The 288,358-nt window shown below is 42.1% G+C and overlaps 2 protein-coding genes across 5 annotated transcripts; one reads left to right on the top strand and one right to left on the bottom strand.

The window, feature by feature from the left end:
• Window positions 1–81,430: 81,430 nt before the first annotated feature.
• B3GLCT (beta 3-glucosyltransferase) lies at window positions 81,431–203,087 on the bottom strand. Its single transcript, XM_025364839.1, has 15 exons — window positions 202,867–203,087; window positions 187,957–188,006; window positions 179,830–179,869; window positions 173,038–173,147; window positions 154,961–155,037; window positions 154,082–154,193; window positions 141,312–141,448; window positions 131,820–131,883; window positions 128,603–128,722; window positions 126,369–126,438; window positions 119,451–119,564; window positions 117,381–117,480; window positions 95,665–95,784; window positions 89,448–89,592; window positions 81,431–83,476 (listed from the first exon to the last, which is right to left on the bottom strand). Exons 1-15 carry the CDS (start codon window positions 202,934–202,936, stop codon window positions 83,309–83,311), a joined length of 1,497 nt encoding a protein of 498 aa, XP_025220624.1. The 5' UTR covers window positions 202,937–203,087; the 3' UTR covers window positions 81,431–83,308.
• A 34,596-nt stretch (window positions 203,088–237,683) lies between these two features.
• Window positions 237,684–264,818, top strand: HSPH1 (heat shock protein family H (Hsp110) member 1). Of its 4 annotated transcripts, XM_025364008.1 has the most exons (19): window positions 238,051–238,588; window positions 241,193–241,250; window positions 245,552–245,692; window positions 246,463–246,585; window positions 248,523–248,622; window positions 249,721–249,854; window positions 250,270–250,514; window positions 251,284–251,512; window positions 252,975–253,081; window positions 253,338–253,471; window positions 255,667–255,872; window positions 257,489–257,620; window positions 260,139–260,276; window positions 261,138–261,263; window positions 262,345–262,452; window positions 262,553–262,672; window positions 262,879–263,040; window positions 263,923–264,079; window positions 264,330–264,818. In XM_025364008.1, the coding sequence occupies exons 1-19, from the start codon at window positions 238,482–238,484 to the stop codon at window positions 264,356–264,358; spliced, it is 2,556 nt and encodes an 851-aa protein (XP_025219793.1). In that variant the 5' UTR covers window positions 238,051–238,481; the 3' UTR covers window positions 264,359–264,818. The 4 variants fall into 4 exon arrangements, with proteins under 4 accessions (XP_025219792.1, XP_025219795.1, XP_025219793.1 ...); XM_025364007.1 differs by having other exon boundaries at window positions 237,684–238,090; window positions 263,923–264,818; XM_025364009.1 differs by lacking the exon at window positions 257,489–257,620 and having other exon boundaries at window positions 263,923–264,818.
• Window positions 264,819–288,358: the final 23,540 nt, after the last annotated feature.

Genomic DNA, 288,358 nt, shown 5'->3' with positions numbered 1-288,358 from the left:
ACATGTGACATTGGAGAGAGAAGGGGTGGCCCACGCGGACTAGGAGCCTGTGGTCCAGGACCTGAACAACCATGTACTGAACAGTGCTTACAAGCAAAAGGACCTAATAGCAATCATTAGAAAGGCTGCCTTAATTAGATCACTAATGTTCTCAGAGGCAGCTATGCTCAACTCCTCGGGAATTCATTTAGCTGGTGTAGCCTCAGGCCACACTTTCTTTATGGGAAGCAGGTAAATGACTATGATGCAAATTGATAACAGGGAATTTCCAAAGCACCCATCACAAAAACACAGACACATTTCAGGAGCACAATTGTGTCTGTGAGCCTTCGGAGCACAAGCTATTCAATCTATATCTACATCTGAGTCTATTAACTATGAACTGAGCGCTTGATACTTATATTCCCCAGGGCTAATTATGCTCCAATGTTCCATTTAATCTACTGTGTCTCATAAGACAAGGAAATGTACACTTTAGAAAGTTTCCCATTAAAAATAAATTACAAAATTTAAGAGGTTAACTAAGCTTTAGGTATCTGGGTAAACTAGGCCATCCAGAAACTCTTATTCCCAAGCCCTCTGGATTGGAGAATCGTTTAAATAAACAACGTGTGGATTGATTTGGATTATATGTAAATACTGTTTCCTGCTTAAAAGTTATTTATCATGTCTCATTTTTTTAACCTATCCATATACTATGAGTGTACATTTTGATGCACAGTTTCGTTTTTGAACTTGGCATAAATTTCATCTTCTTTTTTTAATGAAACTCTTTTCCTTGTTTTAGTGTCTTCTCTTTCTCTCTCCCTTTCCTTTCGGAAGCTGTACTCACAGTGATGACAAAGTGCCGACCTGCTGAATATTCTTTATTACAATTCACAATATGCTCGTTGTTTCCCTGAGAAGAAAAATAAGAGAATCCCCAGTGTGAGGGGAGACTGTCCCCCAAAAGGGTCTCAGCCATTTTCTGCTGCTCTCTGAGCTCCAATCCTAGAATTCGAGCTTGAAGAGGTCATCCATGTCATCTGGCCTACCTTTCTTATTTTGTAGGTAAGGAAATTATGACCCCAAATGTACCTTCCTCCAACATCACACTGCCGGCTAGCAGCAGTAGGGTGTCATATCATTTTCCCTAGCTGCTGTCCAGTGCTTGTCCCATTACGTAAACACGTTTCCCTCCACTTCCTTTCTTACTGATGGTAATGTCCACTTAAGGCTGTAATTTGCTTATTTTGAACGATGAGACTAAAGTGGGTAGTGGGAGGAGAGTTACATGGATACTGCATGTCTGTTTTCTGTAATACGATGAAAGGGTGTGAACATTTCAAATAAAATAATTATGCTGTTACCAGCAGCAAATCCATATGGGTTTGCAGCAGTCTCAATTCTTGCCTCCTCAGAAGGAAGAATTCGACTGAGGGGCATAAGGCAGAAGAAAAGATGGAGGCAAGTTTTAGAGCAGGTGTGAAAGTGTATTAAAAGCTTTCAAGCCGGAAAAAAAGGAAGGAAAGTATACTTGGAAGAGGGCCAAGCAGGCAACTTGAAGGACAAGTGTGTGGTTTGACCTTTTGTCTTGTGGTCAAAAGACCCCCCTCTGCGGTCTTGCAGTCCTTCTCCCCTGATTCTTCCCTTGGCGGTGGGCTGTTTGCACGTGCAGTGGCCTGCGGGCACTTGGGAGGTGGGCAAGCGCAGTGTGTTTACTGGAGGTGTACGCATGCTCACTTGAGGCATTCTTCCCTTACCCGTCAAATGTCAATGGAATGTCATAGACCACTTAAACTCCATAATTTTGCCTCTTAATGCACATGCTGGAGCCCGCTGCCCAACTCCAGAGATCTTATCAGGAAACTGCTGATCACCAGTTTCAGGTTTTTTTCTATCACAGGGAAACTGCCTTTCCCTGGCACTGACTGTGACCAACTATTACTTTAGAGAGACAATTACCAACAGCCAGACCATCACCTGATGTCGCCTGACATTCTTGGGGCGGGGTGGGAGAGCTCTCTCCTTTCTTGCTCATGCCAGACCAGCTACTTACTATAACAATATCTCCTCAAGGAAAAAGCCCCAAAATAAATGTAAGGCATTAATAAGAACCAAAGAGGGTTTGCTTGATCACAGCATAAATTAATATCTAGATATGAAATGTAGAAATACATGCATTCAGAAATAATCTCCTTTCCTTCCGGAACACTCAGATTGACCAGGAACAGAATGTAAACATCTACAGTCTCTCTGTGGCTATGACTAGGATTATGAACATTCCCAACAGTGTTGTAGATATGTCAGCGAAATGCTGAGGAATTTCTTTTTCAGAAAGCATGTAAAGGCATCTATCATGGTGCTTTCTTCAAATCTGAAACAATTTGTAGACAGGTACAGGTTATTGTTTTCCCCATCCCGTGAGCCAGGATGCCAGCACATATATCTGGTCAACCACATCTCAGGGGTTCTGCTTCAATTTTCCCAGATTTTCTTCTGTGTCCCCCAGTGATCCCTGGAAGCTCGCCACCTCTTGGCAAGAATACGACATTGCCGGGAAGGTGCCAGGGCAGTTGGTTAACCATTGGTCCAAAGAACTTCCTGTAGCTTGCAGGGATCTTCCCCATCGAAACCCTCCTAGGTAGGTAAAAAACACTTGCAATTGACATGCAATGCAAGTCAGGGCCAACCAAAATTACAACCAGGCAAGAGTCACTTCTAGCATATTCTATGCCCTTTGCCCCATGGTGACTTAGTGATTTTCAGTATTCCCACTTTTACAGAGCAAGTTTTAAGGGGTCTGTGAAGTTACTTTAGCTAAATTAGATATTATAAGTAAAAATTGGTGGTTCAACTCAAAGGATATTTATATGAAAGAAATACTGAGCAGCAATTTGGGTATAGAAAGAAACTTAAGAACTATCTACATTCACACCAAAATCCACATAGAAAGGCCTGCCCAGATGCAAAAATACTTTTGGGCTTATGAAAAAACTGAGGTGGAAAAAAAAGCTTTTCTCAGGAGAAAGACAGCATTAGTTATTTTTTAAAAGGCAATTTTGCTAAGTTGAAAATCCATTAAGTCAATGAACTATCACTTTCTGAGTTCAAAAAGTGAGACTTTTACTTGCTTAATTGTCCTTGCACTCAGTGCCTTCAAACTAAAAACGATCATTTTTTTAACACTTAAAAAACCCACTTCATTCTCAAAGACCTTTGCATCTCCTCTTCATGCCATCTATATGTACTTAACATTTTTTTTTTATTTCCTTTTCCAAAAGTCTTAAAGAAAATAAAGATCTAACAATTTGGGTCTTAAGTTAAAATCTGATAACACTTTTTATTCATCTCAGTTTCTGCATCCCTAACTGCAACAAATTGAGTGTCTTCAATAACTCTGAATAGCTTTTGACAATTTGAGAGAAAAGGGTGCTGATTAATCTACTGAGTCATTGATTAATCTACTGAGTCATTGACTTGTACTGGGTGACACTAGGAACTTGAGGAAGAGATGACATTGATAAGACAAGGAGGCAACATTGATAAGGCCAGGAGGCAGGGAAATACTGGGTAGAAGACGGCAGAGTTCCTGACGAGGGCTCCACCCTTAAGCCTAGACCCATGGCCCAAAGTGAGAACCATCTCTGTTTTCTTGGCCAAATGTTGCCTTTTGGCCCACCTCACCCCCTATCCTGTGCCCATAAGAACCCCAGACCCCAGACTCAGCAGTCATACACACAGAAGAGAGAAGTGTCTGAACATCGAGAGGAGAAGAAACAGCTGGACATTGGAGATGATGGTCGGAGAGGAGTTCAGCTAGGGACTGCTGGACTCCAGGGGAAGATTATCTTCCCACTCCACCCACTTTCCAGCTCCCCCTTCTGCTGAGAGCCACTTCCACCACTCAATTAAGTCCTCCACATTCACCACCCTTCCATTATTTATTGTGACCTGATTCTTTCTTGATACCAGACAAGAACTAGGGTACCAAGAGGGCAGGGTATAAAACGCTGTCCCACTCACCCTTCACTGAGCTGGTTAATACTTAGCTGTCCATGGACAGCAAATGATAAAAGAGCACTGACTGCAACACCTGCCCTCTGGGGCTCCGGGGGGTTGCAGACATCCCCTCCCAGACAGCAGAATTAAAAGAGCGTTGTAACACACTTGGATGCTGCCACGGGCTCGCACAGAATCTGCTCCTGCCAGAGAGAAGCGACCGGTCAGTTCCAGTGTTCGTTCGCTTGGGTTCCCATACCCATGTGCTAATGTGCTCCCTTCCATAAGGGACTGAGTGCTGCACGCGAGTAAAGGAGTCAACCCCTTCACAAGTCCTGCGGAAGGGGTCAAGGGAACTCTCCCGTTTCAACATCACTATCAAACATTTCAGAAGCATTTACATGTGCTGTGGTGCTGGGACTACTACATCCTGGACAAGACCCTGCACGCGTCTTACCTGCCCACCAACCATACTTAAACTTCCCCAGACTGACCCAGAGCAGCAATCCTGCCCACCCCCCACAAGCCCTTCACTATCTAAATAAGCATCTTCCCATTTTCAACAAATATTTGTTGAGCAATTATTATATACCAGGCACTGTTTAAGCTTCTCACCTTCACAGAATGCACATTTAAATAGCGGGCAGAGAGAGAGAATTACGATGGCATCTCATTACCTCCAGAGTTCGGTACTACAAGTAAAAAGAGAATCAGATGTTGTAAAGACAGAGTGACTTCACTGGGTATCAAAAGAGCTAATGAGGGAAGGCCCCTTGGGCTGTTTCAGATCCTGTGTTGGCTGCCTTTCTTCTGCTGTGCCACAGCTCAGAAGCTAGGTCTGAATTCCTGTCAGAAGAAACCAAACAGCTTTTTTAAAGAATATTGTGAAATACGCGAGAATATGCAAGCGTGTACACTTAGCATGTAAACACTGGAGGACAAAAGAGAGCTGAAAAGTAAGAATATCTATTTTAACAAAACTGGTGAAGTTGTTAAAATGGCTCCAAAATATAAGGGTCTTGATTTTTGCCCCCTTTCACCCTAAGAGCCAGGAAGGCAACTGAAAAGTTACCATGGGAGGTTTGTCTGATGTCCAAAATCTCCAGGATAATGCTACCATCCCCTTCTGCCCCTAAAAGACACAGTGTCCTAGGAAGAGACAAGATGAATGTAGTTTAAGCGGAAAGGGTGTCAGAGGGGCCATCAGAGACTTGGCAGGATCCAGTTACAGCCTCACCTGGAGGCCACATGGTCTCCACCTTTGGGCTTCCCAAAACTCCAGAGAGCTATAGCTCCCAAAGAAGGAAAGGGTGTTTCCTTTGGTTATTGGAGTCAGATGATGAAAATGTGGTTCTAATTTGTTCCAACCATTGCTGTGTTTCCAATCCTATGTTAGGCTTGATATTGATTTTGTGTAACCTTTATTTTTTTCCTTTTTGATCCTAAGCAGCCGAAAAAGTGAAACATAGTATTAATCACACAAGCTTACTGAGTTGATCCCGCTGTTTATGACGTCTCCTTCCTTCCTAAGGTCCCGTAAAATCTGGGCAGGGTGGCAGGAGGGCAGTTGAGGGAATATTCAGCAACCCACATATAAGCCCACCAAGTCACTTTCCCTTTGCAATGATCTGGATTATACAGGGCATTTCACAGACCTTCACGAGGTCCTTTGTCACATAATCCTGTCCCTGATTCAAGACAGAGTTGCTAAAAAGGAGGGATTTCTCGTTCTCAGTTTCATCACTTGTGTTAATAGATCGTATTGGCTTTTAACAGAAAAAATAAAACAATAGATTTAAAAAATACTTCTGTCTGAACCTTTCTTATTTATACCGTTTTTGGACTTTCATGATAATTGTTTTTGTGTCTTACTTTCTTTTTTCCTACGAACCTTAAACATTTTTTCCTTAACTAAAACATCTTCAGAATATATTCAAAGTATTTTGTTGAGCCTATGTATGTTGCTAATGCAGATGAAAATTCTGCACAAAATAATACAATTGCTTATCAATCAGGGGTTGACCTAGGTCAACAGTTTCTACTTCTTAATGGCCACGGAAACCATTTTTCCAAAGAGAATCTCATATGGGGCACCAATACATAAAAGGATAACATTTGGATGTTCTCACTGAAACAGGGACTAAAAGGTCTAATGTCCTCTCTCTCTTTCATCTTTCCCTGGCCCCCATCCTTTCATACCCACACACCACACAGGCCTCCCCCACACACGAGAGGTACACACACCACATGCCGACCAGCATCCTGGCTTGGAGGAACACGATTTTAGAGCCACAGCTCTCAGGGAGCCTCATTCCCTCTAGTCTCATGAGACCACATTGTATCGGTGGCCACACCAGATATCCTGAATATGATTATCTTTTCAGCATGCCCACCACTAGACTTCTGCATATTCATCTTCAAAGACCATCCAAGAAATTCAAAAGGCAATGCATTTAACTCTTGTTTATTTCTCCTTGCGCTTTTATGAAAACTGAAATAAAGATCAATTATTGTAATAAAGTTGCTTAGAAGAAAATTAGAGATATCACCTGGTGCTGCTCTTAGGTTTAAGTTTATCGTTAATGTGTTAAACAAATATTCACTGAACTCCTCCTACAGGCAAGACAGTTAATTGTCTAAGCCAACCAGATTAAGGCAGCATGGTTAAATGGAAAGGATATGATCTTTCTGTGTTGTCCCACAGGCCTCAGTTTCTTCATCTGTAAATTGGGGATAATGATGTCTAACTTTCAATGTGTTTGCGAAGCTCAGTGAGATAAAGCATACGAAAATATCTGTTCTAGCACTTGGCCCAAAGCATACTAAATTTCTCTTGGGGTGGGGTGGGTGGGGTGGTGTAACAAGTTTTCTGTGCTGGAACCACAGGGTGGAGAGTAAAGCCTGCCATCTAGTGGCCAAAGTGACAGCTGCACTTCACTTCCTGTAGGGTTGAGTCTCAGAGGTTCCCAAATTTGGATGTGCATCAGAATCACCTGCAGAACCAGATCCCTCTCCTGGAGATTCTGATACTAGAGGTCCAGGCCTTAGCTTGAGAATATCTAGTTTTAAGAGCTCTCTCAAATGATAGTATGTCACCTGCCGATCGTAAGTTGTTTGACATCACTAACCTGAAGTTTCAGGCAGGAGAGGCTAGTAATTGAGAAAGGTTATTTTAAGCTCTTCATAACAAGGAATCTTGTGCCTGTAGGACTGCAAACACAAGAAAGCACTTTATTAAAGGGTCAATTTCCAGGCATGCAAAGCCAAGCAAACTAAGCTAAGAATGATCCCATGGAAAAAAGCAGTAATTTTTGCTCCTTCTATGTAGTATATATACTTAAGATTGAGATAAGCCTACAAAGAAACACCACACTTACCTTCTTCTCACAGTTATTCCCTGAGAAACCTGGAAAACCCATTATATCATTTCCACACATTTGACAAGCATTCATCCAAAAATATATTAATTTTGCACCAGCTACGTTCCAACAGCAATGTTTGTCCTTGAGAATATCAGTTGCATAAGATTGACTCAGTGCATTCTCTTACAGATCTTATGGGCTACTTAGGGGACAGCAAGTAATAGAGCTATTGAAATAGAATCTGCGGTGTGAAGACATAGAGTGTGGAAGGTGTGGAAGCACAGGGAAATCCATCTGTATGAGTTTCCTGTTACTACTGCAACAGACTGCTACAAATTGAGTGGCTTAAAACAACACAAATGGATTATTTTATAGTTCTGGAGTTTAGAAGTCCGAAATGAGTTTTACAAGGCTAAATCAAGGCGTGTGCAGAGCCGTGCTCCTGTGGACACTCTGTGGAAGAATATGTTTTCTTGCCTTTTCCAGCTTCTGGAGCATCCACAGTCACATTGCCTCTGATTCTGACTCTCTTGACTCCTTCTTATTGGGATCCTTGTGATCACACTGCTCATCTGCATCATCTAAGATTATTTCCCCATCTCAGTATTCTTGACTTAATCACATCTGCGAAGTCCTGTGGCCACACAAGGTCACATATTCACAGGTACGGGGCATTAATGACATGGACATTTCGGGGAGCCAGTACTCTGCCTCTCACATCATCTCATCCAGACTTGGGGAATCAGGGAGGCTTCCTAGAAGAGACTTCTGAACTGAAACTTAACTGATAAAATATTATATTTCCAGAAAATGTGGGATAAGTGAAGGAGGAGGGTCAGTCACAGTGAAAAGAAGACTTCCTAAACAGAGGAAAACGGAGATGACTCAGAGCTGAACCAAAGAAAGTGCTTCAGCCAGAAATAAACCCAAGCATTTGCAGTCAATTGATTTTCAACAAAGGCACCAAGAACACACAATGGGGAGAATCTCTTCAATATGTGGAGTTGGAAAAACTGGATATCCACATGCACAAGAATGAAAATGGGCCCTCATTTCACACCACATACAAAAATCAACTGAAGATGGATTAATGGCCTTGGTGCAGTGGCTCACACCTGTAATCCCAGCATTTTGGGACACCAAGGCAGGTGGATCACGAGGTCAGGAGATCGAGATTAGCCTGGCTAACATGGTGAAATCTCATCTCTACTACAAAAAAATTAGCTGGGAGTGGTGGCACGTGCCTGTAATCCCAGCTACTTGTGAGGCTGAGGCAGGGGAATCACTTGAACCTGGGAGGCGAAGGTTGCAGTGAGCCGAGATCGCACCACTGCACTCTAGCCTGGGCAACACAGCGAGACTCCGTCTCAAAAGAAAAAAAAAAAAAAAAACACAAAAAACAAACCAATAAAAAAAGGTGGATTAATGACTGGAATTTAAGACCAAGACCTGAAACTATACAAGAAGAAAACATAGGAGGAAAACAACATGACCTTTTTCTGGGCAATAATTTTTTGGATATGACCCCAAAAGCACAGGCAACAAAAGTGAAAACAGACAACAGGATTACATCAAACTATAAAGCTTCCGAACAGCAAAGAAAACAAGTAATAGAGTGAAGCAATGACCTATATATTGGGAGAATATATCTGTAAATCATATATTTGATAAGGGGTTAATATCCAAAATATACAAGAAACTCAAATACATCAACAGCAAGAAAATAAATAACTCGATTATAAAATGAGCAAGGACCTGAATAGACATTTCTCAAAAGAAGACACACGAATAGTCAACAGGTATATGAGAAAATGCTCAACATCACTAATTATCAGGGAAATGAAAATTAAAGCCACAATGAGATATCACCTCACACCTGTTAGGATGACTGTTATCAAAAAGATAAAGGATATCAAGTGTTGGCAAGGTTATGGAGAAAAGGGAACCTTTGCACACTGTTGATGGGAACGTAAATTAGCACAGTCACCATGGAAAACAGTATGGAGGGTCCTCAAAAAACTAAAAATAGAACTACCATATGACCCAGAATCCCACTGCTGGATATACACCAAAAGAAAGGAAATTAGTATATCAAAGAGCTATCTGCACTTCCATGCTTACTGCAGCACTATTCACAATAGCCAAGATATAGAATCGATCTACATGTCTATCAATGGATGAACAGAAAAAGAAAATATGGTATATGTACAATGGAATACTGTTTGGCCATAAAAAGAATGATATCCTGTCATTTTCAGCAACATGGACGAGCCTAGAAAACAATACGTTAAGTGAAAAAAGCCAGTTACAGAAAGACAAATATTCCATATTCTCACCCATATGTGAGAACTAAAAAAAAAAAAAGTCGATCTCATGGAGGTAGAGAATAATGTTTACCAAAGGCTGGATGGATAGTGGGGAGTAATGAAAAGAGGTTGGTTAATGGGTACAAAAATACAGTTAGAAGAAAGAAAGCCTAATGTTTGATAGCACAGTAGGGGGACTATAGTTTATCAACAGTTTATTGTATATTTTTAAATAGCTAGAAGAGAAGATTTGGAATGTTCTCAACATAAAGAAATGATTAATGTTTGAAGTGATGGACATCTCAATTACCCTGATTTGATCATTATATGTTGTATGTTTATACCAAAATACCACATGTATCCCATGAATATGTACAATTATTATGTAGCAATAAAAAAGCAAGTCAGGTGGCTAACGCCTGTAATCCCAGCACTTTGAGAGGCTGAGGTGGGTGGATCACCTGGACCAGCCTGGCCAACATGGCGAAACCCCATCTCTACTAAAAATACAAAAATTAGCCCGGCATGGTGGCAGGTGCCTGTAATCCCAGCTACTAGGGAGGCTGAGCAGGAGAATTGCTTGAACCCAGGAGGCAGAGGTTGCAGTGAGCTGCGATTGTGCCCCTGCACTCCAGCCTGGGCGACAGAGTGAGACTCCGTCTCAAAAAAAAAAAAAAAAAAAAAAAAAAAAAGCAAGTGACTGCAATACAGTCCTATTTTTATCTTTTTCTAAAAATAATGAAGGCTATTAGTGAAAAAAGGGTCAAATTACAATAAGGTCTTTAATAATATTATACCAGTGTTAATGTCTTGTTTGTAATTATTGTACTATGGTTTTACACGATGTTCCCATTAGGGGAAGCCAGTTGAAAAATGTAAAGGAACTGTAGTATTTTTATAACTTTTTTGTAGGTCTAAATTAGTTCAAAATAAAACAGATTTAAAACTTTGGGGAAAAAATTAAAAATAAAAAATTCATAATAGCGTAAGTGGGGGGAAGTGTATTTGGGGAAGAGATTAGAGGGAGATGAATATTAAACAAGAAAAATTATTTTTCATATAATGAAATGTTTCCTTTGGAATAAATAATACTTTTTTAAAAATAAAGTGCTTTAGGGCTGTGTGGTGGGTGGGGGAGGGAGGAAATGGGAAGGCCCTAAAAAGTAACCAGAGGTCAGATAGTGGGGAACAATGTCAACAGCTGCATATGGGCTTTGGGATTTATCCTAAGGGTAGAGGGGAGCAGCTAAAGAACTTTAAGTAGGAATATAATTTTACTCTGGTGTGAAGTGAAGCTTAGAAAAGGGCATGGCTGGAGGCCATTAAGGAAATCCAGATGCGAGATGACAGCTGCCTGAACTAAGGGCTCTGTGGTAATGGCGCAGGTTCATAATGCAAAGCCCTTTCACCTACCAGCTGTGTGACCCTCTCCAAAGTACTTAACTTTTCTGTACCTCAGCCTCCTTATGTGTAAAAGTGGGAATAATGCTGGCACTCACCGGAGCTTACCCCATAGTATTGTTCTGAGGGTTGTATGAGGAAACACATACAAATAACTTATTACAGGGCCTGATACATAATAAAGGTCCAATAAAATTTAACATTTGCAATTTAACGATAATTTTAGCAGGAAAAAAGGGAACTGTGGGATTTGAGAGATGCTTAGGAGAAGCAAGTAATAGAACAAAAGACAGGCTGCTAACAATAGGGTGAGATCGACCAGGAAGCCCAGGCTAGAGCTCTGGTGATGAGCTGGGCAGCTGGCCTGGTGATGCTGCAGGTGATGGTGGCTCAGAACACAGAAAAGCCTGGGTGTGGGTGTGTGTTGGAGGACAGGGAATGATTGCTTCTGTTTTTGACACATTGTCTGTGAGAGTGATTTTGAGACTCCTAAGAAAAGAGGCCCAAGAGACATTGTTTGGATGTGTTTAGAAAGATTTGAGCTGGAGATCTCTACTTGAGAGTCATTAATTGAATCCCAGAGAGTGAAAGAAATCACCTTGGAGCACATAGAGAGTGAGGAAAGGAGGACCTAGGACAGAACCCTGGAAAACATGGATGAAGAGGCCAATTGCCCTCTCATGCCATTCATCACTTTACTGTAGTGGTTTAATGTCTCTGCCACATAAACCCATTAGACTGCAAGCTCCCTGAGGGCAGTCACTGTATCTAACTTGGTCACCATGTATCTCCAAAGAGTAACATCTAGATGGCACACACCTCACTCAATAAATATCTCCAGTTCAATGATTAAATGATAGGCACCCTTTAAAGCCACAAAAAGAATAATAAGTATAATATATAGGTCTTTGAAAGTTTGAGCATGAAAACAATTAGTCTTGAGCAATAGCAAATTGTATTAGAGAGTTTATAATGTTGGGGTGTATGAGAAGTTGGTAAGTAAAGGCAGAAGAATTACTCTAAAATGAACCATGAGGGAAGAATTGCCAGAATGTGGTTATTGGATGATGATGATGATCATCATGATGATGGTGATGATGATGACGATATGCAAAAAATGAGACTTCTGGAATTATAGTGTTATTAAGAATAGGACAAATGGTCACCTATATCCCCAGGTGATTCAAGTACAATCCTTAGTAGAGGTCTCTTTCTGACTCAGTAGTCCTGGGGTGATTGCAGCCCCACATGGGCATCCTAGGCCAATATCTAAAATATTCCCTTTTGTGTATTTACACATTCATTCCACAAATATTCATTGAGCATGCCAGGACACAGAAATGAGTGAGACATCATATTCCCTGTGTCTAAGAAATCATCAGTGTGATAGAAAGAAATGTAAACAAGTTAACAAGCTACAATATTGGTTTTATAATCTGGATGTGGAGCACTACATCAAAATTTCTTTATCAAACTCAATAATGACCTTCATATTGCTAAATGAAATAATTCTATGTCCTCATCTTACTTGCCCCATCAACACCATCTGACACAGTTGATTACTCCCTGTTTCCATGGTATGTTCTTTCCTCGGCTCCCTAGTTTGACTCCTGGCTTACTTCCTATTCCTTTGTAGTATTCTTCCATGACTCTTCCTCACCACCATGACCTCTCAGCATTGGAGTGCCTCAGAGCTTACTGCTTGGACCTCTTCTCTATCAATAGTCATACCTTGGTGATCTCATTGAATGTCTCGGCTTTAAGTATCATCTCTATGCTGAAGACTCTTATATCAGGTCTGAACTTTTCCCCTGACCTGCGGGCTGTGTAACCAAACATCAAACTGCCCTCCTCATGGATGTCTATTAGGCATCTCAAAGTTAACATGTCCAAAATCCAACTCCTGATATCTTCCCCAAACCAGCTCCTCCCACAGTCTTCTCATTTTCATAATGGCAGCTTCATCCCTCTAGTTGCTCAGGTCAACAAGCTTGGACTCATCCTCACCTCCCCTCCTTCTCTCACACTCCAGAGACAATCTATTGGCAAATCTTCAGGCCTTGCTGTCATGTGATACCCAGGAGCTCATCCCCTCGCCACTCCTGAACCTGCCCATGCCATGGGCATCTGCTTGGAAAGCTGCAAGAATTCCTACCTCTTCTCCCTGAGTCTACACCTGCTCCTTACAGCCTCATCTTAACAGAGAAACCGGATGATCTTGTTGTTTTTTTTTATTATACTTTAAGTTCTAGGGTACATGTGCAAAATGTGCAGGTTTCTTACATATGTATACATGTGCCATGTTGGTGTGCTGCACCCATTAACTCATCATTTACATTAGGTATATCTCCTAATGCTATCCCTCCCCCCACCCTCCTCTCCACAATAGGCCCTGGTGTGTGATGGTCCCCTTCCTGTGTCCAAGTGATCTCATTGTTCAGTTCCCACCTATGAGTGAGAAGATGCAGTGTTTGGTTTTCTGTTCTTGCGATAGTTTGCTGAGAATGATGGTTTCCAGCTGCATCCATGTCCCTACAAAGGACACAAACTCATCCTTTTTTATGGCTGCATAGTATTCCATGGTGTATATGTGCCATATTTTCTTCATCTAGTCTGTCACTGATGGACATTTGGGTTGATTTCAAGTATTTGCTATTGTGAATAGTGCCACAATAAACATACGTGTGCATGTGTCTTTATAGCAGTATGATTTTTAATCCTTTGGGTATATACCCAGTAATGGGATGGCTGGGTTGAATGGTATTTCTAGTTCTAGATCCTTGAGGAATCGCCACACTGTCTTCCACAATGGTTGAACTAGTTTACAGTCCCACCAACAGTGTAAAAATGTTCCTATTTCTCCACATCCTCTCCAGCACCTGTTGCTTCCTGACTTTTTAATGATTGCCATTCTAACTGGTGTGAGATGGTATCTCATTGTGGTTTTGATTTGCATTTCTCTGATGGCGAGTGATGATGCACATTTTTTCATGTGTCTGTTGGCTGTATAAATGTCTTCTTTTGAGAAGTGTCTGTTCATATCCTTTGCTCACTTTTTGATGGGGTTTTTTGTTGTTTTCTTGTAAATTTGTTTGAGTTCTTTGTAGGTTCTGGATATTAGCCCTTTGTCAGATGAGTAGATTGCAAAAATTGTCTCCCATTCTGTTGGTTGCCTGTTCACTCTGATGGTAGTTTCTTTTGCTGTGCAGAAGCTCTTTAGTTTAATTAGATCCTATTTGTCAATTTTGGCTTTTGTTGCCATTGCTTTTGGTGTTTTAGACATGAAGTCCTTGCCCATGCCTATGTCCTGAATGGTATTACCTAGGTTTTTTTTCAGGGTTTTTATGGTTTTAGGTCTAACATGTAAGTCTCTAATCCATCTTGAATTAATTTTCGTATAAGGAGTAAGGAAAGGATCCAGTTTCAGCTTTCTACTTATGGCTAGCCAATTTTCCCAACAGCATTTATTAAATAGGGAATCCTTTCCCCATTTCTTGTTTTTGTCAGGTTTGTCAAAGATCAGATGGCTGTAGATGTGTGGTATTATTTCTGAGGGCTCTGTTCTGTTCCATTGGTCTACCTCTGTTTTGGTACCAGTACCATGCTGTTTTGGTTACTCTAGCCTTGTAATATAGTTTGAAGTCACGTAGCGTGATGCCTCCAGCTTTGTTCTTTTGGCTTAGGATTGTCTTGGCAATGTGGGCTCTTTTTTGGTTCCATATGAACTTTAAAGCAGTTTTTTTCCAATTCTGTGAAGAAAGTCATTGGTAGCTTAATGGGGATGGCATTGAATCTAAATTACCTTGGACAGTATGGCCATTTTCATGATACTGATTCTTCCTATCCATGAGCATGGTATATTCTTCCTTTTATTTGTGTCCTCTTTTATTTCACTGAGCAGTGGTTTGTAGTTCTCCTTGAAGAGATCCTTCACATCCCTTGTAAGTTGGATTCCTAGTTTTTTTTTTCTCTTTGAAGCAATTGTGAATGGGATTTCATTCATGATTTGGCTCTCTGTTTGTCTGCTATTGGTGTATAAGAATGCTTGTGATTTTTGCACGTTGATTTTATATCCTGAGACTTTGCTGAAGTTGCTTATCAGCTTGAGATTTTGGGCTGAGATGATGGGGTTTTCTAAATATACAATCATGTCATCTGCAAACAGGGACAATTTGACTTCTTCTTTTCCTGACTGAATACCCTTTATTTCTTTCTCTTGCCTGATTGCCCTAGCCAGAACTTCCAACACTATGTTGAATAGGAGTGGTGAGAGAGGGCATCCCTGTCTTGTGCCAATTTTCAAAGGGAATGCTTCCAGTTTTGCCCATTCAGTATGATATTGGCTGTGGGTTTGTCATAAATAGCTCTTATTATTTTGAGATACATTCCATCAATACCAAATTTTTTGAGAGTTTTTAGCTTGAAAGGCTGTTGAATTTCACCATTGCTGAGGCTTAAGTAGGTAAACAAAGCTGCTGGGAAGCTCGAACTGGGTTGGAGCCCACTGCAGCTCAAGGAGGCCTGCCTGCCTCTGTAGACTCCACCTCTGGGGACAGGGCATAGCTAAACAAAAAGCAGCAGAAACCTCTGCAGATGTAAATGTCCCTGTCTGACAGCTTTGAAGAAAGCAGTGGTTCTCCCAGCATGGAGGTTGAGATCTGAGAACAGACAGACTGCCTGCTCAAGTGGGGCCCTGACCCCTGAGTAGCCTAACTGGGAGATGTCCCCCACCTGGTGCAGACTGACACTTCACACCTCACACAGCTAGGTACACCTCTGAGACAAAGCTTCCAGAGCAAGAATCAGACAGAAACACTTGCTGTTCAGCAATATTCTATCTTCTGCAGCCTCTGTTGCTGATATCCAGGCAAACAGGGTCTGGAGTGGACCTCAAGCAAACTCCAACAGAATTGCAGCTGAGGGTGCTGACTGTTAGAAGGAAATCTAACAAACAGAAAGGACACCCACACCAAAACCCCATCAGTATGTCACCATCATCAAAGACCAAAGGCAGATAAAACCACAGAGATGGGGAAAAGGCAGTGCAGAAAAGCTGGAAATTCAAAAAATCAGAGCGCATCTCTCCCTCCAAAGGAACGCAGCTCATCGCCAGCAATGGAACAAAGCTGGATGGAGAATGACTTTGACGAGGTGAGAGAAGAAGCCTTCAGTCGATCAAACTTCTCAGAGCTACGTACCCAGTGCAAAGAAACTAAAAACTTTGAAAAAAGAACGGAAGAATGGATAACTAGAGTAACTAGTGCAGAGAAGTCCATAAACGAACTGATAGAGATGAAAACCATGACACGAGAACTACTTGACAAATGCACAAGCTTCAGTAACTGACTCGATCAACTAGAAGAAAGAGTATCAGTGATTGAAGATCAAATGAATGAAATGAAGCGAGAAGAGAAGTTTAGAGAAAAAAGAGTCAAAAGAAATGAACAAAGCCTCCAAGAAATATGGGATTATGTGAAAAGAACAAATCTATGTCTGATTGGTGTGCCTGAAAGTGACGGGGAGAATGGAACCAAGTTGGAAAACACTCTGCAGGATATCATCCAGGAGAACTTCCCCAACCTAGTAAGGCAGGCCAACAATCAAATTCAGGAAATACAGAGAACGCCACAAAGATACTCCTCGAGAAGAGCAACTCCAAGACACAGAATTGTCAGATTCACCAAAGTTGACTTGAAGGAAAAAATGTTAAGGGCAGCCAGAGAGAAAGGTCGGGTTACCCACAAAGGGAAGCCCATCAGACTAAGAGCAGATCTCTCGGCAGAAACTCTACAAACCACAAAAGAGTCGGGGGCCAGTATTCGGATGATCTTGTTAAACCTTCCACTCACTCTTCCACTCAGACTCTACTACTCATCTCACTCTGAGAAAAAGGCAGTGTCTTTACAAGGCCTGGTTCCCTCTTCAACCATAAATTTTCCCCTGCTCCCTCTTCTCCGGTCACACCAGGCCCCTTGATGTTTCCCCCACATGCCAGGCACTTGTTCGTTTTCCTGCCTGCAGCAGTCTTCTCTGATAGCTGAGCAGCTCATTCCCTTATCTCCTTCAGATCTCTGCTCCCATGTGCAGTTGACAAGAGAGAGGCACAACTGACTCTTGTAAGCCAGTCCCAGCACACTCCGGGAGGTTGAGTAACTGGCCTGAAGTCATTCAATGTGTTACCTCTGTGTGATTTAAAGACCCATCCCTTCAAATGTCTGAAAATTTCTGAGAATACGAAAATATCCACCTTGGAAATAGCAAATGATGTCTCCTGCCTTGAAGGTGTCCCTTCCCAGCAAAGCACAGAGAGTGACCTGATTTGCCTCAGCCCTTTGGTGTTGGATGCAGGGCAGAGGGAAAGTGGAGGGAATGGCTGCCCCGTGAACGCTGCTCACGCTCAGCTCCTGAAGATCAGACCTGGGCAATATGCTAGATGATAAGACAGTTCTTGACCTCAGAAGCTCGTGAGAGAGATGCTCCACTCAAAATCTCTGCTGGGCAGGATGCAATGCCCAGTTAAAGCAGCAAGTAGACCCAGATATCAGAAAAGAAAAATGAGAACAGAGTTAGATGAGCAGATTTATCAAACCCTGTAATTGTAGAACTTATCAGTCCCAGGGCAGCTGTTTTCCCTTTGAAAGGGTTAGAGAGGGAACATTCTGCTTCTTGGAAGCACATCTAAGATGATCTAAATAAGGATTAAATATATACTCCCAGCCCCAAGTAGCCTGCCAATACGAACCCCAAAATATAAATAAAGTTTGAAGGGAATGAAAAGCCTTTCTAAAAATGCTTAAAATGTGCCAGATACTGGGAGGACTATTTTACATAAATTAGCTTATTTAATCTTCACAACCACTTTCAATTTCTCCCATTTTGCACAGAGGATATTAGGTAAATTGACTCAGGTCAGTGGTAAATGACAGGGTCAGCGCTATTGACCTCCAAAGCCTTGTCCCTCCACTACATCAGGCACTGTAGACAGGTAAAGGAGTGTAGGCACTGTCTCCCACAGAGGAGAAGGCTGAGGACAACGTTGATGGCCCCGCTGAACACTTCTCCATGAACTTCCTCCGTTCCTCTCTGGGCCACCCATTCGGTAAAGCGGCTGCAGATCACAGCCACTAGAGGGCAGGCACGGCGTGAAAAGCCACTAGCCCTTCCCGGCTCCTTTGCTGGTCTTGCTCAGACCAGGGCGGCAGGAAGAGGCATTCGGGCAGAACAAATGAGAACAAATGGCGGTAATGATCATTTACATTTCTCAAGGTTTTCACAGTCCACAAATCCCTTCCAAGTCACATTTCATCTTTGGCACGGCTTTGTCAGGTAGTTTTTTTTTTTTCAATCATCTTCATGTTACAGAAATATATATAAAGTAATGAGACAGATATCAATGAATCAATGATTTCACTTTCAGTATTTTTTCTAGACTGCAGAGGCTTACTAGAACTGTGGATTCCTCAAGGCAAATTGGTCCATAGGACAAGCAGGCCAAAGCATAGAGGGTAGGTAATTAGAGGGACTGTCCCGTTGAGCCCCTTGCACACAAGCGTTCAAGGAATAGTATTACTTACCATTAATAAACACAATAACTAAACTAACTGAAGAAAACAGCCTCAAGAATCTATTGTGTCCAGGCCACGACCTTCAATATTTTACAAATAGGGCTACTTGTGATTATTATCCCATTGTAAAAGCAAAGTGGCTGCGCGAGGTGACTTAATGCCTGTAATCCCAACACTGGGAGGCTGAGCCGGGTGGATCACCTGAGGTCAGGAGTTCAAGACCAGCCTGGCCAACATGGCAAAACCCCATCTCTACTAAAAATACAAAAATTAGCCAGGTGTGATGGCAGATGCCTGTAATCTGAACTATTAAGGAGGCTGAGACAGGAGAAATCGCTTGAACCCAGGAGGCAGAGGTTGCAGTGAGCCGAGGTCGCACGACTGCACTCCAGCCTGGGCGACAGAGTGAAGACTCCATCTCAAAACACAATAATAAATATAAAAATAAAATAAAAAATAAAAGCAAGGTATCTACCCTTAAGCCACAAAGTTTTTCAGTGAAAAAAGTGGGACTTGGACTAATTTTAGAACCCTTTTCACCACGTCTCACCATTACCAATAGATCGAGAACCCAGAAGAAAATCAAAGTTCAAAGAGACACAACTTGGTCATCAGATTCTAGGAGGCTGGCTAAGTTCCGCTGGCTGTCACTGAGGTGACGAGTCATCAGTGGCTTGTCCCAGCCACTCGGTTGGACCAGAGTTAGAGAAATCCACTCACCTCACCTCATTTTCAAGGTTGTAGCAGGTAACAGATAACAACGCGGCACTGGCTGAATACTTTGAAGGCTTCCTGTTAAAGGAAAGATTAAGAAAAATGAACTCCAACGAGGTGGTTAAAATGACCTACCAGACTAACTGGTAAGAATTTCTATCAAGCTATGTTGATGATATCTGAACTAAGACAATGGCAAACAATGGTTTGAAACATCTCTGAATGAAACAGTAAAGGAGCAAAGTATCTTAAAGAGCTTACTCCACTTAATAGTTCTTCACCAACTAGGTTCCAATCTTTTAACCCTGGCCTCTCTGAGGAGACCCGTCAACCACACCTCCCAGCCATTCCTCAGCCCAGCTGGCTTACTGTGCCTTGTTGAACTCTTGGTTGCTGCCTCTTCAGTTGACATTTCCTTTGGACTATCTGTTTCATTCTCAACTCTGGCTTCACCCTGGGATCGTAGTTTGTGAGTGCCCTTAACACCATACCCTGACACTTTAGCACCAATCCACCCCTCCTGCACTTGTGGTCCAGCCCCCAGAGTGCCATGCTGTGTGGAACTCTGATCTCACTTTCAGTAAGGAAGTACCCACAGGAAGGGAGCCATTTTCATGCATCCATTCAACATCATTCAGCAAATATGGATTCCGCTTCACCCAACTGGTATTTATGATGCACATTCTATGTGCACGGGTTGTGTTTGGTACAGGTGAGGATATAAAGAAAGTGAAAATAAAAATCCGCATCTTCATGAAGTTAGATAGTCTATTGGAAATGGGGACAGATTAGAGAAAGTTAATCTTAATATATAATGAAACAGGTTGAACTTCATCGTAAGTTTAAAATGCTATAGGTGTCCAGAGGAGGAACAGAAAACATTCAAAGTAAAAGGGTCAGGAGAATCCTTGTAAAGGAGTTGACACTGAATAAGTCTTAGAAAGGATCAAAGCATAGGAACTTTTCAGAGAGAAATAACACCCGTAAGAGCATGTGCAGGGAAAGCACTGAAAAGATGTGTAGATTTGCACAATGGTCCAATGTGGCTGAAGAGGGAGAAAATGGGATTCTGGAAAGGAGTGGGGTGCTGGGGAGAAATCCATGTGGCTTCCTGAAATGCCAAGAAGGGGGTAAAAGAAACTGATCTTCTCAAACAAGGGGTACAATATGTTCTGGCACACCAAGTGTTGAGCAATGTTTAAGTTCTAACTTTTCCACCAGGCCAGCTTGTGCTGGATGGAGCGGCCTGTTGCTGACAGACTCACTTCATGAACACTTGTCTGGAACACTTCTCATGTCCCCCATCACCATTCACTAAGCTCTTTCCCTCTGCTGCAAGACATCGTAAAACTCCCACCTCTTCTTCCAAACCTTGACTCATTTCCTGGAATCAGTAATTTCACCTTTACCATTAGTAAATACATCACCCTGGGCCATCTCTCAGAGTTCACTTCATGCTCTCTCCTACAACCCTCCCACCCTCCATTCCTGTCAGGCACTTTTGTTCATCCTTTGTGTTAAACTGTGCTGATTAAATGTTGGTTATGCCTATTTCCATCCCCGTGATGCTACCTGTCTTTGATGGTGAGGTCTCCTTAATGTGGCTCCCCTCCACTGTTTAACTGGAAACAAAGGTCAGGAACCACTCCAAGGCCCAGGCTGGTAGACCATTCATTACAAAATAGATTCTTTTTATGGTTAAAATCTATCATAGTAACAGAAATTGAAACCTCAGGTAAGAAAACTCTTTTGAGAAGTAGCTCAGGAGTGACCCAAGAGGCAGTACCCAGTGATGGATTCATTTATTAATGATTTGCTGTTATTTCCTTGACCTTTGTCAAGTGCTAGCACTTTGGGCAATTTGAGAATGCGCTGAGAATTTGCCTGAGAAGGTGCTTGTTCTACAGGGACTAGGCTTCTCAGTAATGGCTTTCTCTAGGTCGATGATGCATTCGACATTCTCAGAAGAAGAATGAGGTTGCTAAAGAGACCTTCCCTTCCTATCTGTGTGTCCGTTTCCATAAAATGGGTTGTGAAGTTGTCTGTAAGAGCCAGGAGACCTTACTGATTAAAGCTCAACTGATTTCAAAAAAAATCTCCACTGACTTAAAATTCAGAAGCTTTTGGAAGGGCACCATAATAGGCTGAAGTGTGTGTCCTCCCAGAAGTTTGCATGTTTAAGTCCTAATCCCCAGTACCTCAGAATGTAACTTCATTTGGAGATACAATCTTCAGAGACATGATTAAGGTAACATGAGGTCTTTAGCATGTCTCGGGGGAGAGCTAGTGACAGTCACATTGGGGAGACCAGGAGGAGGTTCAAAGAGGAGTCTGAGGTTATAGGGGAGTTTGTAAACAGTGGGGAGTACGGGGGTGTCGGGTGTACTGGTTCGGAAGGGAGGATTATGAGGGCGAGTGGGACCAAGCACTGGAAGGATGATATTGGAGTGAGGAAGAGGCAGGAGGCTGGGCTGCAAGGACAAAAAGAAAGCATAACCCAAAGGAAGCCCAACTCAGATGGGTTTGCTTTAGCATGTTAACTGAGTGGTTTTGGAATAGACCTTATAGAAAAAAATACCACGTGCACATCCTGGAGTTTGGGGATTCACAAGAAGAAACCAAACAGGACATGTGCTGACAGCTGAGTGGTTCACACCAGCCAAGGTGGGTTTGATGTGTCTGACAGATCTGGTTCTTTCAAGTTCTTGTGGCTTGAGGACAGGCCAACTTATTATGTCTGGTTTCCAGCTCATCGTGAGATCATAAGAAAATGTCACCCAAACTAGGAATGCTGAAATCCTTCCTTCCTTTGTATCCAGTTAGCAGTTCTGAACACATGGCCATAGAGAGAAGGAATTATGTGCATATGTGTTAAAATAGTACTTAACAATGGTCTAGTGCTTGACCTTACCTTGCTCTGTGCAAATGAGGGCAAACTGTTTAAGGAGTAAATGAATGTCTGGAAAAAATAAAAGAAAATGCCATTAAATGTGTGTGCAGTTTAATCTGTATGGTTAATTACAGGTAAAAGAATGTACATAAGCCCTCATATGTACTCCTTACATTCCTTAAATCTTTTGGTTGTTGCTATTTTCCTATATGCATAGTTTTCTCATAACCTCCTTAGCATTCAGATTTCTGAAACATGATGAAAATCATGCAGTCGAGAGTAAAACTCTAAGAATCTCACCCCACTTCTACATTCTATGAGAATATTTAGAATCTCTTTTTGTTTTTCTATTCCTTTAGTACCAGAGCCAATGTGCCTTTTAATTCATCCTCACAGCTACTACTAATAATCAGATCAATGAGGTGGGAGAGAAATATATATATAAAATGGAGAAAATTCGTAGGAATGTAAAAGGAGGGATACTGTAATCAAAGTTGCTTACTTAGCAAAGACATCCCTCCCTACAGATGATATAAAATGAAAACAGGTACAGATCCCAATTCTGTACCTTTAATAAACATAACAAAGTACCACAGACTGGGTGGTTTAAACAACAGAAATTTGTCTTCTCACAATTCTGGTGGCTCAAATCCAAGATCAACGTGTTGGCAGGATTGCTTCTTTCTGAGCCCTTTTGTTGGCTTGTAGATGGTCATCTTCTGCCTGTGTCTTCTCACGGTCTTCCTACTGTGTGCACCTGGCTCCAAATTCTCTCTCCAGAATGGGGAGCTGTTAATATTCCATCGTTATAATTATCATTGTTATTCCCCAGGTCAGGAGGTGAGGGTTATTGTCCTGTCCACCTTCCAGATCTCTTCTAGACCTTTACTCCCCCACCTTGTGGTGAAGGCCCCCACCTCTGTGGAGCATCTGCTCCCCGGCACATGGTCCCAGGCTTTGACCTGGAACTGTCAGCAAGGCCCCCAACTCACCCATACTCCATCTTGGCCCTATCCACAGCCCTGCCTCTGTTCACTTCCCTCCCTTCCTCTGCAATTTAGATTTCATGGTGCAGCACCTCCATCCCACTCTTGCCTAAACCCTAAACTCCCTTATCCATCTTCCTTTTTTTTTTTCTTATGTACCCAGGCAGATTGTATCCTTGAATGATACCAGGTCTGTCTTCTCTGCGCCAACACCTGAGTAAGGAAGCCCTGGACTCAATTTACTCACACTTACACAGGATTTTTCCATGCCTTTTATAAGACGGATTATTCTGAAGTTTCTTTCTGTGCTATTATACAAATCAATAAGTATATACAAAGGTTCTGAGTTGACCCAAACTCTAATTATAGCAGACACTGCTTACAGAAGACACCGACCTGGCTGCAGATTTCCCGAAGCCTAAAACACTGGCTGCAGGTCTGTAAAATCACTGGGGAAGCATTTCATCTTTGTATGCTGTTGACGAGTTTCAGCACAGGAATCAGCCTATCCCCTAACAGTTTCATAATGATTTGTGTTGGTTGGTTTTAATGTGGAGGTTTGGCGTTTGAAAATGAGAATCATTAAGAAACAGTAGTTATTTAAGTCAACACATATGCAGTAATAGAACCAGGAAGGAGCATTTGACTTCAAGCATTTCTTTGAGTTCTGGATTGTTCTTCAGCCATTTACTGTCAGGCATCTCCTGAGACTTTGGTATTGAATTGCCTGGTTGCAGACTATAAATGAAAGCAATTATTTAAGAGGTTGCTGAGTGACTTTTGGGGTACAGAACTCCACCTCCCTCACCTCAAGGCTGCAATGTGGAAACCCTGCCTGTAGATTTCAGACCCAAGACTGCAACAGCAACTCCTGCCTGAATTTCCACCCTGCCAGGCGGCCTGACAGATTTCAGACTTGCCAGCCCCCACAATCATGTGAGCCAATTTCTGAAAATAAGCCTCTCTCTCTCTCTCTAAGTATATATATATATATACACACATATCTCCTATTGACTCTATTCTGGAGAACCATGATTGATACACATTTCTGAAGGTTTGTTACATTTATAACTGTCCCTTCACTTTCCAGGGACCTTGGTCTGTTATTATTTTCCTTTCTTTGGAGTCACAAGCAACACAATCCATCATTCAGGGCCTAGAATTTCATGAGCATTTGAGATTACCTAAACCCTCACATGCTTTCAAACAATAAACTCATGGAGTCGCTGGAGGATATAAGACCTGAGGAAACAGTCACAAAATAATATAAGCTTTTTACAAAATCGATACAAAATTTATAAATACTTGGCACATCATGCCAAGTGTACTGGTTCTTTCAGTTCTGATTTTTAAAAAAATCATTCCTATAAGGAATGACTCTAATTTTGACTTTTGAGGGTCAATAACGAAACTGTAAAAAAGGGGGGGGACATTGTTAATCTCTTTGAGGTAGGATTACATACAGAAAGTTTTTTCTAAGTTGTTTTATAATGAACATATACAGCTCTTATAATAGAAGGATATAGGCCAGATGTGGCGGCTCATACCTATAACCCCAGTGCTTTGGGAGACCAAAGTGGGAGGATCACTTGAGGCCAGGAGTTCAAGACCAGCCTGGGCAACATAGCAAAACCCCATCTCTGCAAACATTTTTTTAAAGATTAGACATGGGGCCGGGCGAGGTGGCTCATGCCTGTAATCCCAGCACTTTGGGAGGCCGAGGTGGGCAGATCATGAGGTCAGGAGATAGAGACCATCCTGGTCAACATGGTAAAACCCCATCTCTACTAAAAATACAAAAATTAGCCGGGCACGGTGGCTCAAGCCTGTAATCTCAGCACTTTGGGAGGCCGAGACGGGCGGATCACGAGGTCAGGAGATTGAGACCATCTTGACTAACACGGTGAAACCCCGTCTCTACTAAAAAATACAAAAAAACTAGCCGGGCGGGGTGGCGGGCGCCTGTAGTCCCAGCTACTCGGGAGGCTGAGGCAGGAGAATGGCGTGAACCCGGGAGGCGGAGCTTGCAGTGAGCTGAGATCCGGCCACTGCACTCCAGCCTGGGCGACAGAGCGAGACTCCGTCTCAAAAAGAAAAAAAAACATAAGGCTGTTAACTGGGGCCCTGGGCCCTGGAGTGAGGCACTGTCAGCTCATTGGCCCTGGCTGGGAATGATTAAAATGCAGTGGAAAGACGAAGTTAGAAGTGGCTGAACAAGAAAAGAGGACTTGGGAAGAAAATGCTATCCAGAGAAACTCAATGATGAGAGGACTAAGAAAAGTGACTCAGCTCTTGCCCTGATTTTTTTCTTTAAAGGAATGGATGTCCATAAGTTAAACTGAAATGCTTTCCAGCAGAAAACACAGTAACGAAGATGAGAAAGACATTCAGAAATATATTTAAACTTTGAGAAACTTTATCAATCAAATGCTACCCAAGAAAAGGAACCCTTCTGGATAAAAATCCTTTCACCAAATCCTGTAAAGCCTTTATGAGTTCTTCAGTGGAAAGGCACCCTGGAAATTTATGTTATTTTTATCACTTTTGCTGGAAAGGCCACTTCTCTCCTCTTGGGCTGAATTCTTTGATGCAAGTACGAGTGAATCTGAATGCAGTTTTCAGAGCAGTGAGAAAAATCAGGCACTGTTAATATTCCAAGCTTCCTCCAAGACATTTTTTGAAAAGAACTCATAAAGATGTCTAGGTTTCCTCTGAGTTTTTGTGAGATATGCCTTTCAAAGAAGTTTAGAATAATACTTTAGTATGATTACATACTGTCAGATTCTAAAATGCCAGGTAGCAATAGAACAAAAGAAGCAAAATATATTCATTTTTAACTCATTGTGGACAAAATGCATAGATACAGTCTCTAATTTCAGGGTAAGTGGGTGGATCTGGATATACCTGTCAAGTTATCTTGTTGATGGAGCCCAGCAAACAATATCAATGCCACAGCCACAGGTCAGTAGGAAGGAAATGATTGCATCAGCCACTTCAGGCATTTGTCAAAGAGGTATCAAATGCCAGGCAGAAGAAATGGGTTAGAACAGAAACAGTGTAACAAAAGTCCTCTTGAGACCTAAGCTAGTCTATGACCTCCATGATAGCACACAGTGACCAATACCATCCTAAAACAAGAGAAAGCATAGGATAGTTTTTGGAGTTTGGGCATCCTATAGATTGTTTGCTTTCGGCATCGTATTGCTTCTTTGTAACACAATTTGAACTTTAAAATGTCTCCTGTGTACTAAGAGTCATTCATTGAATAACAATAGTCAGCACATACTATGCTTTTTATATACATAGCACTATGGTTTACAGATATTATCTCATTACAATCCTTTTAGATAGGGGATTGTTTCTGTCCCCATTTTGGGTGAGAAAACTGAGTCACAGTGAGGTTAACTTCCCCAAGGTTACACAACGATGCAGTAGCAGTACTATGACTTAAGCCTGGTTAGTCCAGCTAAAAGTCAAGGCCTTGTCACCACTACATCAATGGCAGCTTACGTGTTCACTGAGCATCCAGTAAGGATGTGGCACTTCAACAGCCTCTGTAGACGGTGTGATGCATAAGACAGAAGTGTACAATTTTTAATGACTAAAATTCAATATTTTTCTGCTTCACAAAAGCCTACATAAGTATATGCTTAGCATCTTGCCACATAGCCTTTGATACTATTTGTACTAAAAATTCACAAAACAATGAAAATCACTCACTGGCAGAGAAGAGCTGCTAACAAAACACCTAATACTCAGGGGAGCAAACAAATGGCTCTGCGATGGTCCTCTGGGCTGGAGGCATAGCTTGCTCCAAGCCTGCCTGTCTGTAATGACAGAGAGCTTCCCGTACCTCCTCATTGAGCCCACTCCATCTCCAAGAGACCAAGACCAGGAAAGTGGCCTGTTCAGGCCAAGGCTCACTCTGTGGTGCCCTTGGATTGCCTTTTGCTATAAAGTCTCATGAGGATAACAACAATAAGAACACATGTATGTTGCTTAGTGCAGTCCTATACGGCACTGATTTGCTGTAATACTCTGGTCATAGAAACATCTTTTAATTAAAAATATAGAGAGAGACTGTATAAATCCATTCCAGTAAGGAAGAGTACAATTATTAGGGTGAAGCATGTGAAGTTACCAATATTCAATCTTTTTGACCTACAAAAATATTTTCTTATATAGAGTGAGTGCAGTAAATAAAGTGCTATCCAAAGCTCTCAGCCGATGAGCTGACATCTCATAGGGTGCTTTGTCCAGTCAGGATGAAGTTCAACTCTCTGTGGTCGCTCTTTCTTCCATTATGGAATATTCTAGGGTTCAATGTTGACTCACAAAACAACCACAAAGGGCGCACAAGCAACAGTGCCACAGGTGCTGCAGAGGATGGAAGAGGTAGAGGTTGAGGTTGAAGTGCAGCTTGGTGGCCAGTGGCCTTCTCAAGGAAATGTCAGAGAAGCACAGGGGGCAAATCAGCTGCCAAGTGGGGCGTGGTGCAAGACCTGTGATATTATGAAGAGCATCATAAGGACCATCATTGCACAGGAAAAACAAAACAAAACAGAACAGAGGCAGGTCACAACTGCAGGAGGTATGACAAGAATGAATGACTGTTGAGCTTGCCTTTTGGTAGGGATTATCCTCTGACAGCTTCATGCTTCCAGAAAGCATTCTCTGTGCTAATCAGATATGCGTAGAATAATAACGGTAGGCCAACACTTCCTGAGGACTGATGGCCAGCAAGGCACTGTGCCAGAGGCTTTGCGCATATGTATTAGTCAGAGTTCTCCAGAGCAGTAGAACCACTAGGATATAAATACACGTTGTGTCTTATTCCAAGGACCTGGTCTATGCAATTGTGAGGCTGGCAAGTCCAAAATCCATAGGCAGCCGGCAGGCTGAAGCAGAATTTGAAGCAGAATTTCTTCTTCCCCTGGAAATCTCAGTTCTGCTCTTCAGGCTTTTCAACTGATTGAATAAGGCCAACTCAGATGATAGAAGATAGTGTCCTTTACTTAAAGTCAGCTGATTGTAGATGTTAACCACATCTGCAAAATACCTTCAGAGCAACACCTAGATGACTGTTTAATTAAATAACTGGGTACTGTGGCCTAGCCAAGTTGATAGGTAAAATTAACATCACAACATATATGTTCATTTTCTCCTCATTAAAAATCCATAAAGTAGTATCATTTTATCCCCACTTTACCGATGAAGAAATGAAGGCTCAAGAAGGTAAAGAATTTGCTCAAGATCACACAGATTATAAGGAATAGAGCCAAGCTTTAAAACTAGTGTGGCTTCAGAGCCCATGAGTTTAACCACCGGGATTATCTGTCTCACCAAGTGCCGAGGATTTTCTGCTAAGGATGCTGTCATTTGGGAGTTGACTAAGGAAAAGCTGGCAAACAGTTCAGCCAAGAGAAGGTCAGCGTCAACTTTTGTGCATCAGAGAATTGCAAGCTCTCCATTGTTACAGGCTGCACAGTTCAGTGCTCAGCCAGTATATCCAGCCTCCTTCCCAACCATGCCCCTTCCCCTTTCATCCCACCATGCAACAAGCACAAGTGAGTGCTCACTAAATTAGCCACTCTATAAATAAAGGGAAGGTTATAGTATAGTGGGTACAGGGAATACCAGCTTGTATGAAAAAAATTAGATAAAATTGGATTACATATTAAGACAAAAGTCAGAAGGATAAATAAAAAAGTCATTATTTCTGCCACTCCAAATAAACTTCTTCCGAAGTTCCAAATTAATCAGAACAGCAGCATTAGCAGGATCTGGGAAATCTGCCCCTTTGAAGCTGTGACAAAGTGGACATAGAAGAATGTGGAGATAGGGGGACTCCAGGGAAAGACAGGCTGACAGCTACTTAAGGTGAGATTTTCCTTCCCTCCTTCCCACAAATAGAATAAATGCTTCCACTATCTTAAAAATACCTTGCTTCTAGATAATTATAATAAACATAAATGAACTAAATGCTTTAGAAATGGCAATGTTTGATCAGAGAAAATAGGATTTTAAAACCATATTCTGATTCCAAGAGACAAGTCTTGAATAGAAGGACATAGAAAGATTGAAAGTAGAAGGATAGAAAAAGATATTCCTTCCAAACCCTGAGCAAGAGATAGTAAATATCAGATAAAGAACACTTCAAGATAAGAAATATTACTAGAGATAAAGAAGGAAATTTCACAGCAACAAAAATTTCTACTTACCAAGAAGATATAAAAAAGCTCTAAATCTGTTAATGGTTAAATATACAATTCAAAATTTGTATGTTTTTCTAAGACAGCAAAAATTAACAAAAGTAAAAGGAGACGTAGTTATCAATAATGTACTGTGGGTTTTAAGACACCTCCGTCAGTAACTTACAGAACAGAAACTTACATAAATAGTAAGGTAACAGATGGTTTATCAACATGATGTAACTGACATATCAGTAAACTGAGCTATTGATTGAATATTGAAATGCACCATGACTATCGCTAGAGATGCTCAACCAAAATAGGAACACATATGCACCCAAAGACATTTGCAAGAATGTTTATAGCAGCATTATTTCTAATTGTCAAGAAGTTGGAAACCACCCAATAGTGTCATAGCAGATTGAATAAATGAATTGTGCTTTGAAAAAAAAACTTACTTCAACTCTGATTTCCCCCTCCCCACCAAGGTACCAAAACTTTTGTCTTCCTATTTGCCAATTTTAGGTAAAAAAAATTTTTTTAATTCGCTCTATTTCCTCACTTCACTACACTGCTCAATACTCAGCAATACTTTTAGTTAATCCCCATCTTGCCACAGAAATTGTTCTGGTCAGAGTGGCAGTTACAAAATTCTGTTATTTTGTTTCTTCCTATTCTGCTCGGCCTCTCTGTATCATCTGACACTGAGGATCCCTTCCTTTAATCTGAAAATCTCTTCTTTCTTAATTTCTTAATTTCTCTCTCTTGGCTTTCTCTCTGTTGCTAAGACCTTAGTTTTCAGGTCTTCCATAGCCTTTTGTTCCATCATTTCAGGTACGAGGAGTCCTGGTCCCTACTCATTCTGGGTGGTGATATTCCATCCCATGGCTTTGGCACCATCTTTGTACTGAAGCAGTAGGCACAGTGATGTGATTGAAAATAGACTTTAAAGTCAGACAGAAGACAAGCGAATTCTGCAAATCAAGGTCTCTAAATCCAACCTTTCTCCTGAGCTTTAATCCGAAGGGCACTAAAAATAAACTTGACCCAAGACAAAACTGTGTTGAGGCCGGGCGCGGTGGCTCACGCCTGTAATCCCAGCACTTTGGGAGGCTGAGGTGGGCCGATCATGAGGTCAGGAGATCGAGACCATCCTGGCCGACAATGGTGAAACCCCATCTCTACTAAAAATACAAAAATTAGCTGGGCGTGGTGGTGCATGCCTGTATCCCAGCTACTTGGGAGGCTGAGGCAGGAGAATTGCTTGAACGCAGGAGTCAGAGGTTGCAGTGAGCTGAGATTGCACCACTGCACTCCAGCCTGGCCACAGAGAGAGACTCCATCTCAAAAAACAAAAAAACCAGAAAACAAAACAAAACAAAACAAAACCTGTGTTGAGAGCCAATTTTACATCCCTCCACATTCATGAATTATTGAAAGCCCATATCCTACTCTCACAATACCAGACCCAGTTCATGTACTTCTCAGATTTGGTTGGCTATGATTTTTCTGCTCAGTGCTATGGGTGACTCTCCAGGGAGATTTCTTGGCACCAATGGCATTATCGTTGGCACAGAGAGAAGATGTCCCTCTTTGCCCGCTGAGTTTCGTCCCTGCCCACTCAGGGGAGCTGCTCAGCAGTTGACCCTGCTGCAGCAAGCAGCTAGTCCTGAAGTCCCGTGAAGTTCGAAGAAGAACCAGGCTGTGTGTCATGTCACACCTCCGACCTCACACTGCAGGGCCATCATCTCCCACCCTTGAGCTTTCCTGTCAATGCTAGGTGCAGATGCCAGAGGCCTCCTAGGCCACCCAACCCACTGACTTTCCAAGATGGGTCTTCAAAGCTGCATGTGGCAGAGAGACAGGTATTAAATGTTTCTGGCTCATGCCCTTTCATTGGCTCAATGCCAGCACTCTTGTGGCAAAAATAACCTAGAAATCTAGGTGAGTTGACAATCCAATTGTGCCAGTGGGGGCTGGATTTGGCCAACAAGCAACAGGAGAAAGAAAGGAGCCAACAGATAGATTATTCTCTCCTCCTCCTCCCGAGAAATTGTGCTGAGACGCACACTTCCATATGCCCTCCCTGGTGATGTCCTGCATAACTGAGCAACAAGGATGTTTTCCGGTCCAGTCTAGACAGCTTGGAAATGTACCATCCTGTACTACTTCTCTTCCTTCATCTCATTTACCTGATTCCTTCACTTTTGCTTCCTTGGATTCCCTGGATTGCACTCACTCAATAAAGTTTTGGCCACGTAACCTCCTGACAGGCTCAGGCTACAGACACCATTCATCAAGAAAGGAAAGGGAGATTAAAATAAGGATTAAACCTCTTGGTTCCCCACTAGGTGCCAGTATTCTTGCTAAGCAACTTACATTTGCTATCTCTTTTAATCTACACAGAAAACTATGCAATAGGTATTATTTCCCCCAATACAGTGAGGAACTGAGACTCAGTGAGGCGTTAGTAACTTACCCAAGATGACAGAGCTAAGATGCTGACTTCGGTGCATCTTGCTTCAAAGTCAGCATTCTTCCCTCTATGCCTGTCTCTATTATGGAACACTGAGGCTGAGGAATTCTGTGAAGGTTCCACGTGGTAATTCATTAGTAGGGATTTTCAGAAGCTTTAGGCTGATTCAGTGAAGACCCTTTTAAATATCTAAGCAGAGCATGATAATAAAGTCCTAAAATGGCAGGCTGGGCAATCAGTTAAAGTGATGGTTAAATTACAATTATTATTTGAAATTTAGATATCATTTTAGGTAGTCATTTCTGAATGGAATCACACTGATGAGCTAACTAAATTAGATCACAAAAGTTACTATTATAATGGTGAGAGCATGAAGGGTTGACATATCCCTTGTGATAGAAGAGATCCAAGAAGAGAAATGAAGGAAAGAGCCTTCTCCACAAGCCCATCCCTGTGCTGCATCCTCAGCATGAAGCCATTTGTCCACCTGGCCCTCTCCTCATCCACCCCATCCAGCTCTGTCTGTTCTGCCCATGAAGATCTTTGGGAACAAAAAGTACAAAGTGTTAGCTAGAAAATCAATCTCAAAACAAAATAGAGGGGTCCTGACTGCCAGAGACTAAAATGGAAAGGATTTCCTCATATTGCACAAGATGTAACTGGCAGGGTTCTATGCTTGTGCAGAGGTTTGGGCCAGAATTGCACTTTGAAAAATTGGAAAAAGACTGAATTTGGACCCTGTCACGCATCTCAGTTAGCATCTCTCCATGTCTTGGATTATGGAATGATCTGTGTCCTCCTGTGGGAGGAGGGAAATGTTTTTTGTGCAATTAAAAAGTCAGGCTATTTGTAGGTCTAATTATTTTCTCTTGTCTGATCAGGTGCTGAAGGATTAGCCCCTTGAGATGGCTGCTAATCCTTAAATGCATAACGACAAACACATGGGTTTGCAAATCTGTGGAGAAAGCATTAATAGCTCCTGCCTGATGCAGAAATAGGCAGGTTTCATTTAAACTTGATAAGTGACCTAAAGGCGTGAAGAAACTCCGCTGTACCACAGAATGGGTTAGTCCTCTGAGCATGGTTGCCTCCAGAGGCTGTGATCTTAAAGAGGCTCTTTCCTTTTCTGCATTTTCCCAGTGAGCTGTTCAGTTGCGTAGCTGCAATGAAAATCTCCTCCCAAAGAATCAGCACTTGTCTCTTAAAACATGGAACTCTCTCACCCCCAACCAAAACCTGTTCAAAGAGCTTAAAACAAGACTTAATAGGTCCAACTTTTAATCTAAATCACCTGGGGATCTTGTGAAAAAGAACATTCTGATTCAGTAAGCCTGGGTGGGGCCTGAGATTCTGCAAGTCTGACAAGTCCCAGGACATGTCGATACGATCGGCCCACAATAAGCATCTTGAGTAGCAAAAGCTTAGAAGAGCATTTGGTTTTTCTTTTGAAATTTTTGAAGATTATTTGGTCCTTAGAAAGCTCCTTTCAAATGCCTCAGTGTTATCTAAAAGCTGTTCTGGGAACCACTGCAGAAATTTTCAACCAGATGGGGCTGAAGTTGGGAAGAGTGAGAACATGATGTTTCAGCTTTTCTCTTGGGCCACATTCTTAAACTCAGTGCTGACCTAATGACTTGCAATCAAAATTAGACATAAAAATGGATTTTACTAACACTAGTTGACTAACTGTGCTCGTCCCTGAGACCACTAGATTCATTTTATTCAGTCTCAGATTGGTTATTTTCCATCAGGTAGTTTCAATTATTGCATGGGGTAAGAAGATTTAAATGTTAAAGCACATAAACAGAAGTAGTTTAATTGTGCACTTAAATTTTGTATTTGATTGAACAGAAGTAATACTTGTTATTCCGTCTCTATTTCAGGATTTTCATTTTCTGCTTGGAGAATTCAGTCATTTTAATATCCAAAGAAACTATTGTGGAAAATTCAGCTGGTCCAAAGTAGGTTTAACTGTCTAGAACAGATGGGGGAAAGGGGTATTTTTCCAGATGCTTTAGAAATGTTTAATATGTATTTCCTCTTACTCAAAAAGCATAGCTACATATTATCTTATGCAGTGAAATGCCTTATTTGGAGAAAAATAAATATAAACATTATGGTTATGTATAAACTATGCCAATTCTTGGACTTAGCCCTTATTGTTATTTTTGAAAACCACCTGCCTGGATTAAATCTTTGCCACCTGTATTTCAGGAACATCTTCTGGTTAGTGTCTCTGTCTCTAGGTGCTAGCGATTCTAAACAGATATCTGCTCCAAAACATATTTACTAAAACAGTCTCCTTAACTTAAGGAGATTAAGACCTTAAAAATCATTTACCGTATTCTCCTACTTCAAGCCATTTGCTCAAAACAAAATTCTGGAAAGTGGCATCAGCAACATGAAGAAATAGTTGCTCCTGGCTACCCCTCCTCCCACAGATGCACCAAATAAACACATGGATCAGTTCCCTCCAGGAGAAAGCCAGAAACTAGTTTAAAGACTCCTGAACACCAAACAACTGAGAAAAATATCCACATTGAAACAGGCAGGAAGAGTGGAGATGTACTCATCCACAAATCCCATCTTCAGCACAGCTCCTTACAATCAGGAATGAATCCTCAACTCCCAGCTTCTTCCTGAAGAGTGAAGGGTTTGTATCATGCATACAGCATCCAATCTTTTACAGTCCCTGCTGGAGGGTTCGGCTCTAAAATTGTTAACGGTAGTGGGTGTCCAGGTTCTTGGCGTCTTGAAGAATCAGACAAAACACACAAACAAAGCAAGGAAGGGACGAAGAGATTTATTGAAAATGAAAGTACACTCCACAATGTGGGAGCGGGCCCAAGCATAGGGGCTCAAAGGCCCTGTTACAGAGTTTTTGTGAGTTTAAATACCCTCTACTTGGGGTACGCCCTATGTAAATGAAGAGGATGAAGTAAAGTTACAAAGTCATTTACTCGGCGTATGCTCTATGGAGAGGATATTTCCTGTCATAGCTCAAGTATGAATCGGCCTTATGTTCCCTGCCTCCATACCCTATTTTACTGCCTCATCTCCCCTCTGAGAGACGTGATCCCCATAAATCTTTATGGGAGGCAGAAGGACCGATGGTCTTTTTTCTGTAACTGCTTCATGCTGGCTCCAGGTGTAGTCCCCACCTACTGGGGATCATGGAACTCTCGCCCTGCTCCAACTAGTGGAGGCAGGGTAGCTTTCTGATGGCCAGTGGTGGTGTCTTCACCTGGAACTGGCTGGAACCTTTGTTGCACGATCATAAGTGTGATGGTCTCTAGGCAAGAGGAAATGAATTTCGTTAAAAGATTTAACGGGAACTTTAGGGGATGGATACCTATGCTATCAGAAATGTTTGTTACAGAGATCTGTAGGAGGAAAAACAAAACCTGGTCTGCTCTAGAATCTCTGTGTCTCCTTAAAATCTTAGCACAAGTGACTCCATTTTGGTTTGGTTTGGTTTGTTGGGGCCTAGTGCATGAACTCAGTCCAAAACAATGGACTCCACATCAAGGAGGCCATTCTCTTCTTGGGAAAACTTCCCTGGTTAGTTTTACCCTGAGGGTTCCAGTGAGTGCACACCTCCAAGAGCATGTAAGGACCCTTCTCAGTTGTGAGATTATGAACTCAAAGTTCAAGGTTCCAAAATTTTGTTGTAGCGTGGATGGCAAGGACAGTCTTTCTCTGATGTTTCCAGAAGATTCAATCATAAAAAGTTTTCTGGCCAGGTGCAGGGGCTCATGCCTGTAATCCCAGCACTTCAGGAGGCCAAGGCAAGTGGATCGCCTGAGGTCAGGAGTTCGAGACCAGGCTGGCCAACATGGCGAAACCCCATCTCTACTAAAAATACAAAAAAAAAAAAAAAAATAGCTGGGCATCGTGGCGGGCGCCTGTAATCCCAGCTACTTGGAAGGCTGCGGCAGGAGAATTGCTTGAACCCAGGAGGCGGAGGTTGCAGTGGGCTGAGATTGCACCACTGCACTCCAGCCTGGGCGACAGAGCAAGACTGTGTCTCGAAAAAAAAAAAAAAAGCTTTCTTTACCTAGTGAAAATACATTGTAGCATAATAATCTACTGTTATAACATCAGCCCTTTTGCATGGGAAAGCTTTTATACAACCAGAAAACACGCCTTGAAAATAACAATTGAATGAAATCCCTTTATAAATGTTTAAATGGCTGACCTGAAGCTTTGTTTTCTCAGGAATATGGGATCAAACATTGATTATAAACTATTTTAAACAATTTCAGTATTAGCTGGTTTAACATGAAATTAATATTAATTAATGATATTTAATTTTTTGTTTTATTTGCGTTAGTAGCTTTATACAATTTTGGGATCTATATGAGTATTATTCACAAAAATATAACCTAAAGAAGATTAAACGTCATTTTTGCAATCCCATGTATGTAAACATGTCAAATAATCCTACTTACCTCTTTTCTGGATGTTTTCAGGCATTAGGAAAGACAATTTTAAAACTGAAGTTTGATTTTGGGATTCCAGATTCCATAAGTTATTTATTTGCCAAAATGATGACTCAGAAGTTTTGAAGAAGCAAAAACCTTTTATATCCTTTTACAAGAAAAACTCCATATTCTACTGTTCTTACACACCTTGCATGTAAAACTGTTTCTAGTAGTCTTAATTGCATGCTACAATGGCGACTCTTAGCAATTTTCACTTTAACGTAAAACCTGGTAAGTTACATTCTGATAAGGTTTGACTGTTTCCAGCATAGCTGGGGCATGGCCAACTCCCCATGTCCCCAGGCCTTACCTAGCTGGAAAGCAGGCAAGTTAAACAATTTTCAAAAGCCAAAGAAGCAGCTTATGGCCTTAAAGCATTTATAAAACCTAACAGTTGAACATAATTTAGACCATGTTTACATTTTGAAGACAATTGTTTTGCTAACAATCTTTAAAACTGTCTTTATTTCCCAAAGATTACTCAAGTCACATGAACTAAATAAAAGGCATTTTACGTTTTTCACTTTTCTGACAAAATATTTAAGTTCTTCTTATTATCCAACCAATTAACTTACCACTTCACAGAGGAGATTCACCAGTTTGCATAGAGAGAAAGAGGCCCAAGACTGACTGGTAAGAAATTCTTACTCTTGCGCCTGCATGCCAGGCCTCTGCGTTCTCTCTCCCTGAGCGACCCTGGTGACCCTGCTTAAATGTATGCAAACGAACACATGAATTAAGAATATTCATGAATACTTTACAAATATTGGAGAAGTTAGGCAGAGAGAGAGAAATATGACTCAAATTCTATTTGTGAGAGTGTATTCAACACACTTAATACCAGGGAGGCTAAAATCCAAGGTTGGTTTAAGGATAAAAAGCTGGTGTGCTCCATTAATTCCTGCAGGCCCAGCAAAAGTAGTCCAGGAATTGCAGATAAGTGGAACGGATAACGACCTGCTAGAAGTGCACAGGAAACAAAATAACTATTCACAGAACCAAATAAAGAACCAACTAAAATCATAAAAGCGTGATTTTACATATATGGATACACAAGCAAAAACCAGAGGAAAATAAACAGCCAAGGAATGAAAACTGGAAGCAAAAGCAAATAAACAGGAAACCAACCCTAAGTGTTCATACTCAATTTACCCTGGAGCCTACAGTGTTACCTAGGGCCCCAGAAAACCCGCATAATGAATATTTTATTCCTGATACTCAATTCCACATCCCCAAGTTCACCAACACCATCGTACATCCTGTGCAATCAAGAAATTCACTTTAGGCACACGACCACGTACCGCACACTATCCGTGTACCACACACTATCCATGTACTGCGCACTATCCGTGTACCACAGTAAACATATCATGAAGCAATGCAAGCATATATGTGAAATTTGGCTCCATGATAAATCCAGCTTCATGCTTAACTATGTTAAAAACAGAATTGTCAAATTGCCCATGCATTTTTACAATACTTCTCACTTTAATGAAGACTAAGAGCTTTAACTATGAAAATGTTAATTAGCCAAATGTTTCCAATTCTTTATTAGGTTTTAAGGAATATTTTATTGTTTGAACTTTTCCACATCTTTCACCCCTACTTAACGGTTCCTTACAATATTGTTTCACAAATAACCTTTCCTTTCTTTTAGAAAGAGTCTTGCTCTGATGACCTGAGGTAGAGCTGAGACACTGATGCTAGCACTGGGGAGCAGCTGCAAACGTAAATGAATATTAGCAGAAAGGTTTGACTGCACAGAGACCATAATCAATCAATTGCTTGCAGACTCGTATCAAAACCCTATCAGTGAGTGGCAAGTGACAATTAAGCTGCATCTGGTGGGAGACTTTAAGTCAGAATCTGACATTTATTTTAGTCCATGAGTGGCCTGACCATTATTCTATTTACCACTTTCATCCAGGCCTCTTTCTCACACCGTCCACTTGTCTCAGTCACAGTTTTGGTAGGCCCTCAAGCTAATCCTAGCCAAAATGAGTAATATACAAACGTCACTGGAGAGCTTCTTTGAAAAGGGCAATAGACTCAAATGATGAGACAGCAAAGGACTCTAAGGCTCACAACAAAAAGAAAGCTGCATTTAAAAGAAAATACCAAGACTTCCACTTAAATTACAGCTTCATCGCAACAGGTGATTTACATTCTCCAAGCCCACTTTGTATTATATGTGGCTACCGGCTACTCAACGAAGCCATGAAACCTTCAAAACTGCTTCACCGCGTGGAGACAAAGCAACCTGCATCAAAAGACAAGTGTTTGGAGCCTTTCAAAAGAAAACACGTAGCCACAAAGAACAGAACTAATTGCTGAAGGCCACCACTTCATCAAACATGTCTGTACTGAGAGCATCATTCTTCGTGGCTAACCACATTGCTAAAGCTAAGAAGTCCTTCACTATTGGTGAAGAGTTGATCTTGCCTGCTACTTAGGACATTTGTCATGAAATTTTAGGAGAGGCTACAGTTCAAAAGGTGGCACCATAACAAGATGAATTGATGAAATAGCAAAGGATAGATATTGAGGCACAATTGTTAGAGAGGATTAGTGAGTCACCATAGTATGCAATCCAGGTTGCTAAGTCTACCAATGTTAAAAACAAGACAAAAATGCTTGTTTCGGTGCAATCTATTTTTCAGTAGGATGTGAATGAGGATAAGTTATGTGCACTTGTGTTGTTAACCAGCACCACAGCTGCAGAACTATTCAAATCTTTGAATGATTACATATCAGGAAAACTGAATTGGTCATTTTGTGTTGGTACATGCATGGGCGGCTTTCTGTTCACTACTCAAGTCAAAGAGGTCCCTTCTGAGTGTGAGTCTATGCACTGTGTCATCCGTGGAGAAATGCTGGCTAGCCAAACAATGTGACCGGAACTTAATGTTTTGCAGGATGTGATTAAAATTATCAATCACATTAAAGTACATGCCCTTGTCTGGGTGTGGTGGCTCATGCCTGTAATCCCAGCAATTTGGGAGGCCAAGTCAAACAGATCACCTGAAGTCAGGAGTTCAACATGGTGAAACCCCATCTCTATTAAGAATACAAAAATTAGCCGGGCATGGTGGCAGATGACTGTAATCCCAGTTACTTAGGAGGCTGAGGCAGGAGAATCGCTTGAATCCAGCAGACAGAGGTTGCAGTGAGCCAAGGTAGTGCCAGTGCACTCCAGCCTGGGCAACACAGCAAAACTCTATCTCCAAAAAAGTTTTTAAATTAAAAAAAAGGTACATGGCCTTAACTCACATCTGTTCACACAGCTTTGTGAAAAGATGGGCACAGAGCACACAGGTCTTCTCTTATATACAGAAGTGAGATGGCTTTCTAAGGGCAGATCACCAACCAGAACGCATTGGTGGAAGAAGACACAGGTAGCTGGAGGTCGAGAGGAACACATTAGGGGAGGAGCACACAGGAGGCTGGACACCAAGAGTCGCACATTGGCGGAAGAAGACACAAGTGGCTGGACGTCCAGAGGAAAACATCTGCAGAAGAAGACAAGGTGGCTGGATGTCCAGAGGGGCACATCAGTCGGGGAACACAAGGGCAGCTGGATGTTGAGAGGAGCGCACTGACAGGCACCAGCACACCATCAGGCCACCGACTGGCAGAACGACGTGGAGTTTGGCTGGGGCAGTTGGAGGAGAGCCCAGGCCACTGAGCGGCCTGACTCCAGGGGAAAATCATCTCGCTTATGGCTCCCCCATCTGCTGAGAGCTATTCTACTCAATAAAATCTTGTACTCATTCTCCAAGCCCACGTGTGATCTGATTCTTCAGGTACACCAAGGTACGAACCCCGGAATACAGAAAGCCCTCTGTCCTGCGATAAGGCAGGGGTCTAATTGAGCTAACGCAAGCCACCTACAGATGGCTAAACTAAAAGAGCACTCTGTGACACACGCCTACTGGGACTTCAGCTGTAAACATTCACTCCTAGACACTGCCATAGGGTTGGAGCTCCGCAGCCTGCCCATCTGTATGCTCCCCTAGAGATCTGAGCAGTGGGGCACTAAAGAAGCGAGCCACACCCGCATCGTGCACCCTGTGAGGGGACAAAGTAACTTTTCCCATTTCACTTAGGTAAGATGTTTTATTTTTCTGGGTCTTACCCAGTTTTTTAATGGAAAAATGAGAGAATTATATCTATTGCAATTTAACCAGATTTTCTAATAACTACGGTTTTTTCATGTTAACCTACTTTAAGAAGATTATTTTCTGTTTGTTAATTTAATAAACTCTCTTATAGTATTATTTGCCAGCCAGTGACCTAAGAAATTTACAAATATGAATTCATTTAGGTCTGATAAGAATTATATCTTCTTTATCCAGTCCATCATTGATGGGCATTTAGGTTGATTCCATGTACATATACATCATGGAATACTATGCAGTCATAACAAAGAATGAGATAATTCCTTTGCAGGGACATAATTCCTTTGCTACAATAATGCTCCAATTATTACCTCCTGTCGATGGGTTAACATTTAACTATTATCTTTATGAAGCTCTTTGGACATCATTCAGTAGATGACAGTATCCACCCTTGTCTCTTTAATTATAATCAAAATTAGATTTTTTTTTTTTTTTGAGACGGAGTCTCTCTCTGTCCCCAGGTTGGAGTGCAGTGGCGCGATCTTGCTTCACTGCAAGCTCTGCCTCCCGGGTTCACGCCATTCTCCTGCCTCAGCCTCCCGAGTAGCTGGGACTACAGGCACCTGCCACCACGCCTGGCTAATTTTTTGTATTTTTGGTAGAGATGGGGTTTCATTGTGTTAGCCAAGATGGTTTCAATCTCCTGACCTCATGATCCGCCCACTTTGGCCTCCCAAAGTGCTGAGATTACAGGCGTGAGCTACCGCACCTTGTCTCAAAATTAGATTTAAAAAAAAGTTTTTAACTTTTATTTTAGAGACGGGGTTGGGGGTACATGTGCAAGTTTGTTACATGGGTACATGTGCACCCAGGTAATGGGGACAGTTCCCAACAGGTAGTTTTTCAACCCACAGCTCTCTTCCTCCCTCCTTCCGTCTAGTAGTCCACAGTGTCTATTATTTGCATAAAACTAGATTATTTATACTAACTTACAGTTCAGATGGTAGACAAAGAACTGTGGGTTACTTTCTTGGGATTTTTTTTTTTTTGAAGCCAAGTTTGAAAAAGATAAATGTGGAAACTCTGCTTTTTTAGCGGCCTTTTAAGGGACTCCATTCTAGTTAGTGTGAACCACAGTGAAGTGGATTGAGAGCTAAATACTGCATGCTTTGTATCTGTTTCAGAAACAATTTAAAAAGAAATAAAATGAAAATAAAAGTAGGAAGCAACAGTTCCATGTATTTTTTAATCTTTTATTTTGAAATAATGTTAGAGTCACTTGTCCAATTTCTTCCCCTTCCCCTACTGTAGCCAGGTGTTGATTTACTGTCTTAGTAGACATTTCTTGAGTTGGTTCCAAATCTCTGAATTATTTTTTGTGGCTCGGCTTTTCATTTGTTTTTATTTAAAACAGACTTGGATCTATTTTGAGTCTCAATTATGAAACTCTAATTTCTAGAATAAAGTTTTCAAACTATGGTTAAATAATCCTTTTACTAAAAGAGCTTTTCCAAAGGCAAAATGGTGCTTCTATCTGCCTCAGCTGTATGGTGTTTCAGTTTAAATTGATATAAGAAAGTATTTATTTGCATTTTTTTTTCAAGGACTCTATATTGTTTACTTCTGTGAAAAAATAAAAAGTTAAAAAATGACTTCAATAGTCAAGCAAAATTGACAAGCACAATGTTGTTGTGAATTCTTGATATTACAACTAGAATCATACTTATATCAAATATACTACTCAGAGTCAATTTTCTACAGGTTGAATAGTAATATTTTATGTGGAACAATCTAATACATGATTGGAATAATCTGATTCCTGAAAGTTTGGTAAAACTCCTCTATGAAACCCTATAGGTCACACTCACACACATACACGCACACACATACACACACAATAAGTTCATGTAAAATCTGGCAAAAACTGAACAAGGTCTGTCATCTAGTTAATGGTTTTGTACCAGTGTGAATTTCCTAGGTATTTTTTGTGGGAGTGGTTTGGGTTTTTTTTTTTTTTGGGACGGAGTTTTGCTCTTGTTGCCCAGCCAGGCTGGAGTGCAATGGCACAATTTTGGCTCACTGCAACCTCCACCTCCCGGGTTCAAGCAATTCTCCTGCCATGATCTTGGCTCACTGCAACCGTTGCTCTGGGGTTCAAGTGATTCTCCTCCCTCAGCCTCCTGAGTAGGGAGGGATCACAGGCTGCCACCACCACACCCGGCTAATTTTGTATTTTTAGTAGAGATGGGGTTTCACCACGTTGGTCAGGCTGTTTTCGAACTCCTGACCTCAGGTGGTCTGCCTACCTTGTTCTCCCAAAGTACTGGGATTACAGGCGTGAGCCACCGTGCCCAGCCAGAATTTCCTGGTTTCGATATCATGCTACAGTTACGTAAGATGTCACCCTGAGGGAAAGATGAGTGTGATGAGTTCACAGGATTCTATGTGCTCTAAAATTATTGTGACTCTAAAATTAAGAACTTCTGTTAAACAAAAGCTGTCGTAAAGTGAAAAGATAAGCGAGAAAAGCAAGAAAATATTTACAACAAATTTAACTGATGAGTAGTCATTATGGAGAATTCTTTACAAAAATCTTAAAACCATGTACAAATGAATAAAAAAGTTAAACCAATGAGGGAGGGAAATGGGAAAACTATTTAAACAGGTATTTATTTCATACTGAAGAGAAAACGCTAATGGACCTTAGATACTTGACCTCATTAGAAATCAGGTAAATGCAACTTCAGATCATTCTGAAATACCGTTTAACCCCAGGGAACAATGGAATCCAGTAGGACCCCCAACAATTTCAATGGCATTAGTACTCTTCCAGTTGCCTTTGTACCTTTGTGCATTTTTCTTCATGACTTGCATATATTCTTTTGTATATGTCAAATATTGTATAATACAAAGTTAAAGAAAAAAGAGAAGCTTTCTCTTTGGCTTCTACAAATCTCGTTTTCTGTGGAGCACGTGTGTCTGAATAGCAAGCATTTGTTCCTGTCAAGACAGATCAGAGCCATGCCTTGGCTGATGTGTATCTGAACAGCAAGCATTGTTCTTTGCTGTCAGACAGATCAGAGCCATGCCTTGACTGACACCAGAGGCTCAGGTCTCAACCATGCTCCAGGTGGCCCCGCTGAGCAAGCCATCCCTCTCCACCTTCATTTGTTCGTGTGGTGAAGAAACGTCCTGCTTGTTAACAGTCTCCCACACACCCGCCCATGGTGTGGGTCAGAATGCTGTCTATCTCATAGTTTCCTCTTCCCCTACCCTACAGATGCAACGCTAGCATTTCAGTTCCTAACTTCCTCTTTGGGATGCCAGCCCCTTCTTAGATTTCCTTGGCAGTTCCTATTCCCAAGTTTACAATCTTTGAGCTACCAAGCAACTGCCAGCTCCATCTCTATTCCCTTTCCTCAATTCTTGTCCCCAGTTCTGTGACCTTTCTTCACACCTGAAACAGAATTCGCTTTGGAACTATCCGCCCCTTTCCCTTTGTTTCTTTTCTTTTACTAAGTCTTCTTCTTCCTCTTACTTTTCTCCATGAAACCCTTCCTGAATAACCTAGAAGAAAATTTAGAATCTCTTTACCTTAATTTTTCAACCATCCCAAGGATATATTAAAAATACTAGTTTTGGCTGGGCATGGTGGCTCATGCCTGTAATCCCAGCACTTTGAGAGGCTGAGGTGGGCAGATCACGGGGTCTGGAGTTTGAGACCAGCCTGGCCAACATGGAAAACCCCATCTCTACTAAAAATACAAAATTAGTCAGGCATGGTAGCAGACGCCTGTAGTCCCAGCTACTTGGGAGGTTGAGGCAGGAGAATCGCTTGAACCTGGGAGGTGGAGGTTGCAGTGAGCCGAGAATGCACCACTGCACTCCAGCCTGGGTGACACAGCGAGACTCTGTCTCAAACACACACATACACACACACACACACACACACACAAACTTGTTTTCAGGCCAGGCACGGTGGCTCATGCCTGTAATCCCAGCAATTTGGGAGGCCAAGCGGGGGCGGATCATTAGAGGTCAAGAGTTCAAAACCAGCCTGGCCAACATGGTGAAACCCCATCTCTACCAAAAAAAAAAAAAAAAAAAATTATCAGGGCATGATGGCACGTGCCTGTAATCCCAGCTACTGGGGAAGCTGAGGCGGAAGAATTGCTTGAACCCAGGAGGTGGAGGTTGCAGTGAGCCGAGATTGTGCCACTGCACTCCAGCCTGGGTGACAGAGTGAGACTCCACCTCAAAACAAAAACAAAAAACGAAAAAAAAATCTAGTTTTCAATTTAAAAAAAAGGGAGATACAGTCTGCAAATATTGTCATGCCACTCTGCAGAAGGGAGGGCAGATTTTAAATTGAGTATCTGCTCCCTCAATCTTGGAGAGGTAGCTGCTGGCATCCAACCGGGCCCCTTCACGATAATTACCCGCCTCTGGTTCAATAGCAATAGCACCAAGTCCCACATGAAAGGAAGGGAGTTCCCCTCCACTGAAGGGGGTAGGGGGTCCATCAGTAATGATCCATTCCAATGGGTCCTTCCCCTCATCTACATCTCATTGTCTTCACTGCCTCACCTGGAGTATCCTTCTTTCTCCAACCCTCTCTTACCTCACCTCTCTCTAGCTTTTCGGTTTAGCAGTGTGTGGTGTCCAGTTCATCTACTTCTCTAGCTTCAACCGGCCATACCTCAATGTGTGACTTATTCCCTCCCTTCTAGCAAGATTTCTGTTGATGATTGTTTCAGAGGGTGGCCTCCCCATCCAACCACTGGGACTCTCTCTTCTTCCTTCTCCGTATCTCTCCTACAGACTGGCCTGACAGCCTCGGACCTGGCCCAGGGTCGGCAGGTCAACGGCTACTGTATAGACACCGAGAATGTCTCTTTTTCTGACATCTTATTCTTTTATGATATAAAGATACCAAGTGGGCTCTTTGGGAACCTGGTGAGACATTTCCCAAGTCTGAGCTGAGACCCATTCAGAACACAGTCCCTATTGTCTGCGGTAAGAACTGGTGGCTACTACTTCCTACATTCCTAACTATGGACCAGCTTCCCAATGCTGTAATCATCATCACCACAACAACGACTTACTAGCTTGCAGGGACACACTATGTGTTTGACGCTACTTTTAAAGCACTTTGCAAATCGTCTTTTATGCTTACACAACACAATGAGAAGATACTACCGTTACCTCTAGATGAGAAAACTGAGGTTAAAAGAGTTGTTCTGCTACTCACTGGTGAGGCATGGATTCCAGTCCTGACAAACTACCAGATGCCCCCAAATCCCGAACGAAATACACAAATACAAAGAGAGAGAGAGAAAAAAACTGAATCATGCCTGATTTACCAGAAAATTCTTAGTGTGTACAAAGCACACAAGGAAAGCCAGGTGTCCCTGAGTGGATGCCGTCAAATTCTAGTCTCTGCTAGTGAAAGACATCGGTCACAGTTTATGTGTCCCAGGAAACAGTCTTTATTTTTATTGAGGGATGTCAGAGAAATATGCATTTTAAAAAAATTTATTTAAATTAAAAAGATATTATTGGCTCCTGTTATGCTAACAATTTTGGGGACCATATACATATATACACAGACATAAACTGTAAAGGACAGTCATCATAATCGCTCCCTTTGTATGGCTTCATCAAACTCACTAATGTGGCCGGAGGAAAACACAGCCACATTGATTGTCTTACTTTAAATTCATGATCTTGAAAGTCTAGTGGGCCCTGATGGCTGCCCAACAATGGTATTATACTTCCCTAGTTCATGCACTCTCCTATTCTTCTAGACAATATAGTCTATTTTTATTATTCACAGTAGCTACGCCCCATAAAGTTGTCAGGAATGCTGAATTAACAAACACTAAACCATCGCTGTTAGGGGAAATACAGAGTCAGATCTCTGCAAGCTTCTGGCCACAACATTTTCATCAACCAATAAGCATAATCTTATTTTAAGTATGTTTCTGTTTAAGGACACCTTCTTGAATATATATTATTGATTCATTAACATTTAACTCACAGACAAAAGCATGAAAACGCATTTCTGAATGGAGCTTCTCAAGCACACGTATTTTCTGCATAAGGCACATCACAGCCTTTCTTGCACTCAGGAACCCTGGGCAGCACTTGAGCACTACACTTGGACAGGGGTCATTTTAAACAGCAAAGTCACCAATAGAAAGCACCAAAAAATGCTAAAAACGTGGCACTAAAGAGACCACAAAGATGACACTTGCTTATAGTATACGAGCTGAAATGTGAAGGCAGACTGTGGCCTTATTCAACCTCAGCTGGGAACATGCACCTGGGACGACTGAGATTTTTTGCAGCCCTGAGCATGGGCATGTCTGCAAATGACCAGAAAAGCACTGCGAGTACTAATCTGGGGAATGAAAATTAACTTTAGCAAGTAGGTGAATGTGCAAATATAGAATCTACAAATACTGAGAATTAACTGTATTTTACGTCTTCTCACCCCAAACCTTCCGTATCTTCTCCTGTACTATCAAACTCATGACCTTGTTTCCTCTTTCACTAAGAAAGCTAAAGCAATCAGAATAGAACTGTTGACTCCTACCACCACCCTATCAGCCTTCTAGCATCTTCTCCCGCATATTCTACCTGCCTGCTCATTACCTGAGATGAATTCTCCTTATTCTTGTTTAAAGTGCTCATCTGTGAACTACTGTGGTTTGGCTATTTGTCCCCTCCAAACCTCATCCTGAAACTTGGTCCCCAGTATTGGACATGGGGCCTAAGGGGAGGTATTTGGGTCATGGAGTTAGAGCCCTCATGAATAAATGAATGCCTTCCCTGGGGCAGGTGTGGGTGAGTGAGCTCTTGCTCTATTGTTTCCCCAAGAGCTGGTTGTTAAAAAGAGCCTGGCACCTTGCCCGTCTCTCTTGCTTCGCCTCTCCAGCATGTGGTCTCTGCACTCACTATCTCGCCTTTGCCCTCCACCATGAGTGGAAGCAGCCTAAGGCCTTCACCAGATGCAGACGCCCAGTCTTGAACTTTCAGCCGTCAGAGTTGTGAGCCAAGTAAATCTCTTTTTATTTTTTTTTGAGACAGAGTTTCACTCTTGTTGCCCAGGCTGAAGTGCAATGGCGCAAGCTCGGCTCACCACAACCTCCACCTCCCGGGTTCAAGCGATTCTCCTGCCTCAGCCTCCCAAGTAGCTGGGATTATAGGCATGTGCCACCACGCCTGGTTAATATTGTAATTTTAGTAGAGACGGGATTTTTCCCTGTTGGTCAGGCTGGTTTCGAACTCCTGGCCTCAGGTGATCCACCAGCCTCGGCCTCCCAAAGTGCTGGAATTACAGGTGTGAGTCACCGGGCCCGGCCAATCTCTTTTCTTTATAAACCACCCAGCCACCACTTCTGGGTCAGTATCAGATCAATTGATCACCCCTGCTTCAGTCAGATATTCTTTTATAGCAACACAAAACACTCTGAGAAATGCAGTAAGGTCCCATGTCTCTCACCTACTCAAGGACATTGATTTCACCATTCTGCCTTCTCTTCCAACATTAGTTTTTCTCTTACTTAGGTCAGTTATTCCCACCAGTACAAAAATACTGTTCTCTATCCTTTCTTGACAACCTGTTTGGAAGTTACTTTACAGTACTAAGAAACACTTTTAAGATTTTTTCATCCATTTTGAAAAAGACTCCTATGCCTGTCCTTAATACTAATGAAATAATAAGAAATAAGCATTAAGTAGTATCCACAAGGTTATTAATTGCAGATTTGTAAAAGCAAACAATTAAAAGCAATCTAAAGAAATAATGGTTGCTTAAATACATACAATAAAATACTATGAAATCGTTATAAACTGGAAATGAATATTTACTTATGTGGAAATAGTATAAATTGAGTGGAAAATTAAGATTTATAAACAAATTATAAAATATGGTTCTACTTTTATAGAAGTAGAAAATATGGATTTATTTGCCTGTGTGGGTTTGCACACTGAAGAATAATCAGAAAGACATCTGGAATATATACCAACATTGAGCCCTGGTTTGCCTGACTTTAGAGCCCAGGGTCTTAGTTACTCTGCAAAATTAAGTGTGGCTGCTTTCAGCTACGCTAAGAATGAAAGCCACAGGCATGACCCTACGTCCTGGCTCAGAAAGGCACACTAAAACTACACATTTCACTTATTGGCTCCTTGAATGTAAAAAATAAGCTAGAGTCATAATATCTCTTTTTTCTTTATAGATACTCCCTATTTAATTGTGAACTTGGTGAGAAAACTAAGAGGTGCGTTAAATCTAATAAAATGGCTGCCAAAATAGTCAGCTGAGTTCATCCCCTCATCAGACTCAAGTCCAGCACACTCTGTAGGATAAAAACCAACAGCCTTTTGACAGCAAAACCAACTAAGAATTAAGTGTCTCCTGACCTGTGTTTAAAAACAAATAAAGGAACTCCAATTTTTAAAGAGCAAGTGGAGCCCTTTCTAAGGTGGGTGAGAGGTGTGTTAATTATAGGCTGAAGAGCTCAGTAGCAGACGTCCATCTTGACAGCTGTTCTAATTCTCACAGACTGTTGCCAGGGATACTCCTCAGCTAATCTCCACCAGATGTTTTAAGAGATTGTCAGCATTTCCCAAAGCTATCCCAATTCCCCAAGACAATTAAGACCTATAATCAGATCTCAAAGGACACCTTCCTACGATATTAAACTACAGTACCTTACATCATGAGAAAATCAGAATAAACAATAGAATTTACATTGAGTACTATTTCAGTCTTCAAAGAGCTTAAGTAAATTATGTTTTTTATCTTCGCAGCACTCCTATGGCACAGGAACAGGCGGTACTGTGTGGCCCTGTCTGACTGCTGAAGGAAGTGAGGCTCGGTGGGAGCCCGTGCCTTACTCAGTCACACTAAGATGGCAGCAAAAGAACCCAGGCCTGCTGCTCCTGGTGCCCCACCCTTGGCATCATGCCTTCCTGGGAAACATCTTCTCAGGCCTTTGAAGTATGCACCCCAGAGTAATCATACACTTGCACCCCCATCTCCTCTCTGCTCACTCCAAACCCATGTACTCACTGCACATTCACACGCTCTAGCAACCCTGTGCCACTGTCTGCCCTGCAAGCATCACCCCAGTCAAGGTCAAGAACCAGATTCTACCTCCACAGAAGGATACATACATATTTGGGTGACAAAGATGTTTGCTCAATAATTATCCTTTACATCAGACAGAGAGTTTTAAGTACTCTTCGGCATTCTATCTCCGAAAAGAGGAAAAATTAAGAGAACATTCTATGATAAGGAAAGTGGTTCACTTTCATCTTTTTAAAAAATTATATTTTTTCCTTGCCTGTATTTGTGGGCAGGTCTTGACAGAATTTTCACCCTTTCATGACCCCAATATTTGCCTGGGGGTTCCTGATCTCTGTCCAGTCAGCTGTCCTCTTTGCTCGTGACCTCCCCAATCTGGTCCTAGGTCACATATCCCCCCCCAGGCAGAATGGACCTCATTAACCAAAGAACTAGGCTCTTAAACTCAAGGAACCTAGTCTCAAGGTCCACCTTGCCCAAGTGTGGACACAAGGAAACACCAAGAATTATTTAAGTTAGGTAGGGCTTTATGTGAAAATCGCAAAAAGGATATATTGAAAACGACCAAACACATACTTTGAAATGAAAATAATACATAGTCTGTTATACACGCAGAAAAGGACATTGTATCCAGGCCAGAGCTGAGAAACCTTAGAACTCATGACCTCTGACCCAGAGGTCAGCCTCCCTGCTGCAGGCAAACGGCTTCTTAACTGTCACAGAACTTTGAGAAAGCTCTTAACTGCCACTGACACGGTGTCCAACCACATCTCTTGATGAACCTGAAGGAGCAGGAGCTCCACAGGGATGTTTGAAACCAATGATATTCAGATATTTCTGCTGGACTGAGTGTCCCAGAAAGAAACCAGACTGAAGGGGAAAAGTAGAGCAGTTCCAGGAGAAAATCCTTATGAATAAAGAAGTTTATCCAAGGCCACAACAGAGCAGCAAAGCATGTCGGCCAGGCAGCAGGGGTGGGAGGCTCCCTCAGAAGCTGGGCGGAGCTCCTGTGGCTTCCCCCTCCTCAGCGCAGTATGCTCCAGAAAGGAGAGGGCTGGGGTGTAAAGGAACCGTGCCATGTGAACTCCAGTGCTAACAGAGGGGTGATCCAGGGGAGCTGGTGGCAGAGGGGGAGTAGCCTCTGTGAGGGGAACGGAGTAGGAGAATGGAGGAAGGGGGACTGTCAGGCACAAGACGGAAGTGGTCATGCCTCCTTCCAGGTGCTTCTGGGAGCAAAGTGATCTAGTAGAAGGGGCCATTCAGATCCTAGATGAAAACACACCTAGAAATCCCGAGGAATATTTTGGAAGGGGGATCGTGAAGGGGTAAAATAGAATTTTTGCTGGGAAAAGAAGCAGCAGGACGGAGAATTACAAGGTCATTGTAAATGTGAAGTGTGTGTACTTTCTGACAAATGAAACTTGCTAGAAACTAAAAGGTTTGTAGGACGGGTGCTGCTATGAGCCTGGAATTTTTCCATGCTGTCAAATGGATGGTAAGCTTTAGCCAGAGCGGGGAGGGAAACATCCCAGTTAGGTCTCAGTCCTCTTCCTTGTGTCCTGTGTTCCATGTCCCATGGAGCAGATTGTCACTGGGGGTCCTCTTCTTGCGGTGGTGTCCTTATTTCTGAGACCTGGACTTTGCCTAGGCAGGTGCTGGAGGAACAGCCTCTGAGTGCAATGTTGTTGTTCGTTTCATGGGCAGCTGTGCCTCTCTCCACTTGGGCTGGTGAAGTTTGTGGTGACCACTAAAGACCTCTCAGGCCAGCCCAAGCTTGCTGTGCCTGTTTCTGTGTTCTCTCTGGCAACTGCATTCTCTCTTTGGGACCCAGCTTCTTCCTACATGCTGTGGTCATCAGAGAGGTTTTTTAAACTAATGCCAACAGCTAAATACAAACTCAGAAAGACTCTGTTGGACAAAGAAAAAAAAAAATGGGCGAGGAGATAGGGAATGAAGTTTACATTTTAACATAAAAAGCTCCTGCTTGGAATTAGAGGTGAAGTTTCCCCTTTTAGTCTAAAATATGGATACCCATCCATTCCTCATGCAACGAGTGACAATGAGCTTCTCTCCAGCCTCCCATCCCACAGGTACTCTTGCCATAGTCGCAATGACAAATGTATTTGGTCACTTTCGTGCCCATGAGTAAAAGGAACTTCTGTAGAGGAGGCCCTCAGCCCCGAGACTCCACTGAGCACCTCTAGTCATTTTGTTTCTTAACTTGCCCATCCCAGTGTCCTGAGGCCCAACCTGTTGCCAACCATGACCTGGCCGAGCTTCTTGCTGGCCTCCCTTTTGTCCTTTTCAGAAGGCCAGCAGGACCCAGCTAACAGAGCTATCGTTTACAAGGAGAAGGGCCTTAAAGGTGGGGTAGTCAGGAGGTTGAACTCCAAAGTAGATTGAAGTTAAGAGGGAAAAGTAGACACTGCAATCTATAGAGGCAGGTTCAGAATTTGGAAATGCAGGTTTCCTGGAGAATCCCCTCGGGTGGACGTTCACACCTCTGGCAAAGGCCTCGTAACACTGTGGAAAGCTCACAGGTTTGGGTTCTTTTTCTGCGGTGATCGGTGATCCGTCAGGTGAATTTGGACAGGCCACTGACTTTCTAACCTCAGCATTTTATCTAGATTTCCGGGAAGCTGTGAGAAAGCTGCAGAGGGTAAACCCTGAGAACTTTGTGGCTCTAATGATTAGAAGTAGGGGCAAAAGAGAGCAAAAGGAGGCACTGTGGTGTCAGCCTCAGGCAGCGTTAGCTCTGCACTGTGCAGTGTAGTACCTGCCAGTTCTGCACGGCCCTTCAAAGCTCCTGACGCTGATGTCTCTGTGTCTCCTGACTTCTGTAGCTCATTAGCTCACCTGCTCCCAAGACATTCAGGACCCCCAAAAAGAGAGCCCAGTGAAGGGCACTTCCTATCTGTTTTCATTACTATTGTATTTCCCAGCATGTTGAACAGCATTGAATAGAAATCTTCTCAGCTATAAAAAAGACACTGATGTCTGACACCAGAGCAGCCTCATTTTGTCATCTTTTCCTTTCTTTTGATTACTTTAAATTATTTTTAATGTTTTTTATAAAAATGTCTATCTTATAAGTTGTGTGACATTTCCTCACTTAAAAGCTTAGATGAAGCCCCATTGTCAACAAGTTAAATCCTGGGCCTGAAATTTTTTAATTTTTTGTGATCTGGTCCAAGCTTTCTAATGTCACCTCCTGTCTCTTCTTCCCTCTCTGTTATGTTAATAATTCAGAGCTTATCAGTGAGGCCTGATGCTAAACAAAACACTCTCATATCTCTGATTTTGCTTATATTGCTGTTCCTTCTCTCTTCTGGGGAACATCTCCTCTGCCTGTAAAACATTATTCTACCATAATTTCTTCTAAATCACCTTGTTACCCCACCTGCTTCATTTCTCCTTCAAAGGCACCTGGCCTCCCCACACCTTACTGCATACTCCCCCAAATCAACTTCATTTATTGTGGTTGTATACAGCCTTTTATTATTTAACTTTTCATATGTGTCTTGTCACTTCAACTCTTGTAAGATTTTTAGGGCAAGAGGGATGGTTCTTAGATTACTTTTATACTCCTCATGTTAACCGACACAGTATTACCCATATAACTCTACAGTAAATATTCAATTAAAATATAGTAGGAATAGATGCCAGATGCAGTGACTCACCCCTGTAATCTCAGCACTTTGGGAAGAAGAGGCTGGGGGATCGCTTGAGACAAGGTTAGAGACCAGCCTGGACAACACAGTGAGACCCCATCTTTACAAAAAATTTAAAAATTACCTGGGTGTGGTGGCACACAGCTATAGTTCCAGCTACTTGGGAGGCTGAGGCAGAAGGATTGCTTGAGCCCAAGAGTCCAAGGCTGCAGTGAGCTAGGATCACACCACTGCACTCCAGCCTGGGAGACAGAGCAAGACCCTGTCTTTGTATACATATGTGAATAGAAGACATACCAACCAATCCCTTTGAAAATATACCCACCTAGTGTTTTCTTTCTAAACGTGCCATATCTATGTCTAACCAGGCACTTTTCCATCTTTTAACTACCTTCAGTGTTCTAAGTCAGTTGACCAACATCAATTGTGTTGTGCATGACTAACTCTTAGGCAGGAGGTCACTGAAGACAGTTTTGCAGACATGAACCAACAGCCAGTAGATGTGTTCTGGACATTGGTGCATGAGTCTGTCCCACTGACGTGGACTGAAAAGCCACGAAAGGGAAAAGAACAAGTGGCCTAAAGATATACCTTTAGCGAGTGAGGACAACAGTTAGAGCCTCTCTAGCCATTCTTATTTTAGGTAGACAAATTTTGTTTATTAAAGTTCAAAAAGGAGTTCTGGAGAAAACAGAATAGGTAGCTCAGTACAGCTTTCATTTTTGTGTATGTCTCTTAGGTGCCAAATTATGTCCTAAAAATCTTTCTTCTCAAAATAAATCCAACCGAGTTTCCTCTTCTGTGATTTCCCTTGGGAATGAAGAGAGTAGAACGATTTACTGTGGATACGTGGAGAATTGAAAGGAGAATGATAAAGTATGAAGAAAGCTACTGTAGCATTTTAGATCATTCTTACCAATGATTCCTAGGATATATATCGTAAATACTTACATAATATAGGTAGTAGTGTATATCAGAACCCAAACACAGTGTATACTGTCAGTGCACCTTGAAACTTAAAAAATAGCCTTAAAATGAATGCTATACTCCTCTTGACTGAAGAAAGCCTTTGATCTTAAACTACAAAATTCTGCAAAAAAAATTAACATTGTCTTGGGGTGACCTTTTCTCATGTTCTCCCCTAGCATTCCTCAGTCTTTCAAAACAGGGCTAAAAAATACAAGCCTTCCTAGTTACAGTAAGTTCATCCTACTGAGAAATCAATTTTTTTTCCAAAGCAAAAATAATCCATGAATTCAGCCACTCATCCAGACTTGGGGATTATGAAGGTTCCTGGGTCTTGGGCTATTACTTGCTTGTCAGAAATATCAAAAGACGTCAGGGTTTGTTATCCTTAACATACAACCTATTTGATTCAAAGATACTTTCAGAAGTAGTCATGCACACAATGATCATATCCTAAATCCTGTCTATGTTCTGGACAGACACTGGATGGCATTGCAGCAAGAGCCTATGACAGAGCGTTTTCCATCCTGAAGTCAGGATCCACTGGATAAAGTTTATCAAGAGGACTTCGTCTTCTTAGTATGTGGTTTCCAGAAATGTGGACATTGAAGGAGAACACATATCCTCTTATCATTTTCACCTGTGATGCTCTTCTAACTGCACCCCACAGCTCCCTATCCCTTGCCACTCCAGTCTGTTCTCCACAATGCAGATCACAGTATCTCTGCAAAATGCCAATCTGATTATGTATCTTCCCTATTGAAAATGGCTTAAAAGCCCCCATTGCTCTTAGGATGAAGTCCAAATTCCTTATTTTGGCTTACAAGCCAAAATCCAGCCCTGGATCCAGTCCTGGCTTACCTCTCTAAATTTTTTTTTTTTTTTAACTTTACCACCTACCACCTACCACCACTACACATCTCCTCTGCTTTCCAACTATGTTGAAAAGCACTTAATTCCGTATGCTCTCTTGTCTCTGTCTTTGGCATTTTGTTCCTTCCTCTCCTGTTCCCATGTACTCTTAATGTAGACCTTATTTCATAAACACACATGCTCCTGTTTGCACAAACTCATGTAAGAGTACGTGTTTCCGGTGGTATGAAGAGTAAGATTTAACTGCTACTATTATACACTACCAATTCTCTAGTGATACTACACACCAGCATGTAACTTGGAAATCTAAACACTGTCAAATTTTTGTCTTGATGACCACCTTCCTCCCCCTCACCAAGTGAGTTTGAATGTTTGACGTTAGAAAATAGATTCTATTTCAAATCAAAGACAACGTTACTATGGTAGAGTGCTCTGGCCTCCTCTCTGGATGCCTTTCATTGTTCACTAATGAGATAAAATGTGGTGGCCCCATCTGTCTTTGTTTGTTTTGGCTTGGTCTTGACTATATAAAAGATCATACAGTAACATTAACAAGATATTTAATTCACTAAAGACGTCTTTAACTTCCTCATTTGCTAAATTAATAGGAAGATAATCTAGGGAAACAACGAAATACAATTCACCTACCCAATTTTTAATAGACTTGACAGTCTCTGGGCCCTTGGAAAAAGCATCATAGTATTTTCTATAGTTCCACAGAAAAGTCATTTTGCATTTGGATACATTATCTCTCTACCTCTTAAGCTTAAGCTTTCAACTACTGAAATGCAGACTCACATATAGTAAGAATCCAAATATTTTGTTGGTTATTGGTTATTGCCAACATATCTGGTAAATGATCTGAATTCAATTTTAAGCTGTCTTAATGCCAAAAAAGTATATCCTTAACTCAACTTTAATCCAGTAGGTTTTTACTAAGAATTTACTGTGTTTTAAGACTTTTGTTCCTTGAAAAAGCCCTCATTTAGATTGACGTCTCTGAGTAATTATTAGGTGTTCCCGGGATACACTGGAGTGAATGCTCAAACATTGACCTTGATGCTAGGACTCCCCTGGGTGGTGATCCGGCTTCCCTGAGCCTCCTGATACTTTGGGAAGGGTTGGAACCCCTGCCTGGTTCTTTTCCCTCAGAGGCTTACATGGCTATATGCAGACAGCCTGTGTGTCACCTGTCTCACTATATGCCTTTGTAGATGTGCTGCCTGGATGGGTCATGAGAATGAGGGATTTGCCATATTAAATTCTTAAGATTACTTCTTACAGAATTCCCAAAATCAAAGATTTATACCATCAGGGTCACTATCCAGCCAGAAGTGATCCAGAATCTCCTGTTTCAAGTCACCCAGGAGGTCCTGGAGTTGAATTAAACCAACATATTTGTGAAGTGACTGCTGGAGACTGCGCACAGGGCAAGGGGCCAGGGTGGTCTCGATAGATTGACAGCCCAGCCCTGCCCTGTCTGGACAATCTTACTCCAAATGGCAGGACCTGAGTCTTGTGCTCCCAACCCTGCCCTGGCATTCACAGAGGCACTACATTAATACTGAATCAACAAATGAAGTGGGAAGCTTTTCGAACTAGAGGAGCTTGTTATCCTGAAGAACAAAACCAGCCCTTTTTAAAATACTTGAGAGCAAAGTCTAAACAAGATGCAACCAAACTTGAGAATTCATACACTCAAGGATAGATTCAGTAGTATGTCTGACAAGGATTTCATTTTCTATCTAAAACACAGGCAATCTACTGAGAGACAAGTTGCCATGCCTCTCTGCAAGCATGCTGCTGGGGGTCAGGGGAAAGACTCGAGAGGCGTTGCAATAAAAAGGTGCCTCACGAGGGTGTATGAACCTTTTAAATTAGTCCCAGATGGCCGTTGACAATTTGCATCTAGCAACTGGTAGGGGCCGCTCCTCTGTTGCCTCCCTAACACAAGCAGGTGAAGTTGTGGGGCCAGGTCCTCCTCAAACAAGGGAGATAAAGGGAGTCCCAGGAATTGGGGACCTGGCCTAAGAAGGTGACAACTAAGAGGCTGGCCTTTCCCTGACCCCCTCACGGTCATGCTAAAAGGGGGATATAGGTCAGAGAAGAGAACTGGAAGGCCCACTTGAATCAAGGGGGTCCATCTTCCTCCCCTCAATCCCCAGAATCACCCAGGGCTCCTAAATGGCAATGATGATCTGAACCACCAAGGCCAGGAAAAGGAACCCTGGGACCCATCAGCCCTGCTGTTCCATTTGCAACACCGGCCCTGGACCCGGTGACCCATGTCTTGGGAATAGTCCGCCCTCCAATAGTTTACATTTGCAGCAGTCAACAGGTGCATCTTAGGAATTCTGGGGTTTGTGAGCCTGCAAGGTGATTATTACAGCCTCTGCCTTTTTCTTGAGTCGCCTTTTCCTCTCTTGGGCCTCCTGATTCCTACTGTACAAGACCAAGGTGGCCACTTTCAGGAGGTACTACTTGATTCTGTGGCTTATTTCTGCAGCTTCCTCCTGATAAGAGGGGCTGCCTGATCTCTTAGGACCGGCTGTCCCTCTATTGAATCAGGAGATAGAGGGGTATATTTACCAAGACCCCTCTTAGCCTTTCCAGGAAGGTACTGGAACTCCCATCCAATCCCTGATCTACCATGGATAGCCCAGGGCAATTGAGAGGCCCAGTCCCAGTCCCTCACAAGCCTTCCAATATACACACCTGAAAGTTTTTCCTTCCATTGTCCCATTTCATCACTGGGGTCCTATTAGGGTCCTCCAGTGGTACTGCTATTCTTCCAACTGGATAAGGTTCCACCCCTTCGCTGGCCCTATACAAGATGTAAACAAAACTCATCCCCAACATTCTTCCCTGCTTGCTGAGAAGGGCCTACTTTTCAGGGTTTGATTCAACAAGGAACATGGCCATCCCTCCAGAAGAGTTTAAATACTTGGGTTAAGTTCTAGAAAGCCTCTATATACCCATCAGGGCTGTCTGAAAACCTGCCAAGATCCTCCTTAATTTGCCTTAAGTCCTGAAGAGAAAAGGTGACCTGATCCTTAATGGGGCCACATTCACCAGGCATCTGTCGTAGGGGCAGTTGAGACTGGGACCTGCCTAAAACCAGGATTCCTAGGCTGGGGTAAACTTGAGAGATAACCTGGATAGGGAGGAGCAGAGAAGATTGATTCCCCTGCTGGAGGTAGCTCTGGGGTTTGCTTCCCTACTTCCCTGGGATTGCCCTTGTAACCTCTCCTGAGATGGCCACTAGGAGGGCTGAATCAATCCTACAATGTTGGCAAAGGTCTGGGTTGGGGTTACACTGCAGGGCAAAGGAGGCCTGCACATAAGGGACCTTGGACCATTTGCCCTCATGTTTACAGAAAGCTTCTTTCCTGAGGCAATGCTTTTTTTCTGTGCCTCAAGGTGGCAACCAAGTAAACTACAAGGACATTTTCACCATGAGTTTACTTACCGATACCAAAGCACACTTTGCTTTGTGCTACTCAATCTTCTATTTTATACTTTCAGTGACTAAGCTAAATGCTCATTCTAGGCAGTAACATCCCTGGTTTACAACAAACATCCTTAACATTTAACACTGAATAGAAAAGAGATAGGAACCATGACAGCCACCAAAGAAAATAAGAAATAAACAACAATAGGAAAGACTGGAAGTCCTGGTGCTGACGGGTAGTTGGGGACTGGAGTTAGTTCAGAGGCCTTTGGATAACACTGAGGCGTGGTCTTGGCCAGATAACCTCAGTTGCTCCAGGACCTCCTTCCAGTCCCATGCAATGGATAGACCTCTGGGAAGGGAAACTGGGTTGGAACAAAGCCAACATTCCCAACACCTAAGGGTGATGGGGGATTGATGATGTCCTCCCCAGCAAGCCTGTCCTCTGTGTCTTAAGTCCTGCAGCTGCTCTAGTCACTTTCAACTGGCTGACAGAGGCCCGGTATTTTTCCTTCATTTTGACTATTGTGGAGTTTAGAGACTCTGAAAAATAGGACAGAATCATTTTTACCCTTCCACAGATCCCGAACAAGCCCCCAAAATGTTCACAGGATCTCTGGAGTGTCGATTTTTCTGGCCAAAACCCTCTGTGGCCATGGCATCTTTGCCCAAGTTCTTGTCCTGCATCCAGGAACACAGAAAAGTGAAGGGCAAAAAAGAGGAAATGTTTTACTTAGTGTTAGAATAGCTCAGAGGAGTGGGTAGCTCCTCTCTGTTAGCAGGTTGTCCAGTGTTTGGTTCTCATCAGAGAGGAGGCCCTAGAGAGAAAGGCTCCTCTCCACAGGCAAGTTATTCGAAGGTCTCTTCAGGTCTCTGAACCTCTAAGCAGAGAGAGTAGCTCCTCTCTGCTGGCAAGTCATCTCTGCAGCTGGTGGTCCCATCTCTCTGCCCTCTTCTGCCTCTGGTCGTCTTCTGCCCTGCTCTGGCTGAGCCTATGGCTTTTACGGACCTCAGAGGGGAGGAAGTGCATGCCAGTTGATCCCTGGGTGGCCATGGGTGGGCCTGCAAGAGGCACCATGAGTCCCCACTCCAGTCAGTGGGACTGGCAGCCAGGCCCCCAACCTTCAGGCTCTCCCTGGCCTGAAGGTGGGGCCTTACTGGGCACCTGCCCCTTTCTGGCCAGAAATCAATCTGCCTCCTACTGTCATTCATGGACCCAGGGCTCTGCCCCAATCAGCCTCTCAGAAATCTGAGCAGGCGCCCGGAGCAAAGAGGCCAGGCAGTGGGAGCAGATACCCCGAGCCTGCAGGGATGGTGGGGTTGAGAGGGGTTCCTTCCTGGGGCCCCCAGTGGTGCAGGCTGCAGTGATGCCAGGGTCCCGTGCCTCGGAGGACAGCCACAGCTGCCCCCAGGAGCTCCCGCCCTGCCAACTCAGAAGAGGCAGGGCTACCACTTGTCCCCATCTCCTGCCTACTTCATGGAGTGGGAGGTCCAGGTCTGCAGCCATGGCAGGAGGGCAGATCTTGCCTGTTCCCAAGCTCCCCCAAGAACACAGGGAGGCGCCAATCCACAGCTGCAGTTTGGGCGGCTGTACCTGTTCCTCAGAGCAGGAGGCCTGGGTCTGCAGCTGTAGTTTGGGTGGCTGCAGTGGCACAGAGAGCTCCCCTCCAAACTCAGAAGGGGCAGGGGCCGGCCCTCCCCAACCCGACCCCAGATCTATGGAGTATGCAGCCCCAGCTGTGCCTCCCTGCTGCAGCTGGAATGATGGTAGCAGTCACTGCCATCAGAGGCATCAGGAGAAAAAGAAGCAATGGAATTTGGTCTCTTAATGGGTTAGGAAAGACAGATAATGAGGAGACACAGAAATAAAAAGTGGTTGGCCCCCGACTCCCCTGGGTGCCTGTTCCTCTCAGTGCACACAGCTATCCCTTAGCCCTGGAAGGAGGCCATGGCCTGTGGGGCACTGACTCACACACTTCTGTGTGGGACATGGAAATGGGAGGGCAGGTAGGGTAGTCTGTTAGTATCTCTGCCATCCTCCAGTGCTCAGCATCCTGTGCTACAGGGATTGCTGCTCACTGCCAGAGAAGATTTCTTCCAAAAGCCAAGCCAGCTATAGTCTGTTTGGAAGCTGTGTGAGAGGAGGGGTTCAGGGCAGGCAGGGGAGGGGAAGAGAGCGAAGTAAACGGAGGAGTGGGACCTACAAGAGACTCCTTGGATATCACTAATGTTGTCCTTTCCTTGAAAATTCACACAAGTGTTGGCTTTGCAAGTATTTGTTAAACTGCCTGAATTTATGCATTTTTCTGTATATTTTTTTCACATTAAAAAATGTTCAAATGGAAACAAAAAGAGCACAAGAGCATGAGTTAAGCAAGCCCCTTCTGTGCATCTTAGTAACTGTAGGACTTTGGGCAGTAAGAATAAGAATAAAAGCTGTTGAATGTTGCCTGTGTCCCTGTACTAAACGTGCGCTATCCGACATTCCTGGGAGTTAGACATATAGTGCCCTTTCTACAGAAGACACTGCCTTTAGCAAGGTGAGGAGGTCTGCCCTTCATCACACAGCCCTTGACAGGCAGAGCCAGGTTTGGACATCAGGTCCTCTTAGGTCTACCCAGAGCCTGCCCTCCTGCAGCAACGTGGAACATGCCCTCCAAGGCCTGCTTGTGACTGGCGGGGGCACTCACAAATAAAACCACACTGTCAGGCTATCCCTAGAGATGAGTCCAGAGAAAGGTCCCTTCGTGAGATTGGAATTAGGAGATTTGGTCTTGACAGAGAACTTGAAAGTCTGCATTGGCAGTGTACTTGAAAATCTGCACAGGCAAGACATGCCTAATTAAATGTGATGGTTTTAATTGCTTCTAAGAGTGTACTTCAGGTTGACGCAATGTTTCTGCTGGGTTGTATAAAGGAAAATGCCTGTTAGGTTTGCTGCTTGAAATAATTATAGCTAGAAGAGTTTAAAGTGCTTCAAGTGGTTATTTTTGTTAAGGGGTGTATCAAAATACGGATACATAATTGACTCCCTCTGTGGTTCCTGGTGTGGCCTCTGGCTCTGAGACACATCAGCCAATACCCTGAAGTCAGTGTACAATTGTCCCTCTGTCCCTAAGGAGCAGTAACATGTACAGTCCCTGGATCCTGATGACCCTGAAGAGCCACGGCTGATGGAACTCAGCTTCTCCCAGTCTGGAAAAATGACTCAGCACGTGGAGACTAAAGACCATCTGAAGCATTTCTCCAATTGCTATCTTCTGCTGCATAAGCAAGGGTTATAAAACCATGCATGGATTGAGGTTCAGGACGTGGGGGCCTTGACTGACTATAAATGGCTCTATTTACTTGAGCCAAGTCCTCAGTTTCTGTGGAAATGTATTTCACTGTGACCCACCTGGTTCCTGAAAGTCCCTGTGCTTATAACCCCAGTACTATAATGGCATCCTCATATTTCCCCCAAAAAGAGGGGTGCTTAGGCCTGAATTTAAGTGGCAGAGGGAGGGTCAAGGAGACATTCAACCACTAACGTGTACATTTTCCTAAAGTATTCAGTTAAATATTGTTAAGATTGTATTGCTGAACGCCAGGAGTTCGGCCTAGGCCAAGTGGCTTGTCCCAAAGAATGCCAATCACTGAGACGATGAGTACTGCCAGGGAAGGAAGGCTTTATTGCAGGGGATGTCAGCCAGAGAGACAGGAGGCAAGTCTCAAATCCATCTCTCAGCTCAACTAAAGTTAGGGGTTCATATAGTGAAGAAGGAAAACGGGGGGCGGGCAAGGAAGAGGAGTTGGTCAACAGGCAGCAGGGGATCAGATGAGAGGTCTGGTGCATTGTAACCATGTGTGTGCAGCAAAACAGGAATGAGGGGGAGGGGTAAGGAAGAGGAGTTGGCAAACAGGAAGCAGGTATATCTGTTGTCCAAATGCAGTCACCTGGAAAGCCTCAGTTCCCTGATATGGTCCAGGAGGCCTGATGGTCAATTTCCTGAGAAAGGAACTCAGATAATAGAAACAAATGTAAGTTTCTTAAGCTTCAGTTCTATGGGAAACTGGACTGGTCTCAGTGCCCCCTTTCCATTTACTCAATTCCTTAATCATGAGGAATGTGGTCATTGATCTTTGGCTGCTTGATACTGCGGAGGGGCATACTGGGATAATAAGGAAGAATGAAAATGTTGCATGTGTAATCGGAAGTACTCATGAGTACCTGGTTGGCATCCAGGTTGGAATACCATGATCTGCATACTTTTATTAATGGTTTTAGAACAGCATCTTAAGCCACATTGAACTAGGATGATCAATAATATAGATAATCCAAATTTTAAGATAACAGAGAATATAGAGGGGATCCCCTGGGGGAATCTAAGAGAACAATCTTATGCCTACCCACAAGTCTTCCTGATTCATCACATCCCAATCAAATGGAGTGCTGTTCAGGTCACCATCAAGGGAAAAGAGGCATTTGCCTTCTTCTAGGAAACCAGGGGGACTTTGTAGTCCCTAAAAGGTTTTTCATATAAGGCATGCTCAGTATGTTCTTTTAGGGGTCTACAGATGTTCAAATGTGCAGGTAGGGACATGCAAAAAGCTATGAACTGGTTGGATTAAGGGGTTACTATGGTCTAGAGCAGATTGGGTTTTTTTGTTTTGTTTTGTTTGAAACAGAGTCTCACTCTGTTGCCCAGGCTGGAGTGCAGTGGCACAATCTTGGCTCACTGTTACCTCGCCTCCTGGGTTCCAGTGATTCTCCTGCTGCAGCCTTCCAAGTAGCTGGAATTACAGGTGCATGCTACCACAGCTGGCTAATTTTTGTATTTCTAGTACAGACAGGGTTACACCACATTGGCCAGACTGGTCTCGAACTCCTGACCTCAGGTGATCCACCTGCTTTGGCCTCCCAAAATGCTGGGATTGCAGGCATGAGCCACCGCACCCAGCCATATTGGGGTTTTGAGTGACATATATAACAGTGGCATAAATTGGCCAATGAGGCAAGAGCTTGTGAAATATAAATTGATGAGTCATCCATCCAGGAGCAGGAAGGATCTGGAGAACAATAACAACCTGAAAAGCACATGTTTCCTTTATGATTTCTTATCTAGAGTTCTTTGGCTGAGCTTTGAATATTAACTTAAGGCCACGGAAAGGTTCATGAGACCATGACTATTTCCCCTGGAGGGATCCCAGAGGGACTGATTGGTGAATCCATGGTTTAACACTGGCTAACCTGACAGATGAGTTGAGTGGTCAGTAGCACCTCAAAAGGGCTGACCCATTGTGGTTGCAGCTGGTCTTCTGCCTGGCAGGATTTCCAGGTCTTCAGCAAGACTTGGTTCCTGGTTTCAAAGAGTGGAGAGGCATGTCTGTAAGGAAGTGGAGTCTGCTGGAAACAAACTCAGAAAGACGAGTCAATATACTTAGTGTATTTCCTGTTTTCTATGTGACTTAGCTTCTGTTTCAGGGGAGGAAAAATCCTCAAGTGACAGGGAGTCTGGGAGTCAGGGAGATGATCTCCCACATAATATTTCAAAAGAGCTCACAGCCAATCCACTTTTGGGGGCCTACCCATATCCTCAGCAGGGCAACGGGAAAGTTCTTTTCCCAGATGAGATTGGTCTCTTGGCAAATTTTAGAGACTTCTTTAATGTCCTATTCATTAGAGTTCTTAGGAGTCCATATCAAGGAATTATTTTCTCTATTAGAGCTTTTACAACTTCAGTAGATTTCTCAGGCCTGGTCGGGTAAGCCTCAACCCAGCCTGTGTAAAGGTATCAACCAAAACCAACGAATATCAAAAATAATCCAGGGGCCAGGGGCATTATGGAGAAATCTGATTATGAGACTAGGATTAGTACCTCTCCATTGAGTTCCTTGTTTAAAAGGAGCTTTTGTGCCTTCCAGGAGCTTTGGGTTATTTTTCAGGCAGATAGGACAACTTTGGACTATGGTTTGTATTGTTCATTGAAAGTCAGGCCCGACAGGATAAGACTGTATTCAGCATAAAGTAGCCTTGCACCCATAATGGGTGTTTTGATGGATTTTCTCAAGAATCAGTCTAATCAAAGTTTTTGGAAGGGGAATTTTTATTTCATTAAGTCATTGATGGTTGGCATGTTTAGAAAACCCCCATTCCTCAGCTCTTTTAAGATCAGCCTCCAAATATCTTGGGCAATGGGTCTCCAAACAGAGTGGGAACAAGAGCCATCTGGGCAGCAGGTTCCTTGACTGCCTTTTTCGCCTAGCTAGGCTAGCCTTCATATTTCCTCGTGCAACATGAGTGCCTGCCTTCTGGTGTCCTTAACAGTGAACAATTGTTATTTCCCTGGGCATTTTTCTGTTTCTAATAATGCAAACACTTGAGGACTATGCTTTATTTGTTATTGAAAATGAGGGAGGCCCCTTTCCTTTGAAATTACCCCCATGGAAATGGGCCATTAGAAAAGCATATTTGGGTGAAACATTGAATTGCTTTCCCTTACCCAGATGTAGAGCTCTGGCTAAAGCTCAGTCCTTTGGGTGCATGTCCCTGGGGGGAGGGCCTGCACTTCAATTACCTGCTGAGCAGTAACTACAGCATACCTGGCCCCTCTGACTCCTTTTTCTACAAAACTTCTTCCATCAGTGAAGAACTTTTCATTGGGTTCTGTCAATGGCAAGTCTGTGAGGTCCAGTCTGCTAGAGTAAACTTGATCAGTTATTTGAATGCAATCATACAGGAAGCTGGAGTTTCCCTGGCAGCAGGGTAGACAGGATTCAGAGTAGAAGCAGCCTTAAGAGTTACATTTGGTAGCCAAAAAACATAGGAGAAATGATCAACATTATTAATCATCTTGGAAATGCAAATTAAAACCACTATGAGATACCACCTCACCCCAGGCAGAATGGCCATTATTAAAAAGTCAAAAAACAATAGATACTGATGTGTATGTAGTGAAAGGGAATGCTTATACACTGTTGGTGGGAATGCAAAGTAGTACAATCTCTATGGAAAACATGGAGATTTCTCAATGACCTAAACGTAGATCTACCATTTGATCCAGCAATCTCACTTCTGGGTATCTACCCAAAGGAAAAAGAGTCATCATATCAAAAAGGCACATATATGTTTATTGCAGCACAATTCACAATTGCAAACATATGGAATCAACCTATGTTCCCATTAACCAATGAGTGGATAAAGAAAATGTAGCACATACATACCATAGAATGCTACTCAACCAAAAGAAAGAATGAAATATAGTGCCTTTTGTAGCAACTTGGATGGAACCAGATTCCATTATCCTAAGTGAAATAACTCAGGAATGAAAAACCAAAAATCACATGTTCTCACTTATAAGTGGGAGGTAAGCTATGGGTACACAAAGGCACAGTGGTATAATGGACACTGGAGACTCAGAAAGGGGGATGGTAAGAAAGGAATTGAGGGATAAAACATTGCCTGTTGGGTACAATGTACACTATTCAGGTGACATGTACACTAAAAGCCCAGACTTCACTGCTATATAATTCATCCATGTAACCAAAAACTACTTGTACTCCTAAAGTTATTGAAATAAAAAAAAAAGAGTTACATTTGAGTTATAGTAGCTTGTTCTAGCATCAATCAAAAAATTGACCAATTTATCACTCAATTTAATGGCTATCCTAGGCCCCGGCAGGTAACATTAAGAAAGGTGGAAAAAGCCTTAAAGTCCCAACATTTCAGGTCATCTCCATTGAATCCAGCCTTTGCAAGGCTGGTCTTGGCCCGCTTTCTATTCAACTTGGGACAATTTTTGTTCTACTGTCTCTCTTTTCTGCAATCAGCACACTGGTTTTTCCTCAGGTATGTGTAGGGGGGTGGCTTTTGCCCTTTTTGAGGAGGCCATTCCAGACTCTTAGCTAAGTCTGCTGCTGAGAACTTAGCCTGCGGCTTCATCTTCCTGCAATTTTTGTTTCTCCTTTTGTTGTTCCTAGTCTACTCTAGACTCAGAAGGACCTTGTATGCCACGTCAACCAAGTGAGACATTGGCAATGTTAGGGTGCCCTCTGATCTTTGCAATTTCTGTGGAATGTCAGGCATACTCTGCCCTATAAAAGTCATATTAATTAACCTGGAATTTTCAAGACTGCAGCTGCATCTGTATCTTTCCAATAAGCCTCCAAAATCCTTACCCAAAATGCTAATGAGCTCTCTTTCACTTCTTGTCTAATTTCCTCAATCTTATTTATGCGTTTGGTTTTTCGGGACACCCTTCCTGAGCCCCATCAAAATACAATCCCAAAAATGTTGGATTTTATCTTCCTCCCTGTCATTCAGGTTCCACTTGGGGTTTTAAAGGGGCATTGCCAGATTGGTGCTGGCCCTCACCTGGTTATTAGGATCTTCTTGTGTGTGACTGGTCAGCCTCCTCCTGAGCCTTTTCTAGCATTAGACAATGTTTTTTGAATGCCAACAAAATGCTAAGGAGGCTCTGAACATCAGCCCAGGTGAGATGACGATAGACTCAAAAAGTTCAGTTACATGTTTCTGGTCATCCCTATAAGCCAGTGTATTAGTCCGTTCTCGCATTACTATAAAGAAATACTTGAGACTGGGCAATTTATTTAAAAAGAGGTTTAACTGGCTCACAGCTCGGTAGGCTGTATAGGAAGCATGGCACCATCTGCTCCTAGGGATGCCTTGGGAAACTTACAATCATGGAGGAAGGTAAAGTGGGAGCAGTCAGTTTACATGATGAAAGCAGGAGCAAGTGGGCGGGGTGGAGGGGGGTGGCACTACCCACTTGTAAACAACCAGGTCTCACAAAAAGTCACTATCACGAAAACAGCACCAAGGGGATGGTGATAACCATTCATGGTGAGGATGATGATAATAGTACCTACCTCATAGAGTTGTTGTGAGGATCAAGTGGGTTAATTAGTGTAGTACCTTTAAAAGGTGTCTGGCATAGCACATGCACTCAGTGAATGCTAGCTAGCAGCAGTGGTGGGAGACCTACGAGCAGGAGAAGGAAGAGGAAGAGCAGCCATCCTCTTCAGAGATCCCAGCCTGGTGCTCAAGGAAAGCCAACTATGCCCTTAGCTGAAGTTCTCCTCTCTGATCTGTGCTCTATTTGCTTTCAGTGGTTTTCAGTGTTATCATGATGTTTTTAAATCCATAAGCAACTGCAGGGACTTCTTGAGAGAAATAGTTACGAGCTCTCTGGGGTCATGGGATAATATAACTCCTTATCGCTTCCTCACAGAAGCACGTGAGTTCCCTGTTTGCTTTCCCAGGTGAACAAAGCAAACATCAGCTGGAAGAGGAAAACCTGGCCTCTGGATTCCGCTTGATTTCATTTCCATTATGTTCCCTTCCACCCAGATCCATGCCAGAGGTTTTTCATTACTAAACAGAAAAAGAAAAGAGAGAAAAACAAACTTAGCTTTTTCACTGGATCCTAAAATGTTTTCCTCAAAGGCATGGGAGGCTACACCATTCCAGTTCAGTGGCGTCACTAACCACTGGAGGTCAAAAGTGGAAAAGACATTTCTCCCAAGATACCAATGTACAAGTTTTTCAAGTAAAGTGGAGGAACTCAAAGCATAGCCTCCTCATTTAACATGTTGGTGTAGACATCCAGAAGCAGCAAAGGACAGGTTGCTGGGCAGCTGTGGCCTGCTATGGCTTCTAGGCACTGTCTGAACCTTCCCTCTTCTCAGGCCGTCAGGCCAGGGCATCAGCAGTGAAACTCTGTAAGACTCAAAGCACTTGGCAAAGGAGAGGTGATGATAACAGAGAGCAGAGGGAAAAGATTATCTTCCCACCTTTTGAGTTTCAAAAGCCTAGTACTTTATGGGAATAGAAAAGCCTCTGGCTCAAAAGATTTGAGAGAAAACCCGGTGGGTGGGTGTCCAATGCCCTACTCCCCCAACTGGCCCCAGGGATAACAGAAGATGCTTCCTGAGGGAACTGAAAGAGAGGAAGAGGTATGAGGGCTGGTTCATGGGTCTCTGGAAGAGACCCCACTCTCCTTGTCATGCCCTGCAAGGTCTGTGGGGATCCCAAGAAGAGAAGACCTAGGTCTGTGATTTATTTTCCAGGGAAACCCCTAGAGAAGCAGCTAGACTAAAAATATATATAGATGGTTGAAGGGAGTAACAAAAGACGGGGTCTTAGATGGCCACCAAAAACTTCCATACAGCTCAGAATAGCTTGAAAATCAGAAGTTACTTCCTATGTGCCAGAGACATGGTATATCAATGGAACTGAAAGGGAGGGGGCAAGAGGGTGGGACCCAGGAGCATCCCTGCAGCACCCTATATAGTCCAGCAACTGTGGGCCCAATGCAATAATGGACACCACGGTGGGACAGGGTGATGGGACAGTGATGGAGATTGGGGGACAATTTCAGATAGTCATGAAAGGCTGCGCTGATGAAGCAATATTGGCCGTCCGCTGGCTACTCAAAAGGAGACGGGCCTTTCCGCAGATGGTATCATCAAGAAGAGTGAATTTCAGACTGGAAAATTCCAGCAGAGGTAGTAAAGAGGACATTCACCTATGGAAGTAATAAAAGAGTCTCTAGCAGCTAATGATTTTAAATCCTGCTCAGAATAGCTAAAAGCATGAAGGAATGTACAGACATAACCCTGGAAATTGAGTAATCTTTGTGGTATGGAGGATAAAAGGGGAGCTAAACCCAAACATGCTGATTATTCACCACAAGGGAAGAAAATGAAGATTTGGGTCCAGGTTGCTGAGTTTAATGTGAATTCTCAGCAAAATGCAAGAATTTCAAAAAGCTGGTTCACATGTCCTCAGGGATCTTCTTGTCTGCTCAGCAGGTTGTCCACCTGACCCTGAGCTGAGTGTTCAGAGCATGGAATGCCTTTGTCCAAACCTGAGTTCTTACACCCCCAACTCATCTCTCCTTCATTTTCATTTAATGTACTCTCATTCATTCATTCATTCATTTCACAAATACTTAGTGAACACTAAATGGCAGTCAGGATGCTACACGCTAGGGATACAAAGAAGCATAAAGTGCAGTGTTGCCCGCAGCAACTTCAGGAATTAGGCGGTAGGAATTCCACCCCAGGGCTGCCGCTCAGCTGGCTGTGTGCATATGGACAAATTCCTTAGCTTCTCTGCAGGCGGCTGCTTCCTCATCTGTCAAATAGGGATGACAGCACAGACTTGACACTAAAGTATGTATGAAAGGAAGGAAGGACAGAGAGAAGATGGGAAGAAGGAAGGAGCTGAGAGGGGAAGAGGGGCACAGGGAGGAAGAATTGGCACTTACCTCAATTGTGAGGACTGGCTGAAATAGAAACACCTCACACAGTGCCTGGCACATGGTAATATTTATAAATACTGCCCCTCACTCACTTCAAAGAGCTCACCACCGATTGAGGAGATAGGAACACAGTTCAGATAATGGCTAGCATTTATTGAGTGCTTATAATGTGCCAGTTACCATTCTAAACTGTACACATTTGGACTCACTTCACCCTCAGCACTTGGTGAGTTTGGGTCTCTTACTATTATCCTGACTCCATAAACGAAAACTGCAGGCATAGGAGGGTTAAGTAACTTGCCCGAGGTCACATAAGGAGTGAGTGGGCAGCAGAGCTGGGATTCAAGCCCAGACACTTTGGCTCCAATCACTGCACCCCACTGCCTCCTACGAGTATGAGCAAGTGTGAATACTGCCATGGGCACATGCTATTATGGGGGACTTGCAGCCCAGTAAGGAAGCGATGTGGCCAAGGAATTCTCCTGGGGTAGGGGGACTTCTGCATTTGGGGATTTCAGTATGCCCATGAGGAGGGAGTCAGAGGAAGAGGAGGCAAAGGGCAGCAGAGAGAAGAGGAGCAGAGAACTGGAAGGCACAGAGGAGCAGATCCATGTTGAAGCAGGGGCAGGTGATGAAGGTCATGCTGGTCATGCAGCCACATACACCATGCGAGGGGCTTGGACTTTATCCTCTAAGCAATGGGAGTCACAGGAAGCAGCGTGATCAGAATTACACTTTAGAAAGATTACTCTGGGGGCTGAATGGTCGTGGAAAAAAGAGGGTCATGGACTAGGGAGAGCCAGTTGGAGGGTTGCTGCCAGGGTGCCTCCAGGATCATGGCCAAAGGTATGGACTGGTTCACGACATATTTGGAAAATATAATTAGAAGAAAGCAGTTCTTATCAAATGAAAAGGCTGAACAAGAAAGAGGAGATGAAGACATCTCCCATCCCTTTGGAAACTGGAGGGAGACGGTGATAGCAGCTCCTGGACTATGGAAATGTAGGAAGAAACACGGATAGAAAGCTCTCAGGAGCAAGTAGCTGCCTGCATCCCAAAGTCAGGGAGTTCTCCACCTCCCTTGGAAAATATTTCTTTTAGAACAAAAAACTTTAAATATATGGGAAAGTAGGGGGAATGGTACAATAAATACCCATCACCTAGAGGCAGAAAGAATGAGGGTCATGATCAACTCAGTTTACCACTGGAGGCTATATGAGTAAACAGCAAACTGTTCTCACGAAAGCAGGATGTTGGCAAACTGACAGACTGAGTCCGCTGCCCAGAAGGAATGCTGAGGGCAGTCATGCCCCAGGCATAGTGTTTCTTATGATTATCTACAGGCACAACTGAAGCCTGTTAGCAATAATATGAACCTGTGATCAAGCAGCTAATCAACTGTGAGCTCCTCCTCCCTGCTATTGCTACCCAATAAATACAAAGGGCTGTAGAAGCTCAAGGCCCTTGCTTGCTAGAAGCAAGGAGCCCCCGGCCCCTTCTTTAGAACAGTTTCTTTTGTTTTGTTTTGATTTCTGCGTTCATCCCCCTTTGTTCAGTCCCATAGTAACCATCACAACTCTTCAACTTTTCCCACATCTGCTTCACATATACATAATATATATTTTTATTGTTATGCAACATTTCATTTTAGTTTTTATTGTTGTCAAATCATTTTAAATAAGCTACAGACATCATTACATTTACCCTTAAATACTTTAGTACATATCACCAAAAAATATTCAGCTAAGCAATTACAGTAACATTGTCGCACCTTGAAAAAATTAACTATTGAATATCATCTAAGACTATTAAAAGTTCCCTAACAGTCTCAGTATTATTTTATAGTACTTTTTTTTTTTTTTTGAGATGGTGTTTCATTCTATCACTAGGCTGGAGTGCAGTGGTATGATCTTGGCTCACTGCAACCTCTGCCTCCTGGGTTCAAGTGATTCCCCTGCCTCAGCCTCCTGAGTAGCTGGGACTACAGGCGCACGCCACCACACCCAGCTAATTTTTGTATTTTTAGTAGAGATGGGGTTTCACCATGTTGGCCAGGATGATTTCGATCTCTTGACCTTGTGATCCACCTGCCTTGGCTTCCCAAAGTGCTGGGATTACAGGCATGAGCCACCACACCTGGCCAGTACTATTTTTTTCAAAACAGGATTCCATTAATGAACCCATATTGCTTTTGTTACACTTCTTTAGTCTCTCTAAATCTCCAACTGCCCTTGCCACATGATTCTCCTGAGTATTTGATATTGACTCGTTAAAGAAACCAAGTCAGGTTGCCAGGTAGAATACCTCAGTCTGGATTTGTCTGATTGTTTCAGCCCATGTCACTTCTAATTTGTTCCTCTCTTCCTCACATTTCCGGTAAACTGAAAGTTCTAAAGGCATGACTGGATTCAAGTGAGACATGTTGATGAGCACGTGTCATTGGTGACACCATGGCATTCATACAGCATCCGATGCCAAGGTTTTGGTTTCAAAATACCATCCTGCTATTATGCTACCAAATGGAACCTGACAGATTCCAGGTTTGGGATGGGGAATGAAGTGGGTGGGCCTTGTTCTAGAAAGCACAGAAGTACCCATTTACTAACAGGTCATGTCAAAAGAACCCAAGAGCCAGCGTAAGGCAAACTCTGGTCAAATTTGGAACACCCTGAGCATCAAAATGAATGACGGGAATTGATTAAAACACAATACATAAAATTGTATAATACTCAATAATCAATCCATAGTCAAAAAAAAAAAAAAAAAATCCTCTGTTACTTTGAGAAGCAGCAGTGGCCCAGGTACTGTTGAGGCCGTTTGCTCTCAATAGCAGCTCAATCTGATCTAGGATTCTGTGTCTTGAATCCAGAATACTCTGATCTTGACTTAAACTTGGACCAAGAACATAGCTACCCCTCATGTGTGTGTCTGGAACAATCTGGTTTAGGTATCCACGATGATTCCCTGCTGGCAGGAAACTAGTCTCCACTAATATTAAATAATTGCATGGTAGTTTAAGCACCAGACAACTTGACAGGTTCTATAAATCCCAATGTTACTTGTCAAGACTATAAGGTTCTTGAATCGGTTCGAAGCCCGAGTGCACGCCAACAGACAACATGAGGTTGGGTGGAGCAACATGCTATTTTAATGAGCACCTGGGTGCTGGCGGGCTGAGGCCTAAAATGGTGTCAGCCCCAAGTGAGGATGGGATAGGGGTTTTATAGTCCTCTGTAAACAGGAAGTGTCCTAGTCTGACGTGACTGCTACGTAGTACCCGGATGGCCTCTTCTTCAGGGCTAAGTGTCTTCTAGCCAGGGTGGGTGTCTTCTGGCCGGCTCCATTCCTGCTTCTGCTATCTTGCTGGTGTACGCTGCTGACACAAGTGGCCTTATGCCATGGGACTGACCTGAGGAGGGAGGAGTTACTTATCCCTTCAAGCTTTCGGGCTGCGGGGAGAATCTTTCAAAGATGTTCTAAATTAAGAATTTATTCATCATTTTTGGAATTAACCTTAAAAAAGCTCAGGTTGCTAAGATATGTAATTTTTTGTTAACTACAGAAGTTTTTAATGTTGCATTTTGCTGATGCAGCACTTCCTCAGGATTAACTGGGTTGCCCTCTCATCGTCAGCCTGTACATGAGCCACCTCCCAATCTTTGTAGCCATCACTCAACATTAAGTTGAGAACATTCTGAATAGCCAGGCTTGTCAATTATTCAAGGGAAACCAAGAAGGCAACACTAGCATATGATAAATAGACCTTTGTACTATTGGAGGAAAAAAAAAAAGTCTTTCTTTGTACTTTCAATTTCAGAGGAAAGAGGTAAAGCCATGATTCTCGTGGGCATTTAATCAGCAAACCTATGTTTAATTGACAACTAATATGAAAGCTCCTGGGCCTCTATCAAATTTCTTTTTTTTTTTTTTTTTTTTTTTGAGACGGAGTCTCGCTTTGTTGCCCAGGCTGGAGTGCAGTGGCGCGATCTCGGCTCACTGCAAGCTCCGCCTCCCGGGCTTACGCCATTCTCCTGCCTCAGCCTCCCAAGTAGCTGGGACCACAGGCGCCCGCCACCTCGCCCGGCTAGTTTTTTGTAATTTTTAGTAGAGACGGGGTTTCACCGTGTTCGCCAGGATGGTCTCGATCTCCTGACCTCGTGATCCGCCCGTCTCGGCCTCCCAAAGTGCTGGGATTACAGGCTTGAGCCACCGCGCCCGGCCCAAATTTCTTAAGAGTAGCGTGAAGCTCCTGATGTCTTCCTGCCTTCTCATCAATCACATTAATGGTCTCTACTGGAAACAGAGCTCCTGACTATAGACTAAGCTGTGACCCAGTTGCCAGGGTACCGTTAGAGTAGGAGAAGCTCTCTTTCCCAGGGCTTCTCTTTCACCTTAAAGAAAATATTCTTCACAAGTCTTCATGGTTTAGACAGTGTAACAAGTGGTTTAAGTCATCCTTACTTACAGCTTCCTTACTGGCCATTGTGAAGGCTATAATCTGACACTCCTTTAATAAGCTCCCTATACTCCTTTTCGAGACAAGCAGCCTTGGCAAGAAGTATAATTCAAAAAATGGACTGCCCAGAATAAAATTCCCAGCTCAAATCACAGGCAGAGCTATTATCACACCCATTTTATATTTCTGTCTGTATTTATATTTATATTTCAGTCTGTATTTCATGCTTATAGGCTCATGGCCTTCTAAAATCTGATGCTTTTAGTTTGGAAACTAGTTTCTTGAGTTCCATCTCTTATGTGCAGTCAATTCTCTCCAAACCATTATGAAGGCATCCCTCTTTGCTGAGGTTATGGCAGAAACAGATTCACTAGACTCTCTCCATTGGGTGGTGGCTTTGGTTTCTCAAAAAGAAGGTCAGAGAAAGGTTCCTAGAACACAAACTCTATGGAAGCATGGATCACGGAGATTCAAATAATTTCCTTTGCAAAGACTTCAGTGAATTCCCTCTTCAAATCTTTTTTAGGACAAGACTGGGAGTGTGAACATTTCTGTCAGCTTCAACTTTTTCCCCCAACACTGTTAAGTTCTACCGAACATTTTAAGTTCCAAGATACACGTGCAGGAGGTGCAGGTTTGTTACATAGGCAAAGATGTGCCATGATGGTTTACCACACCTATGAACCCATCAATTAGATATTAAGCCCAACACGCATTAGCTATGTTTTCTGATGCTATCCCTCCCTCCACCATCCACCTCTGACAGGCCTGTGTGTGTTGTTCCCTTCCCTGTTTGTTGGCAGCATGTATAGCTTCTTTTGAGAAGTGTCTGTTCATGTCCTTTGCCCACTTTTTAATGTTTTTTTTTTTCTTGTAAATGTATTTAAGTTCCTTGAAGACTCTGGATATGAGACCTATATCAGATGGATAGATTGCAAAAATTTTCTCCCATTTTGTAGGTTGTCTGTTCACTGTGGTGATACTTTTGCTGTTCAGAAGCTCTTTAGTTTAAGTAGATTCAATTGTCAAGTTTTGCTTTTGTTGCAGTCACTTTTCACTTTTTCATCATAAAATCTTTGCCCATGCCTATGTCCTGAATGGTATTGCCTAGATTTTCTTCTAGGGTTTTTATAGTTTTGGGTTTTACATGTAAGTCTTTACTCCATCCTGAGTTAAGTTTTGTATGTGGTGTAAGGAAGAGGTCCAGTTTCATGTAAAAAAGGGGTCCAGTTTCAATTTTCTGCATGTAGCTAGCCAGTTCTCCAGCACCATTTATTAAGTACGGAATCCTTTCCCCATTGCTTGTTTTTGTCAGGTTTGTCAAAGATCAGATAGTTGTAGATATGCCATCTTATTTCTGAGTTCTCTATTCTGTTTCATTGGTCTGTGTCTGTTTTTGTACAGTACCACACTGTTTTGGTTACTGTAGCCTTGTAGAATAGTTTGAAGTCAGGTAATCTGATGTCTCCAGCTCTGTTCTTTTTGCTTAGGATTGTCTTGGCCATATGGGCTCTTTGTTTTGATTCCATTTGAATTTTAAAGTAGTTTTTCTAATTCTATGAAGAATGTCAGTGGTAATTTAATGGGAATAGCACTGAATCTAAATAAATTACTTTTGGTAATATGGCCATTTTCATGATATTGATTATTTCTATCCATGAGCATGGAATGTTTTTCCATTTGTTTGTGTCCTCTCTGATTTCCTTGAGCAGTGGTTTGCAGTTCTCCTTGAAGAGGTCCTTCACTTCCCTTGTTAGCTGTATTCCTAGGAATTTTATTCTCTTTGTAGCAATTATGAATGGGAGTTCATTTATGATTTGACTCTCTGCTTGTCTATTGTTGGTGTATAGGAATGCTTGTGAATTTTGCACATTGATTTTGTATCCTGAGACTTTACTGACGTTGCTTATCAGCTTAAGAAGCTTTTGGGCTGACGATGTGGTTTTCTAGATATAGGATCGTCATCTGCAATAGATATAGGATCATGTCATCTGCAAAAAGAGACAGTTTGGTTTTCTCTCTTCCTATTTGAATACACTTTCTTTCTTTCTCTTACCTGATTGCCCTGGCCAGAACTTCCAATGCTATGTTGAATAGGAGTGAGCTTCCATTTCTTTACCTTCATCAATTACTTTTTCTTTAATCTCTTGCAACCTCCTTGGGGTAACCTCCCATGGCCACTCACCCATCACCTGATTCATTGCTTCAAGAAGCAGCTCTCCTGTCAAATGCGGAAAGGCTGCCAGGGCATGGATTCACCTCATAACCCCCAACATCCCGATATTCATTAAGAATGCTGCCACTGGGACCCAGCCTGAAGCACCACTTCCACCAGGCTTTGCTTTCTTATGGACGTTTCTATCTTCACATCATGTTTTCACCTGTGTTTTTTCTTCAGAAAACAAAGTCTTCCAACCTCCACAGTCCTGCCAGGGCAGTTCAGAGCAGCCTTGCCCACAGCCACAAGGGCACCTCACCCCATCCGACTTGGAGGGCACGCGGGCAAATGTGGGGGCCCAAGTCCACATCCAGCTCTGGCCCCCACATCCCCTAGTCTGTGAGGTGCTGCCACAGCAACTGCTCAGTCTGACCCCAAAACCCCTACTGTTATTTGATTCTAATTGCCACCCCTCATGTTCTTCTACAGGTAGTGTTGTCTCCCAATTGCATAAGAATGCTGAATAAGATTTCTGAACTTTCATAATAGAATGGCAATCCTACCCCTGCCTCTTCTAGCGTCCAGAACACATAAATGTGTATTTAGCCCCATATGAAGTAGACAACACACCAAATCCTTTTGGAGAATTGTAGTTTTTTGCCATCCACTGCCAGCAAAGGCTCCACTAAGACTTGACAGTGAACACCCCTTAGGCAGCCTTTTTTTTTTTTCTATACCCCACCACCAGGAGTTTCCTTTTTTTTAACTTCTATCAACTATTTCTACCCATTCTTGAATTTCTTGTAAAGGGAATCATATGCTTTCTTTTGTGTCTGCCTCCTTTTGTTCAATATACCTGTGAGAATCATTCACATTGTAATGTCTACCAATAGTTTTCTCATTTTAATTGCTGTGAAGTAATTATCCATCATTGTATGCATATATCATAATTTGTCCCTCTCTTCTTGGTAGACTTTTTTTTTTTCAATTTGGAGCTGTTATAATGAAGCAACTATGAACTCTGAACATTTCATTTTGTGGAACTGTGCACTCAGGAGAGGAATTACTGAGACATAGTGTACACCAGAGGTCAGCAAACTTTTTCGGTAAAAGGCAGATAGGAAATATATCGACTGTGCAAGCCATACACTCTCCATTGTAATGAGTCAACTCTACCATAGACAATATGTAAACAAATGGGCATGCCTGTGTAATACAATTTTGTTGACAAAAGCAGGTGGTGGCCTGGATTTAGCCCATGGGCAGCAGTTGGCTGAACCCTGGCATAGATATTTGGTTTGCTTTAGTAGAAAATGCTGAATAATTTTGCAGTATGGCTATTCATTTAGTACTCTTAAGCAATACTTTATAAGAATTCAATAGATGCTTCACATTTTTGTCAACATTCAAAAGTATCAGGTCTCTTTAGTTTTGCCATTGTTGTAACCACATAGCATGCCTCACGGTGGGTTTATGTGTGATTTCATTAACGATATTGAACACTCAAAATACATGTATTGGCCATTTGTATTTCGTCTCTTGTGAGGTGCTTGTTCAAGTCTTTTGGACATTTTTGACTGCGTTGTGTTCTTGGATTTGTAGGAGTTACATTGGCTATGAACCTGTATTATCTACTGCTGCATAGCAATATTACCATAAACTTAGAGATGCAAATAAACATACATTTGTTATTTGACAGTTTCTGTGGGTCAAGAGTCTCAGCATGGCTTAGTTGGGTCCTCTGCTTTAGGATCTCTCACATAGCTGCAACAGTTACGTTGGCCAGGGCTGTGGTCTCATCTTTTGCTCAAATGAGGAAGGATCTTCTTTCAAACTCATGTGGTGGCAGCATTCAGTCCCTTGTGGTATATCCACCTTCCAGTCTGCTTCTTGCTGCCTGTTGCCTACAGGTTGCCCTTAGTTTCTCGCCATGTGGGCTTTCCCAACATGACTGCTTGTTTCCTCAAAGCCAACAAGGAAGAGTATCTCCTCATGAGATGAATATTACAGGCTTATGGAATAGAGTCACATACACATAGTGACATACATCCCACCACTTTTGCCACATCCTATTGGTTAGAATCAAGTCACACAGGCCCATGAAAACTCAAGGGGAGAGGATTACACAAGGGTATGAATACCAGGAGTCAGGGGTCATGGGGACTAATTTAGAGTTGTCTGCCACAGAGTCTTTGTCAGATATGTCATACATATCTTCTCCAGTCTGTAATTTGCCTTTTCCTTTTCTTTGATAGAAAAAAAAATCCACTTTTTAATTTTGTAGATAGCGTTTTGTTGTTGTTGGTTTGTAGAGTCAGGGTCTCATTACATTGCCTAAGCTGGTCTCGAACTCGTACCCTCAAGCAATTCTCCTGCCTCAGCCTCCCAAAATGTTGAGACTGCAGATGTGAGCCACCACACTGGCCCTAGATAGTGGTTTTTTATTACCTGTTTAATAATTCATCCTTTACCTAAGATCATGAAGATATTTTAGTCTGGTTTTCCTCTAGACTAGTGTTTCTCAACCTTGGCAATACATTTGAGGCTAGATAATTCCTTGCTAATTATTCTTCTGTGCATTGCAGGGTGTTTAACAGCAGCTCTGGCCTACCCATCAGATGCCAGTAGCACTTCCTTCCAGTTGTGACAATCAAAAATCTTGCTAAATGTCTCCCAGGGCTAAAAGGCCCCCAGTTGAAAAGTACTGTTCTTAGATGCTTTATAGCTTAATTTTGGAATATAATGTCTATAATCCGAGTTAGTTGCTTTATATTGTTCCATATATCTAATTTCTCTACATTTACTGAAAAGTTCATTTCCCTCATGAATTGCAACTTTGTCGTACATTAAGTAATCATATATGTATGGATTCTGTTCAATTTATCAACTTCAATCGTCATGCCAGTAAAACACTTCCGTAGTTTTTTGGTAGGTCTTGAAATCTGTTCTTGTATATCTTCGAATTTTGTCATCATAATTGGCTATTCTAGGTCCTTTGCATTTCCTTCTATATTTTGAACCAATTTGTCAATTTTTACACACAAAAAAGTCTGAGATTTTTACTGGAAATAAATCTATACATCAATTTGAGATAATTGTAGTCATAACAATATTATTTCAGTACATAAAATGATAAACCTTAGTTCCTTTTTAATATCGCTCAAGATTTTCTGGTTTTCAGCATAGAGATCTTGCAACTATTTACTTCTAGATATTTGCTAATGCTTTCCAGCTTTACTGAGGTATACTTGACATATAAAAAGTGTGTATACTTAGTGTACATGATTGCATGTATGTATACATTGTAAAATGATTGCCACAATCAAGCCAATTAGCATATCCATCCATTCCTGCACGTTTTTGTTTGTTTTTTTTTGGTGGTGGTAACATTTAAGATCTACTTCCCTAGTATTTAATATTTCTTATACCATTGTAAATAACATTGTTTTCCTAATTTTATTTTCTAATTGTTTGTTGCTAGTATGTAAATATACAATTATTTTTTATCAGTCTTGTATCTAGCGATCTTACTAAATTCATTATAAGATACTTTGAATTCTGTGTGTATGCAATCAGGTCATCTGTAAATATCTTTTTACTTCTCTTTACTCTTTATATAATTTTCTTTTCTTTCCTCTGACTGGGATCTCCTAAACGATGTTGAACAGAAGTAGTGATGGTGAACATTGTAATCTTTCCTCCAAATTTACGGGGAGAAATAATTCAATATGAAAGCATTAGGTATTATGACACTTTTTTTGTAGACACTCTTTATTATATTGAGGAATTTACCCAGTTTCTGAAAATTACAAGGTTGGCTGCTGAATTCCGTCAAATACTTTTTTCCCTCCTTTTTTGTGCAGCTATTAAAATGGTTATACATTTTTCTCCTTTATTCTATTAATGTGGTCAATTACTTGATTTTTGAATGTTACAGCAGCCTTGCATCCCTGGAATAAACCCATTTGGTCATGAGTCACTATCCGTTTTATGTAACCTCTTTTTACATATTGCTGGTAATTTTGTTTAGGATCACTGTCTTTCATGTTCATGAAAAGTGTTAGTCTGTGATTTTCTTTTGTCAAGTTTTGGTGTCAGAAATCTGGGTCTCATAAATTCAGTTGGGAAATGTTTCCTTTTTCATTATGCTCTGAAAGAGTTTATGTTCCATAAACACAGTATTTCATCTTTAGATGCCTGGAGAAAATCACCGATGAAACCATCTGGGCCTAGAGTTTTCTTTGTAAGAAAGTGTTCAACTTTTAATTACATAATTTAGTCTATAGAAATTACATCTCTGATTACGAATGGAAGACAATGGAAACATTCTTGAAGATGTCAATTATATTAATTTTTGAGGAAATATACATAACTATAATATATAGAGATGTGGAAGCACAAGAGGTCTTCAATAAACCCAGAAATGCAGAGAGCACTGATATTTACATACCCACACATAGCATCACTTTTAATTTAGCATGCTATTATTGTTTTCTGCTCCCAGGCATCCTAGAAAGGTTATTTTCATGTCTGGATTTCTGATTTAGCTGCAAGATGTAAAAATCCTACATAGTCAGACAACCCGCTTTGGCTATATCATCAGGAATGGCTTAAAAGCAAAAATGACATTCCAGTTATTCCACACACAAATCCCTGATATTAACATCCCTATCCTAAAAACAGCCATTTGGAAGGAAAGCCCTATTTCAAAGAAAGGAAATGTGAATAAGACAATATCTGCTCCTGGAAATATCAGACTCAAAATTGAGTTCTTTAGATGAGAGTCGATTCTAAAATAACATCTCTGATTTGTTATATAATAAAACATAATGGCTTTATAAACTTTATATAAACATTGTCAATTTCTGATGATTTTCTCTTAAAAGGGTAGCTCTGAAGTGATTATTCTCTCTTTAAACTGTATTTACTGGGCTGCTGACTTTTTTCTCTGATTTCATTCATTCCTTTTCCCCATCTCCCCTTCCCCTTCCCAGTCTAGACTAATGAACACAATATTTGAGAAATAAAAAACTTAAGCAAAGATCTTTTATTCGTGGTTAGGCTTACACGGTTCCAAAAAGTAAACATAATTAACAAAACACTTAAAAGTACCAGAGGAGGTGCCCCGGTATCAGTAGAAGGCACTGATCAGACCAAAGAAGAAAGCTTGACACGGATCTTCATGTACGGATGCCAGCTTCAGTCCTGTCAAATGAACATGTTGTTCTCTCAGTGGTAACAGTTAGTAGGCCGGAGCAGAACTGGAGACTCTTCTCCACTGGTGTAGGCAGCCAGGGCTCTCCAGGAGTAGTATTATAGATGACGTGAAGGTGACTACCATGGTGGCAATGACAACAATCTCAGTTACAATGACAACAAAGCTAAGGCCATCAGTAGAGGCTTGATGCGATCTAGAAATCCTTCTGGAGCCTCTCCTCAGCTGATCATCCCTGATACATCCCTTGGATGGCCACAAAATCCATTTTCACAAAACTGAATCCAATGCATTGTGTTACCACTGCAACACACACGAGTTCTGGTAGTTGCTAATTTGGAAAAATGGTAAATACTAATACTATTGTGTCATTTTGGGAATGAGTCAAATCTATACTACAAGAAAAACATATGAACACACACACAGGTACTTTTGGTGGTATGGCTTTAAATTCTGTGCTTGGCTATAAAAAGCATTATAAGCAAAGTTAATTAATAACAGTTTTTATTAAAAAGAAAAAAAGTAATTTACTATACCAAAATCAGTTTAAGACATATTAAATCAAATTTTACACAAATACCTTTACAAAAACTGAATTATGTAATTAAACAGAGTGCTCTTCATACATTAATACTGAATATGTTAAGTTGCTATATATTAAAGATATAATTTGAAAACTAGAGCTGTTTCAAAATACTGTGTTCAAATGTCATTCTTTGGGGACCCAGAGAAATTGCCTGATCACCATGTTGTCCTTCCACAAGGGGTTTCTCTTCTGAGTCAGGAGAGAGTCACTAAGTAACATTAAAAAAAAGAGTAAAACATAAGGTCCAAATTTAATTCACTTCCTGAGCCTCACATAGAGCTTGCTGACTTGAACAAAACACATCAACATTATTTTAAAATATTGAGGACACTATTTTCTGGCAGCATCTACTACACTTTCATGTTACAAGTAGGCCATAAAGATAGGGCTTCAGGGAGAAATAGAACACAGATGAACTTCTAAAGCAATACGAAGCTCTAGCAGAAGACCTCATTCTCTTTATGAGGCACAAACAGCAAAAGAAGAGATAAAACATAACCACCATGATTACAGACTTCAGGGGATTTCATATCTAGAGTTTCATGATGTTTTATGTACAGTATTATTCCTTAACACAGTATTATTATTCCTACTGAGTTCCCAGGAAATAATTTGCATCATCAATAATATGGTTTAAAAGTTCATACCATTGCTAACATCCATGTCAAAAGACTTTCACTCTTCTTTTTATATATACAAATAGAACTGTAGACAGTCCCATCTCTCCAGGCTCATGCCCAACTGAAACTTCCATTATAATGAAGAGACAGAACAGGAAAGGGACTTCTGGTACTACTTATTTTCCTGTGACAATAATAAAAACTGCTGTATCACAGCTTGTATAATAAACAGTTATCACTAAGTGTTATAACTGTGTAAGTCAAAAGCAAGTGATTTTTCCCAGGAAAAAAAAAAGTTTCTCCTATGACCCCTTTTCTTCCTCTGTCAAAAAATACCATACATAAAATCTCCCCCTAAAGTCAGGAAGCGTCCAATGCCATGTGGCAGACACACGCGTTGTGAGCACAGCACAGTGGGATGAGGCCACAGTCTCCAGTTCATTCCCTGCGCAGGCTATGCTCACAGGTCACCCTGCTTTATAACTCCTCTCGAAAACCTTTCTGTGTGTCCTGCCGGGCTTTGGCTTCCTCAGTGGGTGCCAACCATGTGAAATACACCTTCACTGGATCGATGTTCCAGTGTTTGTGGAACGATATGGGAACCTGATGAGAAAGGTAGTCCTTAGGGTAATCCACCGGCCGAGCCTGCAGGAAAAAGAGAGAGTTAGGCTTCCTTGTTGATTGAAAATAATTTTGCTGCAGAAGAGCATTTGAGTTGATAAAGTGGATTGCTTTACTTCACTACTTAATATTGGCTATGGGAATCTAAAAGCAAAAAGGAAACTATTTTCTGATCTCTTTCTTCTAATTCCAGGTTCTTTGCTTTTGTGTCTCCAATTACCTTAATACCCCAAATGCACTGCTTTTTGCTTCTATGTTCCACAGTCTTGCCTCTGGGAGATTCCTGAACCATAGTAATAAATACAAAAAGCTTTCTTTGGTAAGCCATTTAAGTTACTATTATCACTTCTGCACAAAGACAGAAAAACTGTTACATTCCAGGTACTTCTAAGGAAACTCTGGACATATGTGGGTTGTGGGGGGCCAGAAGTGGGTTGTGGGGGGCCAGGGCAAAGATTTCTCAGATTTCCCTTGGCCTGTCTACTGCTCTAATGTGTAATTAGGTGACGTCATTCGAAGAAAGAAAAGGAGCTCACTGGGGGAGAAGGATAACGTAACTCATACTCTCTTCCTGCCCAAATATCTAGTCTAGTTCCAGAGGTGTAAATGAGGTGTAAATGAGAATTGCAAGTAACCCAAAATTGTCTGCGAAAGGACCTAAAAAGTTTTTATATTATCTACATTGCAACATTTTTTAGAGGTTAGAAAATAAAACTTAAGCAGAACTAGATACAGGTTAGAATAAGATTGAAGAAGTAACCTATAGGGTTAGAAAGAAACAAATCAGATACTATGTTGTTTTCTCTAAGCAAAGTATCCAGTTTCTCTTGGGAATCTGGGAATCACCTTTTTTTTTTTTTTTTTTTGATATGGAGTTTCACTCTGCCGCCCAGGCTGGAGTGCAATGGGGGCAATCTCAGTTTACTGCAACCTCTGCCTCCTGGGTTCAACTGATTCTCCTGCCTCAGCCTCCTGAGTAGCTGGGATTACAGGCATGCACCACCATGCCTGGCTAATTTTTTGTATTTAGTAGAGATGGGGTTTCACCAAGTTGGCCAGCCTGGTCTCGAACTCCTGACCTCAGATGATCCACCTGCCTTGGCCTCACAAAGTGCTGAGATTGCAGGCGTGAGCCACTTTGCCCGGCCAGTAACCATCTTAAATTTGTTTATTAATTTATATGGGCCATCTGTTTTATAAAGTAACTCATTAGGTCATCAATACTACAATTGTCTTGACTATCAAAACGAGATGTGATGCATCTTAAAAACAAGCCTTTTGTAGGCTACTGTTTTATTACAGTCTGCCTAAATCTTTGATATGAATAAACTCCCTTAAATGGTTTACAGAATACCTTTGTTAAATTTTATCTCATTTAATCCTAGAAACAACCTTGTAAAATGGACAGAATATTATGGTTCACTTCCAGTTTACCGCTGAGGAAACCGGAGCTCCCAGAAGTAACATGACTAGCAAACACTGGACTAGAGACCAGAGAGAGGTGCTGAGCCCAGGGCCAGTGCTCTGCCAGGGCACGGGCTGCCTCTGCTCAAGCCGTCTCACTACCGGCTGGGCACACTCAGCAGCGCCTGGCCTAACCTACCTCCACCAGCACAAATACACTATTCAGACAAGTGTTCCAACAATAATATCTGTGGAGAAAAGGTCAAAAGAATCTAAGGGGAGAACTTTCACAACTGCTATTTTTAAGAAATTGTAACTGCTCATGGAGATAAAAATCTAAGAGGAATTTTAAAAGGAAGAAACAGTGAGACAGACAAAAAATACACACTGGAATATAGTCTAATAGAGTTGGGAAAGGTTTGAATATTAGGTGAAGGAATTCATTTATTATATGTTTCTTTTTTTTTTTTTTTGAGACGGAGTCTCGCGCTGTCGCCCCAGGCTGGAGTTTCTTTGCAAGGCCCTCTGAGAGAGTTTACTGGCAAGGAAGAAAACCAAGGACAAATACTCTCTCAATTCCGTTAGAAGATAATTCCACAATGATCCCAGAAGAAAGAGTAGTTCCCCCTTATCCATGGTTTCACTTTCTGAAGTGTCAGTGTCCCACAGTCAATTTTAGTCTGAAAATGTTAAATGGAAAATTCCAGAAATAGACAATTCCTAAGTTTTAAGTTGCGGGCCCTTCTGAGTATCAGGATGAAATGTGGGGTGTCCCACTCCATCCCGCACTGGACAAGAATCCTCCCTTTGTCCAGCACCTTCATGCTGTCGACACTCCTCGCCCCTGAGTTGCTAGAAGCCGCCTCATTATCCAGTCCACTGCTGCAGTATCACAGTGCTTGTGTTCAAGGAACCCTTATTTAAGAATAGCCTAAAGCAACAGTAGTGATGCCAGCATACAGTTATAATTGCTCTATTTTATTACTGTTCATCTCTTACTCTGCCTACTTTCTAAAGTAAACTTGATCATAGGTATGTAAAGTAGAAGAAAAAACAAAGTATACGTAGGATTCAGTATATCCAAGGTTTCAAACATCCACTGCGGGTGGGGGGAGGGGGAGTCTTGGAACGGTACCCCCTGTGGTTAAGGAAGGGCTACTGTAAAAGCAATGGAAACAAATCCTTGCTTGTTTTTCACCTTTAAAAATGAACTGTTGAAGACAGAAATGCATCTAACAGGAAAAAAAAATAAACCGTAACATTTTTTCCCTCAATTAATGCAGATTCTAGAAGTGATTCACTGCATCTCGGGGAGCCTATGCATGCATTAAAAGAGCTGACTTATTAAACATTACCATTTGCTGGTCATTTTTGACAAATGAGGTCATGGAAAAGCATTAGACAAAACTAGAAAAGTGAAATACATCCAAAATGGTATCTTTAATACCAAGAAGTCTATGCAGCCTCTAATAATCATATCTCTCTGCCCAAAATGCCAAGAGGAAATCCCAAACAGGAGGGTGAGGGGTGGGGAAGAACTTGAGGAACAGAGTGTAGTAGGCATCTGCATACAGGAAGAGAGAGGGGCTGAAACTGCATAAGACAGACCTACAGCCGGACGGGCGTGGTGGCTCAAGCCTGTAATCCCAGCACTTTGGGAGGCCGAGGCAGATGGATCACAAGGTCAGGAGATTGAGACCATCCTGGCTAACACGTGAAACCCCGTCTCTACTACAAATACAAAAAATTAGCCGGGTGAGGTGGCACACACCTGTAGTCCCAGCTACTCGGGAGGCTGAGGCAGGAGAATCGCTTGAACCCAGGAAGCACAGGTTGCAGTGAGCTGAGATCATGCCACTGCACTCCAGCCTGGGCAACAGAGCAAGACTTCATCTTGAAAAAAAGAAAAAGGAAAGACCTCCTACATTGGGCAAAATTAGAACTTTTCATCTGTAAATACTGGAGCACACTAAACAGGGCAACAAATGGAGACTAAAATCACATTTCTTTAGACAAATGCATTTTTATAACTGTGTTAAAAAAAATGATTTCCATACCATACAGTTCACCCACCATAATGGTGGTCTAAAACTTTTTGGGAAATTTCCGGAGTTGAGCAACCACCAACCATTGCACACTGCCATGTCCATTAGTGGCACACAATTTTGGAAGAACAGAAAACCACATGCTCTAGGTGCTGTGCTTTCAACAAAGGGAAATACTAGGTATTCCCTGGAGTCCCCTTCTAAATCTGTGAATTCACAATAACTTTCTCTAAAAACAGAAGAAATGTGACGGCCCAGGCAATTTTGCATTTGAGACTGCTTCCAAATGCCCACTCTGTCTCTAGCTCATCAGGATTCTTACATTTTATCGCTTTGCCTCATATTTCTTTGTGAAGATGAACACACACAGTTTGGACCAGTGTTTAAACACTATAAATGGAAAGCAATGTCCAAATCGTTATCAAACTCTCTAAAAGAGGCTTAAGAATTGGAAGATACAGGCGTTATCTGTTGGGGAGGATAGGTTTTAAACATATTTTATGATTTTAGAAGAGTTTAAAATGTATGTGAATTAGGGAAATCAAGGGTTCTGAAGTGGGGGAAACAACAACCTTTTTAAAAAAAATTATCTTCAAAGGACTTTCGCCTATAGATGATTTTCCTTCTTTCTTTTCTCCTTATCATTTTACTAGCTAATTTATTCTTCCCTAAATGAAAAGGGCTGCTATAAAAATCTAAGACCTGTCACACTGAACTTGATAAATTATTTCCCTTATACACTAACAGTTTTAATTACCCCTTTTATTGCGTGACTGAAACACCATGAAACAGAGCAAGAGAGGGAGCCGCAGAGAATAACGCTTTCTTTCCTAAGTCATCCTAACACAACACAGGCCTAAAGCGGGTAAGACCTCTCAAAGTCCTAAAGGACAAATAAGTCTCTTCTAACTGACATCAGAAAGGTTTTTCATACATTTCCTTATATTAAAGGTCTATTTGTATGCTCTGTTATTGTCTCAAGGATACAGAAATGGATTCTGCCTTTCCTGATGATGCAAACACTTTCTTAGTCTTATTCGAGTTGTTTTCTATAGTACTATTTCTGTCATGCTAAGTTTTCTATATTGCTGTGATAATGTTTGCTACTGGTTACTAAATAAATAAAGCACGGGCCAGGTGCAGTGGCTCACATCTACAATCCTAGCACTTTGGGAAGTTGAGGATCGCTTGCGTCCAGGAGTTTGACACCAGCCCGGGCAACATAGTAAGACCCCCATCTCCATAAAAAAAAAAATTTAAAAATTAGTCAGGCATGGCGGTGTGTGCCTGTAGTCCCAGATACTTGGGAGACTAAGGCAAGAGGATCATTTGAGCCCAGGAGATCAAGGCTGCAGTGAGCCACGTTGCAGTGAGCAAGACCCTATCTCAAAATAAATAAATAAAAATAAGTAAATAAAGCATAAAAACTATTTTCAGTATAAGAGAAGGCACCTAAAATACATATGCATACACACTTCAAGTTTCAAAAACTTTAAATTTCTTGAAGGAGGATATTGGATGGGTATGGATCTATGGTTATTTTAAGTTTGTGAACATCTGCTATTATTCTTAGCAGAAAATTCACTGACTTGGTTCGTAAAAGATACTAAAAATAAAGCAGAAGGATTTCCTTCTCCAACCCCCAAACTGCAATATGGGGAGGCTATAAGCACTACCCGTCCCTGGTAAACATAAGCTCATGTCTTCTGTTCCATAACCCCAAGAATATATGCTTATTGAGATACCCAATTGCAATTTAATAGATTTTAGCCATTCAGTTTAATGGCAAGTGAAGGAGAAAAATCTCAGTAAAAAGACAGACAGTGTAAAAACTGAGGATGGTGTAGAATTACATAGACTCAGTGACCAGTAGGACAATACTAGGTCAGTACTATGTATTTCTAGGCAGCATCCAGTAATTTTTAAATGCCACCAATCTTTCTAACTAAAAAACAAAAACCAAAAAAATCTGGGCGCATTGGCTCACGCCTGTCATCCCAGCACTTTGGGAGGCCGAGGCGGGTGGATCACGAGGTCAGGAGATCAAGACCATCCTGGCTAACACAGTGAAACCCCATCTCTACTAAAGAATACAAAAAATTAGCCGGGCATAGTGGCAAGTGCCTATAGTCCCAGCTATTCGAGAGGCTGAGGCAGGAGAATGGTGCGAACCCAGGAGGTGGAGGTTGTAGTGAGCCAAGATTGTGCCACTGCACTCCAGCCTGGGCGACGGAGCAAGACTCCGTCTCAAAACAAAACAAAACAAAACAAAACAAAAACCCAGATTTTCCCTGGTCCTACATGTGAGGATCCCAGTCAAACGTCACTTGGTTTTCAGTATGTTTTTGCCTCCCGTCTTCATGATGTACATGATGCAGTGTTACATCAAACAGGGTAACAGTCTTGTTAAGGATGTTCCCCTGGAGCCTGTCAACACAGTTCTTTGTCTGTTTCCAGGATATGTGAAGAGAAGGTAGTCAAATTCTTAAGTGAGAAGAACCTGTCCCCCACCCGCCGTGAGGGAAGAATAAAAAGCATTTCCTCACCTGGTGGAAGAGAGGGCTGTGTGTCACAGGGATTCCCAAGCCACTGAAGCACATTCCCAGGACCATATCATCGGGAGCATCATTGCTGTAGCACCGACATTTACTGGCGAGAAGTCTCCTGATGGCTTCTCTGCTGAAGACCATTCTAGTGGGAGCCAGAGCAGAGAAAGGGGTTAGAGCAGCTCCACAGGGACCGCTGCGGCACAAATGGGCCCCGGGAAACAGGACTCTACTCCTCCAGACTGACAGGCAATAGCAGCTTTCTCTAGTTACTGAGCTCAGGTAAAACCCTACCTGTTGTCTTTTAGTCTTCTGGCCCTTTCCAACACTTTCGTACCAAGTTCCCAAAATAATTTCTCTTTGTTTTAAAATACAGTTTGGTTTCTCGTTTCCATTCTGATCCTAAGGTAGAAATGAATCTTTTTAACAATCATAAAAAGCTCAAAAACTGAAAGGGCTGAAGGAAAAATATGATTCACAAGTTCAGTCTCGATCATCAAAGACTTTCTTTAAGGCAAAACTACTTAAAATTCATCCATATAGTCCCATTGCCACATATAGGGCCTTGCCCACAGCACTCAATAAAAGTTTGATGCATCAAACGAGCGAGAACAAAGTTGCCTTTGCAAAGACCTTCTTCCTGGGGGAGGAACCATTCTGTGAATCACTCTAGGAGGAAGGAAAAAAGGACAAAGAGCTTGAATCCCTGAATCAAAAACACTGATTCCACATGCTGGGCTCAATTCGGCACAGTTTTACCTAACGCTAGTGGCCAACCTCCTCCGCCATCCCCTGCGACAGTGCAGGACTCCCTCCCTGCCCTTGACTAGACAAGAGAATTTCTTTACATAAGATGTTGTAACAAAATAGGAAGGTATAAAAAGAAACGAAGTTCCTGTCAACTACAGAGAAAGGAAAACTGCAAGTCTGAAAACCCACCATAAATTGCCTTTCTCTTAGAAAGCCTGCTGTCCACAGTGAAACCTCCCCCGCCACATTTTTTGTGGCTGAGTGGAACTCCTACACCCAATCGGCCACGTTGGGCTCAAGCTACTGACTCTGGGAAAAGAGCGTACATGAGAAGATGGGTGGACAGTAAATAGTAAAAATGCTTTTTTTCTTTTCTCAGCATCCAGTAGAATGAGAAAAATGAGAAAGACTTTCATTTTGATCCGCTCTCTGAAAAACTAACTTTATAGGAAGATGAAACACGAGCATGAACTTTTAATTTGTAATTATTTTATACTTTTGCCTACTCAGTCTCACATTAATTATTCGCATAAACTAAGTGAATATGAGCCGTCAATAATACTTGTTTATTAGCATGCTGGTGAGTTCTTTCCAAATAAGGTTGCTCGCCAAAATGGAAAACTACCAGTCATATCCTGGTTGGAAAGAACACTTGTCTGCTCTGGCCACCAACTATTAAATGTTAACAAGATGTTGAAAGGCTACAGGATTATTTTATTTCCCTCAATATACAATATACAAATGTCTAAAATAAGAAAAACTGAAATGAGAGTCTGGGACTTGCCGAAGAACACAGTGCAGATCAAGAAGATGTAGGAAGGGAACATGCATGAGAAACACGCCTGCCCCTCCTGGCCTTCAGCCAACAGACAAGTCATGGTGGTCTCTCTGGGTAACACTTCCTGCTGCCTCTTCTGAGGACACTGCCCAACATCTTATTCTGGTGTAGTCATTTGCTCCCAAGGCTGCCAAAAAGGCCGATGATAGATACCCTAAGCACAGCTTCCTCCCTAAATGCACATATGTAAATAAATATTTTCAAAAAGAAACGGTCAAAACATCACATGTTCTCACTTATAAGTAGGAGCTAAGTTATGAGGATGCAAAGGCATAAGAATGATACAATGAATGAACTTTGGGAACTCAGAAGAAGGGTGGGGATGAGGGATAAAAGACTACACATTGGATACAGTGTACACTACTTGGGTGATAGGTGCACCAAAATCTCAGAAATCGCCACTAAAGAACTTACTCATAAAACCAAACACCGCCTGCCCTCAAAAACCTATTGAAATTTAAAAAAGAAAAGCAACTTGTTTTCTCCAAGTACCAAAACTTTCATGGAGTAAGCAACAAAGTGAAAAACAGACACTTGGATTCAAATAGTACAAAGGTCTCATGCTCCAAATAATGCAAAATACCTACATAGAAACCACAGGAACCTGTATGTCTGACTCGGCTTTGTCAAAACATCCTTACCTACGACAGATGGTTTAAGGTAGTGGTTTTCAAAAATTTACGTGACTGTGACCCACAATTAGAAATCAAGAAATGAATTTCACATTGCAACCATTTATGTTTGGTGCGTGAGTCTGCCTGGGTATGTATAAAGCTGAAACAAAAATGTCACAAACAATACCTACCTTTATGACATGGAATGCACTCTGATATTTTCCATTTTATTCCATTCCACTCAATAGTTCATTAATTTAAAATGCTAGTTATGGTCCATGAATTGGTTTTACAAGCCACTGATTCTGACTTGCTGTTAAAAGGCATATTGGTTCTCAAGCTAGAGCATCAGAAAATTCTACTGTAATACTAGAGAAACTAATCAACATTACGTCTTACAGCTTTTATCAAAGGTTGATGTAAGAGACAATCTCATGAAGAATGTTTCTGCATCTTTGTAAAAGTGCTATTAAAAACAGAACATCACATTGGTCAATGTTAGTTATATAAAGATCAGGGCCTTGTGTTCATGGATTTGTTTATTCATTTATTCCCTGTACCTTGAAAAACATGAGTCCTTATGCTAAGAAGTGAGGAAATAATGAGAAATGAAACACACAGGTACTGCCTTCAAATAATGCATAATTTAAGTGGAAAACAGAAAAGTAAATAGGCAATTAAATGATAATGGTTTGCATAATATGCTATGAAAGTACATTAGAAATGCACTAAACCCAGATTTGAGAGGCTAGGCTGGGCTAAAGGCATTCAAGAGTAAATGGTCTTAGCTACGGTGAGTCCAAAAGAATGAGGAACTAGACAGGCAGAAAGTTGGGGAAACAGCGCTATGCAGAGACCAGCAAATGTCATATCTTGGGAGGAGAGGAAAAAAATAGTGCTTCAGAGAAACTGAAACAAGTTCAGCAAGAGTTCTTTAAGATGAGGGTGTAGATGGATGAGGCTAGAAAGGTAAAACAGCATCTGCCAAGATCATGAGAGGTCTTATAAGCCTTGGAGTGTGGACTTGGTCCTAAAAGCAATGGGAGAAGTTCTACTGCCAGTTAGGATATCAGAGGATGCAAAAGACTTTCACGCCATGATAAAGTAACACTCAAATAAAAATATTCAAATAATAGGAAAATCATACGTAATTATGAAACTGAAGAGAGGTAAATGCCACGAAGCCTAGATGAATGAATTTCTAGAGAGAAAAATCCTTGCTAGGGGAGTAGCAGGCCAGCCATGGCAGCTTTCAGCAGCAAACTGGGCCTAGTAAGTAGGTAGAAGACAAAACTACTCTTGGGCCTTTGGGCCCAAAGCAGTGGCCTCATCAACACCCAGGGAGGCTGTTAATCAGGCAAACTAGAGATGATCAAAACTGAGGACTCATCCCAGATCAACTTGACTCTTGTTAAAATCTGAATGATCATCTCTTTGTCTTAGGTGCTAAAGTAGAAAAAGGTTCACACTCTTGGGGAAAAATAAAGACAATGAGAAGCCATTGAGGGCATCTGAGCAGAGGGGAGAGAGGACCAGATCTGCTTTTAGATAGGTCCCTTTGACTACAGTGTGGACAACAGCATGGAGTGGAGTTTAAGACAAAAAAGTAGGGAGAACAGGAGGCTGTGGCAGGAACTCATACAGGAGATGACAGTGACCTGGTTGAGATTACTGGAGGTAGAGAGAAGTATTGATGGAAGAGCGATTTAGGAAATAAAATGGACAGGACTGGGTGATTCAGTTGATTGCAGGGAGTGGGGAAAGAAGGAGAGAAAGGGTGAGAGCTGACTCGCAGACTCCTGGGGTAAGAACTCATATATGCCAATGTCTTCCCTGAGAGGGGCACATTGGAAGAACCAATCAGGGGTTACAGTCAGCAATGACAAGGTGCTGAGTGTGATGTGTCTGTCAATCAGTCAAGTGGAGATGCCCTTTGAATCTATGAATCTGGAGGCCAGCAGAGCTCTAGACTGGAGAAAGAGTTCTGGGTACATTCAGCATCAAGCTATACGATCATCCAGGGACAACACGGGTTGAGGAGGAGGACTAGAAAAGATGCCTGAGAAACATAAGACATTGGAGAAACATAAGACATTGAAGGGATAGATAGAAACAACCGAGAAGGAATGACCAGAAAGAAGGATGAACAAGGACAGGATGCCACTCTGGAAAGCAAGAGAAAGGAGTGTTTCAGGTCAACAGTCACCGGTGTTAAAGGTTGCTAAGAGGTGAAATAGGATAAAAACTGGAAATTATTAATTTTATTTAGCTACAGCAAGGTTGCTGGAAACCTCAGTGAGATAGTTAAGGAGGCTGGGAGTTAATGACTCGTAAAGGGCTGAGCATGGAGCTGAGAAAATGGAGATAGAGTAGTGAACTCAAGATGTTCTGCAGGGTAGGAAGAAGATGGCATGGTGGTGGTGAGAAGTTTTAAGATGGAAAAACTAGAGGGTGGTGAGAAGTACCCAGGAGCAAGGTAGACGCTGAGCACAGAAGAAGTGAAAGGTGCCACCTTGGTGGTCTAGCAGGGCCTGCCAGGGGCAAGGGAAGGGGGAGCAATGACAATTGTGCAATGTATTTGCAAATCTGGCACTGGCCTCTGAGCTCCTGTGGGGAAGGGCTGTGCAGCTTTCATCTGTGCATTCCCCGTGCCTGGCCCACACAAGGCCAGTTGAACGAATGAACAACTGGGATGATGAAAGGCAATGCTAGATAGGTAAGGTAAAGTGAGGTTTCAGAAGGCCTTGAGTGCCAGTCTTGGAAACAACAGCTAAATCCAACACGCAATGAAGACAACAAAATGGTTTTCTTGCAGAAATCACATAACAAGTCACTTCTGTTTTAAAAATATTATATGAACACTATCATGCTATAAAGTATACAAACCCATATACAAATAACAGGGCCACTTTCAAAGTGGAACATCCTGGCTCGATGGGTGCCATGCTCTGATCCTTAATCGGCCCTAACTCTTCACCCCGAAAGCCCAACGCATTACAGTAAGGCTGCAAATAGCTTGAACCTTTTTTGATAAGGAGGTCAACACTCCTTGGGCTTAATCTAGTGTCTTTTCAAAGGCCTCCCTGGACTCCCCCTCTTGTTGTTAATGACCTCAGGCAGATGCAAGCCATAGACTAACAAAGATCAGCACACATGCTCAGGTTTGGTTATCACTACAAAAGAGCCACCTCCATAACCATGTTATCTTCACCACTGAATCGGCTAGACCAAATCAGGATGCCTGTCGTATGACTGTTGAGATCCTGCAGGTTCCTGTAGGAATTGTTCCAATCTAGGGAATTGCAAAGTAGGAATTTAAGATCCCAGCACTCCAGAAGTGTATCATCCATTAGATTATAAACTAGAATGTTGCCTGGCACACAGCAGACATAAATATCTACTGAACGAATTTAAATGACTACAGTTGATAAGATTTTGCCTACACGCACCAATAGTAAGACTATAGAAGTAATAGGGAAAACTGCTTAATTGATTCACCCATATACATCGAGTTAAAATCTTTCTTCATAAGAGATTAGGCAGATGCTTCATTTAAAACATTGATTTTTAACTGTTATTTAAAACCTATAAATCCTACACAAATATCATTTAGTTGCCTAAGTAAGCTTCTATACTTCCCCAAAGGTGATTTATTAAGCATTACATAATTTAATAGTCTAATGGCTTATTCTCTGAGATTAAAATCTATAACTAATTGTTTTTTCCATTTAAACACAATCAAAACTAGTTGGCTGCCTAGAAGCAACCATTGTTAGGGACATTCTACCAAGTATGACATACTTTTTTATATCATTTCTTCAAGGGCTAAAATATTCTTTACTGTGTGTTCTTTTAATATTTAGCAAATATAATGTTCACTTTCCTATCATACTAACAACCACCATTCACAGAGTACTCACATATCAGTAGAGATCCCAGTGCCAGAGACCCACCTCTCAAGTGGAAAAGAAAGTTTATGTTCAAAGTAGTTGAAGAAAGCTGTGATCATAGTTACCCTCCTCCTCCCGTGATGTAGCTGTAGCCGCCGGTGCCCAGGCCGTAGCCGTAGCGCTCTCCCAGAAACACAGGCTCGCCAGAGTCATAACAGCTAAGCAAGTGCTGGAGCCTGGAGATACTGAGATGCCAAAGGGAACACAAATTATGATTATTTGATTCAAATGTGGTTACGGAATAGTTTATGGTTCTTACATCCCACTCTGTATACTGTGTCACACTAAACTGAAATAGTTAAGAAATTTGAGTGACTTATAGAATGAGTAAAATTTTTAAACAACAAACAAAAAAAGAAAAGAACACATGAACACTGCACATTACTGGGAACAGAAGAGAAACTGAGACACGAGTGGCTTGCTGCTCAGTTTTTGCAAGCCCCTGCCATAATACGGCTGCCTGATTTGCACGGTGAGAGGCAGGTTACTGAAGTGAAGTTGGCCAGTGTGCTCTAGATCTTATTTCTACCAGTCCTGTTTCCAAGTGAGTGTGAACTAATCCTCACATCTTTTCAGATGAATTTGGTATTTAAGGAAAAAAATTTCTGATGGCCTAAAAAGGAGCCACTGAGATGCAAATGCACGTTGGGCCCCTGGCTGGCAGGTGGGGAAGAGAATTTGGGCAGTGAGGCTACCCTATAAATCCTCAGATAATGAGGCACAATCGTGCTTATGTTTCCCTTAACAAGGCCACCCAAGTCTGAGAACTTTCTGTGTCTAACTGCTTATACTTTTGAATACCTTTTGGCCCCTATCTGCCTTTAACACACGTTAGCAACAATAGCTTACAAAGGGCAGTGTATTAGTCTGCATTCTCTAAAGTCAGACTATCCATGAGTTGGTTATAAAAATGCCTGCAACTGCAGCTGCTGTTCGGATGAAAACAATGAATTTATAGGAAAATAAATCAAAAAATAACTTTTTTAAGTAGATGCAAAGGGTAGTGCTAAGAAAGGCTATTTTTTCATGTTTTAAGAATTTACACCACTGAGAAATGTCCCTTCCACCTATAAGCCTGCAAAATCAAAAGCAAGTTAGTTACTTCTAAGATACAATGGGGGCACAGGGGACACAGGAGGTAGATATTCCTGTTCCAAATGGGAGAAAATGGCCAAAACAAAGGGGCCACAGGCTCCATGCAAGTGCAAAACCTGGCCAGGCAATCATTAAATATTAAACCTCCAAAGTCTCCTTCATTCCATGTCTCACATCCAGGACACGCTGATGCATGAGGTGGGCTCCCAAGGCCTTGGGCAGCCCCACCCCTGTGGCTCTGCAGGGGACAGCCCCTGTGGCTGCTTTCACAGGCTGGTATTAAGTGCTTGTGGTTGTTCAAGGTGCACAGAGCAAGCTGTCACTGGATTTACCATTCTGGGGTCTGGAGGATAGTGGCCCTCTTCTGAGCACTCTACTAGGCAGTGTCCCAGTGAGGACTCTGTGTGGGGGCTCCAACCCTACATTTCCCTTCTGCACATGGTGCCATAGCAGAAGTTCTTCGTGAGGGACCCACCCCTGCAGCAGACTTCTGCCTGGACATCCAGGTATTTCCATACATTCTCTGAAATCTAGGCAGACGTTCCCAAACTTCAACTTTTGTCTTCTGTGTACCTGTAGGCCCATTGCTATGTGGAAGCTGCCAAAGCTTAAGGCTTGCACCCTCTGAAGCAAAGGCCAAGCTGTATCTTGGCCCCTTTTAGCCACGGCTGGAGCTGGAGCGTCTGGGACACAGGGCATCAAGTCCAAAGCCTGCATAGAGCAGTGGGGCCTGGGCCAGGCCCATGAAATCATTTTTCCCTCCGAGGCCTCTGGGCCTGTGATGAAAGGGGCAGCCGTGAAGATCTCTGACATGCCCTGGAGACACGTTCCCTATTGTCTTGGCTATGAACATTCAGCTCCTTGTTATTTACGCAAATTTCTGCAGCAGGGTTGAATTTCTCCCCAGAAAATGGAGTTTTCTTTTTTACCTCATGGTCAGGCTGCAAATTTTCCAAACCGTTATGCTCTGCTTCCCTTTTAAACATTAAGTTCCAACTTCAAACCATCTCTTTGTGAATGAATATGACTGAATGCTTTCAGAATAAGCCAGGTCACCTCATGAATGCTTTGCTGCTTAGAAATTTCTTCCACCAGATACCCTAAATCACCTCTCTCAAGTTCAAGGTTCCACAGATCTCTAGGGCAGTGGCAAAATTCCACCAGTCTCTTTGCTAAAGCATAGCAAGAGTGACCTTTGCTCCAGTTCCCAATAAGTTCCTCATCTCCATCTGAAACCACCTCAGCCTGGACTTCACTGGTCAAAACTATTCAGTAAGTTTCTAGGACGCTCCAAACTTTCACTCATCTTCCTGTCTTCTTCTGAACAATCCAAATTGTTCCAACCTCTGCCTGTTACCCAGTTCCACAGTCACTTCCACATATTTGAGCATCTTTTCAGCAACACTCCACTCCTGGTACCAATTTAATGCATTAGTCCATTTCACGCTGCTGAAAAAGACATACTCAAGACTGGGGGGAAAAGGTTTAATTTGACTTACAGTTCCATGTGGCTGGGGAGGTCTCACAATTATGGCAGAAACGAAAGGCACTTCTTACATGGTGGCAGCAAAAGACAACGAGAAAGCAGCAAAAGCAGAAACTCCTGATAAACCCAACAGATCTCATGAGTTTTATTCACTATCATGAGAATAGCATGGGAACGACCGGCCCTCATGATTCAATTACCTCCCACTGGGTCCCTCCCACAACACGTGCGAATTTTGACAGATATAATTCAAGTTGAGATTTAGGTGGGGACACAGCCAAACCATATCATTCCACCCCTGGCCCCTCTCAAATATCATGTCCTCACATTTCAAAACCAATCATGCTTTCCCAGCAGTCCCCAAAGGTCTTAACTCATGTCAGCATTAATTCAAAAGTCCATAGTCCAATGTCTCATCTGAGACAAGACAAATTCCTTCTGCCTATGAGCCTGTAAAATCAAAAGCAAGTTAATTCTTCCTAGATACAATGCGGGTATAGGTATTGGGTAAATACAGCCATTCTGAATGGGAGAAATTGGCCAAAATGAAGGGGCCACAGGCCCTATGCAAGTCCAAAATCCAGTGATGCAGTCAAATCTTAAATGTTCCAAAAGGATCTCCTTTGACTCCATGTCTCACATCCAGGTAACACTGATACAAGAGGTGGGTTCCCATGGTCTTTGGCAGCTCTTCCCCTGTGGCTTTGCAGAGTATAGCCTCCCTCCTGGCTGCTTTCACGGGCTGACATTGAGTGTCTGCAGCTCTTCCAGGCGCATGGTGCAAGCTGTCAGTGGATCTACCGTTCTGGGGTCTGGAGGACAGTGGCTCTCTTCTCACAGCTCCACTAGGTGGTGTCCCAGTAGGGACTCTGTGTGGGGGCTCCGACCTCATATTTCCCTTCCCCACTAGTGGAGGTTCTCCATGAGGGCCGCCATCCTGCAGCAAACTTTTGCCTGGGCATCCAGGCATTTCCATACGTCTTCTGAAATCTAGGCAGAGGTTCTCAAACCTCAATTCTTCTGTGCACCTGCAGGCTCAACACCACATGGAAGCTGCCAAGGCTTGGGACTTCCACCCTCTGAAGCCACAGCCTGAGCTGTACCTTGGCCTCTTTTAGATACGGCTGGAGTGGCTGGGACGCAGGGCACCAAGTCCCTAGACTGCACACAGCATGGGGACCCTGAGTCCAGTCCACAAAACCACTTTTTCCTCCTGGGCCTCTGATGTGGAGGGAGGGGAGTGGCGGAAGGGGCTGCTGCGAAGGTCTCTGACATGGACTGGAGACATTTCCCCCATCTTGGGAATTAACATTAGGCTCCTTGTTACTTACACAAATTTCTGCAGCTGGCTTGAATTTCTCCCCAGAAAATGGGTTTTTCTTTTCTATCGCAAAGTCAGGGTACACGTTTTCCAAACTTTTAGGCTCTGCCTCCCTTATAAAACTGAATGCCTTTAACAGGATCCAAGTCAGATCTTGAATGCTTTTCTGCTTAGAAGTTTCTTCCACCAGATACCCTAAATCATCTCTCAAGTGAAAGTTTCACCAATCTCTAGGGCAGGGGCAAAATGCCACAAGTCTCTTTGCTAAAACAAAGCAGGAATCACCTTTACTCCAGTTCCCAATAAGTTCCTCATTTCCATCTGATATCACCTCAACCTGTAGTTTATTGTTCATATCACTATCAACATTTTGGGCACAGGCATTCAACAAGTCTCTTGGCTAAAGTTCCAAACTTTCCCACATTTTCCTGTCTTCCTCTGAGCCCTACAAATGTCTCTAAATTATTCACCAAGATATCTTTTCTCACAGAGCAATAGTAACATTAACAGTTCTGGTGTCTCATTTTTTGGTGGGAGGGATGGGTAAGAAGAAAACAAAGTACAGAGATCACCTTTCCCATCCCCACTCGCGAGTCTTACAAAAATACCCTAGCTAACAAAGCTAAAGCTGAAAGTGAAGAAAACAAATTTAATATATGAAAAGAAACTCTGACCAGTGAAAAGTGTCCACAAGACTTCGTCAGGTTTATATCTGTCTGAAGATCAAGGCCTCTGACAATGTTGATGGTTTCTGAGTGACTAGAAAATGTTCTTTGAATACTATCCTGTTTTCAGCACACAAGGTGACTCTAGGACTGCTTCGTAATAAGAGTGGTGTAAAAATCTGGTCTGCTGTTCTCTATAAGGAGTTTGCTACTAACCTCTGCTATTTTATCATTGGTTTTGTTTAGTTTAGTTGCCAGTGATTTTCTAACTTTTAATTCTTGTAGATAGAGCTGCTTATATTTTTCCAACTCAGTTTTATTAGTCTTACAGAAAGTTTTCATTTTCAAGAGTTCAGATTTCAGATCTTTCTCAGCTCCCACCAACTTCTTATCGAAGCACTTTTATTCTCTCTTAACTAAGTTCTCTCAAGATGCTGCTTATGTCTGCAAAGACAGATTTTCTTTTAACTTTTCTACTATATCTTGTTTTCTTTTTCTTTGGTCTCTTTCTTGTACTGAATTTGTTTCCACATTCTTGTTGTACTAAATTTGTTTCCATATAAGTTTTGGGGCTTTCTGTTTTTACTCTGTAGTCAAGATAATCCCTCTTTTACAGACTTCTGCTTTCCAATGTATTTACTTTATCTTATTCATCCTAATACATTTGTTTGATTTACTTCATTTAACACTGTGTTTGGCTTACACACAGAGTATCCTTGACAATAAGTAACTTCATCTCAGGAAAAGACTCCATCTTACATTTCATTAGGCACTTTGCCAACAGGGACCAGATGTTTTGCTTGATCAATAAAGACTCTATTCAATCAAATGAGGACATAACCAAGCACACTCCTCCATTTTCAGTCCTCACCAGAGGACTCTGTGGCCATAGAAAGAGCAAGACTTCAGCAGCTCAAACGGCCATCTTAACCGACAGCCTTGCTGTCACTTGTGATAAGCACCTGGTATCTGCCACTGAAGACTCTGCCCACATCAAAGTCTCTTCCTTGCAAGACTGAGGGACTGCCAGGCCCAGACTAGGATATTCTTTTTGTCAATGTCTCTCTCCCCGGAGTGGTTCATTAACCCTTTTCCCTATCCCCTTTTTCTTGATGTTAAATGTTAACTTTGTTATGGGAAGTTTAATCTATAAAATTATATATTAAGTATACTATTAGGGTTTGCAATATTGACTCACTTGTGGAGTGGCTTGAACCTGTGTGCCTATGGCTCTACTGACTGAAAAGGAAGTACTGAGAATCAGTTCCTTGGGAACTCCATGTAGCTCATGGCTTTTGTGGCTGAAATAGCATCAGTAAAAGTCTGACATTGTGGAAAGACATAAACACATGTGGACCTGGTTATCCCTGACCTGGTGTCATGCATGAGGGCTTAGGTTTCTTTGTACAGATTCTAAAACCAAGGTCTTTTCTCTGAGAGCATCACTTGCATGATGGAGATCAATTTCTAGGCTACTGAACTTACTTTCAGCTTTACAAAGTGGTTGAGAAAGAATATGCTTATCTTTCAGGTTAGTCGCATCAAAATTCACTGTGTCCTACAAACAAAACTACTCATCTCTTGTTCTCAGGAAAGCAAGTTCTAGGTCTCTTATTGATGTGTGACAGATCACAATCATGGAGAGCAGTAGCCAGTCTAGCATGGTGCAATTCAACTCTGTATCCAGGATTTCCTTGCTGTGTTTACATTCTCTAGTTTAGAATTGAGCATTCTATTCTTGCTGTCAGACTACTGAGCTGTCCACTATCCTGGTGTGATATTATGATTATATATTGATATGGTTTGGCTGTGTAAAAATGGACGAATACATATATATTGGTTTCCATTCAGAGTTCCTGGCTTTTAACTCCCATAGCCCTTGTTAAGTCTTTTGTTATAATGCTGGGTTGCTTTATTAGGCCTCAGGAGCAGATCTCAGGAAACAGTCTCTCTCTGACCTTCTCCTGTTGACACAAGACTCTTTCAGTGCTGCTTCACCAGCCAGAAATCTCCGGTCAGCCAGCGGCACCTCTGGTCAGGGCCTCACTCGGCTCTGGGCTTGCCACTAGACTTGCTCTGCCCACTAAGCCTGGCAGGCTGTGCTTAGCTCATGTTACTGGCCCAGGTTCCATGCCTGCTGTGGCTCTGTGCTCAGCCCATAGCTGGGCTGGGCATGCTGTGACCAGCTTCTCCCTTGGGTGCCAGCATCTGGACAAGGGGTGGGGGACGCAGCAGAGCCTGAAAACTTGGAGATGCCAGCAACTGTGGAGCCGCAAGCGTTGTTACCCTTTTGCTCAGGGAGTCCTAAGCTCTGAGTCCCCAGGAAGCATTGCAGCTTGTTCTTATTATAGCTCATTCATTCCTACTATCTGCATGCTTCGGTGAATGGGGGTATGTCCCAGCTCATTTGGTCCTGCCGCCCCACTCCACTCGTGGCTCCTGGGCTGGCCCAGCCTCATCACTGCCAGTTCTCATCACCTGGGGCAGCTGCCTGGTACCAGCAAGGGATGGGAGGATTACAGTGTTACAGCTCCGGCTCAGGAAATCCTGAGGTCTAGGCCCCCAGAAGGGTTGCCGCTCTAGTGAATGGGAGTGCGTCACTGCCCTCAGCTCAGTGAGCCAGTCAGGAAAGTGTTATAACCCTTTTCACTCCCACTGTTCAGCAGGTCCCAGGTTCTTGTCCCACGTCCAAGAAGAATGAGGTTACACACACACACACTGGAGAGTAAGCCAGGTGGGGTATGGTTTTTTATTGAATGAGATAACAGCTCTCAACAAGAGAGGAGACCCAAAGTGGGTAGTCCTCTGTGTGACAGGGTGCCATAAGGCAGGTAGTCCCAATATGTGACTAAGTCTGGGGTTTTTATGGGCTCAGGATCAGAGAGTGTGTGCTGACTGGTCCATCGGTGGGCCTGGGAAAAGCACCATTTGATTAGCTAAAAGGCATTGAGGAAGTTCTCACTCCTGGCCGTGGACTCTACCCTGAGTTGATAGCCTGGCTGTCACGCTTCAGTCTGTCTTTGGCTTGAAGGTTGGGTTTCACTGGGGACCTGGCCCTTTCTGCCTAGGAATTTGTGTGCCTCTTGCCGCTATCAATGTCCTTATACCTGCCCAAGGTAGGAATTTAATCTGACTGTGGGTCAAAAGACTCTAATTCTAGAGAATGTCCTGCCCCATAACCTAGAGGAAGAAATACTACACAGAGAGGCCAAGAATAGTCGAATAAGGAGGTCTTTCTGGGTTTAGAACATGTGCTTTTTGTTCAATCACATTTTTACATGGTTGCCAATCATGCCTATATAAGGAAACCTCCATAAAACCCCAAAAGGACAGGGTTCGAACAGTTCTTGGATAGCTAAACATGTGCAGATTCCTGGGGGTTGAGCACCCAATGGGGGCACAGAAGCTCCACATTCCTTCCCCCATACCCTGCCCTACATATCTCTTCATCTGCATCCTTGATAATATCCTTTACAGTAAACCAGTAAACATAAGTGTTTCCCTGAGTTCTGTGAGCTGCTCCAGCAAATTAAAGGAATCTAAAGAAGGGGCTGTGGGAACTCCAACTTAGAGCCAGTCAGTCAGAAGATCTGGAGGTCTGGACTTATGACTGGTGTCTGGGGAAGCAGTCTTGGGGACTGAGCCCTCAACCTGTGGGGTCTAAGGCTATCTCCAGGCAGATGGTGTCAGAACTGAATTGAATTAGAGGACACCCAGCTGGTAGAGGACTGCTTGTTTGCTGGGGGGAAGAAATTCCCACATATTTTGGGGTCACAGAAGGCTTCCTCATTGATTGTTGTGGTATAAGAACACACACACACAAAAATGTTCTGAGAGTTTTTCAGGAACAATTGGTGTTAGTGAAGTGGGATTAGCTAGAATGGCTCAGGTTCAGAGAAACATTTGGTTTGAGAAGAGAAAGGATAAAAGTCTAGGGGATGAGAAACCCTTGATTCCTGGGCAGCCAAATGATCACCCATGACATGAAGCCACAGTGCTCTGTTCAGTTACTAAAGGTAAAAGTTACCACTGGAATTTTGAGATGGAGAATTGGTTCACCAGAGGCACAAGAAAATGCAAACTAATCAGAAAAAAGCAAACTATTCAATCCCTTGATCACTGTTATCCATATTAGCTAAAATAAAATTAAAAGAGAGTGCTGGGTCAGACCCTGATGCTACAAAAACCAAGCTTACATTTCAGTGAGTCTGAGCTTCAGCCACTAGCCTCGGAACCACTGCACAACGGCAAAATTATGCAGGAACAACAGAAAGTACCTCTGAGACCTGTGGTGACCAAGAGGGTAGTCAATGTGGGAAAGGGAAAAACCAAATGATTATTGAAACTAGATGAATAGAGAAAACATTGATAGGAGTGAAAGTAAGAGGAAAAAGAAAGGGGAGAGCCATGGAACTCACCCCAGGAGGTGGACATAGGTGGTTATTAAAAAATGGAATGAAGAAAATAGAAATTGATGGGGTTAAAAAACAAAGGTCTTAATACAACATTATTGAAGACTGAGTGGAGGAAAGGGACCCCCAGCTGATCTCTCAACATTTAAGGGCCCAAACCAGTTTGCTGTATTTCCCCCAGTTTGGAGAACTTTTAAAGACAAGAAGATAAAGATTAAAATGAGAAACCCAACCTAGAATTACCTGTTAGACTGGTTAATCAAGGTAACAACTAACAGAGAGGCCAGGGTCTCCTGGCGGGACTCCAGACTGGGGATCCAAAGCCTTTTGCAAAAGAGAGGGTAAAATGATCTGGTGATAAAACAGGGAAATTCCTGGGACTAGAACATAAAAGTGTAAGGGTTGTTAGGATTATGAAAGCTGGCATATTTGAACATACTTCATGTGAAATGGTTTTATCTCTTTTACCTGATTGCATTATGGGAAGAGACATTTTATCTGACTGGGAAATGTTCCCCCTATCCAGTACTGTAAAACAGAAGGTATGTAAATCCTTTGAGCAGCATTAATGGAACATGCTAAAATTGGAACCGGTTAGGATTTCCCAGGCCCACATAGTGCAGAATAGAAATGGAAGAGCTGGTGGGGACAACTTCCCCATTTGATATAGCCCTCTGCAGAGTACCTTCTGGGGCTTATGGCAAAGGTTTGTGAGTGCCTCCCAGCAATGACAACTAGGACTTTGAACTAGAGAATTTCCACTTGAAGGGCATTTACTTCCTTGCTACAGTACATTAACTGAGGCTACCCCTATGACTGAAGGACATAAAGTGATCTTGATGAAACCCCCTTTGCAAAGATTATGACAGTGAGAGAAAGTTAGCTTGGCTGACTCCATCTTGCTTCTAGTCTCACAGGCTGGCTGTCTTTACTCATTCCTGGGCATAGGTCAAGCTAATCATGGCAGGAATTCAGTTTATAGTTTAACTTGGAAGGAAGGATGCTACCAGTCTCTCCCTAAAGCTAATCTCCTCCTTGCTCAGAGACCAAAAACTAATGAAAGACCATAAGATTAGGATCAGGGGAGGGGCCTGAACTTTGCTCAAGTGTATTTTTTATCATCCCTTACTGCTCAAGAATCATGTGGACAGAGGTCACAAGACTTGACATTTCCCCAATTGCTCCTATAGATAACATTACTATTGTAGAACCTAAGACTGGCCTTTTGAGATGTTTTTCAGATTTTTGCCTTCTGGCAAAGAACTGACCCCACTCAGACCCATGACTCGTGACTCAATCGGCCCTGTGGTCCCCAACCAGAGGCAGATTCAGTGTACAAGGACCGTTTTCCACATCCCTACGACTTCGTTCCCAACCAATCAGCAGTAACCATTTCCTAGCCCCCTGCCCACCCAATATACCATAAAAATCCTAGTCTCTGAGTTCTCAGTGCGACTACTTTAAGTAATAACTCCAGTCCTTCCACTTGGCCAGTCTTGCATTAATTAAACTCTTTCTTTACTGCAGCATTAGAGTCTCGATGAACTGGTTTTATCTGTGCAGCAGGCAGGAAAAACTCATCAGACAATTACAATTATACCTGAAATGCCCAGGCTGTTTTGGGTGATGTCAGAGAAACACTCTAATAAGGGAGGCAATGCCCAAATGAGGTCCATTATAAAACAGAATTTGTATGGGATAAAGCAAGGAGGAGACCCTCACAAACAGAGGGCCACTTTTCCACTAAAACTGACTCTGGAACTATGTGAGGAGCCACTGGACTCTACAGTACCCTGTAAGCAGCTCTTGACTGACCAACCAAGAGCTACTTGGTTTGAGGATGGCAATTCCAGGGTAAATGAATACCATCTTGTTTAGAAGTTGCTACTTTGACCACAGGAGGTAAGAACAAATAATCTTGGTGGGCTGTATTGCATGCATTTTCCTAACAGTAATGGAAGCATTGAACACTGGTAGAAACACCTGTGTTTGGGATTTTACTAACTCATAGGCAGTGACCAATCACCTGCCCATACAGTCAGGCAAGAGGGCAACGGATACTTGGTCTGTTAAAAGGATGCCCATATGAAGCATGGCTCCATGGACATTTGAGGGGTGCATTAAAGCAGAACAAGTTAATGTCAATCAGAAGAGCCCGTTTCCAGGTTTGGAAGGTGACTGGAATTGACAAGCAGGTATCCCTGTGTACTCCCTTGAGGTGGTCACCTGGATCCATGAAATTAGTGGATATGGGGGTACGGCAGCAGGCAGAGATGAGCTAAATCTAGATAGGTTCCTTTTGCATGGAGCCCCTTTCCAGGTTTGGAAGATGACTGGAATTGACAAGCAGGTATCCCTGTGTACTCCCTTGAGGTGGCCACCTGGATCCATGAAATTAGTGGATATAGGGGTACGGCAGCAGGCAGAGATGGGCTGAATCTAGACATGTTCCTTTTGCATCCTCTCAGGCACAAAATGCCAATAAGAACTGTTCTGTACACCAGCAAAAAAGACAGAGACTGATAATGACTATTGGGCAGATTCCCTGGTGCAAAGGCCCTAAACAAAGCTGGCAATACAGAGACTGATAGGGCCACCAATGGGTCTTGACAGGAATAGACACTGACTGGCATGGCTTCTGCTTACTCAGTGGAACATGCAAATACTCTTGAGTACCATTAAAAAACAACAGAAGATATTGCATGGATCTGTATGGCCAATCGTCATTTCTTCAGATCAAGGAACACACTGTACAGCCTATAATGCCCAACAATGGGCACAGAGATAGTCTCCTTAGAGTCATAGTTTGATAGACGAGTAAAACAGGTATTGAAAACACTGGAAACATAAAAGGCTGGCTTACATGCCTTCAAGAGTGTGTGCTCATACTCAACATGAGTGGGACTAAAGGAGTCTGCCCACGAGATGTTCCTGTTTTTCTAAAGCTGATCTGGAGAAGAAGGGATGAAGAGGATGCTGGGATGACTATGAAAATCTTGCCAAGCCAGGAGTACACTGGAATAATGACCATTTTTTCTTTATTCCCCAAATCAGCTCACTAAAACCTTTTCTTTCCCCCCTACCTGATGTAGTGGTCCTAGGACCAGGCCTGCAACTGCCAGTGCTGGAAGCAGGGCTGATTTCCAAGCAAAAAACCATAACTATGTTTTTAAACCTTATGTCAAAATTCCTTAGGGCCTGATGTGACTGGGTTGCTCCTTCACCCCATTTAGCAAAACTGGGGCTGAAAGTGAATGCAGCTATATTGCCTGGTGGTAAAAATAACCCACTAGCTGTGCACCTACGTAACTTTACCCTACCTGCATGGGAATGGACTGAGGAGGATGTACCTGCCAGACAAGCATTGTTGACTGCAATCTAAACCGGAACGGCAGTGATTCTGATGTCTCTTCCAAAGGTGAAAACATTTGGGTATTAACGGAGAGAAAGAGAAATAGCAGTTGAGGGTAAAGGAATGAATAATGGATTATAAATTGAGGGAAATCCAACATTACATTAACACCTTGAAAGACACTCAGAGAAACAGATGACATTGTCTCTCACCTCAGTTATAACAGATATCTAAAAAGGGAAAGCTGTTTGTTTGCCAAGACTGCTCCAGGTTTGGAACCTGACAAGATTGAAAGGAAGCCTGCAAACCTGAGTGGACTCACCCTGGGAAATATTAATACAATACAATGGACTAGACTAGTTATTAATGATGCAACGAGACTCTAATGTGGCAATATCTTTTGAGTTATATGTTCTTTTGATGTAAGGTATCTGAAGACCAAGGGTAGACTGTAATATTAAGAAACATATATTTGGCTTTCAACACCCATTTGCTGACATACCAATCCTAAAATCTTTGGAACATCCAAATTGCTATCTTTTTGTAGGCTACTGTTCACTGACAGCTTCAAGATGGGACTCGTCACCAGAAAGACAAAGGCATGATTAGAGAGTTGGGACTTCCAGTCCCACCCCCCAATCTCCTGGGAGGGGAAAGCAGCTGAAAGTCAAGTTGATCATCAATGGCCAATGGTTTAATCAATTGTGGCTACATAATGAAACCTTCATAAAGCCCAAGAAAGCAGGCTTCAGAGAGCTTTAGGATGTCTGAACATGTATGTAGAGGTTCCTGGAGGGCATGGAAGCTCCACGCCCCTTCTCTCATACCTCACCCTACACATCTCTTCATCTGTATCTTTGTAATATCCTTTATAATAAACTGGTAAATGTGAGAAAGAACCCTGACATGAAGCTCATCAGTCAGAAGTTCTGGAGGCCTGGACTTAACGACTGGTGTCTGGTGTATGGGGTGGTAGGGCAGTCTTGGGGACTGAACCCTCAAACTGTGGGAACTGGCACTACCTCCAGGTAGACAGTGTTAAAACTGAATTAGAGGACACCCATTTGATGTCCACTGCAGAACACACTGATGGCTCGGTGGGTAGCAGAAATCTCCCTGCTCCACACTTTTGGTCACAGAAGTTGTCTTCTGTGTTGATGATTATTGCAGTGTGAGAACAGAGGGGAAAATAGGTCAGTTTTTTCCCCACCAACTAATCATTACGGAAATGCAAATCAAAAGTCACACCCACTAGAAAAACAAAAACAAAAACACCCAGAAAACAACGGGGTTGACAAGGATGTGGAGCAACTGGAAACCTTGTGCACTTCTGGTAGGAATGTAAAACGGAACAACCTCTATGGGAAAACAGTGTGATGGTTCCATTACAAATAAAATGACCATATGATCTAGTCATTCAATTTCTGGGTGCATACCCACAACCCCATGTTGAGGGAGTGTCCATCAACAGATGAATGGATAAGCAAAATATGGTCTATCCATACTGTATCCATGGAATGTTATTCGGTCTTAAATAGGAAGGAAGTTCTGCAATATGCTACAACATGGATACATTTCGAGGACATTATGCTAAGTAAGCAAGTAAAAAACAAGTACTGTATGATTCCATTTATATGAGGTACTGAGAGTAGTCAAAATCATAGAGGCAGAAAATAGAATGATGGTTGCCAGGGGATGGGGGTAGGGGAGTATACACAGTTATTGTTTAATGGATATAGAGGTTCAGTTTTACAAGATGAAAAGAGTTATGGAGATGGCTGCACAACATTATGAATGTATTTAATACTACTAAACTGTACACTTAAAAATGGTTATGATGGTAAATTTGATGTTGTGTGTACTTTACCACAATTTAAAAAAAAAGGGAAAAAGAAACATATTGTGGATGAACCAGGTGGTGATGGAAAAAATAAGTTACATAATTTTACAGTGTTTCTCCATCATCTCTATTGAAAAATAGACCCTTCTTTTTCTTAGTATTTGATAGTCTACACTAAGAGAAGACTAGTAGCTGTTATGGAATGAATGTTTGTGTTCCCCCCAGATTTTATCATATGTTGAAATCTAATTCCCAATATGAAGGTATTTAGAGGTGGGACCTTTGGCGGGGGTGAAGAGATTATGAGGGTGGAGACCTCATAAATGGGATTCATGCCCTTCTAAGAGGCCACAGAGCTAGCTTGCTCTCTCTCTACCATCTAAGGATACAAGAAGTCAGCACGCTGCAACCCAAAAGAGAGCCCTCACCAGAGCCCAACCATGCTGGCACCCCAATCTCAGGCTTCCAGCCTCGAGAACTATGAGAAATAATAAACAAAAAACAGGAGATGGCTGGCAAGATGGCTGAACAGGAACAGCTCTGGTCTGCAGCTCCCAGTGAGATCAATGCAGAAGGCAGGTGATTTCTGCATTTCCAAGTGAGGTACCTGGCGCATCTCATTGGGACTGGTTGGACAGTGGGTGCAGCCCACAGATGGCAAGCAGAAACGGGGTGCGTCATCTTACGTGGGAAGCACAAGGGGTCGGGGAACTCCCTCACCTAGCCAAGGGAAGCTGAGAGGGACTGTGCTATGAGGAATGGTGCATTCTGGCCCAGATCCTACGCTTTTCCCATGGTCTTCACAACCCGCAGACCAGGATATTCCCTCAGGTACCTATACCAACCAGGTCCCTGGGTTTCACGCACAAAACTGGGCAGCCATTTGTGCAGACACCGACATAGCTGCAGGAGTTTTTTTTATACCCTGGTGGTGCCTGGAATGCCAGCGAGACAGAACTGTTCACTCCCCGGAAACGGGGCTGAAGCCAGGGAACCAAGTAGTCTAGCTCAGCGAATCCCACCCCCACAGAACCCAGCAAGCTAAAATCCACTGCTGGAAATCCTTGCTGCCAGCACAGCAGTCTGAAGTCCACCTGGGATGCTTGAGCTTGGTGGGGGGAGGGGCATCTGCCATTACTGAGGCTTGAGTAGGTGGTTTTCCCCTCAGAGTGTAAACAAAGCTGCCTAGAAGTTCGAACTGGGTGGAGGCCACCACAGCTAAGCAAAGCTGCTGTAGCCAGACTGCCTGTCTAGATTCCTCCTCTCTGGACAGGGCATCTCTGAATGAAAGGCGGAGGCCCAGTCAGGGGCTTATAGATAAAACTCCCATCTCCCTGGGACAGAGCATCTCGGGGAAGGGGTGGCTGTGGGTACAGCTTCAGCAGACTTAAACGTTCATGTCTGCTGGCTCTGAAGAGAGCAGCAGATCTCCAAGCACAGCACTGGAGCTCTCCTAAGGGACAGACTGCCTCTTCAAGTGGGTCCCTGAATCCTGTGCCTCCTGACTGGGAGACACCTCCCAGCAAGGGCTGGCGGACACCTCATACAGGAGAGCCCCAGCTAGCATCTGGTGGGTGCCTGTCTGGGACAAAGCTTCCAAAGGAAGGAAAAGGCAGCAATCTTTGCTGTTCTGCAGCCTCCACTGGTGATACCCAGGCAGATGAGGTCTAGAGTGAACCTCCAGCAAACTCAAGCAGGCCTGCAGTAGAGGGGCCTGACTGTCAGAAGGAAAACTAACCAACAGAAAGGAATAGCACCAACATCAAAAAAAAGGACGTCCACACAAAAACCAATTCCGAAGGTCACCACCATCAAAGAGCAAAGGTGGATAAATCCACGAAGATGAGGAAAAACCAGTGCAAAAAGGCTGAAAATTCCAAAAACAACCAGAATGCCTCTTCTCCTCCCAAGGATAACAACTCCTCGCCAGCAAGGGAACAAAACTGGACAGAGAATGAGTTTGACGAATTGACAGAAGTAGACTTCAGAAGGTGGGTAATAACAAACTCCTCCAAGCTAAAGGAGCATGTTCTAATCCAATGCAAGGAAGCTAAGAACTTTAAAAAAACAGAGGAACTGCTAACTAGAATAACCAGTTTAGAGAGGAACATAAATAACCTGATGGAGCTGAAAAACACAGCATGAGAACTTTGTGAAGCATACACAAGTATCAATGGCCTAATCCATCAAGTGGAAGAAAGGATAGCAGAGATTGAAGACCAGCTTATTGAAATAAAGCGTGAAGACAAGATTAGAGAAAAAAGAATGAAAAACAAACAAAGCCTCTAAGAAATATGGGACTATGTGAAAAAACTAAATCTATGTTAGATTGCTGTACCTGAAAGTGATGGGGAGAATGGAACCAAGTTGGAAAAAACTCTTCAGGATATTATCCAGGAGAACTTCCCCAACCTAGCAAGACAAGCTAACATTCAAATTCAGGAAATACAGAGAACACCACAAAGATACTCATCAGGAAGAGCAACCCTAAGACACACAATAATCAGATTCACCAAGGTTGAAATGAAGGAAAAAATGTTAAAGGCAGCCAGAGAGAAAGGTTGGGTCACCCACAAAGGGAAGCCCATCAGACTAACAGCGGATCTCTCAGCAGAAACCCTACAAGCCACAAAAAGAGAGTGGGTGTCAATATTCAACATTCTTAAAATAATTTTCAACCCAGAATTTCATATCCAGCCAAACTAAACTTCATAAGTGAAAGAGAAATAATATCCTTCACAAACAAGCAAATGCTGAGAGATTCTGCCACCACCAGGCCTTCCTCACAAGAGCTCCTGAAGGAAGCACTACATATGGAAAGGAAAAAGCGCTACCAGCCACTGCAAAAACATACCAAATTGTAAAGACCTTCTACACTATGAAGAAACTACATCAACTAACTGGCAAAATAACCAGCTAGCATCATAATGACGGGATAAAATTCACACATAACAATATTAACCTTAAATGAAAATGGGCTAAATGCTCCATTTAAAAGACACAGACTGGCAAATTGGATAAAGAGTCAAGACCCATCGGTGTACTGTATTCAGGAGACCCATCTCATGTGCAAAGACACACATAGGCTCAAAATAAAGGAATGGAGGAAGATTTGCCAAGAAAATGGAAAGGAAAAAAAAAAGCAGGGGTTGCAATCCTAGTCTCTGTTGGGAAAACTGGCTAGCCATATGCAGAAAACCTTCTTACACCTTCTATAAAAATTAACTAAAGATGGATTAAAGAGTTAAAGACCTAAAACCATAAAAACCCTAGAAGAAAACCTAGGCAATACCATTCAGGACACAGGCATGGGCAAAGACTTCATGACTAAAACATCAAGAGCAATGGCAACAAAAGCCGAAATTGACAAATAGGATCTAACTAAACTAAAGAGCTTCTGCATAGCAAAAGAAACTATCATCAGAGTGAACGGGCAACCTACAGAATGGCAGAAAATTTTTGCAATCTATCCATCTGACAAAGAGCTAATATCCAGAATCCACAAAGAACTTAAACAAATTTACAAGAAAAATACAAACAACCCCACTGAAAAGTGGACAAAGGATATGAACAGACACTTCTCAAAAGAAGACATTTATGTGGCCAACAAACATGAAAAAAAGCTCATCACTGGTCATTAGAGAAATGCAAATCAAGACCGCAATGAGATACAATCTCACAGCAGTTAGAATGGCAAGCATTAAAAGTCAGGAAACAACAGATGCTGGAGAGGATGCGGAAAAATAGGAACGTTTTTATGCTGCTGGTGGGAGTGTAAATTCAACCATTGTGGAAGACAGTGTGGCGATTCCTCAAGGATCTAGAACTAGAAATACCATTTGACCCAGCAATCCCATTATTGGGTATAAACCCAAAGGATTGTAAGTCATTTCACTATAAAAACACATGCACACTTATGTTTATTACAGCTCTATTCACAATAGCAAAGACTTGGAACCAATCCAAATGTCCATCAATGACAGACTGGATAAACAAAATGTGGCACATATACACCATGGAATACTATGCAGCAATAAAAAAGGATGATTTCATGTTTTGCAGGGACATGGATGAATCTGGAAACCATCATTCTCAGCAAACTAACACAGGAACAGAAAACCAAACACCGCATGTTATCAGTCATATGTGGGAGTTGAACAATGAGAACACCTGGACACAGGGAGGGGAACATCACACACCACGGCCTGTTGGAAGGTGGGGGGCTAGGAGAGGGGTAGCATTAGGAGAAATACCTAGTGTAGATGACGGGTTGATGAGTGCAGCAAACCACCATGGCACATGTATACCTATGTAACAAATATGCACATTCTGCACATGTACCCCAGAACTTAAAGTATAATTAAAAAAAATACTACCAATGTTATTGGAAAATGCCAGATAAAATAATTTTAAAAATCCATTCTGGCAATCTGTATCTTTTAAGTGAAGCATTTAATCCAGTTATATCCAAGGTTAATCTTGATATCTGAGGCTTTGTCCCTGTCACACTGTTTACTGTCTTCTAGTTGTTTTACAAATTCATTCTTTTTCTCTCTGTTGTTGTGGTTTGATGAAATTTTGTCAGATTTCCATTTGATTCCATTCTCTGTTTTATAAGACCTGTGAGTTTTATATTTTCATGTATTTGGATGATAGTATCAACCTGTTGTTTCCATGTTCAAGACCCCTTTGAGTACTTCCTGTAGGGCCAGTCTAGTGGTGACAAATTCCCTCAGCATTTCCTCGTTGAGCCTTATAAAGGAGAAATAAAGATTATTTCTCCTTTATAAGGCTTATTCCGGCAGGATATAAAATTCTTGGCTCACAGCTTTTTTCTTTCTTTCTTTCTTTCAGCACGATGGCTAAAGTGCCATCTCATTCTCTTTGGCCTATGTTTCTGCTGAAAAGTCCACTATTAGTCCTTTATATGTGACTTGATGCTTTTGCTCTTGTAATTTTAAAGATCTTTCTTCCACTTGAATTTAAACATTCTGAATATAATATGCCATGTGAAGTCCTTTTTTCAATGTATTTACCTGAAGATCACTGATCTCCTGTATCTAAACATCTCTTTTGCTAGATTTGGGACATTTTCATCAATTATTTCCTTCAGTAGGATTTCTAAACTTTTTGATCTCTCTTTCCCCTCAAAAATATTGATAATTCATAAGTTTGGTCATTTTGTGTAGTCCCAGACATCTTGAGGGCTGTTTTCATTCTTTTTCATTTTTTCCTTATTTTTGTCTGGCTGGATTATTTCAAAAGATCTGTCGTCAAGTTTTGAAATTCCTCCTTCTGCTTGGTCTACTCTATTACTGAAGCTTTCAAATGTATTTTGTATTTTCTTTAATGAATTTTCAGCTCCAGAATCTGTTTGGTTTTTTAAAGATATCTGTCTCCTTGGTATATCTCTCATTCATTCATATCTTGAATTCATTTTCTTATTTTTGTACTGGTTTTCACATTTCTCTTGTACCTCAATGAGGTTCTTTAAAATCAGTATTTTGAATTCTTTATCTGTTATTTCAAGGAATTCTTACTGATTGGGATCTGTTCCTAGAAAATTGTTGTGGCCCTTTACTGGTATCATATTTTCCTGCTTTTTCATGTTTCCTGTTTCCTTCCATTGATATCTGCATATCTGGTACTGTTTTTCCAATTTTTAAAAATTGCTTTTGTAGGGAGAATATTTTTCCTGAAGATGTATATATGTTGTTGGTTAAGTAAGACACCTTGGCTTTCATTTTTGGTGCTGTTGTAGCGTGGTCTTTGTGTGACTTTTTCAATAGTACACAGTCCACGGTATGTGTAATTTCCTCAGTGGCTTAGGGTATGGTTAGTAGCCAAAGCTGTGAAATTTTGCTGGGGGCTTGGATGCCAACTGAGTCAGTCTTTGGGCCCCAGTTGTGGCAGCAGAAGGGTGAATATGCGTGTTTTTAGGCCCTAGAGCAGCTTATGCTGGCTGCAGTGTTACAGAGTTCTGAATGGTTGATTCTTGGGCCTGCAGGTGAATTGCTTGCTTAGAAGCTAGTAATGAGGGCAGTGGGCTAGATGGGTAGACAAGTTGTCAGCCCCCTGAGTAGCTGGTATGATATGAATGATGGCAGCAGTGGTGGTGGAGCAACCCAGAGACCCAAGAGGTCCGTGTTGGTGTTGCAGGTAGCTGCAATGGGTTGAGCATGCTAGTTCTCAATTCCACAGCCGCCCAGAGCAGGGCAGTGGGTACTGCCGTAAGTGTCCATTATGGCATTCCTGGAGGTGGCTGTTCTCTGCTTTTGTGTTCATGGTGTGCCTGGGGTTCACTGAGACTCTTGGATCTGTGGGTTTACAAGTTTCATTAAATTTGAAAAATATTTCTTTAAATACTTATGTGCCCCTTCTCTTTGGAGATTTCAATTGTATATATTCAAGGCCACCTGAAATTGTCCCACAGCTCAGTGATGGTGTTAATTTTCTAAAATTATTTTTTATCTTGGTGTTTCACTTTGGATAGTTATTATTGCACTGTCTTCAAGTTCACTGATACTTTCTTCTTAAATGTCTGATTTGCTATGAAACCCATCCAGTGGGTTTTTCACCTCAATCAAGAATGTAGTTTTCATCTCTAGAGGTATGATTTCAACTTATTTAAGACTAAGAGACATTCCATGTCTTTTTGAACACATGGAACAGAAGTATAATAACTATTTAATAGTAACAGCTTAACAACTTCTAATTCTAACCGTGTATAAATTCTGAAACCATTTCAATAAGCTATTTTTTTTTCACTTCTGTATTTTCCTGCTGCTTTATATGCCTGGCAACTTTTGATTGGATGGCAGACATTATGAATTTTACTTCATTAGATGTTGGTTATTTTTGTACTTCTGTAAGTCTTCCTGAGTTTTGTTCTCAGACACAGGCTATTACTTAGAAACAGTTTCATTTTCTTGTATCTTGCTTTTCAGATATGTTAGGCAGGACTAGGAAAGTCCTTAGTCTAGGGTTAACTATCCCCCCTATTGAGGCAAGACCCTTTTACGTACTCTTTTCAATACCTTATGAATAGGGGTTTTCCAGCCCAGGCCTGTGTGAGTGTCAGTAACCATCCCCTCTAATCTGGTTGGATCTTTCCCCAGCATCGGGTAGTTTCCTCACACATACGCACTGATCAATACTCTACTGAATACATAGGGGGCTCTTCACCTATCTCCAGTATTCCCTTTCTGTACAGCTCTCCCCTCTCTGGCACTCTGTCCTGCAAACTCTAATAGCCTTGGTCTCCTGAGACTCTGGTCTCCATCTTTTCCACCCACAGAGTCTGTCAGGTTCCATCTGGTGCTCCTTCCCTAAGCAGTAACTTGGAATTCTCTTAAGGCAGTCAGCTGTGGCAGTCACAGAACTCACCTCATTTGCTTCATGTTTCTTTTAGATCATTTTCCTTTGCACCTAATATTCAGTATCTTAAAAACCTTTGTTTTATATATTTTGTTCTTTTAGAGGGTTGGTTCAGAAAAAAGGGTAAACCCTGTCCCCGTTAATTCATCTTGGCCAGAAAAAGTACCATCTAGTTTTTTGAATATGAATATATGTAGAATTTAAAGCCATTTAGGATGAGGATGACTCCTTACCTTATTAATGTATCATCATCCACAATGACTAACCATGCTGTTTTGTCCTGGCTACGATTCAGAAATCTTTCCAATATGGCAAATGTCTTTCCACAATGACCTAAAAAAGGCAAGAAAAAACTTACAATGTATTATTTCCTATAAAATATATAGAATTCATTAATTTCTTTTGAGTTTTGCAGTGTTGTAAGAGCTTACACACCAACATGCAGCTTAAAAGTTCAAAATTTTTAAAAATAGCCTTTCTAATTTTCACAGACACATTGAACCAGTAGGAACTTTAGAGATAATGAAAGTCAAGTCATTCATTTCACACACGAGGAAATGGAGACTTAGAGAGATTAGTGGAATTACACAGTCACACAGATAATTTGAGGCAGAGATAGAATTAGCATCTTCAGTCCGGGCAAGAAAGTTTTAAGACTCACAGCAATGAGCAGTGGTATCCTTTCTTTGATACGCTTATTCTGAAGGAGGTGTTAGAACCCCAGGCACCACTGCCACAGGGAAGCTGCAGTGCAAAGGTGGACGCTTATACCTCTATTTATTTTGTAAATATTTACTACCACTAAGTTTCTAATATGCCAGATACTGTGGCAGGTACTAAGATATGCACTGAAGGATACAGTGCTGAGTAAGACAGAGTAACAGTCCTTCGGATACCAATAGATAAATTGCAATGCTTTAATGGTAACTGCTGGGACCAAAATAAAACACTTGGGAAGAGCAGTCAAATTGATAAACAGGAATATGCCCCCTCATTTTAATTATTTGGTGACACAGTGGAGAACAAATATTAACTTATATTAATGACTATCAAACCACTCAATTTGACCTTTATTTTCTTTACTCTTGATCTCTGTGTATTTTTAACCATTACAATATGTATGTTTGAAAGCCATCTCAAATCCCTTTTAGAACAAATATACATATAGGCAATAAGGTCAGACTAGAAATGAAGAAATCAAATAAGGAAGGTATACGTGAATACATGATTATTAAACCCAATCTAAAACAGTTTTTCCTAATCAAACAGCAACAGGTAGACTCAGTAATACACTTAACCTTGTCAGAAGAACTGGTAACTACAGAAATGGCATATCTGATTCTACACTGTACTATATTAATGAAAGAATTATGAGTGACACTAACATAAAATAATTAAGATAAATTGTATAGAACATAATCAGTTTGCTACTTCTTTTCTTTACTCACAAAAGGGCGTGGGGAACAAAAAAATAAAGAAAAAAGGGTGGCAGAAATACTGGATAAAACTTAAGATGAATAAAGACTATTTGAAGATGAGGTGGCCAGATTTACACTTCCATTTTTGACACAATTTTTAAAAATTTTTATAGATTTAAGAGGTACAAGTGCAGTTTTGTAACATGGGCATACTGCACAGTGGTGAAGTCTGGGCTTTTGGTGAAGCCATCACCCGAAGAGTGTCTATCGTACCCAGCGGGTAATTTCTCATCCCTCACCCCTCTTCTACTTTCCCACACCTTTTGGAGTCTCCAATGTCTACCATTCCACTCTCTGCGTCCTAAAAAGTGTTTTTAATTAGAAAGCCTGCAATTTGAAGAGAAAAGCAGGTTTATTTCTAACAATTTACTAATTAAAATCTTAACATATAGAATAGAGTTTATTCTACATGTAACTAGTGTAGAATGTGATTAGGTGGCACTCACAGGTAATATAATATGTGAACTAGACTATAATACTGACAAGGATAGAAGCTTTGTGTGGGAATATGACAAATCAACTTTAAGCACCCCATCATGACCACAAAGAATTATGAAGGTATGAAAAATCTATTGTTAAATTCTGTTGGAACTATCATGCGCTCAATTATAGGATGCAGTCTACTCAACACCTGCAACACTTTGTACTATAAAGCCCTTAGTTTGAAAGAACCAATCTATATCCGTGAGGGAAGAAGGGAAAAAAACTAATATGAGGCAAAAATTATAGCACTTACAAAGTATTTCATTTTTATCCTAACCTAATTTACTGTATTTACAGAATGGGGGTGTTTAATAAGGAGACTAGTAAGAATTATGGACTCACCTCTATCTGTATTAGGAATTCCCAAATCCACAGTAGGAATGGAATTTTCAGTATAGTCACTATAGTATTCAATGAGACTTGTTTGGCTCTCCCAAGTCTGCTTAACAATAGGTACTGAAAAAATTACAGAGATGACAATCACCGGCACAGTTACACAAGGAAGCTTAAAAACTCAAAATGGCAGTATAATCATCTACAAAGGAAGAGAAACATTATCTGTTGTTCTTCAGGTGTTCCAAGAGTTGCTTGCTTCCAATCCTGAGAAATGCCAACGTTGTTGACTAAAACCCTCTTCTTGAAGCATTTTCAACATTCTCTAGAGTAAAGCATTTCTCATTCCTGGTGATGAATGCACTTACTTCCATATACTGACAAATTTTCTAGTTTGATTATGCTATTGTGTTTACATTAATGTTAACTAATTTTTCTTTTACCATGGAGCATGGTAAGAGAAAATCCATCCCTCTTACCATGGAGCATGGGAAGACCTTTGCAAACTATGCATGTCCCCACCCAAAGATTCTAAAGAACCACCCAACCCTACAAAGGGCATGACCTTGCCAAATAAGAATCACTGCATATGATGACTGATATTACGATGTTGTACTTTTGAAAAATGTGGAAGTATTAACATACAAAACTACTACAGGCTTTAAAATTCTATCATTAGCAGCTAAATGTTTTAATACAAACACAACAGAAAGCTGTCCTGGTTTTCTGTATTTTTGCTTTGGATGCTCAAAGATAGCTCTGTCTGCATACCTGACATAGAGCCTTACCACTACTAGATATTAATTCACCTGACCAAGTAATTATTTTCTTCTATACTTAAAAAACAAATTACTGCCTATGCATCTCTGAATTTTAAAAAGTGGTTTCTTGTTTTTTCAATAGAAAAAAATCATTTAGATATTATATACTGTTAATTTAAGAATCAAAACTCTGATGAACCAAATCTTCACTTAACTTTTGAGAAGCTTTATCAGACCATGTATCTTTCCCCTGTTCCCAACTCAAATAGAAATAAATGCAAAAACTGATGTTTCAATGTAAAATTTAAGTGTTTAGCTAGTAAGTAAGCAAATTCTGAGTCCAGTTCAGACGGCCCTTAAATAGAAAATACGAAAGTGCATCATTTCATAATCTCTCATTCATTGGCTTTTTTTTAAAAAAAAAAAAACTGAGTTCTGCACATCTACTAAATTATTACCAAATTACCAGTTAAATATTATTTTCATATATTAAAATATAATTTTTCCACAACCATAAAAAAGCAGATAGTTCTAAAGGTTTCTACATGTCAAAATGGTCAAAGATGTACTAAATAATAGATAGGGCTACTGGGGGACAAAAAAAGGAAAAAAGAAATTTTAAAAAATTTTACTCTGTTCTACTTCCAAATTTCAGCACCACAAAAATGTTAACCTTGGCACTGCTGTGGCAGTTTGCTTTGCATATAATAAGCAACAGAACTTACCCCAGAAAGGGCTCCCTGCAGCTTGCAGCCACTAAAAGTTCACACTGCTGGGTAAAATATCCTCCGCTGCATAACGCTGGAAGAAGCTGTGAGGAAAGGTCAAGAACTTTCCTCAGTCCCCCAGCAAGGCCCCTGCAGGCTGCATGAATTTTGCTTTCAATTTCCTCAGCCTTTAGGCCTTCAGTCCTTTTTTGCTCTAATAGGTTTATTAAACAGCACAGGTGTGTCTTCTCAATTAACGGATTTAAATAAAATTAAAATCAAAATCAAGGGTGAATTAGCAGTTTTGCTTTCTCTTTTACTTTGAAACAGGTAAAACAGAAATTACACTAAAGGGCCGGGCGCGGTGGCTCAAGCCTGTAATCCCAGCACTTTGGGAGGCCGAGGCGGGCAGATCACGAGGTCAGGAGATGGAGACCAACCTGGCTAACACTGTGAAACCCCATCTCTACTAAAAAATACAAAAAACCAGCCGGGTGAGGTGGCGGGCGCCTGTAGTCCCAGCTACTTGGGAGGCTGAGGCAGGAGAATGGTGTAAACCCAGGAGGCAGAGCTTGCAGTGAGCTGAGATTCGGCCACTGCACTCCAGCCTGGGCAACACAGCAAGACTCTGTCTCATCAAAAAAAAAAAAAAAAAAAGTAATTACACTAAAGGTAAGAGTTAATGTGTGTATGACTCATTTCCCAACACCTGGCACAGTGCCTAGTACATAGTAGGTACTCAATAAATAGTTGAATGAGGACTGAATGTTGTAGGCATTTCAATAAAAGGCCCAGGATTATTTGTGGAAACTTGTTAAAGGAAGGTTTTATTCATAAAGGCAATTCAGCCTTTGATTAATCATTTTAAAACAAGCCAACCATTTAAATATACTGAGATATTATGATTCTATAACACCTAAAGCATTCAACAGTTTGTACATCTCTCCCCTTGTCAATACAACCTCCATGTGTCTGTCATATCTCTTAGCCGTAAAGGATTTAAAGTCTTCCAAAAAAAACAGCTTAAGGCTTTATTTTCAACCACGGTTGATTCTAAATTAAACTTTTAAAATAATGGCCTATTTTATTAGCATCATTTAAATTCTAAAATGAATTCATTCTATTGTTTACAAAATATTTTATATTGTATTGAGGCACTGTATTCCTAAAGATATTAAACTGTGAGAAAATACTTTAATAAGTTACCTGACACATTATCTCCTTTTCAATAAAGAAGCATACTTCCTATCACATAATAATAGTGAATGCCTCCTTCAAGAAAGTTTATCACAAGATAAACTTGGAGCAAAGTAAAAAAATTTTACTATAAAAATGCCAGCTGCACAGATGGCATAAATCTTTCTTAGAGCTTTCTAGACTCTAAGCAGAAGATGTGTCTCACTGTGAGGACAGAACATGCATTTTTACCCCCAGGGAAGTGACTTGTAAAGCTGTCTCAGGTTATAAATGAAAATGAACTTGACACTTGAACATTTTATTAAAACTACCACACCATCGAATGTGAATAGTTTTTATTTTAAGGAATCCACTATTTTCAGCTTGCAGATGGCCCTTTTGTCTCAGTATGCAAGTCAGTGGCCACAAAATCAGACCCTGATTGCACTTCTCAGGAGCAGATTAGGGACACACACACGAGTGTGTTCTAATTCCTCATTTTAAAGACTAAGGTGTACCTAAGCCTGAAAAGTATCCCTCCTGGATGACCTAACACAACGTTGTAGGGCCATCTGGAACATCAGCTGTTCAATAGCCAGGGAAAGGCAACACCTGACTCCTCTCCTCTCTTCAGTCATTGATCTAATCACCTCATTTGATTAGAGTCTGGCCTTCTATCTGCTGTATTCTAATTCAAGCCTCGCCTTTTCAGTAAGCAGATTGTACCACAGTACGTGTAAGCCTCTTCAGTCAGAGAGAACACCAGCCTCCTAACACCCCTTTCAATCAGTTTGTTCAGATTTGCCTCTAGACAAGACGACAGCAGTAAAGATAGCAAACAGTTTTTTTTTTCAATCTGAAAGGAATATAGTGCTAATTTTTAAGAGCTCAGGAAGCTATGGAAAGGAACTAAAGGCTGAGCAAACGGCAATTTAACCTCTTTAATTAGAGGCAGACTGCAGGAGAGTGTCCCACCACCCACCATTTGATGAACAAAACCAGTGGCTGCCACGGGGTACATGAGACATGCACGCAAACTGCATGGCAAAATGATCCAAAGAAAATTCTTAAGGTTTTCTGACAGCTCAGGTCCCACAGTGGGAAACACAGAACCCAAGACGAAGCAATCAAGCTGAATATTAAAACATCAGAGATCATTTCCTTGCTTAAATATCATTTTATATGCTATGCCCAATTCATCACCTTATGTAATCGTTCCCAAGTTTCTTTAAAACCCTACTAAATGCTTGCCTCTCAGAGGGTGTTGCTGTTTCAACTATGTCAATATGGATTACTTCCTTGAGTCAAAAGACAGAATATAGTTTTGCTTTGTGTTCTAAGAATGCTGTTTTACTTAAGTCAGAATCCAGACAAAAGCAATTACATAAATGTGTCATTGTTAAGCAAAGAAAGTACAATGTTTAAAATATTTCTTTTCATTTTGAAACTTGGTTTTATTACCAGTTCTTCCATGAGAGTATAAAAAATAAATGCAATCTGTATTTTCCCTTGCTGTGACTAGGGCCTTGAACACAACATGTTCTGTCTCTCCTTCTCATCCCGGAAGGTAACCAACACTATAATGAGCCAGGAGTGGGGGCCACCACCACTCAGTGCCAGGGGACACTGTGCCCACAAGTAACAGTACAGCCCACTCTCAACTTGGCAAAGACAAGCACAGTTTCTCTAGATTTTTTTTCCTTCATCATTTGTCCTTTATGACTAAAGTATTTCTACCATAGAGCACACAGGGAAAGGAAAATGAAAAAAAAAAAAAAAAAAACCCAACACCCCAGACCATGTGTTCCGCTTGACTATAGCAGTGACATGCTTAGACAGGAGTGGCAGTCTTAAATTCTCAGCTCAATTTGTATTTTAGATCCTGTGTGGGTTTCAATTCCTTGCCATACCCATTGCTACTAAAAATGGAAAGCCTACTTTCGCAGCTTCTGGCCAAGTCAAAACTGACCTTGAGCGTAGCAGGACATCAATGTGAACACCAAAGACTATTTATCAAGTATTGAGTTTGTAATACATCCAAGGAGATTACAGTATAGCTGTGCTGTGGTAGAAAAAAAAAAGTGGGATTTAGGAGCCAGAAAACCTAAGTTCTTGGCTCTGCTACTCAATAAGATACAAGAAACTGGGCCAGTTGTGTATCATTCCATACTCAGCTTTTTCTACAACAAGTGAATAACAATAATTATCATATCACAAGGAAGTGTCAACATGAAATTAGATGATAGAACATATGTGAAAACCACACCAGAAAATGTAAAAAATATTAGCAGTTAGAAGCAGTTAATGTGGTGTTATCCTTGTAACCGATATTACTGGATAACCTAGGCTTCTAAAATGAGGGGCAGAGCCCAGTGGCCTGGCAGGCTACATGAAGTCATGCAAAATGGACTTCAAAGTCACTGAAATCCTGTTGCCTTAGACTATCTTTTCAAACAAACATATCCAAGTTGCAAAATGGTTTACCACAGAAACCCAAATATGAAAACTTCATGATATATTTTAGGCCTCATGCTTCAATGATACCAGATTCAAATTAACAGCAGTAAATCAACGTATCTGGCTTTGAAAGGTTTGTTTCTAATGCTCCTAGCAGGCTTTTAAGATTTTGTAATTTTTAAAGACTTTTGAGTCAAAATTCAAATAGAAAAGGATTTCATGAATATCTAAAAAGAGTATCTCAAAATTATACAAAATAAGAAAGCAGTAAACTAGATTCAAAATTACTAAATCAAAATTAACAAACTATTTTTTTTCATTTCTGTAGAATATAAAAAATACAAAAGGGAGTGTCCCTAATTTTACTGCGTCACTGTGACCTGAAAAATGTGTTTCAAAGAAAAAGTACCAGCACCACTATCCTTAACATTCATATTGTGAAAATAATCACCACTCCAAGTGTAGCTTCAAGATCAATTAAATCAACTCAAACAGTTCCTGTTTGCTGTAAAAGAAATAAAACAAAAAGCAGTATAGTTCATTTCCCCAATACCTATTTAAAGAAGGTATTTGTCAAAATAATCCCAAAAAACCCTTCCATATTATGAAAAAAGTAAAAGGATATTAAATTTAGGTTAAATTTATGATAGAAAATTTTAACTGCTATACTGATTCTTCATAGTATCTTAGGACTCGTATAACAAATGTATATATTCACTTAGGCTGATTTAATAGGATTTGGAATTTAATGTGGCTATTTTAGGCAAATACGAAGGTTTATAGTTAATGTATTTTTAAGATATAATTGATTATAGCTGGATTTTAATTGATGTTGACGTCTTAGACAATACTATAATCTCAAATTACAATATTATTTGGAAAACATCTTCCCCTTTAAAATATAATTTGTATGTATCATATTATCACATAAAATACATAAATGAACTTCCTCAGTAGTTCCAATCCCATGAAAATGACAGTTGGTTTAGAAATCTCTCCTACATAAATATCACATTCTTGGTGAAATCGACAGTCTTTTCATGAGGAAAAAAAAATAAAATATGCACTAAAATTAGAAAATGCAAAAGACTGCCTAATTTTCAATTTCAGAAAAGTGTTGCTTGAAATAAGGTGCAAAAAGAGAGAAATTATGTCTATTTATATTTAGGATGGGCTTTTTTTTTTTACATTATCATCACAACTTAGCAGAATTCTGTAATGACATCAAAAACCTGAATAAAAACAACATTAATCTGCATGCCAGGATTTCCTTAAGAAGAGATTCACTGTTTGTACAGCGGCTTTTTCTTCTTCTCCAATATTATCTACTCATGAGCAAATACATCTCTTAACTAACAAGTTCCAAGGTAAGCATTTGAAATAAATTGAAAAAAAAAGAAAAAGTCTCTATTCCTTGTTGGCATGCTGTTACCTTGAAATCCCCTCTTGACATTCTTCATCCCGTTTAGAGACTGCGCACAGACCTAATATGTTGTTTGAACCTAATACGTTGTTTGACAAAATGGATTGTTTTTCACACAGTCTCCAAGACTGCCACACCGAGCTTTTCCATTTCCAATTTAAAATACTGCTAGAAACAGTATCGGCTACGACCACTCATGTTTCAGTACAAAATTTTCCTTCCTAATTGATCTTGGTGATTGAAATGGTGCAATGAGGAATATTGATTAAATAACTGCTTTCACTTCAACATCCGGATTGTCATTATCCCTTTCCTGAATTTACACTCAAGAATTCATTCGTACTTTTTTTTAAAAGGTAGTTTGGATTTTAGCGTTCGATAAAATGAATAACCCAAAACATACTTCTGTCACCATGAAATTTCTTGCATGTTTTTACTGCAACAAAAATATCCTCCTTCTTCACTGGCTTTCCCTAAAAAAAAGAAAAGAAAAAATATATGCATATGTGAGTCAGCGTTAACTTCACACCCACGTTAGATCTCACATGCTCTAGAGTTCAAATTAACCAATGTCAAGGATATCAAACATATTCGGGACGAAGTTTTAGGGGAGAAATGGAAACATAGGGCAGCTGACAATACAGCCTTTCTGTCAGCCAGCCCTGGACCTGCCTGCTCCACCGTGCATGGACTGTGCATCCCCTTAACAAGTTTCTTAAGCTCTCAGAATTTCAGTCGGCTTGTTTAGAAAAAAAATAATAATAACCACCAAAAGGCTGCTATTATTACTATAATTTTTTAAGCACATAGTAAGTGACCAGTAAATGTTAGTTACCTCTCATTTCCTTTCTCCAGCTGGTGAAGATTTTGACAAAAAGAGAGAAATAGGAGGATTTTTTAGTGTAAAATAAGAGATGTTGCCCTTTTCTGGGCCTGGCCTTACTTTAATGTTGAAAACATTTTTACAGCAGCCTCTTTACTGGTGATCCAAGTCTAGGCTAAGGATGTTTTCTCCTCTGACAAAGGTAGGATTCCTTCAAACACCTGGTGAAGGTGGGGTGGGGGCAGTCCTGGAGCCCAGGATGATCACACAGATGAAAGGGAGCACCAAGAGGGATCTGTCAACAAGGCACACCCAAGCCCTTCCTGACCCCTTTATTACCTGTCTTAGGCCTGCAATCATATTCAATCATGACTCCTACATAATTTGGGGCTGGTTTACAGTGACATCTAACCACAGCTTTGTCATGTCACTCAAGGCAGTAGGAGAGCACTGAAAGAGCAAGCAAGCATTCTGCCTGGAAAGACTGGTCCCCGGCTCTGGAACTGCAAACACATTACGATTCTCTCTCAGTGCTGCACTGTGTTTTGGGGGGGGTGTGTGTGTGTGTGTGTGTGTGTGTGTGTGTGTGTGTGTGTCTCAGTGCTGCACTGTGTTTTGGGGCGGGTGTGTGTGTGTGTCTCTCTTAAAATGGCACACACAGACTTCTGTGTGACTGACTTGAGAATAACGACAACATTTGAGGTTGGTGAACATATTTTTTCTTATGAGAAAAGCAGTTAACAACCTAGTGAGTGTCGGGGTCTCCAGGCTCATACTGGGGCTGGACCTTGATACTGGGGCTGGACCTTGGGTCTGCCAACACAAGTGAATTCATTCTGAAAGTTCTGGATGGCTGTCAGTGAGATGAAAGGCAGAGCCACCTGCTGAGACAGTAAAGGGTGCAGGCTTGTGGAGAAGGCTTAGGTGTCACACAAAGTACTGGAAATGGCCTTTCCAGGAAATGGAACAGAAATTCCAATCAATGCATCCTACATCATCAACAAAAGAAATGACTGTGGGCACACTAACCCTAAAGCACTATGATGGGCAGTCCTTCACAAAGGCTCTGGATAAAGGGGAGCCCGTCAGAACCCTTGCTCCCCTCCCTACTAGCTACGTAGTCATAAACAAGCACTTGGCTTCTCTGCGCCTCTCTCTTCTCATTTGTAAGATGGAGTTACAATAATACTAACCTTGTATGACTGTTATTACTAGAGTCATGATATATAGTTCTTACCCGGCACAGGGAAAATGTTGATTTTCTTTTTAGATGTAAAGTGCTAGTGCAGCACTAGTCACAATAGCAAAGACATGGAATCAGTGAAGGTGCCCATTAATGGTGGATTGAATAAAGAAAATGTGGTACAGATACACCAAGGAATACTATGCAGCCATAAGAAAGAATGAAATAACGTACCTACAGCAGCATGGATGCAGCTGGGGGCCACTATCCTACGCGAATTAATGCAGAAACAGAAAACCAAATACTGCATGCATGTTTTCACTTATAAGTGGGAGCTAAACACTGGGTACACACAAACATAAAAATAGGAACAACAGACACTGGGGACTCTAAAAAGGTGAGGAAGGAAGAAGACCAAGGTTTGAAAACTTCCTATTGGGTACCATGTTCACTATTTGGGTGACAGAATCAGTAGAAGCCCAAACCTTAGCATCACGCAACATACCCTTGTAACAAACTTGCACATGAATGCCCTGAATCTAAAATTTATTTTAAAGTGCTAGGATGACATTATGCACAGCATCTAAATTTTTCCTTTGATATGCAAAGAAGTTTTTCTTCTGTTACTTACACAAAGTGGTAGAAAAGAATGGAACGTGGTAGCACAGTAGAAGTCCACGTCATCTGTACAAAACTCAGGCACTGGGGTCAGGGGAGGTCCTCCGCCTTTGTCCCAGATGTAGAGGGCAATCTGCCGCAAGACAGGAGACAGGCAGTGACGAAAGAACTCAGTCAACACAAGTAAAAGAAGGGACAAAAGATCTCAAGGGAAAGCAGAAGACACCTTCCATAGAGAGTAGGTTGAACCATATCAATTTGTCAGTATTCAACTGGACTTTTTAAACTTAAAAAAATGACAATTCCATGTGAATAAATGTATTCTATTACTAACAATAAGCAATTAACTATGAATCAATATTCTGACCGCCAAAAAATTCCAAGGTATGCGGTTTTAGGAAAGAACACATTCTACAACATCACAGAGAGATGTAAGAAAATATTATTACGGCTCCAGTTTCCTTAGTATGGTAATTACATACCCCGAATACTCAGCTTGCTTAAAACATCTAAAAATGCTGGGTAAAATGCCCTTAAATATTTAAATGTATTGCTAAGTTGGCACAAAAATGTGGAATCTGTGAGAACAAAAATGGGAAAGTGAGATCCTGGGGAAAAAAGGGCACCAAGGGTAGTTTTCCCTAGTAGGTATCAGCTGACCTCTGGCAAGGCTGAGTTTCTGATGGGAGTGAAGAGACTGAAGGCTATGACCCACCGAAGGTGGGGTGTGACTAACAGCAATCCCATACATAAAGCTAGGACCACGGGTCTAAACGGAGGGAAAAGAATCATCGCTAAATCTCCTCTTAGATTTTGTAACCAAAAGCCAGGCCTCCTCAAATTGTGCCACTATGAGGTCCCAAAACACGTCAAACTGATAATCTAAATTATCTCAAGTCAGTATAACTCATTAGCAACAGGCAGAAGCTAATGTAAATCCTTACTAAGGAACCACAACCTTAATAGAAGGCTCAGGGGATTTTTCTAAAGGAACAAGGGTGCTTACAGAACAATCACTCAGAGGAAAAAAACAAAAATCACACACAAAAAAGAAATAAGATAATGAACAAGAGCCAGCAGACATAATTTAATCAGACTCAAAAAACTTCAGATATCAGAATTATCAAACAGATTATAAAATTACTATGCTTAATATATTTTTATAAAGAAAAACTTTAAAACATGAGAAAAGATTATTTTAAAAAGATTACACAAAACAAGTAAGCACATTTGAAAAATAACTGAGGCTGGGTGTGGTGGCTGACACCTGTAATCCCAGCACTTTGGGAGGCCTGATCCTGGAGTCAGGTCAGGAGTTTGAGACCAGCCTGTCCAATATGGTGAAACCCCATCTTTACTTAAAAATACAAAAATTAGCTGGTCGTGGTGGTGCACACCTGTAGACCCAGTTACTCAGGAGTCCGAGGCGGAAGAATTGCTTCAACTCAGGAGACGGAGGTTGCAGTGAACTGAGATCACACCACTGCACTCCAGCCTGGGTGACAGAATAAGAGAGACTCTATCTCAGGAAAAAAAAAAAAAAAAAAAAGAAAGAAAAAGAATTCAATAAAACTTGTGATGACAGAAAATGACTGGCAACCTAGAATCATCTACATGATGTAAGCATGCTTCAAAAACAAAGTTGAAATAAATATTGTTAAAGAAAAAATATTGAGAGAATTTACCACCTCACTAAAAGAAATTCTAAAGGATACACTTCAGGAGGAATAAAAATGATTCAATCGGAAGGCCTAAGACACAAGATGGAATGATAAGCAAAAACAATGGCAAATATATGACAAGTTAATACCAATGTTAACTGCATAAAATAATGATAATATCTAAGTTTCCAGGGTAAAAAGAAAAAGGGACAAATACATTGAACAACAATTGCATACAAGTTGGGAGTGGGATAATCAGAGTTAAAGTATCCTAAGGCCCTCAAATTTTCTGGCTGTTAATTAATAAACCATTGTTAGGTTAAGAATGCATGTTAAAATATTTAAAATAACCAGTAAAGTACAGACAGACTGAACTTCTAAAATAGCAGACAAGAAAAAATATGGACTCATAAATAAATAAATAAGAAGACAAGGAACTTTAAAATAGAAAAGTAGAGGGGCTGGACACGGTGGCTCACTCCTGTAATCCCAGCACTTTGGGAGGCCGAGGTGGGCAGATTATGAGGTCAGGAGTTCAAGACCAGCCTGGCTAAGATGGTGAAACCCTGTCTCTACTAAAAATACAAAAAAAATTAGCCGGGCGTGGTGGCAGGCGCCTGTAATCCCAGTTACTCAGGAGGCTGAGGCAGAGAACTGCTTGAACCCAGGAGGAGGAGGTTGCAGTGAGCTGAGATGGCGCCACTGCACTCCAGCCTGGGTGACAGAGCGAGACTCCGTCTCAAAAAAAAAAAAAAAAGAAAAGAAAAATAGAAAATAAGGAGAGGGGCACAAAATAAAGTGATAGAAATCAAATATATCAGTAATTACAATCAACATCAAGGTAAATTTGCTATCTGGTTTAAAGCTAAAGATTTTCAAACTGGAGGGTGGGGGGAAAAGGAATGTCCATAGACTGAGTGGCGTCTAAACGATAAATTTATTTCTCACAGTTCTAGGGGCTGGGAAGTCTAAGATCAAGGGACTGGCAGATTCAGTGGTGAGGGCCTGCTTCCTGGTTCATGGATGGCACCTTCTAGCTGTGTCCTCACATGGCAGAAAGGGCAAGGAAGCTCCCTGGGGCCTCTTTTATAAAAGTGCCAATCCCATTCATGAAGGCTCCACTCTCATGCCCCTGTCACCTCCCACAGGTCTACTTCCAAAGACCATTTCTCTGGCGCTCAGGTTTCAAGGTATGAATTGGGCGTGGGGGGGCATGATCATTTAATCCATACTGGCATATGTACAACCGAAGCACCATGTAAGAGCAGAGTACTTCTAATGACATTTTTGCATGTTTTTAGAAATCTACCTCTGGACCCATCCATCTAGCTTAAAAGTAAAGAATCATGAATCACAAGATGCAACCTTTTTCACTGTTCTGTCTTCACCTACATAACTGAAATGAGCTTAAAATATAAGCAACTAATTCACTGGAGTGTTGTGAAATTATCTGTGGGGAGTAGATGTGGGTGGGGAAACTACACAATTAGGGAATGCAAAACACCTTTTACATCGAAGGACGTGAATTCTTGATTACTAGGACTTTTAATCAAACGAAACATGACATACCTCATGTTTTAAATCTATTGTAAAGTCGGATTTCAGGGATTCACTCTTTAGTCTCTTGGTAAGCCTAGAAAATAGAGACAATTTGATTTTTTTTAACCAAAAGAAGTGTCAAATAAGACTAACACATTCTTGAGACTTTCTAGTGTTTGAAAACAGATAAACATACAGATTTAAAGATAAAAATAACAGTTTAATTTCCTTGAGGGAAAGGACTGTGAAAAATGCAACGGTTGGCTGACCAATAAATGAACGCAAGGAAAGTAGCATTCATTATTCCAACATCTGCCAAATAACGTACGATACAATACAATGCCTTGGGGGAAAAAGTCACGAGCTTTGTTGACTCCTGATAATCTTTACACTAAATAATACAGAGAAAGAAAAAGGAAAGGGAAAATAAATTGTGCTTGAGAAACAGACACGGTCACTTTTTGTTTCTTACTTTAATGAATCTTGCTGGGTTTCATGGGGGAAAAGCATGTGGTTTTGGGGAAGAATAACAGTTTTATTGCAAGTCACTGTCTTGTTTAAACATTTTCAATGGCTCCTTTCCCATACAGAATAAAGCCCCAAACTCCCGAGCCAGTCTCCAGGCTCCTACCATTCCCAGCCATCTCTAGCATCACAGCACCCACTTGCTACACCCAGTGCACACGCCTCCTCCCCATTGTTCTCTCCTGCTGGACATCTGCCTAGACTGCCTGTTCCCAACCTTTACGGAGCAAACTTGTAAACACAAAACTCATGGGTACCTTCTCTGTAAAACTTACCCAGATTTGCCCACCAGAGTAAATGGAAACTTCCTTGACTGCCAGAGTACAAAGCACAGACCTATCAGCTTTATCACATGCATTAAAATCTGGTGTATACATAGCTCTCTCTGTGTTATACTTTCTTCTCTGTCTTGCCAGCACTGCCCACCGTACCAGACCACAATGAGCACTCAGTGAGCTCCCTGAATGAACTAGACAACATATTATTTGATTCAAAGCTAACGAGGGAGGAATACTTACCCAAATCACCAAAATACCATATGGTTTTGTATTTACTTACAGAGCTGAAGACTAGACTATTAGTTTAAATTACAAACCTCCTCATACATAATTTCACTACAAAGAAATAATAGTGATTTTAAAGGCCGGGCGCGGTGGCTCAAGCCTGTAATCCCAGCACTTTGGGAGGCCGAGATGGGCGGATCACGAGGTCAGGAGATCGAGACCATGTTGGCTAACACGGTGAAACCCCGTCTCTACTAAAAAATACAAAAAATTAGCCGGGCAAGGTGGCGGGGGCCTGTGGTCCCAGCTACTCGGGAGGCTGAGGCGGGAGAATGGCGTGAACCCAGGAGGCGGAGCTTGCAGTGAGCTGAGATCCGACCACTGCACTCCAGCCTGGGCGACAGAGCGAGACTCCGTCTCAAAAAAAAAAAAAAATAGTGATTTTAAAAAGGAAGAGTAGGTTGGGCACAGTAGCTCATATCTATAAACCCAGCACTTTGGGAGGCAAAAGCAGGAGGACTGCTTGAGGCTAGGAGTTAGAGCCCATCCTGGGCAACATAGTTTAACATAAAATTTAAAACAAAATTTAAAAAAAATTTTTTTAATTAGTCAAGCATGGTGCATCTGTAGTCCTAGTTACTCAGAAGGCTGCGGTGGGAGGATCACTTGAGCCTAGTAGTTGAAGGCTGCAGTGAACCATGATCACACTCCAGCCTGAGCAACAGAGACCTTGTCTCGAAAAGAAAAGGAAAAAAAAAAAAAAGAAAAAAGAAAGAAAAATTTTAAAAGAAAAAGGAAAAATAGCAATAAATTTCAATTTTTTTTCCAACTGTTTTTAATTACATCTTTCTGGTTGGGCCACGAAAGATTTCTATAAAAATTCACCTCTGATTCTCTGATTAGAAGAAGACAGAAAGCAGACACAGGATAAATGTGCTTCATTACAAAGCATTTGTCTCACAGCTGATACTAACATAGCTTAGTAGCAGGTAGCACCAAAAGAAGCCCCATATAATATCTGTCACATTCCTGCTCAATACTCGCCCACAGATCTGTGAGTGTAAGTGGGGTGGACTGAGAGTCTACATCCTCAGATACACTCCAAATATATACTTAGAGAAAAAATGTCTGCCCTGGCAAGTGAGATCTTGTCCAATATGAATTCTTCTCAGTTGGAGCAAGTTTTCATAAATAAACTGTATCAAGCTAACTTTGGGATTTGGACTCATGCCACATGCCTTCAAAATCTAATTAGACCACAAAGAGTAAGTCTTCACTTCATTCAGGCTCCAAAGACAGAAAAGTCATACCCGGGCTTATTGCCACAGGCGAGGAACACCAAGTTGTGATCAGAATACAAGAAGCATGTGACCTCCACTGTTAGATGGCCGTGTTTCATAGGCCCCTTCACAATCGTCAATAAACACCTTAGTACTGTTACCTTAAACATGCTCTCCATCTTTTTGGCTTTTCAAGTTTCTCATTCAATCCTTGAAAATTCTTTTTCTTTGAGGGAAACCTCAGAAGGGGAAAAAGTGAAAACCACTGATAGAATTTCTGAGACAGGGCCAGGTGTGGTGGCTCATGCCTGTAATCCCGGCACTTTGGGAGGCCGAGGCGGGTAGATCACCTGAGGTCAGGAGTTCAAGACCTGCCTGGCCAGCATGGTGAAACCCCATCTCTACTAAATATACAAAAATTAGTCGAGCATGGTGTTGCACACCTGTAATCCCAGCTACTTGGGAGGCTGAGGTAGGAGAATTGCTTGAACCTGGGAAGCTGAGGTTGCAGTGAGCCGGGATTGTGCCACTGCACTCCATCCTGGGCAACAGAACAAGACTCCATCACAAAAAAAAAAAAAAAAAAAAAGAATTCCTGAGACAGAAAAGGACTGATAAGAGGACTAATGAAAATGTACATGGCTATCTTTCAGTGGCAATCTCTTGCAGTCCACAGAGTGTACCATAACCAAGTCATATTTACGTAAATACCACAGACTTCTGGTGGAAGAGTTAGCCTCATGTGCCACCTCAGGCCTATGTCAGTCACCCAGTCACCTTGCAAACAAGTTCAAGTTCTAAGAGTGTGCAGGGTGACCAACTAACTTAAATGGCAATACCTAATAGTGCTAACTGGATTTCGTTTTTCTATGAAGCAAGATATGAAGCAGGGTTTTTCCAGTGCTAGTTTCAGTAACCAACAATACCAAAAAACCAATGAAAGCCAGAAATTCCAGTTACTTAGATGAAATGTTTCCTCATTAAATATTCAGTTCCTGGCAAATATGAAGTTTTAGCTTTCCCAATTTTTAGAAGTTATTGGGCCGGGTGTGGTGGCTCATGCCTGTAATCTCAGCACTTTGGGAGGTCAAGGCAAGTGGATCACGAGGTCAGGAGATCGAGACCATCCTGGCTAACACGGTGAAACCCCATCTCTACTAAAAATACAAAAAATTAGCCGGGCATGGTGGCGGGAGCCTGCAGTCCCAGCTACTCGGGAGGCTGAGGCAGGAGAATGGCGTGAACCTAGGAGGTGGAGCTTGCAGTGAGCCAAGATCGTGCCACTGCACTCCAGCCTGGGTGACAGAGCAAGACTCTGTCTCAAAAAAAATATAAATAAATAAGTTAAGTCATGCCCCCAATGGCACAGTTCTAACAACACAACCACCTAGGCTACAGACGTGCAAATGACCGAGGGCCCTTTCAACTCAATACCTAGCTGGCTTTTTCAATCCCACTTGTCAATCAGTCAACAGAGCAACCTGCTGAAGGAAATCTCGATAAGGTTTGCTGGTGAAAAAACAATGGCGAAAACCAGAAACAGTGTCCTGTAACGATTTTTTTAATAAGATGATTTTTGAAGGAATCATCTTATTGGAAGTTAACGAAAATTTCTCCAAAAAGGAAAATATTTATTCATAAATAAACTGTATCAAGGTAACTTTGGGATTTGGACTCATGCCACATGACTTCAAAATCAATTTGTTTTAATTGATCAAATGGATGGATTGCCAGGAAATATTAGGCAGTGTGAACTCAAAACTCACTGATGTGGAATTGTTAGGCCAAATAAAATTTCAGTGGGAAATAGTCTAAGAAAGCGTGCCTCATGAAATATCTTTAGGTAACCAGTTGTGCTGGAGACTAGGGCAGAAGAAATACTTAAGTAACTGTAAGTTGTTACGTTACCTACAATGTGGGCCATAAAGTCAAGGAAAGGACACAAAGGGAATCAGCATTCCTGGACTGGCCCTGTTGGTTGTCCATGTAAATAGTTTCCCCTTCATTCTTCCTAAACAAATTCTGGTTTTGATTAATATTAAGCCCAACAATTATACAGGCTCCAGAGTCAGAGACTGATTACTCTGGGCCAGCCAGAATAAGCAATGAAATTCCCTGGCAACTGTTAATACTCTGGGGATTAGAACTGAAAATTCCAATAATTCTAATAATCAATGAAATTCCCAGGCAACTGTTAACAGTCTGGAGATTAGAACACATATGCAGTTGGCCCAACCAGACTGAGGATTAAGCACTTACCATTCATGGTCGGGAACAGGCTGTCTACTATTGGATACAAACAGGAAATACGTAGCCCTTATTGTCTTGAAACCACAAGAGGAACCAGATTTAGGATAAATGGATTCTGTGTACTATAGGATAGAGGGACAGAGAAAGCGTGGGTCCTCAATGATATCGATAAACTGCCGGATCAACCAACCACAGACCTCACTCACCCCAATTACAGCCAAAGTATTTCCTTAATCCAGTTTGAGTTGCTTCCTATTACTTGCATCCAAAAGCATGCTAATTGATATAGCTGCCAATAATAGGAAGAAATAAAGTCAGCACATTAGGGAAAAACTGGGAAAAAAACAACTAGGAAGATCCAATGTTGCAGCTGATGGGGCTAATGGATACTTTATCCTTCCTCTAGTCCTGAGTATAATACCAATTTCTTTTTTTTTTTTTTTTTTTGGAGACGGAGTCTCGCTCTGTCGCCCGGGCTGGAGTGCAGTGGCCGGATCTCAGCTCACTGCAAGCTGCGCCTCCCGGGTTTACGCCATTCTCCTGCCTCAGCCTCCTGAGTAGCTGGGACTACAGGCGCCCGCCATGTCGCCCGGCTAGTTTTTTGTATTTTTTTTAGTAGAGACGGGGTTTCACCGTGTTAGCCAGGATGGTCTCGACCTCCTGACCTCGTGATCCGCCCGTCTCGGCCTCCCAAAGTGCTGGGATTACAGGCTTGAGCCACCGCGCCCGGCCACCAATTTCTTGAAAAATAAATAAGAATCCCCACTAGAAAAGCCATTTTAAAATATATCTTGACCACAAGATAGTTGTTATGCCAGATGGGTTATATCATTTTATTTGCTTGATTACCTGTCAGCATCAGGGGGAAAGGAAATATGATCTAAGATAACTAGAATTTTAAATATGGCACTATGATAAGTCTGCATATTTATTTTGCTTTGTCTTTCCTGGCAGGGGAAAGGGAGAGGAGGTAGGGAGAAGACCATGGATATCAATGAACCATACACATTCTACAGTTTGTTGGTCACTGTTCAGCATGCAGAAGGCTATCTGGTGCCTCACTCCGCTATCATACTGGAGTCACGGGGGAAGTGCTGGGAATTTCCTGAGCTTTGTGGAAAAGATTAACCTCTTGGCTTTAACTCCCTTAGTCACAGTTCCTATTACTATGGTCTGAATGTTTGTGTCCCCTCTCAAATTCATAGGCTGAAGTCCTACCCCTCAAGGTGATGTTACTAGAAGGCAGGGCCTTTGGGAGGTGAAGAGGCCATGGGGAGGGAACTCTCATGAATGGGACTGCACCCTTAGAAAAAAAGACCCCTCAACCCTTCTCCCAGATGAGGGGACACAACAAGAAGGAAAGGAACCAGAATGCTGGCACTCACCAGACACTGAATCTGCCAGCGCCTTGATCTTGGACTTTCAGCCTCCAGAACTATAATAAACTGCTGTTGTTTATAAGCTCCCTGGTTTACGGCATTTTCTTATAGCAGCCCAAACAGACTAAAATGCCTACACACCCTGCTGCAGTGACGCGGCCCTCAGTTCTCTCTCCTAAATACGGTTAAACTTGACCAGAAAGGGAGATGTGAAACTCCTATGGAAGTTGGGCACTGGCTACCTTCCCTTGTCAACAGATGGGTTCAATGATCTCACAAACACAACAGGGAAGGGAATCATGGACCTGTGGTCTCCTGTGGGACTACCTTGCAAAATGCCAGATAATCCAGAACATAAAGTCACCCCTTAACAAGGCTAACATCTCGGCTAGTGCACAACCTGCAACCCTGGTTCACGAACCCCTGGAAGCTAGTCATGTGGTGAGCATGAGACAGTAATGAGGTGAGCGCTAGCCAGAGCCAACAAAGCCTGCCAGTGCTCTGGGTGCTGCTACACCTGATGGGCAGTGAAGCAGAGGGCAGAGCTTTCCTAGGACAGGTTAAACTTAACACCAGCATGTCAGCCAATAAGAGTTAGGTTGAACTTGGCCGGGCGCAGTGGCTCAAGCCTGTAATCCCAGCACTTTGGGAGGCCGAGACGGGCGGATCACGAGGTCAGGAGATCGAGACCATCCTGGCGAACACGGTGAAACCCCGTCTCTACTAAAAAATACAAAAAACTAGCCGGGCGAGGCGGCGGGCGCCTGTAGTCCCAGCTACTCGGGAGGCTGAGGCAGGAGAATGGCGTAAACCCGGGAGGCGGAGCTTGCAGTGAGCTGAGATCCGGCCACTGCACTCCAGCCCGGGCGACAGAGCCAGACTCCGTCTCAAAAAAAAAAAAAAAAAAAAAGAGTTAGGTTGAACTGCCCTATATAGGGATGCCAGGAGTCAAAAACGTGTTCAAACAGGATCACTTCCATCAACCCGCACCTGGTTAAGACAGTAAGTCAAAGGAAGCAAGAATAAATAGTTACTTCTAACACCTAATTCAACAAAAACTGAATTGAATTCAGTATCAAGAGGTCTCCAATAAAGTCTTGCTAAAGGAAGATAGGAAATTGTGATGGGAAGAAGGAAGGTAAAACTCTAGACTATAAGGATTTGCCTTCAGGATAAGAGGCCTCCTGGATCAGAAGGCAGTGATGAAGAAAAGAGCTATACTAGCTTCAAGGAAATGATTAGACCCTCTGCTTGCCATATAGCTCTTCCTGGGTCCACTGGTTTCCTCTTTAGCCCTGAAGGAAGAAGCACCTGCTGCAGTTACAGCACTTCACAGGGCAGGCAATAGCTGTGTTTGTTCCTCTCTCAAGGGACTTCGTAGTATATGGGAAATGGGAGAGAAACAGGCTTACACAGAGGTTATAAGTCCCAAGTCAGAAAAAATCACTACCATGTGGGACTTCTCCCAAGGAGAGGTCAGACCAAATCTTTCCACACCATAAAACTAAGCAGAGACCAAATGAGGAAGGCTAGAGGAAGCCTCCTGTGGCCGAGGATGACAAGAATACTTGAGGAAGGGAGAAGGAACAGTGGCTCAGCCTACAAAGTGCAGGTCACAGCTTCTAGGCATTAAGAGTCCAGACTCAACAAAGGTGGCTAAACTGGCCCCAAACATAAGGCTGCTGGACACTGCAGGAAAAGAGTGTCCTGGGAACTCCCAGTGCTCAAGCTGTAGCAAACCAAAGTGTACTTAATTTGAGAAGAAACACGACCCGAGGCTGCTGAAAGGCAGAACATATTTCCCTCTCCCCTGCAGAGCACAGAACTAGGCAGACCAGCAGACGGTGAGAAAGGAACGACCACTACTTCTTCTTGTCTTCACTCCCCTTCCTCCTTGACCCTTCTAAGAATGAAGGGAGGGAGGCTGTGCAGATGCTGTTAGGCATGCTTGGTAGGGGACAGGAGAAAGGTATCCTTGCCTGGCAGTCCCAGGACGGAGTGTGTAAGTCAAGGATCCTTTTTTTTTTTTTTTTTTTTTTTTGAGACAGAGTCTTGCTCTGTCACCCAGGCTGGAGTGCAGTGGCGCGGTCTCAGCTCACTGCAAGCTCTGCCTCCCGGGTTCACGCCATTCTCCTGCCTCAGCCTCCCGAGTAGCTGGGACTACAGGAGCCCGCCGCCACGCCTGGCTAATTTTTTGTATTTTTTTAGTAGAGATGGGGTTTCACTGTGTTCGCCAGGATGGTCTCGATCTCCTGACCCCGTGATTGGCCCGCCTCAGCCTCCCAGAGTGCCGGGATTACAGGCGTGAGCCACCGTGCCCGGCAAGGATCTTAACTGGAAACAAACAAACAAAAATAATCCACTCTGGCTAGTTAAAGCATAATGTAAATTCATTAAAGCATATAGATGGCTCATGGAATTACTGGAAAGTCTGATTAAACAGACTGTAAGCTAAGATTCAAGAACCCCCAGATTTGTAGCACAGAAATAAGCAGCGTAGGAACTTCAGACTCTGCCATCATCAGGAAGCTGCTGTCAACCGCAACTGACTCTTCCTCTGCTACGAGTCTCAATTCAAACAGTCCCCCATGCTTTGTCTCCTTCCCCACACAATTCAGTTCCCAAAAATAATTGTACATAACACATCTACCTGATGGAACCTACAACATATGGCTGCTTCCTAGTGGCAAGGAAGGGTAGGAAACACAGGGGTTTTGTTTTGTTGTTTGGATTCTACACTGGAAAGGAGGGTATCACACTGTAGAGAACTTTCAAATGTGAAAAGAGTAGTCAAGAAGTTTTGTCCAGCCAGGAATGACAAGGTATGTACTATCCTGTATATCTACAATGGGCTAATAAGATTTTGAAGACCCCAAATCCTAGAGACAGGACACTTAATGACAGAAACTCTTTCATCTCTGAAGATAAAAAAGTCACAACTGCTGTATCAACTCTCTATTCCCTAAAGAAGAAAAACATTTAATAATTAATCTGAAGGGCTTGTCAACAACCGTATTTCTCCTGAATTACAATTTAACCATCTTCACTTTCCACATCTAACAGAACACCATTGTGATTATACACACAAATGGCTAGCTATGATTACCTATAGTACCTTCCACTAGCTAGCTGTCCTCCTGCCTGGCCCGTGTTTAAGTATGCACACCCATGCACCTAATGAGTCATCAACTCTCAACCCCAGCATGTTACTGCTTCATTTTCTTACGGGTGAGAGAAGTTACACCTATAGCTAAGTACATCTCTTAACAATAGTAATGAGGCTTCCATGTGCATGGTTCTCAGAGCACTTCTGTCTTCTCCCTTAGTCTCACAGCTTATTATTTTGTGGATGAGTAAGAAGAATATACAGAGAGGTTGAATGATTTTGTCTGAAGGGTCTAGTCAATGACAGTGCTGAAGCAGAAACCCTCAGGCACGTGGCTCCTTTTCCAGGTCTCACCACACACTGCCGCTGGCTGAAAAACTCATTTGAGATCCTGAGAGCCATCAGTTACTGTACTCAATGAAATTAAAGTTGATGTACACCCTTCCCACCTCCCTGAAAAAAGTCCAATAAATTCTTACTTGTTTACAAGTGGAATACTTAAGGCCCAGCCTGCAGCAAAGTCTGGATACTTAAAAACTGTAGGATTCTCAGAAAAGGCATAATGGTGAATTATTGTAGATTCTTCATCATGTAATGCTTTTCCCAAAAACCATTCCTGTTAAATAAAGATATAACATGTCACTTTAAAAACAACCATTTCATGTGAGACCAATAGAAAGTTGTACTATTGGTTTTAGATAATTAAATATTTTGGGTGATAAAGAGTTATTAGCACAGATTAAATATTTCTAGAGAATGTGAACAAAAATATAATTAACACTAGTATGATAATGAATGTAACATAAGCTTTGTATACAAAAAGTAGTTCAAGATCTGATCATCAAGATGAACAAGGTATTAGTCATCATTATACCATAAATGTATAAAAGTGGTATTTTATAGAATATTCCACATAAAAAGACTATTAGGGCGAAGAAAATAGTATGCCCTCATGCCCTACTAAGGTTTTGAAAGAATGATTTGAAAAATTCCTTTCAGAATCAGTGATTATCTATTTATTTACTCATTCATTCAAAAGATTTTTATTGAGAATCTACCACACACCAGGCAGAAACATAACTTACCCTACAGTGGAGAAATGGAAATTTAAAAAGTAAGTAAAATAACCAGGTAGTGATTGAAATGTGCTTCAAAGAAAATACATCAGGGTGACTAGGAGCTGCCCTGAAAGAGAGAGAAATCTCTTAGGATGTAACAAACTAAGATGCAATAATATCAAGGAGCTGGATCTATGCAAAAATCTGTTAGTCATATAATGATGACTAGCATTTTGTTCATCCTCAGCAGCGACCTGAGATGAAATAATATCAAAGAGCAAGCTCTATGCAAAAATCTGAGGAAGAGCCGTCAAAGGACTTAATGCAAAATCCCTGAGGTGGGAAAAAGTTTGATACAGTCAATGAAAAAAGAAATCCCGTGTGGCTGGAGCTACTGGATGTGGGAGTAAGGTACAAAAGAGACAGGCAAAAGGCTGACCAGGGTGAGTTTTATGTGCCAGAGGAAAGGAGCACAGACTTTATTGAAGTGTAATGAAAGACTTCCACTTCTGACCACAATAGAATAATCTCGATCACATCTACTCTAACAGGTATAAAAGCTGGAGAAATTACATAAAGCAAAGGAGTGAAGCCATTAGAAAACAACAAAGGCAGATAGGACATAAAGGACTAAGATCCCAGAATTAGAAAGGCCATCCATGGGAGCCCCATATTGGCCTTCTCCTTTCCTCAAGGAATTTGCTGATTCCTGGAGCTGCAAATAGCACACAGCTAAAAGCAGCAGCTGGGAGCTTTTGCAGCCTCGCTGGACTGAAAGGTAGAGTCTGGAGCTGGAGACCTTGAAAGAGAAGAGATGTAAGGGGGTCCCAAGATGCTGCATGCAAGTTTCCGTCAATGACCTAAGCTGCACAAAAACCAAGGAAAAAAAATGAACCAAGCGGAAAGCAGCAGTGGAGAGGCTAAAAAGCTGAGCAAAGCCTTTAGCAGTACTGTAGTGCTGGGAAACCAAGGCTGGAGTTCAGATTGCCAGGACAAAAGGGCTCTGGAGTATGAGCAGTCTGTAAATAGACCTATCCAAACAACATCTACAACCCAGAAGATTAAATCCTTCTATAGGAATTCCTATCATCCATAGCCTTCTTAATTTTTCACATAAAACATCTGAGATTTAGTTAAAACTTACCCGGCAGAGCAAGAAACAAGACCAAACCAGAAACAAGAAAAGTGAAAAACAGAAAGAGATGCACAGATAAAGCAGATGTTGCAGTTATCAAATAAGACTTTTAAAAAGATATGGTTAATGTGTCCTTTAAGGATAAAAAGATTTTTAAAATTGCACCAAAGAACTAGAATTTATAAACAAGAGCCAAATGAAAAATCTAAAACTTAACGTAAGAACTGAAGTTAGTAACTCAAAAAAATATTACACACAATAGCTGAGAAGATTAACAGTCTGGAAACCAAGTCCAGTAAAAAATATCCAGACTGATACAAGAAAAAAAAAAAGGGAAGAAAAGAGCTATGGCAACATGGGACACAAGGAAAATGGCTAAAATGCACGACATTAGAAACTAAGGAGAGACAGAATGGGACTGAAGGAATATTTGAAGAATACAGGCTTAGAATTTTCCAAAACTAACTAAAATCATCAAGTTTTACACTCAAGAAGCTCTGTAAACTCCAGTGAGAACAAATACAAAGAAAATCACACATAGGCACATAACGGTAACACTGTTGAAAACTAAAGATAGAGAATATCCTAAAAGCAGCTGGCGGCAGGGGAAGTCATGGAGGGGAGAGGGTATACGTTTTGTTTTTTTTTTTTTTTAAATAAACAGAAACAAGATATACAGCTGAGTTTTCAACAGAAATGATAAGAGGGGAAAGACAATGGTAGAGCATTTGTACAGTAACGGAAGAAAATTGCTCCCAACCCAGAATGCTATACCCAGCAAAAGTATCTTAGGTGGAATGGGAAACCACTGAAACAGGAGGCTCTAATAACGGTCAAGGCAAGAGATGAAGATAGCCTGAAACAGCGTAGTAGTATTAAATATGGAGAGAAGATGGACAGGAGATATATTCTGGAAGGAGAACCAGCTGGTCATGCCAACATGAAGTTGAAGAAAAAAAGAAGAACCAATCTCAAGTCTTAGGCTTTTAATATGAGCAACTGGATAGGCAGTGACAGCGATGCATTTCTGGACGAGGAAGACTGAAGATGGAAGAGGTTTAGAAAGGCATTGAGAGTTCAGCTTTCAACATGTCGAGTTTTTGGTTCCTATTAGATAAGCAGAGGTATGAAGCAGGCAGCTTGACATAAGAGAGTACATGGCTGACTCCCTCAATTCCTTTACTCTGTTCCAATGTGACCTGATGAGTGAGGTATTCCTTGAACACCCTATATAGACAGGTAAGCCCATTCCCAATACATCCCTTACTCCCTTATTCTGCTTTATTCTTCTCCATGGCACTTGTTACCATCCGACATATTATATATTTGCATTTTTCTCTATTGCTTATCTGCCCTGAAACAAGAACACGCCTCCTTGTGGGCAGGGATGCTGTCCATTTTGTTCACTGCTGTATCTCCAGTTCACCTAACACGTAACAGATGTGCAGTAACTTTTTGTCAAATGAACATAGCAAGTCCAGGAGAGATTAAAAAAGCAACTCTCCTCTATTGAAGAAACTAGAGCATAAATATGGATCAAGTACCCTAAGTTGTGTATATTTTCTCTCTTACCCAACCAAGACCACCTCACTCTCGATTAATTTATCAGTATATAAAATCAAGAAGACACCATGCATGAGTACTCTTAGGTATTTCTTAAGAGCCTTATTCTGCTTGTGGTTGTATTGCAAATACCTCCCAGAGTCCTACTTTTCCTCAGTTTAGCAACAGATCATAACTGCACATATGTGACAGCTGTTAATTTTTAAATCTAACATTAAAACTGCATTTAGATTCACAGATCCATATGATGACTTTCTTCTTGATACTTTGCCTATGGGTATATTAAATCATTACTGGGTAAGAAGAATATCCTGTAACAACCAAGACAAACCACCTCAGCTTGAGATTAAAAATTCAGCACCTTTAAAAAAAATCTATAATATAGCTCTTTATCAAGTGACTAAACCTTAACCAATATGAAAATCACTGTACTTTACATACCATGCCAATAAGCTTGTATAAAGAAAATAAACATCTCAGTGTATTTTGAAAACTGTCTTACAAATCTTTCACTATTAAAACCTTTCACAATTAAAACCTTTGGTTCCAAACATCTTATGGAAAACATGTTGCTATGTTTTATCTCCTAATTGCAGGGTTCAGCTATTATATAGTATATGATTTTCAGTATTTTTGTGTGGGTTATACTGTAAACTACCTTTAAAAAATTATTATAGAATCTATACATAGAGCCACTCCCCTAATCTTAATGACTTCCTTAAGGATTTCATTAGAAGGACAATTATAATCAAGAAAAACCTTAAAAGAATAACCCAGTGTTCCATGAGTATCTTAGAATTACCAGTTTTTTTCTTTTTTAAAATTATGCTTTAAGTTCTGGGGTACATGTACAGAACGTACAGTTTTGTTACATAGGTATACGTGTGCCATGGTGGTTTGCTGCACCCATCAACCTGTCATCTACACTAGGTATTTCTCCAAATGCTATCCCTCCCCAAGCCACCCACCGCCCATAAGGCCCAGTGTGTGATGTTCCCCTCCCTGTATCCATGTGTTCTCATTGATTAACTCTCACTGATAGGTGAGAACATGCAGTGTTTGGTTTTCTGTTCTTGTGTTAGTTTGCTGGGAATGATGTTCCAGCTTCATCCATGGCACTGCAAAGGACATGAACTCATCCTTTTTGATGGCTGCATAGTATTCCATGGTGTGTATGTGCCACATTTTCTTTATCCAGTCTATCATTGATGAGCATTTGGGTTGGTTCCAAGTCTTCGCTATTGTGAACAGTGTTGGAATAAACATACGTGTGCATGTATCTTTATAGTAGAATGATTTATAATCCTTTGGGTATATATAATCATGGGATTGCTGGGTGAAATGGTATTTCTGGTTCTAGGTCCTTGAGGAATTGCCACACTGTCTTCCACAATGGTTGAACTAATTTACACTCCCATCAACAGTGTAAAAGCATTCCTACTTCTCCACATCCTCTCCAGCACCTGTTTCCTGACTTTTTAATGATCGCCATTCTAACTGGCATGACATGGTATCTCACTGTAATTTTGATTTGCATTTCTCTAATAACCAGTGATGATGAGCTTTTTTTCATGTTTGTTGGCTGCATAAATGTCTTCTTTCGAAAAGTGTCTGTTCATATAGTTTGCCCACTTTCTGATGGCGTTTTTCTTGAAAATTTGTTTAAATTCTTTGTAGATTCTGGATATTAGCCCTTTGTCAGGTGGATAGATTATAAACATTTTCTCCCATTCTGTAGGTTGCCTGTTCATTCTGATGATAGTTTCCTTTGCTGTGCAGAAGCTCTTTAATCAGATGCCATTTGTCAATTTTGGCTTTTGTTGCCATTGTTTTTGGTATTTTAGTCATGAAGTCTTTGCCCATGCCTATGTCCTGAATGGTATTGCCTAGGTTTTCTTCTAGAGTTTTTATGGTTTTAGGTCTCATGTTTAAGTGTTTAATCCATCTTAAGTTAATTTTTTTATAAGGTGTAAGAAAGGGATCTAGTTTCAGCTTTCTGCATATGCCTAGCCAGTTTTCAAAACACCGTGATTTATTAAATAGGGAATCCTTTCCCTATTGTTTTTGTCAGGTTTGCCAAAGATCGGATGGTTTTAAATGTGTGGTGTTATTTCTGAGGCCTCTGTTCCGTTCCATTAGCCTATATATGTTTTGGTACCAGTACCATGCTGTTTTGTTACTGTAGCCTTGTAGTATAGTTTGAAATCAGGTAGCGTGATGCCTCCAGCTTTGTTCTTTTTGCCCAGGATTGTCTTGGCTATGTGGGCTCTTTTTTTGTTCCATATGAAATTTAAAGTAGTTTTTTCCAATTCTGTAAAGAAAGTCAATGGTAGCTTGATGAGGATAGCATGGAATCTATAAATTACTTTGGTCAGTATGGCCATATTTACAATACTGATTCTTCCTATCCATGAGCATGGAATGTTTTTCCATTTGTTTGTGTCCTCTCTTATTTCCTTAAGCAGTGGTTTGTAGCCCTCCTTGAAGAGGCCCTTCACATCCCTTGTAAGTTGTATTTCTGTGTATTTTATTCTCTTTGTAGCAATTGTGAATGGGAGTTCATTCATGATTTGGCTCTCTGTTACTGCTGTATAGGAATGCTTGTGATTTTTGCACATTGATTTTGTATCCTGAGACTTTGCTGAAGTTGCTTATCAGCTTAAGGAGATTTTGAGATGACGGGGTTTTCTTTTTGAGATGGCGTTTTTGCACTGTCACCAGCGCGGGAGTGCAGTGGCGCGATCTCAGCTCACTGCAACCTCCCTCCTGGCTTCAAGTGATTCTCCTGCCTCAGCCTCCCAAGTAGCTGGGATTACAGGCGCCCACCACCACGCCCAGCTATTTTTTGTATTTTTAGTAGAGATGGGGTTTCACTATGTTGGTCAGGCTGGTCTCAAACTCCTGACCTTGTCATCCGCCCGCCTTGGCCTCCCAAAGTGCTGGGATTACAGGTGTGAGCCCCCGTGCCTGGCCACGATGGGGTTTTCTAAATATACAATCATGTCATCTGCAAACAGATACAATTTGACTTCCTCTTTTCCTAATTGACTACCCTTTCTTTCTTTCTCTTGCCTGATCGCCCTCACCAGAACTTCCAATTGCATGTTGAATAAGAGTGGTGAGGAAGGGCATCCTTGTCTTGGGCAGTTTTCAAAGGGAATGCTTCCAGTTTTTGCCCATTCAGTATGATATGGCTGTGGGTTTGTCATAAATAGCTCTTATTATTTTGAGATATGTTCCATCAATGCCTAGTTTATTGAGAGTTTTTAGCATGAAGGGCTGTTGAATTTTGTCAAAGGTCTTTTCTGCATCTATTGAGATAATCATGTGGTTCTGTGTATGTGATGGATTACATTTATTGATTTGCATTTGTTGAACCAGCCTTGCATCCCAGGGATGAAGCCGACTTGATTGTGGTAGATAAGCTTTTTGATGTACTGCTGGATTCGGTTTGCCAGCATTGAAGATCTTCCCATTGATGTTCATCACGGATATTGGCCTGAAATTTTCTTTTGTTGTTGTTGTATCTCTACCAATTTTGGTATCAGGATGATGCTGGCCTCATAAAATGAGTTAGGGAGGATTCCCTCATTTTCTATTGTTTGGAATAGTTTCAGAAGGAATGGTACCAGCTCCTCTTTGTAACTCTGGTAGAATCTGGCTGTGAATCTGTCTGGTCCAGGACTTTTTTTGTTTGGTATGCTATTAATTACTGCCTCAAGTACAGAATTTGTTATTGGTCTATTCAGGGATTCGACTTCTTCTTGTATTGTTGTGGGAGGCTGTATATGTCCAGAAATCTATCTTTTTTTTTTTTTTTAGATTTTCTAGTTTATTTGCATAGAGTTGTTTATAGTATTCTCTGATAGTAGTTTGTATTTCTGTGGGATTGGTGGTGATATCCCCTTTATCATTTTTTATTGCATCTATTTGACTCTTCTCTCTTTTCTTATTAGTCTGGCCAGTAGTCTATCTATTTTGTTAATCTTTTCAAAAAACTAGCTCCTGGATTCATTGATTTTTTTTTTGAAGTGTTTTTTTATGTCTCTATCTCCTTCAGTTCTGCTCTGATCTTAGTTACTTCTTGTCTTCTGTTAGCTTTTGAATTTGTTTGCTCTTGCTTCTCTAGTTCTTTTCATTGTGATGTTAGAATGTCGATTTTAGATCTTTCCTGCTTTCTCTTGTGGGCATTTAGTGCTATAGATTTCCCTCTACACACATCTTTAAATGTGTCCCAGAGACTCTGATACATTGTGTGTTTGTTCTCATTGGTTTCAAAGAACATCTTTATTTCTGTTTTCATTTCGTTATTTACCCAGTAGTCATTCAGGAGCAGGTTGCTCAGTTTCCATGTAGTTGTGTGGTTTTGAGTTTCTTAGTCCTCAGTTCTAATTTGATTGCCCTGTGGTCTGAGAGACTGTTCATTATGATTTCCATTCTTTTGCATTTGCTGAGGAGTGTTTTACTTCCAATTATGTGGTCAATTTTAGAATAAGTGTGATGTGGTGCTGAAAAGAATGTATATTCTGTTGATTTGGGGTGGAGAGTTCTGTAGATGTCTATTAGGTCTGCTTGGTCCAGAGCTGAGTTCAGGTCCTGGATATCCTTGTCAATTTTCTGTCTTGTTGATCTGTCTAATATTGACTGTGGGGTGTTAAAGTCTCCCAGTATTATTGTGTGGGAGTCTAAATCTCTGTGTAGGTCTCTAGGAACTTTCTTTATGAATCTGGGTGCTCCTGTATTGGGTGCATATATTTAGGACAGTTAGCTCTTCTTGTTGCGTTGATCCCTTTACCATTATGTAATGCCCTTGTCTCTTTTGATCTTTGTTGGTTTAAAGTCTGTTTTATCAGAGACTAGGATTGCAACCCCTGCTGTTTTTTTGGTCTTCCATTTTCTTGGTAAATCTTCCTCCATCCCTTTATTTTGAGCCTATGTGTGTCTTTGCACATGAGATGGGTATCCCAAATACAGCACACCAATGGGTCTTGACTCTTTATCCAATTTGCCAGTCTGTGTCTTTTAATTGGGACATTTAGCCCATTTACATTTAAGGTTTATATCGTTATCTGTAAATCTGATCCTGCCATTTTGATGCTAGCCGGTTATTTTGCCCCTTAGTTGATGCAGTTTCTTCACAGCGTCGATGGTCTTTACAATTTGGTATGTTTTTGCAGTGGCTGGTACCGGTTGTTCCTTTCCATGCTTATTGCTTCCTTTAGGAGCTCTTGTAAGGCAGGCCTGGTGCTGACAAAATCTCTCAGCATTTCTTTTGTCAGTAAAGGATTTGTATTTCTTCGCTTATGAAGCTTAGTTTGGCTGGATATGAAAATTCTGTGTTGAAAATTCTTTTCTTTAAGAATGTTGAATATTGGCCCCCACTCTCTTCTGGCTTGTAGGGTTTCTGCCGAGAAATCTGCTGTTAGTCTGATGGGCTTCCCTTTGTGGGTAACCCGACTTTCCCTCTGGCTGCCCTTAACATTTTTTCCTTCATTTTAACTTTGGTGAATCTGATGATTATGTGTCTTGGGGTCGTTCTTCTTGAGGAGTATCTTTGTGGTGTTCTCTATATTTCTGAATTTGAATGCTGGCCTGCCTTGCTAGATTGGGGAATTGCCCCGGATAATATCCTGAAGAGTGTTTTCCAACTTGGTTCCATTCTCACCATCACTTTCAGGTACAACAATCAAACATAGATTTGGTCTTTTCACATAGTCTCATATTTCTTGGAGGCTTCGTTCATTTCTTTTCAGTCTTTTTTCTCTAATCTTGTCTTCTTGCTTTATTTCATTGAGTTGATCTTCAATCTCTGATATCCTTTCTTCCACTTGATCGATTCGGCTATTGGTACTTGTGTATGCTTCACGAAGTCCTTGTGCTGTGTACTTCAGCTCCATCAGGTCATTTATGTTCTTCTCTAAACTGGTTATTCTAGTTAGCAATTCATCTAACCTTTTTTCAAGGTTCTTAAGCTTCCTTGCATTGGGTTAGAACATGCTCCTTTAGCTTGGAGGAGTTTATTACCCACCTTCGGAAGCCTACTTCTGTCAATTTGTCAAACTCATTCTCCATCCAGTTTTGTTCCCTTGAGGAGTTGTGATCCTTTGAAGGAGAAGAGGTCTTCTAGTTTTTGGGATTTTCAGCCATTTTGCACTGGTTTCTCCCCATCTTCATGGATTTATCTACCTTTGGTCTTTGACCTTCAGAGGGGGTCTCTTGAGTGGACGTCCTTTTTGTCGATACTGATACTATTCCTTTCTGTTTATTAGTTTTCCTTCTAACAGTCTGGTCCCCCTGCTGCAGATCTGCTGGAGTTTGCTGGAGATCCGCTCCAGACCCTGTTTGCCTGGATATCACCGGTGGAGGCTGCAGAACCACAAACATTGCTGCCTGTTCCTTCCTGTGGAAGCTTCATCCCAGAGGGGCACCTGCCAGATGCCAGCCAGAGCTCTCCTGTATGAGTTGTCTGTCGGCCCCTACTGGGAGGTGTCTCCCAGTCAGGCTACACGGGGGTCAGGGACCCACTTGAGGAGGGAGGCTGTCCCTTATCGGAGCTCAAACACTGTGCTGGGAGATCCGCTGCTCTCTTCAGAGCTGCCAGGTAGGGACACTTAAGTCTGCTGAAGCTGCACCCACAACCGCTCCTTCCCCTAGGTTCTCTGTCCCAGGGAGGTGGAGGTTTTATCTCTAAGCCCCAGACTGGGGCTGCTGCCTTTTTTCCAGAGATGCCCTACCCAGAGAGGAGGGAATCTAGAGAGGCAGTCTGGCTGCAGAGGCCGTGCTGGGCTGCAGTGGGCTCTACCCAGTTTGAACTTCCTGGTGGCTTTGTTTATACTATGAGGGTAAAACTGCCTCAGTACTCAAGCCTCAGCAATGGTGGATGTCCCTCTGAATTACTTTTTACAAGTGTTTTATCTCTATTATCTCTATTAAATATTTATCTCTATTATCTCTATTAAAAATAAATTTAGGCCAGGTGTGGTGGCTCCATGCCTGTAATTCCAGCACTTTGGGAGGCCGAGGCAGGCAGATCACTTGACACCAGGAGTTTAAGACCAGACTGGCCAACAGGGCAAAACCCCGTCTTTACTAAAAATACAAAAATTACTCATGTGTGCTGGTGCATGACTGTAATCCCAGCTACTTGGGAGGCTGAGGCACAAGAAGTGATTGAACCTGGGAGGTGGAGGTTGCAGGGAGCCGAGATTGCACCACTGCACTCCGGCCTGGGTGACAATACGAGACTCTGTCTCAAAAAATAAAATGAAATAAAATAAATTTAAAGTCAACACACCTCATCAAATACACATATATTAATAGCATATTGTGGTTACAAAGGAAAGACTTCAAACAACATACAAAATTTAGAGAAGTCACCGAGGAAGGCAATTTAACAAAGATTACTTTAATAAAAGTTAAAGTTTTACATTTAAAATATTTTATGACAGTACACATTTGCATTAGTAATAATGACTGAAAGATGAAGGAAATAAATCAGAATCAAACAAAATACCTTATACCCTCACACATTATATAATTATTTTAAGGTACTCAAAGCTTATTTGTGTAAATATCAAAGCCAGGTTTGCTTTATACTTTTTTCCTTTCAAATGGTAGGGGGAAAAGAATCACACTAGTTTCAGCTAACTTCAGCATTATATAATCTTTATCATTTCTTACTGCTAGTTTCAAAAGAAATAAAGCATTCTGGATTTTTTTTTTTTTTCACAAGGCAGAGTTCTGAAAAGAGGGAGAAAACAACTCCTTTTACTTCTGTTCTGTACTTGTTTTTCATGAACTCACTTTGAACTTTTAAATTTATCATCCCAATTTTCATTAAAAAGCAAAGTGAGTCACCATCTCCTGTACAGAATTAGAGCTATGGATAATGGAAAAATAATCTCCAGGTGAAATGAACACTAGAAGGAGGTGAAAACTCCTACATCCTAAAAAAGATTTGGGAGTTTTTCCCAAGCCAAAAGGAAACATAAAAGCCTAACAAATGGTTTACATAAAACATGGCAGAAAGTACATAGGTGCTGGTTAGTATCATCTGAAAAGACTGGATGAGACAGGTTCATAATTCTTCCCTTTGAAGGAATTATTTTTTTAACCCAACGACCTTCTCATCCAATTATATCTAAAGCTTCTCAGAAATCAAAAGCATGAAGAAAAATCGTAATGGATCTTTCCAGCATTTAAAGATCATCAAAAGCAGTGGTTTCTATTATAGTAAAGACTTTCCAGCATTGGAGAAATGAATCTAATGATCACTGTTGCCCAGTGTCTGACATCTACATCAACAAACCGAGCAGCACCCAGAAGCTTGCCTTTTATTCCCCATGAGCTCATTACATCTGATTCATCTCAGGAGTGAGCATCCAAAGGTGGGTGGGACAGGTTTCCACCGGGACCAGAAAGGGCCCATCTCTGCTTATCTCAAGTTTAAAGAATTCCAAAAAGTGATCAGGTTGTAACCTGGGCTTCTTTTCTCTGAAGGAGAACTGAATGAGCTCAATTTACTCTTGACACATTTCCAAGGCAGCTCTCTAAACCTAACGAGCCTTAGAACGTAGCCCAGCAGCAAAACTGATTATTACAGGGTTATAAAGTCATTCACAAATATTCACTGACCACCTACTAAGTGTTAAACACTCTGCTCAGGGCTAGGGATTTCCAGGCAAACAAGATCCAGTTGCTCTATCAAATCTGCACAAAATAAAAATAAGATTTGAAAACGTGAAAGTTTTGTGGACTTCACTGTGGTGGACTTCACTGAGTTCCTCCAGTTCAAGATACACCCCTTCCCACCCCCATTCTTTCTCAAATAGTGTTCCCTGCCTGGTAGACTCTCTTTTTCTCTTGCTAACTCCTGCTCATCCTACAGAACTCAGACTAAATGTCACTTCCTGTCCTGACCCTCCCAGGTTAGATTCCATGCCCCTGTTTATATGCTTCTAACAGCACCCTAGTCTTCCTTATTAGGGATGTTTTGCTTCTAACCATAACTGCTTCTCTAATGGTCTGTTCTCCCTGCTATTCTGTGCCACCCACATGGTCAGAATCACTGTCTGTTTTGTTCTAGCCTCTGCCATCCACAGTGCTCAGTATACAGCTGGCACTCAAAAACAATTTTCTATCTAAAATAATATACAGTCACTGTCTAATAAGGAAAAATAGCCAACTTAAGTTTATTGCTAAGATAAGCAGTTTCTGAACTTCAAGTGATAGTTTTCGACTCTCTGAAATTGCTAACACATGTATTCACAGATTTTTTCATTTAAAATGGCTCATCATAAGCTCTGTCCCTCTATAAGCTACAAACTTCAAAGAGCATTATTTAACATATCTTCCAGATATTCAACAATGTTTCGTTCTGTTTAATTTTAAACTAAGTGGTTTTTTATTAGATTCAAAAGCTTCTTAATCAAAATTAAATCTCCTTTGAAATACTGTCCCTCAAAATAAGAACTGGTATTGAAGTTATATTCACCTTAGAGGGGTCATATCTGCTGAGGGTTTCCAAGAGTTTTGGAATCTGTATTCTTGTCTCTTCTTCACAGAAGAAAATCCAAGACGAATTTCTGCTGTATGTTACAGAAAAGCTGAGCAAAAGAAACAAGTTTCAGTAATCACTTCTGTAAAATGAGTTAATAATAAGGTTTAAAACTGATCAGTGGGAAATGAATGAAGGGTACACAGAATGGCGTATCTAGTTTTTTTCTCTATATTTTTCTTCAGCTTATAGAAAAGCCAGATGCTAATGGTTTAAAAAACAGCTGGAGTTCTTAAAGCTAATTCTCTCCATAACAACACTAGTTCAGGGGATAAATAATTTTCAAATATCAACTTGAAGCATTTTATCTTTTAAGAAAAAGCATACGTAAGGCAGGGTGCAGTGGCTCATGCCTGTAATCCCAGCACTTTGGGAGGCCAAGGTGGATGGATCACAAAGTCAAGAGATCAAGGGCATCCTGGCCAACATGGTAAAACTCGTCTCTACTAAAAATACAAAAATTAACTGGGCATGGTGGCGGGCACCTGTAGTCCCAGCTACTCAGGAGGCTGAGGCAGGAGAATCGCTTGAACCCACGAGGCGGAGCTTGCAGTAAGCCGAGATCACGCCACTGTACTCCACCCTGGTGATGAAGCGAGACTCCGTCTTAAAAAAAAAAAAAAAAAAAAAAAGCCACTCATGATTAAGAACCAATCATCAAGAAATTTGGTTAAGGTAATAATCATAAAAAGTAAAACTCAAATTTATTTCACTTACTGACTGAGGCAAACCACATCCTCTTAACAAAAAGACTAGGGGCATAAAAGTGTTCGGGTAGGAATGTCAGTCATCTACAGGTGAGTTAAACAAACGTACTGCGGTAACAATGGAAGTATGGTCCATGCACCTTCTTGTTTAGCCAGCTGATGAAGGAGGAGGACACTGGGGAGCTCCTGAAAAAAACAATGATCAAAGAAGATAAGTATGAATTGATCACTCCAAAAAAAGTTAAAAAAAAAAAAAAAAAAAGAAAAAGAAAAAAGAACAAAAGAAAAGGCTTAGCTTAAAATGCAGCTATTTCTAGAGACCTGACATGGTACTCTTCAAACCACTTCTTTTTCCTCATTTTCTCCAGGAGCTACTGGGAATGAAGTATTTTGGCTGAATCCATGCAACCTCTGCACTCTGCGCCACCCACGCACCCAAATAGGGCTCAAGACCTACGAGGAGGGTCTTCCATGACTTGGAGCCAACCTGAAGTCTGTGAAGGTGACTTGAAGGGAAGAGCCTGGGGGAAAGTCAGGGATAACTCAGAGGCACAGAAGCAGTTTTTTATTTTATCTACAACATACGGAACATGTGAAAAGGAAAACCCTTTGGCTAAACTAGAGGATACAATATTTGATCTACCTCATGTGCAAAAATTACTTTTTAAAGTTCTCTAAACACATTATAACACCCTGATAACAAAAAGTTTTGGTCTAGAAATATAATCCTTAATTACTCAGGCAACAATAGGAATAGCATAATAATGGAACTGACAAATTTATAAGCATAGGAGGAACTAAAATTCAGAAATAAGGCACAACTGTGCTTACATAAATTATGTACACATATATAGAGATTAATATTTTCAAGGCTACGAGTGTTAGCTTTGAAGTAAAACACTATTCGCTATATTTCAAGTTGTTACAAAAGCCAAAAGTCAAAAATTTCATATCTGATATGCTTAAACCTCCTCCCCCAACAAACTTTATTATATCCTGTGTTTTATACTAGCTATAAAACTATATTCCTAGTAACCATTACAGACAAAAGAATTCAAGAAGAAGTACCTAAGTATCTGAAATATTACTGCACTGATGTGGATTTCACAGCAGTCTTAAAGTTCAGATATGTATTATTTAAGAAGAGAATAGTCTTTAACATAAATCTTTGGAATTAAATTTCAAGTAAATCTCATTTATTTTATATAATATTCATTTCAAATTCCATGTACAAATATGAAATGCAAAAAATAGTAATCACAGGTCAAATAAGACAAACAATGTGGTATGTTAGAAAGAGTAAACCTTAAGGCTGAATTAGCAGTTACCCAATATAAATAATTCAGGGCTTTCCTACAGTTACTTCTGAATTATGCAGTAATTTTCATTGTATTTTAAAAATTCCAGCAAATATATATATTCATGAAGGATTACATAAGAGCAGAAAATCATGTGTAAAGAAACTAATGATGTTACTATTTGCATAAAACTTTGGAATTATGGGTAAATGCAAATGTGAGCTAGACAAGAAAAATATAGCAAACACTTTTTAAAGTTTTACATAAAAGTATCTAATGAGTTATGTATCAATTAAAATTATGCTGAAAACTTTATAGCAATGGAAATGTCCTTATGTTTAATAGAAAAAAATCAGACATGATTCCAAGAATAAAACAAAATCCTAAATGAACAGAGAGTAGAGGAACCAGAAAGTGAAAATATTTGTGTCAAGATGATATAATAATGAGATATATGCTTTAAAAATCCTTCAATTACAACATAGCTAAGGTTTTTAAAAATTGAAGGAAAATGAATGCATCTCAAAAATTTACTTCCAAAGAAGTAGTATACTTCCTAGTTATAGGCTATATATAACGTAACATCAACAGCTATTAACTGAGAAAAGGCTTCCTTTGATACCTAGACAGCAACCTCAGCAGAAAGGCTACGAGGACACTTTCCTGGGAGAGATTAGAAGACAAGCTTATGAATAACTCTGCCACAACATAAAATGAGGGAGGGAAAGGTTTAGGTAGTGCAAACAAGGAATCACATCCTAGACTGAAATAAACTCTGGATTATCAGTAGATTAAAGTCACTCATAGCTCCATTATATTTCTTTACTAAATCATATACTACATTTCATATTTGCTTCAGTTTGTGAACACAAGATCAAATTACCTGTCTCTCTGTATCTCCATATAACAATATTTCAAAAGCTAGCGTGCCTTGTTACTAACACTCTCCAAAGGTGAGTACTCAAAAATACAAAGTGGGTGCTACCTTGGCACTCAGAAACCTGCTCCTGATTAACTCTTAAGCCAAGGTCGTCTTAATTATAAATAAATTTTAATCTACTAATCCCAAAAAATGCCCAAGAGCTTTTATTCTTGTCATATACATACATATACACATAAAATGTATATATGAATGCACACAGAGACCCAAACAGACATAATATTACACTTAGATGTAGTAGCACCTTAAAGGTAATTATCAAAAAGGGTGCAATAAAATTTTCTATCAAATGATCTTATCTCAGTTCCTACCACTAAGGATTATAATAATTTATGTCCCATCTATCGCCATCACAAGATTTACACCTCCTTAAAGGTAGTGTCACTAAATGATACCATTTTTCGATTCAAAGCAAGTTTTTATTTTTATTTTTGGAGACAGAGTTTCGCTCTTGTCACCCAGGCGCAATCTCGACTCACTGCAACCTCTGCCTACCAGGTTCAAGTGATTCTCCTGCCTCAGCCTCCTGAGTAGCTGGGACTGCAGGGGTGCACCACCACACCTGGCTAATTTTTGTGTTATTAATAGAGACAGGGTTTCACCGTATTGGCCAGGCTGGTCTCGAACTCCTGATTTCAGGTGATCTACCGGCCACAGCTTCCCAAAGTGCTGGCATTACAGGCATGAGCCACCGTGCCCTGGCTCAAAGCAGGTTTTTAAATAAGTAACTGGATGAATAACTAAAAAATAGTTTTCAAATTAAAATTCAAGGGGAAAATAAGAAAATGTTCTATCAACATTACCAAGAGTTGTCTGGAATAAAGACATAGTAAAGGCATTCATGCGTGCAACAACTGTCGTCAATCTAAATGATGCCTAATCATGCTACTATTTCAAACCTAAAAGGTAATTCAAAATTCTCTCGATAATGAGATAATGCCCTAACAGGCAGACATAAAGGAGCTAAAAATACGAATGATCAAATATGGAAAATGACAGAAAAGGGAAGGAAAATGAAAAGGCTGATTGCAATAATTTAAACTTTAATGTCAACTGTATTTATCTCTTTGAATCAAAGTCTGCCTTTATCAGCATCCAATGGTATCATAATCCCTTTGAAGACAGAAAGCCCAGTGAACTTTCAGTCAGTACTTCCTTATTGTTATCAAGTCATGAATTTATATTTAAAACAGCTAATAATTATTGAGAGCAAACAAATTTAAAACCAACATTCTAATTCATTAGTTGGTTCTTATGCATATTCATCATCCTCATTTGGGAAAGGGGTTTGATTCCAATATCACAGCTGAGTATTCTCACAATATTTTTTAGAATGGAGAAGGGCCATTACTCTTGATACGGAGGGGAAATCATTAAAGATTCATATCTAGAATTGTTAATAGTATGAATGAAAAAGCTAACATTTGAACATGGATTAAAATAGATGAATATATAAAATAGCATAAATAACCTTAATTATTCAGCAGATTTGGTTTCGAACCATTTTAGTTTTTCTGCATGTCTGGAAATAATTCAACAATTAAACTACAAGCTGCTCGTCTTCCCCTTGTCAACAGACTATCTGCCAGTATTTGTCGTTTGTCCTTAACTTCTCCTCTAAACCTAGAAGTACATGGGTTTATGGTCTCATTCAGTTTTATTATTCAGACTACATGCTAAATTAGAAAGTAACATCAGCACATTGGTTCAGTATTAGGCAAAGCTTCTAAAAAACTGAACTTTTAAGACTGATTCCATTTCAACTGCATGTCTAAATTCCAACTATTACATCATTCTAAGGCATTGAACTGAGCTTTTAGAATAACAAATAAATCATGGTAAAAATTAACATCTGTTTATTGTTACAGTTTCTTCTGTAAGAGGTAGGTATGTCTTATGAGGATAACAGAGATCTGTAACATGCTATTTGCAACATGTATCAGACAGATTTACTAGCCTTAAGAGATCCAGTATTCATTTATGGCCCCCAGCAGATTATATGTGATGTTATAACAACATACCTTCTAGGAATCTGAGACTGTATTACAAAAAAACAAAAGATTTCTCTGGATACCTGTCTGAATCATCAAATGTCCTTTCCTAACAAGAAAAAATATTACCTCATTATTTAGAAATTTTTATTTTTATGAACAATTTACTTTGAAATGCATTACTAAGTTTATTTTATAGCTCATACAAATCTATTTTAACTAATAATTCATTCGCTCACAAAAGGCTGTAAAGCTCAGTATTTAAGGATCTGATTTTTGGAGCCAAATTCCTTCCTTTGAACCCTGGCTCTATTCTGAGCCAAGCAACTTGAGTGAGTTTCTTATCCTAGTTGTGGCTCTGCCACCTCGTTCTGTCATATATTGAGATGATAATGGCAAAGGGGAGCAAGTGAGTTAATACATGCCAGGCACTTGGCATGTGGTAAGCATGTGATGACTATTAACAATATCATCAATTTTGCAATATTTTTTGAGCAACTACTATGTACCAGGTACTGTTCTAGGAATACAGTAAACAGCTGTGATAAGACACGCAGAGTCCCTGCCCTCTTGGATCTCACGTTCTCGTGAGGGAGACAGGCAACAAGCAAACAAATCTACAATATAATGTCAGGGATAGAAGCCATAACGACAGAGCCATATGAAGGGACAGACTGAACAGGACCCTGTTTACCAATCGACACTGGTCTGCCGCACGAGGGATCGTGGCCCCACCTGCGTGTCAGGAGGAAGGCAGAGAGAATAAGCTTTGGATCCCCTCAGAACTGAGGTATAGGACTTACTCCACTATTTTATTAATCTCTCTAAGCCTCAGTGTCCCCTCTGCAAAATGGCAAGAATAACAGCAACTAATTCATAGAGTTCAATGAGCTGATGCTTGAAAACAGCATAGCATACTGTACCAATATGAGCACTAAGTAAAATGATGATGGGCACTCAATAAAAGCTACAATAACTACTGTAGTTTCCAACTCTCTCCACTCCAAACCCTGGGCCCATAAACTAGATGTCTCACTAATCCCTCAAACTCCACCTCTCCAAAAATGAACTCATCATCTTAGCTGAGGGTAGCTCATCCTCTTTCCTTCATCCATTCCCTAATATCCAGTGACACCCACGATGTATTGCCTCCTTCAGTGACAGTCCTCAAGCCGCCCAAGACAGGAGTCTACCAAACTCACATTACATTTCTTCAAGGCTTAGTGCAAATGCCATAAAAAAGCCTTTACTGGCATTTCCAGATGGGGTCACAGCTTTCCTTGCCTATGTTCTCAGGGGGCCATGTTTGTACTGATTCATACAGCAATTCAATCAGTGGAATGACCAGCTCCCCTCACTAGAATGAGCCTCCTGGAGGGCAGGTACCATTTCCAGCAATAGGCACTGGGCATGGCATAGTCTACAGTGACCTACACCCTGGAGAGGCCGTCCCTGCTGGGCATCACACACCACTGGCATCATGCTCATGGAGCCCCCACCTCCTCTGCACACTTTCACGTGCTGGCTTTGCATTGGCCTCCACCGTCACCACTAGACACCCAGAGGAGGCAGGTCTAAAGCTACCTTCTTCTTGGGGTCTCCAGCTCCATACCCATCCAACATGCCATGCTGGAAGGGAGGCCCACCCTCCCCTGAGCTTGGGAAGCCCGAGCACCTGGCCTCTGTCTGCCTTCATGGGCCGAGCCCCAGCTCCCTCCAGACGCAAGGTATAGACCTCTCCAGGAAGCAAAGGGGTTCAAATGCTGGGCAGCCAAAGAGAGACAAATGGTCATGACACAGCCTTCCAAATAATATGAAGATTTCATTACTGTTGAGCAACTTGGCCTTGAGTCTCAATGTTCTATTTCCTGTGATGCATGAAGTTATATATAAAGACACACATGTATGAAAGATGTTTCTAAGAATGCTAGTTGTATATGTGAAAAAGGACAGTGTTACTTAGGTCAGAGAATGTGTATAAAAAGAAATCCTATTTTCTCTTGGAGCATCCTGTCCAGGCCCTTGCCCAAAGTAAGTATTCAATCAATATTTGTTGAATGAATGGCTTGATAAATTTGCATTCAACAGCAATGTAATAAAGTATCGAATTTAATAAATAAAAATACAATTAATGCCTGTCAATTTCTAAAAATAAAACTTTTAGTAAACTATTAAGCATCCAACTCCTTTCACTTCAAAAGAAAAGTTTAATGATACACAGCATCAAAAAGCTGAGGCAAAATAAATCACACTCATGACTCTCAAAGTTAACCTTTTAATGAAGTAACTCACAGAGTCTCCCTGTGAATAAAAAAATATTCTAAAATTAGAAAACGCCAGGCCATCTTTCTCAAGCTTCTTTACACTAATCTACGAAAGGCTTTGCTAGCTCTTCTGGCTTAACAAATGAAAATCAGGTGGTTTTTTTTTTTGAAAAAAAAAAACAAAAAAAACCAAAAAACTAATAAGGCAAGGGCCTAACTCTTCTCAAGAAAAATAGTGATTTCCAAAACTTTCTGCGAACAGCAGAAAAAAAAAAAAATTGTTAGGTTGAGATTATGCCAGGTTTTAAATAAAGGGTTTATAGTCTCACCACAAAAGGCTACAAAATTAGAAGTGTCAGTTCTCTTCAAAAGCCATATAGTTCGGGGTGGAGAGTGTAGAGGTCTCTAAGCAGCTAGGTTAGCTCCATTTGGTCTAATGCAGAAAATGTAATCCAACCTCTGACCCCTCCGACCTCTGCCCCCAATAATGAAACCCTTTTAAGCATCCTGACTTCTGGTTTTTTTTTTTTTTTTTTGGTCAGGAGAGCGGGGTGGTATTTGCAGGTTGCCTTGCCTGGAACCATAATTTATCTCTGGTTCTGCCTATTTCTCAGCTCCTGCCTTAATTCTAAACACTGTCCTACCCCTCTCCCCAAATATTCCTTCTACAGTGGCTGACTTCTCTGCTCCCCATCCAAAGTGATTCCCTGGGCAAGCATGACCTTGGCCTTGTGCTGAGTTCCTACTTTAGTGTCTTCAAATGGTGCCCGGATCCTTGCTTTACTAGAACCTACTGAAAACAATGCAATTATGCTTTATCTTCTCTCCTTCATTGTTTCCAATTTAATCTTACATGAAGTTCCTTTGGAGAACAATAATGGTTTTAGACAGGTGTTAATATGCTTTTGAAACTACAGGAAAGATTATCTCCGCATGGGATCCCCTTGGTGGCTAGACCCCAGGAACCAGAAGGAAAAAAAAAAAAAAAAAACTCAGGTGACAGCTTTGCCATCACAACATAAATTCAAGATACTTAACAGCATCATCTCTAGAGCCTGAGCTGTTTGCTCTCCTCTTTCATGTAACAAACAAAATATTTAATGTAAAAATTTTTACACAAATATCCACTCAAGAAGGAATGTTAAGTTAAAAAAAGAAGTCAAATCATAATTGATACAGATGCTGTGCACATAATAGGCATCTGAACAAAATAAATCCAAGCAGGTGATTTATTAGATCATTGCACAAACTCTCCCTTTGGGTTTCTGTTTGCCTCACCTCCACTTTGCTTTTTGTTCGCATCCCTCTTTAAATAGTCAATCTTGATCACTTCATATTACCCCTCCACAGGGAGAAAAAAACAGGGAAAAAAACAGCTCCTCTTCAAACTCTGCATTCTTCTATGTGCAGATCCACATTTAGGAAGCCACAGTCATCAGCCGCATCCCCACTCTCACCAACCCTCCTTTCCATTCGCTGCAATCTACAAACATCACATTCCACTCCCAATACACACTTTACTCATCCCACAAACTGTTCCCTTCCAAATTCCAGTTCCTACTTGGCATCCCAAAAGCAGACCTTCTGGCAATTCATGTCTTCATCTTCCAGAACTATGTTCTAAACCTATGCCCTCCAGCTAATTTTCCCTGTCTTTCCTACGTGATTTCACACAAGACTTCCCTCATTCTCCTCTCAGGCTTCACATGCACAATTAGCACAGTGTCAACTGAAAACTTTTTAGATATTGCTATATAGCTTCAAAGACATATCGTCATTCTCAAGGCCCCCGTGTGTTTTCTACAGATGTCCTTCTGTATTCAAAAATGACTAATATAACCATCGATGCCCAATTAATACTTGTTGAGTCAATTTTTTTTTTTCTTTTGAGATGGGGTCTTGCTATGTTGCCCAAGGTGGTCTCAAACTCTTAGGTTCAAGCAATCCTCCTGCCTCAGCCTCCTGAGTAGGTGGGACTACAGGCGCACCTGGCCTACTGAGTAGATCCTTTAAAACACTGATTCTGTACTTAGAATTTCTGCTTAATGATACACTCATTTACATTATGAAATAGTTACCATCTACCTCATAAAAACGAGAATACGAGTTCTACTAAATTCCTTTCTAATCCTTTGTGCCAGAGCAGCCTAGAATGATACTCTGCACATAGAACAGAACCTGATAAAGTCAGCTGAGTTATAGATTGGAAAGAACATATAATTATCAACTTCAGCACCATTATAACTGCATGATAAGCTTCAAAATTGGAGATGGAAATGACTACTTACAATGACCCTTGTAGAAAACAAGGGAAACAGTTTAACTCTTCTACTAACAACTCCACGTACAGTATTAAATGTCAGATAAAAAGTTAGTTTAGGCTCTTTCTTTTTATATTCATGCTGTAATGATGAAAAATGTTTGTGTTTTTAATAAGGCTGCATTTTAGCATCTTGAGGCAAAACAGGCATAGGTAATGACTTGCCTAAGCAAAGAGAATAGCTGGAAACAGATGCATAATCACAGAAATCATTAAATTTTTGCACCTTAATTTTTTGCCAGACTTTGTAGTCAAGTGGAACCTGACAGAGTAATGACTAAACAGCAGTTCTAGACATCTGGTATTGTGGGAGGAGTATATATTTTGAGCTATCAGATAAATATTCAAATGATAAAACTTACTGCTGACTTCTGCCTCACCAAGCAACTTTTACGAATGTTCATGGTGGGCAAATTGATGAAGAAACCAAAATTGCAACCTTCATGCTTCATAGTTGGGGTCCCAGGTGACATGAGGGTCCCTTACAGACACAGGTCCCAGGTGACATCCTGTCCCTTACAGGCACAGTGCATATCTGCCACACCAAGCTGCTGAGGCACCCCTTGGGGAGCCAGCCTGCTCCTGCTCCCACAACAGCACTGGGATGTCGACAACTTCTGCCTCTTAGTTTTTCCCTTTCTCAGCTCCCATAGCTGACAGAGTCACCAGTTCTTTCTTATGTCCATTTCTTAAAACAGCCTCCAGCAGGCAGGGCGCGGTGGCTCACACCTATAATCTCAGAACTTTAGAAGGCCAAGACAGGTGGGTCACCTGAGGTCAGGAGTTCGAGAGCAGCCTGGTCAACACGGTAAAACCCCATCTCTACTAAAAATACAAAAAATCAGCCAGGCATGGTAGCAGGCACCTGTAACTCCAGCTACTCTGGAGGCTGAGGCAGGAGAATCGCTTGAACCCAGAAGGCAGAGGTTGCAGCGAGCTGAGATCGCACCACTGCACTACAGCCTGGGAAACAGGAGCAAAACTCCATCTCAAAAAAAAAAAAAAAAAAAACAGCCTCCAGCTAGGTTTTACCTAAGGAGCCCTCCTGCCTCTTTAAAGTGATTTTGCCTCCCTACGCTTTGTGAATTTCAGCATTTAATTCTCAGAAGTTGATCTTATTTCTCTATCTTCATTTAGTTCCAGGTCAACTTATTTCATCATTGCCCCCTAAGTATTGTCTACAGACCCTATGTTAGCTGTCAGCCATTCTTGTTCTTGGATCTTTTTTTTTTTTTTTTGAGACGGAGTCTCACTCTGTTGCCCACGCTGGAGTGCAGTGGTACGATCTCAGGTCACTGCAACCTCTGCCTCCTGGGTCCAAGCAACTCTCCAGCCTCTGCCTCCAGAGTAGCTGGGATTACAGGAGTCTGCCACCATGACCAGCTAATTTTTGTATTTTTGTATAGACAGTGTTTCACTATGTTGGCCAGGCTGGTCTTGAACTCCAGCCCTCAGGTGATCCGCCCGCCTTGGCCTCCCAAGGTGCTGGGATTACAAGCGTGAACCACAGCACTTGGCCCCATTCATGGATCTCTAGAGTGCTATTCATGGAATAAGGTCAACTTTTTTTTTTTTTTGAGACGGAGTCTCGCTCTGTCACCCAGGCCGGAGTGCAGTGGCCAGATCTCAGCTCACTGCAAGCTCCGCCTCCCGGGTCTACGCCATTCTCCTGCCTCAGCCTCCCCAGTAGCTGGGACTACAGGCGCCCGCCACCTCGCCCGGCTAGTTTTTTGTATTTTTTTAGTAGAGACGGGGTTTCACCGTGTTAGCCAGGCTAGTCTCGATCTCCTGACCTCGTGATCCGCCCGTCTCGGCCTCCCAAAGTGCTGGGATTACAGGCTTGAGCCACCGCGCCCGGCCATAAAGTCAACTTTTAATCACATATGTGCCATAAAAAAAAAAACTCTGTAAAAGAAAAAATGATCCAGAATCAAGTATAATTGCAAACCCTAAAATCTTTCTGGACAGTTCAACTTCCAAAAGACTTGTTAATCCAAAAATGAAATTACCTAAGCTCTAAAAGCTCACTCTGGATCTTGTGAGCAAATTAAAATTTTGTCATACCTACTTTGGTGCTCTTAGCTGTCTTCATCCAAGCAAAAAATTTCACAACAATAACAGACTATCTTATAATTAAAGGGAAGCTTCCTTATTGCTTTAGTCTAGGCTCTACTTACTATCACAGAAATTAAATGCTGGGGGTGAGGGGGGTGCATTGCTTAACTATATTGGTTAATTATGTGCCTTTAAATGTAAAACCAATGTTGCCACCTAGTGGCAATCTAAGTCCGCTACTCAACAGGTTGCCTAAACAGAAAATTGCAAATACAGGACAATAAAAACTAAGCATAGGTGTTATGAAGCTAAATAGATGCAGAGAATAAAGCACTAAAAAGTCAAATACTTTAAAGAAATGTAGCTATTTCCTAAGCTTCAAAAGCTAAGGACAACGAATCAATGGAAATACAGTTTCTAATGCTGTGTGTGGCTGGCAATCCACTACATGCTATGGGGGATGCAAAGAGGAGTAGGGAACAGGTCCCACCTTCCCTCTGGAGTCTGCAGGCAGAACAGATACACTGAAGGACACAGTACACCTTGGGGATGCATACGTGAAACGCCAAATGAGCATCCGAGGAAACAAGTGTCTACAGATGAAAATGTCCATCACAGTGGACTGAGGTTACCTACAACAACACAGAGTCTGTCATAAACCCTGAAGACATTAGTAAGTGACAGAAGCCAGTCACAAAAGGACAAATACCCTAGGACTCCACTCTTTGAGAGATCTGGAAAAATCAAATTCACAGAAACAGCAAGTAGAATGGTGGTAGCCAGGGGCTGGGGGAGGGAGGAATGGGGAGCATTGAATGTTGTTCAATGGGTACAGATTTTAGTTTCACAAGATAAAAAAGTGCTGGAGATCTGTTGCACAACATGATTCCACTTAACACTGCTGAGTTGTACACTTAAGATGTAAATTTTATGTGTTTTTTATCACAATTAAAAACAAATAACAACAGCGGCAGTGCCAGCAACAACAAAGCACACTGAGTGGGATGCATCCTGAGGTCAGTGCACAGGCCACCATCCTGATTAGTCAGGCAGTCTGAGACTGGTCTCTCTGAGGCCTCTCCAGAGAATGTCGCATTACTGATGGTAATTTGATGGGCCGGTCCTCAGGTCCCCAGCATCCCAAACCACCCCTCCTCTCTGTATCCCTTCGTATGGCCCTTCAGTCTGCTCTGACTCTGCCCAGCCCCTAGACACTGGTCTTCCCCCAGGGCCCTTGGCTTCCCCTGGAAGCAGCACCTTCAAGCTTCCAGCCACTACCTACGTATGTTGCTGACTCTCAAATCTACCATCTTCTGGCCAAATCTTTCTCCTGAGCGTAAAACAAATATCCAGCCTCCAGCTGCTCACACGCTCACTTCAGATATGACACCCGAAGTCATCATCACCCTCTAAACCAGAGAACCTTCCTCAGTCTCACTCAGCAGCCCCACCTCATCTGAGTCCCAGCTGGGAGGTCCCTGACATTCTCTCCAGCCTGGGTCCATCTCCCACCATTCTGGCCCTGCAGCACCCCTATGCCCCCCCGGCCAGATCCATGGCCCTGTCCCCAGCCCAGGGCTTCTCAAACTGCTGTGGTGGAAGGCACACAGCAGTCTGCAACCCGCCCTGAGCAGCATGGTCCAAGACTAGTCCCACAGCCTTAGAATGAGGTTCCTCGCCCAGTCCTGGCTCTCTTAATGCCATTCCCCCTAAGGCCACCAGAGGATGGTTTTAAAACACAAACTCTACCAGGCCTACTCCCTAATGGCACTCGCTGGTAGTAATCCTCAACCAAGGGGCACTTTAATTGTAATAGTGACCAGGGTCACTGCTACATGTATTGCCAGAGACGAGAGACGCTAACCACCTTGTATACCAAAGAGATACACCTCAGAATACCAGGAGAGTCTTCAGAGAAGCCCCCAGAAACGTCTGGCTCCCCAGAGGATAAACAATTCTATGTGACCATGTTCCCTCCTGACTTTCCAGGCCTGTGGCCCACACTGCCACCCCCCATCTGCTGACCCCAGGACAGCATTAGGGCACACACATCTGTGCTTCCGCCTCTCATCTGGCCACCTTACCTGCTGTCCTCCTTACCCAGAAAGCCCTCCCCTCCCGCCTCAGCCTCAACCTAGCTAGTGCCTAATAGGTAGGCTCAGTTCCAGGCTCAGCACTTTCAGAAATCCCTCCTTGAGCATCACATTCCCTCCTCAGCTCCCCTGCCCCACCTCACCATGGTAGGGGCCGGCCCTCCTTCGTGTTCCATGTATACCCTTCTATCACTGCCCTTCCACCTTGCTTGAAAACTGCCTGGTTGGCCGGGCACAGTGGCTCATGCCTGTAATCCCAGCACTTTGGGAGGCCGAGGTGGGTGGATCACGAGGTCAGGAGATCAAGACCGTCCTGGCTAACATGGTGAAACCCCGTCTCTACTAAAAATACAAAAAAAAAAAAAAAAAATTAGCCGGGCATGGTAGCGGGTGCCTGTAGTCCCAGTTACTCGGGAGGCTGAGGCAGAAGAATGGTGTGAACCCAGGAGGAAGAGCTTGCAGTGAGCCGAGATCACACCACTGCACTCCAGCCTGGGTGACAGAGCAAAAAAAAGAAAAAGAAAAAAAAGAAAAACTGCCTGCTGATGGCCCTTCTCCTCTCTGGGACTGTGCATTCTTCAAGTACCAAGATTATGTCTTGTTGATCTTTGTATTCCCAGTACTTTGCCCATAGTATGTCTTCAAATAGGAAAAGAATGAATGAGAGGTTAATAAATAAATTCCGCAGACTAAGTGAGTCCTTGATATGGAAACAAAATCCTGACTTTGGCAGAGACGTTGATTTGTCCCTCTGTATCCATGCTCCCTTTCCCTTCTAAAGATTAGAACCCCTTGAGTTCTAGCTGAATCCAGGACCACCCAACCAGACATTACACTTCCCAGCCCAGGTGTAACCCACATGATATACCCTGGACATTGGTACATAAAGGGACACAACATATACAATTGCAAGGTACAAAATCCTTAAAAGGAAGCAGCTTGGCCTCCACACACTGTAATGCAGAATGTAGGTCAGCTTCAACCAAGCAGGACAAGACACTTCATCCAAGTAACAGGACAGAGGAACCCGGAGCAGAGCTGCCTCCCCAGGCCCCCACCGACTGGACTGTTGGGTGGGAAGAAGTACATCTTCCATCTTCTTTTTTTTTTCAATTTTGTTTCAATACTGAAGGATTTCCATCTTCTTTAAGTCACTATTATGTTGTCTGTGTTAAAGTAGTCAAGTGTATCTTCTGGTTCTTTTTCATATTATCTCCAAAAGATTTAATTATTCATAAGATCATATTTTTCTAGCACCAGCTCATACCTAATTTTTTTTTCTACTCTTATTCCTAAACTCTGTGGTTTCACTGAGAGAAGTAAATAGCTACTATATTTAATAAGAGGGAGGTTGGCCATTATCCATTTAAGAGTTAATAGGAATAAAATACATAAGTTACTTAAATTTTCATTTTCATTTGATGAATTTCTTAGAGTCAATTCAGTTGCCATATGCTGAATACCTACTATGTTCAAGGTGTTATGGAAGGATCCAAAGAAGTGTTTGCCTTCAAAGAACTTATGATTTAATACAGCATGTGTGTGCATGCTTGTGTACGTACGGGTGAAGGTCCATACTGTATGTAGGAGAAATATAAGGAAACTTCTATTACAGTAGAGAAGAAAGTAACTCTGGGAAAGAAAAGATCATGAATTTCAAAGATTCAATGCTTGGTTCTGAAGAATCAACTCAGAAGACATAGTCTATTCTCTGCTCTCAAAATTTGTAAAAGAGACAGGTAAAAAGTATACAACAGAATTTTGTCCAAGATACAAAAGTGGAACCAAAAAGGAAGTAGCTTAGCACGATGGGTCAAGATGGTGCACAGAATACCTTTATGGGGATACATGGGCTTGACAAGAAGACGGGATCTACAATATACAAAGCCACAGGGGCATAGCAGGTGATGTGGTCTGAATCTGTGTCCCCACCCAAATCTCATGTGGAATTGTAATCCCCAGCATTGGAAGCAGGGCCTGGAGGGAGGTGACCGGATCATGGGGGCAGTTTCTCATGGTTTAACATCATCCCCCTTGGTATTGTCATGAAGAGAGTGAGTTATTGAGAGATGTGGTTGCTTAAAAGTGTGTAGCACCTCCCCTCTCTCTCCCTCCTGCTCCAGCCACATAAGATGTGCCTGCTTCCCCTTCACCTTGTGCCATGATTGAAAGTTTCCTGAGGCCTCCCCAGAAGCTGTCATGTTTCCTGTACAGTCTATGGAACCATGAGCCAATTGAACCTCTTTTCTTTATAAATGGCCCAGTCTCAAGTATTTCTTTATAGCAATGCAAGCATGCACTAATATGGCAAGTGATCCTAGAACCATATCAAGTTTGAAGTTACCGGCAAATAAAGTGCCAGGGGGTGAGCGGTAGAAGATGAAGCTGGGATCCAGAGACAGGGACTTCAGTTAACAAGCTCTGGTGCAACTATCCTGGCACAAGGTAACAAGCAATGGAGGTTCCTTCTGCTCTGCTGGATCCACACCTGCTCAGCTGCCTACCGTCTTGCCTCAACCCTGACAGACACCAAAGAGAACTATAACACACATTCTCCATTCCTATATACAACTGCCAAGTTCAGCTTACACAGGAACCTCTAACCATCCTCCCCAGAGCCTAGAGTCAGTTTTAAGCGTTTGGTGCTCTTGTACCTGGGCCCTATCCTTTGCAGAGCCCCAGAGCCTCTCAAAGAAGCAGGCATATCCAGCCCCCAGCAGCATCCTGCCAACTCTCATTTTTCCTAAGGGGAAGAGGAGAAGGAGGAATACTTTATCATTTCTATTGCTTCCCACCAAAACATACCCACATGCCTTATCCCCACTATAAACCAAGTCCCAGGAACACTGCCCTGCTCGAAGGTGCTCTGAAAACTACTCTTCCCAGAAGAACAGAAGCGGAAAGACAGGTAGAAAGCCAGCAATGAATGTCCATTTGCACAGAAATAAAATTGGCCAAAAATAAGAGTAGATGAACAGTAGAGGAAGTATAGGGGCATATGCAATCAACTAGGCTTAGATGGCAAGGGGCATCGCTATCCATATCAATGTCAAGGACTACTGGGGAAGATACATAATCTAAAAAACACAAATCTGTATCTGCAAAACGAAAGGTACTGCTGGAAGCAGCAGCATATGCAGGTGACGTAGGGAAAAGTGTGCTCTTAATTCATATGAACAAGGGATGCCTAACTGTGGTTCTGATGTCATCACTGATCACACAGTTTGGAGTAATTGCCAAGGTCTGACTGAGCAAAATCCAGTTAGAGCTTCCCTGGACCCACCTGAGGGATGGATTAGCTGGGCTTCTGGCTCCTCCCCCCCACCCTGCAGCGGCCTGCACTTGGCTACCCCACTAGTGCCTCCAGCAGAGCAGACGGAAGAGGCCAGCTAGTCAAGGTTGCTGCATGTCTGCTTCTCTAATACAATCCATGAAGGTTTAGTAGGAGAAAACCTCCAAAAGTTAGGTTTCCAAAAAAAAGAAAAAAAAAAATTTTTTTTTTTTTTTTTTTGAGACAGAATTTTGCTCTGTCACCAGGCTGGAGGTGCAGTGGTGCTATCTTAGTTCCCTGCAACCTCTGTTTCCTGGGTTCAAGTGATTCTCCTTCCTCAGTCTCCTGAGCAGCTGGGACTACAGGCGCACACCACCACACCCAGCTAATTTTTATACTTCTAGTAGAGACAGGGTTTCACCATGTTGGCCAGGATGGTCTCAATCTCTCGACCTCATGATCCACCCACCTCGGCCTCCCAAAGTGCTGGGATTATAGGCATGAGCCACCGCGCCCAGCCAAAAAAGAAAAATTTTTAACTTATCAAGCTGCTCCTATCTCTGACTACTGAAAAACAATCTATCTATAGCATGTATTACTTTCCTCTCCTTTGAGAAAGCGTGATGTTTCAAGCACAGCAGCCCAGAGAACCTGGCCTTGCAGGGACACAGGACAGTTCGATACATTTATATATAAAGCATTTAGAGATTAAGCATAATAAACCCTATTCCCAGCAGTTCCTTGCCTTGAATACTGTCAAGGCTGTTTATGTTTCCACTGACATTTCTGACCCTTTATTTTCCAGTACCCATGAAGAGAAAGAAAGCAATCTGTCAACCACGTATGTCTCCTGTCAAAGAGTTCTTTCCTGGGAGAACAAAGGGATAGCATTTAACTACAGGCAAGCACTTCGGTCTTGAAGGCCATCACAACATAGCGCAGAGGTCTTGATGGACTTACTTAGCTAAAGAAGGAAAGCACCTATAGGGCAGCATAAGGTAGATCCGCCCTCACTCCAAACCTGAGCATTATTCAGAGCAGCTTTATATTCTGTTCATGCCTATTTTAAATGTTATTAAAATGTACCTACATGAGTAGATTTTTCTCTCCATAATCCTTCTGGAATATTACATTATAAATCAAATCAAAAGTTAAATTAATGACATCCAATTAAAAAAGCAGATTAAGAGACTCATAGAGGAAGCACTGCACTAAGATTAATGAAAATGTTATTCCAACATGAAAATTGCCTTAGAACTTGTTACCAAAATTTTGAACGTTAATTATCTCTATTTTAAGCCTTGCCTTTAAAAAGTTATTTCTTCTACTTGCTTTTATCATACTTCGTGACAAATCCACAGTTGCCCCACACAATTATATACTTCTCTTAAATTTATATATATATATTTATACACACACACACACACACACACACACACAGAATAATTCAGAATATGATAATTTGTGCATTAGGAATTAACCAAAACATTTTCTTTCTTTTTTTTGAGACAGAGTACCACTCTGTCACCCAGGCTGGAGTGCAGTGTTGTATCTTGGCTCACTGCAACCTCTGCCTCCTGGGTTCGAGCGATTCTTCTGCCTCAGCCTCCCGAGTAGCTGGGATTACAGACATGCGTCACCGTGCCTTGCTAATTTTCGTATTTTTAGTAGAGACGGGGTTTCGCCATGTTGGCCAGGCTGGTCTCGAATGCCTGACGTCAAGGGATCCACCCACCTTGGCCTCCCACAGTGCTGGGATTACAGGCGTGAGCCACCACGCCCAGCTGACCAAAATATTTTCAACAACAAATACTCAATATTAAGTAAGCAAAATAAGCCAGAGGAGTTATTCTCGTCTAAATAAAAACCGATTCTCCACAGATCCAGTGTTTTGGAAAACATCAAGGTAATCAAGAAATCTGTAACTGGCAGCCCCCCAGCCATTGCTACGTACCTGTGTAAGGTCTGCAGCCTGCTTTAAGATGCTTTCTTTTAACTGTTCTGCTCTCTTTGCATGAAAAGAATTACTTTGACTCTGGATGACGAACACAATTTCTTTTAAGTCTAGAACAAAAAAAAATTTAGTTTTCAGGTATTTCTTTTTATACAATTATTAAAACAAACTTGAAAACAAGTGAAAAAATAGCTACAAGGCAAACCTTCAGGCAATAAACTCTTAAGGGGAAAAAAATCAATTTGTACGTAATTCTAGAGACAAAATTTTCCCTCTTTTTAAACTGTTTGCCAAACTTTCTTCCTACAAGTTAGCAAGCAAATAAGCTGACTGTACCGGACCCAGTCTATGGCACCAAACTGAGAATGTGCTCTCGCATCTGTCAGAAAGAATGACTGCAAATGTGTGAAAACATCTAGAACGCTAACCTTCCTAGTAGCTGAAAATCTAACGTTCACAAGTAGCTTTTAACGATTCCCACATAATCCTACACTGTGCTGCTACCTGTTATGAGTTGAAACATGTCCTCCAGAGTTCATATTTTTTAAGTCCTAACCCCCAATACCTCAGAATGTGACTTCATTTAGAATCGGGTCTTTACAGAGGTAATCAAGTTAAAGCGAGGTCATCAGGGTGAGCCTTAATCCAATATAACCAGTCTCCTTAGAAAAAGGAGAAATTTGGACACATAAACGACACACACAGAAGGAAGATGGTATGAGACACACAGAGAAAATGGCCATCTACAAGCCAAAGAGAGAGGCCTGGAACAGCTCCTTCCTTCCCAGCTCTCCAAAGGAACCAACTCTGGCCACACCTTGATGTCAGACTTCCAACCTCCAGTACTGTGAGACAATACATTTCTCTTGCTTGTACTAAGCCACGTTTTGTGGTACTTTGTTACGTAGTCCTAGCTCACTACCACACCACCTCAAGAATGTTCTGAATGGCCCTTTAAGATGACACTCAACAGTAACTGCCCATCTCCCAAGAGTTCACAAGGGTTTGCAAATAAGTAACTCAATAATCCCTACCCTACCTCATAAGGCACCTAGCCAGGATTAGGTGCTATCTCCAGGAAATCGGCCACAGCAATTCCTCAGCAACAGGGCTTTAGCACGAAGTCTGCAGAAAGACCATCTACAACACCCCATGCTGCCAGTATTCACCAGCCTGCTACAGATGCACCTGCAGGCAGCCAGCTTTTTACAACGGCGAGCAGGAAGGAAACCCGAGTATGTCCTGCCCACAAAGACCATGAGAGGGCTTGCCAACGGCGGTAGCAAGGCTGCACCCCAGAGAAACACGTTAGGCCTCCCCAGGTTCTGAGCCTATAACAAAGAAATGGATAAAACAGTGATTGTGTCAGCACCCTGCCACCAGACAGGAATGCTGGCAGAAGAAGGTGCCACATAAATTGTAGCATTCAGCCAGATAGTCAGCGAAGCCATGCGGGGTTGTTGCTTGTACTAACTATATTTTATATATAAATACATAAATATATAATATATAGTAACTATAAAAATCAATAGTTCGCAACAATATAAACATAAATATATTAAATTGGTTGGTTCCTTGGGAGAGCTGGGAAGGAAGCTCTCCCCCACCAAGAATATTTCTCTTTAACACCTCAGCTCAGAGACCCTAATTTGATTTTAATTTTATTCCATTCTATTTGATGGTTCTTACGTTCTATTCTATAGCTCCATTCATTTATTCACTTGCTCAAATATTCACACAACAGATAGTTCTATAGTGTAGCCATCTAGATTCTAAAAATAATCTAAAATGCTCTTTGGTTAAAACTCAATGAAATATGTAAAAGGAAATGCTGAACAGCCTACTGAATATGACCTAATTCCTTTCCTTTAGGAGTTTATATAAATAGGAACATTCCATATACCTGTCTCTATTTTAAACCAGCTTCTCAGCTTTATATGCTGGACACATGGGTAAGACTTAAACAGGTGTCTTCAGTTTCAACTGAATTCTTATCTTGGATGTACTACATCTGAAACATTAATATAAACTGACACATCTAAAGAGGAGTTATAAAGATTTCTTCTTGTTAAGAATGCAGTAAATAAGCCTCAGAGTGTAATTTTTCTAAAATTTAATAAAAAGGATGCACATTCCCAGTGATTCAGAAATTCCACTCTTATTAATCATCCTTGAGAAACTCAGATGTGTGCAAAAGGATATATGACAAAAGTGCTTACAGTGGCACTGTGTAAAACAAAATACGGAAAGCAACAAAAATATCCACTAACAAGATATATTAACTGGAATACTACGCAGCAATAAAAATTAACCAGTACTACATGTATCAATCCAGATGGATATGGCAGATAAATCCCATAGTTATAATGCTGAAAAAAGCAAGCTGCAAAAGAATATACAAATCAACAGTTTGCAACAATATAAACATAAATATACTAAAATGTATATATACCAAACATATACACACATAGTAAGTGAAGGTATAAAAGATTACATGAGTATGATAAATACCATATCAGGATAATGGTTAAAAGGTTTCAGCTGTGTTAATGGTATTTAATTTCTTAATCTAGGTGATGTTTTATTTCTTAACCTAATGAACATATAATACATAAATGTTCATTATATTATTCTCTTTATAACTTCTTACATGTTCAAATTATTTCATAATACATTTTTTAAAGAGCAGATTTCTCTATCAAAAGGTTAATCCTGGCTAGGCATGGTGGCAAGGACCTGAACTCTCAGCTACTTGGGAAGCTGAAATGGAAGGATTGCTCGGGCCCAGGAGTTTGATGTCAGCCTGAGCAACATAGCAAGACTACATCTCTAAAAAAAAAAAAAAAAGGTTAATCCTTCACTCACCGTTCATCACAGTAACCAACTCCTGCCACTTCTACCAGCTCAGCAAAGCTCCCACTGTCTTCTCATGAAGACAACAGCACTTCCACGCAGGGAAGACGATTTGCAAGAAGATTAAAAAGCAAATTCTTCCCATCCATACCTAGGTCATGTCCTGTCAGTTGTATCTGTCCTCTTTTTAATATAGCTACTAAGAAATCATGCTGGCCTCTCCCTTTCTCCTACACTTCAATCATGCACGCTTCATTCATTCATTCAGCAAACATCTTCTGAGTACCTCCTCAGTGTAGAGCTCTGTGATGCAAGAATGAGTGAGCCCAGTCGCAGCCCTGGAGTGTCTGAGCCTCGTTCAGAGGCAGGCCATTATAACACAAAGCAGTAAGTGGAAAGCCAGAGCTAACTGAGCACGGGTGACTGGAGCCCAGAGGACCGGGGGCGAGTGCAAGGTGAGCTTCCGGGAGGAGGTATGTCCTGAGTTTCCTTTAAAAAGCAGCAGACACACACACACAGGGTAGCAGATCAGTGGGATCGATCACCACAGAGCCCACAGCCTGGGTTTTCTCTGCAGTATCCCTGAGGGAACGACCATGTCTGTCAGGCATTTCTGAGAAAAGGAGCGGGGCAGGGTACAGTAGGTGATAAAGTTAGAAAGGGAGGCAGATCCGTTAAGTCAAATCATGAGGGATTTATATACCATGCTGACAGGCTTGGGCTCTAGAATAATACTTTCTTTCTTTTTTTTTTTTTTTGAGATGGACTCTCACTCTGTCGCCCAGGCTGGAGTGCAGTGGTGAGATCTCAGCTCACTGCAAGCTCCGCCTCCCGGGTTCACACCATTCTCCTGCCTCAGCCTCCCGAGTAGCTGGGACTACAGGCGCCTGCCACCTCGCCCGGCTAATGTTTTGTATTTTTTAGTAGAGACGGGGTTTCACCGTGTTAGCCAGGATGGTCTCGATCTCCTGACCTCATGATCTGCCCGTCTCGGCCTCCCAAAGTGCTGGGATTACAGGATTGAGCCACCGCGCCCGGCCTAGATTAATACTTTCAAATGGGGGAAGGGCCTCAGGAGCGAAATGGGGTCCTAGGCAGCGGAGCCTTCCCAAAGGAGGGAAGGAGGACACTCTCCCAAAGATGGGGAAAAAAAGGTGTGGAAAGACCCTCCCCACAGAGGGAGTGGTGAAAGTTTGGGACAGAGAATCAAATTTAGGGTCAGAAAATACTAACGGTTAGGTATGGCCAAGGAACAGGATGCAAGGGGGTTAATATCGAGGACAAGGCTAAAGGGGAGGGGAGCTCCTGTGACCCTGATCACAATGAATGCCAAAAGTTCACTGACATGCTACTCAGCCCCAACCCAATCCAGAAAAGAACTAGGTTAGTATAGTTAGTACAGTTTGGTGCTGAAAACAGCTTATGTGTTTAAATTCCTGCGTTCTTCACACCAGTACCAAGAAATATTTTCTGACATACAGCCTAAGCGATCCCTTCACTGAATCACATTCTGGCTGAGTCTAGATCCCAGAGCTTATCTTGGTAGCTGTCTTCTTTGTGTATGCCATCCAAGCACCTGACTCTTAAGCTCCTGCTGCCCAGTCGACAGAGCTAAATAAGACAATTCCATGATTTCCTTATCATCTTGGCTGCACTTCTTTAAACTCACTGCAATCTGCCTTCGGCAAACACTGTCACAACTCAAAATGGATCGTCACTGTTTCTCCTCCAGGAATGGGCAATAAATGGGCCACACACTAAGTGCCTGACAGTAATAATCAGAGTGACAGGCTAGAAGGGGAAGATAAAGAAATTAGTCAAGGATACCTAAAGGGCCAATGCAAAGCCAAAGCCAATGGTGAGTGGCAGAGAGTGCTCAGGAAAGGCAGCAGGGCAGAGAGATAGTTAGAATAGAAAACGGATGCTGGAGAGCAATGATTCTTCTTTGAAAGCCGGAAGAAACCAAATGCTCTCCATGTCTTCAGTTGCTGAGCACCTACCATGGGCAAAGCACTCTACTGTAAAATGCTCATCTTCCTGGTCAGAAATTAGCTAGAAAAATGGGTTTCATCATGCTGGTGTTTTTCTGATGAGAAACCAACATGATGTTCTTCTGATAAAAGCTGAGTAACAAGCAGCCTTATGATTTAACGCTGAGAGATAAATATGCATGCATACACACACACCCGAAAACACACATGCACAAAGCGTCACTCCAATTATGTTTACTTGGTGAGAATAATCATACACTAGTGAATCTATCAATCAGGCAGCAAGCAGGAGAAACAGCGTCCCGTGCGTGGAGGCTATCTCCCAGCTCTGACTGTGAGCCATGCTCTCGGTGCCCTGAATCTACTGTTGTCGCTGCAACTGCACAGGATCTTTAGTAGCCTCCTGGTCTTGTAGGCTCACACAAAGCTTGTGACAAAGAAGCCCCCTGGGTCTTTTTCAGATGAACTGATACCAAGTCAGGTTTCGCTCGACTTGCCATGTGCAATTGCAAGAATATAAATTTACTTGTCCAAGGTAACTTCCCCTTTGTAGTTTCAAGCCCATGTTCCAGACTTGCATCATTAATTCATTTAATAACCAGAGACTCATCTGCTCCCATAAACTACAAATAACTGTTCAAAGCCACCAGAGTTGGTAGCAGGAAAGAAAATCTCCACATGGAAAGGTGTGGCTAAACCATACAGGGTGTGATAATACAGAGAAGAAAAAGCAACAAATTGATGTGGTTCCTTAAATACAATTGCTGTCAGACCCCACAGACCCCAACACAGTCCCCTGTGGGCCCTAGGTACGCCTCCCCAAAACAGGTCATTCTCCCACTTCCACGCGGGGGCAGGGCAGGCTCTCCTGCACTTCTGTACCCCTCAGAACCCAGGCCCAGGAAGAGAAGGCCTAGAAAGGAACACTTTCCTTTATCCTTTTCCCTCTTATCTGGAGCTCGCCTTCCAGGTCTCCATGGAAAATAGTGGGGAGGAAGCAAGAAGAGTTTATCGTTCCCTTCTTGTTTCCTGGAACCCAGGCTTATCCATCATGAAACTAGAGGTGAGCCAACCACCTGTGTCTGCAGGGAAGCTTCTCCCATGGACCGCATCCCCCTGACATCATGGGCCTCTTGTGAGGTTCCACTGCTTCTGGTGTCCAGGTCCTGGCTGACTGAGTTCCAGACTTGGGTCATTCTTCCTACCCTGGGAGGAAACACGCTGACAAAGTTCATACCCTTCAGGGACAGACTCACCCCTACACAGAGGTGTGGCCTTACACACTGGGCATGCTTCCGATGAAATTTTTGTTTTAAGTCTAACCCATGGTCACATTCCTGAAGATACTTACAATATATGGCAGGGTAGGTGTTTCAAAAGGAGTACAAATAAGGAATGGGCTATGATAGAAGTATAATGCCTTACAAAGGAAGGGCTTACAGCTTCCAGGCCAGGAGGCTTGGGACGAGTCTGGAAGACGTGACTGGTGAGCTGACTCCTGAAAGGCACGGAGGTGTCTGCAGGCCAGCGAGCGGAGCACCTACTCCCGGGGGGCACGCGTAAACGCCAGTTTGTCCTTTTCTCCCACACTGTGTGGGTCCTTCATAACAGAGACCACGTCTCCTTCCTCTCTGTGTTCCCCCACAGAGCCCACCAGGCATGGGGCTTTATCCTTATCAGAAGCTCAATGAATGATGCCAGAGGGAATTAAATCCAACGTATCTCACTGAGTCAACAGAAGTCCACCCCATGCCAACATGTCCATCTGAGAAGTGCTTGCCCCACATCTTCAGGAGAACAAACGTTAGGCTGGGCTAAAGACAGACTATTTGGACAACAATATTTACCCCATAAATAAAATCAGAAAAAAAAAATCACTTCATGGCAATATAATTCATACAAAATACACCTGAGTACACACTCTTAGGTTAAAAAAATCATTACTTACCTAGGTCATTTTTCCTTGATATACCACTTTTCTCCAAATCCTGTATTTTAAATGAAAGAGAAAAAGATGAATCTCGGTACATAATGAAGCCAGCAATACACTGAGTAAACATGCGTGGTGCATGGTGGGTATCAGCGCATGGGAGGAAGATTTGAAAACGGGGGCTTGGAAACACTTCCCTAAAGAAATGAGACGGAAACCTAAGGGACCACGGAGCAATGATGTACTTCTGCATCATGACAGACCTCTTAGGCTGGGCTGTGCCCTTCTCATGCGATCTTGGGCAAGTCGATTGAGCTGAAGCTCTTTCCTACTGTATAAGATGCAGTGACCGCTTAACTGGTTCATGAGATTCTCAGGAGGGTTCATTTTTAAAGCTCTGTAAACCATAAAGCATTATGAACATATCAGAGGATAGTCTCGATTCTGGCAGGGTGCTCCTCATAAAGATGAGTTCCACGAATTACCGCACTTCATCATCTTTTGGGTGCAGACATACTGTCTTCCAGAATATTACCACAATGTTCTCTCCTATCTGAGTAGTCGTCCTAGGGGCCTGCACAGGGCCTCAGAGGCCAGCCTATGGCGGTCACTAGAATTCAGGAGCACAGAGGCCAGGTGCAATGGCTCACACCTGTAACCCCAGCACTTTGGGAGGCTGAGGCAGGTAGATCGCAAGGTCAGGAGTTTGAGACCAGCCTGGCCAATACGGTGAAACCCCGTCTCTACGAAAAATGCAAAAATTAGCCGGGGATGATGGCGGGCACCTGTAGTCCCAGTTACTCAGGAGGCTGAGGCAGGAGAATCGCTTGAACCCGGGAGGCGGAGGTTGCAGTGAGCTGAGATTGTGCCACTGCACTCCAGCCTGGAGGACAGAGCTAGACTCCATCTCAAAAAAAAAAAAAAAAAAAAAAAAATTCAGGAGCACAGAAGGGGCACTGTAAGAGCTGGAGAGCCCCAGACATAGAAATCTGGATGTGGGCAGAGAAATACCTGACCTCGACTCTGTGTAAATCAAGGGAGGAACTCTCAAAAGATTTCTCTAGCAAAGTGCAAAGCGTCAGCAGCTAAATCTGCCATTTTCATTGTCTTCTCTGCAGACTAAGAAGGAATTTTCTCCCTAATTGCCCTTTCCTGCTTTCAACTGCCATATGCTATAATTATGACAATTGGACGGTGGCAAATATCCTCCAATTGTCTTCACGACTGCAACAAGAAATGTGGTCGCGAGCCCTTACCAACAAAATTGGGAGCAGCTTAAAAGCCAAGAGATGTATCCACAGAGATGCATCCTCTAAGAATACCAAAGGGACCATGAGAACACTCGGGGAGGAGAGAGCTAAACACAGGGGAGCGACCACCTTTAGTGGCATATTCTGAAATTATCTTTGTCTCGAGACTAGAAATGCCACTGAGGAGAACCTAGAGTTATATGCTGATTTGTTAACTCTCAGGATGGATCAAGTGACACCCAACTTAATCCTGATAAAATACGAAGACCTGGAAGAAATTACTTAAAAAGACTGGAAAGCTCAATCCAGTTCTCTGAATGCACTGAACCAAAGCCAGGCTATCACCGTAAGTCAGCATGCGCAGACTTACTCTAAATGCCACTCCTGACCAGGAAGACAACCTGCCCTCAGGGAAGGCGCCAGCCTCAGCTCCAGAGGAGCCATTTGGCTCCACTGGCAACCCACCACCTGCCCCAGGCCAAGCTGCCTTCTGGATGCCACAGCTTTGGCTGCCAGCTGAGGCTCCTAGAAAAATAGAATTGTTAGATCTAAAAACAGCACTGGAGATGATTCAACCCAGCAATCCCCTTTTGCAAATGAGACAACAGAGGCTCAGAAAAGATAAATCATTTTCCCAAGGTCCACCAGTCATTCTGGCCACAGAACCAGAATTGCAACCCAGGTCTCCTAACTCGGTCCCAGTGCTCTTCCTCACACCACCATGATAACGCCTGCCCAGCCTTCCTTGGGAGAATGTAGAAAATACACATCATTAGATGTGAACAGATTTTGAGAGTGAGCTAAAAAATAATATAGAAAGCAAAAGTCACCTTTATCAACAAGTTAGAATGCTACAGTTCTAGACTGAGCAACTGAAGCTGCGAAACCAGCTGGGCTTTCCATCAGATAGCTATCTTTGTGAAATCAAAGAAAAGCAACGAAATGATACATCCTTCTCTTTGCTATTAAGCACAGCAGCTCTGTTGACTGACACAACAGCTAGGAAATGATTAGCCATTTCAAGGGGTTCAATCTGTAAACTGTAAAAATAAAATATGCAAGAAACAGTTGAATTAGGTGAATTGAGATGGAACCAAAATGGTCTTGACTAATTTCCCCTGTGAGAAAGAAAATTAGACTAAATTAACAGAACAATTAAAATTCTGTCTTCAGCTTCCCTTGTGAAAAGACTTAGTTCTTCCTAAGATGAAGGTAACACATGGTTTGTTTTATTATTTCTGCTGCCACATGTTTCTTACGCTATCAGTATCAATCAAAATGTGCTCACTGTCAAGGTTTTATAAGTCAACTGAATTGCTATTCACATACAAAAGAGATTTGCTGTTAATCTCTACCCCACAGACAGCTCCTATGCTAGTCAAGAAAACGCATATTAAAGTCACCCTTTGACACAGGTTTTATTTTTCAGGTGACACAGGTTTTATTTTTCAACTCACAATAGATTTGAACACTTGCAATCCATACATGTAATGCTTAGTTTATAAGTCCTTCATTAAAAGAAGATAAGACATCCTCAAAGAATTTGATATGGAATATTTTAAAGGGAAGAGGAGTAAAATGGAATCTCCCACCAGTGCCCTAGAGACTCTGAATAAAATAATCAGATGTGTTCATGATCACACTCAGTTGGCCCTGGGCTCTAATTCTGCCTGTACCACCAACTATCTCAGGCCTGTTTCAACCGGAATAGGAATAATAATGACAAGACCCACTTCACAAGATTGTGTTGTAGGTTGAACAAGATAGTAAAATGCTGAGCACAGGGTGTGCACAAAGCAAATGCTCAATAATTATTGGCACCTACCTTTTTTCATCATTATCATCAACCACTTCATATGAAGTCAACTACCTCTACAACAGAAATGTAACGGACAAAAGCAGTTCCTCTTTACTTTGATTTGTTCAGGTAGGAAAGATGGCTTATGCGACCTCTTAAAAGGCTGCTTATAGGATTTGTTGTTGTCTTATCAGGTAAACATGTAAACAGGACCTGGCATTGTTCTAAGCTGTAAACAGGCACACTTAATCTCCAAAACAGCCCTGTGAGGTAGGTCCTACTACCCCATCTTACAGATGAGGAGACTGAGCACAGCGAGGTTCACTAAGTCCCACAGCTGGCTAGTGGTGGAGAAGACATGAACTTCAACACTTTGGGCCAGGCGTGGTGGCTCATGCCTGTAATCCCAGCACTTTGGGAGGCCGAGGCAGGCAGATCATGAGGTCAGGAGATGGAGAACATTCTGGCCAACACGATGAAATCCCATCTCTACTTAAAAAAAAAAAAAAAAAAAATTAGCCAGGCGTGATGGTAGGTGCCTGTAGTCCCAGCTACTCAGGAGGCTGAGGCGGGAGAATGGCGTGAACCTGGGAGGCAGAGCTTGCAGTGAGCCGAGATTGCGCCACTGCACTCCAGCCTGGGCAACAGAGCAAGACTCTGTCTCAAAAAAAAAACACAAAACAAAGAACTTCAACACTTTGGTTCTCACGACCAGTGCCTTACGCCTGTCATTCAGGACTCAAAGTCACAAGGACTTTGAGTGCTACCACAGGACTAGGTAGCACTTTAAATGTGTCACAAATGATCCTCATTATTGCCAAATACACACATCATAATGCATAGGGCTGTGTAATATAAAACAGGAAAGTGAGAAATATTCAAGGATTCAGAAAATTTGGATTCTAACTTTACTTTTTAATAATCATGTGTTTAGGTGATGAATCACATTTATTGATTTGCGTATGTTGAACCAACCTTGCCTCCTAGGAATAAAGCCTACTTAACTGTGGTGGATTAGCTTTTGATGTGCTGCTAAATTTGGTTTGCTAGCATTTTTGTTGAAGATTTTTGCAACTATGTTCATCAGGGATACTGGACGTTTTCTTTTTTTGTTGTGTCTCTGCCAGGTTTTGGTATCAGAATGATACTAGCCTCACAGAATGAGTTAGGGAGCAGTCCTTCTTCCTCTATTTTTTGGGAGAGTTTCAGTAGGATTGGAAGCAGCTCTTCACACATCTGGTAGAATTTGGCTATGAATCTATCGGGGCTTTTTCATAAACCACATGATCATCTGAATAGATGCAAAAAAAAAAAAAAAGGCTTTTGATAAAATTCTTTCATGTTAAAAACTCTCAACAAATTAGGCATCAAAGGTACATACCTCAAAATAATAAAAGCTGTCTATGACAAACCCATAGCCAACATCATACAGAATGGGCAAAAGCTGGAAGCTTTCCCCTTGAGAAAAGGAACAAGACAAGGATGCCCACTCTCCCCACTCCTATTCAATATAGTATTGGAGGTCTAGCCAGAGCAATCAGACAAGATAAAGAAATAAAAGGCATCCAAACAGGAAGAGAGGAAGTCAAACTATCTCTCTTCACAGACAGTAAGATACTATACCTAGAAAAGATCTAATCAACTTCAGCAAAGTTTCAGGATACAAAATCAATGTACAAAAAGCAGTAGCATTTCCATACACAAATAACATCCAAGCTGACAGCAAATCAAGAAAGCAATCCCATTCACAATAGCCACAAAAAGGCCAGGCACAGTGGCTCACACCTATAATCCCAGCACTTTGAGAAATGCTGAGGCAGGTGGATCACTTGAGGTCAGGAGTTCGAGACCAGCCTGGGATACATACTGAAACTCCATCTCTACTAAAAATACAAAAATTAGTCAGATGTGGTGGCAGGCGCCTATAATCCCAGCTACTCGGGAGGCTGAGGCAGGACAATTGCTTGAACCTGGGAGGCATAGGTTGTAGTGAGTTGAGATCACGCCACTGCATGCCAGCCTGGGTGACAGAATGAGACTCCCATCTTAAAAAAAAAAAAAAAAAAAAGGTAGCCACAAAAAAGAATAAAACACCGAGGAATACAGCAAACCAGGGAAGTAAAAGATCTCTATGAGCATTACAAAACACTGCTGAAAAAAATCAGAGACAACAAAACAAATGGAAAAACATTCCTTGTTCATGAATAGGAAGAATAAATATTGTTAAAATGGCCATATTGCCCAAAGCAATTTACAAATTCAATGTTATTTCTATCAAACTACCAATGAAATTCTTCACAGAATTAGAAAAAAAATTCTAAAATTCATTTGGAACCAAAAAGAGCCCAAGTAGCCAAAGCAATCCTAAGCCAAAGAAACAAAGCTGGAAGCATCATATTACCTAACTTCAAACTATACTTCAAGGCTACAGTAACCAAACAGCATGGTAGTGCTACAGAAACAGACACATAGACCAATGGAACCGGTTAGAGAACCCAGAAATAAAGCCGCACACCTATGACTATCTGATCTTTGACAAAAACAAGCAATGGGGAAAGGACTCACTATTCCATAAATGGTGCTGGGATAATTGGCTAGCCATATACAGAAGATTGACACTGGACCCCTTCCTTACACCACACACAAAAATCAACTCAAGATGAATTGAAGACTTAAATGTAAAACCTAAAACTATAAAAACCCTACAAGAAAACATAGGAAATACCATCTGGGACATTGGCCTGTGCAAAGACTTCATGAGGAAGACTACAAAAGCAACTGTAAGAAAAACAAAATTTGACCAGTGGGGCCTTATTAAACGAAAGAGCTTCTCCACAGCAAACTAAATTGTCAACAGAGTAAACAGACAACTGACAGAATGCAAGGAAATATTTGCAAACTATGCATCTGACAAAGGCCTAATATCCAGAATCTATAAGGAATGTAAGCTAGTCAACAAGCAAAAAACAAACAACCCCATTTTAAAAATGGGCAAAGGACATGAACAGACACTTCTCAAAAGAAGATATACATGCAGCCAATAAGCATATGAAAAAAAATGCTCAACGTCACTAATCATTAGGGAAATGTAAATCAAAACCACATGAAATACCATCTCACACTAATCAGAATGGCCATTAATATTAAAAAGCCAAAAAATAACACAAGCTGGCAAGGTTGCAGAGAAAAGGAATACTTATGGCTGGTGGGAATGTAAATTAGTTCAGCCACGGTGGAAAGAGATTTTTCAAAGAACATAAAATAAAACTACCATTCAACTCAGGAATTTCATTATTGGGTATATACCCAAAGGAATATAAATTGTTCTGCCATAAAGACACATGCACACATATGTTCATCACAGCAGTATTCACAATAGCAAAGACATGGAATCAACCTAGATGCCCATCAGCAGTAGACTGGATACAGAAAATGTGGTATGGATACACCATGGAATACTACACAACCATAAAAAAGAATGAGAACATGGACTTCACAGCAACATGGAGCTGGAGGCCATTAGCCTAACCCAATTAATGCAGAAACAGAAAATGAAAAACCACAAGTTCTCACTTATAAGTGGGAGCTAAACAGAGTGTACACATGGACACAAATAAGGGAACAATAGACACTGGGGTCTATTTGAGAGTGGAGGGTGGGAGAGAGCAAGGATCCAAAAACTACCTATCAGGTACTATGCTTCTTACCTAGGTGACAAAATAATCTATCCGTCAAACCCCTGTGACATGCAATCTACCCCTGTAACAAACCTGCACATGTACCCCTTGACCTAAAACAAAAGTTGAAAAGAAAAAAAAAAAAAAAAAAATCATGTGACCTTGGTCAAATCAGGTAACTTCTCTGAGGCTAAGTTTTCTCTGTTGTAAATGGGAATATTTGCTTTAACAAATAACAGGATCATTGAGAAGATTAAATTATATGTGTGACATGCTTTATTAATCATAAAAGGTCTTAAAATCGTAAGCAATTAGTATTATCATTTCCCCTGTGTAAGAATCTCATAGTACAGTTAAAATACTCTGTTGATAAAAGAAACATACTATTAAAAAAACGCATTTACACCAATTGTGGGGTAAAAAATAGAGTCAACTGAGCTTTAACTAATATGACAAAAACAACTGACATTTTAAACTACTGTTTTTCTTTTTTATGTGCTAAACTGATCTAGTGCAAAGCCCAACTAATAAACATTTAGAGCCGTTCCCTGACTACAACCAATGATTAAAAAGCAGCAGCTCCGAGATTGGGATAAGCACTGCCTGCTCTCTGCGAGTCCGCTGGCCTAGCTTCCTGGTTCTGACTGTCTGGTAGTAGAGTCACCTTTGGGGTCTCCCACCCAGCCCCCAGCACACCCTCTCACACACTGCCACCTTCAAGGTGAGACTAATCAGGTTTCTGTGACATAGTAAAATCCTTTCACAGACTGAGATAATTAAACCCAAGGTTAAGATATTTGCTAAGACTGGGCCGGGTGCAGTGGCTCATGCCTGTAATCCCAGCACTTTAGGAGGCTGAGGTGGGTGGATCACCTGAGGTCAGGAATTTGAGATCAGCCTGGGCAACATGATGAAACCCTCTGTCTACTAAAAATGCAAAAATTAGCTGGGCATGGTGGCGCACGCCTGTATTCCCAGCTACTGGGGAGGCTGAGGCAGGAGAATCACTTGAACCCAGGAAGTAGAGGTTGCAGTGATCTGAGATTGTGCCACTGCACTCCAGCCTGGGCGACAGAGTGAAATTTGGTTGCAAAAAAGAAATAAAAAACGGTATTTGGTAAGACTGGGGAAAACTATGGTATCCAAGCAAGACTATTAAAATGTACAACTCTATGTCAAAACACCTTTTTTCTCAAAATAACTTTAAAACCAAGTGGATCAGCCTTAAATATTAAAGGATTTTTAAAAAGCAAGTCTATCTATAGGTTGCGTTAGGGATTCAAAATGTGTTGACCAACAGTATATGAATTCATATAACAATAAAAATTATAACAATTGAAGAATGAAATGATTACAGTTCCCATTAGAGAAAACACAAAGGAATCTTGGAAGGAAAAGATTTGATCATTGGGATTAGTACCTGAGACTGCTTGACCTCTTTCTTTGTATCTTCAGAAGCCAAACCAAAAGCTGGAAAAAAAAGAAACATTTTTACATTAGAGTTAGCAATTCAGGTTAATTCTTATATCCAACAGTTTTGCTTATAATAAAAAAAGATACTTTAACAAGACATATTTTGCTCATTTTTAAGCAGCTGCATTGCTGCAAACTTGTTATTACTGGCTTTCTTCATCTCAGGCCTAAAATTATTCATCAACACGAAGCCAACACGCTTCGGCTACCAAGCAAAAGAAATAGTACATCAGACAAATTCAAAGCTGTGTATGCCATTTGTGTCTATAGACATAAACCATAAAATAGATGTGTACAAAATACTACTTCTTAGAAACCTTAAGTGTGGTGCCTTCTTAAGCAAAGGGGAATTCCTGAGAATCCAGGAGGAAGAAGTACAAATTCTCACCCTCAAAATCACTCCCAGAGCCTGGCAGGCAACAGAGCTAAATTTAGAGCAAGTTTTTTCCTAAGGGCTGCAAGGTTAGAAGTGTGATGCAGATACTGCTACCAGCAAGCACAGAACCTACTAAACCCTAACAGAACCCTACTAAAGCAATGGGGCTGGGAGAGTGAGGGAAATTAAAATCACTCTCCATTTAGAATGAATGAATGTTTCGAGTCAGAGTCATAATAGACAAAGATATCCCTAGAGCCACATTTAGGCTCTGCATTAAAAATAATAACAACAACATGACAGTAACACTCTGAAAATATAAAGCAAAATGACAAGCCAAACAGGAAGCTTAACAGAACAAAAAATAGTACCCTTCATTTTACAGCACATTTCTCCTCAACAGCTAAGAGGAAAGCACTGCAGAGTTCACTTTCTCCAATTAGCACTCACAGGAGTAAAAGGCAGTGCCATAGGGCAATGATGTACTAAAAGAGTGGGAGAAGTGACACCATGGAACAATAATGTACAAGGAGTGTCAGCAGACGGGCTCCTTGGTGGCAGAGGGGACCCTACTCAGAAGCAGGAGACCACTTCACCCATTTGGATCCCTTCTAATTCCTCCCCATCCCCACCCCCAGACATCCATTGCCTCAAATATTGCATTAACATTTGCTCAAAAGAAAGAATCTAAAACATCTTCACACTAAGAAGCAAATGACGAACATGGTTTCATCGTTTCCATTTCCAGAATGACATTTCAAAATGCAGGGTGAAACTGAAATCTAAGCCATATGAACCTCTATGTGAACAATTTAGGTAACAGTAGCCATTATACAAGGCCTCCCTGAGACCATCTCACATAAAATAATAAATCCCCAATTCCACACCCTCCTTATCCACCTCAGTCTGCTTTACTCTTCTCCAGAGCACTTATCACCAACTGACATATATATTTATTTATTACTTATCTTACGTCAGTTGATTATAAGCTCCACAAGGGCAGGAATACAGTTATACTGGGTTTGGGTGGGGGTGGGGGTGGGGTTGTTTTGTGTTTTTTGAGACAGGGTCTCACTCTGTTGCCCAGGCTAGACTGCAATGGCACAATCTCAGCTCACTGCAACCTTCATTCCTGGGCTCAAGTGATCCTCCCACCTCAGCCTCCCGAGTAGCTGGGACTACAGGCATGTGCCACCATGCCCAGCTAATTTTTGTGTTTTTTGTGGAGACAAGGTTTCAACATGTTACTCAGGCTGGCCTCAAATTCCTGGGCTCAAGCAATCCACCCACCTCGGCACCCCAACGTGCTAGGATTACAGGCCTGGGCTACTACCCCACCAGGAATACAGTTTTATCTACTGTTTGCCACCACACCAAAAGCACAGCTAGCACACAGAAGCAACTCAATAAATATGTACTTAATAAATGAATGAGTGAAAGTCTTCACTCTGGAGGACCCTAGGGTCATATCACATAAGGACTGCCCGCTCCCTATACTAGGCAGCGCCAACCCAGTAGAACAAAGAAGCTTAGTGCCTCTCACCTTTATTTTCAACAGGATCTAATGCATTTTCTCACTTTACACACACACACACACACACACACACACGAAAAACAAAGCCCAATCATCACTTCAAGTTCTAAGAAGAAAGGAGAGATTTAATTGCAAAGCCATTTAAATTCTGCTTCTGGGTACTTAACTTTTTGGTTTTATTTTATTTACTTCTAAGCTAATATGCACATTTAAAACCCTGCAGAAGATATCAAAAACAGAATTACTTAAGGAATATCATACAGGGAGGTTGCAACATGTTAACACATCTTAGCACCACAGAATTCCAGAAAATAGAATATTCTGAGAACTTGCAAGATACAAAAACTGTGATCAAACTAATTCATGACTTTGATTCAAAAATCCATCTCCCGCTGAGCGTGGTGACTCACATCTGTGTAATCCCAGCACTTTGGGAGGCCAAGGCAGGAGGATCCCTTGAAGCCAGGAGCTTGAAACCAGCCTGGGCAACATAGGGAGGCCTTATCGCTACAAAAAATAAAAAAATTAGCCAGACATGTGGCTGAGCATAGTGGCCCATGTCTGTAATCTCAGCACTTTGGGAGGCTGAGGCGGGGGGATCATGACGTCAGGAGTTTGAGACCAGCTTGGCCAACATAGTGAAACCCCATCTCTACTAAAAATACAAAAATTCGCCAGGCATGGTGGCAGGTGCCTGTAGCCCCAGCTACTAAGGAGGCTGAGGCAGGAGAATCACTGGAACCTGGGAGACGGGGGTTGCAGTGAGCAGAGATCACACCATCACACTCCAGCCTGGGCGACAGAGCAAGACGCCGTCTTAAAAAAAAACAACAACAACCAGTTATACTAGAGCACGCCTGTCATCCCAGCTACCTAGGAAGACAAGGCAGGAGGATCCTTTGAGCCCTGGAGTGAGCTATAATCATGCCACTGTACTCCAGCCTGGACAAGAGTGAGACCCTGTCTAAAAAAAACCCATCTCCCCCTCCCCAATTAATTCCTAATTCCAAACAAGGACAGTCAAATATCTCTGGGGTTAGAATTTCTTCTTTTATCAAATAAAATAACTTTCTTAATGTAACAGGTCCAGTAGCATCATCTAATAACACATGTTTACTTTTACTTCACTTTTTTGCAAGGCCAGACTGAGCTATATGACCACGAAGTGCATGTGAACACAAAAGTCCCTAGCCCTTAGAATGTAGAATATAGTGCAGGGAAGGTATCTTTATTTGGTACTGGTTCTTAAAATTACTAATGTATCACCTTTTGTAAGTAAGCAGCTAATATTATTTGATGATGTAACTGTTTAAAGTAGGAATTACATACAGGAAAGATATTGCCAATACGTCAAATAAATTCCACAAATTCTGCTTGTTGTAATCGACACACCATTCCTTTAGCCAGACAAAGCTTAACTGAGCTAAGTTAAACTAGATTCTAGCTCTGTCCAAAAATATAGACCTAGAGTTAAAATATCCATTTAAAAAAAAAAAAAAAAAAAACCAAACCAAAAAAGCCTGTCATTTCTCATCACTCTGCCGTGAAATTTAAAATTCCTTTTTCCCATGATAGACACAAATTATAATATTTAAAACAATGACATAAAAAATGCATCAGAGTTACTTTCCGTTGTAGGAACAAATCATAAAACAAGATAATCCTTAGAAAAAAATGCCAGTTGTTTTTTGTTTTGTTTTGAGACAGGTCTCACTCTGTTGGTCAGACTGGAGTGCAGTGGCACTATCTCAGCTCATTGCAACCTCCACCTCCATTCAAGCGATTCTCTGCTACCTTAGCCTCCTGAGTAGCTGGGATTACAGGCGTGTGCCCTATGCCCGGTTAATTTTTGTATTTTTAGTAGAGCTGGGGTTTTGCCATGTTGGCCAGGCTGGTCTCAAACTTCTGACCTCAGGTGATCCGCCCACCTCGGCCACCCAAAGTGCTGAGATTACAGGCGTGAGCCACCATGCCCAGCAGCCAATTGGTTTTATCTTTACATTTCTATAATCTAAATAAATCAAAAGAAATCATCAAGGAACCAAGTGTGGCCGGACGTGGTGGCACATGCCTGTAATTCTAGCACTGTGAGAGGCTGAGGCAGGAGGATTACTTGAGGTCAAAAGTACAAGACCATCCTGGGCAAGATGGTGGGACCCCATCTCTCCAAAAAAAAAGAAAAAAATTAAAGCTTAGCCAGGCTTGCTAGTGAACGCCTGTAGTCCCAGCTACTTGGGAGGCTGAAGTGGGAGGACTCCATGTATCCAAAAGCTCAAGACGGCAGTAAACTATGGTCATGCCACTTCACTCCAGCCTGGGTGACAGAGAGAGACCCTGCCTCTTAACAAAATATAAATAAATAAAAATAAAAAGGAACCAAATGTACTGTGAAGGCACAGAATATGCTATACCACTAATAAACCCAATCTTAAAATAACTAACCATTTACAGAATTCTTACCCATAAAAATCCTGGTTTCATGGAAATGAAAGAGAAATGGTGCAAAGAGATGAGCAAAGTGAGAAAAATTAGCAAGGGAGGTAGGAAATTGCCTGTCACCTTCAACAATGCTAACAAGAGTGCATACTGCAATTTGAGTCTGGGCTAGTGAGTGACAAAGAAAAGGAGGAGCGAGGGAAAGATTTCTCCATCCTGCCCCCAACCAAAGGGGCACACAGGAGTGGCTACCTGAGGCTCAGTGTTAGCTGTTTGCTTTCATATTAATTTCCAGATTCAGTAGGGAAAATATTGTTGAAAATTTGGCCTTAGTGCTTTAATGTGCAGTTGGAGAAATATTCCAGGGTAAATCATGCTTTATATGCCAAACTGCTGTTTAAAAGTAATTTCCCCTTTTCTATTTTCAACGTGAATTCTGGTAAATTGCAACAGGGAACTATATTTAAAGTGCAAATCAGGGCAGGCAATAGAAATCGGACCTTTTTCATGATAACTTTAAATAATTCAAGCCAACAAATGTGTTAGCACGCCTAGATGGAGAGATAAATCAAGATTTTACAACTAACCTGGGACTAAGATTTATAGGCCAGCCTAAGCCCCCGAGTGTAAGAAAACTGGCGAGTAATTAATTGCAACGCATTTAAGCAGCACTAATCAACTCTCTTTCCTTGTCCCTGTGAGGGAGCAAGGGACCCCCATTCCCACGCAGGAAAGATGATTGTGCCTTCTACCTCCTCACCTGATTTTGTTCCAATTCACTTAATTCGTTTTCCCAAACTTTCCCAGGAACATCTCTCATAGAAACCAAATGAAATACTAAAAACAAGAAAACCACTAAGCTGCCAAATAACTCCACCTCAAAGGGCGCTGTCAGGAACCAATGAGACAATGCCTACAGCCTTTGGCATCAGCTCAGAATGTATAGAAAAGCTCAGCCAACAGCTGTGGCCATGCTGGTGACCACAGTGATAATGACCGGCAGTCTGGGAAGTGTCTAGGTGGTTGCCTGCCCTGCACAAAAGCCAGGAGGACACAAAACCCGGTACCTGTGGCTCTGCCACCCAGGCCAAAGCTCACAGAGAGCTGTCTTGGAAGCACACATGGCTCAGGTACCCCCTCCAGGCTACGCAGGCTGCCACTTCTTTTCTAACACGCTGGGGGAGGAAGCCTTCAGGGCTTCACTTTCTTTCCTGTGACCTACTTACAAAGCATGTCACCCAGCCGGCTCCAGCCTCCAGCAGCTGCCTCTCTGTGGAGCTTTCCAGGATTAATTCCAGGTCCTCCAGGGGGCCTTAAGCTCCAGGATGCATGGCGCATAGCCAACTTACTTGTTTCCAAGTACCCACTTTGAAGATAATCCATGGCAGCAGAGGGACAGAAACAAACACCCCTGTAGCCCAGCGACAGGGGTAAAGTCTGCCTTTTCTCCACCCTACTGGGACAAATCCACTGTCCCCTGTCCCCACAGCAGCAGACAAGCTGGGTAGCAGCTCCATTTACCATGGGACACCACCTCCAACCATGGGACAGAAGGCCCCGCCACTCCATACTTTTTTTAAAGGGCACCGGGTTTTAGTCTCTCCCTCCTGGGTTTTATACAGGGCAGGCCAAGGGCAGGGTCAACACACGTGGTGGCAGAAATACCTCAGAAGAGGGAGTGACCCAGGCAGGGTCCCTTGATGGGAGAGGGTGACCTGGTCAGGCAGGGACCCCTGTGAGGAGGGGGTGACCCAGGCAGGGACCCCTGTGAGAAGGGGGTGACCCGGGCAGGGACCCCTGTGGGGAGGGGTGGCTGGGGCTAGAAATGAGGCTGAAGGTACCAGGGGCCATATCATAAGAGCAGGAGTCAGGTTTTTCTGAGCCAGGAACAGCTGTTTGAGGTTTTAAGGAGGGTATGCCATGTTGAGACCTGTGCCCAAGACAGCTTTCTGGAGTGTGTGGGATGGCTGTGGGAGGACAAGAAAGGACACAAACATGCCAGTGGGAAGGCCACTGGTGTCAAGCAAGGAGCGCTAAGGGCCTCAGTTAAGGTGGCAGTGAGCAGGGGAGGGGTGGGGCCACTAAAGAAGCCGAAGCTGTAGACTCTGAGACAGAGCACGGGGTGGGTGGTGACACGGGAGGGGAGGGCCTGGGGCTTCTGAGAATAAAGGAGGATAGCACGTGTGAGGGAAGGCAACTTGGTCCCCAGCGTCCTGAGGATACGTGAGTGCAGATACACAGGACAGCCAGGTGCAGGGGTGAGCCCAGCACAGGGGTGTGCGTGCGATAGCGGCTGCAGCACTAGAATCTTCACAGCGCACCAGAACGGAAGCCAAGGCTTGTGAGGCCAAGGACGGCTCAGGGGAACCCCAACATTTAAGGACAAAACTGCAAAGGAGACTAAAGCAATGGCCAGATGGGGAGGAGAAGCAGGAGAGAAGGCAGCTGTTTAACGAATCTGTTCAAAGAACTCTCTCCTTAACGCTACATGGTACAACAGAAAGATGTGGCAGCAGAGGAGACCCGGGCCAGGGCCCTGCCTGAGAAGTCGTATAGCATAAGGTCAAAGTACAGAGTACAAAGACAAAGTACACTGAAACCTCCTAGGTTCAAATCCAGGCTCTGCCACTTAATAGTTAAGCCACCTCTCTGAGCCTCTGTTTCCCTCCCTGTAGAGGGAAAAAATGGAATAAGAATTAAGTGAGTTCATGTATGTTCAGGTTCAAAAAAGTACCTGGCCTATGGTAAAACCTATTGAGCCTTTTGCTCAAGTGCCAAACAGTAAACTCTTAGGAAAAGAGATCTGCTGCTGGGAAAGATGCCAGGACAACTCGGCCAGTGGAGAGAAGTAGTGAGGAAGGAGGCCAAGCCTCCTACCACAGTGAGGCAGCAAGTGTGCAGACACGACATTCCCCCATTGAGCCTACTATCGACTCAGATATGATCTAGCTCCATCTGAAACTCCTCTCCTGTTTTATCACAGAAGTCATGGGAAATACTGGAATATTAGCTTTTCTTCACTTGACAACAAAGTTTGAGGAGACCAACATATTCTATGGGCCAGAGAATAAATATATTTACAGGAAGGACAGTAGATGGTGGGAAAAAAAAGAGAAAAATAGAAAATAACTATATATATATGAGGGAAAAGATCATTTCCTACTTTGATTTGCATCTTGTTTAAAAACAATTACTCAGGATATGCAAACCAGAAAATTGCAACTCAAAATAGTTTTGGGGGGTGAGATTTAAAACCTCACCCTCACTAGCATGTTCCATAGCCTAAGTCATAGGAAGAGTCAGAAAAATCCCGGGTCACACAGCCTACTACAGAACACACCAAAGAGGAACACAGCAAATATTCAAACAAAAAAAAAAATTAGCACTTTACGTAATTCCTTTAAATTGCAAGTGTACTACTGAACAGTTAACTGTCAGCCTTAACTTATAAAAATTTATGATTAACTTTTGGGCATCTTATTAATCACAAGAAGTAGATTTTTAAAAGTACCCCTAGTGTGCAGATGGGTGGATGGATAGACAGACAGACAGATAAGGTAAGCACTCCTGTCAGTACCACTCAATCCATGGTACACACAATCTCAGACGCTCTAAGCCTTTAGAAACTTATTTGCATATTGCCCAAAAACCTTTGCTTTAATAACTCACGGCTCTAACTTTTGATACTCAAGCTCCACGGACTATGGTTTCCTCAACAGCATTTAAAAATTTGCCAAATGATCCTGGAGCCTGAGACAGACTTCTCAGTTTTAGTTCTGGCGTTTCCAGTTCCTTTCCCAAGTACACAAAAGACCTGACTGAGTAAGCCTCAATGCCACACTTTGCTCTCTCCAGAACAACTCCTTACTTTTTTTAAGGCAAAACAACCATCGATCATCTTTTGTTTTGTTTTGTTTTGTTTTGTTTTGTTTTTTGAGATGGAGTCTCGCACTGTCGCCCGGGCTGGAGTGCAGTGGCGTGATCGTGGCTCACTGCGACCTCTGATTCTCCCGCCTCAGTATCCTGAGTAGCTGGGATTACAAGCACCCACCACCACGCCTGGCTAATTTTTTTTGTGTGTTTTTAGTAGAGACAGGGTTTCACTATGTTGACCAGGCTGGTATTGAACCCCTGATCTCATGATCCGCCCACCTCGGCCTCCCAAAGTGCTGGGATTACATGTGTGAGCTACTGCACCCGGCCTCGATCATCTTTATATTCCACAGATGTTCACAGAAATCACCCAATAAGAGTCCTAGTTTATACCCGGGCCTATGGTGGCCCAGGCAGGGTTCTCACACCTGGCTTCACAGACAACTTACCTGGAGATCTCATTTCAGATCTTCTGAATCAGAAAATCTGGAGCTGGAACGCAAGAATCTGCATTTTAACAAATAGGGGCTTCTTTAAGACACTCAGATGATTCTCTGAAGTCTGACAGCCACTAAGATGCACAACTAGACAGGAACTCAAGGTAACTGAATGTGGCTATTTTCACAACAGGCTGTGGCCGTTTAACTTCCTTGACATCATTCAGCTCATAAACGAAAAACAAGCTCCTCCATCTCCCCCCTCAAGGATCCAGAGAAGATAAATTCAACGTGATATGTAAAGAGCCTTGAGTTTCTTACGGGGAAGTAATGATGTAAACTAAAATATATCATCTTTTCAGCTACATAAAATATTCTTTTAGGAGAGAAAATAAGTCATATCCCTAGGAGGAAATGACACTGCTATACTTAAGATACGTTCACCTCTTATTTGACGACACTTATACTTGTTTTTGTTTTTATTTTTGTTTTGTCTAAACCCTCAGCTTCACAACATGTAGATATATGTAGATAAAGACTACTGTCCTCTCCAACTTCTACCAAATCTTGGTATATATACATTTTGAGTAAATGCTTAAATGAATTTATTCTGTTAATCAAGGCTCTCTTCCTTTAAAACACACACACACACACACACAAAAGAAAAACACACAATAAAACAACCAAGTGCAGTGGAACATGCCTGTAGTCCCAGCTGACTGGGAGACTGAGGCAGACAGATCACTTGAGGCCAGGAGTTCAGGTCCAGCCTGGGCCACATAGCCAGACCTGCCAACTTTTTTTTTTTTTTTTAGATAGAGTCTCACTCTGTCACCCAGGCACAGTGGTGCAATCTTTGCTCACTACAACCTCGGCCTCCTGGGTTCAAGCGATTCTCCTGCCTCAGCCTCCCGAGTAGCTGAGACTACAAACACACGTCACCACACCTGGCTAATTTTTTTGTATTTTTAGTAGAGACAGGGTTTCACCTTGTTGGCCAGGCTGGTCCTGAACTCCTGACCTCAAATGATCTGCCTGCCTCAGCCTCCTAAAGTGCTGGGATTACAGGTTTGAGCCACCATGCCCAGACAGACACCCAACTCTTTAAAAAAAAAAAAAAAAAAAAAAAAAACCTACTCAAATTGCCACCTAATATAATGACCCCCCAAAATACCTTCCAGCCAGACCTGTCCTCTACAGACCCAAATATCTAACTGCTCACCTGACACGGTACCTGGCCATCTCACATGCATTTTGAACTCAGTTTGTCCAAAACTGAACTTATGCAGCTTCACCTCCCACTAAAATTAAAAGTCAAAGTACATTTCAAAAAATGGCGTAAATACTTAATGCCACAGAACTATACACTTAGAATTCATTACACTTAATAAACCCTATGTTATGTACATTGAACTATATAAAACTGTTTCTGAAAACCTGGTCCTCCTCCTTCAGTGCCCAAGTTAGTAAACAGCACTACTACCCATGGTGGATATGACGGAAATGTATGACTCATCCTTGCCCCCACCCTTTCTCTCAGCACACGAAACCCAATCAGTCCCAGAGTCTGAGAGATTCTTAACCATCTCTCACAACCTGTCTCCAGCAGCCTCCTCACAGTTCCCCACAGCCACGACAGCCCCCTCCAACTCCTGCTCCATGGGACATCCATCACGAAAAGGCAGCCATATCACATACTGCCCCATTACAGCCCTTCAAACACTTCCCCCTGCTCTGAGGACGACCCCAAAATACATCCCCCTGATCTGCAAGGCCCTGCCTAACCTGGCCCCTACTGATCTTGCCAGCCTTTCAGTCCTCTGTCCTCTCTCCACTTGGCTCTTTCACCACCAAGTTCTGCCCCCCACTTACCATAAGATCTCTGCTTCCCCTTCGGGTCTGAGCTCTAACGTCACATCTTCTAGGAAGCCTTCCTTGACCCTTACCCCACAGTTTCTCAACCTTGGCACTGTTGGCATTTTGGATCCAATAATTAATTGTTCGACGGTAGGGTGGAACTGTCCTGTGCCCCTGTAGGATGTTCAGCGGCATCCCTGCCTCTAGATGTCAGTAGCACCCTCTGCCAAACCAGCCCCTGGGATAACCAAAAAGTATCCAGACAGCAACAAACGTTCCCTGAGGTGCAAGATGGCTCCCTGTTGAGATCCATCTCCCCAGTCCAGGCAAAAGCCATCTGTCTCCCTGTAACATGTTCTCACAGCATCCTGAACATCTCTTCCACAGCATTTAGCACAGACACAATTCGTTCTGCAGTCGTTACTGTTTAATATCACCTTGCCTTTTGGGGTGCAAGCTCCCCAAGGGTAGAGACAGACTAGATCTGTCTTGTTTCTGCAATATCACGATGCCTGACACACAGTAGGTACCCACATTACTCTGAATAAATGAGACACTTTGGGCAGTTTTTCCTTTTAACACGATTTTTAAATTGACATTCTTCGAGTAGTTCAAGTCAACACCTACATTAAATCAGGTTTCTTTGGGGGTTGCTTAGTGACTAGAACTTTGAAATCATGGTAGCAAGGGAGAACTTCCTCAATAGGTCTGATGAACCCTTGAAACTCACAACTTTTCCTTTACCATGGGAAAGATGAGATTAACCTATGGAGACTCCCAAATATTGTTCTTAAGAAGTAATCTGTGCAAAGCCAAAGATGGACCACACAGAGTGCTACAAGAGGAAAAACATAGAACATTTGCAACTTTTCTCTAAGTAATACCTTTATGCCTAAAAATTATGCTTGCTTGTTTGCTTCATAACAAGTCTAGTAAAACACACAAAAAAACCTGGCTCCAAGAGCCAATTATAAGGAAGTGCTCAAATACCGAGCCCACAATGTTTGTCCCCAAGGAAGTTACCACATCTCCTTTCAATTCACACTGCTATTTGAAACAGATGCTCTCCCTCCCTCCCACTAGCTTAGCTGTTGGCTACCGGCAAACTCCCCTGGGTCAAGTCCATGACCAGGGGGGCCATGCCAATTCGGGGGTCCTGGATTACAAAGAATCCATCCAGAAGATTAAAATCTGTGCCAGTAATATCTGCATACTGCTTAAGAAACGAAGAGGTTTTAAGAATCAAAACACACAAAACAACCTGGAATTAGGTCTGACTCTTGGTGTCCTAAAATTTCTGACTCACTGCAATGAAAGGAATCTGGGCAAGACCTGGCTCAGAATGAAAAACCATCCCCAATTTTGGCAGGTGCTAAGAAATACAAAATTGGCTCACACAGAGAAGAGACAGGGTTGTGAAAAATAAAAGCTAATACCTATTATTTTATCAATATAATTGGTTCAAATAAGCTTCTTCTATAATTAGGATTAGGTTTGGCAATAGGATTGGGTTTGGTTGCATACAATCTCATGCAATACAAGTCTGCAAACAGGCCATGCAGAGTTGGCATGATGCTCCACATCCATCTGGCATCCAGGCTTCTTCTACCTTTCTCCTCTACCATCCTTATGCTGGCTTCCATCTTCAAGGTCACCTCATGGTCACAAGATGGCCACCATGGCTCCAACCATCAGATCCACTTAATAGGCAATGGGAAGGAGGATAACACAGAACAAAAAGGCATGCATCCCAGCTGAGTCGGCCACCTTGAATGAGCTTTACCAGGAGCCCCACCCAACAATCTCTAAAGATAGCTCTGTAGAGACTAGCTGCCCCCATATGCAAAGGCCACTGAGAGAAATGTTTCACATTGCTGCTGCCACCGCTGCCACCACCACCCCACCATCATTCCTCCATCCTTCCCCCCAACACGGATTATATTAGTTTTGTTAGGAAAACAGGGGCCAAAGGGTTATTGCGCAGGCAGCTGGCAGTCTCTGCTACAATGGGGTCAGTATGTTAAAACTGCAAGAGATGGCAAAATGCTAGCATTCTATCCAGTCCATGGGTCCTGTTCATATGAGAAAACTGAAGCTCAAAACCACTAAAAGCCACACAGCTAACAAATGGTAACCTGGAGGCTTGAATCAATCTTCCCATTCTGAAACTGGCGCCAGACTTTAGAACCAAAGTTGCAGTGAACCGTGTCTGTATATGCATGTGAGTTTAAAAGAAATTTTCTATATTGACTTTTCTCTAAACACATAAACAAGTATGTTCTAGTTTGTGGGGAAACTATATAGTCAGGCCCATTTTATATGGGAATATTTAAGGTATTTATAACTCAAGATTGTTCACATGCCTCAAAACGGCTGTCACATTGTCTGTTTCAGCAAGATTCCAAGAACATCATAAGTGGGGACATCTTTATACGTGTCAGTGCCCTTCCCCTAAATCGAAGCAGAGCTCCATAAAAGGTATTCATGAGTCACTTCAGAACTCGAAGAATACAGCCTCCCGTCTGTGCCAACCCATGAAAGCCAGTTCACAAAGCCCAAATGTCTCACAGGGACCTTTTAATGCATTTTATGTCTTATTTATTGTGCTTATCTGACAACTTCACAAGGCTAACAGACATCTCTAAAAATGTGTTGACATTTTAATGCATTCTGAATGTCCTTCAGTGTATTATCAAATTTGGACAGTGCAAATATTCCCCCACGGGTAGTAAAAAATACACAGCAATACAAATGTGCATTTCAGCCCATATGTTGTATATATTATATACAAATATTATACCCCCAGTACAGCATTATAAAGTGCAGTGCTATAAATAGAATGCCAATTTCAGCTACCACCCACCCATTTGGTTAGTTGCAAAACATCCAGGCAACAAGCCAACTGATGCAGCCAGGAGTCACCCAGTCGCTTTCCCAAACCTCCAACCTCCCTTTCTCCCAGGGCTGCCACCCAGCAATGCCTTTCTTCCACTGAAGCCGATTCCAGCCAAATTCAGTTGCCCCCCAAGACCAACTACAGCCTTCTCTGCCCAAGTGCCCTAATATTTTTAATTACACTGCTGGCTAATTAATCATGCATGTAAACAATTACCAACTAATCTTGCTCTTTTCCCGTACTTATTGAGCGCCTATAGAAATGCCAGAAGTACACAGAAGCAGCAAATTAATCCTTATTCGAAGACCTTAAATACAAATAAAAACGGGCTTTAAAGGCTCCGGTGGGCTAACAAGAGCAGTGCGCAAAAACGCTACGTCTTTTCCTAAACTGCACCATTCTGCCATTTGTAAAAAATCTGAAATTACTGCCTTTTCACAGGCTGGAAACATCAGCAAGTCTGGGTTAGAGGACAACAACTCTGCAACAGTCTGAAAAGAAAATTTTTCGCTCAAGATTTCAAACTTGAACAAATCTTATCATAAAAGTCAATTACAAGGCTGCTTTTTTTTTTGTTTTTTTTTAAACTTTTATCACATCGTTTTACGATAAAGGAGGGAAATGCCCTTGCGAGGAGAATGGAAATAAAAAAGGACGGACATTACAGCAGCAGGAGACCGGGCAAGCACTGCTCGCAGACGTGTCCCCTGATGTTCCCAGCGGAGACCCGAGACAGGAGCAAGCCTCCCCACAGCGTCCTCCCCGCCGCGCCCGCTCCCGCGGAGGCCCAGCGGGCGCCCCTGTCCTCCTCCGGGTCGGAATCCAGGAACGGCTGGCGCGGAGCTGGCCGCTTACCCTCAGGGGCCAGGGCACGTCCTGAACGCCCTGCGGAGAGGTGCGCGGACACCGGGACCGCTGTCCTCCCCCCTGAGGGTCGAGCAGGAGAAGCGAGACCTCGGGGGCCGCCTCGCCGGCTCCCGTCCAGCCTCCCGCCCGGCGCGGGGCGCGCAGGGCGGCGGAGCGCGGGCGGAAGGCAAGGGGGCGGGACCGCCGCCGCCGCCGCTCGCGCTCTTTCAAAGTTTCTTCGGTGGCACAGTTCCTGCGCGCTTCCTGTGGGGGCGGCCGCTGCGCCCTCGCCGCCCCGCCGCCCGTCTGCTCGGGGCGGAGGAGGCATGGAGACGCCAGTCTCGGGCCGGGGCGGCGGCGGGGACCCAGGACCGAAAGGGGCCGAGCGGGCACGCCTTGGGTCCCGGGGCCGAGTCCCACCTGGGCGCCGCGAGAGGGCGCTGCTGACGGCGCGGCACGGCGGGGACCGGACGGCGGGACGCGCGCCGGCGGGGCAGGGCTGGGCCGCCCGGCGCCTTCCTCCCCGCGCCGACCAGGGCACGGGCGACTGTGCCCGCGTACCCCACGCCTCGCCTTTGAGCGCCTGGCCGCCGGCTACTTACCCAGGGAGCAGGTGAGGAGCGCGAACAGCGTCGGCGGCGCGAGCAGCCACCAGCAGGCGGGCGGCCGCATCCCGGCGGCGGAGGCTGCGCGCCCTACCTGGGCGCGGGGACTGGAGACGCGCGGGGAGCGGAGCTGCGCCGCTGCCGCTGCCGCCGCCGCCCTGCCGCCGCGGCTGACCCTTCTCCGCCGGCTCCCCTCCTCCCTCCTTCAGCTCCGCCGCGCCATCGCCGGCCGCGCCCTCTGGCGGCCGGGAGCAGGAGCGACCCTGTGCGCGCTTCCAGCGTCCGCCCGGCTCGCTGCAGCGGCGGGTGTCGGGCCCGACGGGCTACGGTGGAGGTGGCCGCAGCTTTGCCCGCACGGCGCCCGCCTTTGAGGCGTCTGACCTCTGCCCGCTCCGACCACCAGCCTCCACCCCTCCTCTCCCTTCCTCCTCTGCGTCCCTCCTGACCTAGGCCCCGTGCCCTCCCTTTATGCCCTCCCACCTTACCGCGTCACCCCCATCAGTAGTTACACCTGTAAAGTGGAGGTGAGCAGTAATCACTTTTCCTCCCTGCTAATGTATTATCTGCTGTGAAAAAAAAAATGTAATCAATAGTTCAACTCTTAATATTGTTGGCACCAATGCTCTACTTTGATGAAGGTGTTTTTAATCAGCTCAACTAATTTACTTAATATCCCCTTTAAATGGATTTTGGCCAATAGCCTAGGTCTGGGATTTGGCTTTTAAACAAGTTTGTGTAAATGTAATTTTCTATAAATGTAATTTTAAGTGTTCACCATAATGGAAGAGAGTGGGTGTAATTTTATTCAAAATATAAAAATTAATTAAACTGGAATACAGAGAAGTGGGGCGATGTGGGAGTGCCTCCTGTTCCCGCAGGACTGCCAAGGGCCTCCCTCCCCAACCCGGTAGAGTGGTGGCCCTGATAGTGGACTAGCCCTGTTGCGTTGTGTGGTGCACTGAAGGGGAAAACAATTACAAGTAGGAACTAGAGACTCCTTCAGTGGTTCTGAACTCCCTCGTGCCTCCCTCAAGCCTTGACTCACTTCTATTTCCAAGGAAGTGCACAGGGCCAAGTGCTTTTCCCGGCCCTAGTTTAGCTCATGACCTCTCGAAGGCAGTATCTGTTTTCCTTCATATTTAGTCACTTGTTGGATACCTACTATGTGACTGCAACTCTGCTAAGCACCCTAGGAATGCCAGTATCTTTCACATGGACATACAACATTCACCTACTTGCTAAACATTTAATGAGGATGAGGCCCTGGGAATACAAGTAGGATGGCCCTGGGAATACAAGTAGGATGTCGTGGAGACAGAGAAGCAGGTACTGAATAAACATTTGTAGGCTTGAGCCCTCTTTAACTTGAATGCCTTTAGGGGACTTAGGCTCTAATGCATTAGGACATTATTGTCTGCAGTTGTGCAGTACCTGCTGCAATTGTTTTGAAAAGGAGGCCTGGAGACAAAGAATTTTCTCTCTGTGTGGTTTGTATTGACTTCTTAAAAGTGGGAACTAAATATTTCACGTGTGATCTGTTTAGTGTGAATGCAAATAGTTCCCTTTTGTTCCATTCGCCCAAGGTTTGTGGTCTTGGGTCAATACTATTTTGATGGGAGGAAAAATAAATGTAGGGATCCTTCCATTTCATTTCTTAGTTTAGCATGTCAAATCTATGGTTGACTGAATTTGTTGCTTTTATCCTCGGGAAATTCTCAAGCTTACCTGCCTAGTTGAGATTCTAGGTTGTTTCCAATTTCCAGAGCTGTTTTTGCTTTTTTCCAGGAAAGTATTCCTTGCATATGTGGGGTAGTAAACATGTAACCAAACCGTGTTTGATTAGACACAGAAGACTAATAAGATCAAATGCCTGCTCCACGTGGGTAAGCAACTCCCGGTGCTTAATCAGTGTTTTCATGGAAATTCATCGTGTTAGAGTATTACTATATTCCAGAACAAGGTGTGGAAAAATTAAGCCCCAAAGACAACAGAGAACACACTGTTTAAGTAATAAACTTGCCCTGGCATCCTTCCTTTCCACACTCGACATAGATAAACGGCACATTTCAAAGCTCCATCACTCACATTTTAAAAAGAATTGCCTTTCACTTACTCTAGTCATATGATAAATGGACTTCTGGGAGTTCTCTCTCCCAGTCACATGTCGGGAGAGCTTCCTAGAGAAACATACTCATGAGGATACTGGCAGATACGTGATAGGCACTGCTTGCCTATAACATTGACTGTAAAGGAACAACTCTAAGTAGAAAAAAAAATCCCATAAACTCTAAGATTGTGATATGAAGCAAGCCATCTACTTGGGATTCACTCAACATAATCCCAGCTGTCACCTCCATGCTGGCCCCTGAAACTTTCCTTGTTGAGGGGCAGGGGAAGCAGCAAGAAGCCATCTTTTGTTGGGGAAGGCGCTGTTGCAACGTGGTTAAAACAGACTGGTAATTTTAAAGATAATTTTGTAAATACTAAAAGAGAACGTAAAGACATACTAAAACCATTGAGAGCCAAATAATCTAATGAACAAGTTCCAAACAGATGGTTTCTGATCTTACAACAGCTATACTTGAGGCTCAAAAGGCTGAACTCCATTTGTTCATTCAAATGATAGGGAGCACTTCTAGCTGATGTGCCCTTTGCTAAGCTCTGGGGCAGATATTAAAGAGCATAAAACGTGGCCCTGGGCCCAAGAACTCACAGTCCAGTTAGGGAGACAAAAATGTTCATAACTAACTTTGCTACCTTGTTATAAATGCATGGCATGCGTAGATCAGAGCACTTTGGAACACACCGGAAAAACAAAATTTCTCAGGGCCTTTGGAATCTGTAAGAAGCGACTGTTGCGCAGGATCTTAAAGGAGAAATAGCAGGTTCCTGAGCTGAGAAAGGAGGACAGGTGCCCCAGGCTAAGGCACAGCAGGAATGTGCAAATCAGACAACAGCGGTGTGGCAGGTGGGGAGAGGGGCTGCAGGACGGAACAGCTTCTCACTCTGCCCCCTTCAGCCTGCTGCCTCTCTCCTGTGACTTGGAAGGGGCCCCCCGCGACACCATGTTTCTATACTAGCAAAGCCCAAAGGGCATATTCCAACTCTTCCCAGTCTCTGGGCCCTCTCACTCAGTATCAGGCCTAAAGTGGATTAGCAGTCAACCTGTTTCAGGAGGACTGTTCTCTTCCTGCATCCAACAGCGGCTTTATGAATTATGAGTGGTCTTGAGGATTATTTTCCAAACCTAAAATCAGGTCTTAAGGTTTAACAGTGAAATAGAATGTCTAAAACAGGGTCTCTGGGACTTAAGGTCATTATAATATCAGACCTACGCTACAGTACTTTCATCATCTGACCATCCCTGTACCCCACAATCAGTGGGGTAACCACTGAGGGGTTACAGGAGAAAGACTCATCACTTGTACCTTATGCTTTAGCGTTTGGGGAGGAAGATAATCTATGTTCCCCATGGATAAGAGCAAAACAGGAAGAGAAGAGAGGGAGCAAAACTTTCATCACTCAGAGAGGACCCGGGGCCACAGCCCCACTGCACGTGCTCAGGAAGAATACGTTGATGACATGCGATGGTTTCTTTAATGCCCTCAATGAGCTTGTCTCACATTGCTTCCAAAGCTATTCAAATATTATAGGCAAGGCCAGGTGCCGTGGCTCACACCTGTAATCCCAGCATTTTGGGAGGCTGAGGCAGGTGGATCACTTGAGGTCAGGTGTTCGAGATCAGCCTGGCCAATGTAGTGAAAGCCCATCTCTACTAAAAATATAAAAATTAACCGGGCATGGTGGTGCACGCCTGTAATCCCAGCTCATCGGGAGGCTGAGGCAGGAGAATCACTTGAACTGGGGAGGCAGAGGTTTCAATGAGCCGAGAACGCGCCACTGCACTCCAGCCTGGGCAACAGAGTGAGATTCTGTCTGGAGGAAAAAAAAAAAAAAAAATTATAGGCAAAACCCATTCTGTCAAACCAAACTTTCAACCAAGATTTTTATTCAAAGAGGCTTAACGAAGGGATTCTCACAGCCTAACAACCCTGAACGAAAATCCAGGAAATATAACAGGTTACCATCTCAGCAGACCACCCACGAAAGCCCAGAAATCTGAAGCCATTGACATTTGAAGACACAGAGTGTTATAAAGCCTGTCTACAAGAATGAGCTATCGTAGAAACTTTTAATCAGAAATAGATGATCTACTTGGCTGTTTTGCTGTCTTTTTTAGAATTACATATCCTCCTGTTCTTAGTAAAGATCAGGAATCACTCAGCAGGCATGACAGGAAGTGTCTGCATTTGACTTTTACTAAGAACAGAAGGCGTGGGACATGACTGTTCAGCAGCCTACACGAAATGTGTTGGTGTTTTTGGTGCTGTTGCTAATAAGTAGTTGTTCATTTTACAACAGCTGCTTTCAGATGTAGGATCCTGCTTAATAAACTCAACAAAAATTTTATGTATTTGTGACAAATGTATCACGGAGTAACTGCATGTGCAAGGCCCTCATATGGCAGGCTGAGTTTGGAGGAAAATGCATTTTCCTGGGGCAGACCACAGTCTAGTTAGGAGGGCCAAGACATACAGAAATAGCCATAAACTCACCCAGAACATGGAAATCCCGTAAGAAGCGTGCAAACAAGGGCAAGGAGAAGGAAAGCACGTTCGTCAGTGGGGCTGTGTGGGGCCTCACCGAGATGGTGCAGTTGCCAAGAGAGAAGGGGAGAAGGCATTCCAGGCAGAGGGGACGGGCAAGAAATGCCGTGGAAGACCGAGAGTTCAGAGACTGAGAAGCTATTCAGTTTGGCCATCACAAGAGGGAACATGGAGGGGAGGCTGGTTAGGACCACACTGAGCAGGGGCTCAGGCACCACGCTAAGAGAATGGCCTTCCCTTGAGTGGGGCAATGAGCAGTGGATAGATAGAAGGATGTTTCAGCAGGTGATGACCAAAACCTCCACTACAAGACTGTAGCTCGTAAGGCCTACCTGTTGTCCTAACTCGGCAACCCTTATCAGAAAAATAATGAGTATTTCAATTGTGATGAATTCACACGATGAACACTCAGTTCATGTGAGTTCGGTACTGATTTAATGATTGATCAGTGCTGTGAGAAGTTTAATTCAGTGGTAATGTTGTGGATGGATTAGAGAGGGGAAGGAAAGAAAAAAGCGTGGCTTAAAAGAATTACGAGGAAAGGGGAAAGGAAGGAAAACTAACATGTACTGAACACATGCAATAGCTAGGCACTCTGCTAGTTACTTTCAAATATATTATTTCAGTTAACCCCACACCAAAAAAAGAAAAAAGAAAAACCCGTGACAGGACTATTATTCCCACTTTACAAGATTAGTAAACTGAGTCTCAGGCAGGTCAAATACCAACAGCCAGAACTGCCTTCAGTGGAAACCCTGTTATTTAACGGAGGTAGTAGCAACAGGAATAGAAGGGAAGGGATTGCTGTGAGGGCACAACAGAGGTCAGATCAATTGTACTTGCAAGTGAGTCAAGACTGGCTGGAGTAAAGAGGCCACAGAGGAGACAAATGAGGCAATTAACTAAAACGGAGATCTGCCAGAGGAATGAGTTTGTGGAGAAAAAGGAAAGATTATCATTACTGCTAGTGTAAGTGACAGCAATGCCCTCACATTATCAACAGATGCATAGTAATAGCTAACCTTTACTGAAATGCTTGTTATATACCATGCACTATACTAAATGCTATACATACTTTATTTCATGTTGAATAATATTTAGTTTTCTAAACAGCTTTATGACTGTCATTCCTACTTTAGTAGCTTGCCTAAGGACAGTGATTCTCTTAGGGGTCCCTGACACTCAGGGTATCCAGGTTTGCAAGGTCAAAACTACTTTTATAGCAATACTAACACATTACTTTTACTGCGTGTGTATTTCCACCAATGGTGCAAAAGCAATCAAGGATAAAAGTGCTATCTACTGCTGTAGCACTAGTCAAGGTAGTGGCACCAAACTATGCTTACAGTGGGAAAACAGACAAACAAAATAAGCCAGGTTCACTTACAAGGTCCTTGATGAAGCAGTAAAAATTACTAAGCTTATTAAATTACACCCTTGAGTATTCATCTTTATAATATTTTGTGTAACGAGTTGAGGGGTAAGCATAAAAGTACTTCTACATATTAAAGCATGATGTCTCAAAAAACACTTGTGAGATTGCTTGAGTTGCAAGCTGAACTAGCTGCATTTTTCATGTAATGCCATGTTTAATCGATTTAAAAAATGGCAAACTTATTCAGGTTATTCAGGTTTAGGTACTGGGCATTTTCTCAAAAATAAAAGGAGCCTGTCACTTTAAGGAAAACAACGATGTAATTTGTTTACAGTAATACAAATCAACCTTCCAAGTGAAATTAGAATTTTGGAAAACGTGTATGTGCTGCTATGAGTTTAACAGCTTCCCTATCCTTAAAGACTTTGTAATGAGATCAATGGTGGTGTTCACAAATGTGATTTTAAAATATTGTGTAATGAAATGTCTCAATCCTTAGAAGATTGCATACTCTGATGAAACGGTATTTTCCAAATGACCCTTTTTCAACTACGTATCTGTGTGAGGCTGCATTTTCTTCCTTTATGTCATCCAAAATAAATGAAGAAACAAAGTATGAGAATCTACCTGTCTTCTATTAAACCAGACATTATAGGGATCTGCAAAAATGTAAAACAATGATACGCTTCTCATGAATTTTTTTGTTCAGAAAATATATTTTTCGTAAAAGCATAACATATTAACTAATATGGCTTGTTCATTTAAAATGAGTTAATACATATGTTTAAATTTCTGTTTTAATTCTAATACAGAAAATATTCACAGATGTAACCCAAATAAACGAATGCTGTTTGGAGTCCTCAATTTTTCAGAATGTAAAGGGGTCATGAGACCACAAAGTTTGAAAACTGCCAGTTTAGGATGCATAATTTGTACATTGTGGAAGCCAGTATTAAAATCTGGATCAACCTAACTCCAAAACCCTTTCTCTTACCCACTGCACTTGGTTACTCCCTGTTTAGTTTTAGATCTGCTGTATTTGAGGTGCCAGATTTCTAAGAAGCCAACTCGGGCTCAGAGTCACCTTTTACCCCCAATCATTAGAGATTTAAAATAATAAGTATCAGATGGGCAAGGTTATGCCATGGTAACAAACAACCCGACATTTTCAGTGGCTTAACATAAAGGCTTTCCTAGTCATGCCAAGTAATGCCAAGCCTGCTGCAGTGCGGGCGACCCTCCAGGCCAGCTGTTCCCCATTGTTAGTGCTCTGGGCTGGCCGCATCTCAACTCAAGCTCTCCACAATAGTTGTTGCCAGGGAAGGGTGTGCTGGAGAGCCAAGCACCAGCAATCCAATGCTCCCAGTGAAAGTGTCACAAGTCACTTATGCTCATGTTTCATTGAAGGGGGAGAAAGTGCTGTCCCAGAATAGAGGATAGCTGGGTTTTGGTGGTGGTTACCAGTTGAAGGTGTCCAGATTCTTGGTGTTTTGAACAAAGAATTGGGCAAAATGCACAAATAAAGCAAGGAAAGAATGGTGCAACAAAGAGATTTATTGGAAACAGAAGTACACACTCTGCAGAAGGGGAGTGGCCTGAGCATAGGGGCTCAAGAGCCCAGTTCCAGAATTTTTTGGGGTTTAAATACCCTCTAAAGGTTCCCATTGGTCACTTAGTGTACACCCTATGCAAATGAAGTAGTGGTCCGCAATCAGAGGGTTAAGTTAACATAAAGTTACACCCTATGCAAACGTCTGATGGGTTGTGGAAAGCAACCAATCAGAGGCTAAAGTGAAGGCACAAAGTTACACTTCTCTGCACACAAAGACTTGACCTGCAATCAGTCTGATTGGTTAAGGAAAGCAGCCAATCGGGCTGAAGCAAAGTTACAAAGTTACACTCCTATGCAAACTGATTGGTTGTGGAAAGCAACCAATCATTGATACTTTCAGTTTTCCATCTGCCACACAGAAAGGGGGTTGGGAGTTTGCAAAAGTAGTCGTCTCAGGTCCTTTTATTACTTAGGTGTGGAAAGTTGGGGTTTTCCTTTTGATTTAGTTCTAGGAAGTTAGCATGAATTGACCTTAGGTTCCCTGCCTCCAGACCCTATTCTCATGCCTCAGTGGCACTGCATTGCCAATAATTCTCCCCTTGCTCTACACATCCAAGCTAAAACACCTCATCATCTGCTTTGAAAAGATGCTGTGCTAGATGCCAGGGCATGAAACAAGGCTGAGAATTCAGCTTCTGCCCTTCAGGAACTCACAAAATCTCTGAAAAGATAAAAGTACAAAGAATGTCATCTTACTTTAGTATAGCTCTTTACCACCTACCAAGTAACCACACAAATAATTACTGAACAGGGCAGTTATAGGAGAGGTCCAGATGGAGTGTGCTTGGTGAAGGAAAACTCTGACATGGATGATTGAGGATGGTTTCAGGGAGAAGGTGGGATTTCAATAGAGGTCGTGAAATGAGGGAAGACTCCAAAGTAGTAGAAATAGAAAAGGGGGAAATGAAGAAGACATGAAGTCAGTGAAGCAAACGATATTTGCAGGATGGAAAGCAGACCAGTGTGGCCACAGTTCATCATGTCAGGAACAGTATTGCTGGCACACAAAGATGGGGTGAGAAGACAGGAAAGGTGTCTGGAGAGGCCAGTAGCAAGCCCAGCAATGGGGCACTGGCCTTGGGGAGGACCCAAGTCCCAGCCGAGGAAGAGAAGGAATGGCTGACCAGATCCACTAGAAAGGAGGCCACAGGGCCCCGAGGACTTCTAGTCATCTACAGGAGGAATGTTAGGCATAGAAATACATCATTTATTTTCATTGAAGAAGCTGGAACCAAAACATTCTTTATGTCTTTTTTTCGCTAAAAAATGTATTTGCTTCATTAATTTCCCAACTGCCATAACAATAAAATAGCTGTGGCAAAATTGTTTCACACAAATGAAAATATAATTTTCAGAAATAGCATTTTACTAGCATTAAGTCAAATGGATGTTGGAATTATCTTGTTTAAATTAAATTGTCATGTTCTTTGGCTCTACAGAGCAGGCAAGTCTTGTTTCCATCTCCCTGCTGTGTACATTGACACCTACTTTGGGAGAGACATGAGATAGAAGAAAGCAGGAAACCCCACATTTTGAGATGCATGTGATGTCGTGTGCTCAGGGAAGCTGCATGATTCATTGAAGGACCTTGGGGGACCGATTGACAACAGGAAGATACTAAAGTAGGGCAGTGGTAATAGAAGAGCAGATACTGCAAGATGAAACATTACAGGTGTAGAATTTAAGGGACCTTGGAATGATCGGAATCAACGTAGTCTTCTTTCTATCATCCCACTAGATAATAACCCTTAGTTTGTTTAAATGTTTGAAGTAAATTTTAGACTATACAATGTTAGAACAAGTAAGGAAGTTGTGGCAAGACTCTTGACGGCTTAAATGGCAAGTTTACAAAGCTGTACTTTCTTCTGTAGTCAGTGGGAACCGTTGTGTGTTGAGAGACTAACACTTAGATCTAAGTGGCCCACTAAGAGAACTGTAAGGGCAGAGTCCAGGATGTACTGGGGAGAGTCTAGACAGATGCTAGTGAGACTTGCTTGAAGACATTTGCAATAGTCTAGACATAAGTTAATAAGGAAATGAACTAGAGTGGTGGCTAGAGAATTAGTAAAATAAGGTGGATGAAAGAGCTATCATGAAGGATATATCAAAAAGTCTTAGGATTAACCAGACTGAACTAAAAATGATTCTGAAGTTTAGAATCTGAATGGCTAAGTACCATGGTTAGAGAAGTTAGAGAGAAGAGCTTGTTAATTGAAAAGATCTGGTTTTCCATTTTGGACAAATTGCATTTGAGGTGAGGGTGAACCATCTGCAAAGAAATGTTCAGTACTCAGGTAGACACAACGACTGGAGCTTAGAGAATAGTTATCAACTAAAATATAGATGTGAAGTGACCCACAAAAAGATGAGAAGAGAAACGGGAGTTATTGAGGATAGGGAGAGAGGGGCGATTGGAGTAACACCAAGGTGGAGACATCAGCTTGGAGCTGTTCAGTTTTTTTCCTCTTGACACCAAACTCCGTGTCTTTTCCAACACTACTCCAACGCTGACACCAACTGGGTGTCCAACAATTCAATTCAATTCTGACACTATGTACCTGAAATTAGCATCACATCTCACAGGTTAAAGGGCTCAGTCCCAGAAGACTGACCCCACTTCAGATGCTACTCACAAGTCTGGGGTACTTCTACTTCTGTTCTCACGACCTACTCAGTTTCAATAATTTGCTAGAAAGGCTCATGGAGCTCAGGAAGGCACATTATTTATGTTTACTGGTTTATTATGAAGAACACTATTAAACATAAAAATGAGCAGCCAGCTGAAGAGGTACATAGACTGAGGTCCGGAAGAGTCCTGAGCATAGGAGCTTCTGTCCCTGTGGAGTTGGGCTGTGCCACCCTTGCAGCACATAGATGTGTTTGCCAACTCAGAAGTTCTCCAGATCCAACTATTTAGGGTTTTTTGTTTTTATTTTTGTTTTTGAGATGGAGTTTCACTCTTGTAGCCCAGGCTGGAGCGCAATGGTGTGATCTCAGCTCACTGCAACCTCCGCCTACCGGGTTCAAGCAATTCTTCTGCTTCAGCTTCCCAGATGGGTAGCTGGAACTAGGCGTGTACCACCATGCCCAGCTAATTTTTTGTCTTTTTAGTAGAGACCGGGTTTTGCCATATTAGCCAGGCTGGTCTTGAACTCCTGACCTCAGACCATCCGCCTGCCTTGGCCTCCCAAAGTGCTGGGATTACAGGTGTGAGACACCCGCCCGGCCTATTTAGGAGTTTTAATGGAGGTTTCACCACATAGGCATGATTGACTACATAATTGGCCATTGCTGATTAACTCAATCTTTAGCAGCTCCTCCTGTCCCCCCAGAGGTTTGTTGGGGGTGGGGCTGGGACTTCCAAGCTTCTAACCAAGGTGTGGTCTTTTTGGCAACCAGCCCTCATCCTGAGGCTATCTAGGAGCCCACTGAGACCATTAGAACAAAAGAAGCTCTTGGTACCTCTATCGTTGAAGTTTCAAGGATTTTAGCAGTTCTGTGCTAGGAACCAGGGACAAAGACCAAACATCTTTCTATGGTATCACAAGGGCCATTGTCATGAGGAAGAGAAGCTAGTGGCAAAGCAGAGAGGTAGGAGGGAACCACATTAGCCTGTGTGATGGAAACAACACAGACGTGTTTCAGAAAGGGACAGAAAGTGAACATTTAGCTTTCTTTTTGACTTGCCAGCATCTGAGCCCCTTTGCTATGTTTGGGGAATTTATCATCTATTAGGTAAAGCCTGGTTACTTTCCCAGCCTCCCTCGCAGCTAGGATGCAGGGGTACAACCTGGACTCGGCCCATCAGCACCTGTGCCTCAGGCTCCGCGAAAGAAGTGAGGGATGCTGCAGGATACACGACAGTGAATGGTGGCAGCAGTGACAGCTGCAGGTAGCGTTGGTGCCTCCCACAGTGTAAGCAGCAGCATCCAGGGCTAGCAGGAGATTCCCTGGATCCATCTTCAGCATGATTTTGGGACTTATTCTTGGCTTCCTGGCCTCCTTGACTGATTCCCTGCCCATCCACCATGTCCACCCTGTTCCCCTACATTATTTGAGCCACCTAATATTCTTCTCTTCCTTTTCTCCCTAAGTCAGCTACAGTTATTTCTGTTGCCTGCAACCAAGACCCACAAATAGTATGGAAAGACTGTCAACAATGTCAAGTACTGCAGGTTGTCCAAGAAGGCATTTGGTTGCATAATTTGGATATTTGTGATTTTAGGCAGGTGTCTAGCAATCAGTATAAAATATCACTAGGAGTAGAAAAGAGAGTGAATCCAAAGATAACGCTTATCTGACCCTATGTCTGAGATCAACACTGTGCTAACCAACAATATGGATTTGGTTATAGACTGCAGGAGGACTCATTATGGACCAATTGTTAAAAATATGAGGGCTTCTCATTCTCAGGGCTACATTTTGTATGCTAAGGAGTTTTTTGATTCTTCCTTCTTCCTCCAACAGAGGCAGGCCCACTCTTAGCATCATAACTAAGAAGAAATCCCACAGATTTGTCCACTGGGGCCGTGGAAAGATCTGATTATCCAGAAAACCACCATGTCCTTCTCTTTCCCCCCACTCTTCTTCACTTGATAGGGTAAACCTGAGTCTTGAACTTAGCACCCTAAGCTCTTCACACTCTGGGCTCAACCTTTCTACCATCAGTTCTGCCTCTCTCTTCCCTCATTTGCCCCAAGGTGCATCAGGACTCTTCTGGGCCACACCACATTTTGTAGAAGTCTTTTCTTCTTTCAACCATATAAGAAAACACTGCAATGTTTTCCTTTTTTTTTTTTTTTTTTTTTTTGAGATGGAGTCTTGCTCTGTGGCCTAGGCTGGAGTGCAGTGGCACCATCTCGGCTCACTGCAACCTCCGCCTCCCAGGTTCAAGCAATTCTCCTGCCTTGGCCTGCCTCCTGAGTAGCTGGGATTACAGGCGCACGCCACCATGCCCAGTTAATTTTTGTATTTTTTCGGTAGAGACAGGTTTTCACCATGTTGGCCAGGCTGGCTTTAAACTCCTGACCTTGTGATCTGCCCTCCACAGCCTCCCAAAGTGCTGAGATTACAGGCGTGAGCCACCGCGCCTGGCCGCAATGTTTTCCTTATAACTAGTATACCCACCCCTGACAATTGTTCTGCCTGGAGAAATCACAGGGCCCCCGTAAGATTCAGGTGGAATATCGCTTATTCAGGAACGTCATCCTGAGTCCTCCACACCTTGGATCAAATGACAGTGTCCCTGTTCCTGTTCACTTTTATCAGAGCTCCCTACACAGCTGTGCACCGTATCTGCCTATATCTAGTTATAAACTGTGTGTGTGCTGCTGCCACACATAGTACCAATCATGTATATTAAAACACACAAACTTAGAACAAATTAAAGGACGAAATAAAAAATGTTAAGACAAGTTTTTATAGTTTTTTCTTCCCATATCTCAATAGATTGTCTTGTCTCCACCGCCACCCCCAGCCCAGGGTGCACACACTTCATCCATATTTCTACTGCATTCATAGCATCAATCACATTCTATTATAATTCTGTTGTGATACCTTGTCCAGTTTGTCATTGCACCTGCACAGTACCTGACACAAAGAAGGTCAGGTAATTTCAGTGCTGAAATACCTGCTAAATTAACTTATATAACATTAGAAATAGTTTTTTGTTTGTTTGTTTTTGAGGCGGAGCCTCCCTCTCTTGCCTAGGCAATCTCAGCTCACGGTAACCTCTGCCTCCCAAGTTCAAGTGATTCTCCAGCCTCAGCCTCCTGAGTAGCTGGGAGTACAGATGTGCAACATCATGCCCAGCTAATTTTTGTATTTTTAGTAGAAACGGGGTTTCACTATGTTGGCCAGGCTGGTCTCAAACCCCTGAGCTCAGATGATCCACTCACCTTAGCCTCCCAAAGTGCTGGGATTACAGACGTGAGCCACCTCGCCCGGCCCTTAGAAATAGTTTTTTAAAATAGATAGTTTTGAGTTCTCATCATTTTCTTAGTAGTGACAGATTGCAGAAGTTGGTGTTTTGACTGGCTTATCTGAATAACTGCAGTTTAAAAGTCAAGTGAATTCCTTTCCTTCATTTAAACAGTCCTGACACGTGTGTTCAGTTTGGTTGCCTCTTCAGTCAGTCACGGATTGATGCCTTAGAGCACAAATGAATGACAATCCAATCCATAGTCTACGGCTATTTTAAAAATCCAGACATGGGTTTGTTTATTAAATGAAGTATTTAGATATTACCATCTCAGCTAGGACTTGGTCATTAATTTGCAAATGTGAAAGTCTTCCCCCAAACAAGCCAAAAACCCAGTTATTCATGCAGGTCTTGAATCAGAGAGAGAGAGAGAGAGGAAAAAAAAAAAAAAAAAACCCAATAGGAATATACTTTATACAGTCACAATTCCCATTTCTGAAAATTCTATTCAGTCTGGACATTCAAGCCTCAGTGCTTTTTCTTATGAGAATTGTCTGACTGTGAAGTACTTGGAGAAAATAGAATCATTTAAAAACACTCTTATATTGTGGTCCTCCACAGCTTTCTGCCCAGTTGTTTAAGTTGTATTGCTGATAGCAGAGCTACGTAGGCAACAATGTATTAATGTGTTAATAATTAGGCATGTGAGTCCAATGAGGACAGCCGTATTCGCTTGCTCACCATGTGACTGCTTGGTGGGGACGAAGCTGGGTGGATGTGTCTTGGCTCTGCCCTGTGCTCTATAGCTTCATTACTCAGCATCCCTAAAATTAATCCCCAAAGCATAACCTCTTTTATTTTTTTAATTTGAAAAAAGAGTAATTTGAAATAGGTCTCTAAAGCGTCTTAACTGAGTACTTATTCTTTATTTTATTCCCTGTTCACTTGTCCCTCAAGACAACATTAAATTTCTGCTAAGGGCTACTCTGTAACAATAACATGGGCAAATACACATGCTGTCTGTTTGGAATGCTGCTTTCGTTTGGGAAACTGATAAGGACATTGGCTGTAGACTGTGTCTAGTTACAGGAGTCCAGGTTTGCGCTGGGGTTTGGGGTAATCAGACGACTCATTCAATCTTCCCTCGGGGGGTTTATTCCTAAGTGTCACACGACCAAGGAACAGTAGCCAAATACTGCTTGATCAATAACTAGGTAGGCCCTATTGCCAGATGAATAGTTAAGCTGAATCAATATGGTAGAGGTCAGGAGGCTTGAGTGAAGTATCTTGCTCTTTATTCCTTCCCTTCTAAATCTTACATGGCTGGGTCTGCATGCAAAGAGAGTCCACCTATCCAGGTAGTCAAATAAACAGGAATGATGCACTGCCTCGGAGCAAGGCCCTGTGGAGGCCGGAAGTCAAACAGGACGTTAGTCCTGATCTTTAGGACAAGTAGCAGAGCACAGGTCCAGGAAGGTGTTAAACCTAACCAATCAGGCCAGCAGGCCTCACTTCTGTGAGAGTGCTCATCACATGGATATTCAGTTCTGTGATTTACTTGGGTTTCCTAAATTTTGTGGGTTTGATATTGTGTTACATACCAGGTTGTCGTGACAAATGACGCCCATACTCTCAGAGGCTTACATAATAAGGATGTGTTTCTCTCTTACCCTACATCACCATCAAGGGCCAGGTGTAGTTCTGCTCATGTCACCTTGACTCTAGGACCCAGGATGACATAGCAGCCTCTTCCTGAGACTTTAAAAGTTGCTATGGTGGAGGGGGAAAACACAGCAAATTACATATCATTTTTGCTCCATTTCATTGGCCATAGTAAGTTGCATGGCCACATGTGAATTCAACAGCAAGGGGGTGTTCATCCTTTCATAGAAAAGGTCACCACAAGCACGCCACTGCATATGGATAAATAGCATTACAATCTAATGGGTGCTGTTGCATTCTTATCTTCTACATTGACCCCAAGAACTTTGGAAAGTGAGACACAAAAGAGACCTGGAAATGAAGAAATGCAACCATGGAAGTGTTTTGGGTTAGGTTATGCTTCATTGTCAAATAAATCTTTGGAAAAGAGGCTTACTTTTTGCTCACAGGACATATTCATCTCAGGCAGTCAGGACCTTGGCTTCTCAGAGACACAGGCCTCTGCCTGCACCATCCGAAACATGGCGGACCCAAGGCAGGTAAAGAGAACATAATTGCACACTGCCTTAAAGACTTTCACCAAGAGGTAACACAGCACGTTTCTACTTACCTTCTAGTGACCAAAGGACATCACATAGCCATGCAGAAATTTAAATGGAAAGTGCTACCACACAACGTGCCTGTAAGGAGAACAAAAGTATAAGTGAATTGAAAGAGTTATATATACATATTTTTTGAGACAGGGTCTGGCTCTGTCACCCAGGCTGGAGTGCAGTGGTGTGGAGTGAAGGTGGTGACCGTAGCCTGGACTCCCAGGCTCAAGCAAACCTCCTGCTTCAGCACTCCAAATGACTGGGACTACAGGCGTGCGCAACCATGCCTGGCCAATTTTTTTTTTTTGTAGAGACGGGGTTTTGTCATGTTGCCCAGGCTGGTCTGGAACTCCTGAGCTCAAGTGATCCACCAGCCTCAGCCTCCTAAAGTGCTGGGATTACAGGCATGAGCCACCACACGCGGCCTTGAAGGAGTTATATTAATTGAAGTGGCTAATAGCTCAGGGTGGGCCATTAAATCAAGAATCTAGACTACCAGGCACCTGAGACTCTCTGGCTAGACTGCCTAGAATAGGGGAAAATGGAAAAAGTACATCATTTGTATGTCTCTTCCATTTTAATTTTTTCTGTGAGAAAAAATCAGAGTCCATAAAGTTAAAATACCATATGTGACACAAAGTCACATACAGAGCATTGTATTACTTCGACTGGATTCATACCAGTGCTCTCTATGAAACACAGTTGGGCATTGAAATGGTTTATAGATGACCTCTCAGCCTGTTGCAGAGTGGGACTCCGAGTATAACAATGAATGCCTTGTCTCGATGCACCTTAGGGGTCTCTGGAGCCACATCTAAGAGACGTTCATAAAGTCCTCAAGGGGCTCAAATGCCCACTTTACTGATTCGGGAGGGCGGAAGCAGCACAGAAAGGATGGGGAGGGCAACTATGTAAAGGGTCAGGGCCAACTTCTCTATTAGGCATGGCGGGCACAGTACCTAGGGTTTGTAATTCTTTTAGGGGCTCCTGACAATATGTTCTTTTAAAATCAGAAAAAAAAAGGCCGGGCGCGGTGGCTCATGCCTATAACCCCAGCACTTTGGGAGGCCGAAGTGGGTGGATCACCTGAGGTCAGGAGTTCGAGACCAGCCTGACCAACACAGAGAAACCCTGTCTCCACTGAAAATACAAAATTAGCTGGGCGTGGTGGCACATGCCTGTAATCCCAGCTACTTGGGAGGCTGAGGTAGGAGAATTGCTTGAACATGGGAGGCAGAGGTTGCGGTGAGATGAGATCGTGCCACTGCACTCCAGCCTGGGCAACAAGAGCGAAACTCTGCCTCAAAAAAAAAAAAAAAAAAGAAAAAGAAAAAAGGAAAAAAAACAACTTTCACATTGAATTTTTTTTTCCTTAAAGACAGAGTCTTGCTCTGTCACCCAGGCTGGAGTGCAATGGCCCTATCTCGGCTCACTGCAACCTCCGCCTCCTGGGTTCAAGCAATCCTGCCTTAGCCTCTTGAGTAGCTGGGACTACAGGCACCTACCACCACACTTGGCTAATTTTTGTATTTTTAAAACATTTTTATTAGTAGTATTTTTCAAGACAGAGTCTTGCTCTGATCCCCAGGCTGGAGTGCAGTGGCACAATCTTGGCTCACCGCAACCTCTGCCTCCCAGGTTCAAGCGAGTATCCTGCCTCAGCCTCCCGAGTAGCTGGGACTATAGGCATACGCCACCACAGCGGGCTAATTTTTGTATTTTTAGTAGAGACAGGGTTTCACCATGTTGGGCAGGTTGGTCTGGAACTCCTGACTCAGATGATCCACCCGTCTCAGCTTCCTAAAGTGCTGGGATTACAGGCATGAGCCACCGCACCCAACCTGTTATATTTTTAGTTGAGACAGGGTTTCACCATGTTGGCCAGGCTGGTCTGGAACTCCTGACCTCAGGTGACCTGCCTCGGCCTCCCAAAGTGCTGGGTTTACAGGCATGAGCCACTGTACCCGGCCGAAAATTTTTAAATATATTAGTATAGACATCAATTTACCAGCCCAATAGTAAACACACATATATGTATTTTTTTCTCAATGGAGGAAAGGGTTCATGAAAATTATAATGTGACCCTAGAATGGGCACTCGGAATTCTCCTCTAAGCTTTCCTCTGGAGAGCAACAGAAAGTTGGTGGGACTCGGCTTGTTCATCCAGTGCATTGGGGTTAACAAGCTCTAAAAGGAAAAACCTTAGACAAGTTAAATTTAACTGACTTTGCCTGAGCAAAGAGCAGTTCCCCAACAGGACAGCCCTCAGAGCCAGACAAGCGCTAAGAACCCTGGCCTACAATGTGGTGGGGCAGCATTTATGGACAGAAAACGGAGGTGAGGCAGAGAGGCTGCTTAATTGGCTACAGTTCACCTTTCGCCTTCTTTGAGTCCTTTGCCACCTGTGATTGGCTGAAGTTCAGCTGCTGTGACTTACTGAGACACTGCAATTTGTTACAAGAGTTACTCTTAAATTAGGCTTTCAGTTAGATTAAGTACTAAACTAGGTTGCAGTCTGTTACATAAGGCATTCTCATGTAACAAATTTAGTTGTTGACTTCTCAAATGTAATTGTTTTACAAAGCCAAGAACAGAAATGAGGAAATTGTGGCTTCCAGGGAAAAATAGGGCTTCCTCCCCTCCCCTCTCCTCAGAGGACACTTTGTGGAAGAGTGCTGCTGCCCTAGGTCAAGCTCTACATGAATTATCAAGTAGTGGGTGGGAGGATGAAGAGGTGGCAGAGCCTCCGAAGTGTGGAGCGTGATGAGGATGGACGGCAGCTCTAAGCCAGCTGAGTTCTTTCAGATTGTTTTCTTCCAGTATGGCTGTCACAGGTATGCCCGGAGCTATTCCCAGTCGGGCTCTTTCATCTCCCTGCAGGGAGCAGGGGTGAGAGTCAGCAAGTTGTACCCTATGCCTTAGGAGAAGCTATTTTTTAATGGATTGCTCACCCTTGGAGTGCTTTCGCCCTTAGCCTCGTCATTATCTGTCATCTGGACCAGTGAAGAGCATCTTTCCTGGGGACCCTGTGTTCACCCAGCCCCCTATAGTCTGAACCTGTACTATAGTACCATATGGTAACAAGCAGAGTTGGGGAATTAAGCCCTTGAAATGTGATGATTCTGGATTGAGATGTGCAGTAAGAGTAACATGCACACCAGATTCCAAAGATTCTGTATGTTAACAAAAAATATAGGCTGGATGCGGTGGCTCACGGCTGTAATCCCAGTACTTTGGTCAAGGCAGGTGGATCACCTGAGGTCAGGAGTTTGAGACCAGCCTGGCCAACATGGTGAAACCCTATCTCCACCAAAAACACAAAAAAAATTAGCCAGGGATGGATGGTGGTGGGCACCTGTAATCCCAGCTACTTGGGAGGCTGAAACAGGAGAATGGCTTGAACCCAGGAGGCAGAGGTTGCAGTGAGCTGAGATGGCGCCACTGCACTGCAGCCTGGGAGACAGAGCGATACTCTCGTCTCAAAAAAAAAAAAAAAATATATATATATATATATCTCTCAATAATTTTATATTGATTATATGTTGAACTGTTAATAATTTAGATATATTAGGTTAAGTCAAATATATTAAAATTATTTTCATCCATTTCTTTTTACTTTTTCATGTGGCTACTAGGAACTTTTAAAATGACACATACAACTTGCATTTGTGGCTTACATTATGTTTCTGTTGGGCAGCACTGCTCTAGACTTCATGCAGTACCCAGAGTGAGCCTTGGAGAATCATGACTATCACATCGTTCCTCTGCTAAAAGCTTTCCAATGGCTTTGCATTTCGCTCAGAGGCAAATAAAAGATCTGCTCTGTCTTACAAGGACTTAGGTGGTTTTAGATGACCCCAACTGCCCTCTCTCACCCCCTCTCCTATCACACTTGCCTTTGCCTCTGCATTCAGGGCATACAGGCCTCCTCGCTACTCAAAGAACATGCCAACCAGGCTTCGACCCCAGGCCTTCTGCATGTTTCCCTTCTGCTTAGAATCCCTTTCCCCAGGTTGTCTGCACGTCACTCCTTCACTCTTTTCAGCCTTCTGCTCATTGGTTACCACCTCCTTTAAAGTAGGAGTGCACACACACGCACACGCACGCACACACACACCATTCCCTGTACCACCTGCCCCCTTACTCTGCTTTAGTTCGTTTTTTGTGTTTTCTTTTTTTTGGAGACGAAGTCTCGCTCTGTCACTCGGGCTGGAGTGCAGTGGTGTGATCTTGGCTCAGGCCATTCTCCTGCCTCAGCCTCCCAGGTAACTGGGACTACAGGCACCCGCCACTATGCCTGGCTAATTTTTTGTATTTTTAGTAGAGACGGGGTTTCACCGTGTTAGCCAGGATGGTCTCAATCTCCTGACCTCGTTATCCACCCGCCTCGGCTTCCCAGAGTGCTGGGATTACAGGCGTGATCCACCGCGCCCGGCCACTCTGCTTTAGTCCTTCCTGGTGCTTACCACAGCGATTTTTTTGTTTTGTTTTGTTTTGTTTTGTCCATCTCCCTCTGTCAGAACATTCGTGTCTTAGTCAATTTGTGTTGTTACAGAGGAATACCTGAGGCCGGGTAATTTATAAAGAAAAGAGGTTTATTAGGCTTATGGACCTGCAGGCTGTACAAGAAGCATGGCACTAAGCATCTGTTTCTGGTAAGGGCCTCAGGAAGCTTCCAGTCATGACAGAAGGGGAAGGGGAGTCAGCATCATATGTTGAGAGGAAAGAAGCAAGAGAGGGGAGGGGTGCCACATGCTTTTAAACTATCAGTTCTCTCGGGAGACTTCACTCATTACCGAGCCATTCATGAAGGATTACCCCATGACCCAAACACCTCCCACCAGGCCCTACCTCCAACCCTGTGATCAAGGCGCGATCTCGGCTCACTGCAAGCTCTGCCTCCCAGGTTCACGCCATTCTCCTGCCTCAGCCTCCCGAGTAGCTAGGACTACAGGCACCTGCCACCACGCCCAGCTAATTTTTTGTATTTTTAGCCAGGATGGTCTCGATCTCCTGACCTCTTGATCCTCCCGCCTCGGCCTCCCAAAGTGCTGGGATTACAGGCGTGAGCCACCGCGCCCAGCCTAAATTTCAACATGAGATTTGCAGCACAACTAAAACAAAATACCCTCTTTTAAAAGTTTTAGGTAAAATAAAAAGAATGCTTAGAAATGCAAGTAGCATAAAACCAATTACTGTTGGGCTTGGGCCATGCTCCTAGAGTAACTAGAGTCAACTCACAAATGGATTACATTTCCAAGAGGGAGGCCTCGGTTCCTCTGGCTTCAGCTTTCATCTGCCTCCAGGTCACATTGGCTCTGGATGTTATCTCATTTTCCACTGCCTAGTGTACTCCTGAACACTGTCCTCAATTCAAGGAGAAACTGAAATGCCAACTTTTCTTATTACAAACCCTTTCCAGAGACCTCTAGTTCACAGTTTATAGTCAAACACACTCTAAATGCAGTTAATCCTCATTTTATCCAGTCAGTCACCTTCTCTGCCCCAACTGGCCTCCAGATTCATCTCTGTGGCCTGCTCACCCTCTACTGGTCTCAGCGCAGCCCTCTGACAACATTTAGCAGCTTGGTCTCAATTACCAGGGAGATTGAGCAACTGAAGGCCGAAGGCCCCAGAGGATAGGAGAGTCTCTTAGGGCTGGACTCACCACCTGAGGCAGCTTTCAGACCCCTCCAGGGCCACTTCACCACAGGCAGGTTAGTGATCTGCTCTGTATGAGATCAGACGTGAGGACTGTCCCACCCAGAATCCTGAAGCCTCACCCCCTCCCATCCCCACAAATTTTTTTTTTTTTTTGAGACGGAGTCTCACTCTGTCACCCAGGCTGGAGTGAATGCAGTGGCGCGATCTCAGCTCACTGCAAGCTCTGCTTCCCGGGCTCACACCATTCTCCTGCCTCAGCCTCCAGAACAGCTGGGACCACAGGCACCCGCCACCGCGCCCGGCTAATTTTTTTTTTTTTTTTTTTTGGTATTTTTAGTACAAACGGGGTTTCACCGTGTTAGCCAGGATGGTCTTGATCTCCTGACCTCATGATCTGCCCCCCTCAGCCTCCCAAAGTGCTGGGATTACAGGTGTGAGCCATCGGGCCCGGCCAACTTACGCTTCTAATAGAACAAAAATTGTGCCCCATTCACCAGGACTTACTTGTCAGAGATTTGGTGGCTTAGGCTCTGCTGAAGAAAGGGAAGAAATTACTGAAAGCGCTGTGTTCTGTTCTCACGTTGCCTGTGTCCCCACCCACCACCTCTGTGGCTCCCAGTCTGCTGAGGCCAGTGCCCCTTCCCTTCACTTTTCCTCCCCGTTTGATCAAGCAAGGGTTTGGGTCATAATACCTGGCTCTCCTACCAGTCTAATTACTGATTGCATCTTTGTGACTTTCTTACAGTAAGAACTGTGTTACCCTGGAGCTGCAAGGTCTGCCTTTGCCCCTGTATGAGGAAGGCCCATCTGAGAAGGGAAGCAGAGCACAGCAGAGTTTAGCTGAGAGATGGGCAGAGAGAAAGTCCTGAGGATGTCACTTGAGCTGCCGGATATGGCCGAGCCTAAACTAGATACCCCCTAAAACTTCCAAATTATGTGGATCCGTAAATTCCTATTTTTGTTTTGTTGGTTGCCTGATTTTTTTGTTGTTGTTGCCTGCAACTGCCAAAATCCAAACTAATATACTGTTTTTCCCTGCCCTGGCTCGTAACTTTGACAGCTTGTGTAAGATTTTCATGAGTCTCTGGCTCCCCTGGGTGGCAAAGAGAATAAATTCACATTTCTAGGAGTCCCACTCTGCGTTAGCATGCTCCTTTCTACAGTTTATTTATGTTTCGACTCCTCTAGTCTCAAACGTACTTGTGTGTAATCTTAGCCCACAAATGTTTTGGCAGAAATTTCTTTTTCATGGTTATACTGCTTTTCTAGCTGTGGTGGTTCTGGGTCTGCAGTCGGTCAAATCTCATCCCTGGTCCTGCTTTGGGTAGCCATTGAATTGGGTTTGAGTCAGTGGTACAGTGAGTGGTTTGAGTCAGTGGTACAGTGAGTGGTCCGAGTTGGGGGGCAGTGGGTCACCCTCTTCTAGAAGCAGTCAGGGACACAAAGCACCATCTTGATATTATTAGAGGGTTGTGCCAACCAGCTACAGGAAACAGCCCAAATGCCAACATGATTTTAAAAGTCCTAGCCAGAGGAATTACGCTCATCCAGATTATTCTGTCTGAGGAAGAACTGACTAATGAGAAAAAAATTACAAGTTGATAGCCGTTTTCATAATGTAATTTGTAAGAACCTATTTAAGAACATGAAGGTGTGGCCATATTGGTTTTATTTTGTCAAGATGAATTCCTGGGGAGCCACTGCTACTGCAAAAAGGTCCCTGGAACACTTAACAATCTTTTAGTACTCAGAGACAGCCTGGAAACACATCTGTAGTATGTGCCTCTCTGAGCTGGGCTAACCTGTTACATCATTGTTGCTCATTCCTTATTTTGACCCTTGAACTTCAGAATCGCTAACCTGCTCTGCATAGGTATCTGTTCATCTCCTCTGTATTTGCATACTCTGGCAGAGAAACGGAGTCCTCTTCCTTCATCCTACTCACTTCAGCTCAGGCGTCACCCACCTTATTCCGCGTTCCCACACCCTTGGCCCAGGTGAGCTACGTGCCCCACTTCTATGTCCAACGATTTTCTCTGCACAGAGCTGTCATTATAACGATTCCATTGCATAATTATGTTTATGGGTGTGTCCTCAACCAGACCGAGAAGCTTGAGCCACAGTTTTTAACTTTTTTTTTCTTAAAGCCGTGTGTCTCCTGGCTCAGGGTATGGTCCATAGCAGACACGCAAAGTTTGTCAAATTAATATGTTCATTAAAAGTACAGGGTCAATAAAATAGCATCTGTTGAGGAACTACTGTCTAGATGCCATAGAGAACTGTAGTGAGAATTTAACAAGAGCATAAATAAATGACAAGGAGATGTGCCTAGCACAAAGGCGACATGGTTGTTGAATGAATGATGGAAGATCCACATTTTGAAGATGAAAATGATGAAGTTCGGAGAGCTTAAGCTTTTTCCCAGAGTCACACAGTTAAAGTGAGAGGTGAGACTTCAATACAGCCCTCTCTGACCCCTGAGCCCTTGGCTTCCCCTACAGCTCCTTGTCACCTTCTGCATTATACATCTTTAGGTCTCTTGCCCCAGCAGGCAGGCAAACATTTTCATTGTTGACAATGATCCTTCAATCAACTGTAACACTTTCACATGATGGCTTTTCATGGGAGGAATTCCACAGATATTTGTTGCATGAATGGATGAATGAATAGACCTGGGAAATTTCCAGTGCTGAACAAAGGTGCATGGATTAGTCCATTTAGTGCATGATACTATATATCCCTTTAGAACATGTACCAACATCACTGTAGCAATCCACTGAGCAGAAATATAACGTGTTATAAAGTAACACTGGAGACAGGGCCAAAAGAACAATGTCATAGAAATAAAGGTAAAGAAAAGAAAGTTAACCTTTCCAGGACAGTGATAGATTTTAAATCCGTAGTATTCAGAATATTGTTATGAATTTTTCACAATGGAATGGAGGTATTTTGACCTCCCCTCTAAAATCTGATTCTCTCACTTAGAATTATCTGCAAAGAGATTCACACAGATATACGTAGTTTTTTTTGAAATTTGTGGACTGTCAATTATATAAGCAGTCATGCAATATGAACAGCACAATATGAAAGATAAGGATAAGGAAAGTTTTGCTGTTCTCTCTCATAATCCTGGGAAAGGGTTATGAAGGGAATGAAGTTACTTGGAAATGTCTTAGGTAACCAAGCATTAGTAATCAAAGTAATAATAACCATAGCTGTCAACTACGTGTGCCCTTTTTATGAAAGACATCTGGCTTAGGTGATATTAACTGCTCCCCACAACACCACAATGAGGCAGAATTTCTTTTCTTTTTTTGAGATGGAGTCTCACTCTTGTTGCCCGGGCTGGAGTACAGTGGCATGATCTCGGCCCACCGCAACCTCCACCTCCCAGGTTCAAGCGATTCTCCCGCCTCAGCCTCCCCAGTAGCTGGGATTACAGGCGCCTGCCACTATCCCCCGCTAATTTTTGTATTTTTAGTAGAGACGGGGTTTTGCCATGTTGGTCAGGCTGGTCTTGAACTCCTGACCTCAGGTGATCCACCTGCCTCGGCCTCCCAAAGTGCTGGTATTACAGGCGTGAGCCACCACGCCTGGCCGAGGTAGAATTTCTTATCCACATCTTACTGGTAAGATTTTAGAGGAATTAGGCAGTTTGCCCAAGAAAGGTTGCAGATGCCAGGATTTATACCCAGCTCTGCCTGACTTCAGACACAGTCTTTAGAGGGTTGTCTTGTTACTATTACTATAATACCAAATGCACAGTACAGCTGCCCAGGCCCTTAACCTTGCTGCAGTTCTGAGAGTTGGCTCCCTTTCAGTTTCCTGAAGGCAGGAACGTGGGCTGTTCGTCATGGTATCACCAGCACAAAGCAAAGGGCTGCCACATTGCAGAAGTTCATCCAGATCACTCTGTATGAGGAAAGTGTGAAGGTGACTTACTAGAATAAAACATTTCAAGTCAAAGGCTAATAGGTATTTTCATTATGTAATCTATAAGGACATTTAAAAGCATAAAGGTTTGGCCATGTTGGTTTTATTTTATCCTAATTAATATCATGGAGACCTACTGCTCCATATTAATAAGAATCCAAGGACCTCATTCAAAAAAGCCAATAAGGTCCTTGGATTCTTCCTTTTGTTACTGGTGGAGGGTGTCTAGGTTTTTGAAATCTTGAACAAAGAATTGGACAAAATGCACAAACAAAACAAGGAAAGAATGAAGCACCAAAACAGAGATCTGTTGAAAATAAAAGTACACTCCACATGGTGGGAGTGGGCCATCGCATAGGGGCTCAAGGTCCCAGTTCCAGAATTTTCTGGAGCTTAAATACATTCTAGTGGTTTCCCATTGGCCATGGTGTACACCCCATGCAAATGAAGTAGTGGTCCACAGTCAGAGGCTGAAGCAAAGTTACAAAGTTGCATTCCTATGCAAACATCTGATTGGTTGTGGAAAGCAACCAATCAGAGGTACTTTCAATTTTCTGTCTGCCATGCAGGAAAAGGAGGGAGGGGCTTGCAAAGTTGGGGTTTTCCTTTTGATTTAGTTCTAGGAAGTCAGCCTAAATCTGCCTTAAGTTCCCTGCCTCCAGACTCTATTCTCCTGCCTCACTTTGGGAACAGCCCAGGGTTCCTCAATGTTATAGTCCCCACTCACCATCCCTGCCAAACACCCTCACATCTCCTTACACACAACAACAGACAATGGTAGCCTGCCCCCAGGGAAGAGTTCTGGGTCTATTCAAAGACAAATGTGATCCTCAAGGACATGCCGTAGGTCACAGTAGTAAGGGTCGAGCTTCCATTACTCCAGAGGAGAAGCAAAACCTTTTTTATTCATCTCTGCCACCAAAGGCGATAGTCCAGAGTGGATTTCCTCCTCCTAATGAGTTGTCCTCCCCACTGGAAAGCCCAGAAAGGCCAGTGCAGGTCCCAGGTGGGGAAAAGGAGGAATGGTTTGTTGTTTGTTCTAGCAGACAGGGACGGACACTTTTTTCACATTCTTGCAGCTAGTGATGTACGAAGGCCCGGCTCCCACTTGCTGGTTAGGCCTCTTAGCCATGGCAGGTCAAAAAGTAATCAGATAGGAAGAGAACATGCATGTATGGCTTAAGAACCTTGGCAGAGGGCTGGGCATGGTGGCTCACGCCTGTAAATCACCACTTTGGGAGGCCGGGGCGGGTGGATCACAAGGTCAGGAGATCGAGACCAGCCTGGCTAACACGGTGAAACCCCATTTCTACTAAGAATACAAAAAATTAGCCAGGCATGGTGGCATGCGCCTGTAGTCCCAGTTACTCGGGAGGCTAAGGCAGGAAAATCGCTTGAACCCGGGAGGTGGAGGTTGCAGTGAGCCGAGATCGCGCCACTGAGCGACAGAACGAGACTCTGTCTCAAAAAATAAAAAATAAAAAATGAACCTTGGCAGAGGTAGGTCAGGGATTTTCATTCTGGGGCATTTAGGAGACACAACCAACAGTGAATGATTAATAAATGATGAAGAGAGAAAGGAAGACAGGAAGAAACGAAGGAAAAGGAAAGGAGCAATTTTTGATTCATTCAACAAAGGCCTATAAATAAAAAGAGAAAGGACAGTGTTCGGGAGCTCACAGCCCCTGGGAGAATCCATAAACAAGCCCTAAAGTTTGAACAACTCAGACAGAAATCAGAGGCAGCTGAGCACAGCAGGGAGCACAGAGCAGTACTCCCCTTTCTTCTCAAGAGGAATGGAGTTGGGGGGTGGCGGGGGCAGTGGGGAGCTGTTGGAAGGGAGCCATAAAGATTCTAATGCACCCAACCAGTCTGACCACGGTAATATAAGGCAGAGTCCTACAGAGCCATATGCCCCTTGGATAGCTTCCTTTTTTCTTTTTTTCTTTTTTTTTTTTTTTGAGACAGAGTCTTGCTCTGTTGCCAGGCTGGAGTGCAGTGGCAAGATCTCGGCTTACTGCATCCTCCACCTCCTGGGTTCAAGCGATTCTCCTGCCTCAGCCTCCTGAGTAGCTGGGATTACAGGTGTGCACCACCATGCCCAGCAAATTTTTGTATTTTTAGTAGAGACGGGTTTCACCGTGTTGGCCAGAAGGGTCTCGATCTCTTGACCTCATGATCTGCTTGCCTCGGCCTCCCAAAGTGCTGGGATTACAGGCATGAGCCACCGCGCCCAGCCTGCCCCTTGGATATCTTCCTATGCAGCCTTTAATATAACCAACTAGGGAAATTGGTTTTATTTAGGTGGAACTTATTTAATAAAAATATCTCCATTCTGGGAATGGAAACGTAAATCTATATCACTTGTTTTTTTCATATGACTGGGAATGATTGGGAGCACCTGTTTGATGAGGTAGCCGTGCTGGCAGTAGGCGGAGCCACAAGAGTTGGGTAGGGTGGGGTGCTGGCATTTAACAGCAGCAAAGGGCGTGAGGGCTGGCTACACACCTGGCTCGGTGGAGGGCACTGTGCAGAGAGAGATGTGTAAGCATGGATGGCACCGCAGAACCCAGGCGAAAGGAGCTTTGGGAGTTGGGAGGCACCAGCTGGTGGGGTATCTGCCTGGGCCTGGGAAAGACAGAGGCTGGAGACATGGCAGGGACAAGGAGCTCAAGACACTCTCCTGCCTTTGCGTCTTGGGCTGATCCTGTTTCCTCTTTTCAGAGACAAAGGGGAAAACATTTATATTGTCAAAATACAAAAAGAGTTGTTAAATGGTGAAAGGCTAAGAGAACTTTTGTAAGCAGGAAATAAGGTGGACTAACATATTTATGGAGAATGTGCTTCTTTAATGAAAGTAACAAATTACATACTTCCTTGGGAAAAACAGAATTGTAACTGTTTCTTCAGGCACATGTGAAAAGAAGGAAAGGAAGGAAGAGTTAGTATCCTGTTTCTTTTCTATTCCAAATTATGATGAGGTCAGTTGAAAGTCCTGTACATAAAGATGAGTCATTTCAGTACAGACTCTTTGGGTCTAACTTACATTTCAGAATTTAAAAAGCTGGTTTCAGTGTTATTGGTCAGCAATATTAGCTTTCTAAGAGTAACTGAATTTTTTTCTAGGAAGTCTCAGTTATAAATACCTTATCCAATGCTTTGCTCCTTCCTCTCAATGTATTTTAACCTCATGTTTGCTGGTGTGGAAAGCAGCTAAATGGCATGTAGAATAATGAGTGCCTCATCATTCAGAATAGGCAAGAAATGCCCTTTTTGCTGTTTTCCCACTGATGTCAAGGAATCAAATAAAGCAACTTTAATTTGTATGGCTTTGAGTTATGTCTCTCCTTTCCACATTATTCTTTTTTTTTTTTTTTTTTTGAGACGGAGTCTCGCGCTGTCGCCCAGGCTGGAGTGCAGCGGCGCGATCTCGGCTCACTGCAAGCTCCGCCTCCTGGGTTCACGCCATTCTCCTGCCTCAGCCTCCTGAGTAGCTGGGACTACAGGCGCCCACCACCGCGCCCGGCTAATTTTTTGTATTTTTAGTAGAGACGGGGTTTCACTGTGGTCTCGATCTCCTGACCTTGTGATCCGCCCGCCTCGGCCTCCCAAAGTGCTGGGATTACAGGCGTGAGCCACCGCGCCCGGCCCTTTCCACATTATTCTAGTCATCCACCACTGGACAAGTGGTTATATATATCCTTGCCAAGATGTAACTTTGCAATCAGATGGTCAGTTCTTCTGAAGTGTCTGGAAGGAGGAATTTCATTTCACTTGGTACAAATGAGGTAAGAACAGTCTGACTTGCTCAATAAAAACAGGTACCCAAAATGTTTTTCATTCTACCACTCCCACCCTCCTTAGTGGATTATTAATTAGTTTAGGGGAACTGAATGCACCCTTGGTTCCAACAGCTTAACAAGCTACCCAATGAGGGCATCTGTAAAAATATGCCTCAAGAGCTCAGACACATCCTGGTTTCAGAATCTCTTTGACCCACAGAAATATACGCCAACAATTTTTAGTTATTTTCCCACCAAAATGAAGGTGCTTTTTTCTTCAACACAGCAAACCCAAAGAGTCTGTACTGAAATGACGCATCTTTATGTACAAGGACTTTGAACTGACCTCATCATAATTTGGAATAGAAAAGACACAGGATACTAACTCTTCCTTTTCTGCTTTGCACAAGTGCCTGAAGAAACAAAGGAAAGAAGAAAAGAGGAATCTATTTCTGGTATATAAATTTAGTTTTCAGGGTGGAAAATCAGAATATTATGTAGGGTAAAACCCTCGTTTCTGCTAAAAATACAAAAATTATTAGCCAGGCGCCGTGGCAGGTGCCTGTAATCCCAGTTATTCAGGAGGCTGAGGCAGGAGAATCACTTGAACCCAGGAGGCGGAGGTTGCAGTGAGCTGAGATTGCACCACTGCACTCCAGCCTGGGTGACAGAACAAGCCTCTGTCTCGAGAAACAAACAAAAAACCCCAAGGCAAAGGAAAACAGTGAATTATATGTACCTTTCTGAAGGAAATAATTGATAATCACAAAAATACTTTCAACCACAGTTCAAGATTACCTTTTTGGAACAGGCAGTGCGCATTTGTACAACAGCAGGCATGTCTTGCAGCCAAATGAGAGATGTGTCCCTCCTCTTGTAATCTAATACAGGTTGTTGTCTGACTCATTCAGATCTGGGTTACTGTTCTCCCATCTCTTAGCCTCTGTGGCTCAGAAATCAGATAGTGCTGCATTTTCTTTCAAACACATTCTGAAACTCTGCCCTTTTTGTATTAGGCTTAAATCAAAGCTACAGCTCTTAACCAGGGACAATTTTGTTCATTGGTGACATTCGGCAATGTCTGGAGACATTTTCGGTTGTTGCAATTGGGCCAGGGGTGAGGTGGGGAGTGGGGGCAAGAGGAAGAGCAGGACAGTGCTGCTGGCATCTAGGGGGATGTGGCCACGGATGCAGTTAATTATTCAAGGCGCAGGACAGCCCATACGATGACTATCCAGCAAAAAATGTCAACGGTGCCAAGGCCGAGAAACTCTGCATTAGAGAAAAGCTTTTCCCAGTAAGTTTGTTTTTTTCATTCAACTATTCAACAAATACTGATTGAGCATCTATAATGCACTACAAAGAAGAAAAACAGTCACTGCCCTCTGAGTCAGACAATTCAAAGAAGGAAGTCACACACCCACCCCCGCCCCCACACACACACCAAGATCACTGCAGCTGTATGTTGTAGTATAGAGTGTGGTACATGTTGTGAAGGAAATCAGTGGATGACAATAGACAGTGAACCAGGATGTGCTTTAGGTAATATGGTCATGAAAGACCTTCCTGAGGAGGTTACTTGCTTTGGGTAGCAAGTAACAGAAACCCCAATTCAAGGTGTCTTAAGTGGTGAGGAAATGTATGGCTGGCATAACTTAAATCTAGAGGTAGAGTGGGGTTCTCAAGACTGACTTAGCCCTAGGCTCCAACTTAATTTTCTTAGTTCTATCCACCTCCATGTGTCATTTCCTTTTCAGGATGATAGTTTAAGGTTGTTGTAATGGTTCTGGGCCTCATCACCTCACACAACAGCACCTGGAGGAAGAAGATGGAGGGAGTAGAAGGGGTGAAAAGGGCAGAGAAATACCCCGATATCCAGGCATTCTAAACCACAGTCCTGAGAGTCACCCTGATTGGGCTGCCTAGGTCACCTAACCATCCCTGAACCAATGATGGTGGCCAGGGGGAACAGGATGTGGTGATTGGCCTAAGCCAAACAGTGACCACCCTGGGCGCTCGGGCTGGCACCAGCTTCTCCTTAACTGAACAAAAACTGGGTATACTTTGGGGAAGGGTAATGTGCTTACTGGGTGGGCATTCAGAAACCTTCTCTACAGGTGGTGAAGATTTCAATAGGCCTTGAAGGATGAGGAACTGGCCTAGCCAGGAGCCTGAGGAATAATTTTCTAGTCAGGGGAATAAAACAACACCTTGTGTTTATGTGGGGTAGGGGGCCAGTGTGCCTGAGCACGGTGTTCCAATGGGAAAGTGGCTCACAGTTAGTTTAGGGGACAGACATGAACATTTTCCTACACATTGAGTTTTTGTCTGCCACATTTATTACAAAATATGATGATCCTTTTTAGATTAAAAGAAACAACATTTTACATATCTTATCCATATCCTTTTCCATGTCCTAGCAGACAAAACATACTTACCTTACTTCTAGGTGTACCTTTTTATAAGTCTCTGCTCCCTGCATTATTTCCCCATGCATTTCTATTTTCAGATGATCATTCTAATATAACTTAAAATAAGGCCAAAATAGGTTTTAGCAGAACCAATTAAGGTTTAAAGGATAAATTTTCAGGTTAATATATAAGAAGAAAACAAAAATCTTTTGGTAAGCAAATACGGAAAAAGGTTCAAACGGACAAGATTTCAGATAATTGAGTATTCACGATGATGCCCTAGCATTGTAGAGAAGCGACAAAACACATCTTGATTTAGAACAAGTTTTATACTACTTCTGTAACCCTCCAGCCCCTGGAATTATGCTGGTTATAGAGAAGACCGCCATACTGGTTGATACCAGAAATTGAAGGTCATAGGCCCTTTCATGTATATTACTCTATCTGCATATCCCCTCCTTTGCCCATCTCTTCCTCCTTTTAAGGAAGCCTGGCACAGTTTTTTATATCTACTGCATATTATTGCTTTGAATGGCATTTTTGTTTGGGCTTTTCTTAATTTTGCATTTTTGTTTTATTGTTCTTTGGAAGCGGTCTGTTTCTGCTTCCAATTTTGACGTCTTTGGTATTCTCTAAAACAAATATGGAATGAAACCTAATTGGACTCATAATTACATAACAAGGATTTGTAGGGATTGTCATTATTTGGTCCAAGTCTCATTTAAAAATTTTTGACATTACAATAGAAAGTGTGATAAATTCTATGTGTAATAAAAATATATAAAGTAAACATATAAATAAAATAAAATAAAGTGATAAAAGTGAATTAATTAATTTATTTCTTTATTTTGAGACGGAGTATTGCTCTGTCGCCCAGGCTGGAGGGCAGTGGCGCAATCTCAGCTCACTGCAAGCTCCAACTCCCGGGTTCACGCCATTCTCCTGCCTCAGCCTCTGGAGTAGCTGGGACTACAGGCACCCGCCACCACGCCCAGCTAATTTTTTTGTATTTTTTTAGTAGAGACGGGGTTTCATTATCTTAGCCAGGATGGTCTCGATCTCCTGACCTTGTGATCCGCTTGCCTCGGCCTCCCAAAGTGCTGGGATTACAGGCATGAGCCACCACGCCTGGCCACATTTTTTTTTAGTAGTCTTGCTATATTGCGTGGGCAGGACTTCAACTCTTGAGCTGAAGCAACCCACATGCCTCAGCCTCCCACGTGGCTAGTACTAGAGGCAGGAGCCACTGCACCTAGCTAGGAATTATTATTATTTTTTATTTTTAGAGACAGGCTCTTGTTCTGTTGCCCAGGCTACAGTGCAGTGGAGTGATCATAGTTTACTGCAGCCTCTAACTCCTGGGCTCAAGGGATCCTCCTGCCTCAGCCTCCCAAAGTGTTGGGATTACAGATGTGAGCCATCATGCCTGGCCCAGCTAAGAATTTCAATTAGATAATAAATATGGTAGATTTTACAACCTCTTATCACTTACCTGTTGTGCTAAATAATTAAGGTGAATCGATTAAATAAAAGGGGGCTACAACATGACTATACAAAGCATCCACAACAGTACAAGATTGAAGTTTGTATTTTCACTGGATGATATTACTTCTATTACTACAATTTATTAGATACCACCATACCCTATGTTTTATTCATATTGAATCCTTCCAAAATCCTAGCAAAAATAAGTATTACTTCCATTTTACAGTCGAGGAAACAGAGGGCAAAGAGGAATCTGACAAAGATTACAGACAATACATAGGTAATATTACTAATGCTATCTGTTTAGTGCTTTATATAGTTTCCATCATTACATAAACACTATGAGGTGGCTTAGTAATTATCGCAAGGTCACGCAGCTCACAAATAAGAATAGCTAGGATTCAAGCCCATGAAGTCTGATTCCAGGAGGCCTCGTGCCCTTACAAGCTGTACTTTATATAAAACATCTTAGTAGAGTGCCAAGGATTTGAACCTGACCCAAATCTGTCTGGCTCCAAAGACTGAGAACTGTTCATGTCTCCTCTTCGTACAGCAGTTAAAATGTGGGAAGCAGACCAAATAATCTCAAAGGTTCTTTCTCTTCAAAATTGCTATGTCTCCATGGATTTTATTACAAGGTTTTGATATGCAAGAAAAAGTTGGTGGGCGGGGGGTGGGGACAGAAACCAAGTTTTTGGGATGCATAACAAAAATAACTTATAGTTACAGCTAACTGTATGTCCAAATTTAAGAACACAACCCTGTGATAACTGTTATCGCTCCCATTTTAAAGGTGAGTTAACTGAAGCATGTTAAGTAAGCCACCTAAGTGGCAGGAAAACTAGCAAAAGCACATACAATTTACATGTAACATAAGCCTGGGCCTTTGTAAACCTGCCTCTGACTTAACCTACTTGTTTTGATGGACAAGGAGGAATTCTCACACTCTTTTAGATTTTTCTAACTTTAGGTTACAACCCCTTATTCAATTACACGCTTATCCAACAACACACTTGAACTGTGCTTATACTTCCACGTGCCTGACATAAGGTAAACTCAGGGATCAGAAGCAAACTTAAAAAGACATAAAAGGGTATAAAAGACCTGATAGTTATCAGCAACACAGTTCCACCTTTTCTTACCCTGTCTCTTCACTGAACAAACGTTTACGGGGACATCGCTTTTGAGGGAAAGAAAGAGAAACCGCTTCACATCAAACAAGAAGCAAAACTTACACACAGCACCAATTTATGACTAGGAGTGGCAGGGTAGAACAGCGTCGGCTTAAATCAGACGTATTAAAAATAAGCAGAAAGTGATACTGTGAACAGCCTGCCAAATGACGTCACAACTAAAAATCGCTTTCTTAAAAAAAAACCAAAAAAACAAAAACCTGACATTTTACTCCACAAAAGATCATCCTGCTGGCTGATGAATACAAGAACACTTAACAAAACCCTTTTGCTTTTATTATAAGCGGTTTAAACTGGTGTTCCTTCTCCTAAGTCGTAACGCACCAGTTGTCCGGGTAATCCAGACAATAATAGAAGCGAATACAAAACAAACGAACAAAATGACGCTTATTGCCAGGGAACCCGCGGAAAGGCGCCAGACAGAACCCAGCCCAGCCTCTCCCGCGAGTCCCAGAAGACAAAGCCGGGTCCCAGCAAGCACTGCGACAAGGACTACACATCCCAGCATGCAAGGCGCACACTTCTCCCGGCCGGACTACGATTCCCAATATGCTCTCCGGACAGCTGGCCAGCCTCCCCACCGTCCTGGTGTCTGGGGTCTCTGCAAAAATGGGGTCTCTCTCCGCCCGTTCAGCCTCCCTTTAGAGCTAAGGGTCGGATACCACCTCCCAGTAGCAAATTGTGATTATTCCGAGTTTTGGAGTCATTCTTCGTTGCCTGTTTTATTAGGGCAGCAAAATGCCTTCGGCTAGGGCGGGAGTGGGCGGAGGCAGGCTTGAGCCAATGGCACGGGAGCGGCCCTGTCGCTGCCATGGCAACGGCCACCGTTCTCGGGGGACCGGCCGCCCATTGGGTAGAATCTTTCCAGAAGGCTCGAGAAGAAGGAAGCGGAAGTGGCACGTGGAGGGGCCGGTGGAGGCGCCGGTGAGTAAATGCCGCAGATTCTGGAAAGTTCTGATCAGTGCGATACATAAGGCTGAGGAAGTGGGACCTCCCCTTTTGGGTCGGTAGTTCAGCCCCGGCGACGGTGTGCGAGCTGCGGTAGAGGCAGGCAACCGGAGGTGCGGAGCGACCGGCGGAGACTGAGCCCGGCTTTCTCCCGGGGCTTCTCGTCTGCCAGCCGCCGCTGTCATCCGGGAGTAGGAGGCGCCTGACAGGCCGGCTGTCCGTGTGTCCTTCTGAGTGTCAGAGGAGCGGCCAGACCCCGCGGGCCGGAGCCGAACGCGGCCGGGCAGAAAGCGGCGGCAGGAGGAGCAGGCAGGCGGCCGGAGGACGCAGACCCAGACCCGAGGCGGAGGCGGACCGCGAGCCGGCCATGTCGGTGGTGGGGTTGGACGTGGGATCGCAGAGCTGCTACATCGCGGTGGCCCGGGCCGGGGGCATAGAGACCATCGCCAATGAGTTCAGCGATCGGTGCACCCCGTAAGTGGGAGCCTGCGAGGGTGGATGGGAGGAGGTTCTGGGCTCTTAGTGTGGGGACCCCAAGCTGGTTGGCTACACCGATCACCGTGGCAAACGGAGGCGTTTGGGCAGCGGCGCATCCCTCCGTGGAACTAGGGACCAGCGACCCGGCCAGAGGATGGATGGGGGGCTTGCCACCACGAATTGGAGAAGGGATTGTCTCAGGGATTCACGGGGGCGAGAAGAGTCCCAGAGTCGAGACACCGGGTCGTCACTTTGTGCGGGCTTCCTACTGGGGGATTTCAAAACCTCCTGGGGGTCGGGCTGCGGCAAAGCCCGCGACTACGCTCCCTTGTCTTGGCAGGCTGCAGCCTGCGCCTTTCGCGGCCGCCCCCATATCCCCACCCGGCCTTTCTGAGCTGGCTGAGCCGCCTCCAGCTTGTCCTCCTCCCTCCGCGCATATCTTTGCGCACCGCGGAGCCGGGCTGCCGGGCTTTTTCTTCCGCATTGTGAATCTCGAAATGAATTGGAAGCTTCCAGAGCTTGTGTCGCTGCTTGTCCAGTGAGCAGGCGAACTGTTGTTAGCGACCACAGAAGCAGTCCTATGAAAGATCAGCCCACCTCTTTTTACCCAGTCTCTCCGTTGCTAACATTGTTGGCCTTAATGCCCGGGATCATTGTCGAAATATGTAAACGTTCTCGTTTTTGCTCTTTGCCATTCGTGAGGAATTATAAACCGTATTTTTAAAATTAATTTTGCACAGTGTATCTAAAAGAATAAAAATTGCATACTTCTGGGCTAGAACGCCACAAGAGAATGGATGTCGTCACTGAACTAAATATTCTGTAGGAGCCTAGGGTGGGTAAAGGGCAACATTTTAAAAAGCAAGTTTCGTGAAGGGATATTTTCGGACGAGGATATATACAAACATACCTGCATGTGCACTGATGAAAACAAATCCTTCCATCTCAAGGCAATTACTGTACCTAGTAATTTTTTTCAAATGTCCCAAGCCCAGGATGAAAAGTGCAAAGTGAAAACATTGAATCCAAAGGCAGAATGACTGGGCTAATACAATTATTTGGGTGCTGAGAACGTTTATGAAAGTTGAGTGGAAAATCTGAGGCGAAAATATTTGGCAGTGTTAGTAACGTTAGCAAGACTGTTTTGAGCAACCTGCACGTCTACCGCTGCAGATATAAGTTTGTTTTTTGGTTGTGTTAAGGTTTTTCAATTGGAGTTTGGTAAGAAAGAAAAGAGTATTTCAGGCTTTCATGCTTAGGTGCAGTTTATACTTTGTTCTGGTTGATCCAATAAAAGAAAAAGCTTTTCAGAGGAGAGTAGGAAAAAAAAAATTGTGCTATACAGTGACTACTGTGTGAAACCAAAGACAAAAAGTACAGTCCTGAAAAATGTGCACTGAGGGCAATATTGGGGTTGCCCCTAATATGTTTGTTAAACTGTAACTATGGTTGACACTATTGCATCAGCTACTAATTGCTATTTAGTACAATTAATTTGATTCTCCCCTAGGAAAATGAGTAGATCCATTCTGCAAGTCTATAGTTATTCTGAACTTACAATGATGCTCTTGATTTTGGACGGTTTCTTGTCTAGCTTCTGCTTGGACACTTCTCGGCATTTAGGCTGCTGTTCTTTTTAACACTTGCTCAGATAATGTAGTTCGAGGATGTTTTTATTACAGCAAATTTAAACTGTAAGGTGGTACTTAATGCCCTCAGTATTTTCCCGTTCTGCTCATCTCATTTACCGTTACTCCTACCTAAGCAGGTAGGAGTAACTCACCCAAAATTAGATTATATTTGGATTAGTAATCCAGAATTAGATAACTCCTTTAATCGAAAACCTAATTCACTTACTGTCTCCTCACAAGACGTTTGAGTTTGTCTCTGCTCTGGTTACTGCGCGGTTGCATTTCCATGGTGGCTGAGAAGGTTGTCTCGCGGTTACAAGTCACCTTCCATCTCTTCAAAGCAGATTTGATGTAACTGATTAGTTACTCCTTTTCCTCGACATTTATATTGTTTTGCGGTGGTACTTGTTGTGCATCCTTTTTTAATTTCTCCGGTAGAATCTCCCAGATGGGAACCTCTGTGCTCTTGAAACTTCAGAGGTGTAAGTTGGGTTCATTTGTTTGCGTTAGCATAAAAACTTTGATTTCTAAAGAAGCAGCTGATATATCAGAACAAAAGTCGGTATGACAATGACATTTAGATGTGTACAGAGTTGGTGACTGAAAGGTAGAGTCACATCCTATTTTTTGTGAGTCATGTGTGTAGGGTCAAGTTAATAATACCATTTACGTATTTAAAACATTTTCAAAGTTAATGTTCAGTTCGTAATAACTGGGAACCTGGAGGATTCCTGAGCCATGAGCAGACGTTTTTGGGGTGGTAGAACTGCCACCTAGGTTGGATTCTCAGAGCAGCAGTTAAGTGGAAGCCCCCTTTGAGTATCTGATGAAAGCTATAGACTTTAAAATTGTGCTATGCTTGTTCCCTACCCCCTCATGGGTAGGACATTTATATTAGAATTTTTCCCTTGTCAGTTTAAAATATCAACATTTATGCTTTTTAACATTTTTGAAATATATTTTTTTCTAGGTCAGTCATATCATTTGGATCAAAAAATAGAACAATTGGAGTTGCAGCCAAAAATCAGGTATGTTCCTTGAAAGAATTCGGATCACTTTTTAAGGGGGAGTTTTTAAAAGGGAAATCTCAGGAGACATAGAAGAGGGTAAAGTGTGCTTAAGCTTACGTATTTTTGAGTTTTAAAAATGTAATTATGAACCTTCAGATGATGATACTCTTTCCTTCTGTTCCCTTTGTCTTGTTTTATTAAGATCGACTTTAACTTTCTAATTTACCAACCTTCACTTTTTTTTTTTTTTTGAGATGGAGTCTCGCTCTGTTGCCCAGGCTAGAGTGCAGTGGCGCTATCTCGGCTCACTGCAACCTCCGCCTCCCGGGTTCAAGCGATTCTCCTGCCTCAGCCTCCTGAGTAGCTGGAATTACAGGCACGTGCCACCACGCCCAGCTAATTTTTGTATTTTTCGTGGAGATGGGGTTTCACTATATTGGTGAGACTGGTCTGGAACTCCTGAGCTCGTGGTCCGTCTGCCTCAGCCTCCCAAAGTGCTGGGATTACAGGTATGAGCCACCGCCCAGCCTGCCAACCTTAACTTTTAGTAACTTTTTGCTGCCTTTCATTTATCTAATTTTTAGAAATTATAAACAAGACATTTTAAGTTCGTGTGAATTTTCTCATGATACTCATTTAAGAGATTCCTTTTATAGAAGGAACTTCTAAGAAGTTACGTATTTAAAAGCCTTTTCAGGTTACTTAGTAATTAAGGTAGGACTGGGAAAATTTTTTTTTTTTTTTTTATTTTACTTTAAATTCTAGGGTACATGTGCACAACGTGCAGGTTTGTTACATATGTATACACGTGCCATGCTGGTGTGCTGCACCTGTTAACTCGTCATTTACACGAGGTATACCTCCTAATGCTATCCCTCCCCCCTCCCCCCACCCACGACAGGCCCAGTGTGTGATGTTCCCCACCCTGTGTCCAAGTATTCTCACCTATGAGTGAGAACATGCGGTGTTTGGTTTTCTGTCCTTGTGATAGTTTGCTCAGCATGATGGTTTCCAGCTTCATCCATGTGCCTACAAAGGACATGAACTCATCCTTTTTTATGGCTGCATAGTATTCCATGGTGTAGATGTGCCGCATTTTCTTAATCCAGTCTATCATTGATGGACATTTGGGTTGGTTCCAAGTCTTTGCTATTGTGAATAGTGCCACAATAAATGTTAAGTATGCATGTGTCTTTATAGCAGCATGATTTATAATCCTTTGGGTATATGCCCAGTAGTGGGATGGCTGGGTCAAATGGTATTTCTAGTTCTAGATCCTTGAGGAATTGCCACACTGTCTTCCACGGTGGTTGAACTAGTTTACAGTCCCACCAACAGTGTAAAAGCATTCCTGTTTCTCCACATCCTCTCCAGCACCTGTTGTTTCCTGACTTTTTAATGATTACCATTCTAACTGGTGTGAGATGGTATCTGATTGTGGTTTTGATTTGCATTTCTCTGATGGCCAGTGATGATGAGCATTTTTTCATGTGTCTGTTGGCTGCATAAATGTCTTTTGAGTGTCTGTTTATATCTTTTGCCCACTTTTTGATGGAGTTGTTTGATTTTTTCTTGTAAATTTGTTTAAGTTCTCTGTGGATTCTGGGTATTAGCCCTTTGTCAGATGGGTAGATTGCAAACATTTTCTCCCATTCTGTAGGTTGCCTGTTCACTCTGATGATAGTTTCTTTTGCTGTGCGGAAGCTCTGTAGTTTACTTAGATCCCATTTGTCAATTTTGGCTTTTGTTGCCATTGCTTTTGGTGTTTTAGTCATGAAGTCCTCGCCCATGCCTGTGGCCTGAATGGTATTGCCTAGGTTTTCTTCTAGGGTTTTTATGGTTTTAGGTCTAACATTTAAGTCTTTAATCCATCTTGAATTGATTTTTGTATCAGGTGTAAGGAAGGGATCCAGTTTCAGCTTTCTATATATGCTAGCCAGTTTTCAGGACTGGGAGAAATTTTTGTCCTGACCTGTGCTGTTTAAAAAATACAGTAGCCATGTACTGTATTGAGTATTTGAAATGTGGCTTGTCTGAATCAAAATGTGAAGTATAAAATACACACGAGATTTTTTACTTTTTAATCAAATTGAAAAGTAAAGTATGGTATCTCATCAGTTTTTTTATTGACTACTTATTGAAGTGATAATTTTTAAAATATATTGCCCTAAGTTAATTGAAATTAATCCAATCTCTTACTAGTTTTTAGTGTGGCTGCTAGAAAATTTTATGTAGATAGCTCCCCTTTATTCTGACATATAATTCTATTGAACAGCACTGATCTAGGCAGACCTCTTGGTGGAGAGAAGCAGTAAAAGATATATGAAATGCTCTTTGAGAGGCTCTTTGAAATAGAAGACATTTTTCTAAATACAGAAAATAGTATTGCTAAAAAAGAAAATTTTGGACTGTATCTTAGTACTGTATTGTATGTTACAGAATGTATTTAGTACTGACCTATTAAAAAATTAGGTCAGGTTTGAAAACAAAAATCTGTCTCTTAAAATGCTTATGTTGTAATAAGAAATTGGCATTTTATCAAACTTACGAATCTGCTTTCATTAGAAAATTCTTTCATGTTTTCCAATCCTTTGAATATGTAGGTTGGATTTAACTGTATTTCCTTTTCACATTGGAAGAGCGATATAACAAAAGGGTGAAAAAAGAAAGGAGAAATAGGCACACTCAAAATGATGTGTTCAAAAGGATAGTGGGACTTCAGTTGTAACAATCCTCTAAATGTGCCCATTGAGGATATTGATAACCTAGACCTAAAATTCTGTTGCATCTTTTTTTTTTTTTTTTTTTTGAGACGCCCGGGCTGGAGTGCAGTGGCCGGATCTCAGCTCACTGCAAGCTCCGCCTCCCGGGTTCCCGCCATTCTCCTGCCTCAGCCTCCCGAGTAGCTGGGACTACAGGCGCCCGCCACCTCGCCCGGCTAATTTTTTTTTTTTATTTTTTAGTAGAGACGGGGTTTCACCGTGTTAGCCAGGATGGTCTCGATCTCCTGACCTCGTGATCCGCCCGTCTCGGCCTCCCAAAGTGCTGGGATTACAGGCTTGAGCCACCGCGCCCGGCCTCTGTTGCATCTTTGTGGTTATGTGAGAAGGATCTGTTGAGACTCACATTTGACCAGTAGACTATATCTCAGTTTTAGATCATAAGGAATTTTAAGACCTAAACTCGCTTGAATTCTATGTTGTTTGAAAATTAGTACTGCCAAGCTAACTGTATTCTTCCTTTATTCAAAGAACTAGGTAAGAGAAAAAGTAAGTAGTAGACTGTTTTGGTATTTTTAAGCTAATAATTTCAGAATTCTTAGTTTTCAATCTTACAGTTATTTCTTGTTTCAAATGAGGTACGTTTGAATGAAATGTGCTCTGAAGTGGGGCTTTTCGATCTAGAGTTTACCTAAAATATTTAACCAAAACTATGGATTAAAAAAACACCATCTCTTACAGCAGTTTAACAAACATGTGCACCAGTTGTGTAAGATAGCAGTTCAGTGTCTTGTTTATAAAAACCATGGCTCTCAAGTCTTCACAATATGCACATGCTGTTGAAAACATTGGGTCACTTAGAAACTTTTTGAATTACTCTTCAATCTCCTACTTTTTGGTGTACATAACTAGCATTTCATGCTGTTGCTAGGAACAGTAGCAATCCATGTATTTTCTGGCACAGAATGTCTATCCTGGCCACTTAGCAATTTATTAGACTATAAAAATCAACTTTTTTTTTTTGAGACTGAGTTTCACTCTTGTTGCCCAAGCTAGAGTGCAATGGTGCTATCTTGACTCACTGCAACTTCTGCCTCCCAGGTTCAAGCGATTCTCCTGCCTCAGCCTCTCAGTCATGCTCAGCTATAAAAATTAACTTTTTTAAACAAAATTATAATTTGACTATAGCACTACTATATCCGTTCATTCATTGGGTATAAAACTTCACAAGTTTAGTGGGGGGAAAAAGGAATGAAACAAGTGATAAAATTCTTGTGTGTTCAGAGCCTTTAGTGATAGTTTCACTGTCTTTTTATCTTACAGATTTTGAAATCTGCTTTAAAGTCTGTAGTCACACTATTTTGCCTCTTGTTCTGTCTTGCTGCTTACTTTCTGGCATTTTCTATAGGAGAAGAAAAAAGTATAAATAAAATCTGTTCATAGATGGGAAATTCAGTGAAACTGATGGGCCTCAGGGCAGCTTATGTGCACTCATGGGGTTGGTTCCGAATTGTAAAGTGACTCAATAAAATTACTGAAAGTACTGGTAGGTGGTGAAATTAGAGAAAAAAAATTAAAATCTCAAACCTCTTTTTGCAGCAAATCACTCATGCAAACAATACGGTGTCTAACTTCAAAAGATTTCATGGCCGAGCGTTCAATGACCCCTTCATTCAAAAGGAGAAGGAAAACTTAAGTTACGATTTGGTTCCATTGAAAAATGGTGGAGTTGGAATAAAGGTAATATAATTGAGCAACCTTAGATTCCTTGATAGGAGACTCCTTCATCCATCCATAGAGAAAAATACTGACTTATTAATACTTAAAAAGACGAACTTATTTGAGTTATTACTCAAATTTCTTAATTACACCAGGTGGTCTTTTTGTTTTTTATTCAGCTCTTTTTAAAGTATCGTAGATAGATGCTAAATTGTCTGAAAATTATTCAAATGGTAGTACATATGCTATAACTTAATTTGTGTTTCTTCTGACTTTTTGGCAGTTATAAAATTGAGGTTTATTTGATATTGGGAAAAATAAAAGACAAATAAAAGTCTCTTCTGAGACAGCCCAGTTGCAATTGTGGGGAGAGCAATAGTGTAATAACACCAGGAATCTTTTTTTAAACTTGCAGAGGTATTCCTGTCTTGTGATCAACACACAATAATATTTATCCCAGTGATTCATCTCTTCAGTTAGAGTGGAAATTTACTACCTTCTTTCATGTTTTGACTAAGACTTTGGGTGGGGTATATCTGCCCTAGCTTTCTTCCCCTCCCCTTCATCTTTAGGTAGAAGTTCTTTCTTCCTTTTTTTTTTTTTCCTCTTTTCCTTTCTCTCCCCCTTCTCTCTTTCCCCTTCCCTTTCTCCTCCTTTTCTTCCTTCTTTCCAAAACCACTACAACAATAAAGATTTTATGGAAGGGAATGTGTGCTAACATTTGGAAGTTAAATACTGGCATGTAGCTTCAAGTACTACAATGTTTAAAACATCTTTTCCCTTCAATATAGGTGATGTACATGGGTGAAGAACATCTGTTTAGTGTGGAGCAGATAACAGCCATGTTGTTGACTAAGCTGAAGGAAACTGCTGAAAACAGCCTCAAGAAACCAGTAACAGATTGTGTTATTTCAGTAAGTGTAATTCCACAAGGCAGTGTGTGTTATTTCATTTGGCATTCTTTGTATTACTTTTAAGTATCAAATGTGTGAAAGCTGTTCTTTTACTAGAGATCATGTTCTACTGGACTGTATTAACATGTGTTCCAGAGCATTACAAAGTAGATTTGAGTGGTATTTTTAGCCAGAAGTTGCAAAGGTTCTTGACTGGAAATCAAAATCTCATGTGAGGCTTTTTGAAAATACAGATTTTGAGTGGTTCCATGTGGGAGTATTCTAATATAGTTAGTTGCTGCACTATCAGGCTTGTACATTTAACACAGGAGCTTTTCACAGGTGAAAGAATTCTACCCTTCGTTGAGAAATGAGTGCATTAGGAGTTTTAAAGTGTAGCCTACCAGTAGTGACAAAAGCTAAATTTTTAGCACTAGCAAGCCTGTTACCTTCAGTGGACAGTTACTAGTTAGACTGTCAAGGGGTACTTGAAATGAACAAAAGTCATCCATTTTTTTGGACACCAGAAAGGTAAATTCTGCTCACCCAGATGTCTTGGGTCACTTCTTGATACGTTGTGGGGTATGCTTTTGGACTTAAATACAGCATGGTCTTTGCACTATAGTATGAGCAATGTGGCCAACTGAGATCAGTCAGCAAGAAGCCTTTATGAATGAATGAGGCAGACGGGCTAACATTTCTCCTATTGTCCTTGCAAGATGGGAATTGTTTTAATCTCTGGCAAAATTAAAGAATTAAGTTAGAAGTCAGTGGCTTCTCCCTCCCCAGTCTCCCTTCCTTTTTTTTTTTTTTTTTGCCACAATTTTTTTCCCCTGGTGAACTGAGAAGCTGATGGAAGAAGTGTTCTGATTTGAAAGGTGAGCAGAGATCTACCTTTGCTCTTGCTCATGTCTCTCTCTCAAGCATCTACAAATATTTTGGACAACTTGGAAAAATCATTGTACTAAACTTAGGTACTTTGCACTGAAATGATTCTATGAATGTGTTGTTAGATACTTTTTTTCCTGAATAGTAGTATCCTGAAGTGCTGCACTAGAAGGCAGTCAAAAAGAATTACAACTAGAATGGCACAAGTCAATGCTGTAAGAAACTTCAGCCCTTGAGCTGTTTTCACACTTAGGAGAATCAAAAGGCTTTGCCAAAAAGTGATTTTGTAATCTTAACATGTTGACTGAATTAAGGAGTACCTCAGTGAACTGAACTGAAAGGGTGGTGGCTGGCATATGTTAGAGTTAGCTCTTTAAGTTCCTGTAGTTTTTGCCTATAGTTTAATTGTATTAAACATTAAATGTTGACCTAGTGTTATAATTTCCTAATGCCAGTAGAAACTTATGATTAGTTTGGAAGCAGATTTAATCCGCTTTAATTTCAAGTTTTCTCTTAGATTTATGTAACTTTTAATATGTCTTATGAAACTCGTGATTAATTTTTATTGGTTATAGTAAAGACTATTTTGATCCTGTAATTTTGGGACAGTCTTTTCAAAAGTAGTTACTGTTTCTGAAGGTTAAGGAGCTTGCAGGAAACTAAAGCCCTATTTCTATTTTGTGACTTGGTGAGACACCTACTTAGCTGGACTGTTGTGAATTTATAAGTGGTTTGTGGCCGGGCGCGGTGGCCCACGCCTGTAATCCCAGCACTTTGGGAGGCTGAGATGGGCGGATCACGAGGTCAGGAGATCGAGACCATCCTGGCTAACACGGTGAAACCCCGCCTCTAGTAAAAATACAAAAATTAGCCGGGCGCGGTGGCGGGTGCCTGTAGTCCCAGCCACACGGGAGGCTGAGGCAGGAGAATGGCATGAACCCGGGAGGTGGAGCTGGGTGACAGAGCGAGACTCCGTCTCAAAAAAAAAAAAAAAAAATTAAGTGGTTTGTGAGGAATTTCTAAGTATATTTTGTCTTCTAGATAATTCAGAATTGTTTGTTTGTTTGTAGGTCCCCTCCTTCTTTACAGATGCTGAGAGGCGATCTGTATTAGATGCTGCACAGATTGTTGGCCTAAACTGTTTAAGACTTATGAATGACATGACAGCTGGTAAGGAAAAAGCACTTGTCGTGTAGAAGTGAATATACTATCAGAATTATGGATGTTCAGTGCTATTACTTTCGTATAGGTACAGAAACACAGCCTATTAAAAAATCGGGTCAGATTTGAAAAAAATCTACCTCTTACAATGCTTATGGTTAATGAGAAATTGGTACTTTATCAAACTTACGAATCTGCTTTCATTAGAGAATTTCATGTTTTTTCTTCCTTTGAAAATGTAGGTTGGATTTAACTTTGTTTCCTTACAATGCATTTATAGTTAGGAAATAAGTTTTCCCACAAGCTTAAAATTCTGGGCTTTAAAACTACCTTGGCTTACAAGTAATTGGTTTAGTGTAAAAAAAAAAATTTACTGAACTGTAGATAGGTGATCACTTATCAAATATTGCTTTAAGCCTGTACTATCTGAATGTGTTACGCTAGGTATTGTGGATATACAGTGGTGATCACAGCATCTCTTCCTTGAGCTTTCATTAGTTTATTATGATTACAGATGAACAAAAAAATCACTTAAGGAAAAAAGTCAGTTTTTATGCTGAAAAGTTTTACTCACATATTTGTTAGGTTTTTGGAAAACTTAAATATTGGTAAAAATACGTTCTTAGGTATACATGTTTAGAAATACAGTTTAAAGTTCAGAAGAAAAACAAACTTTAGGGTTGTTCAACTATTTACCTCTAAAAGAAAATTGGTAGGAACTGCAGTTGCTGTAGTTGTGTATTAAATTCTTAATTTTTTTGGATAAGCAGTGTCCTAGCAGGTTGTGGTTGAAATGTAAGTATTGCATAATGAGTCTGATACTCTGTGTGATACGTGGTTATGTTTCACTGTATTCACGCCATATATGTTTTGTCTAGCACATCTCCATATATTGAAAAGTGATAGAGCATTGTTCTGAAATCAGAAAGAGAGTAATAATTAATTCCAAGAAGATCAGTGTGAAGTCAGGTATAAAAGGAATGTAATGTGTTCACCTTTAATTGTTTCAAGTTAATAGTCAAGCTTCCTCCATGTGTAATTTTATGTAACAGTGAGATTCCTAAGAAAATGTGAACCGAGGAATTGAAACATACTTATTTTTTTTAGTTGCTTTGAATTACGGAATTTATAAGCAGGATCTCCCAAGCCTGGATGAGAAACCTCGGATAGTGGTTTTTGTTGATATGGGACATTCAGCTTTTCAAGTGTCTGCCTGTGCTTTCAACAAGGGAAAATTGAAGGTAAAGCCATACATTGGAACTCAGTGTCCAAAACACATTAAGTGTTGTGACTTTAAGCTACTGAGCCTCTTTACTAGGCTTTTTCTTCTTGGTAATGAAGAGTTTTATTTTAGGTAGAGATGTTAACAAGAAACGGTTGCTAAGGTTGATCTCCATAAAGATGATGTAATTGTCTTAGCATACTCTTAAGTGTTCTTGTTTCAGAAAGAAAAGGCTTTTGCAGTTATTTTCTATGTAGTCATTTAAAGGCAAAAATATCTTAGAGATTTATTCCTGACTGATTTGGATTTCATGTTATAATTTAAATATAGTCTTGAGTCTCTTAGTCTTTAATTGTTTGGGTAGTAATATTTAAGATACTAGTTACAAATGTGATTGAAAATAACCAGACTATTTGTTGTTTCGACCAAATTAGGTACTGGGAACAGCTTTTGATCCTTTCTTAGGAGGAAAAAACTTCGATGAAAAGTTAGTGGAATATTTTTGTGCAGAATTTAAAACTAAGTACAAGTTGGATGCAAAATCCAAAATACGAGCACTCCTTCGTCTGTATCAGGAGTGTGAAAAACTGAAAAAGCTAATGAGCTCTAACAGCACAGACCTTCCACTGAATATCGAATGCTTTATGAATGACAAAGATGTTTCCGGAAAGATGAACAGGTGTGTCTTGAATTCTACAGATTGATTAGATGGAACTTTTTTTGAAACTAGCCCAGGTGTCAGTTCTAGTGGGTGTCGTGAGTCTTGGCCTACATTTCAGAATTGTGCGTTACACGCCTGTGGCTGGAGATACTGTTCTTTTTATCACCACTAGCTCTAGGGGCACTTATGTGAAGAGGGCTTTTAAAAATACCTTTGCTAAGTACTCTCATGGGTCTAAGTACTACCCTCAAGTCTTCTTGGTATTTTCACTTTTTAGTATTTCTGGGCCAGTAATTGAATACTGGTTTCACAGAGATACTGTGCAGGGACTGGAAATAACCATTGAAAGTAATGAGAATCAGATCAAAACATTTAGAAGGGTTGGACCTGTTGGTACCTGCCTGTGGTCACAACTTTTCAGGAGGCTGAGGTGGGAGGATCCCTTGAGCCCAGGAGTTTGAGGCTTCAGTGAGCTATGATTGTGCCACTGCACTCAGCAAGACTGTCTCTGGGGAAAAAATTTTAGAAGTAAAATGGTGGTCATAAGCAATATAAAATGATTTATTTGAGTAATAACAGGAGAACTGATTGTCTTCCTCATTATCTTTCTGCACCTGTTTGGTATATTTATCAAAGACAAAAGAGCTGTAAACTACAGTACAGCTAAACTTGGCCCATGTGGGATCCAGGGTGTCTGAGGGGGAAAATAATGAAATTCATTGGGTTATCAAAAGTAGGACAGGATATTGGTCTTAACCTTTCTAAAAACAAGTTTTTATTTGCTAAGGTCACAATTTGAAGAACTCTGTGCTGAACTTCTGCAAAAGATAGAAGTACCCCTTTATTCATTGATGGAACAAACTCATCTCAAAGTAGAAGATGTGAGTGCAGTTGAGATAGTTGGAGGTGCTACACGAATTCCAGCTGTGAAAGAAAGAATTGCCAAATTCTTTGGAAAAGATATTAGCACAACACTCAATGCAGATGAAGCAGTAGCCAGAGGATGTGCATTACAGGTACTTTCTCAACTCTGCTTTTGCTTGGTGTACAGTCCTTGAACAGTTTCCAGTGTATGTCATCATGGTAGGATAATAAACAGAGACCTGTGTCTAGGTAGCAGGAGGACATTTTAAACAAACCGGTAAAGCTGTAGGGAGATAAGGCCACTCAAATCTAAAAGATCCAGTGAATTTCAATTAAAAGAACTACCAAGCTGGTGTTTCTCAAGCTGAGAATCAAAAACAGGTATGATTCTGTGGATATCACAGAAAACACAGCTGAAACACTAATAAACTGTGTGGTGGTGGCAGTTGTTACTTACAAAGCACACAGGGAATTAGAATCTAATCTGATATAATAAGGAATTGATTTGGGGCAAGTTTTCAGGGTGTTAGGAGTATTAACAAATGGTATTAGAAAATAGATAACCTTCTCTTATCCCCAAATTGATTTTTAATCTGCCTATCAGATAAAAAGGCAGCCCAGAAGTGTGAAGTTAGTTTGGTGAAAAACACCAGATCTGGAAGTTATTTGGTAAAAAAGAAAATACTAGTTTATATTTAGGATATTACAGTCAAAAAAGATCTAAATAGTTTTAAATAAAGTTTCAAGTTGACATATTTGAGTTTTAAGCTAGTTAGCAGTTTTTAAAATATAAAACAGGAGTCTGTAAACAAAGGTATTTAGACTGACTGCCTTTGTATACTTACAAAAGGAAGAATAGGTAGATACTAATTATTAATGATAATCCATTGTATTATCCATCCTGTTCTACGGGGTTTTTGTTTTCGCTTTTTTCTTCATAATGGAATATGCCTCCTTTAATTAACTCTGATTCCTTCAAATGTTGGAAGTTTATATTTTCTTCAGAAGTAGAGCTAATTGTGGCCTCTCTTTTGAAGGATCCTATACTAAATGATGATTTTTTTGGGTCTATTCAGCTTGATCATCTATTTAGCTATTTTTATATGTCGTGTCTAAATAGGGATTTGTCCACCTATCTGTTGGGTGTTGCCTTTCCCAAATTTGAATTTACCATTGCTTTCTTCGTTTACACAATTATTTGAAAATCTGAACATTATGGCCCTTTTGGGGGTTTCTCAGACATTTGGAAAGCAGTGTAGACAGAACTGTTCATGTATGTATATGTACATATTCAAAAGTGATCTTGAAATTGCTGTCAGCAAGGCATTTCTAGAAAGACCAGTCTGTTTTCCTAATCCGCATGAAACCTGTTGTTAACTGTCATTATCTTAAGATATATTATTTGTCTTTGTACCTAGTAATTGGCATAGTATTTAGATGGTAAAATAAATTCTTTGTTTAGATGAAATACACTGGAAACGATTTTGGAATGTGAGTTTTTAAAAAAAAAAAAAAAAAAAAATCCTGTCCATCCATTAGAATTCAGTTTTGTATTAAAAGATGACTGGGAAGTGTTCATGTGCTCATGATAATTTTATTTTATTTTTTTTTAAGTGTGCAATCCTTTCCCCGGCATTTAAAGTTAGAGAATTTTCCGTCACAGATGCAGTTCCTTTTCCAATATCTCTCGTCTGGAACCACGATTCAGAAGATACTGAAGGGTATGTAGCAGAAAATAGCATTCAGATACTCTAATGTAAAGAAGAAAAATTAACAGATGACTTCTCTAGTGGGGAGTCATTAATTTACCTGGAATCTTTCAACAACCAAATCTACCAAAATACTTCTCTCATTTTGGTATTGTAAATGATGAGATAGAATTGATAAAGATTTTAGAAAGTCTCTTTTCTGTTTGTATAGCACAGTAAGCATATTTAAGTACTTCATCTGCTGAATGCCTTTTTCTTTTCTCTCCAGTGTTCATGAAGTGTTTAGTCGAAACCATGCTGCTCCTTTCTCCAAAGTTCTCACCTTCCTGAGAAGGGGGCCTTTTGAGCTAGAAGCTTTCTATTCTGATCCCCAAGGAGTTCCATATCCAGAAGCAAAAATAGGTAAGCAGTTCATTGTGTATATTTTACTCTTTAGTTAAAGACTTAGCTTCTCATTCATTGTACAAACTTTGAAAGTTTTCTTATTCTTAGCGATGTTGAGGGGAGCATAATTCTGTGTGAAGACATTTTCCATTTAGAATAATGGTGATGGAGAAATAATTTCATTTTATTGAGTCATCTGGTCTAGAGATAGAATGACTTGGTAGTTCTGCTGTTACTTGGAGTTTTGCCGTTACTTGATTATATGTGTACATATATATATATGAACACTTTAGTATTTTCACTATTCTGATACAGTCTGTATGTAAAAGGTTATCCCTGCTTTTAATACTAAGTTTTTCTCTAGGCTAAGTGTTATTTGTAGTCTGTTACTTCTAGTTTAAAACCTGAGTCAGCGACCATTGTGAATCCACTTCTCAAGTGTACCTTTGTGTTATCTTTTCTAAAGATAAGGTTTTTTTGGTACATATTTTGGGGGGACACTTGACACCATCCATCTACTTTTACCCATAGTAAGTCTCTTTCCCAGACCATGGGTGAAATTTGCCAATATTGCTAGGTCTTTTCAGGACACACCCTTGCCTCACACCTTTTCATAAATAAATTGTTTGAAGGAGTCGAACCTGATCAATTGTGTTTTCTTTCTTACTACTTTAAAGGCCAAAATGTTCTGACCCAGAGTTGTGGTGTATTGTTTTTAAAACAGTTTTCATGAATTTATTGTTAGGAAAAGAAATCATTGCATGTAGACTTGTAAGATTTTGATAAATTGGAATCTGTGCATTAATTACTGTGTGGAAGATAAAATCCCAGCTTTTTGGCATGGCATCTAATTTTTCATGTTTGATTGAAACTGAAAACGTCACACATACTTGAGCCATCTTACATCCCCTTTCCAGAATAAATGCTGTTTCTTTAGATAGATGGATGTTTTGGCAAATATTTCCTCAACCACTGATTTGACAATTAAGGTGTATTCTTTCATCTTTCAGTGACATTGTAATTAAATTTGTAGCTCTGTGTGTTTATATAGACAGCACTTTAAGTACTAGGCAGTTAAATCTCATTTAGAGCTTCGCACATAACAGGTTCAGAGTACTTACTTTTGACTCAGTGGTCTCTAGAGTAAAAGTACTTATTTGTGGCTATAACTTAAACCTAGCACTTGCTTCTTTAGTAAGTGCTCACTGTACTCAATCCTCAGAAGCGTAGAAAAGTTAGGTAACTTTTGTAACAGGTCACACAGCCAGGATTCAAGCCCAGATAGTCTGGATTAAAGTCTACACTTTTATTAACCATTAGTAATGTTCTGGAACCCCATTGTATTATACATAATCATTTCAGACTTTCATACAGATTTTGGCTCACCTCCCTTATTTAAAACAGCTAAATGTTTTGATTATTTAACCAAAAGAATGGTATTCTTTAAAAGGTTATAGGATTAAAATTCAGCATGTGCTTGCTATCATTTTCCTTATGCTTTCAAACAGATTTTCATGTCTAGTTTGTGCTCACCCATCTGGAGAAGTAGGGTAGAAGGAGGCAAGAACTGCTTGTTATCAGTATCTTACACTCAGTGTTTGCCTAGTGTTAAATAAACTAGTTATAAGGGTGCCCTTATCTTTGAAAGCTTTTATGGCATACTAAGATTAATTTCAAGTATATACATTTTAAGAGGTCATAGTTATATATTAGAGGACTTCAATTTGGTAAAGACTGGGTAGAAAATTTTAAAACAGCAGTAGTTCGCAGGTGTTATTTTTTTAGCCTTTGTATTTTTCTTATCTGTCTCCTTTACACAGGTAGATTTTTATTGATTTATTAAGAGACAGGTTCTCACTTTGTCACCAGGCTGAAGTGCAGTGATGTGATCACAGCTCAATGCCACCTTGAAGTCTTGGGCTCAAGGGGTCCTCCTGCCTCAGATTCCTGAGTAGCTGGGACTACAGGTGCATGCCACTGAGCTCGGCTAATTTATTATTTATTTTTTTATTTTTTATTTTATTTTTTTTTAGTAGACACGGATCACACTATCTTGCCCAGGCTGGTCTCAAACTCTTGGGCTCAAGTGACCCACCACGGCCTCCCAAAGTGCTGGGATTACAGGCATGAACCACTTTACCTGGCCTCCTTTACAGAGATTTAGATTTAATTCTAAAATTGTGATTCTGTGATTGTTGTTGTTGTTGTTCTAGGCCGCTTTGTAGTTCAGAATGTTTCTGCACAGAAAGATGGAGAAAAATCTAGGGTAAAAGTCAAAGTGCGTGTCAACACCCATGGCATTTTCACCATCTCTACGGCATCTATGGTGGAGAAAGTCCCAACTGAGGAGAATGAAATGTCCTCTGAAGCTGACATGGAGTGTCTGAATCAGAGACCACCGGAAAACACAGACACTGATGTAAGTTTGTGGATAAACCCTTGTGTTTGAGTAGAGTTGACTTAGTTGTAAGCTATAGAAGTGGGTAGGGAAGGGTTAAAATGAATGTTTTCCTTCATAAATAATTTTGATCAGAATTTTAGGTAATGATAATAGCACTTGCCAGTTAGTGGTAATATACAGCTTGAAATTTGGTGAATTGTGACTAAATTCTGTGTAACTTAATTTGAAGTAACTAGTATATGACAGAGTAGGTGATGTTTCATTGAGTTGGGATTTTTTTGGTTTTTTGAAGATGTAGACCACACATTGAGAAGTCGAATGTTGACTGACGTTTAAGAAACTTAAAAAACAGACTGCTACAAAAACTGTTTGAAATAGCTACCAAATATTAAAGTGTTTAAAATTGTATGACAAAATTGGCTTTGATATTTTAGAACTTGTTTTTGTGTTTACATGGTTTTCTGTATTGTGGGAGGAAGGACGAGAAGTGTCTGTGTAGCGTATAGTAAGAATTGTTATCATTAGCATGAGTGCTAGTTCTGTGTGGTCAACAGAAGAATTTTAGGAAGCTAAAGTATTAGAGTAATTACAGTTTATTTCTAGGGAATAATTAGAAATAGCTTAAGAGGGAGGCAGTGTGGTGTTTTAGTAAAGATGTGAGAAAGTGCGTTATCTAGTGATCACTGTGTTACCTTTCTAGAACATCTAAGGAACATAAACATTCTGAACCTTAGTTTTATTCTCATCTAGAAAAATTCTAATGTACAGTAGTTGGTTAAGTGATGAGTGCCATATACTTTCTCAATCTCTTTAGTACCTTTTGGATATCAGGAATGCCTCGTTCCTAAATACTTCAGTGTCTATCTTAGAATCTTGAAGCTAAGAGAAGAAAAATATGAGAAGAGTTCAGTGTGAGCAGAAAGTAGTTAACCTAGAATATTTCCGCCCTCTTCCAAAGATGGGTAAAGATCAAGCAAGCACTAATTTATTAGGGATTGAGGGCTACTAAAAAAGAAAATTAGGAAACTCTTAGGGTTCATTCTTCTTTTTCTTTACCAAATTTTAAATTAGGATTGTTAATATGTAGCATTTATTCTTTACTGGATATAGCTGGATCACAAAAATTGGGGACAGAGTGAGTCTTGGGTATCTGTAAACTGAAGTGATGAATTCCGAAATAACTGATAATTGCCGATTTTATGTAACTGTTTAGTATATTGAAAATGGAGATAGGTTGAGATCCATGATGGCTGCTGGTAAAATAGGTTTGGAAACTTGTTTCTAGGAAAGAGGCCTGGAGTAATCTATTTCCAGTGCCTTAGAGAATTAATATCTGTACGAGCTTAGATGAGCTTCCTAAGGGAGAGTTCTTGATTCTTACCACATCAATTAAATGCTTACTTGTGTTATTTAACCATATTAACTGCTGTCATTCAAAGAATTTTTTACAGGTTTAGAATATCTACAGAAGTTTTCAAGTACTTTGTGTTCATTTTGTTTTTATTCAGTACCTTTTCTCCCCACCTGTTAAGATTTCAGAAATTGAGTGTACTGTCTTTGGTGCCCTATAACTTTAAAAATTTATACAAGTACACCTGCTTTCTACATCCTTTGTGCCTGGGCTTTCATTTCAGAAAAATGTCCAGCAAGACAACAGTGAAGCTGGAACACAGCCCCAGGTACAAACTGATGCTCAACAAACCTCACAGTCTCCCCCTTCACCTGAACTTACCTCAGAAGAAAACAAAATCCCAGATGCTGACAAAGTGAGTGACTCTTCTAGTTCATTCCATTAGACAATGTTGCAACATGTAATCATTAATGATATCATTAAATTGCAGTTTCAAGAGCAAGCACCAAATAATTTCATTCTGTGTAGGATTTTTTTCTGTTGATTTTCTATGTATTTTTCAACTAAAACCAGTTAGATGTATTTAAGTTCAATTAAGGGAATTGAATATCCTGCTTTAAACCTAAAAGCTTCTCTTGATTAACTGCCACTCGAAGTAACAAGAGACCAATGTATACTGTTTGTTGTCTTTCAAAGAGTAGAGGTATCTTCTAATACCAAAGGCAGAACTTGATATTTCCCAGGGCTACATGATTAGTTTTCACTTGAACTAATCAGTTGATAAATACATGGGCTATAGGAGTCTAGTAAACTTCTTTCTCCTCTCAAGCCATCGGTCAAATTTAAGTAAATTAATTATGGTGGTCTGGTAATAACCAGATTGCATTTCAAGGTAATTATTTTTTTGTCCTGCTTCCACAGTAGGTATTGGAAGCTAACTTAAATAGTGGTGTTGTGTCCCTTGGAAAATGACAGCTTGTAATCAGACCTTTAAGAGTCATGGTCAGATGGATATTGAAAAATTTCTGTTGTTAACGGTGAATCACTGTATGTTTTGTGGAACTTTATTATTTTCTGTACAAGGTACATGTAAATAATTAGCCTGCTCTTGGTGGTTTGGCTTCCCTTACATTCTGAGGGTAGAGTTTTTTACCCTCAGGCAAATTACAGAATCTTTCATTGGGTCAGGATAGGTTTTTATACTATGTAAAAGTTTCCAGTTGTTAATTTTTCCGTCCCCTCATTGATCCTGGGGGCTCCAGTGTGAGCTATGGGTCCTGACTCTGATTTCTGAAAGCTGCTCTCTGTTTTCCGCTGTTAAGTTGTATGATGATGGTGGTTATTTGGAAAAATAGCTGCTTAGTTTCAACAGCACACCCCTTGACTTGGGATGAGCATACACATCAGCTCTTGCTGAGAGTCTTAGTACCTGTCTAGAACATGACATTGGGTAGGATCTCATGCTCCTTAGTTGTAGGTGTGACCACTAGTCTGAAGCCTTTTTGGAGCATTATTACCCCTTTGGAGAGGGTTCCTCATCCATTCCGTGTTGAAATGCCATTTTGTGATGCTGGTTTTGTCAGTAGGTGGTTTAATTGGGTACTATCAGGTTGTCTTGTCTTGATTTAACTTCCATACATGTACTGTTATCCATTTGTTTCCTAGCATCTGTTGCTCTTGTCTTCCTAGGTGTATGTTTGATTGGATTCATTTTTCTTTCCTGTGGCTCATGCCCTCAGAGCATGCATAATATATTGAAGGGTTGTGTGCATTAGAAGGAAAATGAGGTGTGGAGGACTGCAGGCTGACTGCCTAGTTCATCCATAGTGATACAGCTTATAGCACTTGATAGGTGATTTCTAAGGAACACTGAGATCAGTCTCTGAAACATGGGATCTAGTTCCATCTCTTTAATTTTAGGCAAGTCATTGAACTTTCTAGACCCACTTTCTTCGATAAAGTGCCTAAGATTTTTAATCCATTATAACTCCTCAAAATTATCTATGGCTATTATTATTGTGCCTCATGGGCTAGTCTCTTCCCATTTTACCATCCTACCTACAGGATACATGTTTATACACTGTGGTTGTCATCTGATCTGTCATAGAACTGAGTCTGCTCATTTGTGTTCTTTGTCATTTATATTAGTAGGAACCTGCAGAAATGGAAATGCATAGCAAAGGCTTGGAAAATTGAACGCCACAGGAGATACTTACTTCTTTAGCCCTGTATTTACATATTTTGAAAAAACTACATAAATCATTGGCATGTGTCACATCAGTCCATTTGCTACTTTAAGACTGTTATCTCTTTTTACCTTGCAAAGTTGCTTATGAGAAATGATACAATTCAAAGGTGGATAGTAAGAATAATATGTGTGTGTGTGTGTATGGGGTAGAGAGAGAGATATATACTCCAAGTTCCATAAGGAAATTTTAAAAGGCACTCATCAGTGTAGTGCTAGTTGTAATTGAAGCAGGCATAGTAGCATATAGGGCCTACAATATTATAGGAATTAAGATGATCCTAACCTGTTTTGCATTGGTTGAAGCTTATCCTTAGGTGACAGGTTCTAGAATCTATAAAGATAAGAATAATTTAGTAATTTTCACTTTTTGACTCATGGGACTTACAAGAATATTTAAAGGGGTTAGAAAGTAAAGACTTGTGAAGAAAAGCTTTAGCAGGAGAGATTGTTCAATACGAGAAGAGAAAAACATGCCGGTGAATTCCCAAAGGAAGGTATGGCATATTTAATAGCAGCCCTGATTTAAAATAGTGGGAATTAGGTGATTCTGTAGACCCTTCTAACTTTATGATTTTTAGAGATTTTATTTTTGCCCAAGTCATCAGTAAGTATGAGGAGATCTTTTTTGTGTTTTTCCAAGTGGGTTGTTTAAAATTTTTTCCTTTTTTTTATTCCCCTTCCTAAGGCAAATGAAAAAAAAGTTGACCAGCCTCCAGAAGCTAAAAAGCCCAAAATAAAGGTGGTGAATGTCGAGCTGCCTATTGAAGCCAACTTGGTCTGGCAGTTAGGGAAAGACCTTCTTAACATGTATATTGAGACAGAGGTAAGTACTTCAATTAAATATTTTTATTTTGAAATATTTTTAGTTTCTTGGCCCTGTTACCTATGTTTCTAGTAGATAAATGGCCATAATTCTTTCTCATCCCAAGTTTTATATAGTTTTAGGGATAGAATGAAGCCAAAACTAATGAATTTTGCAGTTTAATTTTTTTTAACAAGTTTAATTTTTTTTTGTATTCATATTAGAGCTATGCCGTAGATAATTATACTTGATATAACATGATTGGCTGAGTTCTTGTGAAAAAATTGGATGGCAGTAAATCATAACAGAGCACAGTACAGTTGGAATTTCATGGCACACTAAATATTTCTATTAAAATACATTGTGTTTTTTAGTAGTCTGAAATTCTAGAATAATTCTAGAAATGTGAAATAATTGAGATTTGGTTTTTCCATACTGAGGTGGGAACATTGTATTTAGAAGTTTATTTAACAATAAACTGTAGTCCATGGATTTATCTTTGATTTTAAAATGTGGCAAAGTGGTGTGGCTGTTATACATTGGCCAGTATTAATCCGAATATAGACAACCATTTATATACAAGAAAACAAAATTACATTTAAGCAGTAGGTTGGGGTTTTTTTTTTTTTTTTTTTAAAGCATTAAATATGAAGTCTGTGTAATCTGTTACAATGTTAAAAAAATCAAACTTCAGCCTGAGTATTTAGAAAACGGAAATGTCTGTTGGGTTTGTAGGAAGAGTTTGACGAGGTATAAATTGGAACTGTGTTAACACTAAAATTTGTTTTGTATCATGTTTTTTAAAACCCCAGAGTCTACACATTTAAAATTTAGTTTGAGTTAACTAGAAGACCGGAATTAACCTTTCCTGTTTCCTGACAGGGTAAGATGATAATGCAAGATAAACTGGAAAAAGAAAGGAACGATGCTAAAAATGCAGTTGAGGAATATGTGTATGAGTTCAGAGACAAGCTGTGTGGACCATATGAAAAATTTATATGTGAGCAGGTATGTTTTAGAGCTCTGTTTTTGTTCAGGTAGTCTCATATAAAGTGTTTAGTATCAAAATTGACAGTTGAGGCTTAAGCCTTTACTCAGTTAGATAACTTGAACTTTTTGGAAACAGAAAACAAAAGTAATGGAGATAGAGGCTCATTGGTGATAAGCAGTTTTATTTTGTACTAGCCTACCCCTAAAACTCTTCATTTTTACCATCTAGAAGAGAGAACCTATCAAGTATTTATGTAGAGTTCATGGCATTACTGTCATAGGGTCTAGGATAAATACAAGAAAAATCTTTGCTTTTAAAGACCTCAAATGCAGTGACACTGCTGCCTTGGTAGCTTTCCTGTCATTGTTTCATCTCATAACGTGTTCAGTCATTCCCAGAGCTTACTAAGCCCTGTTATTCCCCTTATCCCTTTTCTTGACTCCTAGTTGGTATGGCTCTGAGAAAATCCCAGAAGCACAACTATGAAAGATAGGACTTAGAAAAAAGAAACTGACTGGATAAAAATCTAGAATTTAGTTAAGTGTCATTTAAAGTGAAATTTGGAGTCTGTTTTATTAATAGTTCTAAGGTCTCTGGGCTACCTTGTAACGTACTTCAGTTTTAGCTCTGTCCTGACATTCTCTGAATTTCTTATGGTGGGGACTCCAAAGTCGAGATGACTGAACGAGGCAGGACCTCCCAGGGCTAGAGTAGAAGTTCATACCCTACATAAACCGGTTAGGAATGATTTTTTCGTGTTTTCAGTGGTTGGCAACTTGTATAGCTTCCCCTTCAGTGTTTGATAGTTGTGTAAGTCAACAAAAAATTACTAAAACCCGGGTTTTTTTGGAAAGAAGATAATTGCTTTTCTATAAACCACATTTCATTGTACAGATTGGGCTTCTAAGATAAATATTTTAAGTCAGTGAGAGCCATTTTCGATGTCTCTATGTAACAAGGCAGAGAAGCCAAATCAGAGTGCCTTCCTAGATACGATTAGCTACCTAGTATGAGAATACCTCTGAGAATGCCCCTTTGTTTTGTTGTGAAAAATTCTGAAGTATGAGTGCCACTAATATTGTCATATTTTGTGTTAAGGATCATCAAAGTTTTTTGAGACTCCTCACAGAAACTGAAGACTGGCTCTATGAAGAAGGGGAGGACCAAGCTAAACAAGCATATGTTGACAAGTTGGAAGAATTAATGGTAGGTCGTTTTCTCCCCCTGAAAGGTGGTACTTGTGTTTTAAACTATAGGCTTTAAAATAAAATTATGATAACTATTAATTTATTACATTTTATTTTAGAAAATTGGCACTCCTGTTAAAGTTCGGTTTCAGGAAGCTGAAGAACGGCCAAAAATGTTTGAAGAACTAGGACAGAGGCTGCAGCACTATGCCAAGATAGCAGCTGACTTCAGAAATAAGGTGAGTCAGTCTTTTTGTACATAGGGAGAAAGTTAACCTAGATTTTAATAAGCTAACATTTAAGCTGGGAATCATCATGAATAGTCTTAACTTTGAAATCTTGGTATTTGAGGTTAGAAGTAGATTTGAACTTCCTGGAAAGTTGGGTCAAATGAAATGTTATTGTTCAATAAATTCTACAGAATGACCATGTTATTTCTGTTCAGGATGAGAAATACAACCATATCGATGAGTCTGAAATGAAAAAAGTTGAGAAATCTGTCAATGAAGTGATGGAATGGATGAATAATGTCATGAATGCTCAGGCTAAAAAGAGTCTTGATCAGGATCCAGTTGTACGTGCTCAGGAAATTAACATAAAAATCAAGGTGAGTGTTACTGTCTCATGTGTACTGCTGGGTTCGCTTACGGACTCAAGTTGCAATCATTTGAACCTTCAGTGTAGCCATTTTTCCTATAAATCTTTTACCTCATCCTGACTGAGACCAGCTTTTCTTAGTTTATTATTCTGTCACAAAATACAGAAGACCTCATAAGTTTGTTAAATTTTCCACTTCTCCATTTATTCATTCATTTCAACAAGTGTATTTGTTGAGCCTGTCATGTGCCAGTCCTTGTTCTCAGGATTAAACAATTAAGTGTGCAAAGTGTGGTCTCTGGACCCTGTGGAACTCATCTTGTAATGGGAGGGAGACCAACAGTAAACAAGTCTGGTCATCTATCAGAGATGTCAAGTGCTATAGGGGAACAAACTAAGGAAAAAGGGCTTAGGAAATTCTAGGTCTTGTGTGTGAGGCTGGAAGGAAACTGGGAAAGTGTTCTTCTGGAATAATGTTCAAACACAGTGAAGGTCAAGGAAAAGTGACCCTTTTAAGCACTGTCAGTTTCAAGCTATAAACTGGAATTCTAGCTCTTTCCTCACTAGTTTTCCTGATCTTGAAGTTACTTAACCTCTTTGAACCATCATTGTCTTCCATGAAGTGGGGATTATAATTTCTGTCTTTTAACACTGTTGTGAGGATTGAAGGAAGTCATACATGTGAGTACATAGTCCTAAGACATCATGGAAGAAGATCAATACTCTCTGTTGGTCAGACTGTAAACTGTGGTTTGGGGCACGTGTAATGAGAAAATGTAATTATTTGATGTATAATTGGAGTTGGTAGAAAAATAGTGGGTCAGGTATGTGGAGAAGCAGTTGAAAATGAACTGGATGGATCTGAGTTAATCTGATAACTCTTTTCTTATAGGAATTGAACAACACATGTGAACCCGTTGTAACACAACCGAAACCAAAAATTGAATCACCCAAGCTGGAAAGAACTCCAAATGGCCCAAATATTGATAAAAAGGAAGAAGATTTAGAAGACAAAAACAATTTTGGTGCTGAACCTCCACATCAGAATGGTGAATGTTACCCTAATGAGAAAAATTCTGTTAATATGGACTTGGACTAGATAACATTAAATTGGCTTATTCCTTCAATTAATAAAATATTTTTGCCATAGTATGTGACTCTACATAACATACTGAAACTATTTATATTTTCTTTTTTAAGGATGTTTAGAAATTTTGTGTATTATATGGAAAAAGACAAAAAGCTTAAGTCTGTAGTCTTTATGATCCTAAAAGGGAAAATTGCCTTGGTAACTTTCAGATTCCTGTGGAATTGTGAATTCATACTAAGCTTTCTGTGCAGTCTCACCATTTGCATCACTGAGGATGAAACTGACTTTTGTCTTTTGGAGAAAAAACTGTACTGCTTGTTCAAGAGGGCTGTGATTAAAATCTTTAAGCATTTGTTCCTGCCAAGGTAGTTTTCTTGCATTTTGCTCTCCATTCAGCATGTGTGTGGGTGTGGATGTTTATAAACAAGACTAAGTCTGACTTCATAAGGGCTTTCTAAAACCATCTCTGTCCAATAGAAAATGACTTTTTGCTTTGATATTAAAGATTCAATGAGTAAAACAAAAGCTAGTCAAATGTGTTAGCAGCATGCAGAACAAAAACCTTAAAATATCTCTCACTATACAGTATATTGTCATGTGAAAGTGTGGAATGGAAGAAATGTCAATCCTGTTGTAACTGATTGTGAACACTTCTATGAGCTTTAAAATAAAGTTCATCTTATGGTGTCATTTCTAAACTGTTGATTTTGTCACTAATTTAAAAAATGAGATGGGGGAGAATATGAATTATTCTAGCAGAAATGAAGTTAGCGTCCAGTTTTTCTTTTTTACTGCTTCTGTTATCTCTTTTCTAAGTGAAAATGTTTTTCTCCTGACAGAAAAATAGCATATGTCTATTACATTAAAGCATTTTAAAAATACTATAAAGTGAATAAAACTTAAAATCTTGCCACCCAGAAAAAAAATTGTTAACACTTTGTTATACATCCTTGGAGCCTTTTCCCCCTAATGATGGGGGTATATCTGTGTGAGTGTCTATGTTACAGTGCTGTAGGCTGTTTTTAAAACTCTATACCAGGGAAATCAGTAAAGTCAGGTGTTGTAACTGCATAAATGTAGTGAGTTCATTATAAAGACATACTTAAAAATACCAATCTTGCTATTGGTAGATTTAGGTGTTTAGTCTCATTTTTGCTGTTCTAAATAATGCTGCAATGAATCTATCTGGTTATTTTGTAAGCACAAAATTGAAGTAGTGTTGGAGGTAGGGGAGAAGACACATGCACTTAGGATAGATGACAAGTAACCAGCTGCTCACTAGGGTGCAACAGTAGATTTTTTTTTTTTGGTGGAGATGGGGTTTCGCTATGTTGCCCAAGTTAGTCTTGAACTCCTGGGCTCAAGCGATCTGTCTGCCTCAGCCTCCCAAAGTGCTGGAATTACATGCGTGAGCCACCATGCCCAGCCATTTATGTTCTTGATGAGGGCCAACTTTCCCTCTTCCACAAAGGATTAATCTTAGATCTATAGCCAATTTATTGTAAGTACTATTTAGCTACTCTGTGCTCCACACATCACATGGAGTAATACCTTCAAACTATGAGGTTTAATAACACTTGACTGCTGAGGTGTATTTCCTCAGCTCTGATGCTTCCTGGGTGGTGATGTAAGTTATTAAATTAACTCAAATTTTAAAGCTAACACGCCATTCCATCTAGACCAGGTAGCTTGTCATTTGTACATCTGATAGGTGCTTTCAGCATCTCAGAATCGGCTTATTTTTCATGAATTGCATATCGCACTCATCCGTAATATTGGAATGCAAAATGTTCTTACTGAGGATTTTAACTATGTCAGCTATTCAACATTTCCCTGCTTCATAATTTCTAGCTGCTTTACATTTAGCAACTTTAAATTTTTATGCAGTTAATCTGTTCCTTTGTGGTTTTTACGTTTTCTGAATGTCTTTAATGCACATTGATGTATACTTAGTAGATACACATTTACACTTTGAGAAGTGAAGATAGGTTTGTGTTCTGTGTACAGTTAGGAAGTCCACTAAAAAAGATTTTTAAAAACTATGGGAAAATACGTTTTTCCTCCTGTCCTAAAATAGAACCTGATGATGGGAGGGAGCATCAGTCTGGCCTAAATCAGTGAGCTGCGTTTTTGGATGCAGGCAAAAGTATTGTCATGTTGATTACTTTATAATACATATTAATACCATTGGCTCAAACAGTTGTGATATATACCTAGTAATCATCTAGGGTCTCAAAGATACGCACCAGTTTGAATAAATGCTGTTTCAGGATTAAATTTTACATTTCACTTTAAATTGTCACTTTGTGACAGTATTTCTAAACAATGTCCATTTTTAATAGCAGTTGAATTTTGAGTCTCCTTTGTCATGAATATTGGTTATGTCTGAGCGATGATTAACTTGCTTTTCTTGGGTAAAATCCCCAACGTTTGCTTGATTATTATCTTTGATTATTCATCAAAAAGAACAGTGCAATTAATTTGACTAGTGTAACCTGCCTCTACAAAATAGCCTCTTGGAAGTTAGTTTCTGAAGGGCCAAAATCTTTATCTACTGTGATTAATGACTTGGTTTTGTAAGCAGCATTCAAGATACTTTTTTTCTACATTATTACCACTGGTCAATTTATATCCAGACTTCTATTTTGCCTGTGGTGTTTGATTGCTGTGGAGTAATATGTCTTGCCATCTATCATATGTTTTCATAGCACAAAACAATGATAGCAGCTTTTCTGGGAAGATGGAGTCTTTACAAATATTTGGAGAGAGGTTGACTTTCTCCAAGTACTGAGTAATTTTGGTATGGTTCAGCTCTTCTAAGTGGGTAGAATGAGAGAAGTGTTCCCCTATTTGCTCTGGCACGTGTGCTGTGGTTTTCTTGTAGTGGTCCAGGCTGTTAGCCTTAGAGACTTCCTAAAAGACAACCAGTTGAAACTAGTTATCTTTGAGTCCATATTAGCATGTGATTCGGAAATGACATAAGAACGGGGCATACTTGAAAGCTCTAGGATAATAGCTTTTCAGTCACTTGTGGTTTGGTTTTCTTAGAACTGCATAGCATAGGCCTCTTAACAGTTCTTACACTGCTTCAGGGCAGGTGGCAGGCAGTATGGTGTAGTGGAAAGAAGATCTTTTGGGGTTGGAAAGGATTTTGTTTCATGTTCAAGAGTTCATGCTGGCCCCTCAAGTGCTATGGTTTTTAGGTAACCCAGTTTCTGTGAATCCCCATTTCCTCATCCAAATCTATATAACCTTGATTGGGCCAGTCTCTGCCATGGTGGATTCCTCTGGTGCTGGTTTGGCACATTAACACTTGGGGCTGGCTAATCAATTGTGGGGGCTGTCCTCTGCCTTGTAGGATGTTTAACAGCATCCCTAGCCTCTACCCATCAGATGCCAGTAGCATCTCTCTACCCCAGTTGTGACAACCAACAATGTCCCTTGTCCTTCAGTTACAGGGAAAGTGACTTTGAACTTCAAAATAATTGAAGAGAAGGAAGTAAACTGGCCCCTTCTGAGTACCTTTCAGCAATCCGGCACGGTGCCAGGTGTCTTTACTCAGACTTCATAATGATCTTCTCAGAAAGGCATTGTTTCCCCCAATTCCTGGTGGGAAAATGGGGTGACACTCTGACGAAGCTAAAATCTATGTTGATTAGAACTTAGATCTAACTCTAAGGCCCATGTTCTGTCCGGTGGAGTGATCAAAGTCGGCATGCACATAGCCAAGGATGAAAGTGGACCAGCACTGTGAAAATGCACTTGTATCATCATTGAAAACTCCGTGGGAGGACTCAAAATCTCTTCTCTGAAATTAGCCATAAAGTTCAACCACGTTAAGGTTCGCTGTTTTTTCACCAGGCTATATCCGGTTTTCTAAACCCATGTATAATTACATGAAACACTGAAGCTCTTCTTTACAAAATGCAGATTCTTAGTCCAGTGTTTTGTAAAGCCGATCGAGAACAGTATTTAAAAAAAAAAAGAAAATCTAATGAAACAAAATACCAATGCATCATAAGGAATTAAGGTGAGGATTGGGTTTCTGGTTTTTGTTTTTTGTTTTCTTGAGACGGAGTCTTGGTCTTGCTGCCTCGGCTGGAGTGCAATAACACAATCCATCTCACTGCAATCTCCACCTCCCAGGTTCAAGCGATTCTGCCTCAGCCTCCTGAGTAGCTGGGATCACAGGTGTGCACCACCACGTCCGGCTAATTTATGTATTTTTAGTAGAGACAGGGTTTCATCATGTTGGCCAGGCTGGTCTCAAACTCCTGACCTCAAGTGATCCGCCTGCCTTGGACTCCCAAAGTGCTGGGATTACAGGCATAAGCCACCGCACCCAGCCGAGGATTGTTTCTTGATGCTTTTATCTGTTCAGCATAAATTAGGTACAGGCTTACTAAAGATTGTGTCCCAGAATGTTTGAGAGAAACTGGCTTAGACAATTGCAATTATTCATTTAAAAAAGAAAAAAAAAACCCCAAAACATACCTTTTCATTGAGCATTGGACTAGAAACTGATTCTGAACCCTGGTTGCATATTAGAATTTCTCAGGAGATAATTGTACAAAATACTGACACATACCCTCAGAGATTGATTTAATTGGTCTGGGATGGGACCTGGGCATCAGGATTTTAAAAGCTTCCCAGGTGAGTGCAAGGTACAACCACAGGGCTGTTCACTGTATGTGGGGTGTCCTGTTTGATAACTGATGTCTCAGTGTTAAGAATTTGAAGTTTCCTTTTCTAAGCCCTGATGATCTATTCTGTAGATAAACAGATGATAGGCTCATCCATTTACATTTTTTCTGTAATTAGCCTTTTCACATTGGCTGTAGATGTTCAAGTATCACTTACATATACTAAACTTCCTTATACCTCTCCCGCTTCTCACAGGAGGAATTTCGGGATTGATGCAAAATGACTTCTGCACCTTTCCATAGGTTTTTGTACATGTTTAGCTGGCTTCGGCATTAATCACTGAAGCCTTGAGCCCTACTGAGAATGAGCTCTGCAGCCGAGTGAATGAAGGCAGTTGAGGATCTCGCTGTAGTTCTCTACTATTGGACTGGTGCTTTCAGGGGCTTCTTCCCTGCATCACCACCACCCCTCACCCCCCAACATCCTCTGCACGGACACACACACCATCCTAGGGGTTTCCTATCAATGTGTTCCTTTTAGTTGCTTCTGACTTTTATTATTAATAACATACAGAAAAGCATGGATGATTGGGAAATAACCACTTCTTGTTCTCAGTGCTGGCCCAGCTGAGCAGGGAAGGAGCACTGGAAAGTCTATTAAGTGGTTGTTTGGCTTTTAAGTCAAACGTACTTGGGTTTACATTCTGGCTGCACTTTCCACAATCCACATGGCCTTGACATTAACCTCCCCAGCTGGTTTCCTCTGTAAACTCAGTTTCTACCTCCACAAGGTAGTTGTTGAAGATTAAAGGAATTTGTGCACATTGATGTGTTGAGTGATCTTGGCACCGAGTGGGCACCCAGGAAGTTCCACAAGTTACGTTGGCTGGGGAGGTGCTCCCTCATTTACCTCTTCAGTGTCAGCTGTCTTCTCCAATATCAGCATTCACTTTTTACTTCTCCTTGCGCCCGTTGCATACACACACGCTGATGTTTTATTTCCCCAATTCGTGTTTTCTGTGAAAGTGTGGCTTTTTAAATAGACGTTGCCAGGCAGGCAGAGCAGGGCTTGCTTCCTGCTTGGTGAACCAAGTGGCTGCTGTGGGTTTAGTGGAAACTCAGGAGTCTATTTATGATTGCTGAGGTGCCTGTGGCTCATCTTGACTGCCTGTGTCTGAGCGTTTGGCGATGTTCAAAAGCCGAAGGGTGCCAAAAGTGTCTCTGGAGAGTTGAGACTTTACAGTCCATAAGCAGAGGACAGCATTTTCCCAGTCCCAGAGATACAAACTATTGCCAGAGTGTGTAAGCTGTTTGGTTTCCTAATAAAATATCTCAAGTCTTTTAATAATACCTCTTTCCCTTCTAACAATGACACATACCAGACCAGCATTTTTTAAAAAATGCTCCCACCTTTTGATTTAGAAAAGTTGAAAGAATAGCACAGTGAACATGTGACCAATTACTGTGACACTTCTCACCATGTTCCTTCTTGGGACAGGGACCTTCTCCTGAAACACAGGCCATCATCAAACCCAAGAAATCTCATTGACACAATAGTATTACCAGGTCCAACTGTGCATCAAAAATGCCCTTTACAACTGTATTTTTGGATCCAGGATACAAAGATTATATACTTCGGTTGGTAGCCATGGTCAGCCCAACACTTTTAAAATGATACAAATTTTGTTTGAGAATTTTGGAGATTTTATAGCTACTATACATAAGCATGTTGCCCAAAGGATGACTTTATTAGAGGAATTAGATGATGTTTCTTTAATAGTTGTTTTTAGGCATTACTTGTAACCCCTTATATCAAAAAGCATTATTAAATGTGGCCGACCAACCAAAAGGTTGCCATAAATTATCTTGAATGTATTTGTTGACCTAACCTTAATAAAAACTACTGGAGTGGTCTAGTGATCAGAGTCATAACTGTTCCTCCATGATCGGGTGATACGAGTCCAGGAATAAACGATTCCCACTGCTTCACAGCCACAAGAATAGAATCTAGAATAGCAGGTATTGACTCTACAGTTGCTATGGCTTTCATGTGTTTATGGCACATATACTGTGTGTCCTGCACACAAGTGGGGTGATGTATTTTCCACACACAGCTGATGTGTTCTGGTTACACTCCCCATGACTGCCTGCCTGCTCATCTGGAATTCCTCCCTACAGTGTTAGTCCTGGTCCTCTGAGAAGGGGCATTGCCTTCACCGTACTTGTCAGGCCATTCAGTTGTAAAATGTCCGAAACCCACCTAAAAGTACTTTGGTTCAAAGGGGATTTATAAGCAGAAGGATGGCAGGTAATGAAAGAAAGCATTAACTAACCAGTCTGTGCATAACTCAGGGCAGCCGGGCTTTTGGAACACTGGGACTCCTCTCCACTATCCTTGCTGGTAACTTGCTTCTAGGGGAGGTTGGGAAGCACAGCCGCAACAGCGGTCCCCAGCAGACACCACTAACACACCTCCCAGGGGCAAGAAGTCCCAGGGGGAAACTTCCGTCCCTCCTGGGGATGAAACTGTGCCCAGAGTGAGCTCTGCAAGAACACGACTGCTGCCATTCTAACCATGAGTAGGTAGAGGGAAGAACGTTTATCCAAACAAGTGGGCTGCTGCTTCCAGGACAATGAAGGATGCTGGGTAGACCCAGTTGCACGTCTGCCCGGCACGTAACCTAGTTTTTCTCGTTCTCCCCTGCATCCCAGGGCACATGCATTCTCCCATTGTGGCACAGAGGAGACTGACCAGGAAGTGCTTCTTCAGTGCTGAGTCCATAGGCATTAGGACCTCATGTGTAACCAGCAGACCCTGAGGTTGCACAAAGTGAGGGTGGCCCAAGATGCTGAGAACCTCCCAGCTCCCAAGGACGGATATGGGGACTCATTACTCCTTTCCCGCCACTGGGAATCATGCCTAGTAGCCCAAGCAATTCACCAAGCCGTTGCTCTGAGCAGGGCTCTTTGGCCCTCACAGTTTGCCTAGAAAGCTCATCCTCCAACCCCCAGACCCTGTTGCTCTCATCTATGTTGTGCATGGCTCCTCCTGCCCTGGTACTGTGTGGTTCTGAATACAGGGAGAGGGAGTGGGGAGTCCAGGCTGACTCCCAGGTCTCTCTGACTTTGGTCTCTCTCTTTTCAAGGTGAAAAATGGCATCCTTCCTTGAAGGAGAACACGCAGACAGCCAGCCAGAGAAGAAGGTGAGGGAGAGCTAGGTTTACCTCGACACATGTTGAATTTGAGGTGTCTGCAGAGCCAACAGCCAGCCAGTGAGCAGAGGCTCCCGGGTGTGGAACTGGGTAGAGAGCGGAGCTGAAATAGACTGCAGTTGGAGTGGACAGCCGGGCTCTGGGTGCAGACACACAAGCCGGCTGTGCACACAGCCCAAGTGAAGGACTGTTTGTCCTGTGTGTGCCCCCCATGCGCCCGAGTCACATGCACCCTCCTCTACTGAGCTTTCAGCCTCATCTATACATGTGAGAGGGAAGAGGCTCAGTTCTATTCATTGTTTAATAGCCCAAGTGCCTAGCACAGGGTTTGCATTTACTCAGTCAGGATTTGTCAAAGAACTGAGGTTCAAAACACAAACCCTCAGGAGGCCTATGTTAAGAATTAGGGCAGAAGAGCATCTGAGGAAACAGTGGTGGGAGAGCTGGAAGGAAACAGGTGGTAGAGGTCACAGAAGCCAAGGGAGAAAAAGGAGGAAGGGATGGAGAGGGACGAGTGCTACAAAGTGGCCAAAGGAGATGAAGACCAGAATGTGCACTAGACTGAAGCGCAGAGTTCCCTGGCGATTTCAGAGAGCAGTTGCAGCTGAATGAGTGTGAGGAAGCAAAGGATATTGCATTTGGAGAATGCTCTCCCGGGTGTAAAATTAGAAAATTGAGTGGGAAACTGGAACAATAAATGCATTCCACTAGAGTCTGGGGTGGAGTTTGGGTGGTGAATGCTCTGGGGTCAGAGGAAGATGGTTCTCTCCTTGTTCAACTTACCATGGTCTTCATATGCTTGGCTTTGGTCCCACTGAATCAACAGAGCCTGGAAGTCAGAGGCACCTGTTTCAGCCACCATCAAAATGGAAAGAACCCACAGGGTGTCCTGGATCCTCCCTTCTGTCCCTCTGGCCTCATCCAGTGCTGGTGCATTCCCCTCTGCCCATTTTCTACTTGGGACCTGGATTAGTCTGTTCTTATGCTGCCAATAAAGACATACCCGTGACTGAGTAATTTATAAATAAAAAGAGGTGTAACAGACTCAGAGTTCCACGTGGCTGGGGAGCCCTCACAACCATGGTGGAAGGCAAAGGAGGAGCAGAGCATGTCTTACAGGGCGGAAGGCAAGAGAGAGCTTGTGCAGGGGAACTCCCATTTATAAAACCATCAGATCTCATGAGACTTATTCACTATCATGAGAACAGCATGGGAAAGATCTGCCCCCGTGATTCAATGACCTCCCACCAGGTCCCTCCCATGATGTGGGACTTATGGGTGCTACAATTCAAGATGAGATTTGGGTGGGGACACAGCCAAACCATATCAGGAGTCTCTGGGAGATCTCAACTGCAGCCACTCACTCAGCCTCCCCCTTCCCATGCTCCTCAGAGTTTTAGCCAATAATGAACTATAAAACCATTCCTCACAGAAGCTAAAAAATTGCCTGACACAAAGACTTTTTGAGATAATAGGCTTGGAAATAGGAGTCTACAGTGGCCCAATGTAGACTGCCACCCATGGCAGACTCTTTGTTTCATGGCAGTGGAAACTGGAGGACACACGCTGGTCTGGGGGCTCCCCCTGGCCCATGAAAGCAGGTCTGCAGGCCAGGGGCTCTAAGGTCAATGAGACCTACCCAGGAGTGACATGTGCAGAGCTGAGATTTCTAACACAGTGCATCTTTCCTACACAAGCTCATAAACCTCTTGTTTTTAGGAAGAGAGGGGGCATCACAGCTAGTTTTGGCAACCAAGGAAGAACAGTCCTCAGTCTGAAACTATCCTCTGTGGTTGTTGGGGAGGTCCTGCACTGGTTGAAAAGGGTCCCTAAAAATGGTAATCAGCCCTTCCTCAGACATGGTGAAGTTGGAGCAGGACCTTGGCTTCAAGGAGGAAGGAGTTACCCCCAAGGGATACTGTGCACCCCAAATCCTATATCCCTGGCCATGGCAGCCCTGCTCAAACCCACCCAACCTCCCACCCTCAAGTGTACATACATGTGCATACACTCTCTAACACATACACACTGCACCATACATACCCAATGCATATGCACGCGCGCACACACACACACACACACACAGGCACACTGCACCACACATACCACCCAACCCCACCCTCCGCCAGCCTTCACTTATCCATCTTCCCTCTGCTCAGGCCTCCCCCTCCCCAGGAATCCCTGGCCAGACCTCCTGACAATGTTCCAGTTGGTCCCCAACCCCTCCATGGAGATTTCTTTGTGTCTCTCCTTTTGTATTTAAAGCATTACTTTATAATCTGTTTGTAACTCTGCTGCTAGACTGTGTGTTCCTTGAGGACAGGAATAGGTTCCTAGTCCTATTCGTGTCCCCAGAGCTTAGCACAGAGCCTGACACATAAGCGAAATGTGAACTAAAGAAATGTGAGCAAAAGAAATAATTGATGGATAAGCACTGGCCAGATTCCACATGCCTGAGAAAACTGTGTCCCATTCCAGAAGCCTTAGTGTCTGTATCAGCTTTCTAGGGCTGCCATAACTAATGACCACAGACCAAGTGGCTTGAAACAATGAAAATTTATTCTCTCTCAGTTCTGGAGGCCAGATGTCTGAAGCCAAGGTGTCAGCAGGACTCTAGAGGAGAATCCATCCTTGCCTTCTGGCTTCTGGTGCTGCCCTGCATTGCTTGGCTTGCAGCCACATCTCCCTATTTCTTCTTTCCATTACTTTTCCACATGTATTTCTTGTATTTCTGTTACCTTCTTTTGCCTCCCTCTTGTAAGGACACTTATGACATTTAGGGCCCACCCAGGAAATCCAGGGTAATCTCCCCACCCCACGATCCTAAACTTAATCACATCTGCAAAACCCCTTTCCAAATGAGGTCATGTTCACGGGCTCCAGGGACCAGAACTTGGATCTTTGGGTGGCCATTACTCAGCACGCTATGGAGCTCCCAAGTGGATGAGAAAAAATATTGCCTAAATCTTTCTTGCAAAGTTTTCCCGTGTTTCACCAGAGAGGAATCTCCTGGACAAGATGTGCTTGCTTTGTCATTGTCCAGGAACATCCAACCAGTGATCAAATTTGTAAGCCTTCAATCATACCTCTGTTGATAATAAAAGGTGCACAAAAATGACAGCTTTTCATGAGAATCTCCACCAAGGGCAGAAGTGAAAAGGGAGACAGAAGGGTGTGCTTCAGGATGAGAGGCAGGGGAAGGTGCAATATGTCAAACTGGCCAAATTATTTCAGACTAGCATCTAAGCCACAAAATAGAGTCTTTGGGATCTTGGGACTGATGGCAAGGGGAAGGCAGGCCGAGGCTTAACCTTAGCTCCTAAAAGGAGGAAGGGATGAGGAACAGGAGATGGAAGAAGGTCTGAGTGAGGGGGAGTAGTCATGGTTAAGATGAGACAGAGTGACCTCCAGGGTCGAGAAGAATGATCCTAGCCCCTGTCCTGATAACAGAAGGACCTGACCAAGCTTCTAGGAGCTGTAGCCAGGCTCCTCTGAGTACTGGAGCCAAGAGGAGACCAGATCGCAGCTCTGCCATGCTTGCTGATGGATCTGGACATCTTTCTTTCTCCCCTGAGCCTTTATTTCCTCAGCTGTTAGTAGGGCGTGAGAAGCATGGTCCCTCCTTGATGGACCCCTACCTTTTACCAAAGCATCCTAGAAAAGCAAACAAACATTTGCCTGAGAGTTGGCCAAGTGGTGCTACTTTGAGTTGACGTAGACTCAAAGGAGAGAAGGCAGCTCCGTTCCTCGAGTACCACTGATTAGAGACCAGGATCCTGACTACACCTCATTTACCAGTGTGTGGGGTCTCTCATACCAGGGTCTTCGGCCTCTTGTAGATATGGGTAAGGAGGAGGGAAAGACCCTGCCCAGGCTCTGAGCCCAAGATAACCTCCAGCTTTGGGGGACTACCAGGCATCCCAGCTCACAATAAAATTGTGCCTTGGTTCCATATTTCTGTTGTTCCTCATTGCATGTCTTCCTCTGGGATCTCACCAGGAGAAGGGGGTAATGGCAGGGCAGATTCAGACTCTCCTGGGACCCTAGCTCCAATGCCAGCCATCAGCATGCTGAATCCCATCTGATCCCCTCGTCCGACAACATCCCAGTCCCATCCTCCCTGCCTGCTGGCTGAAAAGCCTCATGCTTTTCTTTATGGAGAGGGAAAGACGACAGATCCAGGAAGCCAGAAACATTGATCCCTGGCTTGTTTGCAAACTGGAACAGGGTACCTCTCTGTGCCTCGGTTTCCTTATATGTTCACCAGGAGTCATCACATTTGCCCAGCCAGGTTCTGGGCTTCCTGGAGGTGAGACCTAGGACAAGGAGACTCCTTTGAGCTCCAATTTCTTCATCTGTAAATTCTGAGGAATAGCATTTGTCTCACAGGATTGTTGGGAGGGAGAATTGAAAGATGAGATGTGGAAGCTCTTCAGCAAAGTCAAAGCAAAAGAAGTTGACGATTAGATAAAAAACAATGTATAAGAGGTTGAACGGAGGAGTGCCTTAACGCAGAGGAGTTGCAGTTCAGACAGTATTTCTCAAAGGATATTGCTTGGAACACTCATCCCAAAAAATGCAGCTTGAATAAGGGGCTCCTTGGTCAAGTAAGTTTGGGAAACTGTTCCTTTCCTGAAGATTTACCAGGTGCTTGAAAATATTAAGAGCTCAGAAAAGTACTGAGGTTAACAGACCCATTGAACTGTCTTTAATCCAGCATTTCCCAAACTCATTTCTTCAGGAACCACTCCCCTACCTGACATGCCCCCACTTTAACACAGGGAACCTAGAGTACTGGTTACACTTGTCCCTGCCCCTGCTGTGATGGACCCGAGGGAGATGAGAAAGCAGGATGCTGGCTGCGGAGGCAGGAGGGAGTGGGAAGGGGGCAGAAAGAGGAGCTGGGTCAGGAAAATGTCAGATGTGTCACTACTTGGCTCCATTTTCTTCCATCCAGGTCGGACCAATTGGAAGCTGCACCTGGAGGTATCTGGAAACCTGCTTGGCATGATTTATAGAGGTGGGTTTTGTTTTGAACACTGCTGGCTTCATATAATGGTATTATTTCCTCAAGGGATTAGTTAATGGAGGGAATACTGCTCTCAGAGAAACAGCATCAACGCAGATCTCTCAACTTAAAATAGTACTGAGTAGACAGGCCATGACCCCAAGATTGAACTCGAAATGCTGCAGTCCAGAATCAAGGATGAAAAAGGAACACTTCACTGAGGAGAGACAGAAATCCACCACTGAAAGGTTTATAAAAAGCAGGGTGGAACAAGGGGTCTGGACTAGTGAGATGGATTGTTTAGGAGGCTCAAAGGCTCAGCAACAGAGGGGCAAAAATTGTGGGGGTGTGAAATGCCCCCCACTAACAGCTGAGGAAATAAAGGCTCAAGGGAGAAAGAAAGATGTGCAGACCCATCAGCAAACATGGCAGAGCTAGGACCTGGTCTCCTCTATGCCTCTGGAGCTTGGGAAAGAGAAAACTCAGAATTCAAACCCAGGTCAGGAAGGAGACAGGAAGGGAGGAGGGAAGGGAGGAGGGAAAGGAGGAAAGAAGGGAAGGAGGAGGAAAAGAAGGGAGGAAGGAAGGAAGGAAGGAAAGAAAGAAGGAAGGAAGGAAAGGAGGGAATGAAAGAAGAAAAGTAGGGAGAGGAAAAGAGAGCATGTGCATATGCATGAATATCCCCATCCCAGCTAACATGTCCAATATAGGTCTGCACCCCAACAAACCCTGGCCCCTTAACCACTTCTCTGGGCTTGGGACTGTGTGGCTCTTCTTGGGATTGATGGATGTGGGAGGAGGCCATGCTGGCTCTGAACATGGACTTGGGGCCATCTGGGCATGGGATTTCCTGGTTCCATGACCTGGAGAAGGAGGTGTGGTTAGATAGGGGCATGGCCAGGGCAGGGGTCCCCTTGCCCTGCTCCAGGAGGGGTACTGGTCATGGAGAGACCAGACAGCGTGGAGCAGGTACTGGAAAGTGTTGGACTGGAGGAGGGGCCAAGAGACTGTCTAGCTTTGCAGTTAGGGGCTCTCTGCCCCTTGTGGTCTCCATTTGCAAAGTGATGGGTTTGAATTATAGGTGGAGGTTCACAGCTCAGTGTTTGGGAACAAAGGTTTGCATTGTGAATTTTTTTGTTTGTGTGACTTTGGGCAAAACCTTCATCTCTCTGAGGACCAGCTTTCTCATCTGTGAAATTGGATGTTCCCTTTCTAGGCTGCGGTGAGGATTCCACGATGTTGGTGAAGAGATCAGCACAGTGTGTGCTTGGGAACTGGCAGCCACACTATTGTTCTTTCTGAGGTTGCTCGCTTACAGCTTTAAAGTGGCTGCTCCGGGACCCTCCTTGGAAAGAAGAGGGCAACTGGCCTCCTAATTTTATTCCCAGAGCCGATTTCCCTCCACTCTGGAGTCTGGTAGTTAAGAGCATGGGCTCTAGAATCTCCTGGGTCATTTAATTGTTAACTATTGGTGAGTCACTTAACTTCTGGGAGCCTCAGTTTCCTGGTTGGTAACATGAGATGCTAACAGTATCTATTCCCAAAGATGTTATTAGGAATAAATGCAAATACATCTAAGCTCTTAAGCAAGGCCCGCCTGGCACACAGTTAATGTTTAAATCTGCCAGTGTTTTTCACCAATAGCCTCACGGTTCTCTCCCACTGTTCTCAGCCCACCTATAGGCAGATGCTGTAGGTGGCATTTGGATCTGTGGCAGAGGTGCTCGGGGAGCCATCGGCTCAGTTCATCAGCCCTGTGCCCTCTGCTCAATGGAACAATGGCCTCCAAGGAAGAAAAACCTCAAATCCGATTTGTTCGCTTAAATTCAAGCTCTAATTGTTTTGGGAAGAAGCCCATGGTGGCTGAAATCATTCCTTGTTTTGCTCTTCTTTGCTCCTGTCTGGCAAAGCTTAATCTCAGTCAGACCTTTTGATTGCACAGGGAAAAATTTGCCAAAAGAAAATAGCAGCTGGGTCTCTTTAGAACTCAGACAAGGAAATTGCTTTATGATCAGGGCTCCTTCTGGGCAGCTTCACTTCCTTCGTCTTCCCGTGTAAGAAAATTTAAATTAAACAAATCTGAGCCAGTAATAGACAAATCTGGCTTCTCCCTGAGGGCTGACATGCAGATGACCTCGTGGCACTGGAAGGTCTGGTAAATGCTGGGCCACCCCTAGCACAGGTGCTCTCCAGGAGGGCTTGCTCTGCCCCAGCGGCAGCCTGGTGGGAAAGAACCAGGTAAGTACAGGGTGCAGATTCCTCAGGCACCTCTGCTTAAAGCGAAGACCCCAGGTGGAGCATGGCCATTGCACATTTTCCATTAGCAAAAACATATTTACGTCAATCCCTTCTACTTGGTCCTGTGTCACCCACTCTTTCCTTCCGCCTGGATGCGTCTAAATCCCTCGGAAAGGCCATCTGCTTCCACTCCTCAAACCCTTTCCCTTCATCATCTTGTCCTCGCATCTGCCGCCCCCAACTCTGTGCCAACCACATTGAACTACTAGAAATTTCCAGGACATCCCCTCTCCCTTGTCTACTGGCTTTGCCTCAGGCTCTTCTCTGTCTCTAATTGTGGAAAAATGGCTGGGTGTGCTGGTTCACACCTGTAATCTCAGCACTTTGGGAGGCCGAGGCAGGCAAATCACAAGGTCAGGAGTTCGAGACCATCCTGGCCAACATGGTGAAACCCTGTCTCTAGTAAAAATACAAAAGATTAGCTGGGCGTTGTGGCTGGCGCCTGTAATCCCAGCTACTTGGGAGGCTGAGGCAGGAGAATTGCTTGAACTCAGGAAGTGGAGGTTACAGTGAGCCAAGATTGCGCCACTGCACTCCAGCCTGGGTGACAGTGCGAGACTCCATCTCAAAAAAAAAAAAAAAAATTGTGGTGAAACACGCATCTTAACCACTTTTAAGTGCACAGTTCCACAGCATTAAGTACATTCACACTGTTGTGCAACCACCACCACCATCCATCTCCAGAGTGCTTTTCATCTTGCAACACTAAAACTTTATACCCATGAAACAACAATTCTCCATTTCCCTCTCCCCAGCCCCTGGCAACCACCATTCTACTTTCTGTCTCTATGAATTGGAATCCGCCAGGCACCTCCTGTGAGTGGAATCAGTATTTGTCTTTCTGTGACTGGCTCATTTCATTAGCATAAGGTCCTCAAGGTTCATCTGCATGGTAGCAGCTCTTCCTTCTCTTAAGGCTTCCTTTCAGATGGCCACATCCTACTCATCTTTCAGGTCTCAGCCTAAGTTCTCTCCCTCTGGGAAGGCACCCTGCTGACCTCCCAAGTGAGCACCCCCACCATGCTTTGCATTCCAATCCTGTCAGGGGACAGCCAGGGATGTGTGAGCTCCTTCAGGACACAGACACAGACTCCTTTCCATCCATGGCTGTATCACTGCACGGTGCCTGGCACTGAGTGGTGGCCACCAAATATTGCAGAGGGGAATGTTGAACAACCTTTCCTTGGAGATATTCATGAACAATTTTCAACAAAAACCTTCAGACCAGATCTGAATGCTCTTGATCTACCGGGGTTACCAGGTATCAACCACCCTTTCCTGGAGCACAGTTGGCCTCTGTGGCACTGTTGTCTGCCTGTTCTCTCATTCCTCTTGCCTGACCTGCGGTCTCTGCTCAATCTGTCCCTCCTTCTCTTTAAGCACTTGAGGTGTCTGCACCCACTCTGCTCCACACACATCCCCTGGGGTCATCCTGGCCCCACCTCTCTGGAGATGATTTCCAGTTGCCTGTCCATGCCTCACTTCATCCTGCACAGCCTGGGAAGCACCTCATCCCGGCCATCTCTCTCCTGCTTTCTGTGTAAGCTGACCCAGCCTCTGCAAGTCTGCAGGTTAACACCAGCACCATCACTTGGCTTGCAGTTTGCAAGGACGTGCTTGATTCCACAGCAATGTGCCGGTTGTCCAAATCTTCAGTGTTGGGAGCATTTGTAAACAACACCCCTTCCTTTGTATCCTCCTATAAAATCCCTTCTCCAAGGCCCTATCACTGTGGGGTGGCAGAAAGAGAAGTGGGATCCTATCCCTGCCTTGCCACATATTGGTGGTTTAAATTTAGGCAAATTACAAGTCCTCCCTAAGCCTCAGTTTCTTCATCTGTAAAGCGGAGATAACAAATAGAACATCTCCAGGGATGTTGTGAGAACTAACAACGGAATTCAGTGATTTCCTACCTAATGTGTGAGATATCCCTGGGTGGAAGATCTCCCACATTTTTTTGATGTTGAATAAGGTGTGTGCTGTTTGAGAAACTGGGCCCCACTAAGACAATGTATGTGAGGTATCTTGTAGAACCAACACGAGCGCGTTGACCACAGGCCCATCGCCTTCCTCCCTCCTCGGTTCTCTCTCCCTGTCCTTGGTCCCACAGCCAAGCTGCCCAGGGAAAATGTCGATTTTATTTCTAGGGAATCCACTGCTCAAAGGATCGCTGTAGCAGTAGACACTCTCTTAGGTGAGTTGATGGATTAGCTGGCTCTCTGTCAACGCCCTGCCAAATGCCCACAGCCCTCTGAATGCTAATGCCCGGAAGGTAGTGAAAGTGGCCGGGGCACTTCGGCTCCAGCAGGTGAGGAATTGACTTGTGTGCTTAGAATCAGGTTTGTTCTCAAACCTGTTTGTGCCCATCGTGCACTTCATTGTGCTGATAAATTTATTTAAACAAAATGAAAATTCATGAAATTCACGTGAAATGTAATGAAAAGAACTTGGTGAAAGCGAAGACGAAGACTTTGAAAAGACTAGCTGAAGGGTGATACTGAATTGAGGATATGTGAAACCACTGTTAAAGTGTGGGAGAAATTATAAAAATCTGCAAGGATATTGCACTCATATTGCTTTGCAAATATCATTAAATTCTTACTCTACTTTTACAAAGTGGAAATTGAAAATCATATATAATGCATCACAGGAAGACCCTGCTGAACTCATCTCTCAGTGCAAGAAACAACCTTGGCTCTACATCAAAAGATTGGCGAAGGAATGTACATCTTAATGTTGCAAATTGAAATAAAATGTTTACGGGATGTGTACATCATTTTTTAATGGTTCCTTGCCTTTAAAGATATACAGTCACGCATCTCCATTCTGAAAAATGTGTTGTTAGGGGGTTTTATCATTATGCAAACATCACAGGGATTGTGACCCAAGAAGGCCAGTGTGGGACCCAGGGAATGAAATAACACACAGCTAGAGAGAGGCACTAATTTGCCCTGCTTCCCTGTAAAACCCACCACATCACAGCACAGGGAGACCGGGCAGGCGCACAGAGTCTCTGTGGTACCCCAGGTTTCCATAGCGTTGGGAGCCTCAGGGCCCGCCCTCTACCTCATGCTCTCAGGAGCCCAGGGTGTCTGCACAGGGGTCCTAAGGAGGAAGAGTGAGGCAGTCGTACCGTAAGTGGCACTGGGGGAAGGAACATCGGCCATGGAGCTTGGGTTGAAGAACTGAGGGGGGCCTTGACGGTGAAACTGGGGGAGCCTTAGAGTGCCCTGAATCCTGCAGAAGGACATTTGACGTGTGGGATTCGAGTTGTGACCTCAGTTATACTAACAGGATGGGGTGGTGGGGTTGGCTAAGGGACAGTGACTCTTGCAGATGACAGGGAGGCCCGGGAGGCCCCTGCCAAGAAAGGCTGCATCATTTCAGGAGGGCCCTCTCTTTGACCTGGGTGATTCTTTCAGACTAATCGCTATTGCAAAATGCATTGTTTGTTTATGCCTTCTTTCGTCTCAGCTTCAAGGATGGAATCTTCTGGAGAGAGAATGTTATCAGTCTTTTCAGGCTGGAATAAGGAACAGATATGGGCACAGGGACCCATGGTCACATTGGTCATGGGGAACAAGGGCCACCTGTCCGTTACATGAATTTTCTGCGTTGGAACAAGATGCAGCCTGACTGAATCCATTAGATAACAAGAGCCTTTTCTCCTGAGCTTTGACTTGATTTTCAAACTACCAACTCATATGTGATATTTTCCAGGTGAATGATTTTCTGCATCCAGTCAACTTATTTTTGTTATGGTCGTGTTTGACCTCTGGCATCCCAGAAGAATCGTTCCTGAGATCCAGAATCCAATCAACACATTGCTTTTTCAAAATAGACATTCAGAGAAACCTGCCATTTTTAGGGCTGGAAAGAAACTTAGAGATCATGTAATCCCACTCCTCATTCGATAGCTAACTCGGTGGACATGACTGCTAGAGAAAGGCACAAACTAATTAGGGTGAACTTGAAAGTGGAACCCAGGAAACCCTAACTCATGAAGAGTGCTACAAACATTTTGTTCTGTAACTACACAATTTGGATTCCCATTGACTGGCCCAGATACACTATAGAAGGGCTTAGGTTCTTTTTTTTCTGTGTATTTTTCTCGGAAATAATATACAGACAGTTCCTCAGGTATCCATGGTCCAATTGGACAGAATCATAAACAAAATCACCCTATGGTTTTCTTACACAAGATCAAGGTCACGTGCGAAACCTTTGCTCACCCTCTCGCGTGCTTGGGGAGTGAGCATCACGTAACTATTCTGAGCTTCTTGAACTGGGTATCCTTTCTCCCCGATTCCTCCTCCATCCCTCCTCCCTCTCCCTCTGCCCTTCCACCCTTCTTTCCCTCCTCTTCCTCCCAGCTTATCCCCTTTCCTCCCTAATCCTGAAATTTGAACTTGCAGGCAGGTTTCTCCCTACATCTGCTGTAGCTCACAGTCAACCTACCGGGGTTTTTGTCCACATCGGCACCCTCACCACGCCCTTTTGTTCTTTTCTTTCCCTCACCAAACCCTTTTGTTCTTTTCTTTCCTCTCTTCTCACCTCTCCCTGTACTTTTGTTTTCTAAGTTGTGGGTCTATCAAAATTGTTTTCTCCATATCAAACGCACACTGAAATTACTGTATTTCTAAATTGCCCCACGTGTCACACTGACACATTCAGAGTCTTCTGGGAGTGACCAGAGCACCCCTTGATAATCTTGGGAGCGTGTCTGGGAGCAACATCGTGGAGATGCGACTTTTGACAAGATAGAAGCTTTTCCTGGTCTATGCTTGGCCTGTCTCTTTGTTTCTAATTTTGAACATGTTTGGAGCTCTAAGGAGTCAGTGACTAGGTTATACTGTGTAATCAGTATTCCAGGAGGCTCCCGAGGAAAAACCTACGACACATGATTTTGCTGGCAGAGCAGGTGTTCTGCCTTGAGTTGTGACATAGCTGGTGAGCAATAGCTCATGAAATGACCTTCTTTTCAATTTATTAAAGGGCAGGGATTTCTTGGAAATCCATATATTTCACAGAATTCTAAATCAAGACTGCATTGACCAGGGCCCTCTCAAAATCTCTTGCTTTGACTGACTGTCATAGAATTGGTCATTAAACTGATCATTTCTGCCTTTCACTGGTTAGGAAGCCCTACTTTTAAATGCATCTCATAGCAGCGAGGTGTATGCTGCAATTGAACGTTCCTGGTCTGGCTTTCTCAGATGTGACAGTGGGTTGTGTATGGTGCTGTGTCTCCTTGTGTTCCAAGGTCAGGGGCAACAGCCTTTTGTTGGTCAAAAGGAGGACAAAGCTGGAAGTTCAACTCCAACCCTCCCACAGGTGGGCCAACAAGTCCTCCTGGTCCCAGTGAGTAGCATGAATATTGGGATGGAAGGAACATACTTTCATTCCTGTATTTACTTGCTTCTCCAGATCATGCCTTGACTCTTTCAAGCTGCGCTTTGTATTCTATGCTGATCTGCCTGCAAGCTACAAAGTAAACACAGGTGCAACGGATGTGCTAGCACCAACCTCAGCACGAGCTTTTTCCTCTGTCACATTCTCCTGCTCCTCCTTTCCCCTGTGCCCAGCAGAAACACCTCTCTTCCAGGGTGAGCAAGCATGCCCTGGGGATCTGTCAAAATTTCATAGGGGACTCTCAGGTGGCTCCAGGAGGCAGGAGTGAAAATATTCTAGAGGCTGCTCTGCCCAAAGGTCCCTAGAAGGATAGAGATCAGTGAATACATTTTATGCATACGATCAGAGCAAAGCTTATTGCGAAGACTGCGAGGTCTTTTTAATCCTTGCTAGGTCATCTTAATCAAATTAAGTGCTCCCTCTGTATTTTGTTAAGAAACAATTCCAGGGCAATTGGCCCTGGGCACTGAGGCCTAGAATATCTCCTACAAAATACATCACAGGAGTGCATAGTCTACTCAGAAATATACTAAGAACTTGCAGGATAAATTCAAAATAGTCCTAGCACCTGCTTTAAGGAATATAAGCTAGGGGATAAGACAACCCTACTGGAACAAGGACAGAGTCCCTCTGGGCAGCAAGTCAGGCTAAGCTGGTCTCTACATCCCACACACACCAGACTTCTTCCCTCCGACCCCCTAGTCCTGAACTGTTCCTACCAAGAGATGACTCTCATGATAACCCAGCTTCTCACCAAAGTTACTGCCTTCAGTTAAGCTGACTTCTATAAGTACAAATGTCTTTGATTTTACTAAATTTTGTGAAAGTAAGGTAACTTTATGCAATAGACCAAATCATATTTCCCATTCCCCTGCCCCCAATTCATCTGCTGAATCCCTAATCTCCCAGTGTGACAGTATTTGGAGATAGGGACATGAGGGAGGTAATTATGGTTAGATGAGATCATGAGGGTGGGGCCCCGATCCTATAGGATTAGTGTTCTAATAAAAAGAGATGTGAGAGAGCTCACTGGCTCTTCACCATGGGAGGGCATGACCAGAAGGCAATCGTCTGCAAGCCAGGAAGAGAGCCCTCACCAGGGCCTAACCATGCTGGGACCCTCATCTCAGACTTCCAGCCTCCAGAGCTAAGAGAAAATGTCTTTCTGTGTCTTAAGCCACTCAGTTTGTGGTATTGTGTTATGGCAGCCTGAGCAGACTAATTCATTTTACCTCAGAGAATTCATAAATCAGTGGAGGCTACATCTTTGGCTACATCAATGGAGGACTGAGACTAGGAGGAGGCCAGGTGGATGTCTCCTAGGAGGAGGGACGGGTGTCTGCCCTGTCCCTCCCCCACAGGCACACAGTGCAGTCAAGGGAGGATGACAGCAGAAAGTTTTCTTCTATCAATTCCAAACTAATGAGATAAAAGGGGAGGATAAATTCTCCAAGGCTGCTACCTCATTAAAGGGACATCAGATCAATATGTCAGTGCTCCTTTAACTAAGGTTGGGATACAGATGCCAGGTTTATCTCCGGAAGGCTTCTTGATACCTTTCTTTCCCCACTTCCCACCATGCTCCCTCCAAACTCCCCAACTCCAGCCTTAGACATCAAATGAGATCTTTTAGATAACACCTTGTGGATGATGGATCTGGCAGGAAGATCAAGAGGTTGAAAACAACCATCCAGCAAGAGTTCAGATCTCACCCTTGGCACTGACTCCTTTCAACCCCAGTGAAGAAAAATCTTAAACTTACTAAGCCTATAAACTTACACTACAACACCAGGTCAATTCAAGGAAAACAATCATTCATTTTGTTTTTTAAAAAGAAGGCTTCCAATCTCTTCCTTTAGTTCTATGCATGCAATATGTGTCTTGTTTTCATCAACAGAAGAATTGAAATGCTGCTTTCCTCTTTTGACTAATTCAGAGGGCTTCTGAGATGACTGATTGATTTGATCAAAATTGGGAAAATGATTTTAACTCTTTTCCAAATTCTTGAACTTGAAAAGAATGGTACTCATGATGTCACCATGCTGACATGTGCCCTTCAGAATGTCACATCTAAATTAAAAGAAAGAACATATCTAAATATGATGGGAGAGTTAACGCACCATGATGCTAGCTGCTGTGTAACCGTTCCTGCAGGACGAGGTCAGATCGGGATGTACATCCAGCAGGGAGAGAGGTGCTGCTGTGACAAAGTATTGGTTGTTAATTTGGTAAGTGTTCACTGAGCACCTGCCGTGTGTTAAGACCTTATGCCAGGTCCAAAGACCTACGAAATGAGACCTGTGCAAGGTGAACATCTTATTTTTTTTATTTTTTTATTTTTTAGTGCTTACAGGTTGGTAAGCATGCAGAAGTTTCCAAATAATCAAAAATCATTTTTAAAATAGCCAAGTGAAAGCTAGTCTTCAGTTCTTGGAATAAAAACAAACACAAGCCACACCATTCTTACTTCCAAATTCTGATTTCTCTCACGGTAGCACTTAAAGTTCTCCTGTGGTGGAATAGAAACAGGTAAATAAAGAGGAGTATGTGAATGTTTACCTCTAAATTGGCTTTCAATTTTACCTCTAAATTGTATTTAATGGAATATTACATAGCCATTTAAAAATGAGGTAGCGCTAAATATGATTATTTGCAAAGTTGTTCAAGAGATACAAAGAAAAAACCGAGTTCTGAAAAGGTATTGTGTTGTGTGTGTGTGTGTGTGTGTCTGTGTCTGTGTCCCTGTATACGCATGTATATAGATACATATGCATGCAAACCTTCTGGAAGGAAATTTAATGCAGTAACTGTCTTATCAGGAAGCAGATATGGGAGGTTAAGGTCATAGGGGAGGTCAGAAAAGCAACTACTGTTTTTCATTTTTCATTCTTTCGTACTGTTTGAGTTTTTTCTAAACATGAGAACTTTTATAATTGTATAAGAGTTTTTAAATTTTTAAACATATTTTTGTTACTACCAAAGCAATATGTACACAGAAAAATTAGAAAAAACATATTTCCAAAGAGAAAATAAAAAATCCCCATAACCTCATCTACAAAAACTTAATGTATCTAAAACTTGGGTGTATATTTTTTTCAGACTTTCGATCTTGTGTTTACTTCTGTTTTAACAAAGATAGAATCATACTGTGATACCATTTTGTGATTCGATCTTTTTTTCACTTAACAATTCATCATGAATATTTTTCCTGCAAATACATTTCCATATATAGCATCATTATTTAATGACTACATTATACTCCAATGTATTATACCATCTTGTATCTAATTAATTTCCCTTATGTTGGACAGCTACATTGTCCATTTTTCTCTCTCTTATAAACTATGTGCCAGTGCACAGACACATAACTGAATCTCTCGGCATATTTCTTATTATTTCTTGCAGCCAAATCCCTAGAAGTAGAATTGCCACGCATAGCTTTAGATACATATGGTCAACTTGCCCTTTAGATAACACACAGCAATTCCTCCTCTATTCAAGAGTGTGTGAGTGCCTTTTTTCCTGCATCCTTGCCAACATTGAATATTTTCATTAAAATATTTTCCTCTAAATCTGCTTTTAAAGATTTTAAAAGAATCCCTCCTTGCTGGTACAATTTAATTTGACCAACCAGAATATTACACTAAAATTGAAGCTGTGCTCA

This window comes from Theropithecus gelada, chromosome 17 (assembly GCF_003255815.1).
Source record: "Theropithecus gelada isolate Dixy chromosome 17, Tgel_1.0, whole genome shotgun sequence".
NCBI classification, from domain to species: domain Eukaryota; kingdom Metazoa; phylum Chordata; class Mammalia; order Primates; family Cercopithecidae; genus Theropithecus; species Theropithecus gelada.
This window is presented reverse-complemented; position numbering and strand designations above follow the sequence as displayed.

Bases quoted from the DNA above. Each gene is read 5' to 3' on its own strand.
- B3GLCT (XM_025364839.1), bottom strand. From the start codon at position 202,936: ATGCGGCCGCCCGCCTGCTGGTGGCTGCTCGCGCCGCCGACGCTGTTC. The intron at 128,723-131,819 runs GTATGTCATGTT...GTCTTGCGGCAG, and splicing joins CAATAGATTTAAAACATGAG to ATTGCCCTCTACATCTGGGA. The intron at 126,439-128,602 runs GTAAGTAACAGA...TCTTTTTTTTAG, and splicing joins ATTCTTTTCTACCACTTTGT to GGAAAGCCAGTGAAGAAGGA.
- HSPH1 (XM_025364007.1), top strand. From the start codon at position 237,978: ATGGCAACGGCCACCGTTCTCGGGGGACCGGCCGCCCATTGGGTAGAA. The intron at 257,621-260,138 runs GTGAGTGACTCT...CCCCTTCCTAAG, and splicing joins AAATCCCAGATGCTGACAAA to GCAAATGAAAAAAAAGTTGA. The intron at 261,264-262,344 runs GTATGTTTTAGA...TTTTGTGTTAAG, and splicing joins AAAAATTTATATGTGAGCAG to GATCATCAAAGTTTTTTGAG.